Source organism: Ixodes scapularis, unplaced genomic scaffold, assembly GCF_016920785.2.
Source record: "Ixodes scapularis isolate PalLabHiFi unplaced genomic scaffold, ASM1692078v2 PGA_scaffold12__126_contigs__length_90152505, whole genome shotgun sequence".
Classification (NCBI taxonomy): domain Eukaryota; kingdom Metazoa; phylum Arthropoda; class Arachnida; order Ixodida; family Ixodidae; genus Ixodes; species Ixodes scapularis.
Genome location: NW_024609838.1, coordinates 25,735,569 through 25,957,746, shown reverse-complemented (window position 1 = coordinate 25,957,746; position 222,178 = coordinate 25,735,569). Strand labels below are relative to the sequence as shown.

Here is a 222,178-nt window from a genome sequence, read left to right as displayed (position 1 = left end):
TTACTTTGTTGACGTATTATTTTTTTTTTTATTTTGTTTATTTTCTTGCTTTTTTGCAACCGCGGGACCGCGTTTCTGCGCTTCAGATTGCGTTTTTCCGACTCCTTTGTTTGATATCGTGTCGTATCGTCGTATTTATGTAGTTATTAGGAACGGCAAGGCCTACGTTGTTGCGTCCTTTACCTGAATATCGTGACCGAATCGAGTGTCGTCGATTTGAATCGTGTCTTGCGAACCATCGTCGAACAAAAGGTGAGTGATTTGCGTTTTCCTGTGATGTGATTTCGATGTGTTCGTTCCACGCGTCCGAGCTGCTTCTTCGTTTCAAATACATTTGGCGCCGCTGCCTATTGTTTGAGCCTGTGCTCACGATTAAAACACGCATCGCAGAAACCTGAAAGCCCGCCAAAAGAGCTCTAAAAACCGCATGCCTCCGACCCCAGACCTGCCGGCAGACTTCCGAGCTAAGCCTGATTAAACAAAAACGTTTGATCCGGCGGAATAATGTGTTTGATATTACATCCCATGTCAACAAGGAACTGCGCTGTCTGTCTTCGCCCCCAACAGGTTTTATTCTTCCGGGTTTTTCAAATCTTTACCAACCCGCGTCCGATCGTAATACCCCGATCACAACAAATAGTTGGTCGTGCTCCGATGGCTCCAAACATCAGCCGGCAAGGAAGTTACGTTTTTCGCTTCTATATTTTGACCCAAGTAAACTCATGTTCTCAAACTATGTCAGTCTGTCACCACCTCCAGTTGCACATTCTGGCGCACTTGCAGCCTCGTGCACCCTTGCGAGGTTTCCTGCTATCGTACCCTGGATATCATGGATTTCTCGCCGTACGCGAGTGCTCACGGAGGCGTGCTATACACTCTGTATCATAAGTTGTGTGCAGCAGAGGCGCAGGCCCGAGCACATGAAAATAAAAAGCGCCTTTTTTGCACGAGTACCCGCGCAAAAAGAACATTCTGCAGAGCTGCCCCCTCGCACCCGTGCCTTTGCTGCACACAACTTACGAGGCAGTATAATAACCGAGCCGTTTTTGTTTCTTTTGCACATTACTGTGAAAGAAGTGTCATTGCTGTTTTCTTCTCAAAGAAAACTCAGAGACGTTAGACAAAAGCAAACAGATAGGAGACTGCACATTCATGTTTTTCCCCCTTGTGCTACAGGTGATGGCTGGTCGCGGTTCATCAGCGTTTGTTTTGAAACTGATGGGTACCACAAGGCATGAAGGAGGTGACTTGCAGCAGCAAGACACTGCAAGCCTTCGCAGCAACTGGCTAGCCAGTGCTGCTCTGTTCTGAACTGCACTACGTGTCATGCGGAGGTTTTGTGCAAGCTCTCTGAGCGGCGACGCTAGCCACGGTAAGTGCATTCTATGCAGCTTCCTTTTAGGGATATATGTGGCTCGCAGGCCATGTCGTGCCAGCGAAATATGTGCCACCCGAGTGACAGCAGTGCTAGTGGCAAGGCTGCGCTGACAGTAATCAACACTGCACTGTGTTTTCATTCAATAACTAGTGACAAGGAACCAAATACTCCCGAGAGAGTCTCGGTTGTGCTTTGATGAACTCCAGCTCGCTTATGAACAGGTGGATGGCACAGATGGCTTTTCCTGGTGGACTTGGTGTCCGTGTTAACATTGCAACCAGACTTTCTTTCAGTTTGTGGCGTTTTTTCGTTGCGGGTGACCAGCATTGCAGTAGAAAAAGATGCAAAATAGTATAATGTTTGCATTCGTTACCTAAGTTAATGGCAAGAACAACTGACATACATTTCCACCGACTGCATTTCTCGGAGGAATAACCTGGACTAAAAAGCTTGCTACGCTATGTCGTTCCCTCTTAGCCTGTACAACTCTGCGTCTTCCCTCGATTGTCTTATGTGGCTGCTGCTGTGTCTGCCTAGGCACTCTGTTGAAATGGGGAAAGCTGTCTGCGTTGCACATAACCGCCATTAGAGCCAGCGTGGGCGTAGCTGGGGTAGCCCCCACTATGGCTTCTCCAGCTCGACACAAGTAACATTCCTACCGCTGTTGTGTTAGCAGAAAACAGACCTGCTTAAAACGTACAGTGCACATAGCACACAATGGAGAGGTTGCTCGCCAATCATTTTCTTGGAAGTGTGAGTTGAGCCCTTTCGAGGCAGTTTGCTTCCGCACCGTGCACTATAATCCGCCCGAGAAGAGAAAACAAGATGAATAACCAGTAGGATTTCTTTGTTCCAAGGCTTCTTGACGCAGAAAAAGACTAGGGAACCAGTATTGTTGCTTTTTTACTACCCCGTGCGAGACTCAAACCCGACATGCAAGGAAGTGGAAAGGCCTCTTCTTTTCTGCTTTCTTGTGCCTTGGGTTTTAGCTGTGTTCACAATTCACAGCTCGCCTGCATGCCTACTCTTTTGTTCACTGTGTTACTGAAGTTTTCTGTCGTTGCTGTCCCAGATTGGCTTCGTGGATGCACAGAAATACTCAAGGCGCTTGACGTCTGTGGCTCATCTGTATTGTTTTTCCCGGTACCACGGCATGAAGGAGCTGGCCTCCCTCCCTTCCATCAGCTGCGAGATACTACAAGCACTGGGCTACAGCTGCAGCTAGCCCATGGGTACCGTTCTGCGTCCTGTACTGCATCTAGTTCGAAAGGCCATGTGAAAGGCAGGTGTGGTCTTTATGGGCTCTGTCACTATGTGCATTTTCTGCAGCTTTTTCGGGGCAACTTCATATTAAGATTCAATACGGACTCGAGCGAGAGGGGGGCATTCTGAGAAAGCCAGCCTCTTTGTTAAACCATTGGGACTGGTATTATATCTACAGAGTTTATTTACACCTTTTGTTATGTACTTTTTTATTTATTTTTATTTTACTAGTTACTTATACTTCAATCTGACACGACAGCCACCAAAAATGGGGAAAGGACAAAAATGTTGACATATTGGCCTTTTTGTTTTCTGGCAGTTTGTTTGAAGAGCCAATGTTGGGGGCCGTCATTCGTGTTATTTTTCCCACACGCACGTCCAGCCTATGTTTACGTAAAGCCCCAATTGCCCCTTAGCAACAAAAATAATTTATGCGACAGACTAGGCGGCAGCATTGTGGACGAAAACAGGCCAGATTATATCTGCCATGTTTAAAAACTACATTCGGTGACAGGTTATGAATTCAGTGGCAAGAATGCACACCGCCTGCCAATCGCTGCTGTCAGTTGTCGTGACGTCACGTCCTGCTAAGAAACTAGTATATATTTTTTTTAAATGGCAGGTTTTGGTTGCTGATGCCTCGTAGCACGTCAGCACTCTAAGCAATTCTTCTGCTCTTGGCCTCTCCGGTTTTACTTTGCAAAGTCATGACGGCGTCTGCTTTTGTTTGCGGTATTTCCCGTGTGTCGACGTGAGAAGGCAGCGATTGTATCGCCAAGGAAGTAGCGATCAATCTGCGCATTTATTCCAGCGGCACAGCGTTTACAAACCGGACTTTGCCCTTCACCGAGGGGAAAGTCTACCGACCGGCCCTACAGTTGGCGAGCATTGTGCAGCCGTGAGCGCGTAACTTGTCCGAATGCTTTTGTCTGTATACAGTGACAAAATGACTCGCTGAAATGCGAAGTACCATACAGTACCATGCCGTACAGCAAACCATCGATCACTTGCTGCAGCAACTTTGCGTTTTAAGTCGTAATAATAAAGTGATTTTTAGGCTAAAATCATTTTTTCATACTGCTCAATTATTCCGAATTCTGCACGATCCCCATCGGGTCTGCAATATCGGTCGGTGGCTGTATAACCTTTAAACACAATGGTTACACACCACAGGTACCGGGGACCATGACATCAGTGAGCTGGCTTTCACCTTGTCCAAGGCAGCAGCGGAACACTACGGGCGGGACCCTGGATCACTGCACCATGGATGCCGTCCTGTACCCTGCACGGCACTGCGTGTGGCTTAAGTGGCCAAGCAGAGGGTCATTGCATGACTTTTATGAGGCGCCGCTAGCCATTGTAAGTATATTTTGGACACTCATGTCTGGTGATGTACTTTTGTGCTCTACCGCAGAGCACATTTGGTGGCGGTTCAGTCTTGCCAATTACACCATTTTGAAACGGAACACATTTAGTGGTGGCTCGGTTTAGGTTTCCTGGCTCGGTGATCTTGCAACAGTGTCTAGACTTGGCGTAAACCTTTTTGTACTTCATTGTCAAGGCTAGTGTAATTTCTGCAATGCCGTTGAAGCCACTTCTGCACGCAAACAAGATAAAAGTCGAAGCCACATGCTCGTGCACAGTGTATGACTACATGTATGCATGGGCACTCGTGCCCATGCGTACCCACTCGCAACACGGAGCATGTTTGTTTCGGCCGACTTTCCACGCGTTCATTTCGGCGTCGCCACTCCACACGTCTATGCACTCGCTGCACCTTGAGAATCAAGTGTGCACCAGAATGCACTCCCGTCATGCATCACTCGGGAGAGGAACAAGAGCAGACGACTGGGGTTTTTCCGCCATAAGGAACGAGAACCGAAAAAAAGGGGATTTTCTGCTAAGAAACTGCGTCCCACGGGCAGCAAAATCGGACGCGAGCTGGGCTATTTATTCTGTGAAGCAAGCAATCGACAACCTGTGCTTCATTTTCAATTTTTCTTTCAGTTTGTTGCCACACACTTTTTTATTTTATTTATTTATTTCTCAATACTGCCGGCCCAATATAGGGCCAAGGCAGGAGTGGGGTGATACAGTGTCATACCTGCAAATTATAAACACAACAGTTCTAAACAAAAAGCAATCTTAGCACTGAAAAATATCTACGACTTAATCGAAAGAAGAAAATCAATCAATATCAACAGTAATACAGTAACCAAATGTAAGGCTAGTAATAACAGTAGCAGTAAATGTAACAGCAGTAATAACTAATAAAATAAAGACAGTAAAAATAATGTCATAACAGCAATAAATGCAATCTTAGCACTGAAAAATAATATCTATGGCTCTTCCGAAAGAAGAAAGTGAATCAATATCGATAACATCACTGGGAAGGCTGTTCCAAAAATCAATTGTATGCACAAAAAAAGATTGTTTAAGATTGTTTATAGCTATTTATTCGAGCTTTAATAGGGGCTACGGTCTGTGAGTGATGCAAGCGGTCCGAGTAAAAACTTTGTTTTTAAGTAAATCACGCTATCAATTTTTATACTACTCTTGAAAATCTGAAAGAACAGCTTCAAACGTTGGCTCTCTCTTCTGTTTGACAGCGGGCTTATATTGGCTCTCCTTTTAAGTTCGGTCACACACATAGTTTGTCTGAAATCTGAAAAAAAAACTATACGCACTGCTAGCAATTGAATATCTTCGAGTTCTCTGACCAGAGAGCTCTGCCATGGGCTCCACACTCCAGACACGTATTCTAACACAGGTCTAATAATTGTCTTATAAGCAAGAATTTCAACGGAAGGGGGAGATTTACCCAGCGTTCCCCTCAGGTACCACAATTTGTTAGTTGCCCGCTTCTTAACATACTGTACATGCCTTTTCCACCCAAGGTCACAAGACAAAATCACTCCCAAATATTTGTAACTGTCTACTTCAGTCAATCCTATGCCAGCAACCTCATAGCTAAAATTTAAGATAGTTCTTTTTGTTGTAATATGCATGTACTGAGTTTTGCTAATATTAATATCTTCATGTTATTTTCATGACACCAAGACGCAATGTTAGCCAATGCGTCACTCACTTTTATCTGGTCTGTAAAGTTTATATTCATCTCGTCTCGTGACATGAAGTCGCTAGTCTTCGGGTCTGTGCTGACGTCGTTGTCGCCGATTGCCAGTCAAGGGTTTTAGTGATGTCGGGATCATAGACTTAGGGTTGAATAACTTGGCTTAATATACAGGTGTTATACACAAAAATTACGGCATAGTTAGAGTTCGCTAGTTCTCAAAACTCAATGGCCTCTGCCGTTTAACTCTCTAAGTGACACCCCTGCACTTTATCCACTTGATTTTTTTCCGCATCGCTCTTGATGGGCCTTTTATCTCAACTCCTGCTGCATCGCTCTCGATGTGTCTCCTCTCAAGTCTCTCAGTCAACTCCCCCTTCTCAACTCTCCCGCTCCCAACATAGCTACCCTCGTCTCTCTCTTTCACTCTCTCCCTCTAACATGCATTCTCGTCCCTGTGGTAGGGCTACACATATCCCGACAAGCAAAATAATAAATGAGTTCAGTTGGCGCTATCCAAAACAAAACGGCCCTCCGCCGCCGACTCTGTAAACATTCCAATCATAGACCCCTACAAACGCATTTACAAGTCCTTAATATACCTCTCATGTTTACAATAGCCGATTCCCCGTACAACCTCGAAAGGTTGACAACACGGGATGGGACATGCCATCAACGGCATAATGCGGCACAATGTGCGTCAAGGGCAGCTAAAATAATACTAAGTACCTTTGTAGGCAAAGAAGTTATATGCGGAGTTCTATATAAACAGGTGTAAGGTTATAATGTTCACGTTGGCGCCTCCACTTGGGGCCCATCGACCCCGGGAGGGGGCACGCAAGGTGTAGTAAAGATGCTCGAACCCCCGATGAAGGCAAAAAGATACAAAATTACGCAACACGCCCCTTTAAAGGGGTTATGACATGAAAATTAAACGGATAGATTATTCTTAAAATAGAATGCTCATAGGCTACTTAGTGTATACACCAAGTTACGCGATTTTTAGAGCTCTGGTAATAGCATTATTCAATTTACGAATTTTTATCATTTTCGTCTGGCGACCAGGCAACACTGCCCAAGTTAGTCACACCATGGTGTCCATAAACCACGTGACCATAAACACTCTCTCATTCTAGGCGCCCCCATGATTGCTCAAGCTCTCCCCTCGTCGCGGTACGATCAAAACCGCTCACACAACTCGGTAACCCGAAAGCTATTCTCGCTCTCACCCCAGCCCGTTGACCTTCCACCCTGCATGCGCCTGCGAGATATTCCCGGACGACGGTGACCACGGCGAAATCGTCCGTTACTCGTCGTCGCTGGAGCTGGTCGCCAGCGGGTCGCAGTCAAAATGAACAGCTTCCAACATCTCTTGATAGCAATCACTCATCGCTGCTGCGATCAATGTCGAACACTTCGACAAGGCGAGCGGTGCCGTAGACGTAATCGTCACGGACCGCATGCTCGAAACGTGAAAGTCAAACGAGAAAGCTGAGGCTCGATACGCCAAGAGAGCCAAGACTGTGAGTGCGTGCAAGGAGACACCGCGCTGGAGGCTGGCTACGTCATCAGCCTCCAGGTCCGCCCGGATCTGCCCTTCCGAGGGGCCCGCATATAAATCGATTTATCCACAAAACTATCGCGCCATTTTCAAAACAAATTTAGCAGGATTATAGGAACATACAATGGGTCCTAGCAGTATAGTTATCTCATGTTTTATTTTTGACGTGTCATAACCCCTTTAACCGAAATGATAACATAAAAAAACAAGATTTGCGAGCCTCTGCTCACGAAACGCCCATTGTTTTCATTGCACAGTGCAACTCCTCCTGTAATACTGCTTTATAAAACTTAGCATCCGAAACAGACACGCACAAGTGAAATGCTCTGAATACAATAAACTTTTTTTTTTTTTTCACATTCTCAACGTTTAGGTTTGTAAAAATAAAATAAAAATCTTTGCGACTACATGTTCAGTGGAGAAGCAGATCGCAAGCCTTGGCAGGGCACTACATTCTGATCATAGTGCCCATAGATACGCGACAAGGCGTCCGCATTCGAATGCAAGCAACCCTGTTTGTAGTCTATCTTAATCTGGTAGGCCTGCAGCAACAGGCTCCAACTTTGTAGACGGTCATTGTTCTGCCTGCCGTTGTTTAGCCATCGGAGCGCGTTGTGGTCCGACTGGACTGTGGCATTTTGTCCATCAACATACACATGAAAATGTTTCATGGCCCATACAATTGCCAGACACTTCTCAATTGTTGCATACTTCTTCTCACAAAGAAGTAGCTTACGGCTGGCGTACGCAACGGGGTGCTTGACGCCCTCGCTAGTTCGAGCTAGAATGGCCCCGATCACCCTGTTGCTAGCGTCTACTTGGAGTATATAGGGTCGACTCGGGTCTGGGCTCCGCAGCACTGGACTGCTGCATATTCTCTCCTTCAGTGCGCTGAATGCGCTCTCGCATGACAGCGTCCACACTACTTGCTTAGGTTCAGCCTTATGTGGGAGGTCGGTCAGCGGTGCGGCCAGCTTTACGAAGTTTTCAATGAAATTCCGGTAGAAGTTAACTAGGTCCAAGAAGGAACGGACTTCTGTCTTCGTGTGGGGCCTCTCGATCGCCTGGATGGTCTCAATCTTTTCAGGGTCAGGTTGTGCTTGCCCATTCCTAATCACGTGCCCCAGGTAGTGCACTTCCCGCCTCCCAAACTGGCACTTGTTTATTTTTTAGAGCCAGGCCTTCCTGACGCAACTTCTTTAGGATGGTGCACAAATGAAGCAGGTGTTGCTGAACACCTGCCACGTGTTGCTGAACACCGCTATGTCATCTAAGTATGCCCGAGCGAAGTCTCGGTGCTCTTTCAGGAGGTCGTCCACCAACCTTTGGAATGTCGCCAGTGCTCCTTTCAGTCCGAACGGCATCACCGTAAATTCGTACAAGCCGGTGTCCGTACGGAATGCTGTCTTAAAAAAAGCTTCCTCTGATAAACCGATTTGCCAGTAGCCTTGGGACATGTCAAGGGTGCTGATTATTTTGGCTCTCCCCACAGTCTCAATCATCTCAGGGAGTGAAGGCATGGGGTAGGCATCATCCTGTGTTGTCGCGTTCAGCATCCTGAAGTCGACACAGATCCTTATGCTGTTGTCTTTCTTCTTCACGCATACTATCGGGGATGCCCATGGACTTGTCGATGTCCGTATGATGCACCATTTCCAGCATTTCCTTCAGTTCCTGTACCCCCACCTTGATACTGTACAGAACTCTGTACGCTTTCGACGCAATCGGGTCGGCGCTCTTTGGGATCTCGTGGTTCTACCTGGCCTATCGTCGAAGACATCACCGTAGGACCGAATCAACTCGTCTAGTTCTTGAACCTCGTGAGCCTGAACTTCAGCGTCCATGTTCAGCCCTCCGCTTGACCCGTTCTCTCGGGTCCGTACATCAAAACACGCCATTTCGTCACCGATTTCGTCGGGTGCTTCCATTACAAAGGACATCTCTCGGGTAACGTTTTCGGTCATGACCGCTTTTATTTGATACGGGTATTGAAGAAGTCTTGACAAGATCATTAGAGAAAAACCGAGTGACTTGCGGGAGCCACTGGTTTCCCTCCCCTGAGAAGGTGTAAGCTGCAGACATTCCGGCCGGAGTCACCTGGCTTCGAGCCTGCTCGTTCTGTATCATGTCGGGGAGAGTACGCCACCCTTCTGGCCTACTCTCACACTTCCCTGCATGTTTCCCGTTTTCAAGGGACCAGCCAGATCACACGGGACGGTCCCTCCTCCGAGTGGACGTTGCCCGGAGTCCTGAAGTGGACTCCGGGCGACGGGTAGGGTGCGAAGAGATCCTATGAATGCTATGCAATTTAGAACACCTTTAGGAAATGCCAAAGAAAGCTATTTTTTTGTGGATGTGGTGCTGTCTGTTGGATTTTTCGCTAGCCAGTGTTAAACTTCCAGAACTCTGTGCCGAAAAACTGAGGGAGAGGAGGAGACGAGAGTGCGGGGACGTCAGAACGCAGAGCTCTGATTGGAACGATTAGTGGGTAGACCTAAAGCTAGCTGCCTTTGTCTGTTCTGCACATGCGGAACGACGGTGTCTGGCTTTTGGTTTTTGCATTTGAATGCGTTCGACGAGTGCAGTGGAGACAAAGATAGCTTCTGTCTCTGCTGCAGTCGTCGAACACATTTGAAGATGGAACGCCGGCATCCAGCGTTTTGTTCTCTCATTCGAACACGTTAGAACGCGGAACACTGGTGTCCAGCGTATGGCTTTCACATTCAAACGCCTTTGACGAGTGCAGTGGATACAAAGGCAGCTAGGTCTACCCTCTAATCATTCCAACCAGAGCTCTGTATTCTGACGTCCCCACGTGCTCTCGTCTCCTCCTCTCCCTCAGTTTCTTGGTGTATACTCGAGTGCTCTGCATCATGTGAGGATTTTTTTTTGTGGGGGGGGGGGGGTCACATTCCCCCCCCCCCCCCCCCCCCTTGAGGTTAACTTCTTAATGAAAAATCAACATACTCCAGCTTTTCTTAGGAAGAAATTATTAGTTTTTGGTGACATAACAAATATTAGGTCAACAAAACACACCTGGGCAACATTTTGCCCGTGATATCATCTTGCAAACCGCCCCCCCTCCCACCGACCCCCACTCCAACCAGCCTGACAAATTCGCCCCTGCTGTTCATTGCCTTCCATGTTTGGGTCAGATATTGTTGCTGTTGACCTGATGGACTCCCTCGTTCTCTTCATTCATCATAGGTTTCAAACCGTCCTGAATCACGGACCAAGCCTTGCAAGACCTCACTCTTATGCCCTCTCCTTTTTGGTGGATCGGGTCTTGCCATCTTCCCCTCTCGTGGCTCCCTGTCATAAATAAATTGTATATTTTTCTGATGACGGTGTATACCTCTTGCTACACTTCACAAAAGGAGTGTGGTAAATCCATGCCACAGATTACTGTGAAACATGTGAGGAGGTAATTATTAAAAAGATGAAGCTCCGAAAAGTTTGATGGAAAGAAGATGGATATCCCTGTTTAATTTTTCTTGCCACCTTAACATGCTATGTCCGAAGTATTTCAGCCTTTCGTAGCATTGGCTTTTGACCATTCACACTTTTAAGGAAAGGCTTTTAGCAAGAAAAGTTCCCAAGTCTGTGTTCTGTTTGCAATTAATTACTGAGAAAAGGTTCATGTGGAGCGCAGGTTCGTCTGCTTGTGGTTACGTCGAAATGCGGAGCTCTGATTGAAAGATGGTGGGTAAACGATGCTAGCTGCTTAAAGGTCCATCCACTATCCTTAATCACAGGTTTAGCTGCTTTGAGGTCTATCCCCTATCCTTAAATCGGAGGTTGGCATTCTTGCATCGCCACAACCCATGCAACAGAAAAACTCGCTCCACGTAGACATTGCCAAGTGTATTTCAAAACGTCTATGTGTTTAAACCTTAGACTATTTTACCATTATTTTAACGAGGTCTTGCTAGGGGAAGTAAGTTTTCCAAAGTTTTTGCAATTGCCATACATAAATCTGAAGAAAAATCAGGAAAAAAAAAACATTGACTGCATTTGTCCTCAGAGTTTTTACAGAATACACATCGCTATCACCATCACTGTTTTTATTTTTTCAAGATGGCCGTTCCGTTTCGTCTTTCGTGAACGTTCTGTGATTTCGGCGATTTACGTGATTTACGAACAGCACTGCCCAATTGGTACGTTAATTTTGGTGGCTATTTATCGTGTAATATTGTGGGTATCTTGTATTTGTACTGAAAGTAGTATTTGAGGTTTAGATTCGTACAGAGCATTAGCTCGGTGGGTCGTCGTCTCCTAAATTGCTTGTTTGCCTTTTGTCCACGTTTCTTTCCCTTACCAACCCATCACACACTCGTTCATTTCCCTGTTTTCAGTACTTACAATTTTGCTAACAACAGTCTGGTTATGTATGAATCCGGATACGTAGGAAGTGACCAATGTCGCTGTTCGCTAAAATGTCATTCGCTCATGTGATACGGATCCGCTCTACCTGCACTGTTCTTTTTATGCTGCGAGATACGCTTTTACTGTTCTGAAAATATTAACTTACGGCATTCTATAATATCGTTCGGAAGCCGAGTTATGTTCGTAAAGAACACGTGGTTAAACAGGGTGGATAGCACCTGTGCTGAGATGTTTTATTTCCGAATGTCCGGAAAGCAACCTCGCCGGGGCAGCTGTCAACAATCTAGGGACTAGCCGAAGCGGGACGGTAATGTTAAGAGATATGAAACTGAATAGTACCCAGTGTAAAATATTTCTATGTTCGCTGATCTCCTAGGCATCACTGAGGTGCTTTGTTTGACTGTGTGCCTTTATTTTATGCTAATAGAATGTGCTGCACCTACAACTGCTGCTCAGTTGCACTCGTGCAGGGGTCTATGGCAGTTGACCAAACACCATATCATAGAAGCGTGTTTTCGAGGACTGGCACATCTTATCGAAGCTCAGTTTACAGCAGCATCATTTATTGAAAAAGGGTCGCAGTTTAGTGAATCCCTTCGATTGAATTAAGATAAGCAAATCTGGAAGCACCTAAAGGCTAGCATATGATTCACTGAGGCATGATTTAAGTTGTGAAACAAACAGAACTTAAAAGTACTATTGCGAAAACAGCAGGGTAGTGACATGCACGAAAACGTGTCCATCATACTCTGAATATGCTGGCCGCAAAAGCGAGCGACTCGCTGACTGGCTCAGCTTCACCGTCAGCCAAGACAGAACAAGCGAATACTAGAGCAAGCAGTCGAGTTCGGTTAATTGTTTTCCTAAAAACAAATTTGCTAAAAGGAGGTTCGTTGCCATTTTCTCTAAACTGGGCGTCTTTTTGAAAGGATTCAATAAAATGGGGGTTTCTAAACCGGTGCTTTGGAAAATAGATGCCTCCCCTTGGGCCATACATGCCAACGTTCTTGGATCTATCAGTTGACAAGCTCCACGGAAAAGCAGCATTCAAAAACAGTTTTCTGTTGCCGGCATGCAAGCAGGTAAGGGTGGATAATGTTCTTAGCGCCACAGCGTCAATGCCTCCACGGTCAGCAAAAAAACATTTTTTGAATGCTCTTTTTGCGTTAAGTATTGTGCAGACCTTATGTTTACTATAAGAACCACAATAAAACCACTTTCCACCGCAGGTAATGTGCATCCAACGTTCTACCGGATCTGTCCATAGGACGCTGATAGTGTAGCAGATGCCATTGAGCGGATGTGCCGCAAAAAGGCGTCGGGCATTTTCCAAGTGTGTGAACTGACCTAGATCTAAGAACATTTGTACACACATTGCTAACATTGCCAAGCAGGTCCAGATATTGTTGGAGATCTGCTGTTTGCTGAGTAATTTGTTCACAACATTCACACTTTCATCAATGCAAGCACATCTTTTTTTCAGTAATATTGAGGAACATTTCAGCAATCAAGGAAGTTGACACCGAAATGTTAAAAGCAATAAAGAAATTAAAGCGAGGCTGTTCTTGGGTGCAGATTTTATATCTTGTTTTATTGTTAAGGGCAGCACCGATTTGTTTGCCCCATTATTGAAGCATGCATATCACCTAAGGAATCATGCTCTTCCATCGTTGTGGAGAAAGTCTACTGTAGTACCGGTATACATGAACTCGGCTCTCCTACGTCACGCCACGGTGGTGGCGCGTCGGGCGCACTTCCGGTCTGGGGTGGTGGGCAGAAGTCGCGGTGCGAGACATGCATTCCTGCATTCTTTTGGGAGAAACCAGACAAAAAACCTGCCTTCTCGTCAAAATGCTGCGACAGAACTGTACCAAGAGACTCTGGAAAGGTTTGAAGATCAGTTTTCATGTGTTTCTGCCCCTCCATTCGTCCAAAAACGTGGATAGTATTCGTGACAAGGGCTAACCAGACGCTGTCGAACTACGATTGCTTATGCTGGCAACACTTTGTGCTCGACAGATGTAGTTGTGTTCCAACATGAACGAGAGAAAACCGCCAAGTTGTCCGGACCACCCGGGGGTTCAGCGAGTCTTCAAATTCACACGGCCGCCTGATCGTTCAAACTTGTCTGCTTTTAGAGCGCAGCTCTTAGGGGCCCGTTCCCGGCTTGAGCGGCGTCGGCGTAACCAAGGTCACGTGGCCCCCCAAGGTCATTCTAAGGTCACATGACCCCTCCCCCAGGGTCACGTGACCCCCCCAATGACGTCACCGGCATCCGCATCCGCATCGTCGTCATCGCTGATGACGATGCGATGACGTCACCGGCATCGTCATCATCACCCCCCCCCCCCCCCCCCCCGCCCCCAGTACCCTTCCCTCCTCCTCAAGAGCTGCGCTCTAATTCGGCGTTACAGGGAGTTAGTTGTAAACGGCTTTCACTTTTTTGTCGTCTGCTCGTTCAAACAAAAGCGGCCCGCAGACCAAACTTTGACCCGGTGATTGTAATAAGAAGTAATTGCAAGCCTCAAAAGATTTAAGTTGGCTCGGTGAAAACAGTAGATAAAAGATGTTGATCATTGGTACCAGTGGCCATCGCCGACTTGTTACGCTCGGTGTGTTTCAGCTTCCTATTTTCAGTATTGACGTCGATCATCGCCGCTACCTTTTACACGTTTGCAGCACGAACGTTGCGACCAAAAATAACTAGAAGAATCTCATCATGGTTTCGGCGTCCATTCTGCGGCGTTCATGCGAATGAATCTCTGCACGTCAAATTATTCACGCAAAGTTCAGCGTCGTAACAAACCTTGATAATTTCGCTCAGGCGATTAAAGTGGTAAGGCATTGTTACGAGGACGTAGAATTGACAATTCCAACACGAAAAAGAGTATGCAAACTCACACAGAAGCTGACGTGACATTCCAATGGTTTGTTGACGTGGGACGCGGTGCTTCTTGCCTGCACTCCATTGCGCATCCGTTCGAACTGTCGTCTGCTCTTTCAAACGACAGCTGCCCGTAAACCAAGTTTTGACCTGGTAATTGTGATAAGAAGTAAGTGCAGGCCTCAAAACACTTTTGAGGGTTGGTTGGGGTAAGTAGGCCAAGTGTAAGGAGATACAAGAAGATATTGATCATTGCTACCAGCGGCCGTCACCGACTTGTAATGCCCGATTCTACTTGCCGTTTTCAGTATTGACGTCCACCATCTCAGCTACGGTCCACGCTTTTACAGCCCGAGCGACGTTGCGACTGAAAATAGCGAGATGACTCATCGTGGGAGTCGGGCTTTTGCGCTCATTCTGCGGCGTCCACGTGAAATGAATCGCTGCACGTCGCATTATTTACGCAGTTTTGCGGTGCAACGAGCCTCATTAATTTTGCTGAAGCCGCTCAAGTAGTCGACATCGTTAGGAGGACATAGAATAAACAATTCCAATGGAAAAAGAGCACGGGGACTCACACCGACGCCGACAACAACGCAATTCAATGGTTTGTTTATGGGCGACGGCGAGCTTCTTGCCTACCAACCACCGCGCGGCGTCCGCTAGGGGCACTCTGGTTTGTTTTTAAACATGAGTTGGTGTGTAGGAGGTGGGTGACATGTGTAGGGTAGACAATCACTGCCCCATTTCCTTACTGTATGTTTGTTTGAAAGTGTTTGAGATAGTTATACACAGACGTGGGTCTTTTTACTCCAGTTTTGAACAGAGCACCATTGAACGCAATTTTTTTTTAGAAAGTTGCTCAGTAAAAATTGGATTTTGTAAGCTTGAATACACAGTGCCATTTGTTCTCTCTTGGAAGCAAGTTAATATTATTCATTTTGATTTATAACGAGCTTTTGATAAGATGAACCACAAATTACTTTTGTAAAAACCGTTATTGTATGGTGTAGCATTGCCACATTTAAAATGGATTAATAACTAGCAACTTGCAAGATGAGGACGGCAGGGTGAAGCTTCAGTTGCCCTCACTTTAGCACGAATTTCCTACCTTCGGCAATGCTTTGAGCCCGAGCATTTGCAAGACACGCCCATACGTTCTCATTCCGTTAGGGACTATATCTAGCATATTGCCCGAATCGTGTACAGGTGTTGAATAGACTATCGCATGTTTTTCTACCAACCTGGGGTGTGCCTTGAGGATCAAATGTAGGACAACAAGAATTGCAGGGAGGAGCCTCCTACATTTGGCAATGCTTTGGCGTCTTGCAAGCCTCAACAATGCATGCGCAGACAAAGCATGAGAAAAGGCAACAAGTGCTTGCTGGAGGCTGGGCATTAAGAGATGCCCTGCGTTTCCCACCTTGTTGGCGACTATTAGCACCGAGATGTTCTGGTGGCATTTTTTTTGTTTGCAACATCAGAGGCAGTTTGAAACTTCAGCACCATGTTCCAGATAAAAAGAAAAAAAAAAAAAAGAAAATTTTTAGTCTTTCCACTTTGGTGAAGAAGGAAGAGCAGCGGAGCTGTAGCTTCTGTTTTCGGTGGTGGCTTTTCAGGCGAGCGATCTGCTCTTCTTTCGTAAAGGAATCTGAAGCGCTTGACGCAGTGGAACTTTAGGTAATAGCAGAACCATTCGCGCTGCTGCGCACATCGCTGCTCGTTCCGTTCCCGCTCTTCTTCCTCCTAAGAAATGTTGCCGCCATCTATCAGCGATGGCAGCAACCAGTTCTCTGGTTGCCAAGGCTGGAAAGGCTGCCGCGATCTATGAGCGACGGAGGCAAACAGTGTTGTGTCGACCACAGGTGTTGACATTTGTTTGGTACCGGACATGATTCTGGGGAAACTAGCCCTTAACAGCTCTGCTGTAAGAAACTCCTTTCATGCAAGGCTTGTCAAAATATTAGGTGCTGGAAAATATTGGCCATACACATTCAGTCCTTTTCATGTCCTGCAGCCACATTGAAAAGCACTGCAAACAAGTACAATCGTGCTCCTGATCTCGTCACAACTGTCTCTCCTCCTGTACAATAAATTCTGCATGCTATGGTCACCAAATGTCAATAGATGCATATGCCAATGCAGCAACTGAAGCCAGCTACAGCCACATCATCTTCCTAATGCCAAATTCCTACCAATGCAACAGTAGCTTGGGCTCGAGCTAGGCAGTCCCCCCTGCAAATGGTTTTATGTTATCCCTTCAATTTATTTCTAAAATTCTATAGACCTTTTCGCCCTCCGTCGCATGGGTGCTGCGATCTTGAAATCACGTGACACGGCGGCCATTAGGTGGCTTCAAACTGTCACTCGTTTCTCCCCTTCGCGTTCTATTCGTTTTTTCGTCGCATTTTACTGCAATTTTACAGCGAAGCTGTATAGGACTCCGTTGGTCAGGTTTTTTTTCCGTCTGTTAACAGAACAGTAGTGGACAGAAAAGCATCGTGCGGCGCACCTTGTCTTCTATCGCATAGTTTTGACACTTGTAGTTTTCAACAAGAAAACCACAAGTGTTAAAACCACAAGATAGATGACAAGGCATGCTCAAACAATGTGAAGTACATAGCTCCCCGCATGCGTCTCGGTAAAAATTGCGGTTGCGTAAGCTGCCGTGGCAACGGCAACGTACAGCCGTTTATCTAGACCCTTTTGCTGTTACAAACATGAACTGCCGCTTGTGTCCCAAGTGACTTCCGGTCGCTCAGTCTTTGCAAGCCTGTTGAGCTTGTTCATGTCACCAGTGCTAGAAAGCATAAATGCTTTCTAATCAAAAGTGCTAGAAAGCATAATCTCCAACATACATCAAAGTTGGAGATTTAATGAGGGCATTTGCCTGTATTATTTAATGTCTTGGAGGAGCAAGTTGGTGTACAAAATATTTGAAACATTTTAACATATCTCCCGTTTCTTCATTCTTTTGGCGCTCACCTGGAGAACTGGTGGTTACACATTTTATCGACATTTTAGGCAGCAGTGTCAAAGTGGGTTTTGTTCATTCTTGTTAGGAATCAGAAGTTTGCTGAGACATCAAACAAACTGAAGCACCGCCTGGTGGCGCTTGCAAAGAAAGGGGTCTATATAAAAGAAGTTTCGGTACACTGTGTTTCGACTGTAAAACGTGGTCCGCAGGTAACGTGCACTGTCATAAAAGAAATACCAACAATTTACTTATATGAAAGACACGAGGGAATGGGGTACAAGACTTGATCCATCAAGAGGCGCTGGGCCTAAAGAGAACTTCCATCTTGCAAGGCTTGATCCACGATTCAGGGTGGTTTGAAACCTATGGTGTATATGCAGAGAACGAAAGTGCCTATTAGGTAAACAGAAACAGTACCTTACCCGAACATGTAGGGCAACGCACAGTAGTCGGGTGCAATAAACTCTCACTTGAGCAAATGTCGGTTTAACAAGTATTTCAGAATAACAAACTTTAAAAAATCTATGGTGGTTTTCCTTTGCATTCTATGCACAAATGTTTGCTCTACGAAAAACAAATTTCGGAATAGCGAATATTTCAGTTCAACGAACTTGATCGGTGGACCCAGGATTACTGTTGTGATCAGTTCAACGAAGTTTTGTGCTCTGCAGTGCTGGCGTAGCTGATGGCCGCCGCCGCCTTTGCAGCAGCGGTGCGGTAGACAAAAACGAACCATGCGGTGCATATTTTTTTTTTTCTTTATCATTGGTTCCTTTCGGCCATCTTAGTTTTGGGTAACAACGGCAGTTTGTGCGCCCACTTACGTAATAAGTATGACGAAATGGAAGCGGTTGTCTCTCAGACAAATTGAAATACTTTCAGCGTCTGGACAACGGTCAAAGGCAAGTGAACGTTGCGAAGGACTATCGGATGCTACCGTCGACGTTGTCAACGTTAGTGAAGCAAAAGTCGAAGCTTGAAAGAGAAACTGCGTTCAATCCCAACAGGGAACGGCTCTGCACTGAATATGTCAAGCCAGTGGACAGTGCCATTGCGGTATGACTTCCTCACAGCAACTAGCCGTGCCAGAGGATATGCAAAAAAAAAAAAAAGATACTCTCTGGGCAACTTTGTTACTTCATGCGCTTTCAGAGCGCCGGTGCAAATGAAAATTATTGACTATTTTCAAAATGAGAAAGGCAGCAGCGTAACTGCAATACACTTTGTATATATCAATGTACATGACTCCATAAATTGCATTTCACCCTTTTGACTCAATGTATGCTGTGCCCTATGCTGTTCCATAATCCAGTGAATATATTCAGTTTAGTGGACTCCTAGTTAAGGGAACTATTTCTTTGAGTCCCTAGAAGTTTGCTCAAGTGGGAGTTTACTGTATAGAGTTCTAGAACTTAAACGATACTGGCTATTGAAGAATATAACAGGCAGCAAAACATTCACCACAACAGAGATCTTGAAACATGCATTGGCAGTCCAGCAAGTTATGTTTCAAAACAAATTTGTGTGCACAAACAAGAAAATTGCCCTTTTACCACACTATTGAGGTAAAGGCACTGGTAAGGCCGCATTCATACAAAAATTGATCACTAACCCGTAAGAATGTCCAGCAATAGGTTTCGTGGCACTTTAGATTCCGATCGTTGTATACACTTCTGATTTTATCCCTTATGGGAGGGGTGAGGATGAGAGCTTTCTCAAACAAAATATAATGGTGCAAGGTAACTAGTGTAGGTAAATGTTAAAGGGGCCATGAATCGATTCTTCAACTTCCTTCTTAGCTTTCCTCAACTTACAAATTGTGCAGTGTTACCAAAGGTACAGGGGCATAAGTATACCTCTAGCAATTCAAGAGGAGGAAAAGGAGGAACTCCCCTCTTGCTCATGGCGCTTGGATCCTCATTTTTGTACTCGCACATCACCATTCTCCCCCTAGGAAATTGGCCCTTGATGCTCGTCGCTCAACATTCAGACAAAAGTTGCTAATCCCCCCCTCCCCAGCCTGTGGCTTCCACAGTACTATGCACAACTAGCATATAAACCGGAATATAGGTCGAATTTATTCTTGAAATTGGACCTGAAAAAGTCGACCCTCGTCTTATATGACGGTCATTAGCGGAAAAACAAAAATAATCTCGCAACACTCAGTGCCTGAAGACGCCATTTTGTTTTTCTTTGCAATGGCCTAGCACTCGTCCACTTGTCACGATGGTCACGATTCACTTTTACTTGTGCTCCTTGGTTTGTTACATCTACCGCAGCAATAATGAGCGGAAGTAGAAGACAGTTCACAGTAGCCTTTTAGAACAAGGCAATCGCCTATGCAGAGATCCACCGGAATCTTGCAGCGCAGCGAGAGTTCAATGTATCGGAGAAAAGCATATGCTACTGGCAAAACCAGAGACAAAAACCGGCGGCGTGCAGCAAGGCGAAGAAAACTTAATTTCGTGGAAGGACTGCAGTGTACCCCGGATTGGAAACAAAGGCGGCAAACTTTATTCGGGATCTGTGCGCCAGATCGATACCTGTGATGTCGGAGAGCATCCATATAAAAGGCATTGAGGTTGCTCGTGCCTCCGACCTCTCGAGGGCGCAATTCAAAGGGACGGCATCGTCCCTTTAAATTGTGTTAGTGAACTCGTCGTCGGACGAAGGCTCTGAGGAATCTGAGTAGTAACACTCGCATACTTCCTGTTTTATTGAGTGTGGAGAGAATATGCAGCAGTCCAGTGCTGCGGAGCCCAGACCCGAGTCGACCCTATATACTCCAAGTAGACGCTAGCAACAGGGTGATCGGGGCCATTCTAGCTCGAACTAGCGAGGGCGTCAAGCACCCCGTTGCGTACGCCAGCCGTAAGCTACTTCTTTGTGAGAAGAAGTATGCAACAATTGAGAAGTGTCTGGCAATTGTATGGGCCATGAAACATTTTCATGTGTATGTTGATGGACAAAATGCCACAGTCCAGTCGGACCACAACGCGCTCCGATGGCTAAACAACGGCAGGCAGAACAATGACCGTCTACAAAGTTGGAGCCTGTTGCTGCAGGCCTACCAGATTAAGATAGACTACAAACAGGGTTGCTTGCATTCGAATGCGGACGCCTTGTCGCGTATCTATGGGCACTATGATCAGAATGTAGTGCCCTGCCAAGGCTTGCGATCTGCTTCTCCACTGAACATGTAGTCGCAAAGATTTTTATTTTATTTTTACAAACCTAAACGTTGAGAATGTGAAAAAAAAAAAAAAAGTTTATTGTATTCAGAGCATTTCACTTGTGCGTGTCTGTTTCGGATGCTAAGTTTTATAAAGCAGTATTACAGGAGGAGTTGCACTGTGCAATGAAAACAATGGGCGTTTCGTGAGCAGAGGCTCGCAAATCTTGTTTTTTTATGTTATCATTTCGGTTAAAGGGGCGTGTTGCGTAATTTTGTATCTTTTTGCCTTCATCGGGGGTTCGAGCATCTTTACTACACCTTGCGTGCCCCCTCCCGGGGTCGATGGGCCCCAAGTGGAGGCGCCAACGTGAACATTATAACCTTACACCTGTTTATATAGAACTCCGCATATAACTTCTTTGCCTACAAAGGTACTTAGTATTATTTTAGCTGCCCTTGACGCACATTGTGCCGCATTATGCCGTTGATGGCATGTCCCATCCCGTGTTGTCAACCTTTCGAGGTTGTACGGGGAATCGGCTATTGTAAACATGAGAGGTATATTAAGGACTTGTAAATGCGTTTGTAGGGGTCTATGATTGGAATGTTTACAGAGTCGGCGGCGGAGGGCCGTTTTGTTTTGGATAGCGCCAACTGAACTCATTTATTATTTTGCTTGTCGGGATATGTGTAGCCCTACCACAGGGACGAGAATGCATGTTAGAGGGAGAGAGTGAAAGAGAGAGACGAGGGTAGCTATGTTGGGAGCGGGAGAGTTGAGAAGGGGGAGTTGACTGAGAGACTTGAGAGGAGACACATCGAGAGCGATGCAGCAGGAGTTGAGATAAAAGGCCCATCAAGAGCGATGCGGAAAAAAATCAAGTGGATAAAGTGCAGGGGTGTCACTTAGAGAGTTAAACGGCAGAGGCCATTGAGTTTTGAGAACTAGCGAACTCTAACTATGCCGTAATTTTTGTGTATAACACCTGTATATTAAGCCAAGTTATTCAACCCTAAGTCTATGATCCCGACATCACTAAAACCCTTGACTGGCAATCGGCGACAACGACGTCAGCACAGACCCGAAGACTAGCGACTTCATGTCACGAGACGAGATGAATATAAACTTTACAGACCAGATAAAAGTGAGTGACGCATTGGCTAACATTGCGTCTTGGTGTCATGAAAATAACATGAAGATATTAATATTAGCAAAACTCAGTACATGCATATTACAACAAAAAGAACTATCTTAAATTTTAGCTATGAGGTTGCTGGCATAGGATTGACTGAAGTAGACAGTTACAAATATTTGGGAGTGATTTTGTCTTGTGACCTTGGGTGGAAAAGGCATGTACAGTATGTTAAGAAGCGGGCAACTAACAAATTGTGGTACCTGAGGGGAACGCTGGGTAAATCTCCCCCTTCCGTTGAAATTCTTGCTTATAAGACAATTATTAGACCTGTGTTAGAATACGTGTCTGGAGTGTGGAGCCCATGGCAGAGCTCTCTGGTCAGAGAACTCGAAGATATTCAATTGCTAGCAGTGCGTATAGTTTTTTTTTCAGATTTCAGACAAACTATGTGTGTGACCGAACTTAAAAGGAGAGCCAATATAAGCCCGCTGTCAAACAGAAGAGAGAGCCAACGTTTGAAGCTGTTCTTTCAGATTTTCAAGAGTAGTATAAAAATTGATAGCGTGATTTACTTAAAAACAAAGTTTTTACTCGGACCGCTTGCATCACTCACAGACCGTAGCCCCTATTAAAGCTCGAATAAATAGCTATAAACAATCTTAAACAATCTTTTTTTGTGCATACAATTGATTTTTGGAACAGCCTTCCCAGTGATGTTATCGATATTGATTCACTTTCTTCTTTCGGAAGAGCCATAGATATTATTTTTCAGTGCTAAGATTGCATTTATTGCTGTTATGACATTATTTTTACTGTCTTTATTTTATTAGTTATTACTGCTGTTACATTTACTGCTACTGTTATTACTAGCCTTACATTTGGTTACTGTATTACTGTTGATATTGATTGATTTTCTTCTTTCGATTAAGTCGTAGATATTTTTCAGTGCTAAGATTGCTTTTTGTTTAGAACTGTTGTGTTTATAATTTGCAGGTATGACACTGTATCACCCCACTCCTGCCTTGGCCCTATATTGGGCCGGCAGTATTGAGAAATAAATAAATAAAATAAAAAAGTGTGTGGCAACAAACTGAAAGAAAAATTGAAAATGAAGCACAGGTTGTCGATTGCTTGCTTCACAGAATAAATAGCCCAGCTCGCGTCCGATTTTGCTGCCCGTGGGACGCAGTTTCTTAGCAGAAAATCCCCTTTTTTTCGGTTCTCGTTCCTTATGGCGGAAAAACCCCAGTCGTCTGCTCTTGTTCCTCTCCCGAGTGATGCATGACGGGAGTGCATTCTGGTGCACACTTGATTCTCAAGGTGCAGCGAGTGCATAGACGTGTGGAGTGGCGACGCCGAAATGAACGCGTGGAAAGTCGGCCGAAACAAACATGCTCCGTGTTGCGAGTGGGTACGCATGGGCACGAGTGCCCATGCATACATGTAGTCATACACTGTGCACGAGCATGTGGCTTCGACTTTTATCTTGTTTGCGTGCAGAAGTGGCTTCAACGGCATTGCAGAAATTACACTAGCCTTGACAATGAAGTACAAAAAGGTTTACGCCAAGTCTAGACACTGTTGCAAGATCACCGAGCCAGGAAACCTAAACCGAGCCACCACTAAATGTGTTCCGTTTCAAAATGGTGTAATTGGCAAGACTGAACTGCCACCAAATGTGCTCTGCGGTAGAGCACAAAAGTACATCACCAGACATGAGTGTCCAAAATATACTTACAATGGCTAGCGGCGCCTCATAAAAGTCATGCAATGACCCTCTGCTTGGCCACTTAAGCCACACGCAGTGCCGTGCAGGGTACAGGACGGCATCCATGGTGCAGTGATCCAGGGTCCCGCCCGTAGTGTTCCGCTGCTGCCTTGGACAAGGTGAAAGCCAGCTCACTGATGTCATGGTCCCCGGTACCTGTGGTGTGTAACCATTGTGTTTAAAGGTTATACAGCCACCGACCGATATTGCAGACCCGATGGGGATCGTGCAGAATTCGGAATAATTGAGCAGTATGAAAAAATGATTTTAGCCTAAAAATCACTTTATTATTACGACTTAAAACGCAAAGTTGCTGCAGCAAGTGATCGATGGTTTGCTGTACGGCATGGTACTGTATGGTACTTCGCATTTCAGCGAGTCATTTTGTCACTGTATACAGACAAAAGCATTCGGACAAGTTACGCGCTCACGGCTGCACAATGCTCGCCAACTGTAGGGCCGGTCGGTAGACTTTCCCCTCGGTGAAGGGCAAAGTCCGGTTTGTAAACGCTGTGCCGCTGGAATAAATGCGCAGATTGATCGCTACTTCCTTGGCGATACAATCGCTGCCTTCTCACGTCGACACACGGGAAATACCGCAAACAAAAGCAGACGCCGTCATGACTTTGCAAAGTAAAACCGGAGAGGCCAAGAGCAGAAGAATTGCTTAGAGTGCTGACGTGCTACGAGGCATCAGCAACCAAAACCTGCCATTTAAAAAAAATATATACTAGTTTCTTAGCAGGACGTGACGTCACGACAACTGACAGCAGCGATTGGCAGGCGGTGTGCATTCTTGCCACTGAATTCATAACCTGTCACCGAATGTAGTTTTTAAACATGGCAGATATAATCTGGCCTGTTTTCGTCCACAATGCTGCCGCCTAGTCTGTCGCATAAATTATTTTTGTTGCTAAGGGGCAATTGGGGCTTTACGTAAACATAGGCTGGACGTGCGTGTGGGAAAAATAACACGAATGACGGCCCCCAACATTGGCTCTTCAAACAAACTGCCAGAAAACAAAAAGGCCAATATGTCAACATTTTTGTCCTTTCCCCATTTTTGGTGGCTGTCGTGTCAGATTGAAGTATAAGTAACTAGTAAAATAAAAATAAATAAAAAAGTACATAACAAAAGGTGTAAATAAACTCTGTAGATATAATACCAGTCCCAATGGTTTAACAAAGAGGCTGGCTTTCTCAGAATGCCCCCCTCTCGCTCGAGTCCGTATTGAATCTTAATATGAAGTTGCCCCGAAAAAGCTGCAGAAAATGCACATAGTGACAGAGCCCATAAAGACCACACCTGCCTTTCACATGGCCTTTCGAACTAGATGCAGTACAGGACGCAGAACGGTACCCATGGGCTAGCTGCAGCTGTAGCCCAGTGCTTGTAGTATCTCGCAGCTGATGGAAGGGAGGGAGGCCAGCTCCTTCATGCCGTGGTACCGGGAAAAACAATACAGATGAGCCACAGACGTCAAGCGCCTTGAGTATTTCTGTGCATCCACGAAGCCAATCTGGGACAGCAACGACAGAAAACTTCAGTAACACAGTGAACAAAAGAGTAGGCATGCAGGCGAGCTGTGAATTGTGAACACAGCTAAAACCCAAGGCACAAGAAAGCAGAAAAGAAGAGGCCTTTCCACTTCCTTGCATGTCGGGTTTGAGTCTCGCACGGGGTAGTAAAAAAGCAACAATACTGGTTCCCTAGTCTTTTTCTGCGTCAAGAAGCCTTGGAACAAAGAAATCCTACTGGTTATTCATCTTGTTTTCTCTTCTCGGGCGGATTATAGTGCACGGTGCGGAAGCAAACTGCCTCGAAAGGGCTCAACTCACACTTCCAAGAAAATGATTGGCGAGCAACCTCTCCATTGTGTGCTATGTGCACTGTACGTTTTAAGCAGGTCTGTTTTCTGCTAACACAACAGCGGTAGGAATGTTACTTGTGTCGAGCTGGAGAAGCCATAGTGGGGGCTACCCCAGCTACGCCCACGCTGGCTCTAATGGCGGTTATGTGCAACGCAGACAGCTTTCCCCATTTCAACAGAGTGCCTAGGCAGACACAGCAGCAGCCACATAAGACAATCGAGGGAAGACGCAGAGTTGTACAGGCTAAGAGGGAACGACATAGCGTAGCAAGCTTTTTAGTCCAGGTTATTCCTCCGAGAAATGCAGTCGGTGGAAATGTATGTCAGTTGTTCTTGCCATTAACTTAGGTAACGAATGCAAACATTATACTATTTTGCATCTTTTTCTACTGCAATGCTGGTCACCCGCAACGAAAAAACGCCACAAACTGAAAGAAAGTCTGGTTGCAATGTTAACACGGACACCAAGTCCACCAGGAAAAGCCATCTGTGCCATCCACCTGTTCATAAGCGAGCTGGAGTTCATCAAAGCACAACCGAGACTCTCTCGGGAGTATTTGGTTCCTTGTCACTAGTTATTGAATGAAAACACAGTGCAGTGTTGATTACTGTCAGCGCAGCCTTGCCACTAGCACTGCTGTCACTCGGGTGGCACATATTTCGCTGGCACGACATGGCCTGCGAGCCACATATATCCCTAAAAGGAAGCTGCATAGAATGCACTTACCGTGGCTAGCGTCGCCGCTCAGAGAGCTTGCACAAAACCTCCGCATGACACGTAGTGCAGTTCAGAACAGAGCAGCACTGGCTAGCCAGTTGCTGCGAAGGCTTGCAGTGTCTTGCTGCTGCAAGTCACCTCCTTCATGCCTTGTGGTACCCATCAGTTTCAAAACAAACGCTGATGAACCGCGACCAGCCATCACCTGTAGCACAAGGGGGAAAAACATGAATGTGCAGTCTCCTATCTGTTTGCTTTTGTCTAACGTCTCTGAGTTTTCTTTGAGAAGAAAACAGCAATGACACTTCTTTCACAGTAATGTGCAAAAGAAACAAAAACGGCTCGGTTATTATACTGCCTCGTAAGTTGTGTGCAGCAAAGGCACGGGTGCGAGGGGGCAGCTCTGCAGAATGTTCTTTTTGCGCGGGTACTCGTGCAAAAAAGGCGCTTTTTATTTTCATGTGCTCGGGCCTGCGCCTCTGCTGCACACAACTTATGATACAGAGTGTATAGCACGCCTCCGTGAGCACTCGCGTACGGCGAGAAATCCATGATATCCAGGGTACGATAGCAGGAAACCTCGCAAGGGTGCACGAGGCTGCAAGTGCGCCAGAATGTGCAACTGGAGGTGGTGACAGACTGACATAGTTTGAGAACATGAGTTTACTTGGGTCAAAATATAGAAGCGAAAAACGTAACTTCCTTGCCGGCTGATGTTTGGAGCCATCGGAGCACGACCAACTATTTGTTGTGATCGGGGTATTACGATCGGACGCGGGTTGGTAAAGATTTGAAAAACCCGGAAGAATAAAACCTGTTGGGGGCGAAGACAGACAGCGCAGTTCCTTGTTGACATGGGATGTAATATCAAACACATTATTCCGCCGGATCAAACGTTTTTGTTTAATCAGGCTTAGCTCGGAAGTCTGCCGGCAGGTCTGGGGTCGGAGGCATGCGGTTTTTAGAGCTCTTTTGGCGGGCTTTCAGGTTTCTGCGATGCGTGTTTTAATCGTGAGCACAGGCTCAAACAATAGGCAGCGGCGCCAAATGTATTTGAAACGAAGAAGCAGCTCGGACGCGTGGAACGAACACATCGAAATCACATCACAGGAAAACGCAAATCACTCACCTTTTGTTCGACGATGGTTCGCAAGACACGATTCAAATCGACGACACTCGATTCGGTCACGATATTCAGGTAAAGGACGCAACAACGTAGGCCTTGCCGTTCCTAATAACTACATAAATACGACGATACGACACGATATCAAACAAAGGAGTCGGAAAAACGCAATCTGAAGCGCAGAAACGCGGTCCCGCGGTTGCAAAAAAGCAAGAAAATAAACAAAATAAAAAAAAAAATAATACGTCAACAAAGTAAAAATAACAAAGAGTTTCCTCGCTAAAAACTGTGACGTCACAGAAAACAAAAGAAACAAAAACAAGCAAAACAAAATTTCTTTGTCACGTGACGTTATATTTGTGACGTCACTTCCGGTGACGTCGGGTCACGTGACCTTCCATTATTCCTCCTCCGAATCGCTCGTCCGTCACGTGGCCCTGGCTGTGTTCCAAAATTTACTCGATCCGACTCCGGAGTAAAAGTTTCATACCGTGGCGTTCCAAAACTTACTCGAGCTTACTCGATGACGTCAGAACTCGCGTTCCAGAAGCGGGTTGTTTACTCCGGAGTAATTACTCGCGCTACCCTCCTCGATCGGGGGGTAAAGTCGGATCAAATCGAGTAAATACGTCACGTGATCTGTTCGTCGTCTGCTTTCTGCGCCGATAGCCGTCAAGGCTCGCTTGCTCCGCTGGTTTTGGTGACGGACGTTCGAAATGACAAAGAATTAGCTGCAGCATGTGTGGTTATTGCGATTTGCTGTTGTCAACGCAGGAATTGACTGCATTACATCCAGACCGTCCACCTTCCCCGGGAACGTGTACTTGTTATTATCTGAGTGCGAGCGTAAGCAGGAGCTTCTCCGCATCCTCGTCCTCGGCGTTGGGGGAATGCCGTAATCTCACGTTCAAGGCCGAAAATGTTTGAACTCGGTATATGATAATGTAATATTTTTGTTTCCTCTAGAGTGTGTGTAATGAGAGGATAACGTTTGTAAAGCAGTGAAGGCTTCGAAAATTTCACTGTAATCACATTCGCGCCAAAGCGAACGTGAGTTTCATATCATTCTGGAGAAAGCACCCCCGCGCTGTACCGCTACACCTTGTGGAATATATTTCTGCAAAACATAATCGGTGCAAATTACAATGCGTGGAATATATGCGTTTAGGGCACCGTGACTAGAATTGCAGCGATCGCGCTGATTAATAAAAACACATTTTTTAATGTCTAGCTGTAAGGAGTAAGTAATTTTGATCTGAATATACAGCTCAAAACGAAGGTGAGTAAAAGGAGCTGGTGGATCCACCTCAAAATACACCGCGTCGTCATTAACATTACCGTTCTTCGGGTGCTTTCTCCATGATCAAAAGGATCGTCTGCTATTTTCTGCCATCGCTGCTGTGTTTTCTTTTTGCCGTCGCCCAAGACGAAGCCAATCCGCGTAGTATCCAGGTGATTATCCTGGCCGTTCCAAAATCGAGTCGCGGATCGTTTACTCGCGATGTCACGTGGTATTACCCGCTGACGTAGGAGGCAGGTTACTCGGGTAAGATTTGGAACATAGCCCCTGTGTGACTGCTTCGTATTTTACGACGCCGGCGTCGACGTCGACCGCAACGCGCGTTTTTTGCTCAGTGTGAATGCGGCTTAAAGGCGCACTTTGGTACCGAGGCGCCATCTGACGCCTGCTTTTTTAACGTTTCCGGTTCCGGCTTTCCGGCGCGCTCTTGAACATCGTTCCCGTCCCGTCGAAAAATCGAAAAAGTGTTTGGTCGACGACGACGACTTCGATGAAATAAGTGCGCGGAGACGGCGGTAACAGCGAGAGCTTGTATTTATGATTTATGCTGCACGCTGTTGGTGCGGCGATTAAAGGTACGCCGAACGCCTTCTGAATTCCCAAAAGCCTTAAAGAATGACGGCTGAATGGCCGAATTTATTGGCTCGCTTGATTCTGAAATTGCGGTAAGGTACATGAAGAACTTCGACAAGCATTTGAAGGATGTATGCATACCTTTCTACACCAGCACCATGTTTTTTTTTATTTTCCACGATGACGGAACGACTACACGAGCTGCCAAGCGATCGCCGTCGAAGTATCCACGCATCCAAACAGGCGCGACTTGCGCGTCCGACGGAGTCCCTGAAGACTTCGGCGCAAGTACGAGCGACGCCGAGAGCTCCGAGCACTGCATCGTAGCGCAGAACGAGCAGCTCCTACCCACGATCGGCCTACCTCGGTGCCGTTCCTGGCTAGGCCGGAGCCTTTCGGCCGCGGGGTTCGGTTGGTGCTGTGGCGGTCGGCGAAGTTTGGCGAGGCGGGCGCGGTGGCATCGGTGGCATCCTCGGAGCGTTCGGAAGCGAACTCGCTCGCCAGGGATTGCGCACACCCGACGCCTCTGGTCACGAGTGGCCCGGCGGCCCGGTCCGAAGTATCAGGAGCCCAAAACGCTTGGGTTTTGATGATTCTTCCGTCTCGTGCGAGACCACCGCACCACCGTGTGAAACCGGTGAAGCCACGACCACCACGACCACCGTGCAAAACCACCGCGAGTAACCGCGAGACTGGCCGCGAGAGCGGAAACGCCGTCATCTCACCGGAAACCAATGGGCGCGTTAAGTTAACGCGCTCGAGCGCGCTCCAGCGGTCAGAGTGCACTCGAGCTAAACTAAACGACATTGTCTCACTTCCGGTGCACGGTGGCGGAGCGCGCTCCGCGAGCTCCGTCGTCGGAGATGGTGCGCGAGAGCTCGGACAGGTTGGTTTCCGGTGTAGTGACGACGTTTCCGCTCTCGCGGCCAGTCTCGCGGTTACTCGAGGTGGTTTTACCATTTTACACCGTTGTTTTACGCGGTGGTCTTGCACGAGACGAAGAAACATCAAAACCCAAGCGTTTTGGGCTCCGGGCCGGGCCGCCGGGCCACTCTGGACCAGAGGCGTCGGGTGTGCGCAATCCCTGGCTAGCGAGTTCGCTTCCGAACGCTCCGAGGATGCCACCGTGCTCGCCTCGCCAAACTTCGCCGACCGCGACCGCAACCGCACCCCGCGACCGAAAGGCTCCGGCCTAGCCAGGAACGGCACCGAGGTAGGCCCGGTCGTGGGTAGGAGCTGCTCGTACTGCGCTACCATGCAGTGCTCGGAGCTCTCGGCGTCGTTCGTGCTTGCGCCGAAGCCTTTAGGGACTCCCTCGGACGCTTGGCAGCTCGTGCAATCGTTCCGTCATCGTGGAAAATACAAAAATAAAAAAAGCATGGTGCTGGTGTTGAAAGGTATGCATACATCCTTCAAATGCTTGTCGAAGTTCTTCATGTACCTTACCGCAATTTCCCGATCAGGCGAGCCAATGAATTCGGCCATTCAGCCGTCATTCTTTAAGGCTTTTGGGAATTCAGGGGGCGTTCGGCGTACCTTTAATAGCCGCACCAACAGCGTGCAGCACAAATACAAGCTCTTGCTGTTGCCGCCGTCTCCGCGCACTTATTTCATAGACTCGTCGTCGAAGAAACACTTTTTCGACGTCTCGATATAGTGCAGTTTCGACGAGACGGGAGCCATGTTTACGCGCGCCAGAAAGCCGGAACCGGAAACGTGAAAAAAATAGGCGTCAGATGGCGCCTCGGTACTAAAGTGCGCCGTTAAGCTACGCTCCGGACCCGCGCGCTCGAGCGCAGATGTCCGGAGTCTGGAGCTCACTAACTTAACGCGCCCAATCTGTTCGAGCTCTCGCACACCATCTCCGACGACGGAGCTCGCGGAGCGCGCTCCGCCACCGTGCACCGGAAGTGAGACGATGTCGTTTAGTTTAGCTCGAGTGCACTCTGACCGCTGGAGCCACGCTGGAGCGCGCTCGAGCGCGTTAACTTAACGCGCCCATTTCTCCCTCGACGCGCGCGCTTGAGCCAGTCAGCGAGCGTCCGGACGTGACGTGTTCCCTTTTCCGGTTGGGACATGTTTTCGCTGTTTTTTTTTATTTTCGACTCACAATGAAGGCGAAAAGGCAGAGAGCTCGGGGGATTCGTGCGCTCGCCAAACGGGGCTGGAAGTATTTCAGTGTGTAAAGAAGCAAGCCGATTGGAACATCTGACTGTGAGCAGTGTTTTATGTGCGTGTACGATGCTGTGAAGCTACTCTTCATCGTTTGCGCGAAGCTGCCGCGAAAGCTGCCACCGAAGTTCGCGGTGTGTTCCGACCTCCGACTGTGCGGGAGCGATCACTCCCAATGTGTTGTGTAATTTTGTGTACACCCATCACTACGGAATACAACAGCCCTCCATCGAAAACACTCTCGCACAGGCTGCGTGCAGTGTTAAAGGTACGGACGCGAAGGCTCTGGGACGCGCCGGCGTAGCACCGTGCTTTGTTTGCACAAAAACGCGGCAAAAGAGCACCTGAAGCTGCCCGTTCGAGGCCGTGCCTTTCGCCAATGCTGCAAATAACCGGAGTGTAAACGTATATATAATCATCACCGTTGTCCATTTAGTGAAGATGGTTGTCTCCCACCGCATATGCAATCGCGAAGGCAAGGCAACAACAATCGTGCGAAGCAGACGAATAAAAAATTCCGTGTTCTCTCGACAAAAGTGAGATTCCCCGAGACGACGCCGCCGTTTGGGTGAACCTGTGTGACTGCTTCGTATTTTACGACGCCGGCGTGGCCGGCGTCGACGTCGACCGCAACGCGCGTTTTTTGCTCAGTGTGAATGTGCCTTAATACGAGTGTCGCGAACCGGCCGAGGTTCGAGTTCGACCAGGTTCGACTTTTTCGAACTTTTAGTGGAAAATCGACGAACCTTGTGTTGAGGTTCGACTCGTGTGCGCATGCGCGACAGGCTGGCCAGTTGGCTTCGGATTGGATGGTGATTAGCTAAGGGATGAATTAAAGGCAGCGCTGATTGGTTATTTCAGTTAATACAGTACAAACAATTAAGTTATTAACTTCTTCAGTGATTAGAATTAGTTTCTTTTAATCGCAACTGTTTATAAAATAAAATAACCCTTTTTATAAAAAAAATTTTCCAAACTTAGACATGCTTGTATCAAAGTCTGGCCACACTGTCCACAAAGTCGAACCGGTCGAATTTTGTTAAAAAGGTCGACGAACCTTCGACCAAGTCGAACCCCTAAAGTTCGACCTAAAATTCTGGTTCGACAAAAGTTCGCGACACCCCTAGTTATATTATAGCGAGTTCGTTTCACACGCACTGGCACCGTTCGAGTTCTCTCCCAGAATGCATCGCACTCTCAGAGTGTTGCACGGTTGCACGGAAAACTGGACTCAAACGAACTCGCCAAATGCACCGAGTGCAGAAGACTAATGCTGCCGCCATCTATGTTGTACAAAAGGTACCTTCTTCAAACCGAAACTAGCGGCTTTCTGATCGGAGTGATGCGTGGGAATGCGAGAATGCCAGTCGCTACCAACGTCTGTCTACAAACGTTGGTCGCTGCAACCTGTAGTTTATAGTTGCGATGACTTCAAGCAGCTCAGCTGCCGTAGAGATAATTACAGACGGCGTAAATTTCCGCAACCAGCTGTCTACAAAGCAGCTGGTTGCGATCTTTCAATTCTATAACCGTTTACACTGAAGAAAACTGATGATGCTGTCCGAGCACAAGCATGATCCGTTTGAGCGTGGTATTATGCGTGAACCACTGAAAGGGTGCGGCTTAAAACTAGCCTGTTGGAATATCCACCAAAACTGGGACTTTCGATTTGGATCGTCATTATAGGTGGATCAGATATTAGCCTTGGTGAGGGCGTCGAGAACGAGAGCATTCTCGAACAAAATACGACGGGGTAAGTTAGCTGACATAGCTAAATGTTAAACATGATGATGTTGCCCAATCCTCGGGGAAAGTTACCATCTTTAGCTTTCTTTGATGCTTATTGGGCAGTCAGAGGTTTCTGCTGGGGAGTTTTGTCGACAAATGTTAAATTTTTCACCCGCACACGGATCGTGATAGATATCTCGGGGGCCGCTGTTACGTTTGTTCTGAGCATTCCTTTACACACTGGTATATTTCAGCGTTTGTACGGCAACAGAGCGATTTAAAACCTGCAAATAAATCACGGGTTGTCAATTGCTTCATTCGGGAAATAGCAGACGCTCACAATTCAAGCTCGCGTTTGATTTCGTGGCCCGCGGGACGCGATTTCTATCAGAAAATCTACTTTTTGTTCCGTTCGGTTCCGCGACACATCGCAGCAGACGAACCCTCGTCGCCTGCTCCCGCTCCTCGGCGTGCACCTAATCGGAGAGCCCCATCATCTTTGTGATTGGCTGCAGAAATCTAGGTACCGCGTAGCCGCGTAGGGAGATTTACTATGGGGAATCGTGTGAGGAAAACGCTGGTTGCCAACTGCTAGTATCGGGGAAAAAAATGAGGCGAACACAGCGCGATGTTCAAGGGCTCACAGTAGTTTTCCGTTCGGCATTTAGATCGTCAGTGGTAGCCACGTAGCTTCAGCTGTCAATGCTAGCGAATAATCTTAGCTAGCACCGCCGTGCATCAATATTTCGTCTTCTAGCCTAGTGCGTTCTTGTGTTTTGTAGCCACGAGGTTTGGATTGCCGGGTGGTTACAAATTTTTAATTTAGAATTTAAGAAATTTTTTTTAAAGCGATACTCGTGTGACGTTTTATTGACCGCGTTAAGTGTAGTAAGACAGGTTTCGAAAGTGGCGTTTTTGTTAGCTTTACTATGGCTGAACAGCCGGTTCCTGGGGGAAGCGGTGCTGCCTCTTCTGCGTCCAACAACGATAAGTACACATGCACGTTTTGTGACAAGCGCTTCACGCAAGCATGGAATCTGAAGAGGCACTTAGTGTCGATCCACAACGACGCGGCCGCGAAGGGAAAGTGCACCGAGCTTCCCTCTGACCGTCGCCCATTCGTATGCGACAAGTGCACTGTTCGGATCTCGTTTCCTTTCCATGCGGACTTGCTATGCCACTTCGAAGAGCAGCACGGGTTTGTTGCAAAGCGTTCGACTTTGCAGTTCGACTCATCTAAGGGTGAGTAGTTTTGAGCGCTTGCTTCATTATATATGTCCTCCAATTAATTGAAACCTTGCACTTCGCGTGCAACTATTCATCGCCACATGATTTGATACAAATCAGAAACTGTATTGGCTCGAAAATTTCAATACCTTTTCTTTTTCTACACCTTTTATGTGTGTTGCATCACCTAATCCATCCCATCCATCTGCAGGTCTAAACAGTGTTTAGAATCCATAAGCTACAAAGCATTTCTTTTTTGTGTGTGCAGTCATTTCTTACAATGTTAATGCTGACACTTTGTGTGGTAGATATGTTGTAGTGACCATTAACTTCCCTCATTTCTAGCCTTAGTCGGCTTTTTTTTTCACACGATGGAGGAGCCCTTCTATGTGTTAAGTTTGTAGTGGCAGCCTATACTGCTTTGTGAAGCTTACGGCAACAGTCATGTTGAGCTCTTTGCTAAACAGGTTGCACCACTGCTTATGGCTTTGCCTGATAGCTCGTGAGAAGTCGATCTAACATCCCTGCACCTCCGTGCCCTCAGAACGTTGTTATCAATGCATTACGCTTTGCACTGCCAACAAGCTCATTCCTCTTCCACCTGCAGGTGTACACCCTACCATGCTACGTCTGTGATCAAATGCGGTTTTGCTCTGCTTAAAAGGCTCTATTGATGTCATTCAAAGGCAGTCACTTGTTTCTTAGACAGACAAAGTCCGTAAACTTAGTCAACAAAAAAAGTTATTAAAAAAAATTCATAAGATGACAACGTTTTAGCTCATATATTGGGCAGGAGATCAAACTATAGGGGGCGCTCTGACCCGTTTGTTTTCCCCACGCTCGGTGTTTACTCAACACAAGGCCTGTGCACATGCCGACAGGCCTTATGGGTATGGTCATGTCATCTTCTACAATAGAGCGCGGGCACAGTTTAATCTAACAATCGACGAAGCGACGTTAAGTGCCGGATCTGCCCCTCAGAGAATGCGAGCTTGACCCACTTCCGCTTTTGTGCTGAGCTGGGATCGTGCATGCTGCATTGTTCATGCAGGCCGTAAAGGAAACAAAAGAGCCCCTCCTCCCCCTCGCCGGAGAACACAAACTCCAGCCGAATGCTGACGCCGCGTTCGGTTATGTCAGCCGAGCGCTGCGTCATTGTATTTGTTGTTTCCATCCATGTAGTTGTAAAGTTAACCGCTTGGGGCGTTACCGTCTCCTCCTCCCCAATATATAGCCTCCTTCATATTAGGGTGAAACCCAAAATCTTCTAATATTTGCGTCCCAAAAGAGTTGCTGAAAATCGGGTTAAACCCTTTTTCCCCCTTATTCGAAAGAGCTAAGCTATACGCACAAGCTCATGCACTTTGACCGGAAATGACTATACGCACGACGCGAAGAACTTTTGCCATTTGGGTCACCCTTTTCGGACGGCGCGTGTACCACTGAGGAGCGTGTTGAGCTCAGTGAACCTTTGAAGGTACTCCAGGGAACCGAGTTGGAGATGGAGAGCACATGCTCTAGTGCATTGAGATTCAGCATGTGAAGTGGCATGAATGAACAATGACCATTTATTTTCAAATCTTCTTTCTTTGCTTGCCAGAATTCAGCATCTGGATGGCAGCCGAGGAAAGCAAGGAACACGTTCACTTCGTTCTTCGCACCGGAGCCAAGCGTTCCAAAAATGGTGAAATGAGACGGAAGTACTACTGCCACCGTTCTGGGTCATTTCAGAGTGAGAGCAAAGGTGAACGGCAACTAAAAACACAGGGCAGTTGTAAGTCTAATGTGAAGTGCTTAGCTATAATTAAAGCAACAGAGAAAGATGGCAAGGTGGCAGTAGAGTACCAGGCAGAGCACTACGGCCACCTGAAGGAGCTGAAGCACCAACCACTCTCAAAGACAGAGAAGGAGGCTTTAGCTACTAAACTAAAGCAAGGCATCCCTGCCCGAAAGGTCTTGGTAGATGCACGTGCTTCTGGTGGCAGTGAGATGGGCAGGCTTCATTTGCTCACAATGAAGGACATTGGCAACATTTCTGTTCAGCACGAAATTCAAACCAAAGAGCGACGACACAAAGATCAATTTGTAAGTGTCGAGATGTGGGTGGAGGAACTAACCAGGCAACTAGATTCCCCTGTGCTGTACTTTCAACAGCAGACGCAAAAGGACACCTGTGACTTTGAGCTTGCCCTGATGACTGCCCCTCAGAAAGACCTTCTTGCTAAGCTTGGTCCCAAGTTCCTGTGCATTGACTCCACTCATGGAACAAACGGTCACAATTTACAGCTGACGACTCTCATGACAGTTGCAGAAGACCAATCAGGAATGCCATGTGCATATCTGATTTCCAAAAAAGTTGATGCCGAGACTATGATCCGCTTTTTTGAGGCCATAAAGGAACAAATTGGCAAACTTGAATGCGAGGCATTCATGTCCGATGACGCTCCCGCATACGGTAATGCATGGGAGCACGTGATGGGCCCTGTCAAAAATCGGATGCTCTGCACCTGGCATGTGAACCGCAGCTGGAAAGGAAAATTGCAGAAAGTCACTAATGAGGAAATTCGAAAAACTCTTCAAGACCAGTTGTTCACTCTCAGAAATTGCAGTGATGAGGTTGAATTCCAAGAGGCTTTACCACGCTTTCGCGATCAGAAACTGGGTAAAGAAGGTGAGGATTTTCTTAAGTACTTCAGGAGTCATTATGCTGGAAGAGCGACTCAGTGGGCGCACTGTTTCAGAAAAGGCATTCCATTCACCACTAACAACCATCTGGAGGCAATGCACAGGGACCTCAAGTCAAACTACATGCATGGAACGCACAACCAGAGGCTTGACAAGCTGCTAATGATACTCTTGGAGCTAACTCGTGACCGGCTCTACAAGCGTCTCAAGTCGCTCATAAAAGGAAAAACAAATCGGCATGCCACAGCCCTTTTCCAAAGGCACCAAGATGGGATGAAGATCCCCGCATCAGATGTAGAAAAGCTACAAAATGGCAGTGGATGGCTTGTGAAGTCCCAGTCCCAGGCTGGAACTAACTACAATGTCGAAAGAAAGGGTGATCCCTGTCAGGGCTGCATCCTTCGCTGCAAGGACTGCGACATATGTATCGACAGTTACCAGTGCACTTGCAATGACAGCTTGATTTCAGTTTCAATATGCAAGCACATTCACGCCGTAGCTTACCTGGAGCGTCGTGCGACAACTGTAGAGGAAGTCGAAACTCAGCCAGACATGGTGCCATCAACCTCTTGCAATGCAGCAGGCTCTACATTGGTCGATGAGCCCCAGTCTCTCTTGGATAACATTCGGCACAGTGTTGAGATTAGCATGCAGAAATCTGAACCAGATTCGGAGGACGAAATACGTCTAGCCCTGAATGCACTGAACGAGTCCCTCTCGAGGAAAAAATTGATAAGCGCTTCGAGTCGGGCCATGGTAGTAGAGTACCTCGCAAAGGCCAAAGAACTAGTTGATTCTGCACCCGATGCATCATGTCTAAAACCCAAAGTGGTTCCTCACAACAAAAAAATGGAAAAGCAACCACGGTACATTTCAACCAAAAAGAGACGCCCTGGTTCTGGTTCCATGCATGTAAAGCGTCCAAACAGGTTGGAGCAACAGTCCATCATGAAGGACCTTGTAGACAACAGAGTTTCCTCACGGGTAGCAGCATCCACTTGGCTTCTTGCGGATGCTGCTGCCTTAGTCCTTAGGGACCATGACTACTGTGCAGAGCAGTAGACATGACAATTGGAATAAAAAAACAAGGGACAGGATTCCTTGCTTTTTAGTCCAATTTTTGTGTGCCAGAAGAACAGCGTTCCTCTTGCACAAAAAGGGCCAGTATATGTGGTAGCTTATTGCAGGGGTGGTCCAGTTTGCCATTTCTGGCAACTTGATACATTCCCGCTTGCCTGCGCTTTGCTGCACCCAAAGGGAAAAATTGGGCCAAAGTAAACGAATCTGCAAACGAAAAGGTTTTTGGAAGAGTTTTTGGTTTTGTCTGTAGGTTAGAAGATTGGTGGAAATTATTGAGGGAAAATTTAATAGAGTAAAATTAACTAGCACAGCTAGGGACAGGCAGGGCGGAGGAAAATTGGGACTCCCTCCCGCACGGCTCCGGCCCAAGGTCTCAACCCTCTCTCTCAGTAGGCCCGATGTTGGGGTGACAACTGGCTAAACCACCCCTGTTATTGGTCTATCTGCTTTGGAGAATGTCAAGGGATGCTCGCGCTGAAGGCAATATGGGCATCGCTTCATATTCTCCAGCAGCCCGCTTCTGCTAAATGTTGGCACGAATCAGTAACAACTGTTCACAGCCAAAGGCTGGCAGTTTAACATGTTATCACAGTGTCTCTAGTTGTATTCTTAATTTGTTTCAAAGGCTGTTTAGGTTGGAATGTGTACATCTTTCGTGTGTTATTTCATGTTTTGTTCTCGAGGGGAGTGTGTGCTTGTTAGGTCATCAATTTTATCTATGTACTACTGTGCATATTTTTTCAGATGTTGCAAAATTTGGGGTTGGGCTCTTAGTATAAAATGGGCTGATGCTTAATATTTTATGGTAGTGTGCAATAAAATTTATTTATTAGATATTCTTCCTGAAACTGTGGCTTTTCTGTTTTATTTTACATATCACTGTAAAAGAACTTGCAGCTTTCCTTTAGAAAATGTCAAGGGATGCTCGCGCTGAAGGCAAGATGGGCATCGCCTGACATTCTCTAACATCCAGCTTCCACTAAATACTGATAACACATTTTGCTCCATATATAGATGTTACATATAACATGACAGAGACAGGTCCTTGTATTAAGTGTTGCATGTGCATGTGACCTTGCAGTTATTTCTTTGTGCACTCTCTGCTTTGTGTCAGAATTGCAGTTGTGCTGAAATTTAACTTTTTTTCAAGTGCAAATCAAATGTTTTGCAATCTACAGCTTTCCTTGCTAATCACTGTTCTATTGTTTCCTGAGCCGAGATACAGACACCACTGACCTCTTGGATTGAAGACTGGTTCACGCAAGTGCACCCCATTGCGTTACAGTTGCTTACAACAGCTTACACTGAGATAATACATTTTGTTGCTATGATATTCAAGGCTGTGTAAGGAGTCTTTACAACTTTGCTTTGACTTGGGAGAGTTAAAAGCCAAAGCAGAAATGTAGATACTTTGAGGGGAATCGGTGGCCGAGTGGGCTAACGTGTCTCAGCTCGGAGCGTGGTGCAAAAGCTTGCGCTGCGAACTTCCTGGGTTCGATCCCCGCCGTCACCGCCTGCTTCGTACCGGTACGCGTTCGTGTAATCACTACTCCGTGACGTATGTTAAAAACCCCAGGTTAGCGGTTGTACTGCACTGGCTAAATTTCTCATCTACAGCTGAGCGAACGGTCATCCGTTGAGGGGTACCAACATCAAGGCTCTATAAACATACAAAGCAGGCCAATTTTTTTAGATACTGTTCCTGCAATGCATTGTGGGCCTCTCAGTTGCCATACCAACACAATGTATTGCCTCGTTTTAAGCAATTGTAATGCAGTCGGACGCAACTATCTGAACCAGCCTTAAAATCTGCCACGGCAAGCCATTGTGCCTGCGGCCTGCTCGAGATGACCTGCAGCAGGAGACCAGCCCAGACGTGGGGGCACACACAACTATGAAGACAGCCCTAACAGTGCAGTGATATCTAAAAGAACTTGCCTGGAACTTGGAAGATGTGGATACTAATGTAAGTAACCCTTTCATACTGCACCATTTGTTCCTCACCAAGTGAGATAATAGTCAAGACCATATGTTAGCCACATAACTTGACCTATGGGTGGTGTGCAGCAAACTGGTGGCTCCACATGGTGGCTCCACATGGTGGCTCAAGTATCTAGCAGGAAAGGCTGCGGACAGCGAGAGCATTGTATGTGCATCAAGGAAAACTTTGAAATGTTTCATGTCAAACGTCCCATTGTTAAATGTGCAAATAATCACAAACACTGTCTACTAGGAAAGAAAGTGTTTGGTTTATCATTGCAGTCATGGCTTTTAAGACTAGCAAGAGTGCAGAAAATATTTGTTTCCCATTCCAACAAAGGCTACAATATTCACATTAACTGAAGAACGTGTTGGTAAAATTGACTGAAAACAAAGAATAAAGCAAGCTCAGGACAAAGGACGACAAACATTTCTTGATATCATCATCATCATTTATTATTCCTTGAAGGCCCAGGTGGCATTATTATACAAAAGAGTGAACACTTAAAAAAAAAAACAAAAAAACTATTTATCGACAAAAACACACTGCAACCTAGTTATAGGTTAGAAGAAATAAGCTAATGGCTGCAGAAAATTTCTTAGTGGAAGATAAGGAAACAATGACATCAGGCAGTGAGTTCCAGTCGTCAATGGCAAAGTAGACATTTGGTGAGTGACTGTTGACAATGAAATCCGAAGGAGTTTACAAGAATCGTTGAGGGGAAGAAAAATGCGGTGAGGAGGCGATAGCACACTTTGTCTGAGATGACTGTTGTAATAAAAGATCCGATGAAAAAGTGAAAGACGACACAGCCTGTGGCGGTGAGAAAGAGTGTCAAGGTTAGCTGATTGGCGAAATACTGATATGCTTGCGTAAGGGGAATAGTCGGAATAAATAAAACGGAGGGCTCTGCTTTGAATGGATTCCAGGTTGTTAGTTAGGTATGCCTGCCACTGTGACCATATGGAAGAAGCGAATTTTAGTTTAGTTCTGACCAAGGTAGTATAAGCTAATTGTTTTACTGGGGATGTTGCTTGTCTGAGGTTACGGCAAAGAAATCTGAGAGTGCGGTTAGCATCGGCGATGACAGATGCTATGGGAGTGGTCCACAACAGGTCGGATGAATTCCTAGATATTTATATGATGAACAAGCAGTTACTGGGATGCTAGAAAGGCGGTAAGAGGAGGATAGAACATGTGAACTGTGGGAAAAAGATAGCGATTTACATTTTTTAGTTTAACCCCTTAAAGGGGCGATGCAACAATTTTTGTACTTGACGCAAATACCCCTTAAAACGGATCCCTGACGTTAACGACTTATGAAACACTCATTCGTTTTTCATACCACGCAATAGAAGTCATAAAAAAAAATTAAAGAAAAACGAGCAGCGTTTACCCCCTCAACTCGCAGCCAGAACAAGCGGCCACGCGATCTGGAGCCGATTATATGCCACCAATGTTGATCATAGCCACGCGCTGGGGTTGGCAAAGCACAGGACACGCGCTGAGTTCCAGACATTGTTATGGCTCGGCTCACTGTCGTCATTGCAGCGATTGGACACGGGCCACTACCTGAATGCTTCTCGAGCTAGTAATTATTACGAGCCCAAATCGAGTGCCCACGCAATGCTCGGGTCCAATCTATGAACCGCATTCAAATATCGTCACTTGGGTATACTTCAATCCCCACGTTACGTCATCAAATTCTGCAAGGGAGAGATTGAATGAAAATGATCGATTTTGTCCTTGAAATTACACCGCAACAAAGGAGTTTCTTGGCCACTGGCGTTGTGTGCGAGTATCCTTGAGTCCCACTAGTGCCAGTAAGCTTGTGTAAAGTGAAAAACATTCCAATTGAATGTCGTTGCACCGCTCCTTTAAGTGCCTTGAACGAACTGAGCTCGTCGGCTATTTTTGGGCTAAAAATGCCGTGGACGAGCTCAGCTCGTCCAGTGGTTTTTTCGGTAGCCCTCAATTCCACGGACGAAAAAGGCTCATCCGTGTAGTTTCGCGGTGCTGATCATAGATGGCAGCACTCGTATTAGTTGGCAAATATTTTTTTTCGCCTCTGCTTATTTTTTTGTAATAAACTTTTCAAATTATTTGTGTAATACTAGAGAAAGAAAAATTCAAAATAAAAAAAAAATATGGCACTTTTAGGGTAAAAATATTTGCCATTTATGACACCACTGAATTATAAGTTGGAGATTGTTCTGCAAGATTAGTTGATCATGGCGTGAATGAATCGGTCCATAGACGACACAGTCCTCGGCAAACAAACATGCTTCAGAAGTGATGCCATGGTGGAGACCATTAATGTATATTAAAAAAAAGAGGGGGGGAAGGAAGACGTTACTGTGCTTGATTTTACATTGTTAGTATAAGTGTACTGAATGTGATTAGTGACGAATTCTGGAATTTAGTGAGGAATTGATTTGAAAGATATATTTGTCATCCTTCGTCCCAAGTTTGTTTTATTCTTTCTGTTTTCAGTCGGCTAGAATATCCGTCGTAGTCTTTAAATAATGTCAGCTTAGCCCAGCACCACAGTACACAAAAATTTGGAGGTCCTTTTGGTGTTAACTAGAGATAGCGATTAAAAACAAAACATATCTATGAACTACAAAAGCGATAAAAAATAGCAGTGATCGCTTGTTTCCCGTAAGGCCTAGCCATTCTTTCAGATCATGAAGAGCAGCCCGATAAAATAGAAAGCAAACATACCTCCAATGTCTATTTTACAGCAATAATCTTACAGGGACTTCCCAGCTGAATTCTCTATGTAGTGCCTAGTATGCACCAATATTGCGTGCGTGTCACCAACTCGCATGCACATAATGTGACAATCGCGCGCACACCTTGTGCTGCGCTTCTATTGGTTAGTGTCGCAGAGCAAACAGCTGCATAAAGGAAGAATCACATCATATCACGTGAGTCCTCAGTTTCAGCATGAACGCATGATGAGTTCAGGCATAGTTCAGACACCATCTGAAGAGAAAGAATGCAAGGCTTGCCGTGTCAAGGGAGAACGACGATGACTGATGTCCATTGTAGTAGGTTGCATTGCGGATGAAGGCATGTTTGGCTTAGGTCAAGCGGTGCCACGGGCCGCCATTGCTTCAAGTTGATGGAACCGGGAAATACCAACTGTGATTTTTGTCTTTGATAAGTTGTTCTTAACAATGGGAAGTTTTGTGGCAATTTCTGCAAATGAGGGTAACCATAAGCTTGGGTAGAAGAGCGTGTTGGTTTAAGTCATGGATGAAGAAAGAAAACAATTAAAACAGGGACAACACAACCACATCTTTCAAAGATGTGGTTGTGTTGTCCCCGTTTTAATTGTTTTATTCTTTCTTCTTCCATGAGTAGGGTAACCATTTTGAACCTAAATAGAAAAAGTGATAGTTCATCAATCTTTTTTATTAACCAGTTTTAGTTTTGGTGAATTTCTCAACCTCAATAGATTTGTCGCCTTCAAATAAAGTTTGTAGTCAGAAACAAAATGAGAGCAAAATTTAAAAATATTCAGTGCTGCCATTTGTTGGCAGAGCCACAAATTAAGCAATGAGCGAGACTGGTTTGTCTAAAAGGGTTCAGTGTGTGAACTGGGGAAAGCAGAAGAGCTATACTTATCCTGAACGGTTTGGGGACGGCTCCATGTTGACGAGCTAGGCTAGTCCAAAGAAGTTAAGGGGTTAATATTTTGTGGTCAAGAGTCGAAGAGTAGCAGCTCTATTTTGAGCGCGGTCCAAACTGACAGATATTTCGCACATGAAAGCGGATATGAACATAAATTTTGCAACAAGACTCGTGACCCGGGTAGGTAAAGCACAGAAAAATTGCTGCTAGAGGGCAACAGCCGTGCATTCGGCCAACCCCCTGATTGGCCACTCCTTCAATACGGGTACCTACATCACAATACAAGCACCCGGAAAGGTTAGAATGTTTGAGCTCTCAATATGCATCCCGGAACATGTAAAATGGAGCAGGAATCTATACCTGTTCAGGTGCACATATGCAAAAATATGTCAGTTGGGACCGCGCTTTATTGTCTGCAAATAAAGAGAATCATATTTACACATAATACTTTCATTAGTTTTCCTGTGTTAACACCTTCAAGTAGTTAAAGGGGCAGTGCAACGATTTTCAGACTTTGGCCAATTAATCTGAGTCACCTATGAAACGAAGAACAGAAAACCACATTTTCTTGCGAGCGCTAGTTCAGATTTACAAAAAAAATGAAACAAATCGAAGGTCGAAGTGCCTCTCAACTCTCCACGCCGACTTTCGGGTGACGTACTCTGGGGGTTCACGCGGTTTCCCCTTGGGCCCTCTCTTCAGACCCCAGCCGCTTCCTCCGTGATTGTCTACTTTTATAGGATTAGCCTCGTCGAAGGTCGCGGCAAGCGATGGACAGAAAAGACCGTTCACCACGGGGCTGACGGCGAGTGTAGCAGCGGAGAGGGACAGGGTTTGTTGACTTGAGACGCCGTCGTTTAAGTTCCCGTAGCTGCCACAGGCGGCTGCAGATCGGCAAATAATTTGTTTATGGCCTTGCGATTATGCAGCAGAATAGCAGTTTTACGGGGAAAGGGGAGGCATTTTTTTGTCACTTGGGCTTGGATAAACAATATAAAAAATGCAAACTGGAAATTCTTTTAGCATTAAAACCGTTGCACCTTTAGGTGATATTTTTTTTATTCACTTTCATCAATGCAGTGCTGCAAAGGTTAAGCAGAAGAAAAAAAAAGAAAGACAAGGCCTTGTTTGCATTCTTTTAAACGTTTGCACCGAATATTTTCGGTGCAAATATTTTTTTCAAACTCCGGTTGTCTACCAAACTGGAAAACCTGGAATATCTTTTGGTCAACCCTGAACCAAATGTGTGCTGGTTTCAGTGTTGCTGTCACATATGGAGTGTTCTGTGTACTGTCAGAGGTGGTGCTTTGGAGTTTCCTACATAGTACTTTTTTTAAGAAGCCCATTTCCACAGAAGCTTTGTTGTGAGATGAGAAGATAATGATGACAAACAGTGATAGCCTTGTGTTATCACGTAAAACCAAAAGTACAGTGTTAATTGTCTCGTCGTTTCAGTATTGTCTGAGGTTGCAAAATGTCTACTTTATAATTTGATTGCAGTTTCTGGATTATTTTTATTTGTAATGGTCATGGAATTCTTTCAAGATCATCAGGGGAAACCTGGAGAAGTCAGAAAATTTGAAACAAGTAATAGACTATTTCAGAAAGTCACGAAATGTGAGGTCACCAGGTGAATTATTGGTAACGACCTGTAAGGACGTTATCGCAATGTCATCACTGGTTTTAATTGCAGATGGACACATGATATGTCGGTTTGATAAACTTAGAAATGCTATCACAGGTAAAATGGTTTAGTGAAATTTCCGCACTGCATTCTGCAATAGAGATGGTGGAAAAAAACTCACCGGCCACATTCCAGGCTTCAACTTGTTTTCAACTGCTTATTACTACTACTACGAAGAAAAGCTCGCCACAGGAAACCTCATCGCAAGTACATCGGACACAGAGTTTTTTGGTTCTTTAAAGGACAACTCTGGTGGAAGACAAAACCTAAATAAATTACTAGTATCGCTTCAGTGGCATGAAATATGATCACACCCGAAATACTACGTCAATGTGAGGTCACATACTCCGCTAAAACAGATTTTAAAGATGCGACCAGCTGGTCTTTAGCGAGCGGCAAGCGGGTTAGCTTTTAGTCAATGAAACTGGCGCAGCACTCTTGTGACGGCACGTCGCAGCCGTGCGGCTGATGATCTGTGTTGCTATCCCTCTAGCAGATAGTTCCGGTTTTGTCATAGAGGCCTGAAACCAAACAGCCATAATATTTATAAAACTACACCACGCAAAAATAGAAAAAAAAAAAAATTAAATTATATCTTGAAATTTAGACATTACTCTAACTGAAAGCAGTCGTAATCCCAAACTAAAAAAGTATCGACCGGAGTTTCCCTTTAAAGGGACACCAACACCCCCCAACTTCCTTTTATATTTTTTGCCAGACAATTTATTATGGTGTCTGAAGACTACCCAACGAATATCTTGCTACAGCATAAAAAAAAAAAGCAATTCTGTATTAAAAAAAAAAAAAAAGTATAGGGGAGTATCCCTGGCAAGCTTACAATTCCACGCGCTGACCACACGAGCGACACATGCTTGGCAGCCAAAAGACCTAGGTTTGACTTAACGACTGGTTGAAGATTTTTCACATTTTCTCGCGTTTAGTTACATCTTTGGGGAAAACAAGCATGATATTCAGATTCACGGGACAAAAATACTCTAGAATATCTTTGGGGAAAACAAATGTGGTATTAAGATTCACGGGATAAAAATACTCTAGAATTTATCTCCAACTCCTTTTTTCTGAAGAACCTTCACTTTCCCAAAAAATAATCCGTTTTTTGGTTTGGTTTAGAGTCCAACTGCAACCACCCCAATATACTAGAGCAGGGGTGGCGAGATAAACATATTGGAAAAGACATAAATAATACATCAAATGAAAAAAAAAAATACTGTTTTTAGTTCATGGCTATGGCGAATCCTACTGGTAAGGCGATTGCCCACTATGGCTCTTCATTGCGAGTTGCCATTTGCAACACAAGTATCTTACTGACAAAATTCAAGTGGCCTTTTATTTTGATCTTGGTGAAGGGGGGGAAGGGAGAAGGGAAGGGAAGGAAAGTCAGGTTTACCAGGTTGGAGGAAAGATCTGACGCCTGCTGTTCGGGGGTATTTTCGACCGCAATTGTTTAATTTTACAGCCTTGCGCCTAAGCTATGTACAGAAGAAACAATCCTCATCGTTGTAACCTTACTTCACAAGGCGGTTAGAGGTGAAGAAACAAAGTAGGTGGTTCGAGTGTGGCGATAAAATAAAACAATTACTGTGAAATTATGTCTCCTTTTGGTACAGAACTTGCTTGTTTTGTGCAGGTACTACGAGATTGGTGATATTGAAGATGTCAGCGAGGCAACAGGCGGCCCTGATGACTTCCGAGCTGTGTGGAGCATAGTTCAATGAAGCCAGAGCTACCCCTCATAGGAATTCAGGACAGAACAAGGTCAAGGCTGAATGAAGTGCAGTGGCAAGAATTGCAACATAAGAAACATTGGGAGGCTATGGTAAAGAAAACCTTTCACAGGCAGTGATACTCAATGTTGCTCAAGTGCCAAACCAGCTATGGACAACAAAGCAAGTCTACAAGTGCCACCCCAATACATCATGGATGCAGTGCAGTGGTCAGTGTGTGGCATAGGAAATCTCTGTAAATGAGGCGAGGGGACGAATGTGCATTGTGTGAACTGGGGCATGCTAAATGTGCTCATTGACAGATAATGCAAGGAAATGGTGCAGTGTAGATATAGTGAAGAATATCGCTGTTGACATTTAAGTGTGGGACATTGTGTGTGTGTGACAGTAGTTATGTCGGGTGTGTGGTGGGAAAAATAAATAAATTTAAAAAAAAAAACATTTTGTTGTATTTTTATGTTGAATCCGATTCATTTCTAAAAATAAACAATTATGCAAAGTATATGGTTCTTATCCCTCGCCACCTGCGAGTGCATTTGAATGGTCGAGGTGGAAACTGAGTTGGGCAACGTTAAGTAATTTGCAAGGATGCAGGAAGTTATGGCAAATGCTTAAGTTGCTTTAAAGGGGTGGTGCAACAATATTCAATTGGAATATTTTTCATATTACACAAGCTTACTGGCAGTAGTGGCACTCAAGGATACTCGCACTCAACGCCACTGACCAAGAAACTTCCTTGTTGAGTTTTAATTTCGAGGACAAAACCGAGCGTTTTCATTCAATCTCTCCTTCGCAAAACCTGATGGCGTAGCTCGGCGGTAGCAGTACCACCCAGTGACGATATTTGAATGCGGCTTATAGATTGGACCCGAGCATGGCGTGGACACTCAATTTGGGCTCGTGATAATCGATAGCTCGAGAAGCATTCGGGTAGTGTCCTGTGTCCAATCGCTGCAATGACGACAACAACCGAACCATAACAATGTCTAGAACTCAGCGCGTGTCCTGTGCCTTGCCAACCCCAGCGCAAGGCTAAGATCAACATTCGCGCCATATAACCGACACCTTTCCAAAAAAACGCTCCTAGGCCGCCGCCATGTTGCTGATGCTGATGCAGCTGGTACGACTCTCGCGCCCTCCATCAGCTAGAAATTTTCTGCCACTCTCTGGGACTGTGAAGACCCGCTCAGCGCGGTTCTCTACCTGCGGTTTTGCATTCAACGTTTTCTCGCCCCTCTTGAAAGTTTCCACTTAACTTTTTTTTTTATGCGTGCTGTGTACCCTTTTTGTGTTATCTTCCATTGTGAGAAATAAGGCTGGTAAGTGCCTGCCATTCAAGCTTTTCTGCTCGACATTCACGGGAAACGAAGGAGGTGAAGGACGTCGAACGACCCTCAATGCGATTTTGCGAACACTGTTCTCCCCCCTCCCAGAGATAATCCGCATAGAATCCTCAGTCATCTCCAAAAACAGTTGTCCGGATTGGGGTGAGAAAACAGGTCAGTTGCGCTTGTTTCTTTGCCTTGGTGCGGTTGTGAAAAAAGGAAGCTCTCCCCAAAAACGTGCCCCAAAATGAAGTCATCTTGGATTCCGTCCGATTGTCAAGATGTGACTGTCGTCGACTGTGACTCTGTTATTTGAGATCTTTCTCAAATAAATTCATTTTGGATAACGCTGCATCGTGTGGTACGTACGATATATTGTTCGAATGTTAACACTTCCTCAATCGTATGTCCGTGTCCTGTCCATCGGCAAACACGTTATTTGTGAGCGTGAAAAATGCACGTTTTTCGGCCCTCTTCTGTTGCAATTTATTTTTGCCAGGAAAGCGCTTTGTCGTTTCACATGCGGCGAATCCCACGGCGCCGTCAAAACTTATCGGAAGAAAAAAAAAAAAACTAGAACTATACATTCCAGTCGCATTCGTTCTGTTGAATGCGTACCCAACAAAAATAGATTTTCTTTTTCATTTTTTTTTTAATCTGGCACAATGCTTTCTCAATGTCCTTGTGAAAATACATGTACCATAAAACACAAAATATAGCGGGAAAAGACAAGAATTTAGCTGCCAGCAGCGTTTGAAACTGCGCCTACGCAGGCTGCGCCTATTGAAATCACAGTCCCCTCGGTTAGGAGGGACGCCGGTGAGAGTCTAGCCTCAAACTCAGTGACTGGACTCGAAAACGGTTTGTTGCCCCTGGGGTCGAGTGTTTTTTGGAAAGGTGTATAATCGGCTCCAGATCACGTGGCCGCTTGTTCTGGCTGCGAGTTGAGGGAACTAAACTCTGCTCGTTTTTCTTAATTTTTTCCTGCGACTTCGATTGCGTGTGGTGAAAAACGAACGGGTATTTCACAGGTCATTAACGTCAGGGATCCGTCCTAAGTGGTATTTGCGCAAAATACAAACATCGTTGCATCGCCCCTTTAAACACCAAAGGGTCTAGGACCCTTTGTTAGTGAAATTGGAGAAAGGCAAATGAGTCATCTTTATTTTCTATTTGAGGCGTCTCACCATAAATACTGGGCAAGTAAAATGGAATAAGTAAGAAGTTGGGTTTGAAGAACAGATGTAACTACTTGCTCAGCTGGTTATAGACATCACCACTCATTTGGATAGGTGCAAGTTCCCCGTTTCTTTCTTTCATGTCTCTGCCACTAAGAGGCATAGCTTTCACCCCAGTTGCGAATAGGAAAAGCTGTGTCTGGAGTGGCATCCAATTGGTTTCCTATTGAGCGATCAACAGTGGTCCGACAGTGCTCTAAGCACCGGTCAACCGTCCAATGGCTCTAAAGAGGATAGTGTGCGGAGAAGCATAGTCTTTGATGGAACTGACTAATGTCGCAAAGTTTGCTGGTCATTCAAGTGTTGCGAGTGACAATTTGGAAACCCAGCCCTTTAACACAAATATTGGTAGCTCGAGTTAAATTTACCAGGACCTTGTTTTTGTACAACTGTAATACACTTTGCCCGAGCTCGATATATGTGCTTCCTCGCTTAAGGTACACAGAGCTTATAGCCCCTTCCACTTAAAAATGTGAAGCACGCCCCGAGCATATTTCTGTGCTCCTAAATCGCGAGCGGTTTGTCTGCGTGCCGCTTGCGCGAGCCAAGCGGGCACTCGCCAAGTAGCTCGAACTTATTCACCTGGAGTGGAAGGGCGTACCAAGTGACCAAAAAATTTCGCTACGCAGCGCTTGAACACATACTCACATGGGCGATGCTTGATCAATCCGTAGTCACTGGCAATCTTTTAATTTTTTTCACGCTGCTGTTGCTGTCCCATCCATGACAGCAAGCACACCAATTTTGGTAGTGGTAATTGTTTAAAAAGTTTGGGGACCAAATGACCATGCTGTTACTAGGTGTTTGAACATCAATACAGCAGTGGCAATATTTCTATCAAGGAGTGGGAATTGGAACTGACATCTCGAAAGCACTGCAGTACATAAATGGCTTCGTTTTTCCATGCGAAGGATGTGTCAGTCAACATTAGAGTTAAAAGCAGTAAGGCTAAGCTGAATGTACTGCAATTGTAAAAAAAAAAAAAAAAAAAAAAAAAAAAAGGACCTTGTCTTGGCTTTTGCACTAATCACAAGGTATCAGCAGGAACTAGAACTACTGAACGTACCCAGAGTACCGCATTCTATAGCGTCTGCTTTAAGTATTGAGCTAATCAAGCTTCCTGATTGGCAGATATCGATGGCGACGATATAGGCCTATGTGAAACGTGTCGTGTACACAAAGCTCTACACCGTAGGGAAATTCTATTCGTCAGAAAGTAAGAAGCTTGCCGATTTTCGCAGGGGCTTTCCATATCGAGCAGCTAACAGAGAATGCTTGTTTATTTTAACGCTTGTGAATCAGCTCCGTCGGGCTCGGCTTGGTTAGGCCTAGTCGGTGTGTTCTGATCAACGTTACTAGAACACTCAGTTGGGATACTCGCCGTCGAAACCTGGGCCGCTGGCGTCCACCGAGACCGAGCTAAATACGACAACAGCGCCACTCTTTATCATTTGTCTGTACTGTGGTCACCTTGAGCTTTTAAGAAGCATATTTTTGCGTAAAAACAAATGGAAAAGAGTCTTTTTGTATAAAATTTTTTGGAGTTTAGTACAAAATGAAGGGCACGTGGTGTTTTTATAATCTTTAGTTTGCAAGCTTTTGCAGAACAATTAATATTGTTTTTATACAACCATGCCTCAGCGGTCCTTTCAGGTAGCGCGTCCCGACTCGGGTGCATTTTAACTTCGGTAGAAATTCGCGGCGCGTCCGTGGCACCCCTGTAACCTCTTCCGCTGTATCTGTTTCGGCACCAAAATGGCCGGTTAAAGCCAAAATAGAAGTGACGTGCAGTTCCTCGAGTGGCCGCTGCGGGATAAATGGCAGCATTGTTTTCACCATTAGCTCTGTTCTGGTGGACAGATTGGGGCCACTTTTTCAGAGTAGTCTCTATGGCAGTTTCCCAACTGACTGGTTCTAGTAACGTTGGTTCTGATCGTGGAGGCTGCCATATTAGCACCACAATATGGTTCTGAATCAAAGTGCTTTGTTCTGATTGTGGAGGCTGCCATATTGTGGCCATTGATCTCAGCCTTGCAACGCGCTTCTGAACCGAAGCTTGGCAGTTTTGCCATTTTGGGTACATTCAGTGGCTCTAGCAGGAACTAGAACCTTAGCTGTCGTAGTAACGCCACTTTGCAGAAAGCCAGACATAAGACAGCACAAACGGGGATGGTAATCTCCATTTTGGTTCTGGAAATCACCATGACAACGGAGTTTCATTGCTCCGTTCATTCAAGCATGTTGATTTTAAGCTTGAAACGGGGTGCATTGATGTGAAAAAGAAATCAAACTGTTGATGCTGGACCAAGAGGACGTTCAGAGGTAAGTTCAGGTCCTGCTTCAGAAAGCCGGAATAGCCGACGATGCCCAAATCCAGCTTGAGCCCACTCGGTAATCTTTGGCGACGTCGGTTGTTATGAAAAGCCAGCTTGCACAGTCTTCATGGCAATGCAACTGACCAATTGTGGCAAAAGGTGGCACAAGAGAAAGCGTGCCATAACTCTGGCAGCTAAAGCTGCAACACACCGTGGCTCCAGCGGGAACAAAGAATACTAGGGTCAACTGTCGCATTCTTATGGTTCCACTTCCGCTTTCAACAACCCAGATTAGAAGTGCCACAAGCCGCTCTGGTGGCAGAAGCTGCTTGGTCACAATGGAATATAGATATTCTTGAAGTTAGAAAGCCTACAGACGGGGACAATAAAATAGATTAAAACTGTCCGCATCTATTTTCTTCTGTCTGTCTTTAGACGTTTTAACTTCAAGAATGTGCAAACAACCAGCCCAACTTGCCACCTTAATATAGATAATTTAAGTTCCCAAAGCAAACTACCTCTGCAAGTCTTTGGATGCCCATTACAACAACAGCGGTGCATGGTGCTGCCAGTGGACTGAGCAGCTTTGCAGTATTATGTGCTGCTGGCTGAGACCGAATACTTGAGGTTATACTCCATATCACAACAACTTTGCAAACTGTGGAGGTTATGACCTCCACGACCCAATAAGAGCGTCAGAGCAAAGCACGTGAAAGCAGGTAACAGGAGCATTTGTGTTGACCATGGAATGGTCGCGTGCCTTGCTTCGACGCTCTTATTGGGTCATGGGTGCTTCAGCCTCCACAGTTCGCCAAGCTATTGTGAAATGGAGTATACATGCCTTGCACCTACGTCACATGATGACATCAAATGCCGGTAACCACCATGCTGGTGGTTGACTCAATGGCCCTTTGCAGCGAAAGCAATGGTAAACTGCGCCTTGCGCCTCGCTCGTCTGTAGCAATTACTACATATCCCGATGATTGTTTCGTCGGCATGTCCCGCGAGAAAGAGTAACCGTCGAGTTAGAGAAAGTATGATCTGTATTAAACGGGCGCGGCCGCGGATTACCGAGTTTGCGAGACGCATTTCATAGAGGCGAGCGGTAGCATTTTTCTACCATTCAGCATGTTTGCGCACACCTTTGCATCGGCTTTTGCCCGTTCGTGGTGTAGATGCCCTTTGTCTTTCGTTACATAATGCCGTTTGCACGCTTCGAGCGCACCTTCGGGGCTCCCGGCAGAGTACAGGCGAGCGTCGTGCCGCGAGCCCAGCCAGACGGTGATCGGTCGGCGGCGGCCCCCGTGTGCAAGCTCACCGAGACGCTGCCGCCGGGGAATCTGTTTGTGCCGTATACTGTACACATACTGTAGAAACATCATTGTAAGCTTGGCACGTTTTTCCAAGTTCACAGGTAACAAAACTAGGTACCTATGTTGAAAATGTGTTGCATGTCCAGGCAGTTAGCGGCAACTTACGCCTTGGTAGGCACATCTGCGAGGTGTGAAGTCCATCACCAGCATGGTGCAGGGCACCATCTTCCCTAATGTGACGTCACGTGCAAGGCATGTGTAGCAAGGGGAACAGGCTACTAATAATGCTGCACAAAAAATGTGAGGAAGAACTGTGAATACTTCTGCTCTAGTTCACTGAGTGTTGTACCATGCATCACCTATTACTAGGATATGGTAATTATTTTTATGCATTTTAAAGTATCGTTCTGAGCCCAAACACTGTTGTCGGTAGCCCTTGAGAGTTGATATTGGAGCGTCGTCATGTGGCGCTGTAGACGCTGCAAACACAGAAAAAAAAAAAAAAACATATCGGAAAGTAGGCACGGCATATTTTTTAAAGGTTTTATAGTAAGCTGGAGTATCATCCAACGGAAGGGCGATCCACTGGAGCTTCGCAATCACCTAGGCAATTTATTCAAAAACATTTCTACAGATATGGCACTTCAGATGGGAAAACAGAAAGCTCAGCACTAAAACTAACGTACCGGAGCGCCAAGACCTCGAGTTTCTACGGCACGAGCACTTACGCCAAGTCTTGCTGTAACCGTCTTGAACTCATCAGCGCCATTCCACGCGAGGCGTGTCTCGGTTGGAAGTTTACCGCGCCACACCTTTCAGATATAACAGCTACGTAAGGCGCGTACTTGGCGTGGCTCAAAAGAGGCTTTGCATCTGTTCCATAGTGTATTAACAGCTTTCACCTCCATCCTTGGGATGTTTAAACTTGCCATTAAAATCAGCAACGATAAGGGCGTCAAAGGCTGACAGCACTTTTACTGTCTTTAAATTGAAAGTAAAAACATCGAATAACGTTTTTCACTGCGCACGGCGTAGATGTGATGAATCCCGAAGCCTATAGACGTAAAATACGTTAGTCATTGAAAAAAGTGTGGAAACAAGTGCCGACCACGGTAACTCCCAAACCATCCGGCGTATATGCCTGCGGTCTCAGTCATTGTACTTGGATACCGGTCTATTTACTCACCTGAGGTGTCAAAGATGCGTTAACAAAGGTCAGTGTCCAAAATGACTGCTTAGAAGGTTAAGATACGCGAAGTAACTGAAGAATCGCGCAAAACTGGACGCCTACAAAATGGCGCCGAGGAATTTGTAGTAAAAATACTCTAGGCACCATGCGCGGGTTGCGACTCAAAAAAAAAGGGCGCACTTCCTCCGACGCCCGTCGAAGGAGTGACATCTGTGTGCAAATCACTCCTCCGACGCCGGAAGTGACGTAACGGAAGTGACGTCACCTTGTTAATTATTAATAACTAATATAAATCATTACTACATACAGAATATAATGCGCCTTTGAAAATAAGTACAAATAAAAATAAACCCGTTCGATTTCAATGTAGCTTTACAGTAAAAGGTCACGTGACTAAACATTTTTGTCACAACATTTGTTTATTTACAACTTTTTAAACGCAGCCTGACAAAAGTTGTGAGTTATAAAAATAGTATTAATGCATATAAATACATTTTTATTGTCTTTGTGTCACGTGACGTTATTATCGTGGGCGTGGCCGCCGTGGCCCTAGCGCGTGAGTCGCGTGCGGTAGTGTGCTCCGAATCGGCTGTCCCTTGCATTGTACATTGCACGCTCCTCCAGCCCGGGCGCTCGTCCTGTGAAAAAAACGTCTCGCAGCTGATCTCGTGCCCGTAGCCTTCGTTACACTGCCAGCGAGCGGAACATAGCACGACGCTCAATGCTTTCTTGCACCGGCGTGACCGGCGGTAGTGACGGCCGGCCGAGTGCGCCCGCGCGCTTAGATGGGTGTTCGCTGTTGCAAAGACCTTATCATTGATTATCGCACCTAATGAGTAGTTTTCAACGAGCCAACAGCTGAGTTACGTTAAGGTTCTCAGTTACAGGTGGTAAGTGTGCGTAACCCAGCTGCAAAAAGGTTGAACGGATAGGAGCGACCCCCGGGACCTCCCGCGGAACCCCGGGAGGGAACGGGGGTGGGAGGGGGGAGGGGAGTCGTTGCGGGTACGCTAGTTATATTTAAAACTGGGTCCACTTGGATTCACTACTACTGAGATATGCCGGTTCCAGTTGGGAACCAATGGAGACCTAACTGGGAATCAACTTGAAGCAAAGAATTGTAACTGCAGATTTAACTCAATTTGTAATCATGCATATTAATTTTACATATTATGCATTTGTTCTTTGTGTTTGTTTTTATATAGAACCAGATTTAGTTTTTTCTTCTGAGGCTGATTTTTGTGTAGGTGTTGACACTTGCGCCTTCGATCAAACCGAGCAGTACTGAAAAATTGTGCCCACCATATGACACACTCACGGTTAAAGCTGACCGGACCACTCGGTCACATATGTTGCCTGGCCCTGTCACTGCAGTAGAATGCGTAGAGTGTTATCAGAGTAGAATGTGATACATGGTAATAAAACCCGAGACCCAGGAACACAGAAGGGGACGAATGTATGAATGTGATACTCGACTCATTCAGTGAGCGCGTCGCCCTCACCGTCCTGCAACTCTATTAAATAGCAGCGTATACTCTCTGTTGTGTCTACAAGCTGATCCTGGCTGCTGGTAGACGAGGACGAAGAGGAAGGGGGATACGAACGGAGCACGAGATGGAGCAGCTGGTTTTCCTGTACTGTCTGACATAGGCGTTCGTATTAAAAACACAATCGGTGCAGTCGACAGGACTCTAGGACTCCTACATGAGTCTGAACTTTCCCTAAAATCTGCTCTTGCCATCGCCTCTCCAGTTGAGCAAGCGATGAAGGAGGCCAAGCTCTTGACGGAAGAGGGATCCAGTTCACAAGTGGCAAAAATAAAAGCCAAAAATTCGAGGGCAAGTCCCAGCAAGTCGTCCGGCACTTGTTACAGATGTGGATCACCGCACCACATGGCGGACCATCCTAAGTGTTGGCAAAGAATGAAGCTTGCAGAAAATGCAACAAGAAGGGACACTTCGCCTCCGTTTGCAAGCAGGGTGTTTCACAAGCAAAATCCCATGTACGAAGAGTGGAACAAGCGCACGACCAAGTCCAGGTGCTAACTACCAGCTTTACCAAACAATCGGTTACGTGCGAGATACATCTGGCACATGTTCCCACCAAACGTTTAGTCGACACAAGTTCATCCGTTTCAATCCTGCCAAAAGACGTCTACCGAAGACACTTCCACTCTTACAAGTTGGAATGTTTGAATACAACACTTCTGGACTACTCCGGAAAAGACATTCCCGTTCTGGGGAAATTCGACGCACCGGTACAGTTTGCTCAAAGACGCAGCACCTGCACATTTCACGTCGTACGAACAGGCGTGGCTGTCATGGGCCTAAACGCCTTTTGTGCATTGGACATCCAACTAAACTTTGCTCCTCCCACCGGAGGACAGGTGGCAACGGTCTCCGCGAGAAACCTTCCAGAGATCACACAAGACTTCCCCCATCTGTTCTCCGAGGGATTAGGTCATGCGAAAGGATTTGTACATAAGGTAAAGACAAAAGATTCCGTCGCTCCTTTCCAACAAAAGCTACCAAGACTACCTTTCGCAGTGCGGGAGAAAGTTTCTGAGGAACTGGTGAAGCTGGAACACTCCGGGGTTATCGAGCGCATTGATGCTTCGGAGTGGGTGTCTCCCATCGTAGTGGCCCGCAAAAAGAATGGGCAGATCCGGCTCTGTGTAGGCCTATGCAAGCCGAACACTGCAATAGTTTTGGATTCCCACCCTCTACCGTGCCCCGACAAACTTTTTCATCAGCTTTCCGGTGCCCACATCTTCAGCAAGCTAGACCTCTCATTGGCATATCACCAGGTGGACCTGGCAGAGGAAAGCAGAGACCTAACGGCATTTGTGGCACATGAATGTCTCTTCAGGTTCACCAGAATATGTTTCGGGCTGGCATCCGCTGCCCCTGCCTTTCAAAAATGATGGACTGCATACTCTGAGGTACTCCAGGTACCATCGTCTACCTGGATGATGTACTTATTTTTCGGGCGCACAAGAGAAGAGCATGATGCCCGCCTGAGGCAAGTTCTTTCACGCCTTCAAGATGCAGGCTTGAAACTAAACTAGCACAAATGTTTTTTTTTTGCAGTCCAGCAGCTTCAATTCCTAGGACACGAGCTGACACCGCAGGGAATCAAGCAATGCGAAGATAATATTGAGGCTATCATGCAGGCTTCACCCCCCACAAACATAACATCACTACGATCATTACTCGGCCTGCTCGCATATTACGTCAAGTTTGTACCAAACTTTGCGACCATCGTGGAGCCTCTGCACGTGCTCCTGCGGAAGGATGTTCCCTTTTAATAGAAAAAGGCACAAAAAGAGGCATTCACTGCTGTGAAGGATCTGATACGAAACAGCAATCCACTGACTTTGACGTGGTGCTGCCCACCGTCGTCACAACCGATGCATCTAATTACGGATTAAGCGTGGTTCTGCAGCAAGTACATCCGGGAGGAATTCGAACGGTGTCGTTCGCATCGTGAAAACTTTCAAGCGTCGAACGCAACTACTCTGCAGGGGAGAAAGAGGCATTGGCGTGCCTTTGGGCCTGCGAGAAATGGCGCTTTTTTCTCTTCGGGCGCCATTTCACGCTCAAGACAGATCATCAGGCTCTCGTTACTTTGCTTTCTACACGAGGATCCGGTCGACAACCAATGAGGATAACCAGGTGGACTATGAGACTCCTCAGGTATGACTACGAGGTACATTACCAGAAAGGAAACAAGAGTGTCGTAGCAGACGCACTGTCACGCCTGCCTACTCCGAATCCTTCGGATTGCAGCAAGTTTAGTGACGACAAGGAAGAATTCACTTGCCGGTACGCAATCTATGCACAATCGATCAAGAAGAGATCAAGAAGAGATCAAGAAAGAAACCAGGCAAGACCCTAATTTGCCTCGAGTAATCCAGTGTATCTGCACTGAATGGGGTCACAAGGAACAATGTGATAAAGTACTATCTACCTACTACAAGCTGCGAGAAGAGCTTTCCTTCGTGGATGACTTACTACTACGTGGTGAAGTGTTGGTTCCACCTATTTGGCTACGGCATAGACTCATTGATCTAGCTCATGAGTCACGCCCTGGAATTGTGCGGACGAAGCAGCGTCTACACGAGCACTTCTGTTGGCCCAGAGTCGACATCGAGGTCGACACCTACATTAGAGACTGCAACACCTGTCAGACGAACGACAAGACAGCTGTGACGGCAGCGGCACCCCTACAACCAGTTCCATTCCTATCGGGTGCATGGAAACAAATAGGAATAGACATTGTCGGACCTTTTTACAAACTTCCATCGCAATTCAGATTTGCAGTCGCCCTAGTCGGCTACTTCAGTAAGTGGCCAGAGGTAGCTCTTTGTAACCAAGTTACTGCTGAAGCTGTATGTGAATTCCTCATTAGAATCTTCAACCGAGAATGGTATCCAAAGGTGATTGTTTCTGATCATGGCCCATAGTTTGAATCCCGCATATTCCAGGAGTTCCTGAAGTCCAGAGGGATTTACCACCATCGGTCTCCGACATACCATCCACAAGCCAATGGTCAGGTTGAGCGCTTCAACCGAGTGCTTAAGCAGTACATCCAAACTATCCTGCAGGAACAAACCAACGTTCGTACAGGCCTTGAGTTTCCGGGTGTCTACCGAAGTACACCACATGCAGCGACGAAGCTCTCCCCCGCTGAGCTCATCCACGGACGTAAAATGCGTACCCGTATGGACATCTTAGGCTTCCCAAGTTTTGACGAGCCCGTTCACATCGAGATGCAGCAACTCCGCCAATGCATTGCTGATTACCAGAAGCACAGCAAGCAATACACAGATGATAGGCAAAGAGCCAAACCATTTACAGCGGGTGTAGGAGATTATGTCTGAGATTATGACCGAAGGGAACACCATCATTTGACCCCTCTGAAAGAATTCATGAAGCTGTGGGGCCAAGCACCTTCTCTGCTTATTCTTCCATCTCTTTTACCTCTATCCCCCCATAGATTGGTTGATCCTTTCTTTTTACCTTCCCTCCACAATCTTTCATTTATTAATCATATTTCACACAAAGACCACCATCTCCTTCTCATTAAAATTTGCTGATGAAACCTTAAATTTTGTATGATTATTCAGAAAAAATTATGTATGAAAGGGCAAAGCCTGAGTCAGTCGAGCTGGAGTCCTATGCGAGGCTAGGGTAGCTTATGTGTCTGTGCAAGGGAATGATTGATTGAACTGGTGAGTATGGGATAGCTGGAGATGACTTCCTGAATGTAATTATTGTTTCAGAGGTTAGATGGTACTGAATTGTGGCGATTATTAATTATTAAAGGAACTCTCCAAGTGTAGGAACTATTAAACAGGCAAGAAATAAAAAGAAAGCATTATTCTAGTACATCGTTACTTATGCAACTTTACATTTTAACATTTGAAGTGTTCCTCCACCACAAAGTTTTATTATTATTACTGTTTTATATTGATTTAATCATTCAAATCTATACCACCATGTGTTTTCTTTTACATACACATTGTATGCTGAGTACAGAGTTTTGGCTGAAGCTAAGACGTGTTTTGTACACCATTTATTTGTACTAACCTTATAATTGGGAGGAAACATGTGCTTCATCACAATAGCAACATTGCTGAAGTAGAGGTTTCAAGGAACAAATACAATTAACTTGGAAGTCTGCTTGCCAGTGGAAGGACATTTTTCTATGACATCTGTGCAGTAAAAAGCCCACAAGCGTGCTTCTAATTAAAAACGCACGCTATCCAGAATAGCGCGACCCGCAAAAGCAATTCTTCCTACGAGAATGTGCCTTGTGGAACAGTTCGAAACTCAGAAAAGAGCTTGTACCCTGGAAGGAGGGTTTCCCCCTTCTATTTGCTGTACGGCGGGAAAGCGGCGGACCAAGTAACTCGCAAGTGCGCTTCCCCTTGCACGTATTTTCCTTGTGGGAAAGCGCAGAACCAGCAAATGTACTTGTCAGTTGCAGTAAGATGGGAAAGCAGTAGACCTAACGTTCCATAAGCGTGCTTCTCCCTTAAACACCGAGTTTTGCAGGAAAGCAAAAAACCCGCAAGTGCGCTTCACCTTACGAAGTTGTGTACTGCGGAAAAGCGACCTAGAAATACTTCTTCATTATCTACATTTATTGCAAGAAATCCATGCGCGAATCTCATCTTCCGAAGAGCACTTATGGCAATAGGCCACATTGATTGACTGAACATGACTTTACAAATAACCAAATTACAGATTTCTCACTGGCGAAATTAAAAAAAGAAAAAATCATTGGTTAGATTTAAACTGTTTTCTCAAAATAATTTTTTGAGAGAAATATAATTTCTCTTAAAATAATAACTACACTAGAATATGCAAGATCAACCAGAGACATATACTTTAGTCTGTCTGCCTGATTCTATACCTCTCTCTGCTGGTATTTGAGTTTGTATGCTTGTTCACGCACGCAGTTCTTTTGTTGACTCTACCCTTTCCCTTGTTTTGCTATACCTGAAGAACGAGCTGAAAAGTAGAGAGAGCGTTCAATCCTACAATTTACTTGTGCCTCGAAGAAGTCTTATATTGCTCGTTATCCCCATATCAATATTACTTGATAATTATTTTACATGGAATGAAAATATAAATACACCTGAAAACAATAAAATAGTTGAGGTTCCAGTGGTAAAATTAATGTTTTTTTTTTTAATATATCAAAATGTTTGATTTGAAACATCGGTATTCAAATCATACTTGGGTAGTCATTTAATTACAGTAATTAAATTACTGTAATTTAATTACTTTTCTGGTAATTTGTAATTCATCACTTCCTGCTAAAGGGAGCTGCAATTGTACTTTATTTGCTTTTTAGCATCAGTAATTACAAACTTTGAGGCACAATTACAACTACTTTTGCAAGGATTTCCGGTGCCAACCGGAAATCCTTGCATCATCAACACTGATGATGACATCAGTGACGTCACTGATGACGTCACTGACATTAGCATTGTCATCATCACTGATGATGTCATCAGCAAAGTAATTTGTAATTGCAATGAGTTATTTCTCAGGTAGTAATAATTGTAACTGTAGTTACACTACTTTTGGAGCAAAGTAATTGTAATTAAATTACATTTTAAAAGTAATTTACCTGTATGATTAAAGTTGTGGTCTAAATCATGATTTCGATTTAAATCAACTTGATTTTTATCCTCCACCCTGTGTATATGTGTGTCAGTGCATGACCACTGCCAATCATTTCATTTGCAGCATGCGACATTGAGCCCTCAATTCTTTATACGAGGACAATGGGGGATGGCCAAGGGATGAAGATGGGCTGAACAATTTTTTTTCCAACATTTTGTTGATATACTATTAGATAACTTTGCATCCTGCAGGTGAAATTCGGTACGGTCTGCTTTTCTGGAATCGATCGGATGGACACTGAATCTATAAGTCGATTGAATCAGGATGTCCCATGCAGGAACCAAACTGTTTAATTTTTTTATAGCTAACTTACTAATATTGTAATATTGCTGCTTTTATGCTTCAAGTGTGTAGATAAGTGGGTAGCACAAATGCTCAGAAAGAGTGGCAATGTCATGTTCTTTATATAGTTGATTATAGTGGAGACAAGAGCTTCTGGAAAAGTATTTGCGACTCTGTGTAGGTGTCAATCAGGCAAAGGCAAACGCTGCCTTGTATTGCAGAGACACAAGGAATTATCTTACACCACTTTTCTTTGCAAATAATGATTTGGCAGCGCTACAGCGATAGTAGATAGTGCTGGCAAAAAAGGGCTGTCATTTGTGGTCCTCGAATTAGGAGGGTCAGCAACAGGTTTATAATAATAATCATCTTTATTTTGGTGTCATCAGTCTTTATCTTGGATGCCCCGTGGTGCACCAAAACAAACAATAAAACCAGCAAACAAAAAAAATCCTAAACACACTTATAAAGTTAACAAACAAATAAATGTAAGATTATCCAAATGGCGACGGTACATTGCAACAGATGCAGATATATAAAGGCGAGGTGGAGCGATGGCATCATATGACTGAATCCGAGAGACGTGAGGTATTCACAGTGAGCACACATAAAAGCATACGAAATGTCTGGTTACACATGAAGGAACATGAAACAGTTCTGCTCTAGTTTGCCTGTAGTTGTTTAGAAAGGCATCGGTGGACATCTTCACAGACTCCTTCTTTAAATAGGGTGGACATGCCTGCAAGAAGCAGTAACATCATTCCACATCGCATAGGCTGTAACTATTTGCTATTACCCATGTGCAATAGGTGTTTGTTGCCCGTAGTAATTACTCTGCATGTGATGTGCAGGAATTTGTGGCTCCCGTGTCGACCAAGGCAATGAATTTGTGAGCCAAATATTAATGTCTTATTATTGTCACTCCCAATAAAAGGAATTTCCTTGCATCCTGTGGAAGTGGTACCTGGGCTCCGGATCATTTGTTTCCTGCAGTATGGCACCCAGGCCCAATCCCATGCCATTCAAGAAAGAAAATCGAGACGGCACGTGCAGTTGCCTGGTAGAAAAACAGCTTTTCTACCAGGCAACTAGAACCCAGTTATCTGGTAGCTGTGATGCTTGGCCGAACAATGCAAACAAAGAAATTGTTAGCTATCTGGGCCAGCAGCCTCTGAAAAGCATTCATTTAAGGATTAGCAGGAAAATAAGAATAAAGTGTTGGTTTCAAACTTTTGGACATAAAAGGAATAGAATACTAACTCCAGACGACTACTACTTATTTCAACCAGCAACAAAATTCATCACTGTCATTGCTGGTTGAAGGAAGCAGTCCACTGTAGTTTCTTTCCATTCTTTGTGTTGGAAAGTTTTTGTATAATCTACTGATATGGCCATACATCCTTCGACAGTAAAACAAATTTTTTTGAAAATGCTGTAAACAAATGCCTCCACAGCACACTTCCAGCTTGTCGGAGTAATGAACCACGTCTCTGCAAACTGTGGTGTTCTCAATACAATGCTAGTATCAAGCTTAATACTTTGCGACAATGCTCTCGTGTTAAGCTTTTCCTTGTTGCACCAGTACACGCGGAGAAGCACTCGTGCTCACGCTGTAAGTTTTCCCACATCGCACCGGTGCATGTGAAAAGCACCAGCTCTTTTTTGGTAACCTTCTCCACGCTGCGGAGAAAAGCCAGTGCTCTCGCAGTTAGCTTTCGTACGTTGCTCTGGTGCACGCAGAGAAGCACCGGGCATTATTTGTGGAGTGATCAGAAAGGAAAAAAGGGGCCCATGTGCACTAGCTATTGTTGGGGCAGGATTGATATCAAATGCAGTGTGTTGATGTAACTACTAAGGTATAAGACAAATTGGCACCCCCCCAAATGTAAGTAAACAACATCAAACTCGATTTGCAATGCAGAACAGTTTATTCACATTATAACAAAAAATTCCGATTCCCTCGAAGCACTTCAGACTCGGAAAGAATCATCGGACTGTGCAGCGCCTAGTTGTTGGTTTCTTCAGAGCCAATTTACACAAGTAGCAACTTGCTCAGTTTTCAAGGGGCCTTGTTTTTGGAGCCTTCTTGTTACCAGATGTGAGGCCCACAAACTTTTTGCTATAATTTCCCCAGCCTCTTAGAAAGACTATGTCGTCAGATTAACAAAACTTTGCTGGAAAAGTCGGAGAATTCTGAAGAGACAACATGGCGCGGTCAATAGGGCACCCTTGATGGTCCAGCCGTCCCACGAGCGGGTCCCTGGCATTGCCTCCTTGTGGTCCTGCTGGATCTTGGCCCTGGCCATCTTCTCCAGGATGCTCCATACTTGCTGGCCCATGAACCCAGCGAGGACCTGCACACGGCACTTGACGTTAGCACCAAAGCTGATTGTCAGCTGCAGTCACCTCACTCGTTCAAATTGTTAAAGATGTTGCCTTGAAGATTTCACAGAAAAGGTGCTGCGCCTTTAGCTTTACATACAAGGCACCTATGCCAAAATGTCTAACTGGGACCGGTTGGCATCTCGACTGGTTACAACTGGAACTAACTGGTCCCAAGTTGGAATTGGCTGTTATCAATAGGAGTGCAACTGGGACTAGCTGAGGAGTCAACTGGCTTGACTATGCCCAGATGGGGAACGGGTAGGGGTAACTGGGACCAGTTAAGGAGTTAACTGGTTGGAGGGATTCCCAGGGGAAGTTTCAATTGTTTTCCCATTCCCTGTTAGGGTTCACATGCCGTGTCCATTTCGACAAGATGGGGGTGTATTGATCTTTGCTAGTGAAGGAAAAAAAACTTAAATATATAGATTTACAGAAATGGATAAACCTCTAATTACTAGGTATACATTTATGTATTTAAAAAAATATGTCAAATTTTAATGTACATATCTTTTTATAAATTTCAATATAATTAGTGGCATAAAAAATATTTACTTAAATCAACATTTATGTACATGTATAAAATGTATTAAACATTGAAGCAAAGACCTACTCCCTTTTTTTTTTAAATCGGACCCAGCAGGCCGTTGTGACACGCATGCGGATTAGTTTTGCGCGTTGTCGACAGATGGCACATGTGACGCAGTGAAAAATCACCAATCATGATTTTTAACGATGATGAAGTTGAGAGGCTGAAGGTACAGAATATTACAGTTGAGAAAGCTAGTAAATACAAGTACCTAGGAGTATGGATATGTGATGGTGCAGAATATCTCAGAGAGCATGAAAAGTATATAATAGGTAAGGGCAACAGAAATGCAGCTGTAATGAAAAATAGAGCACTTTGAAATTACAACAGGTATGAGGTGGTGAGAGAGATTTGGAAAGGGGTCATGGTGCCTGGCTTGACTTTTGGAAATGCAGTGCTATGCGTGAAATCCGAAGTGCATGCGAGACTAGAAATAAAACAGTGCAGAGTAGGTAGGCTGGCTTTGGGGACACATTGCAAAACACCAAACCAGGGAGCTAGTACAAGGAGACATGGGATGGGCGTCATTTGAGAGCAGGGAAGCGGTGAGCAAGATAGAATTTGAGGATTGGTTGAGGCAAATGGATGGGTGGCAATGGGCACAAAAGGTTTTCAGCTATTTATACACGAGGAGTATAGATACAAACTGGAGACAGTGCACTAGGGAGTTAGGAGGACAGTTTTTAAGGCTATAGTGGACTTAGGAAGAGCAGGTGTCAGTTAAGGCCACAGAAAGAGATTGGTGGCTAGAGAGAATGCAGACAAAGACGGCTCTGGAAAACTATAAATTAAACAAAACAGTTATTGCCAAAGAAAGCATTTATGACCATTCTAGGGGAAGCTCATTGTTGTTTGAGGCGAGGACGGGTGTACTGCAAACCAGAACACACAGAGCGAAGTACCAGGAAATGGATACAGTGTGCACTGCTTGTGGAGAGGAGGACGAGACGGCTGAGCACTTGATACTTGATACGAAGAGAACATAGATTTAATAAAGTCATTGGGTTTTAGAAACAGCGAAGGAACAGTGGATCAGTAGAGATTACCAAGCAAATATTAAGTGAATGGTGGCAGAAGGCGAGAGAAAACTAGGTATTTTCTTATTAACTGATGGCAAGGGTGTTTTATAGCCTCACTTTCTTTGCAGTGCGGAGTGAGTATAGCTTTCACCTTTAAATATTCTAAGCTTAAATGGTAAAACAGAATGGCTAGGTGGCGTAAGCTACCGCCCGATCCAAAGGGCTCAGCCGGATTCATCCATCCGTCCATCCAGTGGTCGGTAGAGAAGGGAAACCATCGCCAAACGTGTCGTTATGAAAATGTCTAAACCATATCTGCGCTTCTTGCGACCCAACGGTGAACTTCGAGGGCAGAAAGATGCAGTTCAACGACCGGAGGGCAGCCAGGGAGAAACCAGACGGAAGAGAAAACAGCCGCGGAGAGCACAATGGTAAAAATGGCGGAAAGTCTACCCGAACTGGCAGCTGTTGTGACACAATCAATTGGAATTGTTTGATTGTAAGGTAGGAGCGCAACCGCATCCTATCGGGACTTCACCTGCGCAACGCGGAAACACGGGTGAGCACCTTTCTTCACGCGATGGAGAGAAGCTAGGGACGTCGTCACGGATGCTGACAGACGCCAGCGGCTAATCTTTCACCTCGCACAAATACTCGCTCTGAAAGGGCGATTCAATCGTCGCAATTAGCTAACGAGGCAACTGAAGCGGTCCTTAGAGCTACGCTGTGCTTCCTTCAATCCGGAAACGCGAACGTCACCGAACCTATTTATTTTCATTCTCGGTTTTTGACAATAAAGACTGGTCAACCTTCCAAGTTGTGCCGTGTTTCGTTGCTGGAGTTGGCACCGTTCTGTCAACCAGTTGAATCCAACCAGTAATTTTGCTCGCCACGTGCGCAGGTCAATTTTCAGTTCCCCTTTTTACGGTGAGCCTTGCAATCGTAGCCGCCCTATATTCGCGCTCTTTAGTGCAGCGACTTAACGCACGTGTGCATACCTTGTTGCCGATCCGGTTTGGGTGGACGCCGTCGCGGTGGATCCACTGGTGCCACTCGTCAGCTAGCCCGTCAAGGAACGTGAACCCTTCCCTGCGACACAACTCTCGCAGCAGCGAGTTCACCTCTCGGTAACGGTCATTCGAAGCCTCGATCTCTGCAGCGTGACTACGCTGCCATTCCAATGAGCAGAACCTATTCTCCCGTCTCGGAAGAACGGCAGAAAAGGCGATCTGCGTCATTGGATAGCGTTCACAGATCTGGGCAGCTAGACGACGATATTTGTCGATGTACACGCTGGCACTAATATGGGAATTATTAGTGCCAACGTGTAGGATGACAACATCAAAATCGGGTAGCTTCTCAGACACCTGGGAAAACAAGTGCTCGATTCTAATACCACTAAACGGCGCAACCTCAACAGCCAACCGACTATTCAATGGCAAGTACTTCACCATCGAATCGCCGGCTACCAAAACTCGAGGCACGTTGGGGGTGCGATCAAAGTTAAAATACAAAGAGTAGCACTAGATACGGAAAAATGTATTGCTAAAAAGAACAAGACAATGCTAAACAAAACGCTTCAAAGAGTGCGAAAAATCAGTCAAAATAGCTTGCGTGACCGGAGCCGACAGCAGCGCGGCCAGGACCCGACCACAGAAGACTACAGCACAGCGGCAGACGCACATGGTCGGCCACATGTCATAACAAAGGCAACATCCGGGGCCGGGGATGATACGTTACTTCCGGCGTCGAAGGAACGATTTCCACACAGCCGTCTTTCCTCCGACGCGACTACGTCACTTCCGGCGTCGGAGGAACGATTTGCACACAGGTCCCACTCCTCCGACGCCCGTCGGAGGAAGCACTTCCAAAAAAAAAAGAAAAGAAAAGAAAAACTGTTTCGGATGAAATATTTAAAACAATACACGGAGTTAAACATTATTTTCGTTACAGATAAAGGCGTAGTGCTTAATCATCTGCCCATATTGTTCTTCTTCCTTGTTCAAATGGCGCTAGTGTCTATGGGACTTCCGGTTTCAAATTGAAGCAGACAGCAATCGGTCCACTCTTGAGGTGCTCCTTTGCATTTTGACTCTTCGTAGGAGAGTAACATTCCTTGTCTTTGTTATTTTGGTCCTAACTAATAATAGCTAACTTTATTAACATTATAAAACTGTAATTGCTTTAGTTGCAGTATTTTCCCGATCAGTGAGCGATGTTTAACCTCCCAGTATTCCTGGCCCAATCCTATGTTCCGCAGCAAGAGTGTAAGGACAAGCGACGAATCTAAGCTAAAATAACAGTTAAAAAGAACGCAGGGCTTGTTCAAGGTGCGCCAACATCTCGATGACGCCAATATGAATATTTTTCGAGGTGTCCATCATTGCTTTGGCAAGTAAGCCCCCTTGCAAAAAAGCGCCAATGCGGTGTTCGCGCAAACGTGGACATAAATGCATGTATGAAGCCATTTTTGGCAGATTTTTGAATGCCATGAATTTGAACGAAAAACGCCACAACTGACCAATAGTTTTGTCTACGTGACGGAGAAATGGGGTATAGTTCGGAATCCGGCCCGGAATCCGCCTTCAAAACGGGGACCCTCCCTAATGAGGGGGAGAGGGAGTGAGTCTCACGCTGATTGCAGCGATAACGTGGGGAGCTTTTGGTGGGTGGGGTGGTCCGCTCCGTATGCTAAGAAGGGTGCTGTCATTATGGTAGAGAGGAAGGGGGAACGGACGGGTCGCCTGAAGTCAATTTCAGACTGATTGCCGTCTGCTTCAATTTGAAACCGCACACTAGCGTCAGCTGGACCTCTAGTGTACATTACAACTCTATGGTTACAAACATTTCCATACTCTCACTGATCAACATATAGGTAGTTACACCAGTTCCGTTGCACGGAACAGCACTGCGGTATGGCAGGTTATATTCCTGTCTTGCCGAACGAGCAGGTGGTGGTAGCTATTGGCAACGTTACTAGATTACCTCAGTCGTGGAACTCCCACGGAACGGAGTACCCCCCTCACTCACTTCAGTCTGCCTCCCGTCATTCGAAGTGCCATCTAGATTTTCGTTTGCGAACTATGTCTTCCATAGAATACGGAGAAGCACCATCTAGACGCTGTGCTTCAAAATGTAGGTATCCCATAGAATACACTGCAGTTACCAAAGCAGCCGTCCGGCGCGTCGATCGACGGGAGGCGAGCCGTGGCGAGTAAGGGGGGGTACTGTTCGTGCAAGCAGCGTCTATGAGCAGTTCCGTAACTGAGCTGATCCAATAACGTTGGATCTTACTGAACGAGCAGGTGGTAGTAGCTATGGTTTATCTATGCGGAGCTCAAGTTTGTGTGCTTTTTGCGCAAGGGTTGCGGCGACGTCAAAAAACCCAGCTCGAATTGGCTCCGATTGGAAGGATAGTGGGTAGACCTCAATAGTAGCTGCCTTGAGGTGTACCCACTATCGTCCCAATTGGAGCCAATCAGAGCTTGGCATTCTGACGTCACCGCCACACCTGCGCAAGAAGCAAACAAACTTTCCCTCCGCATAATCATGCAAGCATAAAAAAAAAAAAATGAATACTCATGAGAATTATGGCGGACATTAGGGTTTAAGCTGAGTGTGAGAGCAGCAAGCCGAACAGGAAAGAACACTATACACACAGCAAAATTTATACCTTCACGCCGCTGAACTAATGAAGCAGCGAGTGTCCCCTTCACCAGAACCTTTCGTGTCGGCACGGCTAAAATCATTAGCCTTGAACCAAGCTGATGGTATAAAGCAGTGGTTGTCAAATAGGGGTCTGCAAAGGCATTCTAAGGGTTCACGAAGCCCTGCCTCATCAGTCGAGCCAGGCAATAAAAGATGTCTCTTTTCAAATTCAGAAGAAACGTTCAAATTTTCGGGAGAGTTTTCTCGTGTGTATGTCAATGAGAGAGTCTACTCGACACTAAGCCTTAGTTATATTAACTTATCAAATTATTATCATAATTCACCTCTACACCTTTTTTGTTTAGCCTCACACAGAGCCCCTTTGTTCCCATATCTGGTATGCATTCCAAATGAAAGAAAAAGCAAGCGATTAATACCCAGAATGAGTAAACAAAATATAGGATGGACATAACAAGAATGACTAACGGTTGCAATTACAATGCGAACACGTTCAACTGGTGAGGCAAGAGTAAAGCAATGTTTTCACGCACATCGGAAGTTTCAAAATTGATGATGGCGGCACCTACACAGAAAAGGTGTATACCTTTCCCTTCCCCTCACCACAAACGGGGTCCTCCATCATCTTTTTTCCACAAGGGGTCCACGAAACATCAATGTTTGAGAACCACTGGTATAGAGATAGGCTTCCTTTGAGTAAAGAAGAAGCAGAAAACAAGTTTTAAAACCTCAAGCATCATCAGAGCTCTCTTATTATAAGTTTTCATAAGTGTCAAAACCCGTGATGGACGATTTTGCACTATGGCAATTGGATAAACGGTAGGCTAGCGAAGTAACGTCACTAGAAACTTAAAGGGACACTGACAAGGTATTTATGCTAGCCAAGGTTTCTATTTGTACATGAGATATGAGAGCCCAAGTACTCAGAACACAATGCAGCCAGCTCAAAATTAGTCATTATTCTGCCCGAAAACCGCAGATTGAGAACTAAACGGTTTGTGTCGCGCTCAGTCTCTTCTCTGTGGTCATGTGCCATTTTCTATGGTTTAGACACAACCGCCAAATATAATCATAGTCATGAGTCATTGAAGGTATGCACTAAATATTAAAAATGGAAACGAAATATGGTACCAATTTTTTGTCTTCTAAAAAGCGGAAAATACGGTGATTGAAGAAAAAAAAAGTTGCACAGCCACGTGATATCTGCCAACTCTCTCCTCCTCTACATTTCTTTTTTCTCCCCAGTCAAGTTTCGGTTTCAAGGAGTTGCGTTTTTTTTACTTTATTAGAAATATATGCGACGCTGTAGCAAAATATTGATTGGGTAGTCTTTTGACAACATTATAAATCGCCCGGCAAAATATGAAACAAAAATTTTCGGCGGTGTTGGTGTCCCTTTAATTACATCATGCAGTTGCACCGCTAACGCAATAGCTTAACCATGCATGTATAAAAGGAAGCTGCCTATTATGCTAATCTCATTGTGTTCCACCACAATGAGTTGGCCACATATAATTAAAATAAATAGTTCATTTTCTTTATTCGAGAAGTGTCTGGACTTCCTACAAACTGGAGAATGGTTGGGCATGTCAAACCAATCCCAAGAAACTCGCAACCAGACACTTAACATGTGCACAGGGTGTCACAAGAGAAAATTTACAGGGTTTTTTTTTACCGCAAAAATAAACTAGGCATTGCCGAGCGCTCATTCTCCGCCCAAAGGTAGCACTAGAGGTCACAACCAGATGCCAAAGTTCCAGCCTGATCCGATAACGTATTAAAAAGTTATAAGTGATTTTCTGACAAAATTTCAATCTCTACAGGCAGTATCGAAGATACAGATATCTTTGATATTGCCCAGGCCTGCATACTATCTGAATTTTTCTCGCAAGGTCATGGTTCACACAGTATATCTTTACACAAATATTAAAACTATGATCCAAATTGTAACTGCATAAAATGACATGACATCACCCTAATGTTCCACAGGCAGCCCGTTTGACAATTCTTTTTAGTGTAACTTTTCATTCAGCACCCTACAAGTAGAACATGTCCGAAGAGGTTTCTACATATGCTTCAGGTAGCTTTCTGAATGAAGTATTGAACATTTTCTTTGATATTTCCATACTCTTTGTTTAATCATATGGGAAGGAAAAGTACAACGACAACAATGTGTCCCGACTCATAAGCTAACTAACTGCTTGTGGGGAAAACGGGACATTAGCTGCCGGAACACCCATAAGCGCTACTGTTATACAGTATGAATCCTTGTTATGATAAATTACCCGTGTCATATCCTTTTATATGAGTGACAGCTCTTGATACCACAACTTAGCAATTTTGGGAGTGTTAGATGCTCAAAGATAAAGTGTTTTGTACATTTCATTACTGTCAATGTTAACATTGGTTGGCTTTTTCTGCAATTATGTTTCTGTTGCTTGAAAGTGTCATCCACAAAATTGGTATGCTGAGGTATGCCATGCATAGCATAAAGTTCATTCACCACTTTTGAATGTGCACATAACATTTTGGGTTCTGACAGCCTCAGGAATGGTAAATAGTCACTTGCACCTTGATGAAAAATAGGCAGGGTTCACAGATTACCATAAGGTTACCCACGAGAGACGGATAGGGGCAGGTGCATAAAACAATGCAGAGAGTAGGTTGTCTGCTTCTTGTGCAGGGGTTGCAGTGACGTCACAATAACGCCAAGAACTGATTGGCTTTGATTGAAAGGATAGTGGGTAGACCTCAATGCTAATGCCTCAAGGTCTACCCACTATTCTTTTTAATCAGCCAATAAGAGCTCCTTATTCTGACATCATTGCAACCTCTGTGAAAGAAGCAGACAAACTTACATCTGCATAAACATGTTAATATACTTTAATTATCAGCAAAAGTCACAAAGTAAATTAAAATGCTGCACTTCTTTTGCATCAAAGCTCACAACCCTTCCTATTTGTAACATTTGTTTCAACAAAATCTCCACAGAGAATATGCCAGCACTCGATAGGGACTTGTATGGCAGGGGGCAAGCGCACGAGTGGAAGGAAAAAAAATTAGCATTGATTTGTAATGTTTGTTTATTCATGGTTCACAGGTTGTTGGTACAGACACAGAGTATGAACATATTTCATAAACATTTCTTAGATCCCAATTTAAGGTTTTAAGAAACTTTTGAGGACCTTCAAATATATGATATTTCGTGTTTATTAACCACACTAAATGAAGAGAAAAAATTGGCCAAATATTTCCTGACAATGCATGAACTGTAGTCATGTGCGAATAGTGGATTTGGAGTTGAAAGGGAATAGTGGTTTTGGCCGAATATTTTTTAATTGAATATTGAATAGTTTTTCCAACCATTTCACTTGTCCACTTTCGTGAAGGTTGTTCCCAGGCTTCCACTTGTCCACTTCTAAGCTCGATTGATTTTAATATAGCTTTATTTATTAACTGTGGCATATAAATTACCAAATTGCTGCTGCTATCCTAATTGAGGAGATTTATGCCTGCTTGCTCTATGAAAATAGTCTTTCTTCCTTTTTAAATCTGACAAAAAAACAAAACAAGCACAGATGATGAGCGCGGGTTGTCAAAATATCGCTACCTAATATACTCTTACATACATAATTCCAGCAGGTTAGCCCCAATGAGTGCGCTTCTCACCGAGCACCTGTGCACTGCGAGAAGGCAATACCCGCGGAGCTCGCTGGCTCTGCGAGTATAGCTTTCCCGCAGTGCACAGGTGCTCAGTGAGAAGTGCACACAACAGGGCTAACTCGCCACGATCGACACTTCGAAAAGTATAAATAGCGCAGTTAATCTCTAAGCAAATATCGAATAGCACATTATTCAAAACTAATATACGAAAATTTGAATATTCGCACAACACAAATGAAATGTATCTCTAAAATTGCAGCAAAGACACATACATCAAGTTAGGATGACATCACATGATTATGCAGCGTCACATATCAATCTGAAGTATACACAAATAGAACTACCCCACAATATTTGGTAGGATTAATTAGCCTAACCAACATGGATGGACAGGCAGATAGACAAGTGTCCCGGAAGAGATTCATTAAAATGCATTTCATGTGTTAAAAAGATGGCTGCTATGGATAAAAGGTTTCCCAAATATTTATATATCAGGCCCAGACAAACCAGCACGATCAGCCACGTTATGTGCATCTAAAAACTTGGGGAACCTTGGTATAGGTCAGCTCTACACGCTGACTGAGGCCACTTGTCAGTGAAAATTTGAAATAAATTTTAAGCAGCACTTGCTTACACTTCACTCAGCAGTTTCTCCCTGTAAAACCATACAAATAATAAAGGCGTAAAAAGACGCCTAATATTAACATAAAGCTAAATGCTTAGTTCCAGCACCGAAAAGAAAAAAATGCCATCAGCGAAGTCTGCTTCTGTTTAAAGAGAGTCGCATTCAAATTTAAATATTGTTCGAGCCACGGGTGCACTGCGTGACACAGTAAGCATGAGCACAACATCCTTGTGTTTTAACTACAGCACTGCCAAACATCAAATTTTACGACCTAGGTTGGTAAAAGTAATTGTGTTGTGCATATGTTTATCCAGCCAGAAGTTAGTCGGCCTCAACGGGCAACCTGTCTCCCAGCTGTAGATGAGCAATATAGCCAGTGCAGTACAACCGCTAGCCTTGGGGTCTTTAACGTGCATCACGGAGTAGTGGTACACGACCGCATGTTGCGGTACGATGCTCATACAGATTGAAACAGGCAGGGGTGGGGAGTAAACCCAGGATCTCTGGATTTGTTTGTTTACAACTTTCACTTGTGAAAAGAACACCGAAAACAAAAAATGGATGTTGTGCTTGCGCTAACTGTGTCGTCTTCTGTAGAGAAAAATATGGGGCGCTATCTACTGCTGCAGCCAGGCAATGGGGACACAGGCACCCACCTGGTGGCCCTTTGCTTTACACCGGCTGCAGCAGTGCACCTTAAAAACAATAAAAGGTGCACAAGCCCTACAACGGACGTTTCCAAAAATTTTTTCTAAAGCCTTGCATAAAACAAAGGACAGACACTGAATCCCGCGGACTCGACAAACATGGTAGAGGTCCACAGCAAGTTTGCAGAGGTTTACCTGGTTGCCCTTGCTGAGAAACAGGTGCTGAAAAATCAATAAGTGGAGTAAAGAAAAAAAAAAAAAAAAAGCTGACCAATAGTTTATTTCTGTGAAGGGCATGGCACACATTTGTTTAAGGTTCTAACTAAGGTTATGTGTTTTCGAAGTTGTCAGGTGCAAACATACGAATCTACCACAATTTTACCAGATGTTTTTCTGATTTTTTTCGAGTTTATCTGGAAACGCAAAAATCTTACTTATAAATAGGGTTCCATGTTTTCGGATAAATCTGAAAAGCTGAGAAAAACACCTGCCGGGAAATTTTTTGTCAATTCGGATTTATCCGTAAAGCTCAGAATTTCAGTGTGCCCTCCCCCCCAAGAAAAAAACAAGACGATATTATACAATTAAGCGTGATCAGCACACAGGGTCAATGGTCCTAGGGAATGCCTGTGCCTCCAAAGGTACCTTTCAAATCTCGAATCAGTCAAAAGGGGTCTACCGCCTATCTAGTCAAGGTTCATTCAGGACAACAGGTCACTGAACTTTCTGGTCACGAAAAAAGCCACTCTTTTAATTTTCAGTTTGGGCGATACTATTTGTGCTTTCGAGGAAGGAGAGGTCGTGTTTTTGCAACTGTGAAAGCTATGAACCATAGAGGTTGCATAAAGCGGGGAAGAGTGATAGTTGAAACTGCTCTATTACATCCTTTACCACTCCACCTTGAGCAGCCACAAGGTAGGATGGGATGAATATCGGCTTTCCAGCGGCTACCTCCAGGAGTTTATTGATTTTAAAATATTGATGTTTATCGCAGCAACATTTGTGTGCAACTTTTGTTGTGGGACAAATTAGCGTTGCCAATGGTGATGGTACCAATGCTGAATCCAGCTAAAAGAATACTAATAGATACATCTTTTTATCGAACATATGTTTACACCCGGGTAAACATATGCTCAAAGCAGTCTATGGCCGTTGGCAATTATTCTGAGGCCCACCATCACTGACAATATTATTTAAGTAAGTACACAAGGTGGATACAATAACTTAAAAATGTGTGACTCAATCATTCACTATACAGGGCGTTTAATTTTATTATGAACCGATTTAAAAAAAAGCAGTGTTACAAGTAAGACAAATGCCATTTTCATTTTATTTTTTAGCCTCGGCAGACATTAGGTGAGGGGATAATCGTCATGGTAAGTAGGCTAATGAATAAAAATCTGTTAACTTTTTAATTATTGGTTTTGGGGTCATGTTGCAATTGCAGTATTCATGGCAATGACTATTAAACAACAGACCAATTGAAAAGAGTAAAAAAAAAATGTAGTGATTGTTAGATATATATCAATAAGCAGGGCTTATTGGTGCGAATGGCGCAGCAATCGCATCACTGTAAAATGAAAGAACTCCAAGCCCACTGCAAGAAGCAAGCTTTGTGAGGAGAGTGTATTTCACTGGTCTTCTCTGCGTATCGCTTGTTGCCTCGCACCCCATCAGGCTGCTTCGACTGAGCTTGGAAGAATGGCTGCTTCTGATAAAAAATTTGATTGCAGTGCTTTCTATTCAAATTGCTTTGCTTCGTATGAAGTGTAAAAACAATCTAAAGAGTAGCTTTGCATGCGAAATTGGAAGCAGGAATGTCTGGGTGACTCATAATGCAATTAAGCAAACACTCTTGCACGAATGGGCACTCAGACGGTTGTCATCCGAGTTCTTTTTGTTCATTACATTGCTGTTTTCCTGCCGTGTGGCACAAAAAACATCAATGAGGCCTTTACAGCGAGGCCTTATATGTACTATACAGTGGCGTAGCCAGGACTTGTTTTCGAAGGGGGCTGAGGTGGCTGGGATGTCCATTACTTGGGGTGCGGAGAGGGCGAGGTGGGGGGGGGGGGGGTCAAAATGCATCTGGATATTATAGGGCCGGCTGGATATCGGGGGGGGGAGAGGCTAAAGCTTCATAAGCCCCCCCCCCCCCCCCCTCCCTGGCTACGCCCCTGGTACTGTAGATAATGTCACTTGATGACCTGAGTGGAAACGATGCATCTTGCTTCTCAGGTATAGTATGAATGATGACACCTTGGTGTTTCTAATTTATAGGGTCATTGATTTCATACCAAGCCATTCTCATATAACTCACCGTTGATTCCATTTGTCTGCATTAACCATTCGCAGAGATTGTGTCGACAGCCAACTGTTCGGAGAATCGTTGTGGGGAAACCATTGCTGTGCTTTGTTGAAAGCTTCATCTGCCCAGCAAAGCAATTGTCAAGCTAAAACAAGAGCTTGAGACTGTTGTATTCTATCCTGCTGCTGTCCAGTTTTAAACATCTTTTATATAGTTGTATATAAATCACTGAAATGTTGCTGCATTTATATGACAGTGTATTGAATGCTCAAAAGACATTTAAAAAATGCCAGCGGCTGATTGTGATGATAGAAATAGGCGGCTAAGCTCTAAGAGATAAAGTTTGCTACTGCAATTGGAATATGGCATAGACCATCCTCGTTGAATAAATTATATGTCAGTCTGGATATATAGAAAAAAAAAAAAGTATATAAAGAGGCTTAAAAAAATTTTTGAGCCCTTCCACTTCACGATTTCGAGGACAGCATCTAAAACGACCTCTCGGTTGACCTTGAGGACGATGCCCAGAGATGATAACAAGGGATCAGGACCTCACTATCTGATAATGCCAAGGAAGGGTGACTCACACTACTTGCCCCCTCGTTTTAGTTTTATTTAAGCATACTTGCGACGACCAATGGGGAGCTTTCTGCCAACATCTGGGGATGCATTTTTTCACCAAATCCTACCGCATAACAACTTCGCTGTAAAAATTAAGTGGAAAAAAAGAATATTTTTGCTCCACTGCCCGCACCCCAAAGGTCTAGTGAGAATGACTAATGTGTACAGTTATCGTACAGTGTAAGGCTCCAAAATGGCGGCATGGATATGGATGAATTTGACCGCCACGGTGTGGAGCTTGGGAGTTTTGGTACTCTGGAAACCCATTCAGTGACTCTAGTGGGTACGAAGACAGCAGAAGTGGCGATGTGACTAAAACGACTATAGTGCAATTAACTTATAACGATACCACACATAACGATGTACCGCTTATAACGGTCAGTTTCTAGAGGACAATTCATTTTTGCGTGGGGTATCCAGCCCATATACAACGACAATCGGTTATAACGATTGCATTTTCGAGTTTTCTCATTAGCACTCTAAGTGGATTGCACTGTATGTCACTCTTTAAAGCGTCATTGTGCTGCATTTTTTTTAAATTTTAAATTGGGCTAAAAAACATAAAATTGTATGACTTAATATCTCAAAAACCATTACATTTCTACAAATTATTTCAATTGTAATTGCCATCAATACTGCAACTGCAACACGACCCCTAAAGCCAATAATTAAAAAGTTTATTAACAGGTTTCAATTAATTAGTCAACTAACCATAACGATTATACCCACAACTAATGTCCACCGAGCCTGAGATCACGGTGAAGGCGGCACTCGTCTAACTTTCACCCCCCCCCCCCTTTTTTTTTTTTAAATCTGTTTGAATCAATCATTGTGTATATTGGACCAACAGAGTATTTAAAGGCTCTAGAAAATGTGTCGCATGCAACTCAAAAGCTAAATGTGTCAGGGATGTGAGTGTTATGTACTTACATCAACAGTCAAGATGGTGACGTTGAGGGCAGCCAGCTTTTGTACCAGAAGGCGGTTTAGCACAAGCCTTTCTCTCTCTCTGGCTGCCCCGACAAGCCCACCTCTCGGTATAATCTTGTACACCAGCACGTGCCGTGTTGACTTCATGAGCCCGACAATGAAATCCTTGGAAAAGAAAGAACATCCATGTATGCACGTGACAAAGCAAAGTTATTTACTGCTGCTATTCAGGTTAATGGACTACATAAACTAGAGCACTTTGCTACTTCAAAAAGTAGTAACCCAAAGCTAGATAACAAGACAACAAAGGCATTCCCGACAAAATGGTGAGCTAGGTTACCGGTGCACGATTATAAAATTTAGCGCAATAAAAAAGACCTATCTAATCATCTTGAATAAATAAAACTAAGCTGTCAACCAGGAAAACCTCTTATTTGTTGTTTGAGATGTGATGATGACCAGAGAAATCTAGAATTTCCCCAGAGCAATAGTACTTGTGGTGAAATCGCTTTGCAATGTAAATGGAAGGATTAACTTTTGTGAGATTAAAGAGCAAGATTAATGCCACTCCAAAATATTATGCTTTTCTCTACCTCATTTCTCCTACTCCACTGGAAATGTCTGGAGATTAGAAGAAGCCACTCAAATGATAGCCTCTTACAAATGTGCACTTTAGTCTTGTGAATGCAGCTACACCAATTCGAATGTTCAATTAACCTAGTTCTGTGAAATGAACGCACCATCAGTGAAGTGTGAAAGAAAAGCCACACGACATTTCTTTTTACTGATTGCTGTGCAAAAGAAATCATTGGTTATTTTGCACAGCACAATATGACACATGCACTCTGCATTAGACACACCCGATATATATACCATTAGTAAACACATCTATCACCATACCTGCAACTTGCACAAGTTTAACAAGGTGATGTTATATGATCCCCTCAAACGGTCTTAAAGCAACAAACAAAAGTTTCAGAGCACATGTGTATATACCGTAAACGACTTAATTTTTGCGGGCTTAAATTTGCGCAAATCAGGCCAAAGCTGAAAATTTGAAATAATTTGCGGGTTCTAATTTTCGCGAATTGAGTGTAGCTTCTATGGCGTTCATATATTTCCCGAATCGTTTGCAAGACATATTTTTCGCGAACTGTAGGCGATTCGCGAAAATTAGGTCCTCGCGAAAATTTAGTCGTTTACAGTATACTGTTCTTTTATTTGTTGTATTAGAAAACACTAAACTTAACAGCAGAATTTGTTGAAATTTTTGCATTGCCTTGTGCAACAGAATGTGCCTGCTCTGCCTTTCCAACCATTGCACCCACTCAAGTATAGCACCATTGGAATATGGCACAGTTAGATTCATTGAAAACGAAAATATAAATTTTGTTGTTTAGCTGCATGTTTTGATCTGGATGAGCATTGTACAGTCATGGTACAATCTGCAGCCAGTACAACAGCAGTCCAACTCCCAGGATATTTTGGCAATTTCTCGTTGCCAAAATATCCAATATTTAGTTGCACCGGTGTACATGTGAAGTGCCAACACACTCTCAATAGTAAAGACCATCTTGATATTCTGAAGCACCGCATGAAATTGAATAAATTTACAGCGCATAAACAAATGGTACGGTGATGCTTTGAGGGGAGTGCATAAGTTAGTTCCACATGTTACAAAAATATGGGATTCTCCATGAAGGTGTGGCAGGCTGGTGGATGTTTGGTGCAAATTTCAGCTGTAAACATTATGAAAGAAAAAAGTTGCCTCCATTAAAAGGTGGGAAGGACTCTGACTTCAAGTTAAGTAAGCTGATGCCTTTCCAGACAGCGCAGAATGAATGTCAGAAAAAGCATCACAAAAATGCAGTTATTTGTAAAAGTAGCAGAGTACAAGATATCGTTGGCTTGTGGTTTCAGCTAAATGTAGGTCAAACTTTGAGATGCATCAACGACTGACTGACTGAACACAAACACAATGTAAAGAACAATGTTTCCAACTCAGAAACTAGCTAGGGATAATCAAGAATATTTTAAATGTAAGGCAAACTGGTCTGATAGAGAAGTAGTTCACAAAGAGTTAAATGATAGGAAACTGCTCAAATAGTAATCCGGGAAACTGTAACATTAAAGGGATGGTGAACCGAAATTTGGATTTCAGAAAGCTCTACAATCCCTACAACACTACTCGTAAAATGACATCTCGGATGGATAGCCGTATTTTCGGAAAAAGAGGTCGAGATTGAACGAGGCCGACGAGGCGCGTGACGTCAAGATATCTCATTTCCCCCTCTCTTCGCTTCGCACCCTCAAAGCGGCAAGGCGGAGAAGACGCCGAGGCCACTCCCTCTCCTTCTCGAAGAAACAAGATGTAAACATATCTGTCAAATGCGCCTCTTTTTTTTTTTAAATACAGTCATTTGTCCGAGATATTTCTGTATGAGTGATGTTTTGGCGTTCGTAGCATCCCGTTGCACGCTTTTGCCGCCGTGTTTTCTGGAATCCAGATTTCGGTTCAGCATGCCTTTAACACCACCATGCTGCTTCGGAAGAAATGAGTTTCCTAAGAATATATATATTTTTTTTTAATGTTTACGAGATTATTTTTGTTAGCACGATATGGGAAAGCACTAATATCCGAGCTACTTCTGTTTTGCGTGCGTTTGAACTCAAGTATACTCTTTTGTTTGTGCAAAAGTTCCTACCCTTATTGAATTTGTTGGAGTGCCTGACTTTGAAATGTGAACGATAAGGCCCTTGGTGATGGGACAATATTTTGACGGATGCCGTGTGGGTGCGAGTCAAGATTAAAGGAAGAATAAACATGTGGGACACACTACACAACAGCTCTGAAAGATGTTGTGTTATCTTTTCTAAATGTTTATTCTTTCTTTAATCTGGGACAATATAGTCGACCTTTCTTCTTTTTATGGTGCTGCAGAGGTGATTTACTTGTCTGTGGATTTGACGTATTTTTAATTTTCTTTTTTTTTGTCCTCTGGCTGCTTACTATTTTCCCTAGACTCGGGGTTTATCATCATGTTATAGTTAAAATTATTTCCCAACCAGAACACATTTTCCATTTTACTTGAAAAGGGCACATTCACAAAGACAATTTAAATTTTTAACATTTCATCGAGGAACTATTTTTCTTCTAAATCTTTGCAAAATAACTGCAACGCCTAGCCACAACTTGGGCGTCAGTAACTTCCGTTTTTTCTTTCGAAGGAAGGCACGATGAAATCCCAGGGATGTCCTATGGTGTACTGCCTGGAAAACCGCTTCAGAAAAAAGCTACGTGACGCACCTTGGCGAAACCCCAGGAGCAGCAATCCTCTCCATATTTCAAATTTGTTGCTTGTGGCACAGTTCAGACTTTGTTTATTTTGTTTCAAGATTTTTAAATATTAGTGTGCACCAGCTCGTCTGCGTTTGGATTTCAGTGGCATTGGCACAATATTGGCATTAATATCGCGATGCACTTATGTGAGGGGAATCTAAATATATACATACAACCATTGAACGCATATTCGTCGGAGACCGTCATCGAAAACGAAAAAATACGCGCTTAAAAATTATTACATATGGTAAGCTGCATGGGAAAAAACGGGACGGACAAAACAAAGCTCCATGCTTTTTGGAGCTTTGTGTTGCGTGTCCCGCTTTTCCACTGCTCCTGCATTACAGCCCGCCTGCACATTTGCTTTAGTTTCAATAACTTAATGATGATATTCACCTTTATTCGCGTGGCTATATCGTCGGCGGAGTCCCCGTTGAAAAGGTCGTTTCCACCGATATACACGGCAATGAAGTCCTCGGCGTGCAGGTGCAATTGTTCAACGTACCCGGGCAGCGTACGTGTCGATGCACCCGGGAAGCTGAAAGTGCACACTTGCACACTTGGGACAAGCCGCAGTCGATGGCGTTCCAAAAACTTCAACTGGCTATCCCCGACGATAGCACCTCGGAGTTTCATGGCGGCGGCGTCAGCGTGCGATCAAAAGGTAGCGAAAAACCGTCGAAACGAGTTTGAAAAACGGCACGTAACTAGTGATGGGACGAATCTTTATCCGAATCGAGATTCGGGGCCGAATCTGAAGATTCGGAAAGATTCGGAAAAGTAGCCGAATCTCAAGCGATTCGGAAAAGTTCGGAAAGATTCGGAGCGTTGTCATGGTTGCCAAATCACGTTGATGTGTGTTTCAACTTTTCGTGATATTAAATTCAATAAATTCTACAAAGTGCGCGAAGTAATATTGTAATATAATATCAGAGTAATAAATAAAATGTTCCGCTTTGTAAATATTATTTTGGATGTTTATCGAGAACGGTAGCCTAGCCAGACATCGCGGAAAAATTGGTTTCGGTTCCGGATCACGACCCAAATAGGCATGTTGTTGCACGCACGTGGAAATACAAGCGCATGTCTTCATCGCCGCAGGAGATCGATGCCGTACATGCTGTTCGGTACAGACACATTTCGTGCCCATAATTACTGTTGCAGTGGCACACACCACATAAGTGAGTATGCTCGATTCGATTATCTCCAGCGAGTGCCCACTGAAGTATTTCAATTGGAACACGGGAAAGAACCTGAAACTTCTGGTTAATGCAGGCTTTCCGATTTAGTGTTTGTTTCCGAACAATGAAGTTGTATTGGACGCCCCTGTGTTGTGTTTCTTTATGATCAAATAAAGTTCATGTATACAAATTTTGCTGCCGAGAACGGAGAATCGACAGTTGTTCTTTGCCACCGGCAGGGACGCCGGAAGTATATCGTGAGTGGGGGGGCTAAAGCCGCTAAAGCCATGTTCCTTTTTGTCGTTTTTTGTATGATGTACTATTTATTTTTTTTTACTAACAAGATTTTAAATAATACGATCTGAGTTTCGTTTGAGAGAAAACACTATCCTAGCGGGTTCGTTTTTGTTCCTTTCACTAGGTCCTGTGCGGTTTCTATTTTCTGCATGAGAAAACAATTTTCTTACGCAGTGCTCCTAATTTCTAAATACTGTATACCATCAAGAAGGAACTGTACATAATACGTTTTCAGAGATCACTTCTTTATTGATGGTCTACAAATTAGGAAAGCGAGGAAACAAGCACTGTGATTGAATTGACGCATTTACACAAACGGAACTCATGATGAGCTAAGAAGAACTGCGGAATATCTTACCTTGAGAATCTCCGCTTCCTAGGCATGTACGCTTTGGGGCTGGTAGGAAGAAGCTGGTGATCTTCTTTGGATGGCCAGACATTGCATGTAATGCTGGAGTCGAAGAGACACTGACTGACGCTGACTGCATACGCCTCTGACGGGTTGGGCCCTCCCGATGTCGTTGGGAGGGTAGGATCAGCCCCGATGATCTTGGAGCTTGGTGGCGGGCACGTTGTTGAATGATGCTCTGACTCGCTGCTTCTCGTAAATTCAACGTTTATCTAAACGCATTGAACTTGGACGACCACCTCTCGGGTTCCGAGTCTAAGACGAACTCCGCTAATTTCATTTCTCGCTTTTCGCATCACAACTCTAACTTTCCCTCGCTCTCGAAGGAAGAGCCAATAATTTCAAACCTGAAGATCATCACGTGCTCTCGACCGGACCAGTCGCCGGCAAGGACATCTTGAGACCTTCCTAAACGAAAACAACCGTCAAAGCTCGTCAAATATGACAGAAAGCGTCCGGTCCGAGGCGACAATCTGGCGCCACACATGTCTCGTCGCAGTATCCCCCACGCAACGACAACAGCAACACCAACAAAACTATAATCCCCGGGCTCTAGAGGCCCCCATACTAAGCCCCAGTTGGCCCCCGCGCGCCACTCCCCGGCCTTGCCACGGGCAGATCGGGTCCAGCTTGCTCTAAACCCTCGTAGCCGCCATGCTGATAAACGACGGACATTGGATTAAAAAAAAAAAAAAAAAAGCGCGCTCCCGAAATTAATTGTTCTTGTCTAAAATCTCTACGTGCGACAAGACTGTGCCTTGCTGCTCCGTGGCTTGCACCTAACATGGACGCACGTGATGCCTTCGTGACGAGCGCCTGGCTGGCTTTATATCCCCGAACTATTCTTATGAGGGCAAGGGGGCTGAGCCCCCCCATAAGAATACTTGGGGGGGCTCTGGCCCCCCCTGCCCCCCCTCTTCCGGCGTCCCTGGCCACCGGTGCCAGTACGCGGCCTAAGTTGTGACGAGCAACATTCATCTCGCTCTCGCGCCTTACAGGTACAGACATACGCAGCTCTATACTTCGTTTCAGCTTCCGTCCGAGCGCAGCCAAAGCTACGTGTGGCCGGAGCCAATCACACGCCGGCAATAGGTCACGCGATCTCGCCTGCACTTTTGTATCACTCCGCTGCGCCGCCCGCTCCGCTCTCGCCGATCTGCTACGGGTGTACCAACTGTATCGTCTGCGACGGTTTAAAAAGTGCCCTTTCACGTTCTGAAACTTAGTCACAGGGGATGTCAGTACGTAGGCTGGCCGCTGGCCGCTGGCATTTGTGTCCGAGCTTTCCACCTGTTCGGCATAGTTTCGAGTTGTGAGTACACGTTGCAAGGTCCCCGATGACCCGGCCGTTGATGTTTCCTTGTATTGTCTGGATATACCAGGGCTCGAGGCGCAGTCCTTTCCGCCAGCTTCTCGGCGTTCAATGTGATCGGCAGGTAAAGGGGTGCCCTGATTTCGCCGCGTATCTGAATTGTTGTGGCCCGGGCACTTTGCTTGTTTGCAACGCATTCGCGGTACAACGCGGCCGGAGCCTCCTGCCGAATTTGAAAGTAGACATTCAGCACGACTTCTCGCGCCTGACGCCCAAACGTGCCTTTGCGAAGGGCGTTTTGAAGCGATTCGACCATCGATGAGGAAAGCAGCGAAGCACATGATTCGGCGATTACGGGAATGAAATCACAGAAGAACCGAGAGCTGCAGCCGTGTTGCCAGCGGATATACATGTTTTCCCCAAACCACATGCATTTACATATATTAATAGAAACATAAACTTCAGAGATTTGATTCCTTTAGTTGCAAATCATTTTCAGCAGTACACATCTGGAACATTGTGCAGTTTTTACGCCCAAAACAGTCATTTTAAAAGAAATTATTTTTGTGAACTACTTTGTGGTGCGTAGGAATTCTCGAAGTTGCGAACCGTCCCTCAGCCTTTGGCTGCGCTCGGACGGAAGCTGGAACGAAGTATAGAGAAGGAGACAAATCATTTCCTTGCCTGAATATATATTTATTGTGCGTTGCGCCAGATTACATATAATACACAGCGTTTCGCTACATTTTACCGATCACCGCGAAACCGCACAGAAAGCGAGACCGTGCATTGGTTAGGCCTACCTCAACCACACCGATCAGCTCAGCTGAACCTGGGCGCGTGCCAGGGTTTACAATGACAGTACAGTACATACCATACGTTGAAATAAACAAGACGAAATCTGGTTATATGCAGGAACAGTATTTAACAAGAGCACAACTGACCGCATTCGCGAGGTTTACAAGCTTCATGCTGCCGCCTGCATCCAGCGACGAATCTGACGAATCTCCGAATCTGCCGAATATTCGTCGCGAAAAGTTCGGAAATTTCCGAATCTGTCCGAATCCGAATCTCCGGTGATTCGTCCCATCACTACACGTAACCACGTAACTATGGTAACCCCGGCGACGCCACGGAGCGACACGCTGGCAACCAGAATCATCCCTAGTCGAGTTATCCCTACGCGGCCTACGCGGTACCTACAATCCTGCAGCCAATCAGCAGAGGAGATGGGGCTCTCCGATTAGGTGCACGCCGCTCCTCGCCGGCCCCGCCGGAGCGAGGCATGACGGGATTGCATTTTGGCGCACTCCCGATTTTCTCGGTGCAGCGAGTGCATGCACGCGTGGGGTGTCAGCGCTGAAACCAACGTTACTAAAACACTCAGTTGGGAAACGCCCATAGAGACAGCCCCAAAAATATGGCCCCAATCTGTCTCCGAGCACAGAGCTAATGACGAACACAACGCCACCATTTCTCCCGCAGCGGCCACTCGAGAAACTGCACGTGACATCTATTTTTGGCTTTGACAGGGGTAAACCCCCGTCTCCCCGGCGGACACGCCGCGTTGATCTGCTGAAGTCAAAATGCACCTAGTTCGGGACGCGCTACCTGAAAGGCCCGCTGAGGCATGGTTTTATAAAAACAATATTAATTGTTCCGCAAAACCTTGCGAACTAAAGATGATAAAAACATCACGCGCCCATCATTTGGTACTAAACTCCAATAAATTTCATACAAAAAGAGTCTTTTCCGTTTGTTTTTACGCAAAAAACAGGCTTTCAAAAAGCTCGAGGTGACCATAGTACAGACAAACGAAAAAGAGTGGCGCTGTTGTCGCATTTAGCTCGGTCTCGGTGGACGCCAGCGGCCCAGGTTTCGACGGCGAGTTTCCCAACTGAGTGTTTTATGGCGAATTCCACTGGTCGTTTTGGAGCGCGCCGGGATCGACTTTTCTGGAGCGAGCCTATTTCACTGGGCGATCGGGATTGAGACCGACATGTTTCACTGGTCGTTTTGGATTAGCTCCCGCTCCAGATCTCGATCTGGATCCGATGGCGAATTCCACTGGGTGTTTTGGAGCGCGCCGGGATCAGTTCACCAGATCCGGAATGGAGCTCACAATCCGAACGGGGTCGCGCCGGCGATGGATCCCCCGTGGAACATGACCACTGCTCCGGGATCGGAATTTGCCTTCATGTCATTCAACTGCCGGGGAATCCCCTTTCCGCGGCCGCCGCGGTCGTTTCGAACACGTTTTCGCAATCACGGCACTAACACGTGTTCGACGCACGAGCGGCAGGAATGGCTCAGGAGCTTCTAGCAAAGATTGCCGGAATGCCCGTAGCGCGGCCCCCAAAACCTTCTCTTCTCCTTCCTAAAAAACGAACCGGCTGTCGAGCCAAAAGGTAAAGACCCTGTCACACTGAGGGGACAGATGGACAACTCTATCCGGCAACACGGGGAAGTCGTGTTGCCGGCGACCCTGTCACATCGCGGCAACAACAGTCGGGCAACATATTGCTGCCGCCCCGCAACAGTGTTGCCCGATTTGTTATCCGACAACGCTATCACACCGCACTGACGGCGAGGACAATACGGGGAACACTCCGCCATCTTGATTGTTTACCTTCGTTCGTGTGCGGCGCGGAATCGCTGAAAATGTGACTCTACAAAGTGCTAGTGCGTTCGAAGGGCCGGGAATTACCACGGCACGACATCAACCAGTGGCTGTAATTAGAAAACTTGACACGGGGAGTATTTTCCGCTCTTTATTTTACCGAGATGTTCATCATTCGTTGACAAAGCAGATAGCCCCAACCGAGGAAAGTGACATCGCTGATATATGTTCGGCATTTATGCCACCGTATGAAGTGTTTCTGTCCGGTTCTTTCATGCAATTCCTATTTCTACTGTGAAATTGCGTTAGCACCGGCAGTACCCCAAACCGTCTTTTGTAACGTGGTGTTGAGCTGGGGTGCTATGTTGCGCTTTTTGCACTCCCAGGAGACTTGGAAGAGGGAAGTGACGTCAACGACACAGCAAATGCAGATTGGATGTTGACAGAAGAAAACGAAATCAACACCCAATCTGCGTTTGCTGTGTCGTTGACGTCACTTCCCTCTCCCTAGTCTCCTGGGAGTCCAAAAAGCGCAACATAGCCCCCCTGAACTGACAGTGCTTTAAAACTGCGACACCGACGCCATCGGCCTTCATAACAATCGGTGGAATAAATATTTTTCAACGCTGTCTACTTGTCTACCGCCTGCTATGTGATCGATTCATTGCCCCAAAACGTCCTGGGTATTTTTGAAACAAATCAGGTGTCTGGGGTGCTATGTTGCGCTTTTTGGACTCCCAGGAGACTAGGAAGAGGGAAGTGACGTCAACGACACAGCAAACGCAGATTGGATGTTGACAGAAGAAAACGAAATCAACACCCGATCTGCGTTCGCTGTGTCGTTGACGTCACTTCCCTCTCCCTAGTCTCCTGGGAGTGCAAAAAGCGCAACATAGCCCCCCTGGTAGCGGCTGGTTCCAAGTATCAACGTTTTCGCAATTGCGGCGCTAATACGTGTTCGACGCACGAGCGGCAGGAATGGCTCAGGAGCGTCTAGCAAAGATTGCCGGAATGCCCGTAGCGCGGCAAAACCCTTCTCTTCTCCTTCTTGGAAAACGAACCGGCTGTCGAGCCAAGGAATAAGCAAGCGGCCATTACCATTTCTTCTGAGGCGAGATCAGGCGAGATGCCCGCGAGAAAGGAAGTCACGTGTGTGCGCCAAGGGCTGACCCGGCTGGCTTCCGGTTGAATCCGCCAAAATCGGGGGAGCGACTTTCTCGGATCCAGATCGAGATCTGGAGCGGGAGGTAATCCAAAACGACCAGTGAACACGTTCGTCTCGATCCCGATCGCCCAGTGAAATAGGCTCGCTCCGGAAAAGTCGATCCCGGCGCGCTCCAAAACGACCCGTGGAATTCGCCACGAGAAAAGTCGCTCCCACGATTTCGACGGATTCAACCGGAAGCCAGCCGGGCCAGCCCTCGGCGCACACACGTGACTTCTTTTCTCGTGGGGCATCTCGCCTCAGAAGAAGAAGAAGCACGTGGCGGGCTAAGCTCCTAGATTGTCTCGACATCAGAAGAATTCGTAATGGCCGCTTGCTTACCCATTGGCTCGACAGCCGGTTCGTTTTCCAGGAAGGAGAAGAGAAGGTATTTGCCGCGCTACGGGCATTCCGGCAATCTTTGCTAGAAGCGCCTGAGCCATTCCTGCCACTCGTGCGTCGAACACGTGTTAGCGCCGCGTAGCGAAAATGTCTTCGAAACGACCGCGGCGGCCGCGAAAAGGGGATTCCCGGGCAGTTGAATGACGGGAAGGCATCCGCCGATCCCGGAGCAGTGGTCATGTTCCACTGGGGATCCGTAGGCGGCGCGACCCCGTTCGGATCTTGTGCTCCAATCCGGATCTGGTCGACTGATCCCGGCGCGCTCCAAAACGCCCAGTGGAATTCGCCATTAGTAACGTTGGCTGAAACGAACTCGGAGAGTGCAACCACTCGTGGAGTGCCGGCCGAAACGAACCCGGAGAACGTGCCCACTCGCAGCGTGGAACACGCTGCGAGTGGGCACGGGTGGGCACGAGTGCCGTGAAACGAACTCGCTATTAGAATCACTAAATAAGCTACGCTTTCAGAGTACCGCATTCCTTTTCTTTGGCATTTTGCCGACAATAACAGTATTCTGGTTTACTGCGGCATCATTGGACAGCGGCAGTCACGTGAGTCGCTATCATCATCATCGCGTTTTTTCAACGCCACCATCTTGGGTCCAGCGATCCTCTGCCTGCTGCTGTTTGCTGTTTACTGCGCGCGCACGCTCAAGTCCGTCGCTCAGCACGCGCGTTTTCCGTGTCACGTCAAGATACGAACAACACGACTTTGATTCGCTGCCACAGTCGCGACCGCGGCAGCTGTAGCAGTCGACGGCTACAGCTCGGCTTGGCTCAGCCACAGTCACTCCTCCATCTGCGCGCGGACCCAAGATGGCGGCCCCCGACGTGCTTCAGACGCGTAGTTTGGGAGTTTCGGTACTCTGAAAGCGTAGCTTTATTTAGTGACTCTAAGTTATATCAGCCATCATAGTAATATGGCGGACAGCGCAATGGCGGCAGGCTGCCATAAAAATAGCCGTGGATCTAGTACACTGTACCGTGGGTGACATTTCGTGCTTGATTGAAGTTGTTCGACGAAGCAGATTCTTGAAACCCGGCGTGAACGGTAGCCTCATCTTTGAGGACCCGGCAAAAGTTCTACGAAAGCGCAGCACCGGGGGAAAGCAGCGCAGCTCGCATCAAAAGCAGACTCCGTACCGTCGTCTGCTTTCGATGCTTCTTTCGATGCGACTTTCGATACGTGCTGTGCTGCTTTTCTCCCGGTGCTGCGATTTCGTGAAACTTTTACCTGGTCCTCAAAAACCGGACTACTGTTCACGCCGGGTTTCAAAAACATGTTTCGTCAAATAATTTTAATCAAGCACGCAATATCACCCACGCTATTTTGACCGCGGCCTGCCAACCCACCTGCCAAAACGCTATCTGCCATGGATGGATGATAGCGGCTGCAGCAGCTTACATTGGCTAGAGGTGATATAACTCTACCTAAAGATGGCCGCCAGTGACCGCATTCGCGGCCCAGACCGACAACCAACTTTACTAAAACACTCAGTTGGGAAACTCCCATAGAGACAGCTTTGAAAAAGTGGCCCCAAACTGTCTCCGAGCAGCGAGCTAATGACGAACACTACGCCACCATTTCTCCCGCAGCGGCCACTCCACAAACTGCACGTGACTTCTAATTTGGCTTTCAGAACAGATACAGCGGTAGAGGTTACAAGGTGCCACCCCGTCTCCCCGGCGGACGCGCCGCGTTGAGCTACCGAAGTTAAAATGCACCTAGGGCGGGACGTGCTACCTGAAAGGCCCGCTGAGGCATGGTTGTCTAAAAACAATATTAATTGTGCCGCAAAACCCTGCAAACTAAAGATTTTAAAAACATAACGCGCCCCTCTTTTGGTACTAAACTCCAATAAATTTCATACAAAAAGAGTCTTTTTCGTTTGTTTTTTCGCAAAAACAGGCTTTCAAAAAGCTCAAGGTGACCACAGTACAGACAAACGATAAAGAGTGGCGCTGTTGTCGCATTTAGCTCGGTCTCGGTGGACGCCAGCGGCCCAGGTTTCGACGGCGAGTTTCCCAACTGAGTGTTTTAGTAACGTTGCCGACAACCAACGTTACTAAAACACTCAGTTGGGAAACTCGCCATCGAAACCTGGACCTGGGCCGCTGGCGTCCGCCGAGACCGAACTAAATGCGACAACAGCGCCACTCTTTTTCGTTTGTCTTTACTAAGGTCACATCGAGCTTTTTGAAAGCCTGTTTTTGCGTAAAAACAAACGGAAAAGACTCTTTTTGTATGAAATTTATTGGAGTTTAGTACCAAATGATGGGTGCGTGATGTTTTTATCATCTTTAGTTCGCAAGGTTTTGCGGAACAATTAATATTGTTTTCATACAACCATGCCTCAGCGGGCCTTTCAGGTAGCACGTCCTGGCCTAGGTGCATTTTAACGTCGGTAGTTGAACGCGGCGCGTCCGCTGGGGAGACAGGGGTGGCATCCCTGTAACCTCTACCGCTGTATCTCTTCTCAAAGCCAAATCAGATGTGACGTGTAGTTCTTCGAGAGGCCGCTGCGGGAGAAATGGTGGCGTCGTGTTCGTCATTAGTTCGGTGCTCGGGGACAGATTGGGGCCACTTTTTCAAAGCTGTCTCTATGGGAGTTTCCCAACTCAGTGTTTTAGTAACGTTGCCGACAACTGTCCCTTTATCCTTCTCTACTACTTTCTTCTTCTTTTTTTTTTTTTTTTTTTTTTCGTGCTTTGCGATTTTTTTATTTGTTTTTCTCCACACAACGAAGAAGGCAGCCGAACCTTCTTGGCTTCCTTTCGAGATCATCATACAAACGACAGAAATGGAATCCCGAAGCAGTTACGAACCCCTTGTTCCGTGCCGTCTGATAGTCAGCTTCTCGGAGCTGCCACCAGGCGTCGCCACAGTGATCACAGCCGGCGTAGAGAGCCTAGGTTTAAGAGAGGGAGCAACGCAACCCATGCTGAGCATTTGCAATTCAATGGCGGACGCCTCGTGTGCTTATTGGTTGCAAGTGCTAATGCTCTGCGTTTTCGAGTGACGAGAAAATAAGAGGGTTTAAAGGCAAAGACGCTTGACGACGAACAAGGGCAAGAGTCTTTACAGCAAACGCGGCCCATAAACACTCGATCGAGCAGTTGGAAGCACTCTAAAGTCAAGGCACGCTACACGAACACGCAACTTTACGGAGCCGCCACCAGGAGTCGGCACAGTCATCATAGCCGGCGGAGCCGGCGCGCCTGACCCGTCCACGCCCAAACAGCCACAACAGCCACAAAACACACTCAGACACACACACACACACACACACACACACACGCACCCGAACTTCCAAGCACACCCAAGTGCGCGTGCGCCGGGTTTTCACACCCCTCGACTTCGAGCTCTGCCCACCCCTGACGGGTTCTAACCCAGAGGTGGAGCGAGAACCGCGGGGCGCAGACAACGTCGCGCGCTTGCGACGCTCGCTAGCCGAGCCCCTCGAAGTTGTCCATGCTTTCGCTCCAGGGTTACGGGTCGTTGTCGGGTGCGGCGGCGGCGGGGTCAGAACCGCAAAGGTTCCGAGGTCGTCGCGCCTCGGCGCCGGTCGTGACCGCGACGCCGATGGTGATCGACTTCGGGAGATTGCTGCTGTCGGAGTCGGCGACCAAGACCACGCACAGGCGTCGGAGGACGCAGCAGGGGGAACCTCAGGTGAGGTCTCCTCTAAACTCTCGTAAAATATTCGTTATGAAGCCAAAAAGGCTCGGGTTAGGATCGTGCGTATAACTTTACTGTAACCAACCGAACCTAACTTAATAAAACCAACCCTAACCTACACTAACCGAGCCTATCTTAACCTAACCTGGTCGAACCTAACCCAACCTAACCTGATCTACCCTGACCGGCTCTAAACTAAGTTCATTTAACCCAACTTGGCGTAACCAAACCCAAGATGACCGTTACTACTGCACTAAAGCAAATGTAACCCGTTTACGAAGCGAGGGTTGGGAGTTCAAACCAAAGACACGAGCAGCGCGCTTTCACGCGCGAATAAATTGCCGCAGCATAGGACCCGACAAATGTTAGTAGACACACGGTTCTTGTGACGCGATCGGTTTCAGTCATTTGGGAGCACTTTAACGAGCAGCCCAAAAGTCCAGTTTGGAGAAGCAACGCGAACCTATGGTGCGCAAATATGCTCTTTATTCTCCTCCATCACATTGCGAAGACTGTGTTGTTCCGAAGCCCGCGACTCATACCTCATCATACAGAAAGACGCGATGTTTTTTTGCTGTGTTACCCGAAGTCGAAATAACTTTAGTTGAACCTCAAATTAAAAAAAAAAAATAATAAATAAATGAACACTGTTGATGATGGACGCATCTTATCAGGATGTCGAAGTCGATTATACAGCTGACCATATTTCTATTTTGCGAATTATACTGTCATATATATATCAGGGATGGGCAAAATACGTGCAAATATGTGTCGAAATACAAATACAAAATATTGTGTCAAAAATGTATTTAATTACAATACTAATTACATTTCCAAAAAAGCATTTAAGTACAAGATTAAAAATTAAAACGAGATACCCAGAAACCCGTTGCAGGTGCCCTGAAGTCCCTGACGCAAATTTTGAGGAATGTATTTGGAAAAGTATTTGGAGGAGACCAAATACATTTGGTTGTATACAACCAAATGTATTTGGTCTCCTCCAAATACTTTTCCAAATACATTCCTCAAAATTTGCGTCAGCGACTTCAGGGCACCTGCAACGGGTTTCTGGGTATCTCGTTTTAATTTGGCATCGCACACTCGGGAGTTAGTGTGCGAGGCTCTAGTAACGTAATAAAAATATAATCACAAAAAAATGTAATCAGCTTTGATGTAATAGGTGAAAAAAGTACAGAGCTTCAACCAGCTTTTTTTGTCGATTACATTTTGGTATTGGGGAGCAGACCGAACAGTCACGCCTCTGGCGGCACGCTTCAGCTGTAGAGACAACAAACCGAGTTTTCTTGTTTATTTTTGATCAGCGATATTAATGGTGACGATTCGAAAGCCGCTCCTCGTGCAACCAAAGCACTGGTAAGAGTGAAGCGCTCGTGTCCAGACCGTGCATGGCGAGGTTAAATTTCTTTGTTATTCTGTGTTAGTAAACACCGGGCTGTGGGCACAACGAGCTCGATAAAGCTCCCCCTATAGTTCGATCTCCTGCCCAATAGGCCAACAAAGAACCGAGACGACCAAGACGCGCAGTGCTAGCTAGATAATTTTTTTATTGTTGCAACTCGCACCAGTTACGAAAATCTGGACGACCCGCGCATTTGGAATGTTCCAGGCAAAAACTTGGAAATCAGGCTGGAAAGCGTCACAAGTTGTCACAGGCACTTATTTAGCCAGTTTGCCTGTAAACGTTCATTTCGTCACTATTCTTGCCGTGGACTAGCGCCGTAATCACAAAGTCACTAAATGTTTGTGCTTAATTGAGAGAAACTGCATTCGGTGCAGAACATAGTTTTCTTCCTGCTCTGGAGAGTGCCTTTAAAATGAAGCCGGAGGAGAAAAAGAAAAACAGCCCCATGGCCGAATAAAGGATGGAGACTATATCTTACACCCAGATGCATAAAAACAAGAGTACTCGGAAGTTTTGCGATGCTTCTCCCTGTCCGGGCGGTTTTATCGGCTCCGCTGAGTGCGCTTCTCGCCGTGCAAGAAGATTAACCCTTCACTCAAAATTCAACACGTTTTGGCATTTAAATACACACGTCAACTACATTATCCAATTTGTAATTAAATAAAAATGCAAAATACACAAAGTATTTGAAGTACGTATTTCAAATACCTGTATTTGAAATACTGCCCATGTGTATATATATATATATATATATATATATATATATATATATAAATAAAGGGTGTTTCATTTTAATTCGAGCAGATATGGAAAAAAGCGATGAGAGTGTTAGACGAGTGCCGTCTTTACCGTCAATTTATCAATATCGGCGGAGATTAGATGAGGGGATAATCGTCACAGTAAGTTAACTAATTAGCTAAAAGTTCTTAATTAACGTTTTAATGATCAGATTGTAGGGTTATTTTGGAATCGCACTATTGACGACTTGAACTTGAAGACTTCAAAAAGGTTTGTAAGATATTGATTGATAAATTTTCGCGTTTTTTTTTTTTCGCCCGATCTAAAAATTGCGCGGAAAAAGACCGCAAAAAGCCTAGCCCACAAATTGAGAAAGTGACGTAGTCGTCCAGATCAGGTCTTCGGTTGCTTTGTCGGCGCCCCCACCAAGGAGAGGCTGTCAGATGGTGAAGACGTGATCAAAGCGACAATATCACTCTTCCAAGCGTCATAGCGGACTTACAAACATCATTGAGAGGCTCTTTCTGAACGCAATTTTTCAATCGGGTGAAAACACGCGAACATTGATTGAATAATATATATCTAAAACGACTACGTTTTCGAAAATTCTTTATATAATTCTGGCCTCTAATAAATAGTAATTTCCGTCAATACTGCCATCGGAACGTGACCCCTGAAACCAATATTAAAACGTGTTATTTGAGATGTTTTAGTTACTTAGTCAACTTACCGTGAAAACTAACTCTTCATCGAATGTCCGCCGAGTCCTATCCGTAGGCGGTGAAGATAGAACTCGTCTAGTTCTCACCCCATATTTTTAAATAAATCTGTTCGAATCAAAGTCAAAACAGCCCGTATATGTTTTCATGTCAGCATCCACTAAGTTTTATTCTTTATGCACCGAGGAACTGAGGGAGAAGAGGATACGAGAGGGGGCGTCAGAACACCGAGTTCTGGTTGGAATGATCAGTGGGCAGACGTAAACCTAGGTGCCTTTATCCCCGCCGCCATCTTGGAACGCCTTAGAACGCGGAACGCCGACATCCAGCGTTTGGCTTTCGCATTCGAAAGCGTTCGACGAGTGCAGCGGCATATCCTCCTCTATACTGACAAAGCCTGGCAGATCGCCACGAGAAGCGGCCGCCGAAATGAGGTGGAGCGGCAGACAACGGATGAGAGGGGAGCCACGTGACTGGCGCCCCGCTGCGGCGAGACGCCGAAACACACTTCTCCCATGCGAACAAGTGCGTTTCGGGTCGTCGCCGCTGCAAGAGCTGTGCGCTGACATCCATGTTCCCCGAGAAATGGCTCTTCGATGCTCTGTGCTACCAGATCCTCGCGCTCCACATCTGCGACCGGGCACTCTGTATGGCACCGTCGTCGAGCTGCCAGGCTTTGTGAGTATAGAAGGAGGCTATGGTCGTACACAACAGATGTCCGCAGACGTGTTCGTAGTGTACACGTGTACGAAGCAGACTTGCTTCGAACATGCTTTAGGCGCGTCTGCAGACAATGCGGAGAGCAGGTCGTCTGCTTCTTTAGCAGACGACTTGCGACGAGGTCAGAACGACGCCGGGTTCTGATTGGCTTCGATTGGAAGGGCAGTGGGTAGACTTCAATGCAAGATGCCTTGAGATAATAGCAGTGTTTCGCAGCGTAAACATCAGTAATAGCTGCGATGCTGACGACATACAAATACGTCCAGTTTTATATGTTTTGGACGTTATTAGTCGATGCCTAGCACATATTTTTAACCTTAGCCTTGAGACGGCCATATTTCCTAAAAATATGCCAATGGCGAAAGTCGTAGTACTTCGTAAAAAAGGTGATAAAAATGACATAAACAATTACAGACCTGTCTCACTTCTTCCAGTTTTTTCAAAAGGTCCAGAAAAAATAATCTACAATCGCCTCACCGTATTTATTGAAAAGCGTGACATTTTTACAGAGTCGCAGTTTGGGTTCAGAAAGAAACGTTCTACAGAACTAGCTTTGTTAGATCAAAAAGAATTTATCTTACGCAATTTTGAAGAAAAGAATGTAGTACTCGGCATATTTATAGATTTTACGAAAGCATTTGATTTTATTAATCACGAGTTGCTTATTCAGAAACTTCATATCTACGGTTTTTAGAGGACACACTGTGCTCCTCATTAAATCATATCTTGATAATCGGTGTCAGTATGTCAATATCGGTGGTAACGTCTTCAACATAAAACCTATACAATCCGGGGTGCCACAAGGTAGCATACTTGGACCATTCTTTTAATATATGCATAAACGACATCATCAATATTGCGCCGCAGGCTAAATTTATCATTTACGCTGATGACACCAGTATTTTCTTATCAGCTCGGAACTGTAATGATATCATCCCAATAGCAAACGACGTAATGAGAGGGCTAGAGGCATGGTCCTCATCAAATAATCTTTTAGTGAATAAAAATAAAACTAAAGCTATGCTTTTTAGTCCTAAAAATCGGAATATTTCACTATCGAGTGACATCGTTTTATACCCGTCCCCCATAGAAATTGTAAGCACTTTCAAGACTCTAGGTGTATCGTTTTCAAATCACATGTCTTGGTCTCAGCACATTGATTATATTATTTCAAAACTAGCTGGTGTCATCGGCATGCTATATCGACATTGTTTCATCTTCCCACAAAGTGTTAAGTTGCTCTTGTATAACACTTAATTTGTATCACATTTAAACTACTGTCATCTAATATGGGGCACCACGACAAAAACAAATCTTTATAGAATATTTTTATTGCAAAAAAAAAAGGCGATAAGACTTGTGTGCCGTGTACCCCATGACTTCCACACGGACCTAATTTTTGCTAATCTGAAAGTAATGAAAATACATGAATATTACAAATATTCGCAACTCCAGCGCGCCGCTCGCCCTCCCGCGGACGAACGGAGAACCAGAGGAGCGGGGATGGCAGCGGCGGCACGGAAACGGTGGCAGAGATTGTCGGCCTTGATGCTTGAAGCCGTTTTAACAAACAAAAGTGAGCGCGTTAAAAAAGGAATTATTGTGCTCCGCCTTGCAACAGCCTTGCACGAAGGACCGGGATGTCTAATTTCATTAGGGACTTTTCGTGTATCGCATACGCTGCGGATTTCTGGTCGTGTGCATGACCGCCAGCTCAATCTGTGCTCAACGTGACGGAAAACGCTCCCGCTAATAATGAAGAACTCTATACTACGGTCTACGGAAAGTCTATTCTTTGCCATAAGTAGGAGAAAGCTCGTCGCGCAACGGTGTGTCGAGCAATACAAATCGGGAATGGGTTCGCGTTTTAAGGCCGTTACAAGGAACATGACTATTTATTCCTAGCACTTTAAAAAGACAGAGTACCCGTTCTTGCTTTCAGGTAATTACAAAGCAAACAAAGAAATGATCGAAGCATTTTAAGCGCGTCTGTGTTAGCCAGCCGTTCGTGACGAGAGCTTGAAACGCGCAGTCTTGGCCAGAGGGACCGCAATGTTGCAAATAACACGGTACAAAAATGTACGGTATATTAAAATATTTCATTTTGATAGAACAATAAATGAAACCCCTAAACACGCCGATTATGTTAATATGCAGTTTTTGCATAGCGTACGACACCCCTATACTTCAGTTGGACGTACAGCGCACTGACGTTCAACCGACGCTACCAACTTTCACGAGCGGCTTGATAGCCGAGTTGTGCAACTTATTAAAATAGCTTAAGTAAGTGTAAATGAATGTAAAAACAAAAAGTAATCAAGGTTTTCTGGGTTTTACAACAAAACCTAGGCGTTTTTTTTGTTTTTTTTTCGGTACTATTTTATGCATACTTTAGCTGTTTTATATCTTATATTGCGCCGTCATCAAGCCTCTGGTAAAAGCTGGGGCCGTCAGTTTGACGTCAGTGGGCTGCACGGCCAACTGAAGTTTTGGAGTGTCGTATATGTGACAAAGAAGTGTAAGGACTACAACATTTTCTTTTTTCTTTTTTCTTTTAGAGTGATGAGGACGGCAACGCTCCTGGAGCGCAGTGAAAATTGCTTCTAAGGCGCAGTGCGAGCTTGCGGCTGTAATGCTACACCGCAGGGTAGCCTGCGGTAACAAACTTTTTATCATTAACCATAGTTAATGATTACGTGTTGTATTACGCGTTGTAATACAACACGCAATACACTAATAGCTGGCCATTAGCGTATTACGTGTTGCAATATACTAAAACCGAGACGGTGAACAGCGAGTTGCGAGTCTGTGACGCGAAGACACCAATACTGTGAACGCTGCTCTTCCGAAGCTTGACGGTCACCGTGCGGGGCTCTCTTTTTTTAGAGCACTAATGGCCAGGCAAATAGCAAACATATCTTCATCACCCTCAAAAATATTCTGCCACAACCAGTAACGCGGCCGGTGCCTAAAACGCGCTCGCTCACCACAACGCTTCGCAATTTGAGGTTTCTGCGACTTTTAAATAATAACATGCTCATTTTCCTAACGTGCATCAGCATCTCCGTCACCTGTAATATGATCTCTCCCTAACCGCTTCGCATTTGTAGACAAATAAACGATTTTTAGCGAGCTGAACAGCGTCAGCGCGAGCAGGCGCACGGGATATCCTGGAGAATCTATCCCCGTCTCTTCCGCCATCTTGGAACTACCGTCCCGCCACCTATGGGGTGTTGGAGTTGCGAATAGATGGACCCTTTTTAAAAGTCCCATCAGGGAACACTGGCGGTCGCCATTTTTAGGCGACCGCCAGTTAGGTTAGGTGGCGCAAGCTGCCGCCCGTTACAAAGCGAATAGCCACTACCATCCATCCATCCATCCATCCATCCATCCATTGGGGCAAGAAGCGTGCGATTAGGTCCAAGTCCTCGTCGAATGATGGCGCAGCATTCGTGGCCAATACACGCACAACGTACGTAACAAAGAAAAGAAAAAAAAAATGGCGAACTCGGATATTTGGCGCTGCAGCTACTATAGTTCGTTTCATCTTGGGTCCGAGCGCGGCCGATGTTATGAGCCGAAGGGCCAATCAAACAGCGTAAAAAGCGCAACGTCATGGCGTGCTCTCTGAGCTTGATAGGACTAGACGGCGGTGGAGCACGCACAGAGAGACGGCGAATGCCGGCTGGTCCTATCAACTGCAGAGAGCACGCCATGACGTTGGGCCTCTTTCGCTGTTTGACTGGCCCTTCGGCTCATAACATCGGCCGCGCTGGGACCGAAGCTGAAACGAAGTATAGATGGCGTGCACTTTATTGAAAAAGGGTCTACATTTTCGAACAATTCGGAAAAAAAAGCTTTCTTCGGAATTCAATCTCGTCGCAAAATACCCATTTTTGTTTTGTCGCTTCTTTATTACAGAAAGATCCCGGGTTGAGTAGAGATTTCGTTCCTATCTATTATTTCTAAAATTGTTTCCGCGCTCCGTTAAGAAGAAAGAAAAACAAGAAGACGTCACGTTCGGTTGGCAGGCTTCATTTTCAATTGACACTTCACGGGTACAGACTTTTTTTTTTTCTTGTTTAAAATACAAACAAATTTTTGTGTTATTTTAATTTTTTTTATACGTTAATCTTTTATATAAACGTCAAAAACACATTCTGCCCCCGCGCTCAGCTCAGTTTCGCTGCTGGTCTTGAGCCTCGAGCAAAAACTTGTCTTTTATTAAATCTAATATTAAGAGCAACTTAAAACAGACGCACACACACACAGAATGTCACCACCGTGTGATCTGAAGGCACAAAGAATACACATCCTGTTTTGTAGTTTTAAAGGTTGCAGAAGAATTTAGACAGTTCTAAATCGCCAGGCAGTCCGCGTGCCTGGTTGTCACTTGCAGTGTTCTATCAACACCTCCCAGATAACAAGGCCGTAGTGCTGATAAAGATGTCGTAATCAGCGAGGGCCTACGCTGGTCACAGATTAGACACGACGACTGCGTCAACGTTCTGCTCCAACTTGACTCGAAGCCGACCGCTGGCTCCACTCGTTTCCAATCTGTGTCCGGCGTTGGCCTTCGCTCGTGACGTAAAAATGTTAGCACTACGGCCTTGCCTTCTAGGCGGTGTTGGTTCTATGCGCGCAGGGACGTCAAAACGCCCAGTCCTGACTGGAAAGATTGGTGGGTTCAGACCACGGTGGAAGAAACATATGATGACTCTCTGTCCGACGCAGCGGCCAGTTCGGCGCACGTACCGAGTGCGCTTCACTCGCACGGGGATAGGTGGCGCCCAAGTATCGGGTCCCTCCCAAACCGACCGCTCCGGTTGTTTCTTCCCCAGCGGTGGTCCCACATTCAATTGCTCACCGCCTCTTGTTATACCTCACCGCCGCCACCAAGTCGCCAGAGTCCGTAAATCTGGGTTCTCTTCCTTCTTCTTCGGGTTAAGGCTCACCTTCGTGGACGATGGTGGCACCTGCGATCGACACAGCTCCAAAGCAAAACACGAGGCCAGCTAAGCCACTGGCCGCACACTACCACCACACCGCGAAAAATTCGAGCACGCTACGCCGCCGACACCGTGGCCGCCGAGGGGGGACCTCATACCACAGCGCCCTCCGCGGCGGCGCGGAACTATACTACTCCCGGTTCGAGGGTGGCTCCGAACACGATCTGGTCGCTCGCTCCCCGCGGGAAGCGCTGCCAGAGTCATCACCCAAATGGGCTTCTTCCACCGCGGTACAGACGCAAAGGCCGTCTGCCTTTGTCATCCTACTCACTGTCTCCCTCCAATCAGAGCAAACAAGCGCGTCGTTTGCTTCTCGCGCAGCGTCTCGCGTTCGAACGCCGAAGACCGGCGTTCGGCTTTGGACGAGCCTTTCCGTCTGCCAACTAGCCTTCCAATCAGGGGCTCGTCGTTCCCACGACCCGGAGCGCGCTCGTCTCGTCTTCTCTGTCCGTTTATCTCCGCAACGTCAAAAAGTATCGCTGCATCTGATGTCGGTGCCGCCTACTTTGCAGCATTATTTGTCACCTAATAGGCCCTTTTCCAAAGCGCTGGCCATCTAGAAGCTGCTGCATCAATTATCTGAAGGCGGCGTTGTCTCGGCACGTATACTCCGAGCATCTATTGGATCCGAGGATTTCGTCAGCGGTCGGCATGGACTCGGTTCGGTTCGGATTGAGAACGAGTGCTACGTCGGCGTTCGGTGAGGACTCGTATCCAATACTACACGCTTCGTGTTTATTAAATGGTACCGCCACTGTTGCTTGACGGTGTTTTGAAAAGAGTCTATTCTCATACCTTATTTTCTTTCCTTTTTTTTTTCCACGCGAGCAGTTACCCAGTAAAGTGTCAGCTGAAGCAGGGTATCCTCAGAGCGGTACAAAATACTTACTCCCAAAGCAAACACCCAATACGACACGTCCTTACAAAGGCGAGCAGGTGTCGCAATATCCCGATATCGTCCAGTTCGACGCACAAAAGAGAACAAAGGACCGACGTACCAAGAACAGCAAAAGACAGAAGACAGAACGCGGGCACTCCAGAACAAAAGGGAATCCACACAAAAAGAAACAAGCGCCTATAGCGTACCAGTATGACAGACAAAAACAATAACAACACATTAATACATTTCTTTCCCCGAGTTAATTTTTTCTTTCTTTTGTGATCGAGGAAAAGGGAAGTGTATCATAGAATAGATCAGATAACTACTCCAGTACCCAAGTGGGAGGGGAAAGCAGACGGCAGACAAAAGTAGGCTTAGCAAAAAAGACCGGCAGGGGGAGAAGCCTCGCGGGCACGCCAGCTCTTTTGTTCCCGTCAACGATGAGACGCCGAAGCGGAAACATTTCCTATGGCAGTGTATCGTTGCATCGCCGCTTGTTTTCCGCCGCCTGGGGCAATTTCTTTTTCCCTCCTTTTTTTTTCGACCAGGAGGACGCGAAAACAGAGGCAGTCTTGCAATGGCGTCATAACCACGGTTCTGATTGATCGGGCAGCGTGGATATGTGGCGCGTGATCGAGCCACGGGAAACGAGGTGCCCAATTTTGCCCGAGCTCGGTTGCTCTCCTTGTACACGGTGGCGTGAGTGCGAGAGCTGCGTGAAACCCGCGGCTGCCGTGGCGTGACCGACAACCCTCGTTTCTGCTCGAGACACGTCGAACGCGTCTGGTATACCGAGTTGAACGCTGGGGGACCAAGAACGAGAGGGGGAGACGCGGGCAAGGTCTAAAAACGCTGATCACGGTCAGACTGCGAATACATCAGACCAAAGACAGTTTGGAGACGCTGCCTGATGCGTGATTGGTGATACAAAAGGTGTTTGCAGACATGTTACGTACATACATGCGTACAAACCGAGCACACTTGGAACACGCCCTAGGCGTGCCTGCAGGTAATTCCGCAGGCACGCCTAGGGCCTGCAGAATGTCTTCAGCGAACGTCTTCAGTGTGCTGAGAGGCGTCACGTTGGCGCAGACGACATGTACAAGTATCCATTGTCCACTATAAAAAGAAAAAAAAAAGAAAAATTACAATGTTTTTAAGATAGAATGCTTTTATCCGCTGGTTTCCAAGTGTAGAGCGACATGAAGAGTTGTAAGCGAAATACGATAACACGGGCGTGCGACGAGCACGTAAACGATGCCACTATCGATTACGTGACCACGTAGCTTGACGTAGTGCCACGTGACACTATACGGCGTAAGCGACGTCACGACACGCGATCGCGGAGTCGGTGCCACGCGACAACCTTCCGCTAAATCTCGGGGGAAAATTTTGCCGCGTGCATGGCACGAACGCTACTCCGTATACTTCTGGAACATTCCCGTTGACTCTTGCCCCAAATGATTCGACGTCCGATTCGAATGCTGGAGATACCGAGTGTAATAAATAGGGAGGCCAACATGACCACTGCAGAGTCCGTCTCCCGGGTGTTCGACGCTCGAACACTCTACAAGCGGAATGTTCGAGGTACCGAGCTTCCTAGAAAAGGAGCCCAGCGTGTCCTTGCCGACTCACTCGAACACTCACCCACTCTCGCCCTGGTCAGCTGTAACGCCGACACCTCCAGGCTCGCTGCTGCTTTATCGACGCTGGTTCTTTCTTACGTTACTGACTCAAAGTCGCCGACTGAACCTTTATTTTTAGTTTTACGCACGCCAATCTTTTCCTATCCACGACAATATCTATCGCGCTACATCTCGAGCCAGCACTCTGCGTGATTCGGAATTTATTGGTGATTCGTATTCAGACCACCAGGTGCTATGAATATTTGATTCGCTCGAGGAGGATACTGGCGAGCGGACCTCCCGCCACAGCTTTCTGTTTCAGCCGCCGAGTGCGATGCTTTCGTAGGTGTCTCCGATACGTATGCATCTAGGCAAAATTTTTTTTTCTGCCGAAAAAAACAACAAAAAAAAAAACTACAAATTGGCAAACGCTCAGCACCCCCAACCGAAAAGTATAGCGTCAGTGGCCTGTACCATATGACGAAGTTTCAGAACTTACAATTATCTCGTTCAAAATGAATAGGCGATTTCCAGAAAATTTGTTTGTACGAAGCATGCATATGACGGCCGACAAAGTCCGCGAATTTATAAAGATAAATGGCAACGGCGACCGGAAACAGGTTCCGTTTTCTTACCAAACATTTGCGAACATCTTTCGTAACTTTTACATGGGATAAGTGCAAGTTATGAAACTTTTGGCATCTGCTGACCCTGTCTGTTAGCGCTGTATACGCGTTTGGAAGGAAACTAAAAATTCGAAAAGGCGTCGTTTTTTTTTTTTTTTTCGATTCAAAAATACACAGTACACTTTTTTTCTATAAAAAGTTGACTAAACAGCCGTCTCATATACGACGAAAAAAAAAAATCAGTTGTAACATAATTTATTTAGGTGAGCGTTTGGTGCCATAAACAGCTCTCAAATAAGAGAAATGGAACGCCGTGTGCTAACCGAGTAACATTTTCTTCATGAATTGTTTTCAAATTTCCTTTTTAAAAATTCCTCGAAAGAAAGTAAATTCAAAGTCACCCTCCGAGACAAATTTTCTCGAGAGCACAGGCATCAACGAATCAGCGGGGAGAATGAATCGACACATTCCAAAGACCAATTAATAATTATTTCCAGACGCATTTTCCTTTAAAACATTTGTGGAACGTATACGGAGAGCAAGTCTGCTTCTTAGCGCAGAAGTTGTGGTGACGTCAGAACGACTCCGAGCTCCGTTTGGCCGTGATTGAAAAGATTGTGGGGTACACCTCAATGCTAGATGACTCAAGACATCTTCCCCTCTATTTTTTTTTTTTCTCAATCAGCCAATAAGAGCTCGGCTGACTTCACCGCAACCCTTGTTCAAGAAGTAGACGAACTTGCGCGTTGAGCATAATCCGCGCCTTATGAAAGCCCGACCAGAGCCAACCAATCCGATATATAGAGCCAATCAATCACCATCAAAAGTGAATCGTCACGGCAGTCTTGGTTTATCAAAGGCTAAACAAATCACGCGCAGTGATTATGGCATGATCGTGCGTCCTTTTTTTTTTTCAGTCGGTGATTTGGCGAACGCACAAAGACGACAGGCGCCGCGCGTCGTCACTGCGCATGCGCGGTGACAACACGCAGCGCCACCGCGCGTGGTGGTGTGACATCAGACAGTCTAGTCGACCGGGGCGTGTGGCGCAAGTCCCCATAAGCATCTCGTTATCGCTCGGCGACCAATCAGATTCCGCCGCTTGACGATACGGATGTCGAGCGACTAATCACGAAGCGAGAAAAGAACGTGAGCCTAACTAGTCACGTCGAGCGTTTCTTCGAGCCGTCACTAACCATAGTAGTTCAGTGCAGATTTATGCGGTACTTTTTATTATATTTTTATTTATACGAGTGATCGAAATACTTGTAATCGATTAGCTTTCGGGGTAACTTTGTGATCATTTGATTACAGTTATGTTTGATAACTTTCGGAAGTACGAAAATTACTCAATAATCGTTATTATTTTTCCCTTTCGTTTTTACAAGTTTCCTTACGAGGAATCCTCGAACCGAGTACCGGAAGATGTGTAGTGTACCAAAATTGGTGGATTAAAAAGTATAGTTTAATTAGTTCGGTAATCCTAATCTAATAACCGAGAGCACGAAAGACCCTATTCTCGAACCGACAGAAAAATTTGTCGTTTTCAAAAATCTGGAGCAATTAGAGAAGGCTAAACCGGTTTATTACTTTTATTTTTAAGTAATCACGTCATCTAATGGAATAGTTTCTAGCCAAGAGTAATCGTAACTGTAATACCGATCACTTTTTTTCGAGAAGTGTACAAGACTGGAGTAACTATTTCAGCACTCAACCGAAGCAACGAATTCCCGAAACAATCTATCCGTGAGCCCAGAAATACGGAACCATTGTACAAGTCTAAAAAAATAACAAGCACTGCGAGCCTTGGTGGACCCAATTCCAGAGATTGGAAAGATAATCCCGTATTATGGAAGGATATTACCCGTGGATGAAGTATAATCTCGTCCCCGTCGGCCAGTGTCTGGGGCTGGGAAGAACGCGATAATGATTGGCGGTTCTTCTTTCAGTGTCATCTCATTACTTTCAATTTGAAAAGGCTTTTCTTTTCTTTTCCTTTTTTTTCTTCTTTTTTTCGTATTTAGAAATAGCCCGCTGAAAGCGAATGAAGTATAGTGAAGTAGTTAATATTCTCACCGTGTGGCTTAGGATAATAATAATAATAATAATAATAATAATAATAAAACATTCTCAACCATAGTCTGCTCTCCTGCTCGAGCAAGGCTGCAGTCGTAGATACGACGTCGCGCGCGGGCATTCGGTTGACTGTTTTGTCGGCAATAAGCCCAACTCGATGACTTTTTTTCTTCACAACGCGAAGCCCGTTGCGTGAATCGGCGCATTTGATTTGGTTCTTAGCGGCTCTCGCCAGCGTGTGGACAGATATGGCTGTCGTGCATTTTTCGTACCTTCGATTCTCAGGTCAGACCTTGCAGCTCAATTAAGGGGTGTCCGAAACATGCAACGACAGATGGCGTGTTTCTTCGCAGCAGGTGAAGTGTTTTCTAAGCTCGCGGCCACTTTCGCACTTTTTTTTTCATTTTTTTCTTACCGGGGTCAACGTTTTCCTTCGCTCGCGTCCTTTGACAGAGGTTCGTGCTCATCACGTGGGTGGGGCCAGCCACCCAGGCGTTCCGCTGGCTGCCGTCAAGGCCTCCGCCGTTGTCGTCAGAACTTCCCCAAAACGTATAAAGGGAACGAGACGAGCCGAGTGGTAAAGCCGCGCTATTTGCGTGGTTGATGTCCGAACTGAAAACGAACGCGCGCACAGCAGCTTTCACGGCATCTGCCGTGTCCTCTTTGGACAGCCCCTTTGCCCTAAGCTACATCCGCTCCACCGGCATACACGAGTCCGCGCCGCCTCGTTCGATTCACAAAACAGGAAGTGCACCAGCCTATCGGTGACTTCCGAGAATTCAGCGGCACCTAGCGGCTGGAACAGGAAGCTGCAGCGGCAGATTCGCACGCCACGCCTTCTCCAGTGAATCAGACATTCGTAGCACCTGGCGGTCTAAACGCGGAATCGTGAAAGGAGGTTCAGAAATATCGGAAGGAGACCGCCCGTACATGCGTGATCATAGTAGCACGACCAACGCTTCCAAACAGCAAGCGGTGTTTCAAACGTTTTTTTTTTTATTCTGACTGGGGAGAACTTGCGCGACGCGTGGACACTCGCGAACAGCTAAAGTTCGTATCCCCGTATGTGTCCAGCCGCAGCCGTTGCTATACGACTCAATGGAATCAATCAAGCGGCCCCAAAAGTGCTTTGTCACGGCGCTTGTCATTTTCGTAACTTAAATTGAAACTGAGTATAGGTAAGGAGACACGCAAGAAAAAAAATACATGTACAGGCCAGCTAGTTAGGAAATGTCATAATCTAAACTCCGAGACAAAAAACTAAAAGAAGAAAACTAAAATCGCGATGATAATACAGGAACGAGAAATTGCCGTGCTCTGTCGTAAAACGGGGACCGTAAAGTCACGACCTTCTCCGGGGCCCTTTTTCACTTGGCCAGCAGAGGGCGCGCGTATCGTCGGAAACCGCAAGACCACCACCCGGCCATAAGTAGCGATTTCTCTGGCTATAGGGCTGTAAAAAGCGCCGCGTGTGGGGAGAGCGACTAGAGATATGGGACGAAAAAAAGCGATTCATCCGCCGCCAATATCAGAGGAGAGCATTAAGCCCTAAATCTAAAGCGTTTCCCTTTATCTATCGTTTTCATCTTATTGGAAATACAAACCATAAAACAAGACTAATAAACATTTTAAATCTTCTAAACGACATACCTCGTCCTTGCGCAATTTTGTCAGACAATGTATGTACAAAGCTACCCCTCATTTTACCCAGATTTTTTTTTTTGTATCAAATTTTCTGTGCCACATTCAGTATTGTCGGCCGATAAAAACTTTCCCGCACTCGGGTAATAATTGCACCAAGTATCATGAACTCTTACACACGAATATAATGTATTACCGAAAGTTTTTTTTTTGTCCAATTTAGAAACAGCCTATTTTGTATGCAATATACTATGTATATTAATATTTTTTTTTGTCTTGGATGCCGGATTTTGCTTACACTGAGTGTATTTTCCATACCGGCGTCTCAAACTCGGCTACAAATGAAGTACAATTAGTCTATGTTAAGGACATTATAAGAAGTGATAATTACAATCAGACTTTGAAAAGCAAGAAAAATAGAAACAACAAACGAGGCGTGCGTTTCCTTTGTTGTTTCTATTTTTCTTGCTTTTTTAAAGTCTGATTGTAATTATCACTCTTATGATGTCCTTAACATAAACTAATTGTATGTCAAATAATTAAATAAATACTTTTTTTTGCAAGTAGTTGAACGCTTTAGTCTAATTATGTGCTCATTTGGTATTACTTCCAAGAGTACAATATCATGAAAATGAAATCTAGACATTTAGGGTAATCGGGCGTTGTTACTTGCTTCTACAGAGCACAACATGGATGTTTTACTTCCTTGTATGAAAAAAAAAAAAGTTCACCACGGGAGAAACGTTTGCGCTAAAACTGGTAAAGTGTACTCGCGACACGGTACCAACCCCCCCCCCCCCCCCCCCCCAACCCCCGGTCTGCTCTTAGAAGCAGGCTTGCTTCGAGATCCATTACAAATGTGGCTTCAGTAATTAAACCGAACTCATATAAAACCTACATTGTTGAACGGGTGAACGCCAGAGACCTCGATGTTAAGTTCAAAGTTACACAAAATGTACAGTGATTTGTCTTCCCCCAAATGCACCCCCAAATGCATCACCCAAATGCATCCCCCAAATGAAAAAAAAAAAAAATCATTCATAATGTGAAGTATTCATAGCACCGAGTTAAAAAAAAAAAAAGACAGATTTACGCAATTTGTTTTTGAAACATTCGCCCGTTTAGCGAAATATCCCTATTAGGGAGTTTTAGGGAACCGTTTTTTTTTTTGCACATCGAACTGCGCATGCGCTACCGAAAACCCGAGCATGCGCAGTTCGTATACCGGAGGGCTCATCGTAGCGTGTCGGGCGAGCAGAAACGGTTCCCTAAAACTCTATTAACGTGATACGTATTAACCAAGCGTGACTGCAATAGCTTCCGTACGGCAAAAACAAGGCACATAGCAAACATCCGACTGATGTTTCTCAATGGGAGAAAGAAAAAAAAAAAAAAAAAGCGAATCCAACGGTCAGCATTTACAAGTCAAGAACTCAAAGCCCGTGGCCCAAGCTAACGTGCAACTACCACGAACTCGAGCCCCTAAAAGGCTTTATAGAAAGAAAAAAAAAAAGGATAAGATAAAGGAATGATGAAGAGAGACTTGTTGTGACGGCCGTGAAGAAAAAAAGTGTGAGAAAAGAAAAAAAAAGAAAGCGTACGCCATAAAACCCAGAGCGAGAATAGAGAGCGTTAAAGAAAAGGAGAAAGGAATGTTTTATAGGGAAGGAAAGAGGGGAAACACGAAGGGATATTCTCGGGCGAAGTGGGGAAGACTAGGGAAGACGTCGAGGGAAAAGTTCAGACGGACCAGGCACTCGAGTTCGGAGATAAAATAGTGGCAGGGAAAAGAAAACACTAAAGGAGAAAGGAAAAAAAAAAAAAAAAAAAAAAACGGTGAGCTTGCAAATAGTACGCTTCAGCTGGAATGCGTTGGTGGGGAACGAATGAGGGGAGAAAAAGGGAGCGAAGGGAAAGAAAAACGTTCAAAAAGAGATTTTCTGTCGGGCGAGTTTGGGCGTGCGGGGAAAGGAAGTGGGCTAGAGAAGAGTAGGCCGTTGTTGTGGGAGGAAAGAGTTCAACGAAACGCGTTGGTTAACGAACCAGTGTTCGTTCTTAACAAACATCGGAACGAGCTCGATCTAAGGCGCCTTCATGTGCGCTCTGGTTAGAACGCGAGAAAAGACAAGTAAAAATAGCGCTTAGGGAATGGGAAACAAGAAGAGGATAAAGTTTTTGCGAAAGAGAAAAAGGGAGAGGTATAGTGCGGAAGGACATCAGACAGAAAAAAAAGAATAATAAGGAAATGAGAGCAGGGAGACGAATTCATAAAAACAGGATCTCGGAAATGTTGTAAGAGACAAAAAAAAATTGTAACAAGAAAAAAACACAAACAAACACGAAGACGGACCGATCAAATGAGGATTTGCAAGAAGGAAGGATTGTCGCAGCGAGCGGAATGGGGAAGAGCGACACGCCCGTGGAAAGAGAGAGAGAGAGAAAAAAAAACGATCAAAGGAAGATTTGGAGGAAAGCTAGGGGAGCTCGAGAATGGCACGTAGGCGCAAAAAACTCATACTTGAACAATAATAAAGGGAACCGTAGGGGAAAAAGGGAAAGAAAGGCGGCGAGGGCCGCCGCTGCCCGCAACGGGCACAAAATAGGGAAAAGTGGGATGACGGCAGGGGTGGCTAAGAATGTGTTGCTTCCTTCCCTTCCCCGCGGGAGCACAGTCGGCGTCTTCCCCTCTCGCCTGGGAATCCGCAGTCCGCCCTTAGCCGTGGTCCCCGGATCGATCCCCGTGCCGACCGCTGGCTCGTCCAGGCCGGCCGTTTCGTTCTTATTAATTGGACTCGGGAGCCGACAACAGCTGTGCAGCGTTCGGCCTTACGATCGACTTCAGCGGAGGCTACGAACGACCGGAACCAATCCGGCGCCTGGAACTTACCACGTGACTGCACGCCCCGCCCCTTCCTGAAGTCGCAGTCACTCCGCTAATAGATCATATACGAGAGACAGTCTGTATACACTGTCCGAAGCGTGTTTCTTTTTCGCACGACGGTCCCGTCCGGCGTTTTCCGTCACGAGCCGTCCCAGAGTTGCGACCATTCCCCGTAAGGTGGCGCTATCTGCCGAACCAAACTTTTAAACCGAACCTGCTGCGCGCGTGCGGAAACACACATTCGCGTCACGCGAAGTCTTTGCGCATGCGCAGTACCAACAGCAGTGCCACCGCATGGGGTGTGACTTCCGGAGAGTTTCACCCGGCAGATAACGTGACGTTCACGCGGCGCTGCATTGACTGGTGTGTACGGCACGTAGACTCTGGCGCTCTCGGAGTGAAACGGTTCTCTCCCTTGCGGCGACACCGGCGGCGCGGATGCCTCGACAGACGCGCCGCCCCCGCAGGGAGCCGACGGGCTCCCCCGGAAACGTCGGGTCTGAGTTCCCTCCGCGCCTTGGGGAGAAGAAGGGCGTGACATTAATTGCTCACCGGATGACTCGTTAATCATGTAGTCAAGCCAGCCGGGTTCGTCAAGAGAGACTGTCGTATCCAGGCTTCCAAAGTGCTTTATTTTCCTAATGCGTGTACGAAGCGCGGCCCCAACCTAGGCTGCTTTCTTTTTCTTTTTTTTTTGTCATCCCCTTTTTCCTAATCCGCTCCCGCGGGAAGTTGATCACGTGAGACAGCGTGGCGGTATTCCCCATCCTCCTTCGATTCCTTTTTCAATATGTTTTTATATTTTTTTTATCGTCATCTCAATTCGACCTAGTTACCCTTTCGTGTTTGTCCTCTACTTTGCCAAGATGGATTGTTTATATCCTCTCCTTTTACCTCGTATTCCTAGACTCGCCGCATCTATCTCGCACTGTGGTGGCTTGATTGATTGAATGTTTTTAATTAGAGAATATACGGTCGCTACTCGCTCACGAGCCTCGACAGTTGGGGATAAGGAAAGAGGAACGAAAAGGAATGCAATTTATGTAGGGTTCCGCGTTTTCGGTATTTATTTTTCTTTAAATTATGGGCTAATGAATCGGTGTTTATTTTTCCCCTTTTGAATTTGCGTTTTTCGGTGACTAATTTCAATGCCGGAGAAAAATCAGTGTTTATCGGGCTTGTGTTGTAAAGCGACTGCTTAGTTACTCGAGAAAATATTATAATTTATAAATTATACTATTTCCTCCAGTAATGCTGGTAAAGATAAGAGAGGGGAATGGGGCAAGAAATGTGGTGTGATAGAAAGGAACAACTGCAAGAACAGTTCAATGCAACTGCGTCCCAAATCAAAAAAAAAAAAAAAATTAGTGTAGAAATTTTTGTTACTTAAAGCTGGCGTCTCTTTTTTTTTTTTTTTTTTTTTCTTCAAAGATTCTTTAAATTTTGAGATTTTCAGTTTTCACCGATCCAGAGAAAATTGCATCGGGCCCCTAACTATTCTCAACTTCAGCCCGCCGTTCGCCCTCTCGCGGATCAACGAAGAACCAGAGGAGCGGGGACAGCGGCGGCGGCGGCGGCTCGGAGACAGTGGCAGGGACTGTCGACCTTGGTGTCTTCGTGCTGCTATTATCGCATGGTTCTAGTCGGCGTGCTCGTGCGTGAAGCAGTCTTAACTAAAAAAGTAAAAACGTTTACAATTTCTACCGCCGAATTAGAGAGCAGCTCCTCAGGAGGAGGAGGGGAGGGTACGGAGGTGAGGGTATGCCCCTCGCCCTTCCCCGCTAAATATAGCGGGGAAAATTGACCCTCGTGACGTCACGTGCGACATCAAACGTGTCGTCACATGGGACGCCACGAGGGTAAATTTAGCGGGAATATTTTTCCACCGAATTTATCGGAAAAATTTCCCCCCTAAATTTAGCGGGAATATTAGAAATGTTAGATGCATGTGACGTCATACGTCACGTGTTTCCTATATTGACGTCACACGTGACGTCTCACGAGGGTTACCCTCACGAGGGTAACCCTCGTGAGGATAACCTTCATGACCCTCGTGAGGGTAGCCCTCGTCACCCTCGTGAGGGTAACACTCTTACCCCTCGTGACCCTTGTGTCTTTAAAGTTAGGGGAAGAGAAAGGGAGAGCTGAAAACAAATTGGGCTAGGAGCGGTCCCCCGCTTCTGGCCCATTTTTTCGTGAATCGTGTATCGAAAATGAACCGTACATTGAAAGTATGCAGATGAATAAACCGTACATCGAATGAGTAGAAGTTTTACGAAACCGCCGAAATAAAAAATATATAGCGGAGGCGGGATTTGAACTTCGAGCCTCCCATTGTTCAGGCGGCTGTGCTAACCATTACATCACTCCACTTTTTTATTTTTTACTTTCGGTTTTACATGGAACAATCAATACACACACTGCAGTTTTGAGGACGAGATAATATAAATGAGCTACACACATTGACACACTAACCAACGAGCAGCAATAAGGATAAAAGACTACCAGGCAATCTTTTGGCTGGGAGATTGATGCCGCTGTTTATTTTTATGCAGCATTCTGTAATGTATTTCACTCTCTCAGTGAAGTGTTTCCGGACACTTCGGACACTGACATCTGCATGTCGGACAGCCATTCCGCTTTTCCAATTGCTGTGGAGCCCCAACAGCATGTTTATGTCGTATGGCGCCGGTTTGCTGTCTACCGATTAATACCGTATGCCATAAGGCATTCGGTATTAATGAAAAAACGCAGTCGGAGTTGCGACATTAAGCAATGCAAAACGTCACGCTTGCATTGCTTAATGTCACAACTCAGACTGCGTTGTTTTTTTTTGTTCTAAACATATGTCTCGGTATCGTCATTCGCTGAGCTTCCTCTGTAAGTTGCGGTGATTGGCTCTCCGAGTGTTGTGCGGGAAAGTAAACGGACGGGCTTTTCTTAGAGTGCGCTTCGTGGGCGTTTCCCCAACCAGCAGGTTCGCGGCTCTGGCCCGCGTAATCGCCCCTTTATAGAGCTCTTCATCTATCTTTTTTTTTCAAATTTTGTGTTGATATTGTTAATGTCTTGTTTAAAAACGCCCGGCGTCTTTCCTTCCACTGTATGAAGTCTCTGCGGATCCAGTCGAAGACCGTTGTCTACTAGACGCTCTTATCTCATTTTATGCGGCTTCCTCGTTCAATTGCTTTAATTGTAACTTGTTTGAGTAATTCCAACTCCGCACAAATTCAATACCCGACACGTTTTTCATATTGTCTAATTTACATTGCACTCTTGTAGTGAACTCACTATCTTCAATAAGCTTCGCGTTCAACTTCCACAAATCCCACGAGAAACCAGCGTGTGTTGCTTACGTTGTCCGGCGTTAAATATTACCAAACTGGGATCACTGAAAGACACACAGCTGACCGCATAGTTGCTACACATCGGTACTATGTCGACTGAAATATATTCTCTGTCAAGCCCCGCAAGACTGTTCCCTCGGTAATGCCTGTATATTACTCGGTTTCCAACCGACACGCACTGCGCCACGTCCTCAAGGTCGGAGTCTTTGATTAGTTGAGCTAGCAGTTCACTGGACCTATTGGGCAGGAGATCGAATTATAGGGGGCGCTTTATCAAGGTTGTTGTCCCCACATCCTGGTGTTTACTAGCACAGCATAACAAAGAAATTGAACCTCGTCAGGCACGGCCTGGGCACGAGCGCTTCGCTCTGACCAATGCTGGCCTTCGAATCGTCATCTTCGATATCGCTGATCAAAAGCAAACAAGAAAATTCGGTTTGTTGCCCCCACAGCTGAAGCGTGCCACTAGAGGCGTGCTGTTCGATGTCCTCCCCAATAGTATATCTTTTCTGCGTGATTTCTTTGAACGGTCTTCAGCAAGTTCAGGTGCACATACACAATTGAAATCTCCTAGTATAGCATCTATCGCTCGTTACAGAGTGGGAACAGTTTTCGAAAAAAGAAATTCGTTCACTCTCCACGGTCGGCGCGTAAATGCTAATTACCATCACTTTAAATTGAATTCGCTCGTTATAACTTGCTCCTCTAGGATTTCTAACGCCTGCTTTAAAAAAAAAAAGACAGCATCCCCCCGATTTGCCGACGGAATGGGTCACACAGACGTTATACCGCGACGCAAACGGTTTCACCATGAGGTCGGTATGACTTTCACTCTTGACTTTTGTTTCTTGTGCTGCTAGCACACCCATGTCATTCTCATTAAGTAGGTGATTAAACTGGCACTGTCTGTGACGTGCAGAAATGCCCCTGACGTTTAGAGTTCCTATAGACCCTTTTTATGGCAAATATCACCAGGTGGTGGTCCCGGTTCATAAAAAGAATGAACAAAACCCACCTTAACACCGCTGCTTGAAATGTCGATGAGATGTTTAACCACCAATTCTCCAGGTGAACGCCAAGAGAATGAAGAAGCGCGAGATTCGTTAAAGTGTTTCGAATATTCTTGTAAACCAACTTGCCTCCTCCAGGTCGTTAAATTGGGGTGGTGCACGAAAGCACCCGGTGTCAAAAAACCCGTGTCAAATATCCCGCGACAAACGCTCTCTCCTCTTTGACCCGCTTTCAGAAGCCCCAGCTTCAGAAGCTTATGACGCGAATCCCCCGTGTCAGATGGTCGGGACCTCAATATGGCGGCACGCGACCTTGTGTAACGTAATCCTGCAGTGCCCGGTACTAAAGTAAGGAATAGCTGGATAAAACTTACCGTTCTTCGGGTGTATGCTAAACATTTTCACGCTTTGCGACGTTAGAAGTGAAAACGAGCAGGAAATATCAGTCACATGGCAAAACATTTGAAGTGACGGCTTTTATCAAAAAGCATTGAACCAAAGCTTTTGTCGACTCTGAAACTTATCGACCCACCAAACACCAATTCAATTCTTCTTACTTCGTTCTAAAAACATGCATAAAAGTATTTGTATTTATCTAGGCCGATAAAGTCTAAAGCTGCAAGTGAGCGACTGCGGACTGCATTGCTGGTGATGCGGAATTATGTAATTGGCCACTTGTACGTCATTCTAAGGTTTTCGGTGGTTCAAGTTAACCTTATACATAGCTTGCAAGTGTCGCCATTGTTTACTAGGAACGGGTATTTCTACTTAATGGTTTCTTCGAACAACAACTGCTGCGGTGTGCATCTAACACGTCGAACCCAGAGCCTTGGCAAACCGGACGCTCGCGATCCAATCGCTGCGAATGACGTCACATGCAAGCTATGTCTTCCGTTGTTCCTTTCACTTAAGGCCACGGTCCCACTGAATGTGGCAGTTTAGGTACTTTTCGGCAGGCCATTACTCATCTCCTTTTAAATACTGTTTTGTGGGATTGATGTCATCTGAAAGGCATTGCAATCCTCTTTCATTTGATATTATGTATGTGTTGGTTTTTACTGTTCATGCGCATTTGTAGCGTTGCAAATATGATGGCGCGGACCCTCACTTGCTCCTCTAGTTCATGTTTTATGAACGATCCATTAAAGATAGCACGGTTTCAATATAGCAGTTTTGTTAAGATGATGTCGGAGCAGAATCTAACGATCCACTTTTTTCATATTTGCACTACTTTGTTTTTTTCATCCCTCTAAATATTGCCCTAAAATTGACATTTTTCCGCACAAATATGTTTTTAATGACAAGAGCTAGGGCAATGAAATTAGCTACACATGTAGTGCTTATAATTGGTAATATGCAGAAAAAAATTTAATGTTGTGTAAATTTTTTTTGTTTAGATATTTTATATCAAACGTAGCACTTTTTTGTGCTTCGTGTCATGGTAGTTCAAATGCCGCTGAAAAAATAATTAAACTATGATAAAATCTTTTATAACATTTAGAGCTACAATGGTTGCCCAAGAGGTGGACGATGGCTTTTTTTCATTTTCAAAGTCATAACGCTCCAGGAGCCCTTCAAACTTACTTGTTTTTGACGCATATCTGTTTTGGACATCTAACAGATTTATTGGCATCTAATAACATTTATAGTTTGGAATAGATATACATTGCGATGTATTAAATTTTCACAATGATATTGCTTTGGTTTATTAATAGGTGTAGAGCTTAGCTAATTTTAAAAACAATTAAAAACTGTTTGGGTGTTTTGTTGCGCTACCTGGCGGATGGCAGACAAACTGCTGATTTCTAATGTTCAAAAAATTTCCGAGGGCGGCGTTGGCGTCTGTATCATCATCAATCTCCGTGTCTTTTTAACCTCACATTTAAAAAATATATTGGAAGATTTACTATCGATAACTGAATGGTTTAAGTACTGGGTCAGGCTAATAAATCTAAGACCAATATTTACACAAGCGTAGCGTGATATAATGTGTTCATTATTCGATATGATTGAAATCAATAAACAATGAAGACGAAGAGGAAAAGAATACACCCGAGTTCACTTTATGCCGGAAAAAGAAGAGGACGTTGGAACTGATTGGACGTTCACCTCTTTGCTCTCTGACTTGATCGTCCTGAACCCCGTCCACACACTACTGACTGGCATCTAAGACATCAGACGTGACCGCGAACCGTCCGCAGCTCATCGCGGCACGGGTTACTTCAGGTAACCGACACGGAAAAGCCCCTCAACCCGGCATGTCTCTGCCGGCATCAGCGTTGGATCCATCGTGCTCCCAGCAGACTTCCGCTGACAAGGACCACGCTTACCATGTCGTTCAAGACAATCATTCGGGCCCTTCTGGACTGAGAAAGCGACACAACGACACCGACAGTGATTCTGCTGATCATTCATTGACACCTGCCAAAGTACCGGCAGCAGCAGTAAACGAGGAGATGGACCAAGATCTAACAGAGGGTGACCTAGAAGGCTTCGTTCTTGTGGAACACCGCCGACAAAGGACAACGGGAGTCCCAGTACTTCTGACGCCCACTAACGAAGCACATCGTCTCCAGCAACAAAACCCATTGAAGCTGAGTGCCGAGGTCAACACGGCAGCGGGTTGCCCCATTCTGCGCCATCACTTTACAGCTAGGGGTGGCCTCCTAGTGGAAGTCGCAGAAGTAAATTCGGTAAACAAGCTCTTGCGAGTCCGCAACCTTGGAGACATGCCAGTACAAGCCACCATACCGAATACGTACCTACAGAACTTCGGACTAATCAAGGGGGTACCCGCGTGGTACACGGATGCTGAACTGGCTAACTTCCTCCAACCGACAGGTGTCGTCGCAGCTCGCCGCCTCTATCGCCGCCGTGGAAAGCCTGGTGACGCCGCAACAGCATCTGATCGTGTCGTGCTCACGTTTCGACCGAACACAGAACGCCCGTTGAAAGTAAACCTCGGGTTTACTCAGCACGAGGTCACTGAGTACATTGAGGCACCACCCAGATGCTTCAATTGCCAGGCACTTGGCCACATAGCCAAATACTGCAAAAGAAGCACAAAGTGCAAGAAATGTGGAGAACCCCATCTAACCAAAGACTGCAAGGGCGACTCACCTGTAAAATGTGCTAACTGCGACGGAGAACACCCAGCAGACTATGTAAACTGCAAGGTACGTCTAGCAGCTCTTAACAAGGCGAAGACATTCGTACGAGGACCACGGCAGAACCCTCCGAGTAAAGAAGCTCCTCCCCCTCGGGAATCTTATCCACCTCTGCCTCCTCAAGATTCACCAGACTTGACATCCTCTCAACAACAGCTACAGAAGAACAACAAGAAAAACAAGACAAAGCGGGCTTCTTCGAATGAGCAAGCGGCGACAAAGAACGTGCCGGGTAGTGAGCCACCGCCTCCTCGACAGACGACAAGCACTCCTGTGCTGCCTCCACCGGCTGGCAAGCGCACATACATCGACGCAGCCACTCGTGCTACTCCAGTACATAAGCCGTCGTTTACTGCTTTCGGCTCGATGACAGTCAGCGACATAATAAGTATTGTATTTTCTATCATTCGAAACTCGATTTCCCAACTGCCATCCGGCACCTTTAAGAACATAATTGAGGGACTTTTGGTCCTTGAACCTGCGATCACAGCATTGTTGAGCAGCTCGTGCCAATCTACTGGCTAATGCCCTCTCCTTTGAAGATAATGTGAAACGTGCGACAGTATTCCAGTGGAATGCAAGAGGGTTAAGTTCACGTCTTTCTGACTTCAGACAGTTCATTTTCAAATATAAGTTCCCGATTTTGGCGGTTAGTGAGTCACGTGTACCAACAGATTTTCGTCTCTCTGGATACCAGGTTTTTCAATCGAATCGAGAGCCTGGTGCTAGTCGCGTATTTGTCGCAGTTCGAAAAGACTTAACATACATTACACATAACATTTCATCACACCCAAGCAATGAATATGTCAGCGTAACCGTTAGTAAGGGGAGGCTTTCATTCACTGTGATCGCTGCATATATTGCTCCATCATGTCCCTTCGATGTCGACAGATTGAATACCATCATAAGGCAGTGTCCTCACCCTATATTAGTGACCGGTGACTTTAATGCGCATAATCCAGCTTGGGGTAGCGCAAGAACAACACGCCGTGGAAGGGAACTTCTAGATTTATTGGACGAACACGATCTCTGCGTCCTAAATGACGGGACACCTACCTATGTTCGTGGCACCCGATGCAGCAGCTGTCTCGACGTCTCATTTTTGTCATCTGAACTAGTATCTCGAGCGTCTTGGTTCACAGATGTCGAGACCCATGGTAGTGACCATACACCAACGTATATCACATTACATGGCCTACAACCCAAAGTTCACCGAAACCTGATTTCGTACATTGATTGGACGTCCTTTAAGGATAACGTTGAATTAAAGCTGCGAGACACGAATACATACAATGAGTTCATTTCCACCATTCAGCAGTCAGTAACTGAGTGCAAGCGATCCGTCCACCTCCCTTCCTCGCGCACCGAGGTGGATGGGGAATATGAGCGTCTACGTGCCATCCGGCGGCGTGCAGAACGACGAGCACGGCGCACTAAACTACCTGACGATGTTCGGATTGATAGGCGAACTCAAAAACATATCCGCCGTTACTTAGACAAGCTCGCTAGAAAGAAGTGGAGAGGGCTATGTGCTTCTTTTGATCCACGTGCTCCCATGACACAAATATGGCATATTGCGCGGGGCTTGCGGTCCACACCGCAGCAAAGATCGCCATTCAATGCCCTCTCAATATTCTTGCGAAGGTCACTCTTGGATATTGCAGAGGATTATTGCGCTTCATTAGTGGATCTGCCAGCTGTGGCCAGCGTCAGTCCACCAATCGTGGACACTGAAAATTCCCCTGACCGATTCTCCACCGAGATTGATGTTATATTTACTTCCCAAGAACTTGATCAAGCTCTGGCGTCACTTAATTACTCTTCTTCACCTGGATCAGATGGAATTACCAATGGCACGCTGGCACACCTTGGACATGAAGGCAGCCAGCGTCTCTTAGACATATTCAATGATTCGTGGGTCACTGGTAACGTTCCGCAAGAGTGGAAAATAGCTAGAATTGTGCCTGTACTCAAAATTGGCAAATCTCCATTGGATATGAAATCTTATAGGCCCATTGCACTGACAAGTTGCATCGGAAAATGCATGGAACGCGTGATTCTCTCACGTCTAGAATGGTTTTTAGAGTCAAGGTCAATGTATCCCGAAACAATGACCGGCTTCAGACAGGGTCGAAGTTCCATCGATAACGTTATAGATCTAGTTACTCACGTTGAAGATCAAAAACTTCGTGGAAAAATAACAACAGCCGTGTTTCTGGATGTACGAGGTGCTTTCGACAATGTAAGTCATACCTCTGTTTTACAAGGCCTTCTAACGATCGGTATTGGTGGTCGTCTTTATCACTGGATAGCTGATTACCTACGTAACAGAGCGATCTTCATGCGCACGAAAGAAGGAGATACAGCACAACACGTTGTAAAGAAAGGAGTACCTCAAGGGGGGGTTTTGAGTCCTGTGCTCTTCAACATAGCTCTTATTGGTCTTTCTAAGATGGGCTGGAAATCCACTCGCATCACAACTTACGCCGACGATATATGTATTTGGACATCTGCAATTTCCCTTAAGACCATACAGACTCGACTGCTTGGTACAATTGCTAACGTATCTCAGTTTCTGGCAATGCGCGGGCTTGAAATATCCCCTGAAAAGTCTGCCGCTATTGCCTTCACACGAATGAAAATGGATCGATACCCGTTAAAAGTGAATGGTGCTAAAATACCCTATGTTTCATCTCACAAATTTCTTGGAATTTTTATCGATCGCGGCCTAACATGGAATCCCCAGTTGTCTTATCTGAAAGTGAAGTTGTCTTCATTTCCTAACCTTGGCCGGTTCATAAGCGGAACAACCTGGGGAACTTCGACGGGTGCCCTTCTTCGCCTCTATAATAGCTTATTTGTGGGAATTCTCCGTTACTGCCTTCCTGTAATGCATGGCCTCTCTCCTACTAACATGAAGAAGCTACACTCACTACAAGCACAGGCACTCAGAGTTTGTCTAGGTGTTCCTAAATGTACATCCACCATAGACACAATAGCAGAGTCCCACTGCTTTTCCATAACAGCTCTTCGTACGCAGGAAACTCTTCGAAATCATATGCGCCATCTTACGAGGCACCAAGCCCATCACTTAGCGGACATCCCGGAAAGGTGCTTCTACAGCCGCATTGCACAAGAAATCCTCGATCACACGCACATTCTTCCAACATCGTTTCAGCGATACAATTTAATCTCTACTCCTCCGTGGTCATTACCTCGAATTAAGATCTACAGCACTATTCCGGGTATTACAAAGAAATCAATGCTCCCCGCTGTCGCTCTTCGACAGCTCTCTTTATCTTACATTCATTTTGAACACTTATCTTCTTGTCACATTTACACTGACGCGTCCACAACGCTCAATCAGTCCTCTATTAGTATGGTAGTTCCCGCACATTCCTTAAAAAAGGGTTATAAGCTCTCCCATAGGATGTCGTCCACAGCCGCCGAGCTGGTAGCTATTCGTGAAGCGATGAGATATATTCTAACAATTCCTCCTCGACCTTGGACAATAATAACAGACTCTAAATCATCCCTTCAGTCACTCCAGCACCCATGTAAGAAAAGCCCATACGGACAGATATTATTGGAAATCCTCAAACTACATTGGGACGCAGTTTGTCACGGTAATGAAATATGTCTTCAGTGGATACCAAGTCACTGCGGCATTCAAGGCAACGAATTGGCTGACGCTGTGGCAGCAGATGCCCAAAGCTCTATACACGAAGTTCAAGCCCCATTTACTAGAACGGACATAAATAGTACCATAAGAGTCCTGGGGAAGACTATAACTGCACGCCTCTGGGCTAACGCAACCGATCAAGATACACACTTAAGAGCTATTGATCCTCACCTAACGTTTCGCGTACCTCGCGGTCTCACTTGTCGGCGCCAAGCTGTACTACACCGAATACGTTTAAAAGTAGCTTACACCAATCAATACTTATACCGCATAAGTAGAATTGCCTCTCCACACTGCGATCACTGCAGAATCATAGAAGACTTAGGACACGTCATGCTGGAATGTCCTCAGTATGAAGAACAACGCACTCAACTGCAGAAAGAAATGCAACTACGTTCTGGAGAAGACCACCGTCCGCAAGATACTGGGACCGTGGGAAAACGAAGCCTCTGCCACAACAGCAACAAATGCCCTCTTGCGATACCTATCGGCGACCGGTCTCAACAAGAAACTCTAACGCTGTGACAAGATATACACTGATTTTAATTTTCTTCGTTTTATTTTTATTTATTTTCGTGCGTTTTTAACTCTTACTATATCTTTGTACCCACATCCCTTCCCCCTAACCAGAGTAGCAAGTCAGGAGATACTTCCCGGCTAATTTCTCTGGCTTCCTTTTTTTCACATCAATAAAAAAAAAAAAAAACTTTATGCCTAGAGTCACTAAATGAGCTTTAAAGTATCGGCACTCCGTTCCCCAAAATTGTTTTGGGCGCCGCCATTTTGGGTCTTGCTCAGAGCAAACACAACTGCCGATCATCGTGATCTAAATGTACGACTTCCTCAGCACTAGATGCGGTGCAAGGAAGCTGATGCAATATTGCAATGCTCTGTCGCGGGTTGTTTAAACATTTGTGAGGGAGGGAAAAGTGTTTCCTGTGATTTTAGATAAAGCTTCATATAACTGGCAACCAGGATTTTAAGCCACAATATGGCCAAGTGTCGTTACTCTGAACCGTAGCTAGTTTACTGGCACAAGCGGGAACAATGAAGAAGAGGCAGGTGTCAAAAGGTAGTGGCTTGTGGAATCCACGGGGCTTACGATATGGCCCCTCCAGGTATTACTGGGTGGAGCACTTCATGTGCCCTTTGCTTAGGGTGGAGCACGACATCTGGCCATTTTGTCCCCCTCTTTTATTTTTATTTTTTGTTCAGAAGCGCGTGAAAGAGCGTGTCCCTGCACGCGCTCGTGGCGCTGATTGTGCTATGGCGACATTTTGTTTTCGTCGATTTCTTTGTATTTTCCCCGTGAGCGCGTGCTGTCGGCATCGGGTACTACAGAGGGTGGCATCACCCTAAACAGAAGGACATTGAGGCACCCTAGGTATTACGAGCCTCTTGAACAAGAGCATGAATAGTGTTATTAAATAAGCTACGCTTCAGAGTAGCCACGCTTGGCCTTAGTATGGCTTAAAATTATGGTTGCCAGTTATTTGAAGCTTTATCTGAAATCACAAGAAACGCTTTTCCGTCCCCCACTTTAAACAGTTTGCGACAAAGCAAAGCAACATTGCATGAGCTTCCTAACACCGAATCTAATGCTGACAATGTCGCACTTTTAAATCATGACGATCGGCAGTTGCGCCTGCTCTGCACAAGCACCAAAATGGCGGCGTTCACAACACTGTCGGGGAAGAGAGTGCCGATACTCCAAGCGCAGCTCATTTATTGTCTCTAGTTGCCGCGAAACTCCTTCTCCCTGACTGAAACTGAAAGTAAATATGAATAATACACCATTATTATAGCTTATTTAGTTATAACAAAATACACATAATGAGAGGAGGAAGCGGGCGGGTAGGAGAAACGCGGGTTTTAGACGCGACCGTTCTAACCATCTCAAAAGAGAGAACGCACGAGCTTGCGCTGGTTTAGAAAAAAAGGCATCCAAAGAAAAGAGGCGGCACACTGTGTTCTTTGTTATTATGCGTCTAATTGCAAATTGTTGTGTGTATGTTTATTCAGCCGGAAGTTAGTCTGCCTTAGTGGGCGTCTGGTGTCTCAGCTGTAGATGAGCAATTTAGCCAGTGCGGTACAACCGAAAACCTGGGGTCTTCAACGTGCGCCACGCAGTAGTGATTCACGACCGCACGCCGGTACGATGCTCTTCCAGATCGAAACGGGCAGGGGCGGAGTGGGTTCTGCAGCGCGAGCTTTCGCTCCCAGTGCTCCGAGCTGGTGTGCGCTAGACCATGCACTTGGCAACCAACCCCCCCTTGTGCGTCTAATTTATATACATGTATAAGTATTTGAGGATCGACAATGGACGTCGATCGTCTCGAGGTAATGTAACGTAATAACATTATATAAATTATAAACTGGTTGAAGGACTGAACGACTTAATTTTTCAATTCTTGGATTCTAATCTGGCGGTAGCCTATTGTACTTACTGTTGATGAAGAGCAATATGAGGTGACGAGGTAATGATTAAATGATGAGGCTCTATAAGGACGACGACATTAATGGGTGTTGAACCACAACGTACAGTTGTGGTTTTTTCGGTCGCTCACCAGTCACCTAGCTGTGTTTGGAGATTTATGTTTGTCCCTTGTCCCTCTTGTTCCCCTTCTCCAGGGTTTATTTTCATCATTATTGTCCAGCTCGCTTGCCCCTTTGCATTTAATTGCATTATAATTAAAACGTACAGTGCCAGACTTGTTTCAAGTATCGTGTACCCAAAGACTTTCTTCACCCGCAACAGTATATGGTAGAATCAATGAGGATGTTGCTTTACAACTATACGTGGAACAGGAAAACTGCACTGTGCAGAAGCGCGGCTTATTCGTTAATATGAGGGACGGATTTCTAGCAGCATTCCCTGATTGACTACTTAGAACAAATGGCCTCGTTGACGTAAAGTGTCCCCGTTCCAAAAGATTCTTGAAGCACACTTAAACCGCAAAGGAGTATGAGGCGAAAAATAAGTAAAAGGAGCCTGGTGTGAAAGGCCCAAATCACCACCATAGCTTCTACTATCAAATACAAGGGCAGTTACACAATACACAAAGAGAGTTTTGTGATTTAGTTATATTTACACTTAAGGGCATTGATATTCAACGTATTCAGAGAGATGACACCTCCTGGTCAATGAACATAGAGCCTCTTCCACTCACGTTTTACATGGAAGGCCCGACTTCCGCTGAAATTCCTCTCGCAGACGAGTTGCCCGACCAAATAAGCTGCCATTACTCCCAATCTGGGAATCTCTCGATCTTTGTTCGTAGGCCATAGTATCATGAGATCGAGGGGTGTGGCTCTTCGTCCGCCGAATATTGCTTCGGCGGGTTTTTTTCCGCGTAAGATGAGACCGACGCGTGCTGCCGGAACAAGAACCTGGCGATTCTTCTCTGAACTGCTTCTTCCGTAAGCTTCTAAAGGGATTTTTTTTTCGTTTCGCACACCATCTGTTCTGCTTGCCCATTAGTTGCAGGATGGTATGGTGCACTAATGTGATGCCTGATGCCGTTTTTTTTTTTCTTCAAAAACTTGTTTATTTTATTTGAAGCAAGATTTGGCGCGTTATCAGAGAAAAGTATTTTCGGTAGGGCAAAAGTAGGTAAAAGAGACCGTAGAACGTCAATGACGTGTTTGGACGTCGTGGCAGACATCGTGTAAACTTCCAGCCACTTAGAGTACGCATCGCCCATGACTCCGCAGATATGGATACGTTTCGCCACCCACCGACTGAATAGTGGATCGTTTTCAGTTACTGTTCGAGTCTTTCCACAAAGTTAGCCCAGGTGCCAGGACTTTTGTCGAAAGCGGTAAGTGTTCGAAACGTCGACAAGATCGGTAGCCACGTGTTGTGCTTGAAACTGGACACTTACCAATCGCTGAGAAGAAACTTGCTTGTTCGTCTGCCATGAGTCGTCCGATATCCGGTCATCACCAGAACACCATCTCCCGACAAAACTGGTCTTCATTGTCCGCATGTCCATGGTTAGCAATCACGTCAACTTATAAATTCCCGAACGCTCATAACTTGCCGTCGCTAAACGCCGTTCATTCATAGCGTCTTCATTGCAAATAAACGTCCTCCTATTTCTTCTGATGGTTTCCCTAAGCTGTACTTACAACATAATGTGTGTCGGTACTTCCGAAAATATTGCAACGGCGTTTGTTTTCCGGGAACTATAATATAACAACCTTTACAACATCTTCCGGACCCCGGGAAACACAATATTTCGTGACGTTATTTTAGTCGTCATTAAAATGGTGAGGTAAGTACCGTAAATCGCGAAGCAGTTTACTGGACGTCCGCTTCCACTGGTTGAGTCTACTGAGCGTGCATTCCTGCAGAGGAAATTTTTATTGATAGAATATTGACACGTCAATCAACATTTGATTCCTTCTGGGTAAGATTTATTGCGAAAGCACGTTACAACCGCCGACCGCATCTCCCTATATCAGACAACAATTTATACCCAGCCTGAGATTCTCGCATACATCCGTTTGCTGGGCTGGGCTAGCCGAGCACAGCTGGCAGCGGCGCGAGCAAGGCCACGAGGGGAACGTGATGGTGCTCGAGCCATCCGACTGTGAACCAATGTTTCGGCCACCCCACGGGTGCGTGTCGCCATCTATTGGTTGAACTAACGCCTTGTTCAAGATGGCTGCCGTGGGACCGCAGCCTTAAGGGCACAGGGTAAGTCCTATACTCCCCATGCATTTGAGGCCATGTTGAGGAACATTTTTCTCGGTGACTATTAGGAGTATTCTTGTCATGTAAATATCATTTTGTTCGAAATATTGTGTTTTATCCACTGAACTAGAACTATTTGAACCAATCTAAAATAAGCTTTTTTTATATTTTTTTATTCCAGTACTGAAATTTTAGCTGTTTTCATCTATTAAAAACTTCGTAACTCAAAAACTGCTAGGTGCACATTTTTAATTTTAGTTCAGTATTTTTGAACACCCATGTATGTGGTAGGAATAAAAAATCAACCCTCTATAATGTCAGGTTAAGGAAAAAATGGTACCTATGTACTAAAAAACACTGTTTTGAGATAATTGAGTTTAAAGTAAAAAAACTGGTGAATAACGAATTTCTATTGGCACCAACAGCCTCAGAGTCATTTTTTCAATAGCCGCCAGCTTGAAAGGCATTGCTAAAGTCATGTCTTCGCCTTTAGGCTTATCGCCTTGCTTGCCGGGCCTCTTTTGTGACCTGCTATGTCGCTTGGTCCGTAAAGTATATTAGAGTGACGTCAACTTCCCTCAGCCACTTGATGGCTTTCCAAACAGGGTTCCATCCACAAAACTTCAAAACATTGGCTTGTGCAATGCTGCCACCATTGAATAAAGGAACAGCATTCAATGGCGCCATTTTGTCGGTACGAAAACACAAACGCTTGAATGTACACACGGTACACACCTGGGAGAAACGTGCACAGCGTCTCGTGATTGTCGTGGTTGAAAAAAGCTATGCAATAGTTGCGAAATAATTTTTTGAGATTATCTGTTACTGGACAAGCTTTTAGGTCTTGTGTTGATTATGTTTTGTTGGAGAATTCATCGATAAACAGGGAGTGTATCCCAAAAGGAGGCGTGGTCACCTGCTACCTGCTTTCGGAAGAAGTGATTTTCAGCCCGAAATATAGCTTTCTAAAAACACTGGGACAATGGAAAATGTGCAGAAAGAACTAAACTTTTCAAATTGCAAAAAAAAACTAAAATCGAATTTTTTTTCAATTTTACCTTACCCTGTGCTCTTAAAATAGCTTTCGTACACCTTCAACAGACACGGAACAATGATGGTTGAAGCGTGAAAAGGGTGGGACGGGGTAGTGAGGACGGGGCTTTTGGAACGGGGGGAATACGAGACGGGGTAATTGAACGCGGGGTTTTTGAAACGTGAAGCTAATGAAGCAGGGCTTTTGCGACAGGAATTCTGCACGCGGGGCAATCGTGCTACGCCCGTTAAATTGTAAAGCCGAAGGCCCTCGTTAATTCTCCAACTTTGTTGTCCGTGTGGCATCTATGCTTTCTAGCTCTGGTGACATAAACAAGCTCGACCGGCCTGCAAAGACGGAGCGACTGGAAGTCGCTTGCGACACAAGCTGTAGTTCATGCTTGGAAACAGCAAAAGAATCTTATACACGGAGGCCGGACGCGAGCTGTACCATTGCTCTGGTGTTCTCTGTTCCACCTCTTGGTGCTTCGTTTCGCGACACCAAACCATTAATCTCCGGCATTGTCGAGATCCTGTTCATCGTTGTTCCCTGTCCCCACGTCCAGTTGCCTCTTCGCGTTCATGGGATCTAGGTTCATGGCGAGCTCGCCATTGCCGGTCGTTACCATGGTATTGGTGATTCCCGCCATTTCCGTCGATGCCTCCGGCCTATAGGCGTGCCCGTCGCCGGAACCTGCACTGCCTTTTCGCTGTTCTTAATTGCACCAGTATAGTCGGCGAAGAGCCACCTCCGCCGCCTTGGCACCGTCTCCGTCGCCTGCTGTTTCGTCCAGCTCCGGCACCTCTAGCGGATTCGGCGACAGCGTCGCGGCCTCCTCCACATTTTCTGTCGCGTCCATTACGAGGTCTTGGCTCGCATCTTCAACGCGGCTGACTACGGCACTAGCGTACGGCACTAGCTTTGAAACTGTACGCACCGTGGCGCACGACAGTCTCGCCGCATGTGACCTGCCCCATGGCACCGCAGGCATAGCGATGACCAGCCAGGCAGGACAACCAGGACCGTACCTCCGTGTAGCCTCATCTGGTGAGGCGTCCAGTGTCACCCCTTCTTTGAGTGTTAGTCTGGCGATCCTTTTAGTTGACTCAACGTCTTCAAACACGCCAACTCGCCACTTTTCTCTGGTAACCTCCTGAACAGTGCCAAGCTCCTCCAATGCCTTTTCGGAGTGCGTCATTTGGGATGTCAAAGGGGACTCAATGCACTTTGACCCGGTCTTCTTCCCTGTTGAGGTTTAAAAAAACGCACGGTTTTCCTTTCACCGTGAGCTTGCCCAGTCTGAGCAGTCGTTTCCTTTGCCTCGGCAGTTTTTAAACTGCAGAGCCACACGTGGCCCATCTGGCACGCGTCGAGCCCTGCAGCGTCCTTGCGTAAGTCATCCTTGTCCAGTGGTTCCTTGAATTCAGCAAATGGTAATGGCCTAGTAGTGACATCGCAGTGAAGGCAAGCCTGGTTTTTCGTTTTGAATCCCACCGGTAAGATCTTCAGCACAATTCGGCAGTTACTGGATGCAAAAATCACCATCACCACGTGGCCGCCGCCGACCATTATCGCATCGCGTTTGGAGCGAGCGATTTCGAAAGTCATCACTGCTCAGCAGCCCTCCACCCCTCGACCCCTCCACCTTGACTTTCTGACGTTGCTTATCTGCCTTATTAACTCGCAAGACACGAAGTGTATCCAATCAGAGATGTTTCGGAAGCACACGCCGCTGCGTGGAAGGCGGTTTACGACGCTTGCTGGCAGGTGGTACGCTTGCTTGTTGTGCTCCAGGAATAATCTCCCTGTTTGTTCGTCAGGTGTACACGTATTATTTTTGTTTTATGAGCTTTAGAGACACGATATCATCATCATCATCTGCGAGGATCGAGAGCCACGTTTGAATATATCACGGGAACTTTTCATCATAGTGCGTGGTTTCCAAAGAGGAAATAATCGAAAATATACAGATGAATGAAGCGTACTTGATCGAATGAACCAAAGTTTTACGAAACCGTCTCGAATACATGGAGCTCTATGGCGCCAGAAACTGTAAACGAGCGAAAATGGGCCCCATTTTTTCATTGAAATTTTAAGAAAATAATTTATAACTTTCGAATAAAATAGCGGTTCATGCTGAAACTTTGACATCTGGTACCTTTCGCCAGAGAATGAACGTTCAAGTTTATTTTTGCTAATAAAAAAAAAAAAAAAAAAAGAACTTTGGCAATTTTTTTTAGAGGGGGGGGGGGGGGGCATCTTGTATATATATGAAGAAGTCGTGCTTTTGGCATATATGTCGGGTTATGTAACGTAACTGAGCTGGCGCAAGAGGCAAGCAAAGGGGCGAACGCCCCGCATGAATTCTCAAACCGTGCACCGGCTACGTGAATGGAGGCAGCCCAAAATGGCGATCCACGTTTTCCCAGCCCACAAATTGCTTTGTATCTACCCCGCGCAAACAAGGACATCATCGTCGGCTCTCTTTATTTCGCCGTTTGCACCCGGCGGCTCTGAGCGTACCGCGTTCCTTCGCTAAACTACCAAAGTGGCTGGCGTTCTCCCTTGGGCCAAATAGCGACGGACCAAAGTAAAGACACTTGGAAACAAACGGCCAGTCGACAAACTGCCGACTCCGACGTGGGCGTCGCGCGAACAATGATCCTAGGAAGAAAAAAAGAAAAAGAAGGTTACAAGTAAAGAGAAAACAATAGAAAGTACGGAAGGAAGGAAAGAGAAAGACAGAAGCTAACTGCTTACTCACCTCCGAACGTGCCGAGCAAGACCAACAGCCTTATTCGGAGAAAAGCGCGCCAAAACTAGCGCGCTACAAGAAAAAAAAAAAAAAAAAAAACGCGGGAAATGCGCGTGTTAGCTAGAACATACACGCGAAAACGCAAAGAATAGAGAATAGTGTTCTGTATTTGCAATATAGCTTTTCTTTTTCTTTTTTTCGAGGGTGTTTACGTGCACGGTTTTTTCAGGCCCCGGATGTACGGCCGCCAAGTCGAGTCTGACCCGTTGCGAAGACTCGACATTCCCGCGAAATCCAAGGCGGGTTCCCGCAATAAGAAAGAAAGAGCGCCAAAAAACGAACCAAAGAAAGCGCTGATATAGGCGTCTGGAGTCGTTTGCACCTCTAGAACCACAGTGAAGGAAGTTCGGCCCTCCGCGGACTCTTACTAATTCCCTCCTTTATGTGGAGAGTTAAGATATATGCGGGTGTATTGGAGATTAGATATGTGTTATCTTATCAAGATGTACACGTTTCAAGCACCAAAAGCATAGCTTCTTCCTCCAACAACCAAATCTTGTAAGCACTACTTCGCGCGGCGTAAGGAAAATGCGCAAAACGTCCTTTTTTTTTTTTTTTTCTTGAGCTAAAAAGAGGTACAGCAGCAATGTCTTTTTTTTTTTTTTTAGGCGATCGTTTTAAGTTGTTTTTGTCGTAGAAAAGCTGGCGTCGGTGTCGGCGTCGGTGGGACCGGAAAGTCTTGATTGGACGGTCAGTAATTTTGAAACGTAAAAGCGCCGAAAAAACACAAGGACTAAGACGAAGAAATTTATTTATTTATTTATTTAAAAGTTTCTTCAAGGCCCAAAGGCATATTACAGAGGGGAGTGGGTTACATGACTGGAATTCGACGACATTGAAATAATAGCAACCTATGAATGCAATACAGTATGTACTTACATATTAGAGAATCGCTAAAACGAGAACATTGTTAAGTTAACTTTTAAAAGCGGTGCTCTCAGATGTTGATACCACGGAATTGGTGGTTCAAAGGAAGGTGGTTCCATAACACTGTGGTGCGGGGTATGAATGAATAATTATGGAAAGTATTAGTCTTACACGAAGGTATGATCTTGTGTTGGTGATCGAGACGTGGTGATGTATAAGGAAGAGATGTTAATAGCTTGGTACGCAAAATATGATTGTGGCAGTAAATTTTGTGAAACAGGTAGAAACGAGAAAACTCTCTACGCGATGCAAGGTTAGGCAGGTTCAAACTTGATTACATGGATGTTACACTGGCAGTGTGGTGATAATTAGTAGGCACGAATCGGACGGATTGATTTTGAATTGCTTAAACCGCAGATGCAAGTACGTCAGTACCGGGGTCCCAAATCGAAGAGGCATATTCCAGTTTAGTGCCAACAAGCGTTTTTGCAACGTAAAATTTCGTTTTAAGAAACCGATCGTGCGATTGGCGTGACTTGTTACGTATTGAATATGAGTTTCCCAGGACAGGTTGGATGACATATGAACCCTTCAAATATATGTAAGGTGTTGCTTGTTGTAGAGAAATATGATTGAGGTAATACAGCACCACTGTGAAGCCGGGACACCCTCTTCACTTTATATCTGTTAGTGTTAAGCTGCACTCGCCATAAGTCAAACCATTCACGTACACGGTAGAAGAAACGTAGTTAGTCACTTCCCGATATATAACAGAGTCGTCAGCAAACAAGCTTACTCAAGATGAGACACAGGAGGGTAAGTCGTTGATATATATATACAAGAAAAAGAAGAGGACCCAATACAGAACCCTGCGGGACCCCAGACGTCACAGAAGACGAAGGCGAGGACGATTGATTCGCGAATACAAACTGAGGTCGATTAGTTAGGAAGGTGTGAATCCAAGATAATGTGCCAGAATCAGTATGAAGTGTGCTTGGTTTATGAACTAGTATAGTCTATGTGATACCTTATCAAATGCTTAAGAGAAATCAAGGAATATGGGGTCAGCTTGAGAACTGTGATCAAGAATAAAGTGAAGGTCGTTAGTGAAAGTTAGCAGCTGGGTTTCACACGAAAACGACTCACGAAAACCGTGCTGGGCGGGGTTGAAGAAGCTTTTAGACACCAAGAAGTTTGCAAATGCGAAGAAATTACTCGCTCAGATACAACAGAAAGCACACTCGCAGCAGTTGTTAACTCGGAAAGTACACGCCTAATATAGGGCCCCAACAACCTGTCAGTCATCAGCGTGTCGGTACAACGCTCGTCTAATGTATTCAAATTCTTTCTTTGATAGGGCGATTAACGCCTCACGAATGCAATCTAAAGTCACTGGATCCAGATCCAAATCCAGTGACTTTAATGCAATCTACACCCTTATCACAAATTTCGCATGCCTCGCGCTCCTCTCTGCTCGTTCTATCTTGCTATTGAGTCAAATTCTCAATGTCATGCAACACAGGCGTGCAAGCGCATCTGCTACAATGAATGGCGAGATGACCAGTCGGACTTGCTCGCGTAGCTGCCTTAAGGCCTGTTCACACATGCAGCGGAGCGCTACAAGCATAGCGCTGACCTCGCGCTAAGCACGTGCCGACAGGAGCTTTCAGTAGCTTTGTATCGCACCGTCAAAACTGTTGGTCATGGCAGACGATAAGTAGCTGACGGCACGTGAGCAGCGCTACATCTGCGCTTCGCTGCATGTGAGAACCGGCCTTTACACTCTAAAAAAAAAGGGTGTAGTGGGTACACCCACAGGGGGTGTAAGTGCTGCCACATATACTACACCCATAAAGGTGTACAAGTACACCTAAAAACGAGGTGCATATATACACCCTCTTTAGGGGTGCATTCGTGCACCCTTTTATACACCTTCAACATTCGGGAGTGCACAGATACACCCCATACTGGGGTGTGTCACTACTCCTTTCTTACACCCTTACTGTCGTTTCGGTGTGCAGGTACACCCCAATTTAAGGTGTATAAGTATTCCCTTCTCTACACCCACCGATCGGGTTTGCTATTACACCGTTGTTTACACCCACCCCGCTCACAGGGAACGGAGATACACCCGCCAACAGGGTTTACTATTACACCGTTTTTTACACCCACCCCGCTCATATGGAACATATATACACCTCATTCAATGATGTACCATTACACCTCTTTGTGTACCCACCTCAAGGAAACCTGTAAAAAATGTACGCGCCCAGGTGGTTGCAAAAAGGCAGGTAAACAGACACAACGGATTGTTTTCAAATCTCCTATAAGTTTATTAGACAGCCTATTCCGTATACAAGTACAAACGTGCAAGCGATCTGTGATATGTGAAGATGTACAACGAAGCTGTTACACAACTGAGGAGATTACTGAGCGAACAAGAACCGGGGTGATTTTTAGGTAGTGTCTATTCTCTCAGCAGCCGGCAGAATTATTTACCCGAAATCGTGCCGGCAGTCGTCACTCATTGGCGATATAATCACTTCATCGAACGACGTGTCATCGACAGCTCAGGTTAGCTTTCCTCTATAAAAATATTATTTTCTCTTTTTTTTTTTAATGAGCCGCCCCAGGCTATGTGCGCGAGGTGATATATACGGGTATCACAGGTAGGGTGAACATTTTTTTTTAATGAGCCGCCACATACTCTCGCCACGAAGCGACGTGAACGGATAGGCTGGGTCGGTGAGCACGCGCCTCAGAGACACACGCACGACGAAATGTCCCTACAACGTGTATTTCGCGTAACGAGTAACGGTGAAACGTTAGTGTCGACGAAACGTGTCTAGAAAACGTGTATCAATTATCAATGAAAAAGTGTCCACGAAACGCGTGTTCACAAAACGCTGAGAGAATAAGAAAGTCACCTGCAGCTATCACATGATTGTAGACAGCTAATGGCAGGCGACTGCCGATAGAATTTCGGGGAAATTATTCTCCCGGCTGCTAGGAGATAGACACTGCCTAATTTTAGACGTAATCAGGAACGGAACTGTCAATTGCTGCAAGGGAGTAGGTTGCAGCGCACTTACGATGAAAATATCGGACTTGAAAGATGTAATCCGAGATAGATGTTGACACGGGCACTGCAGAACCACACAAACACAAACACGGAAAGAAAGGGGTCTGTGAAGATTCAACACGATGTGGCAGAAGAAGTAATTTGCCAAACCGAACACTAAACGCATCACATGAATTCCTTGGGATTTTTTGAAGAAATTGCTTGTTGCCGATGTACGTTGGACTTTTTAAACACTGGAAGCCTTGGTACACTCGAATACGTTGTCACGGACGAAATCTCTGGCAGCCCCGCTGGTCGCAGCACAGCACACAAGAAACTAGGCCGGGAATTAGACATTTCCGGATCGGAAAGAGCTACTACGTCACTCGTGAAACCTTTGCCACATGATCACGCTCTTGCCATTACCCGCGCCCAGACAGCGGACTCAAGGCATAAAAAAAGCCTCCGGTTCATCGGTCCGACGACTGCGTAGCCTCTTCCACGCTTTCAGCTTAGGGAGAGAAAGAAAAGAGAGGAGTATACGAAAATAGCAGCTCCTTCAAGGACAAAATTGGTCGCCCTCGCGAAGGCTTATCTTCAGGGTTATCCCAACAATGAACGCAGCTAGAGGATTTGTCCCCTATATCCTCTTGAAAGTTCGACCCAAAGTTAATAGTGCAGTGGATGCTACCCGTGGCCTTGGCCTTGAGGCAGGTGCCGTGCTCTGCCTTATCTCTAGCTTGGAGACTGTAGTCACGTGATCCTACCCGGAGACCCGATTGGCCTAAAACAAGCATAGCGTCTACTCTACTGTCAATACCGAGTGAACAAAACAGTTCCATACTTCCTAAGAAACTGACCAACCCAAAAGTGACCTCCAAGAGGGCATCCAAGCACACGCTGGTCGGGGCGCGTGGCTGGCGTGGCGGTGCACTGATACACCTAGAGGTTTTTAAGGGAGAGGAGGATGCTCATTGCCGGTGCACTAATACACTGGCTGGGCAACTGAAGGTGCATCTTTCAGGAAGGGGGTGCATGTGCTGCTGATACACCCGACTACACCCGTTTTTTCTTAGAGTGTACGCTCCCACGGGCACGGCCATCGACGCATCTGTCCGTCCGGCCAATGTACACGGCGCCGCAAGAAAGAAATAGTATGTCGTAAACAACTCCCAAAGCACACTTATCAAATTTAGTCTCGTGTTTTTTTTTTGTGTGTGTTTTTTTCTTGCCGCAAAGATCAGACTGTTGAGGGGCTGTTGATTTCTTTTTGTTTTTTTATAAAGTCGAGCCATTTGATTGGGAGCCGAGCAAACCACAGGAACGTTGAAACGCTGGGCCACTTCCCTTTAAATTATGAGAAACCGAGTATACGTGAAGAATAACCGCCGGCCTCACATTGTGCCTTTCGAGAGCGGGTTTGCCTTTTCCTCTGAGCCTTCTTAACGAACAAACTTTGGCGCATGCACCGAAGATATGCAACATCTCAGACACAGCATCTTTCCAGGGATACCTCGGTTGCCTCACTAAAATTGAGAAAATCATCTACGCATCTGAAAATTCTTGCCATCGTCTCCCAGCTTGTTCGAAATAGCGTTGTCACAGCTACTAAAAAAAAAAATGCATAAAACTGGCGCCATGCAAGATCTAATACAAACGCCCTTCTTCCGAACAAACAAGTCCCCTTCAAACGCAACAGACCTAAGATAAAAAGCTAAAAAGTTTCAGAAAATTATTTACACTACCGCCACCTGGAGGACCGAAACGCCACCTCTCCGTTTCTATTGTTTCATTCCCTAACCACAGACACACACACTCACACACACAAAAAAGGATCTTGCGGCACAGAATTACCGTTTGTTATTTTTTTATTTATTAGGCTAATATTACGTTTTGGTGTCGCAATTCAACTAGCCTAGTTCAATTTACACGTGTTATTCATAGCTTTGTCAGGTACTGCCATACGAGGAAAAGAAGGCTGCGTACCAGCCAAAGACTTTCGTTTTCCACGCGCCGAAGTTTTGACAACACGACATCGAATTCGGGCCTGGACCGGGCCTGGGTCTCTTCTAAAAGCTGGCGGGCCGGGTCGGGTAACATAGAAATTTCTCGGGCTCCGCTGAACCTGTGCTCGGTTTCAAGCACCTGGGCCGGGCTCGGGCGGGTTAATTACCATGACGCTGTGCTCGGGCCGGGCCTGGGCTCAAAAATGCAGCCCGTGCTGTGTTCTAACTCAAATCACGAAACTCAAGAAAGTCGAGGATTCGCCAAACCAGTCGAATCTCGAAGTTCGTAGAACGTTCGCAACTTTCTAACCCAGAACCCAGATGCTACAAAAACAAAAGCTATATACGAGGGGTGTCAAACTCATTTCAGTGTAAGAGCCAGGTAGGCCACTCACAAAATGTCGAGGGCTAAAATATGGTGGGAAAGGGGGGGGGGGGGGGGGGCGGTACCAATATATATTAGGACAATGTAAGTAACAGAGATGGTGTTTTACGTTGTAAAGCAGTCGAGTCTCTCAGTGACACCACATCTTTCCTAAAGAAGAGATTTTGTGCTATTTGCTTTTTGTAAAAGAGTCGTTTTGCAAGTGCCGTCTTTAGCCTATGTTTTATTCATACAACTAATTCGGGTTTGCACCTAGTTTGATTACAAAATTTAAGATACCACCATCCAGCCGACGCGCTGAAAATTTTCGATAAAACTAGAAACTAAGCACAAAATCGCTACTTTATGTCGCTCAATTCAATCTGGAAGTATCCGCATTCCATATGTCTGGAAATACATTTTTTCTTAAGTCACTTTCTGCTTCCTTGATGATATTTATAGCAGGATTACAAGAAAATCCCTTTGTCTTAACGGCATGTAGGAAGGAAGAATCCACGATCTTAAAGGAAAGGGTAGCGCTAAACATATTCAAACGTCGTAAGAGCACAGCTACATTTCCAGTGAAAATGAATGGACGACAAGGGGTCATTATTTATGGCGCACTCAGCGCTCGAGGCATATATAGGAGCGAGTGCTCGCAGCCACGACAGACTTGCGGGCCGTGTCCCAGAAAGATTCGGGCCGGACACGGCCCGCGGGCCGCGTGTTTGAGACCCCTGTATAATACATATAAAAAAAGAAGCGGGGAAATGGTCGCGCTCCAACCCCGTAGTACCGCATGGAGCCTGCGCCTGCCTGCAGAGTCACAGGAGCGGAGGATTCTACACGCGTTGCTGGTTGTGTGCACAAAGTTAACCGTGCTCTGCAAACGGTGCTACGAGACTCCCCGGTCGGAACTCTCCATTCCACTCTATTCACGGTCGATCTGTTTCGCTCGCCGCCGGGGTTCCTAACGCACTCCAAGCACGCATGTCTGCGTTCTCTGGTGCTTGATATTTAGTGTAGTTGCTTGCTTCCGTGTGAGAGTGGATCGTCTCCGCACTCCCCCTGGCGGTCAGCGGCGCGTGTGCGCGAGTTCGGGACGAGTTTTCTTTTTCTTTTTTTTTTCCCCCCGCAGCACCTTGTGCTGCGGGCACGGATACGAGTGGCTGCGCTTTTACTGCATGCCGCACGATTTCTCTATCTTCGTTCGTTTCGTTCGCCGAAAGAACCGGTGAACCGGATCGGAAACCGGAGTTTGCGCTGCGCGTGATCGAGTTTTTACAAAAAAGTCTTGTCTTGTCAGTGTGGGTCCAAACACCGCTTGGGTGGGGATTTCGTTTGACAACCGTGGGCAGTCTGGCACATGAAACTCGAGGCAGAATGGTATTATGATATCTACGAAGTGGTCGGGGGCGTTTGGAAAGGAGTAATGGCGCCAGGACTCTCTTTTGACAATAGAGTATACTGTGCATGAGATCAGAGGTTCAATCAGGATTGAACGTTCGACGAAGGAGCGTGGGCAGGTTAGCACTAGCAGCGCATGAGAACATGCCAAATGAGGGAGGGCAAGGGGACACGTGCTGGTCGTCTTTCGAGAGCAGAGAGGTAATCGGTAAATTGAAACATGAAGAAGGGTTCACTGAAGTATTCAAGTATGTATCTAAACACAAAATGGACAAGCCTAACCCCAAAGCTCGCATTTAAATACGTACACACTAATGATGGGGCTCACTAAACAAGTCCAGTGAAAAAGAAAGCGAAAGAGGCAGAAAAGAAAATGTGGAAGGAAAACATGCAAGAAAAATCAACTTTAACGATGCATAGGTTACAAAGAACGGGACGTAAGAAAGAAAAATGTGTTTAATAATTCACAAGGAAGTTTCTTGCTGTTCGAGGCGAGAATGGAAGTGCTAAGAACGAAGACGTAGGCCCGTTCACAGATTTGCAACCGAGTGAGACCGGCTGAGACAACACCTTTAAATGTCGCGAGATAGACACGTTATGCGCCGTGCGCCACGGTGAGAGCGAGACGCCAAAAAATTTGGTTTTGAAGTGCTTATGGTTATGCCCTGCTCTCACTGCAGGGGTGACGGATCTGGCGGGGGAGCTGGGTTTTGCTGCTGAGGATGGAAAAATGGAGGATGACGGCTTACAGTCACAAAGAGGAGGTTAGAAGATTGCTGGAAATTACCTAAGGAAAATTGAACGAAGTGAAACTAACTAGCACAACTAATTAAAGATAGGACAGAAAAAAAAAATTGGGACTCCATTCCGCGTGGCTTTGGACCAAATTCACAACCCTGTCTCCCAGTGGGACCAGTGTTTGGGTAATGCCGGCAAGGCCTGGCCAGATAAAAATTCATAACCCCCTCAAATAGTAGAAAAAAAAAGCGACAGGTGTGCGTGTTTTTTTTTTTTTTTGTTTTTTTTCATTCGATTTTTATAAAGTTTTCTTGGCGATATCCCACACCGCCTGACGATAGTTACAAAAATGCAGAGGGGAAAGAAATTGGCTTCGGAGGGCAGAAGGAAGAATCGTGTGTTTCTTTTAGGCTAGCTGGCGCACGTTACCACCCTTTATAAAAGGTACAGCCGTTAGCATTCAGCCATCGATCCATCCATCTGTGCATCCATCCATTCATACAAGTTTGACTATCAGACGTAGGAACGCTGCAAACTTTTATTTTGTTGCCTTACTTCTACACAAATATTTTAAATTTCGCAAAAAAGAAAGAAAACAAAGACAATTATTGATAGAATAGTCAAGTTACAATACAATACTCAAATTAATAAAGAGGCGATGCAACATTTCTCGTGCTTTTAATAAATATAGTTCAGAATTATTCCTGGACATGTACAACATATATGAAATGCTCGCTGTTCTTTTTCATGCAATAGCAACCACAGCAACAAAAAAAAAAAAAAAAAGAGAGAGAGAGAGAGAGTTAAAATTGAATGGATACGCAGTGCTCGTGTTCACTGTAAAACTTGACGCACTCTTGGGGATTGCATTGTTGGCGTTGTCCCCGCAGCTACGTCATCGAATTTCGCGAAGGAGAAACCGAAAGAAAAGGATAGCGTTTATCCTTGGAATTCCACCGAAACAAAGACGCTTCTTTGTCTGTGGCGTTCCGTTCGAGCATTCTTGGGTGCCTGTAAGCTGGTGTAAAGTAAAAAAAAAAAAAAAAAAAAAAAATCCTACCCAATATGAAGAAAGGGTAAAAGCACAGGCGAGCTGGTGAAGAACTTCCATCGTAAACCGGAGACACGGAAAAATAAAAAAAAAACGGACAAAACAACAAGTACCCAATATTGTTGCACGGCTTCTTTAACGATTTTTGCGCGATATAAAATAAAATCTTTTCATGACGTTACTTGTTTCTTATCCTCTTTCGCCAGGTGGCGTCAAATCGAACTTGAGTCGAACTTTTTTTGTGTGTGTCTAACTTCGCATTAAAAGTTCGGAGATTGTCGAACCTCGTCGAAGTCGAACCTGGGCAGGGTTCCCGACGTCTCGAACGGTAACCGTATCCACCGAGTGAGTTGTCGGATCGATGGTCCGTCATGGGAAACTATGCGCGTGCGCGAAGATTGCGAAGCGGCGGATTTTCGGGGCATTCCGAACACGATCGTCCCGGGATCGCTTCGCGCCTCCCTGACTGCGCAGCTGGGTTCGCCGCACTCAATAATCTATAGTCTATCCCCGACGAATCGATCGGCCCGTCTCCACAGCCGCAACCCGGAAACGTATAGATCCGACTCAAAATGACGTCTCTAAAAAAAAAAATGTATATATATATATATCATAATGGAAAATGATAAGAAAATATTAAACCAGAAGCTGCTTTATACAGTTGTGCCGGTTATTTTCAGAACAACCGAAACGACACCAACGGCAAAGTTACCGGAGAAGTGATCTCCCTGCGTCAAACAATCCTGACTCATAGTCGTCCCGCTGTGCCGGTCGGTGCTGGCGCTTTGGATGCTAGAAACGCAATGGACACAGATGTGTAAACCAGCTTCTACTTGCATACTCCATCGCTTTCGCAATTTCACTTGATGCACATATATGAATGCGATAGCTTTCTGTAGCAAACCCCCCCCCCCCCCCTCCTCCCCTCCCACCCCGGATTTCTTGGACTTCCTGGCCTCCTAATGCGCAGTAGGTATATGCGCAGTAGACCCTTTCAGCTCACATTCGCACTCTCTTCGAAGGACTTAGTGAGCTTGACGTCAGTCCTCGACGTCGATCAAGAGGTCGTGCCTGAGGTCACCCTGGAGGTCGTCCTTGAGAAATCGTCCTAAAGGTCGTCCTAGAAATCGTTCTTAAAGTCGCGTTAGAGGTCGTTCTAGACGTCGCCCTCGACGTCGTCGTTGAAGACGTCTTAGAAGTCGCCCTAAACGTCGTCTCTGATGTCTTCCAGGGCGTCGTCCTTGAGGTTGTCCTAGACGAATGCTATCGGAATTCATAGACAAGCAACAATAAAGGTTTTTGCAGCAATTTTTGTACCCCCTTTTATGAAGACGGTGATCATTTTCAATCTTAACAAACTAAAAAAAAACAAAAAAAAAAACGTGAAAGGTGAACTTTTGAGGTTTGTGCAGGTGAGTTATACGGCCAGGAGAACATAGTGTAGTGGGCTAATCGATCAGTCGGCTAATAAACTATTTTAATTACTGTTCTAATGATGAAAATAAAGCTATGCGTTTAATTAAAAACTTGCCAAGCGTCATCGAAAACCACTAAATCGGTCAATATGAGAAAGACTTGGGACATCCGGGAAGCAGGCTGGAGCGCAGAAGTTACCACTTGAGAAGCACGCTGAACAAGTTTCTATTTGGAACGAAGTGTTTATTTCCGCAAATGAAAAAAAAACTAATTAGCATATTTAGCTTGTTAGCCAACTTATCATGGCGATTAGCCACCTATATTATAGGCCCCTGTCCGTGAAACTCGCATAGAGGAACTGCTCTAGTGTAGATTTGACGGTTCTTTTCAAACAAATCTGTAAAGCAAAAAAAAAAAAAAAAAAAAAAAAACATCTTGTATATATTTTATTATGTGTGTACCTATAACTATAGTAACTTCACTCGGTGTAGCGCATTCTAACACCTTAAATTATCGGTGCGCAATCAAAATATGGCAACGTTAAGCTATACAAATTAACCAAAAAAAAAAATCATGCAGCAACAAACGCGGACAAGCTGTATGACACTACGTTGTTTTTTTTAGGTCTTTTATTCAAAACTATATGCGTATCCTATTCTGTCATAAAAGAAAGATCACAATAAAAAAGAGGTTCGAAAAGTGCAGTTTTGGGTCTCTCTTCATAAAGTGAAAGGCGAAAAGTATGCGTCAAGCGAGTACACGATGGCATACACTCAAGAAGGGCACATTAGAGAGTTTTAGTAGATCGTTCCGATACCTCCGATAGCCCCGATAACGATACTATCCATGCACAAGGGAGGCGGTGGCGGAGTATCGGGTATCGTTATCGGAGTCATGGGAACGATCTACTAAAACTCTCTATTAAAGGTAGCGTGTACTAGAAGGCCCGATTGGGGCGACCGGAGTGCTGTTTAGGTACCTCCGCATGTGGAAAAAACCGGCTGATCCAAGCCACTTAGGGTGCCTACATGTCTGTCTGTCTCAGGGTGAAGACATCCATTGTTGCCCTGAATGTGCCAGCACGTGACGCTCTCGCGCACTCAATGCGTGGCTTGGGCGGTAAAATGGCGTCTATGCATTAGCCAAAGCTACGCGCTCGAGCTGTGTGACACCGGATTGCGCGCACTTCAAAATGCATTAAGAACCATTGGGCGGAAAAATGGCTGAGATGTCACCACTCAAGCAAAAGCGCGCGTGTGTATGAAGGCACTCTAAAGCCACTTCGCTCGCAGCGCCCTCTCGGGCACTACGAGCGAAGCGGTTCAGATTAGCCGGTTTTTATGAAAAACGCATTGCGTTTTAACGCCAAGACCGTTCCATAAGCGGCGGCGCCGAAAAAACGCTTCGGTCGTCTCACTCAGTCCTTTCTAGTACACTCTACAGAGGTGGCGCTGCGATCGAAGTGGCTTGGGTCCACCTGATCGCTTTCCACATTTTGAGGTGCAAATGAAAACATGAGCGGAGCCTGTAGCTCGTCCCACTCGTTCCTTCTAGTACACTCTATTAAAAGGGCGATGCAACAATTTTTGTACTTTGCGCAAATACCGCTTAAAACGGATCCCTGACGTTAATAACCTGTGAAACAGGTGTTCGTTTTTCACTCCACGCAATATAAGTTCCAGAAAAAAAATTAAAGAAAAACGGGCACCGTTCACCCCCTCAACTCGCAGCCAGAACAAGCGGCCACGTGATCTGGAGCCGATTATATGCCGCCAATGTTGATCATAGCCTCGCGCTGGGGTTGGCAAAGCACAGAACACGCGCTTAGTTCCAGACATTGTTATGGCTCGGCTATTGTCGTCGTTGCAGCGATTGGACACGGGCCCCCTACCCGAATGCATGTCGAGGCGTCGATTGTCACGAGCCCAGGTCGAATGCGTACGCAGTCTTCGCGTCCACTGTGTGAGCAGCATTTGAACATCGTCCCCGCAAAGCTCGATGACGCATTCGCGGGGATCGTACTGTTGCCATTGTCCCCACAGCTCCGTCATCGAATTTCGCGAAGGAGCAAAAGGCGGCTTTGGAAGGAGAAACTGAAAGAAAAGCTCCGCTTTCATCCTATGAATTCCGCCGCGACGAAGACGCTTCTTGGTCAGTGGTGTTGCGTTCGAGTATTCTTGGGTCCCACTAGTGCCAGGAAGCTGGTGTAAAGTAGGAAATATTCCTACCCAATGTCGTTGCACAGCCCCTTCAGTTACACGCAGCAAATGCGCATTTTAACGTTTATAGTCACATTATTACAAAAAAAAAAAGAACAAATGAATGGGGTGGGGGAGGCAGAGACTGGCCGCAGACGGTAAAACTACCCTCAAAAATATCTCCACGTGGTGAATGATGTTGATTGGGGCGAAGCTCTGGTGGTGCTTGTCTGCGTAGACGCTGAGCCGCAGGCTCGGCATGCTGCGGCTCAGCGTCTACGCAGACAAGCACCACCAGAGCTTCGCCCCAATCAACATCATTCACCGCGTGGAGATGCGTTTTTTTTTTTTTTTTCGCCCTACACGAGCACGGGAGCACGTGCTCACGTGCTCGTGAGCACGAGCACTCGACGCCGGACATCGGACGAACATACGGACATGGCTAGCCCCTAAGGAGCTTCGCCCCTAAAAATAGAAGTCCGACCCGCGTGTCGCAACCCCGCTACGCTGCAGCAAAATTTCCGCGAAGATAGAAAAAAAGAAAAAAAAGTCGGTTGTGCAACGGACGGCGAAGCGGGCTGCGCGAGGCCCTCGGCCGTTCTTGCGTCACGCGTTTTCATCCGGCGCGAGCGCGGCGGGGGAGAGGAACTGCGGCGAAAAAGAAACCCCGAGCCAATTTACCGAGATAAAACCCCATTTCAATTTCCCAAAGTGTTCCGCCAGCTGCTCGAGATGAGGGGAGGTTCGCTATATCAGCGTCAAGAGCGGAGACTGCGCGCGGTCAACCCCAACCGTTTTCGGTTTTTGCCATTCATTCACCGTTCCGCAGCATTAGTTTCCGAGGAGCCGCGGCTCTCAGTACCGGTCTATTCGATGCACGGTTCTTCTTTTTTTTTTTTTTTTTGACGTCACTACCTTTTGTCACTCTACTCTATTTCGCGTTAAGTCCAGCGGCACAGAATGTGCGTCGTCACGGCCACCGTCGTCTTCGTGCGTTTTTAAATGTAGCGTCTTGCTTCACAATTCTAGATAAACCAGCCACTCTTAAAAAAAAAAAGAATAAAGCAACGTAGGGGGTTGTCATTTATTGGCCACGCTAGGTGGCGCAAGCTACTGTCCGTTATGAAGCGTACAGCCGTTGACATCCATCCATTCATTTTTGGGCACGAAACGTGCGATTGGATCCGAGTTCACGCCGAACGCTGACTCATCCCTCGTGTCCAATACATGCCCAGAGTATGTAAGTAGCTAAAAAATGGCGGACCCGACCCACGATTGCCTCTATCTCCCCTTTCCAACCACATCGCTAACAACAACAACAACAACGCGGCTAATTGGCCCAGTAGCTAGTAGATGTTGCGCACTTTCAAAAAAGGCTCTATTAGGCGAGTGAAACCCGTCTGCTAATCTAGGGTGTACTTAAAGTGCCTCGCGCAGTAATTACTACACCAACGAAACCGAGGAGGAATACGCTTATCCGAATAGAGAGGCATGCCTGAGCGCCTATTTAAGTAAAGCTATAGGCATGGAGCCCTCGACTAGCGCTGCCCATTCAAAGTAATTAAGTGCGGCTGGCTGCATTTTGTTTTCTTTTTGCCTCGGTTAACCCAGGGCGGCTTTGGTTGTTCTGCTTTTCCCGACCAATCTAACGGCACTCCCTACTTGAGCCACCCCCTGGGGTATCGCGCGATGTTGCAGGGACAATAAAAAAAGAAGAGAAAGACCCGCTAGCCTCCAGCAATTTACAAGCAGATCTTTGCTGAAGATCGGTGATTCGAGACAGGCCATTTGCGCAAATTGCTCTAGACGGTCTAAAAATAAATATATATGGGCGAAAATAAGTACACGCACTATATGTCTTGTGGGCAGTAGGTCTGCGCTAAGACACGCGCGGGAAATCACATGCTGGTAGGCAGTTCAGACCTCAACCTACGAGAGATTTGAGCATAAAGCAAACGCACATAGTCCCACATACACAACAACAATTCGTGCGCATAAACAGCACGGACTGCTTCATTTATGAGTACACACAATGTTTCAAAACCGGCGCGTTTTAAATTTTTTTTTCCGTAAGCCATTATTTTTTTTTTTTGCTTTGTTTGGGAACTCACTTACTAGAAAAAGAAAGACATTAGAAAACGTAACGAATAGAAAAAAGTAAGCCCCACTTATTCCGCGAACGTTAAGCTGTTCTGCATACAAAGTAAGTATATGCTGACGCTTCGTGAAGATTTTTATTTGCGTGCGCCAAGCGTAAAATCTGGAATTTATTTTTGATGAAAATTGAATTCAGAGTGGGGCGCGATTCTCAGCATAATCCCTCGAAACGAAGGACGGATCAAAAACATAAATAAAATACCGCAACCGCCAACGCCGATGCAAAAAAAAAAAAAAAAAAAAAAGAAATTGGAGAAAACGCGTTGCCGCACAAACGTTCCAAAAACCACAAAGAGAAACTCACGCGCTTACGGCTTATAGTTGTTTGTTTAGCGTTCGTGAGTGAAGACTGCACCGCAGTTGCATGCATAACGAGCTGTATCTTAGAGTAGGTTCACTCCCAACGCAAACCTGGGAAAATGAAGCAACAACGAGCAACAGCATAGCAAAAAAGCGACACCAGCCATCACGCACACACACAGATGTACACCTACAAAAGCATACACCCACACAAATAAAAACAGATACACACACGCACGCGCACACTCAGACACACGTGCACAGACGCAGGCAACGCAACAGACACAAAATGAAGCGCATTCAACAGCACCGAATCCGCGATAAAAAGCCAGCGCATCACTTCGCGGGAATGTTCGCGCACTGGATATCGAAAGCGCGGCAAATCGTCTCAGCTGTGACGGCTTCTCAAGACGAGTTCGTGGGCGCGTCGTCGAGGATGCTGAGTAAACGAACACAAAGGAACGCCTTAAGCCTTCGCGAATAAGTCCGCCGGGACGACGAAGAAGCCCGTGCACTTCGAAAAAGTCAAACAAAAAACTAATATATAAACAAAAAACGGAGGAATTTATACGCAACAGCAGCAACAACGACAATGACAACATTCCCAAAACATGAAATGTTATTTCCGAGAACCGAACGTTGGGAAACCTTTCCATTCAGAAACGCGGAAGTCGCCAGCGAGAGTCCTCAAAGGCAGACGGCAAAGAGCGTGGCTGCGAACTTTTTTTTCTCTTTTGATTATTATTTTTTTCTTATTTCCACTGCATCTCCATCTAGCGTAACAGCTGCTACTACCAGTTTTTCCCCCCTTTCTATCTTTTGTATCGAGGATGGGATGGGAGGTGTACAGAAGGAGCAAGGTGTAGGGGTGTACGCAGAAAGCCCGAGTGGGCGGATCTGGAGAGGAGGAAAAGGAAGGATATTGGGGACGGGCTTGAGGGGGGTAGGGAAATAAAGCGGAACTACGTCGGGAAGAAAGGGGAAAGGAATTGATTATCTAGGGAAAAAATAAAGATTACCCGAAGAACACTCCGAGACAGCTATCTATAATGAGTGGGGAAATACAGGGAATGACAAAGCAACGTCGTAGGAGGAAAGGGAGGTTACGGGAAAGGCAATGAAAAAGTGTCAAGAAGGCTAATGGGAGAACGAGGAAAAGGTATTGATATATTTGGGGAATAAAGGGCGTAGGGAACGGAAAATGAAATGAAAGAGAAACGGAGCGTGCATTTGAAAGAAGCAACCGGTCAATAAACAATTAGAAAAAGGAAGACGACAAAAACAAATTGTAAATTTGTAAACACAACCCAAGATTTAGAAGAAGAAAAAAAAAATAGAAGACGCAAAAAAAGGTCCCGGTTCCTTGCATTGTCCTGCAAACAAATCACGCTCACCACCGAGACGCTGCACACCGATGCGCGCAGACTGCAAGCAGCACACACTGCACATGAAACATACTCCCGCAAAATTGATCGTAGAAAATTTCCCGCCACATTTAGCGGAGACATTTTGCCGCTCTCCTTAGCGTCATGACGGACCGGTGAAGAACACACGAGGTATTTTCCCGCCAAACCCCAGAATGTCATGTGACGTCACGCGAAGCCACGACGTCACGATGCTCTATGAAGAAGAAACAAGGGAACAAGATAGGGAACAGGGAATAAGGGAACGCGGAAGAACATGAAAGTAAACGAGAACAAAGTTATGTCAACGGGGAAGAGCTGCAGACTTGAACAGAACTCATTACAAGTAACCAAATTACTTCTAATCGATTACTACTTTTTAGAGTAATTTTGTAATGATTTCATTACAGTTATTAGAGTAATCATAAGTGTAATATGATTAATTTTGGAAGTACTAAAATTACTTGCATCCACTACTCTTTTCTTTCCCCTTTCTAATGGCGCCCTTTGTGAAAGTCTCATACCCAAGGAATCCTCCAACCAAGGCTTCAACAGCAGGATGCTTTACCCGAAATTCGTGTATTAAGAAGATAAGTAGTTGTTAATTTGGTGATCAGAATTTAATATTGAACAGTATAAAAGACCCACCCCTTTAAAACCGACAGAAAAATGTCGTTTTAAAAACTAATGTAATGGAAAAAGTAGCGGTTACTTTATCATATAACGTCCCATTATTTTACTTCTCAAGGAATCAAGTAACATAATTGAATACCTTGTAACAAAGAGTAAACGTAATTGTCATCAATTACTTCTTTTCCGAGTCATGTGAACAAGACTGGGAGCAGGCTAAGGACATGGCAAGTGCGAGAAGGACAGCTTTGTCAAATCGATGGAAGCAGCGCGCTTTTTGTTTTTTTCCGTGCGAGCGTATTTTTTTTTTCTTCTTTTGCGTTTTCTGTTGAGAGTTCCGCTAACCGAACGTCGTGGGGTTGCAAGCCAGACAAACATTGCTATCTCTTGAGAGGAAGCATAGACTGGTAAACATGGCAGGAAATCAAATTTGGAGAGACAAACTTGTGGGGCATTCTATTTATGAACTTATCGACTCGCCTATTGTCTTTCGTGTATACAGGCTTTGTTGTTTGTTCAGTTTTCTAAACTTGCGGAATTGTTCGCTCGCGCACGTCTTTGCGGTTCAGCGAAAACAAACGTCCTCCCGGGTGATTTGTAAGGACGCTGAGCCAGGGAGAAAATTGCGTTTGTTCCATTCAAGCACGCAAAAAAAAAAAAAAGACGCTAGCGGCGGTTTGCGATGCCCGTTAACACCACTAGTCAAAACAAAACAATACAACAAAAAACAAAGAAAAGAAAGAAACGAAACGGTGCACTGAGCAAAACAAATGAGGCTAGTTTTTTTGCGAAACGGTATGCGATACAGCATCGCCAGCGCCCCCGCAAGCTGGTTTCTCCGCCACATTACTCTTGTTGCGCGGAAACAACCTTTACAGGGAGCCCAAAATAAGGAGGAAATAGGAGTACACGGGGGGAAATTGCGGCAAGAAAAAGGAGTTCAAAGGCTCAACTTACGTAATGACGTTGCTTCACTTTTGTTTCCCCCACTTTTTTTTTTTTTTTTTTGTCGCCTTACCGTTTTGAGAGAAAATAAAACATTAAAAAATATTGGCAGCGAACTTTTATTTCTTAAGCCACATGATTAATGCACGAAATGCAGCATGTAGGAAACGATCATTTAAATATGTTAGAAGGCATTAAGGGAAGTTACTTGCTCTATTATTCTTGATTATCATACTTTTATAAGTAAAAAAAAAAAACATTCGGACCCGAAGTTAATTAGGAAAAAACAACGTGTCTTACTAACTTGCGGTGATCGAAAAATTGCAAGTTTACGCGAATATCCGCCATCTTCGAGAGGCTATCGCTCGGGACAGCCGCACTTTCTACTTGTCTTCAATTCTGTGTGCGAGGGAAACACACTTAAAATCACGACTTTCGCGTTTCGAACTACCGGAGCAAGTGCAAATTGCCAGAAAGGCGGCGCAAATGCAAGCGGAGAACGTCAGTGCAGGAACGTTTACTGCGGCGTGCTAAGCCTAACCACGGCAATGGTGTCTGTTTCCAGGCAATAGATCCTCCCTTCATACTTGTTCCCTCTGCGGAGAAAAAGATGGCGTTCATTCGAAAACAAATACAGAACACGTGACAATGGCTCTGCGAGTTCAGTGATGTGCGACATCGGCGCGCTGACGATACTTGAGAACGGTGCGATTCACCCCGCTTATTACGAGTGCAGATTGTTTCACGCTTTCGGGAGTCTGCTGGGAAACTCAAGAGATTTTTATCGCCCCTCAAACTATTACTGAGAGGAGCAAGTTCCCCGAAAGGGTTCTTTCTTTCGACGTTTTCGCCGAAACGTGCCGCATCAGATGGAGACGCATAAGCACAAAGCAAAGCTATGACGGCAGGAGCTGACACGAGTTTTGCCGTCAACTTGAAAGCAGTAAATTTCTGCGCTTCTGCTCGATTCTCAACCTGCTTGCAACAATGAAACACAAAATCTCCTTCACTAAAAAAAAAAGAAAAAAAAGTTAATGCCGTTTCCGCGAAAATCGCTAAGAACATACAACCTGGTGAAGAAGAAAAATACCGACGTGGGAGAAACAGCTGATGTAGCTGATGTCTGACCGCACATGGTCCATGAGGGGCAAGAAAAGTCACAGCATACAGTGCCAGACGCGTTTATCGACTCTGAATGTTTCCTGAACACACTACCTATATATAATGGCCATAGTTTAGGTAATAGCGGACGATAATGGCAGAGTACTGATCTTTTGAACTTTGAAATGCATTTTTGTTTTCGTTTTGAAACAGCTTGTGCAATCAGCTTTTGGCACTTCGAATCTCAATCATATTGGATCGCAATGAAATTTTCATCTATTACCTTGACGATACGTAGAGCGCCGATGTCTATTTGGAGTTGCAATAGCTTAGTTATGTTTTTCTCCAAATTTTAACCAACTTTTAAAGGGCTTTGAAAAAGAAGGCTTTACGACGTTTAAATGCAAAGGTGCAAGCGAGCTGGACAAGAATGACGAAAGTAATTTATGTTTGTGTTTTTCCCCCTTGTTCCCCTTTTCCAGGGATTACTTTCGGCTTTACGACGTTTTAATTTTTCTTTATTAAATTAAAGATTTGTACACAACTTTTGGCTAGATAGTGACACTCTGCACTTCATAGGGAGCATAATCAGCTATTGCACCGTGCTTGTTATAAAACATTGGTGTACTTAGATGTTCCCATACACACACACACACACAAACACACACACACACACACACAAGCACATACAAACAAACAAACAAACACACACGCGCGCGCGCACACACACACAAACCTTTCTGTGTAGTTGTTTCTGCCTCTACACACATAACAATAGAAGCTACGTTAAAACTAATAACTATTTTAAAGAGAGACGATGAAACTTTATACGCAGCTACAGTTTCATTGTTTTAGAGCAAATATTAAAATAAGCAAGCTGCGGGTCGGGGTGACCCGCATCTTTCCTTAAACTGTCGTTTTGGGGAGTTATGAACCAACGTTTACTTATCAATTTTCCCGCTAAATGCAGCTGGGAAACTAAGTTACTGAATAGATCACGTGAAAGCCGTGTTACGTAAGCTCGATTTCGCCCTACAAATGTAAAGGGAAATCCGCAAACGAACAAAATTTCGGGATGGCGGGTTCCGTTGAAAAGCACTTTACGCTTTAATAAATAAATAAATAAAAACGAGGACACATCTGTTTGTGCGCACAAAGTGTCCACGTCTGCTTTAAGTTTCCGAAGGCGGAAGCATGCATCGCTGTAACTCACAACGACGACGACGACGCGCTGCAAGCGGCCCACTCGAGAGGAGCTCACTGGTGCTCCGATGAATTATGAAGCGCAACGCGAGAGGAATTCCCACGTTGCGTCTCCTCTTATGACGCAGCGGAGCGGACGCTACGAGCTATCGGAACCAATCCAGCGCAAGCTGAGTGTCACGTGGTGTCGTTCGGGAAAGGCGCGTGGGATGCGAAGTCGCGTTCCACGTTTGCCGCGAGGGATTGGATGTGGGATAGTCGGTAGCGTCTCGCCGCGATCTATCCCGGGGTGAAGCGGAGTATAGTCGAAGTGCTCTCCTTCGTCGAACAAGAAGCCTGAAAGCGGCGAAAAAAAGAAAACGAATTTTTAAGAAAAAATAAATAAATAAAGCGACGCTTGTTGTAGAGTGTGCGTCCGCGACTTTCTCCATTGTTGCCGCGGTCGGTGGTCTGTTGGAAGATGCTGGGACTGCGTCATGCGGAACCCGCGCTATTCTTCGGAAAAAGCGAGATTGGATGAACACGAATGGGTAGCCAACAAAGGATTATGATTTTATTCTCTTCTATTTTTTATGTTTTCTTTTTGTTGAATTTTAAAGTGAGGCAAAATCAAATTCGTACTGATTCGGACAAAGGCGGCAACAATCGTTTGCGGGCCAAGATTGAAATGCGGTAAAGCGCAGACGAAAAAAAAAAAACATACGGTGGAAAAACAAAAAAAGGATATAACGTCTTGACTACGTCAAACATTTGACGACAAATGAAACTTACACGAATGAGAGCATTACATCCTTGAGCATGTATAACTCGTATATATATATATATATATATATATGGTGTTTCTTTTTTAAGGAGAAGTTCAAACACTTCTTGAAAAAGAAAAACGAGTTAGAGGCGAATTCTGGCGTATTTTTATCCCATGATTCTGAATATCGCGCTCGTTTTTTTCCAGAACGTAACTAAACTCGAGAAAACACGAAAAACCTCCTCCGACCAGTCGTGACATCATACTAGAACCTTTGGGCCGCCAAGCGCGTGTCGCTGGTGTGGGCAGCACGTGCAATTCCAATCTTGCCAGGTATACACCTTTTCCACAGGGGCGCAGCCATCTTGAATGTCGTCACTTCTGGTATGAGATGAAACAACATTTTAATCTATCTCTCCACGCCGCTGGAAGGCTTTTACGAAAACTGCGCGATTGTCACACAGTCTTTTTTTTTTTTTTGTCTCACCTTTATTTTGTCGCATATTCAAAGTGAAAGATATTATTTTTCGCCCCGCATACCAGGTATGGAACCCATGTGACTAAGAATGACAGGAAACAGAAAACTTCTATGTTTACACGCACTGACAGCAGTCATGACGCCTCTTACTAACCCATTTTGAAAATAGCAAGTGTGCGCGTGCATAGCTTTGGCAGGCAGTGAAGATGCGCGAGAGCAGAGATTCTGAAAACTCCTAATATGACGCCACGCCCAGGGAAGGAGCGGCTTGAGCGGTACTTTACAAATGAATATCTGCAGCCCCAATGGCCGAGACGCGCATTACACGTGCGCTATACTGCCCTTCATCCTACGAGGGGCCGAGGCGGTGGCTTCGTGCCGCAACCCCCGGGGAGCAGGACCGCGGACGCAAAGATGCGCTCCGAAAAGAAACCGAAACCTATAAAGGCAGTCCAACTGCGCGTTTTTTTTTTTTTAGGACGCCATAAAATGCGGCCCCTGCCTTATATCTTTCTAAAAAGAGTTGATTTAGTGGTTTTCGATGACGCTTAGCAAGTTTCTAATTTGAACTATATGTCTATTTTTACTAACTAAAAAGTTAGTTAACAAATTTTAACTAAGTAGCAGACTGATCGTTACGATTAACCCCCTGTATTATGTCCCCTTGGCCGTATACCTCACCTGTGCAAACCGCATTAGTGTATCTTTCACGGCTGTCTTTAAAAAAAAAATCTGTTACATTTAAAAAGAAACGCCCGGTATATGCTTCCGCTCGACAGAAGTTCATGAGGGTAAGAGTTTATTCGACGTGATGTGCTTCCTCTATAGATAATTTAATTTTAGTATCGTGTCCGCGGACAAACGAATGTCGACACAAAACTCCAGACAGGTACCGCCATTTATGAGCGGCGACGCCAACCAGACGACCGGATTGCCGGTTGTCTGGTTGCCGCCGCCGCCTATAGATGGCGGCAACCTTTCCAGCCTTTCCACTATGGCTTTCACCAGAGTGGAAAGGCTGCATTTCTCTAGGCGTCGTCCTAGATGTCGTAAACGTCGTCCTCGATGTCGTCCTAGAAGTCGTCCTTGAGGTTGTCCTAGACCTCATCTTCAGGGCATCGTCCTAGACGTCGTAAAGATAATATCTTCCCTCATCTTCCATCTTCACGTGAAGTAGAAAAACTCTACGTTCTTTTTTTTTTTTTTTTTTTTTTTTTTTTTTTATAGGAGCGCGTTTAAACAAGGTAAAAGGGCCCCAACATATTTTTGGATAATTGCGGTTATAAAAAATTTCGAGAGGCTATTCGTTTTAGCTGTGAAACTACTGCGGTTTAAAGAGATCAAAGAAGAGTGCTAGAGTAGAGGTGTGAGAGGCGACAAAACCGCGAGCGGTCAAAGATGCGATTTCCGCGACAGGTACAAAATTTTGGCCTCAGCTGCATCGATAATCAATAACCTGAAAAAAAAAAAAAAATCCGTCAAGCTTACCAGTTTACGTTGTCATCCCTTTCAAGAATGCTCCCTAAACGTATATGTTCGTGAAAATTAAGCCTTCAAACCCAAACCAGTGCCTGAGTTGAGATGAAAACACCGACATGGTAACCCGGGAGCGAGGAAAAAAACGGTGCAGATAACACAAAGCCTCAAACACAGCTCTGTCCCGTTTTTCCACCGGTCTCGGGTTACCATGTCGGTATATTGAACCAACCAGATTGCCCGCACACTTTCTTTAGTTCCAACAAAAACACCCTTATGCAAAAAAAAAAAAAAAAAAAAAAAACTGTACATAGCTTTTAGATGGAGACACGTTTGTGCATTCTAATGCGCCTGAAACCTATATGCCTCTGAGTGGAAATCAAATAAAGCCCCTATGAAACGCGAGTGTTCAGACGTACCGGATCTTATTATTCACGCACTGAAAACACGAGCTTAAATTAGCGTTCATATTTCTACACAACCCGGGATTGACTAAAAACATTATCCCACATATACACTCCATGTGGATCTACGCACACGACCTACGTCCACATATGGAAATACCAACGCCTGTTATTTGCAATTTCCTTATCATCCTGGCTTGTTTGAACAAAAACCATATTTAAGTTTCCTCAGCACGCAATTACAGGCCTTTTTTATATATAAAAGTTAAGTGTTTTTCTTGTGTTTTTTTTAAGGAGGGGGGAGGAAGGGTGTATTTTCAGTGCTACAGAGGGAATAAAAATTACCATCAGTATCAAGTTTATTAAAAACGTTACTGCGGTAGAAGGCAAGTAGGTATTAAAGGGATACTACAACGAAATTTGAAATATTCCCGTCGTGTTCAAAAATAGGTTGAATATGATCCACAAAATCCGTAAAAGACAATCGCACGTTTGTATTTTGAGCCTGGTGGCTGTATTTTTCGTTATTAACGGCCCAGTCTGGCAAGCGCTCGGAGAAGGCCCAGCGGAGACCACGTGACATCCAACGCAATCGTGACGTAGGTCGTCTCAAGACGAGCAAAGCTACGGCGAGGCTGACGTCGAGAGGATGGCCTAGTCGTTCCAGCCACCGAAGCGGCTGCTTTTGTACGAATTTTGAGTGACAAGTTAATCTTCTATAATCTTGTAGGGGGTCAATAGCGACTTCTGCGACACACAAAAGGCATTCTCGGGAAGAGGGGAATTCCTCCTTCCCATCTTCTTTCGTCGTGGCCGGAGGCGAGACAACGTCCGTCACTAGCTGTCAAGGTTCCTAGACGAGCATTACAAACGAGGCGTTAGCGACATCCACCAGGTGCTCTTTGCTAATCGTTTAATTTGTTTTAAAATTCCTTTTCGAGACTTTCCTAACAAGATATTGGTATGTTCGATATGATACTGCTCCTTTGAACACATATAAACCAAAAAATGAGCTCCGAAATTTCGTTGTAGTATCCCTTTAACACCGAGACTGAACGAAAGATTTCATTGAAGTTAGATGTAAAATAAGCCAAATGTCATTATCTATATTGATGAAATGTTGTTAGGGTTGAGGCCGCCAAAAAAGATGAAATGCGATACCATATGGAATAATTTTCCTGACGCTGTAACGTCACAGTCACGTGACGTCACTCTGACGCAGGGTCACATGACGTCACAGTCACGTTGTGGTGTTTATGACGTCACCTGACTGCGACACTGACGTCACACGATACTGTGACGTCACACTGTCAGGCGAGTTCACGTGATGTCTCGCCGTCACGTGACCCTGCGTCACGTGACGTGACGCTGCGTTCATTACGCGAAAATGAAAGGTTTCTTTCGCTAGCGGCGAAACGCTTCCAGCTCAATTCAGCTACCGAGCTGTGACGGTTTGACGCACGTGATCTCATGGTTTGGTGGCCCTAGAAATTCAAATCGCATTTAAAATTATTTAGAACACAGATTTCGTTAGGTTCGCGGGGAAGACGAGAAAAAGCGAGGCGAGTTTGAAAGCACCCAGAACCGATTTCCAGGGTCATAAAACCAACAGACCGAATCGGCTTCCCAAACCACGAGCGCCGTCAACATATAGTGTACAGGCGCCGCACCAGTCGTTTTGGACGAGGAAACAAAAACGAAAGCACAAAAACAGCGATTAAACAAACGGAACAAAAATAAGTCCCAACGCCCTTCACCCCATAACCGCAACATACGCATGCACTTACTCCTACGCGCAGCCTCGTCACGGGCACAAATAACCCGCAAAACAAAATATGTTTTCGCAGACACACCAACAACATAAAAAAGGACAACGCCGAACCGACGCAACACCGCAGATCGACAGCCGCCAGCGGAATGACCCAAAACAGTCTCATACACTTCTCTCTCTCTTTATCACACAGACACACACACACACATACACACACACGTACATACACACACATACACTCGCGCGCGCGCGCAAACAAACAAATAAGATTTTCCCAAGTAAACTACAACAGTAGCTGCCACCAGGGAGGTTTGAAAACACAAAATATTATCATAACGGTACGTAGCCCCTGCGGGATCGGCCCCGCCACAGGAGCACCAATGCTGCGGTGAAGTCAGCGTCGTAGGGGTGTGCCGCCGCCGCTAATGTTTTTCGGAGTGCAATTTTTTTTCAGTGGTGACGGGTTGCCACTGATGATCGTGCACGTAATCGTGGAGGGGTAGTTCTTTCGACGGGTCTGTGAGGGGAGAGAGGTAAGAAAGAGAGGTGGAGAGAGAACCAGACGGGGTTTACGAAGCGTTGCAAAGGCGTGCTACGACGCACGGTTACGAAAAAAAAAAACAAATTAGGTAGTGCGCGTTTTGTGCTGACGCTAACAGCGCTAGACAACGTTTAACGCGGTTAACGCTTCGGGCGAGCGACGCCAGGCTGTGATCACCGCGTACCGAGGTCGCAATTAGAGTGGCATTAGCAACACGGAAAATGTGTCGCTCCTACGTAAATGTGTGTGTGTGTGGGGGGGGGGGGGGGGGGGGGGGGGAGGGGGAGGGGGGAGGGGGGTACATATGCATGTGTGCGTGCGAATGTACGGCGCACTGGGCGAAACAAAACTTCTTTCATTCAAGTTTGGAAATCGCAAGGTTAGTCTCGCCGTGTAGAGGCGGGTAGTTTAGATAGTGAACTGAAAACTGCTAGCTTGTAGTTTTCAGTGTTTTTTTGGCTACCCAAACGTCGAACATTTTCCGAATACCCAGCCTTTTCTCTTTCCGGCAAGCTGTTCATTATCTCTAAATTTAAAACAAGCATTAAGAAAGTGACACAATAAACATGATTCCAAAATCAACACTCAAACATTTCCACGCTCTGCAGTGAGCTAACGTCACATGTTGTACAACTTGCAAGTCAAGCGGGCAATTTAACTACCATAGTTTTTCGAGCAAGATTTCTTTTTCTTTCAGTTTTGCTCGCGTGAGCTTGTTCATTATTCATTCCAGACTCGTTGGGAACACGCTAAATCGGTGATGTCCCCTGCCACGCCCAAGAATTCTCTTTCTTGGGTAGGTGGGAAAATTTCCTATTTTAGGTAATTTTTCCTTGCAGAATTTTGATATATCTCCGCATATTTCCCTACATTTTCTTTTACCTTTATTTTTGCAGCGGCTAGTTTCTGCGGTTATGTAGGCAACATTCCGCGCATTTTTTCCGAAAGAGCCGCGTGAAATCGCACGTTTAAAAAGAAGAAAATGTTACTGGTCAGTTTATTTTTTTTATTTACTAAAGTATATAACGTTTAGACGCTTCCACTTTGCGTCACCTAGCAGTCGTTCACAAACCGCTTCTTCCTACAACTTAACTTTCTCACTTTCTTTTCTCGAAACTTTCGAACCACAACACTTTCTTTTAATATTATTTTTTTAGTTCTCTTTAAAGCTTTTTTTTTTTTTTTCGAACCTTTGAAATTACGCAATCGCATTAAAATTTCGAATTCTTTTTTTCACCGAATTTGACCCCAAAATTTTCCTGAGAAAGGGAAAATTCCCCGCAAGGAACCTTTCTGGCTATAGTTCCCCCATATTGCCCCATATTACAACATCTGAGGTCACATTTTTCGAGTTGGCACTAGAACCTCTCGGCCTCTCAGACCGATTAATTCACTTCAATAACTTCGCAAAAAATTACTCTGACTTGTCAGTTGAGTTAATTGTTCAGATACGCTTATTAATCTGTTCAACCAATTTTCTAAGCAAATCGGTGACTATAAAATTTTCGCCGGAGCTCTCTTTTAATGTGCAGGAGGATTGATCCACTCTACTGCGCATGTACGAGAATGGTAGAGAAGAAAGAGCATTTGTAGAAAACAATTAAGAAAAGCGATTTGTTTTTAAGAAAAAAAAAACGTTTCGTTTTTAAAAGAAACGTTTTCTAGATAAAATTGTGAACAGCAGGAGAGACTTTAATATTCGACGTTTCTAGCACAGCTTGCTCTTTTCCGGGAAAAACTAAAAGGAACGAGATATTATCATCGTACAATTCCTCTTCATACCTTAATGCAGTCTCCCTTTCAAAGTCCTTTAGTGCCACCCAACCGCCAAACCGCTCGAGTGCAATAACGTTTTCGCTTTTCAGAACCCGCACCTTTTCCTTCGAATACATCTTAATTATTCTCGACATCGCGGCGCATCTTCGCATTTCTATTCGTCGTCGAGTGGTCGTATCGCGGCCAGATTTAGATAGATCGCATTTCAGACGCGCAGAAGCGAGCACTTCGTTGATATTTTTTTATGCGCATATATTTTGGAGTTTGCATTTTCTTTTTTTTTTTTTTCGCTTCTATGGAACACCGCGTAAGTAGGGTGGTACGTGTCGTGTTAAGTTTTTTTTTAAAAATATATTTGTGTATATGTCGGGCATAATCGCTTTCTTCTTTATGTCGAGGCGAGGTCGCCTCGGGGCTTCGCTGCCTGCGTTTAATTTCGAACGAAACCGCTCGCGGCACTTCGCCTTTTTTTAAAGTTTTTTTTTCTTTTTTAAGTTTTTTTTTTAATTTATGAGAGTGCCTCGGAATACGTCGCTCTCACGCGTGCGACACACACAAAAAAAGAAGCGAAACGCATACAATTACCTAAATTACATTAAAAAAAAAAAAGTTTCAATTCAAAGACACAAAATAGGTGGAGGCTCTAGAAACTGAAATTTGTGCGCAGAGACCCGCAGGAAGGGAAAATCTGTCATTTGTAGGACAAGCATAATACTTTTTGTTTTCGTTTACTATTAATCTTAAGGAGCTTAGGACGTTGGGAACCTTCATTTAGATTCCTGGCTTTAAGAAATGTATATGTGTACTTTTAAAAATCACTTTACAGTTTTTTTTGTTTTTTTTTTATGGCACTTACTTTGATTCGGTTAAAACTGAGCTTCTGTAGTTCCGCTTGAACTCTCGTGACGTAAAGTTTATAATCTGCGAGGTCGCGGGACATATAAAACAAAAAAAAACAAAAAAAAACAACATCGTTAACAATGACCATACCATAGAGAGATGCGAGAAGGAAAACGCAGACGAGAGTTTCAGCTGCGCTCCAGGTGCACGCGAGTTTCCCGCGCGCAGCGTGAATTCACCTGCAGCCTAGCTTGGCGTTCATCTAAGAGTTGGGAGTTTTCACCAGCGTTGTAAACGTTACTAACCAAAAAAAAACAAAACATTTTACCCGTTACTCGCAAATAAGAGAAACTGGTCATCGGCCTACGCTACCTCAAAATAAAATAAAAAAAAAACACCCGTTACCGATATTGTTTCCGTTAAAAAAAAAAAAAAACTTACTGTACGTTAATTGTGTCGGTAACCCTTTTTACCGAAGCGCACTCGGAAAATACGTGCAACGAAGGTGTACGAACGCAGCGCGAGTGCCAACGCAAACGAACGTCAAAAAAAAATATTTCAGCCTTTCCACTCTGGTGAAGAAGGAAGACCAGCGCCATCTATGAGCGACAGCGGTAACGAGACTGGTCGTCTGGTTGCTGCCGTCCCTCATAGATGGCGGTAGTTGTCCAGTGTTTTGCGTAGTTTTGTGTCGACATTTGTTCGGTACCGGACGCGAAACTGGGGAAATTAGCCCTTAACAGCTCCGCTGTAAAAACAAAAAACGCTCGGACTTTACGGCGCTCTCCACCTAATCCGTAAACGTCTCTCTCTTTTGGACGTGGCTTTCGCCCGGCATAAACGGTCGGACTGGGCAGCTCGTCGACCGCAACACGTTGAAATTAGAAACGACAGGGCGGACGCAGAAGGGAGGAAGGAACGCGGAATGAAGAATAACGACTGTCATTAGCGGACAAACAAGAAACATAAGCGCGCCCGCGCGCAGGTCCACACGCGGGCAAGAAGATAGAAACGACGAAAGACAGGCGGTCGTCTGCCCCAATGGGTAACGAGCGAAGACGCACACATCGTACGCGCTCGTTTTCCGCATTAACGAGCTCGAGGGGGAAAAAAATAGGGGGGGGGGGGGGGGGGGTACGCAGGGCAATATATCCTAGAATACAAGGCCTTGTCTTCTATAGGTGGTGTTGTGCAGGGACGCTGTTGCGTGGGCTTCGAGTTTGCCGGAGCGCGGGGGACGTCTTTCCTAATCCCGGAGTAATTATTCGGCAGGCGGCATCGGAGCCGCGTTAGCGATGTCGTCGGAAATACTGCGAGAGTATGTTCTGGACGGAGAGGCCCGATAAGACAAAACCCCTAATGGTTTGCACGTACGGTTAGAGCCTGGGAGTTCGGGCTCGGGGTCGTACAGATACGACGGTGGCGCCGCCCTGCTGAGAGAAACTAGCGTTTTTGGGTAGTAAAGGGAGAATGGTGGAGAAAGGCGCGGTACAGTTAACTTGTTCCGTTCTTTATTTTTATTGGGTTATTTAATTAAAAATTTCATTAAACGGGCGCGTGCATGGTGAAAGGGGTGTTTAATGGGATTCATGCAAACCTTGTATTGTTTCGTTTTTCTACTTAAGACTTCCGCCTCGAGAGGATGAACCGGCGTTGCCGGGCGGTTTTCTTTTTCCTTTTTCGGGAGATATATCGTTGCTGCAAAGTTATTCCCCACTTTGTTTTGAGAGCGCGTGTTGCTGCGATTCGCTGTAAATTATGTCAGGAAGTGACATTTACAAAAATGTTGTTTCGTTTTGATTCCGTGGCCAGGACTTGTGGTTCTCTGGGGGAGTATTTTTGTTCGCAAATACGTCGGCACGAAGCGGCGCTCTTTTACAATACACCTTGATTGGGTCATACGCAAAAAATCATAAAAAAAAGACCAATAAAACTCCGGTACCAGTGTCAGAGCTAAAGCGAACAAGGGATCAACTTTTTGCTACGAGATGCTCCGATGGCGGCCTGCTGTACTTTCCGTTCGTGACTTAAAGACCAAAAGCTTTCTGGCCATAACGTCATGATTACTTGACTTTGACAACTTGTCATCAGTTGCGACGTACAAGTTCGATAGCACGCGTCAAAATAGCACCGGAAGCCTGGAGTCATCGCTCTCTTAAACCAACATCGTCACCGCTTGACGGCCAGACAGTGCGCAAATTTCCGTCGATCAAAGAAAAAAAAAAAAAAAAGGAATCCCGATAAATACGTTAAAGGGACCATGAAATGACCTTTTTACTTTTTCCAGATAACTTTTACATTAAACCGTCAATGTTCACTGAATGCCGATTGGTTCTCGAGCATTCTTGTCGGCCGATGCGACAACCTCATTGGTAGCAGAGCAATAACGAGAGGCGGCCAGCCCCTACGTTTCTTAAGTTGTCACGTGACTAGAGTAAGATAAAATACGCTCATTCGAGACACTAACAGAAAAAAAAAAGTTTGTGTTAGTCAATATCTCTGTCAGAGCAACAGGTGTTTTTTTTTTGGTCCTTATTCCATTTCAAAATATGAAGAAAAAAAAGGATGACGATAGTGACGACCATGACAACTATTATTATTATTATTATTATTAGAAAAGCGCGTATGTCGTGTTCGCGCAGACTGCGCCTGGCCAAGGTATTTTATGACGGTGTCCGACACTGAACGTTGTTTAAAAGGCAGTACCTGGAAATCTAGTATCTAGAGGGTTCACGTTCTCAAACCCTATTCGAGCTTGAAAAAAAAAAAAAATCATATAAATACTTTGAGGAACGGAGTGCATTTGCAACTTTTTTCGCAAAGGCGCTTTTCTAAACTTCTGCTACAGTGAACATGTCAAAACGACATTCCAATGTTATAAGTAAAGTCCCGTGTTTTCGGTATTTTTGTTTTTAATTCGGGTTTTTTTTTTTCTTTGTTTTTTGTGTGTGTGTGTGGGGGGGGGGGGGGGGAGGAGGGGCTGGGTTAATTTTCTCTCCAGAGATTCGGTGTTTTTGTGTAAACTGGTTAGAACTCGACTAATTTACACAAGAACACCGAATCCGTGGGCGCCATTCCAACGTCACAACGTTTCACCGCTACCCGGCGGCAAGGAGGAAACAAACCTGTCAAATAAACGCTCCAACTGGGCAACACAAATTCTTCTTGTTGGTGTTGCAGATTGTGATGATAGAGATAACGATGCGGTTGATGATGATGATGACAGTATCTGTGAGCAGGGTTGATACGATTGTTTGCCTATAGTACACTGTACCGATAGTGCCTACCGGCATATAGTACTATCGAAACACCCATATTAGTTCAAAATTCTCATTATCTTTTTTTTTTTTTGTCGCAAAGATGCAGTTTGATTGCACCAATTCTACGTTTTCTACGTTAGAAAACATGGAACAGTGTCGCTAATGAAGACGAATTATTCGCTCATTCTTTACTTCTTTTATTTTATTTTTCGCTGTATCCTAATAGTATCCGTCAGGGATGGGCAGTATTTCAAATACAAGTATTTGAAATACGTATTTTAAATACGTGTATTTTGCATTTGTATTTAATTACAAATTGGGCAATGTATTTGACGTGTGTATTTAAATACTAAAACGAGGGTATTTCAAATACGATTGTAATTAAATACAATTTTGTGGGCGAAAATACATCCCTAAAATTGATTGTCACGACTCATTTTGCTCATCCCAAGACGTGTCCAAATCTGCTCTTTCTTCATCTCAACGCCGACGGCAACAACAAACAAAAAAAACTCTTCATCTCTTCGTACACCAGGCCTGAGGCAGTTCGCGTCTCGCTCACCGCGGGCGCCCGGCGTGCCCGGGCGCCCGAGGCACTTACCTCTAGTGCGCTAAATAAATGTTATTGCCAAAGTTACAATTCTTGTTTTTATGCATGTATTTGTAAGATATAGTCTCCATTCTTTATTCGGCCATGGGGCTTTTTTTTTTTTTTTCTTTTTCTCCTCTCACTTTATTTTAAAGGCACTGCCCAGAGCAGGAAAAAAACTACGTTCTGCACCGAATTCAGTGTCTCTCAATCACTCACAAGCGTTTAGTGACTTTGCGATTACGGTGCTAGTCCAGGGCAAGCATAGTGACGAAATCGACGTTCACAGGAAGACTTGCTAAATAAGTGGCTGTGACAACTTGTGATGCTTTCCAGCCTGATTTTACTCCATATTTTTGCTTGGAACATTCGAAATGCGCGCGTCGTCCAGATTTTCGTAACTGGTGCGAATGGCAACAAGAAACAATGATCTAGCTAGTGCTGCCCGTCTTGGTCGTCTCGGTTCCTTGTTGGTCTGTACCAAAATGTAATCGACGAAAAAAGCTGCTCGAAGCTCTGTACTTGTTTCACCTATTACGTCCAAGCTGATTACATTTGTTTTGTGTGATTATATTTCTATTACGTTACTATAGCCCCGCACACTAACTCCCGAGTGTGCGATGCAAAATTAAAAGGAGATACCCAGAAACCCGTTGCAGGTGCCCTGAAGTCGCTGACGCAAATTTCGAGGAATGTATTTGGAAAAGTATTTGAAGGAGACCAAATACATTTGGTTGTATTTGTATCTTGTAATTAAATGCTTTTTTTTTAAATGTTACAATTCTTGTGTAATTAAATATATTTTACAGATGTGTAATTAAATATATTTTTGACGAGGTATTTTGTATTTGTATTTCGATACATATTTGCATGTATTTTGCCCATCCCTGGTATCCATACGTCATGCTTTAGTTGGGCCATCGAGACATTAAGGGCTCGAATCTCCATGTGTCGTGACCCGTAAGATATACGTTGGGTGACGGTGCCGATCTTCTGTTTGCACTTTGAAAACGAAAAGAGAAAACTATCCTTGAAACATTCTATTTTTGTCTTACCCAGGGGCGATATCCGACGCGCGCAAATATTTCCCTACTGTCAATAGAGCCTCGAACGAAAACAGGCACGCACACACACAAAGTCAACCGAGCGGCACGAGGAGCCTACGATGAGAACGAAAAATACAGAACTACACGGCAATCCCTATTCCGTTCCATTCAAACAAAAAAAACACAAGTGTCAAAAACATTACGACGTGAAACAGAATATATAAGGCATACACACACAAAAAAAGCTGAAGGGGTGAAAAAAAAGGAGGGGGGGGGGGTAAGGGTGCTCCTGCTACGGTTGTACTTTGTCGACGCGAATTTGTTCCGGCTAATTGATGGCTGAAGAATGAGATGACCCGAGGCTAATGGATTTGGCTCCCGATTCCATGTGGATAAAGGACTCCCCCCCCCCTCCCCCCCCCCCCCACACACACACACACGCACACACATATACGCGCGCACACTTCTTGATGGAGGGGACAAGTGTGCTTAGCTACAACAAAGAATAAAGATAAGAGGAGAAGGAACGGTGTTCTGATACTGCAACAGAAAAAGGAGAAAAAAAAAAAAGAAAGAGAAATGACGAACAGGTTTAATCACGGAGCGACCGGTATTGCTGGCGCGAGGAACAATCTCAAGTAACTAAAATATTTTTTTATTAGTAACATTTTTGCACTAAAAGATGTTCTTTACCCTCCCTCCTCTACCTACTTCTCACCCCCCCCCCCCCTCGAACTTAATCCCTAGGGCAGGGGTCTCAAACACGCTTATGGCCTGAATGTCCAACGAGACTGAATGTCCAACGAGCCTGAATGTCCAATCGGTCACGTGACAGGAGAGACGGAATGTACAACGAGACGAAAGATCCAATCGAGACGGAATGTCCATCGAGTATGAATGTCCAACGAGACGAAAGGTCCAACCGAGACGGAATGTCCAACGTGCCTGAATGTCCAAAGAGACGAAAGATCCAACCGAGACGGAATGTCCAACGAGCCTGAATGTCCAACGAGTCTGAATATCCAACGGATATAGAATGAACCTTGCAGAGAATTTAGAAGAAATTTATTTTTTGAATTGTAGGATTATTGATAGTTACGGCGGTGAAAAATGCGTTCGATGAAATGGGGAACCAGACATTTCGGTGCGGAGATATCGGTACGCGATCATTTCGGTATGTGTTCGCTTCGGCACCGGGCTTTTCAGTACCGGGATTTTTGATGCACGGCTATTTTGGTGTGCCGCTGAGCTTGTCCCTCTCACGTTGCCTCTGTGAAGTCCCCAAAATGAAATTAAAATTATGCTCGTGTATTTTGCACACTTCATAAAACTCCCCAAACAATGTATTTATTGTTCGTTTTATATAACTAAATATAAAAATGATTTTATATAATTAAAAAAATGACGTTTAAAAGGTCACACATGCTACAAGATAAAAGACCGAACTTGTTGATCATTGACAATCTGTCACGCGTTTGACTTTAGAAGGGTCGATCCTCTGTAGCGGAAACAAATGTGGGACCCACGAGAGTTCTTAGAATCGTTAATCGTGCTTATCCTCGGCGACAGTTTTTCCGTATTCTACGAGTTGCTGTATTTTTCTTATTCGTGTCCCTAGTCCCGCAAAGATGATGTCCCTCGCATGGGAGAAAAACACCTGATTGAATTTTTATTATTATCTATATTGTTCTGTGAAGTCGGTGTAGTATATGTAATTACACTAAATTGTAGTTTTTGTTTTCTACTTTTTGCAAAGCGAATGTGAAAGTTTTAGACATTTCTGATTGGACTTCTTGGTCCCCAGAAACAAAAATTCGATCCTCATATTAAAATCAGTGATCAAATACAACGTTCTTTTCATTAAGCCTTTATGCAGGTAATGTCCTCAAGTGGTGAGCTTTTGTCCGGTGATTGTCCGGACGATTCGGCACATTGACGCTTATCGCGACGATTAGTTTCGCATGCTTCAGCCACCAGAGCGATTGCTGTCGTTGTGAACTATGTATTAAGCAACAAGTAGGCAACATTAATAATCAATACTTTTTAGGATTGTCTTACATCGTTTCTGCCTTTTTGGTCACGTGGCATGCAGCAATCGCACCGATACGCGCCCAGGTAGCATACCAAGGCTGCGATCGGATTTCAAATGGTTCTAACTCTGTCACAGAGCCGCTGCGACAGTGCGACCGTGATTTATTCATATGCGCACATTACAAGTGCACATATGACCACGGCATCAGGAGGTCAGCCCCTCGCTCGGTCTTCCCAAATTCGATAATGCTAGATTTGCGAGTGAACATATTCACGAAGAACCCGACTTTTATCATTTTGAACAACCCGGGTACGATTCACTATCGGACCCTTGCCAATTCTGAGAGCTGCATTTGTCATCCTCTCTTTTTTTGGAAAGAAGGTCTCATTGTTGGCCCCCACTGTCACCGGCAATCTACACACCCAAACCTAATCAATTCTTTTTGACAGTTCGACAAACGGGCACTTTCGCCCCATTCTTCATTCTGCGAATCGGCCTAGGGCGAATTGCCCTATTCGACGAATTGTCCTTCTTCCAGTTGTCCAGAGACCAATGGAATTTCGACGAAGTGACTGGATTCGTGGTGCAATACGCTTCTTCTACAAGAATAGAAAGCCACGTGGAACGATCTATTGTTAGTACATCCGGGTGTGAACATTCTGCTGCACGCCGAGACAGATGTGTTCGCGTCCTTTATCAGCAGTCAAGCTCCCACCTACCAAGACGTCATGAACTACCTCGACAGAATGGCGAGCTTTGGAGAGCTTCCAGAAGCCAGTTAAATTACATGGGCTTCGGAAAACCACTATGCATGTCACATGCAAAAAAAAAAAAAAAAAAAGTTGCGTACTGCGTGATACTAGTATTATCGCTCTACTCACTGACATACAAACCTATTTGCAGGGAATGCATGCGTGTGTAAACTACTGACGACTGCAGTGTACAGTGAGTAGTTGTCTGTTCCAGAGATAAACGAACAAAAATAAAAATTTGTCAAATCCATACAATTGTTCTGCATTGACACCCCCCCCCCCCCCCCCCCCATGCATTTATAGACGCGTTAGATGTAGATTTTATATTAAAAAACGATATCTATATTTTTTTATTGGTGGGAAATTACGCTTCTGCAAACTCTTGATGCCTCGCACCCACAGCTCCCAAAGCTCCTTTTAAAGAAATTAAATATTGACTCTGCGCATAGTCAGTGGCGCTGGCGGGCGGTCATGTGTTTACAACGCGGGTCTCCGTATGTAGCTCATCTATAGAAATCGAAATGAGCAGGGATGAGGACGTAACTATAGAAATCCCTGGGATTTGAAGCGCGGCTCTCTTAGTCGTCACCCAATTGCGATGCACTAGAATTCCCGGACATTGCATCCCTATTATATATTTCAAACTGGCTGACCTATGTCATCGGAACATTCCAACTCTTAATATCAAAGGAGCGTTTGGTGTCGTACAACCGACACCTTAAACCGATTGGTACATAGCTGCGCATCGGCAGTCAGCCAAATAACCATCAAGCCGTCCTATAGATGAAATTTTAATATTTGTGTCTGCTCTGTTTCTTTGTCGGTCCGTCAACGTCGGCTTTTGTGGCACGACATTTTAGTATGATGAAAATACGGCAATGCCTGCAGGAACGCGGACTAAATATGCACACAAGTTTGTACATTTAAGAAAGAAAATTATTGTAGCGCGTGACAGGCGAGACGGAATGTCCAACGTGCCTGAATGTCTAACGAGACGAAAGATCCAACCGAGACGGAATATACAACGAGCCTGAATGTCCATCGAGACGAAAGATCCAACCGAGACGGAATGTCCAACGTGCCTGAATGTCCATCGAGACGAAAGATCCAACCGAGACGGAATGTCCAACGAGCCTGAATGTCCAACGTGCCTGAATATCCATTATTGGATCTTCCGTCTCGTTGGACATTCAGGCTCGTTGGACATTCCGTCTCGTAATCTCTCAAACACGCGGCCCGCGACTCGCTGGGACGTGGCCCGCAGGCAACCGGCTACGAGTCCCGGTCCCAGTGTCTCAAGCGCTAGAAATGGCATGCGCCATCGTCATCTCATCTCGCCGATTCATTTTCGCTCGAAAAGTAATTTATACCTATTTGTGTTAATTTGCCCTTTGTTTCGCTTTATATTTTTCTTCCCAGCTTTTTGTAACGTACTACAATTCCTCTACTAGGCTGAAAGCGCAAGCTATTCGCTGAAAAATGCATTTCGGCTGCGCGAAGTCTTGAGCAGCAGGAGTAACTGGCAAAGATAAAGCTACGTGCTCAGAATTCTCGTCTTCAAAAATAAATCACCATTAAAAGACAAGTATATTTTCGACTATTGTAGTAAAAATCGTCAGGATAACAACAACTGCCATATACACACATTGTCTTTAGAGACATGTTGAGCTGGGTCAATTCCTGGAACGACAGTGTACTTGTTCTATTAGAAATGCCAGCTAGTTGGCGGAGCGGTGTCATTTTTATTCTTATCACATTACGTCAATACCCAAAGTAGTCTTATAAGCAAATTAAATCTAAATTATAATGCAATTAAATGCGAAGGTGCAAGCGAGCTGGACAAGAGTGACGAAAATAATCCCTGGAGAAGGGGAACAAGAGGGACAAAGGACAAACACAAATCTCCAAACACAGCTGGGTGACTGGCGCGCTACCGAAAAAATCCGCCTGGTCCGGGTATCGAACCCGGGACCTCTCCATTACAGGTGGAGCGCTCTACCAACTGAGCTAACCAGGGGTTAGACGTCAGTAGAGCAAACGGGTTTTATCAGCCGCCATCAGTCTAACACCAACAAGGGTGAAGCTCTCGTCATTTCAGGTGTTTGATATCTGGCCTCCACACTCAAATGAGTTTGAGACAACTGCCCTAGGGTATCAACGCAGCGCCGCCTAGCAATTGCGTCGACAGCGCGTCTAGCAGCGCCACACGACGAGCGCTACGTTAACACGCGTCGACGCCAAGACGGACGTTTGCGGCACTCTCGTCGAGGCACCAGCATGAGGTTTTAGGGCGGGTTCGGGGGTCCACCAACGATGACGTCATGAGCAGGCCTTGTCTTCTGGTTCCATTGGTTGAGGTCGGGGGAGGAGTAAACTCACGCGGGGAGATAGCGTGGGCGAAGAAACGCACGAGGTATACGCAAGGAGTGGACAAAATTTCAGGCCGTGCACGAGTACCTACATAGCGATACCATGATTCTTAAAACTCTGTGATTAAGACGATAAATAATAATATTCTTGCATAAATGGGTCATGGCAGTTGTTAAATCTAAGAAAAAAAAATGTACTACGCTATTTGGTAGCGAAGGTACAATGATAAAGCTCCGCTCCAAAGCGACGCCAGAGTTGGCGCGAGAGAAGAGATGGGCGACGTATGGAAAGAGGGAAGGAACGGGGACAATTTTCGCGCTATAATTCTTTGTGTAGTTCAATGCACACATACAACCAAGTTTAATCTTCTTATATGTATGGTGAAAGACCCTTCACATGAACTGAACGGCGCTTTGTCCTAACTCTTAGAGAAACGTAGGAAAAAAAAAAAAATTTCTAAGAACAAAAATGTGTCCCATTCCACCCTCCCCCCAGAAAGGAAGGGAACACAACCAATATTGAGCTAAAAAATTGTTCTAGCGAATATTTAAGGCAGACAGGTCCTTATCAGACAAGAAGCCCTGTTCCCGTCGCCTTTTTCCCTCCGGTTGTCTGTGGTTTTGGGCCAGGGATTAAGAGCGCGGTAACATTTTGCACGAAACAAATAATTAGACGCCTAAAAGGGATACGAGCTAAAATGAAATTATTCACCATTATTACAGGTTAAGCTAAGTGTTCATCTACCAGTCAGAACAGCAATCCTTATAGAAGGAAAATTAATGAACTGTCCCATTCCTCCCAAACAGCCTCGCACACGGTAAGTTGCCAACCGTGGCAACAGGTGAAATATTAAGCTCAATCTATAGCGGTGGATGAAAAGCAACCTATTAACACATCTCTTTGAGGTTACTTTACTACAGCCGTTGGTCAAACTGTTTTGGTTCAAGACCCGAGAAAAAACGAATACGAGAAAAAACTAACCTTCGCGTGCCGAAGTGGCAACCACTCACTCAGAACGTGCGCACCACGCCAAGCAAATACACCATTACAGTTGAAAGTACCGCTACCACGGCGTTAGCACTATAGCGGTCCATTAGCTTTTTGAAACTACTGACCGAAGAAATGTATTGGCCGTCCCGCAGCAACAGCACCGCATTGGCGTCTTTTTCAGCGCTGATTCTGCGATGCGCTGTTTGTGTGAGCGGGCCTCCTAAAATGAAAGGAACAACGCACTGTCTAGGCCGTAATTAAAGTACCGTAATATGAACTCCTGTAACGAAAATGTCGCTAATGAAGACCTCTCTCGCTATGGGGGCGGAGTGCAGGGTTTCATGTGGAGGTTGTATCTCGTTCGGTCTGTCTCAGTCGTCAGCGTACCTGAGTTTCGGATGACACAGTACCTTCTGTCTTGTGTATTCAAAACTGGTTTAGGTTACGTTCGTGCCTACGGGCAGCTCAGATCTCATTCGTTCCATCATCTGAGACATCCGTCGAAACAAAACGAAAACAAAACAGCTCGCTCCATTACCCTAATCATATTTTAGCGAGAATAGTCCACCTCCACTGGAACACGGTTCTGCTAATGTCGAGTACGGCGGCAGTATACGGCAGTGAATCTGAGGGCGGGGAAAAGGAACGGGGGGGGGGGGGGGGGAGATTTGGATTGAGCATCACGCTCTCTTTACGTCTACCGAAATTGCAGAATGTTCCCAACTACTCCGCGCAGGAGAAAATCGGCAACAATGTTTGATTTAAACAGGCGAAGAAGTTAATTGTGTGTTAAGAAGGGAAGGGAAGGGGGAGAGGTGGCCAAGGCTGTTAACGCACCCCAGCTCGGGGCACGTTGAAGCGAAACCTCGCGCAGCAGAATACAGGAACCTGGGCTCAGTCACCACCCCAGCCCGTTTTGAACTGGATGAGCGTCGTACCGGCGTGCGATCGCGTTATCACTACCACGTGACGAACGCTAAAAACCTTAAGGCTCGAAGTCGTACCGCACTGGGTAAGTTTTGTAATCTACAGCAGAGACACCAGACACCAATCGGAGCTGACCAACTACCGTATGTGCAAACACGCCACACGTCTTTAAGTGTGCTGTGAGGTACTGATTTGCTTCTTCGTGTATGAAGGAACGACGCATTGAGCTGCCGTAATGCCCAACACTTTACAAAGTAAATAAGCCCAGATCAAGAACACCACACCTGGAGAGTCGGGTAGGAGAGGAAGGGCCTGTACGACTGTGCAGAAATTATTTTTGCGAAACAAAATTGCGAACTTTAAGCGCCCATATGCTAAAGGTCCTGCAAAACGAGAAAACAACATTACGAGTAATTCAGATCAGTCTTGTTCGTCGGTTCTGAGCTGCTCTAGACACATCGAGCAAACAAAGCACGCAGACACCGCTCCCTGACACGACAAGAACACCTTTTTATACAGCTTGTATACGTACTGTGACGGACAACGTGAGCTGAAACCGTTATTTATGCTTGTTACGCGTACTTGCCAGTGTTTGAGAGACGCGTGGCCCAAACTAAGAATGTAATGCAAACATGCGGTCCCGTTCTTTAGACTATTTGACAAGTTGAGCGAGAATAGAGCTTCTGGAGACAGCAGACGCAGAAAAAGGACGGATATGATCTTTCAGCCCGTTTTGCCCGTTCGCCATCAGCTCGGCGTTCGCTGCTCTATGGTGAGGGCGAACCATTATTCAAATACGGCGACCACCGACTCGGCCTTATGCGGTGATCATGTAAGCAAATGCCTCCGGTAATTCGTACTACGCAGCAGCCACGACCGCGGGTCTCGAGTTTTATCACATATTTTTTTATCTTTTTTTATTTCCTTGCCTGTGTTTTTGTCTTTATTTAGGAAGGCCTTGATTGAGCTTCATTCCCGGCAACACCCCGAGAACGTGACCCGGATGATAAAAAAAGAAAAGAAAAGAAAAGCATACGCCTGTCATTTACTGATTCTGCCGAGGCGACGCCCCCAGGTCCTCGCTTGGAATGCGCTCCGCATCGCCTTGGCTTTTTCGGAACGAGTTCCTGTCATTTGTGGGCCCCCCGATTTGACCCAGCGAACACGCAACATCCGCCGGGGTCCCATTTGGAACCACGGGGAGCGCTATATACGGCGATGGCCGACAAGCACCGCGACATACGGCGTGCCAAAAAAAAAAAAAAAAAAAAGTTTGTCTTGCGACTGCGAAAGTTGCCGCGATGACAAAATGACTTTCTCGCGGTGGTCGAGCGATTGGCCCCGACCGTTTTGCGCAACTCGAGCTGCGCGTCGCAGAGTCCTCAAACAAACTACGTGGCAAGCCGCCGTCGCACTGATAATGTATTGTACAAAATACAGTCTGCAAACATTGAGACGCGTATCTTCCTCGTGGTCGGTCGTTGGTTGGTCGAACAAAAAAAAAACTTTCCAGGTTTAGGCTAGGTGGCGCAAGCTACCGACCATTACAAAGGGTATAGTCATTAACATCCCTCTGTGCATGCTTCTTTGTACGATGTATGAGCAGTGCGAGTTTGGCTTTTGTCTGTGTGTTTGCGTGTCTTTTAGCCTACGACTACGTTCTAACCCACAATTAAGTTTGCAATGTTTCCATTTTTTTTTGTAGCGTGAGCTACACCAACACCACCTAGACAGAAGGCCTCCGCATGGTTTCCTCCTCCTCTATGAAACGTCATCACAGTCGGACCGCGCTCGGTCGGCTATTGGACCCGAGCCCGACCTTCGACGCGCTGATTGGCCACGAGCCGCAGCCGAACACTGACGCAGCACTCGTGCCCAATCTCTCGCCTCGATCGATCTGACTATGATGACGCGTGTGGAGGCCTTCTGTCCAGGTGGTGTTGGCTACACTGGCCGAGGTTGAGCAGTTTCGCGTGGCTCGCATAATGAGCCGTGCTCCGTGCTGCGCAACCGAGAGGAGCAGTGACGTCACACGGCACACAGCTGGCGGGGCGGAGCCACCGTCGCGCGGGCTCCGCCGCCACCGCGCGCGCCTCGCCGGTCTGCGCAAGCGCGAAGAGCAGTGACGTCACACGGCGCACAGCTGGCGTGCCGCAGCCGCCGCCGCCACCGCGCACGCCTCGCCGGTCTTCGTATTCCAGAGGAGTGACTTCATAGCCGCGGCAGACGCGCTGGCGCCGCCGCGTGCCCAGCTGTGTGCCTCCGTTGGGCAGTAGCCAAGTCTGACGCTCCACCGGAGCTGCTTGTTAGCGCCTATCATTTTGTGCGCATAAGCTCACATTACGTATATCCTGGCATAGCCGAGCTAAGCCACCGCAATTTTTTTTTCATATTTGAAGTTCTTTTTAGGGGGTATTTTCTTCCATAGGTTCGGTGTTTTTCGGTGTGTATGACTAGTGCGAGACAAATAATCAGTATTTATAGGAGATTGTGTCAAAGAAGAAAGCATACCGGATTTTCCTAACCTGCAGGGAAGGTAGGCGTTTCGCTACCGATGACTGAGAAGGAAACGAGGCGCCAAGTGGTTCCTGAAGACACAAGTATCCCCGCGGGCAGTTAGGAGCGAGCTGCGTTTCGGGTCAACACAATAGCCACTTTCAAAAACCCCTCCATGCAACACTGCGCGCGTTGCACGCTGGGAACCAGTTGGCCACGGAACAAAGTGGCTTGGTTTCGGTTTCGATCAGACAGGCGCCGTCTGTACTCCTGCAGCCAAGCACGAGAACTTCCCAGCCTGCATAACTTTTCTTCACGCGCATGCGAACGTGCTTGCACGACAGGGGCACCAGCAGGGACATGGCAATCCGTCGTTCTACATTTGCCTACCTTTGCCCGAGATCCGGAACATCGGGAACCACAAAAACAGTGCCAAGTGTTTCTGTCGGTATCTCTCGGCAACGCCTATTGTACGCTTGTAGGACGTCGCAGCAATGAAAACGCAAGCAGAGCGTTCCGTCACGACATGATGATCATGACAAAATTTGAAACTTAAGCCTGGTTCAGACAGTTGCATTTGACTGCGTTTGACTGCGTTGCGGCTGCGAGAAACCATGACATCCCTGCTGCTTATATCGCGTGCCAAGATGATTCTTTGAATTGGATTCCACGCTTCATACGAAGCACAGATGTGCCGGTGACCCCCGTTTTCGGTTCTCGACGCAACGCAGTCGAACGCAAGTGTCTGAACCGGCCTCAAGTGGCCAACTGGTACCCAGAATTTATTTCATGCCACCGTGCCTCCAGGGGTGCTTCGATTCGAGAAAAGGTCTATTGTTAAGGCTGCGAGTAAATATTTCTTTCCGCGAAGCTTGGGTCTTGTTCAAAAACAACGCCGATTCGGCTTTTTTTTTTATTACTTTTAACGCGATCGCGTCGAAAAATGTCCAGCGTCGGTGGCGTGACGAGGAAATCGTGGACGCGAAAATCCTGATTAGTCGATAGGGTCATGACGTCACAGCCTCATGACTTCGCGCAGGAAGTGATTGAAAACATGACATATCATGCGAATCAAAGGTCGCCGTATGTCTCAGATGATATCACTCGATGAGGCGATTCATTTGCCTTATAGAAACATTTGCAGAATTTTAGGCGGGATTCGAACCCACGGCCCTCCGGTTGCGAGCCAGACATGCTACTGACTAAGCCAAACAAAGTACTTTTTTTTATGCAAGGCAAGGTACGTTTGCACGGCTTATGAATGAGTGGCACTCTCTATGTTGATATGTTTCGCTGTCGCGTTCCACTCTTAAAGGGACACTGACTCCCGCCCCTCTCCCCCCCCCCCCCCCCCCCTCAAAAAAAAAATGTATATATATTTTTTTTTTGTTAGGCGATGCATTATGGATTAAGAAGGCTACCCAATCAATATTTTGATACAGCGTCACATATATATAATTTTAACAAAGAAAAAAACGCAACTCACCCAATCCGAAACTGAAACTAGACTGGGGAGGAGGAAGAGATATAGAGGAGGAGAGGAGTGACGGAAGTCACGTGACTGTGATACTTTCTCCACAAACAACGCATTTGCAGCTTTTTAGAAGCCCCCTAAAAACGGGTATCATAGTTTTTATATTTTAATATTGTGTGCGTGCCTTCGATGACCTACGACTTTGATTATATTTGGTGGTTGTGTCTAGACCTTAAAATACGGCCCGTGAAACTAGCTTGGGAGTTCATTCAAGAGGTGTTTCGGTATTTACGAGATAAAAGAAAAACACTCGTGATTGATCGAAGCTAAAAATTATCGCCTTCGATCATGTGGCAATCATAAAGGCGGGCAAGTGCGAGAAATTAAAACAACATTAAGAAAGAAAAATGCGTGCGCCGGGGAGGAAGGCAGATGTCCTTACCTTTCTCCCTTCGAGTGCACAGCTGTCTCGTGATTGACTTCGATGCTGTGACTGATTAAAAGGAGCCGTAGATTATCGTCCTTTGCCAAGGTGTGGAACGTCTTTACGACATCTACGAAAGGAAACACAAGCAGCTACGGAACAAAGACCGGCTCAGCATTGCAGAACACCTAGACAATGCGTGGCGTCTTTTATGGGTAGCGACAACCCCGAAGCATGACAAAGCACTTTGGAAGAAGAGCATGGCGTCCATCAATATGTCATCTCTTATCTAAGTATTAAAGCAAAAAAACCTATCGAAGGAAAGTGAGCTGTAAATCAATGTCACCACCGTTCCTGACTCACTGCAACGGTGCGTCCCTTTCGCCCTTTTTTTTTTTTAGCTTTTCACCGACTGGTTAAGCCTACTTGTTTTATGCTTTCAAAAGAAAAACCAAAAAACTATAGGTTTTTACGTTTGGTTTCACCTGACGGTGGACCGCTACAGACGCTACGTGACATGGGAGCCAATCCCACGCCATGGGGGTGTCACATGACCTTAGGGAAGAGCGCAGAGCGCGCACTCAAGTGATGTGTTCGCAGCACAAGATTGGTTGGGATTGCTGGTAGTGTCTGCGCTACGGTTCATCACAAGGTGAAACCAAATATAGACACACACGAAGGCGCCGATGCAACCCTGGATAGTAGCCAGGAGTCGAGACAGGAGGCGGCAGCGGTTTCGAGGAAAAGCACTGGACTGGGCCGAACTTTTTTTTTTTTATCCGATCTTTTTTTTTATGTTTGGACAAAGAAAAGGGGAAGGTGTTGAAGGATAAAATAAACTGTGAAAAGGGGGAACCGGTGAGGCGGAAAAGTTTGCGAGAGAAAGGCGGAGAGGTAAAATGAAAAAAAGGAAAGGGGGAAGAAAAGGAAGGGTAAAAGAAAACACAGGAAAAAAAAACAAGGGAACTTTAAGTAAAAAATGGGGTTGTAAAAAAAAAAAGCGCGGGTAAAATATGAAAACTGGGGAATAGAGAGGAATGGTAAAATAAAATATCGGGAAAATAAGGAACTAGAAAGAAAAAGGGGTGGTAAAAGAATACATGGAAAAACGAAAATTTCGCAGAGAGAAAAAGGAACGGCGAATGAAAACACGAGTAAAATATGAAAACTGGAGGAAATATGAAAACTTGGAAGAAAAGTGAATGGTAAAAAAGCATGGCAATATAAACTCAAAAAAGAAAAAAAAAGAAATAAAACAATAAAAAAAAGGGGAAGGGGTGAGAGAACCGCATTGTGGGGAAGGAGAAGTTGGGAAGTACAAAATAAAAACTGGAGAAGAAAAAGTTTAACGAATGGTCAGCTGAAAACGGGGAATCTAAGAACTAATAAGAAAAGCCGTGGCAAGGTGAAGAAAACCAAGCAGTGGGAGGGGAACAAAAAACAGTGAAATTGGGGAAAATAGGGAACTAGGGAACGCGAATGACAAGTACAGCGGGAAGAGCGACAAAGCTGGAATCCCGGGGAAACGAAAGAGAAAGCGAAATTGTAAAAGCTAGGGATCTAGGGAGGGAACGGGCTGGGCAAAATAGAAAAAGAAAACTAGGGAATAAAAAAAGATAACTGGGATAGAAAAAAAAAAGGAATTGGGGAAGTACGAGACTTGCGGCTCCTTTAAATTGGGCCGTCGGGACAGATCGTTTTCGATGACGACAAAAAAAAAATAGTAAACGTGGATGAGAGTAACGAACAACTGGTGACAGTCGTACATCTTTGAGAAAAGTAAATAAAGAGGCGAAAAAAAACTACAAGGGATAAAAAAAAAAAACAGATTGGCGAATTGGGGAAGAAGTGTGAGACACGGACGGACGCGCCTTCTTCATTTGAGGCGACCGTGTTCTTCTACCCCGATCCCGCCTTTCTGAAATGTATTTATTTGTTGTTTTTTCACTTGTTTTTTTAACGGCTGTGGGAATAAAGAAATTGTTCGAGATCGTGGCAATTGCAGGAAAGAAATGGAAAAAACAAGAGTCGAATGAAAAAAAGTAGTAAAAGTCGAAGCGTGCATAAAAGACGCGCGCGACTAATGGGGGCATAAAAGGGAAATGGTACAAAATGGCTATTACAAATACCGCGTGCTTCTGCCAAAGCTTCCAATAATCCATAAAAAAATGTTGCTCGAAATTAAAAAAAAAATCATGAGCCATTCCACTCTGTGAAAGTGAATGATCAGCGAAGCCACGACAGAGACGTGACACAGAATTTCGAACAAAGGTACGAACACATTTATGCACGGTCTTGATCGTTGCTGTTTGCCGCCAGCAGCAGCCGCCGCTGACATTCTCGTTGCCGTTCCCACCGTTGCTCTTCGTAGGCGCGTTGCTCTTCGGGAGTCTGGACTATACGCGTCCTCCGCCATTATGACGAGAGAAGTGAAGCTGAAAATGGAGAACGGCAACTTGTCTTTCTGGTTGTTTATATATATTCGCGTGGACGACTATCGCCGCCTCGAAGAGCCGGGGGAAACTAGACACGCGTACGGGAACCGTCACCCGGCAGAAAGTAGACACGCGCGACGGGACCGCCACCTTGGGAGAGCGGAAGAAAAGTAGGCACGCAAGCGCTTGGAACGACGACAAAGAGAGGGCGCTGCGAGTTTTTGTTGACGAACATGAAAAACCCACGGAACCCTAGCCATATACAGCTCCGCTGTAAAATAAACTCTTTGATGAAACAAAACGACCAGCCTGGCGGAACGCGAGGATTGCAAAAAACATACTAATTAGCAAAATAATTAACTTAAAAATTACTTATAAGTTTTTTATTAGTGAAAATAGACTTATAGTTCCACTGAGAAACTTGCTAAGCATCATCGAAAACCACTAAATCAACTCTTTTTAGAAAGATGTAAGACAGGGGCAGTGTTTTATGGCGCTCTACGAAAACGTTCAATTTGGACGCGTTTCTAGGTTTCGGTTCCTTATCGGAGCGCATCTCAGCGGCTGCGGTCCTGCTCCCCAGTGGCCGAGACGCGCAACACACAATACAATACAATACAATACAATACAAATTTGTAATATATTTGGCTTTGTACCCGTATAAGCCAATAAGGCTTCTGTGTGGGACGCGGCAGGTGACTAGCAACCAGAATTTGTACAGTTTCAACTCATTTTATGAGTTTAATCGAAGAAACAAATTATAAGAAAAGAAGCGGTTCATACACAGGTACACAATAGCAGGTGGAACGGGCCTCTATTAGGTACATACTGCTATTTCCTAATACTTCTCAAAGCCTTGTTTTAATAATCAATTAATAATCCTTATGTGCGCAAAGTTCCCTCCAACCTACGAAAGAGACAAGACGGTGATTTCGCGCCGCGACCACCGGGGAGCAGGACCGTGGGCGCAAAGATGCGCTCCCATAAAAAAACCGAAACCTAGAAACGCCTTTAAACTAAGCTTTTTTCTTTTTTTTTCTCACAGCGCCGTAAAAGGTCGTTTCTGCCTTATATATTTGTAAAAAAAAGTTGATTTAAAGGTTTTCAACAATGCTTAGGAAATTTCTCAAAGGAACCATATGTTCATTTGCACTAATTAAAAATGAATTAGTAAGGTTTAGTTAATCATCTTTGCTAATAATGTGTTTTTGCACTCCTTGACCTCCGCTAAGGCTTGTAGTTTGTTCGGCAAAGAGTTTCTATCTATCTCGACTAGCATATTTTTTTTTTCGGGATTTTAGAAAGCTTTCGCAAAAACACCCTGTATAAAGAGATTCACGTGTCGCCAAGAATACTGACTCCTGGAAGTACCATTATGAAATTAATAAAATAAAGAAGACGTTCGAAAGCGAAGCAAGGCCAAGTGACGCAAAACCAACGTCTCAGAACGAGCTACGTTTTCCGTTTCCGAGTTTTGATAGTTGACAGGCTAGAGTGGTTTCAACGCGGAAGCTCGCATTATTTCGATTTCGTGGTAAAACCATACACTATAATATGTAAGTTCTAATTTTATAGCTTTTTTTAACATTCCAAAAATCATCCTACTTGTATTAACTTGAAAAACCGTAGTACAAAGAAAAAATTTCAATTCATTTTTTTTGGTCGGAGATTTAGTAATTTAATTTATTATGTTGAATTAGGATATAACTGGGCGAATTCTAGACTGCTGTTATGGTATCAAGACGTTCACTTTTCAAACACAAGAAGCATTTTTTTTTTCTTTCTACAACCAAACCTTGGAAGAACAACTTTGTGCTGCGCATAAATCAAGCGTCAAACTTCCTTTTCTCGATGCGACAACGATCGATTATATGTGACCAGGTCTAACCTTACATGATAGTCACCATGACTCCCTCGCGAACCCATGCCAGTTATAAAACTCATTTGTTATTAGGAATAAAACACAAAAAAACTTGTTTACTTCGTCTCTGTCTCGATATTTTAAAGTATCCACTCCTAAGAATAGCCACCAAGCGCGCTTTGCTTCAAAAACTCGGCTGATGTTATCGGTCACTCTGGTTATGCCCAACGCCCTACAACGAAAACATTATACTCGATCAATCAACAAACTTCTGGATGTTCACGTTGTTTAGTGTCATGCTACAACTCAGAATGGTCATCTGTTAGCGTGAAGACGTGGCTCTGATGCCTCGCACAGGGTATGGAAAGCAACCTCGTACAGGGTGCCCTGCCCTATTCGGTGGTTACACTCTGGCTTATTTATTTTTTTTCGTGCGCAGTGATGTCATGGCTTATCGCGATAGCGCCTAGGTCCATCCAGCGTCCTCTTTGTACGACACTTGCGAGCAAATCATACGCTAAATCAAAACGCCAGGTCCGCGCCAGCGCATACAGTTACGGGTAAGCCCTCTAGGAACCTGCAAGTGGGCTTTCCCTTTCCAGGACTTTAATTAAGGAAAAGCATCCTTTACAGGGGCCCAATATTTCCTTACGGAGCGAACTAGCGCGTGAATGCCGACCCACATAGGGAATTAACGCGCGATTCAGTGGGCGCAATCACGGCATTTAGCCGTGATTGGTTTTTTTTTTTTTTTTCTTTTTTTTTTCACAGGACGGAACAGGGGAAGGTAACCAAACCAAAGGCGGCGCTTTTCGTCGGCGTTTGATGCAGTGTGGCCCAACCGCGCTTTTATGTAACAGGCAAAATGTAAACGACTGCTACATTATCGCCTTCCGCAGGGAGACAGAAATCACTGAACGTTAATCAGCAACGAAAGCTTAATTTGCTATCGCTTGTCTCAAAAATGTACCTTGCAATCGCGAGGTTGTTAACAAGTGCCGGCAAGAGGACGTCCGGGATCTCTGCTAAAAATCCTTCCTTTTATATATATATATATATATATATATATCAGTGTGTCGAACCGAAAAAAATACGGGTTCGGTTACGGTTCAGGTTCAGGTAAATTTATTTTGTTCCGGTTCAGTTCCGGTTCGATTAATTCGATCCGCGAACCGGTTCGCGAACCGGTTCGGGACGCTGAACCGGTTCGCGAACCGGTTTGGAAATTATAATTGACAAATTGCAACAACAAAATAAATTACAAATAAAACATCTGAAATCAGCACATACGAAACGGGATACATCGTAGTGTAAGGCTCAGGGATTTCTACCAGGAATGGTTTCTTTATGTGCACTCAAAGGTTACCTCACCGATGTTTACGCATTCGGACTTCATCCAATGGGGTCCGACGCAGTAGCTGTAAAATCCGCGACCTCCTTACAAACCCAATTACAAGTAGAACTCGCTAACTATCCCGCCACCTCGGCGTGTAAGCAATTGAAGGAACAGTGGGAAGAAAATACAGCTTTCTTTAATTGAAATAGCCTTTTTTCATTAAACAAGATACGGAATATGAAAAACACTTCACCGAACGCAACGCCAGAATGACGTAATAGGATAAATATTAAAATAGAAGAGTTCGCTGTCTCACAAATATGTTAGCTTCTAAGGGCCTATACGAAACCGGATGCATTATTATCAAACTCCACAGCCTTTTCTTTTCTCATTCCGATGGAAGCAAGCTTCAAGAACTCGCGCGTTCTAGAAACGTGTTATGAAATGAGCACGCAGCAGCATTTAGGATTTACGAGATTGTAGGAAAATGAAATCTTGTGACGCGATTTTTTTTTTTTTTTTTTTGCACAGCCTTCTAATTTTTTTTTTTCCATGCAAGCCGCGACCAGCGCAATACTGGTTCCTATGTCAAGATTCATGGATGCAGCGTTTGTCAAGATTCATGGATGCAGCATTTATATTCCTAAGACTGAGTGGAGAAGAAAAATATGTAAGCGAGGTGTGTGTCAGTTGACGGCACTTAAAAAACAAATGGCATTGATAGCACATTCATTGTCAACAGCGCGTGGCCGAACCGTTTTGACATGAGCCGGTAACCGTTATTTTTTTTCCGGTTCAGTTCCGGTTCGGGTTCATCGCGATAACAATATAACGGTTCGGGTTCAGTTCCGGAAAAAATACCGGTTCGGTTCCGGTTTTCGGTTCGGTTCGGTTCCGGTTCGACACCCTGATATATATATATTTTTTTTTCATATCGCCCGCTACCCCCATAGATGGTCTTTTCTTCTGTTTCAATCGTTCATCGCTCGTTGATTTCGTACAGTTCGCCCATAAACCGGCGAACGCGAAAAGCGAGCGCCCATTTCGGCGGTTGAATCAAGCCAGCCAGCCGGCCGCAAAGCTAAGCATAAGCCATTCCTCGAGCCAGTTCCGCTTGTCAACTCGGGTGCTGATTGGGCAGCACCGCGCCGCACGCTTTTGGATACGCCACGCCGAAATACGCCGGAGCGCCGAGATCTATCTCGGTCGGATCGCCGAATACGCGCGTATTTACGCCGACCTCGAAGAGTCGAGGAATTGCGCTCGTCTCGACGCCCTCTGTACGTCTGGATTACGTCCCCCGAAACGCCCGTAAATACGTCCAGAATACGCCCTCTGTGGTTGGGCCTTAAGGCGTATGACGCGAAGCGCAAACGATGGCGTGATGCGAAGTCCCTGTCCTCTAGGCGGTCGACTGACCCGCGTAATTCAAAACTTGTATTGTCGTACATAAAAAAAGCCCCTAGATTAGAGTTCTTTTTTTAGTAGGGACCCATTGAAGGAAGGAGGGGAAAAGGAAAAACTAACATTGCAGACGAAAAATCGAAATGAGAAAAAGCCGACCCAAAGAACGCAAGGACGACAGCGTCCGGTAATTAGAACGCTCAAAGGGAAGAAGAAAAAAAAAAGTGGACGATTTGTGGGGACCGCTGACAGGGAAACTATAAAAAAAGAAGTACACAGCACCGCGAAGACGTTAAAAAGGCCACTCAGAAAAGTCGCGAAGAACGGACAAACGAAGACGGATGATGGTACAGATCCGAGCACATTCTCAGAGCACATACAAGAAACAAACAAAAAAAAAACGGAACAAAAACAAGATATCTTGCAAGAGGGGAACAGATCGGAAAAATAAAGGAAAAAAAAAAAAAAAACGGAAGGGAAAGCGACTCTCGTGAACTCTCGCACATTCATTCTCGTCGTCGGACGTTGCGTGTCGTCTGCTCTTGCTGCCCTCGTCTGCTTTACTGCAAGAATACTGTGCGTCTTACTTTTATATACATATATATATATATATATATGCCTCGTTTTCTAGCTTGAGGAATACGAAGCCGTTTGGCTTTCTTCTAGCTGCCAGGTCTGCTAACTCTAAGAATGCTCCATCGCCGGCATGCTCATTGTTTTGTTCCAGCGCGTTCTTCTACTTGATCTGGGAACACTGTGTTGTCTGCTTGTTTCTTTTTCGTCTACCGACCCGTGGAGAAACCCGTCGTCTGCTTTTTTTTCTCCCGGTGAAGAAAAACAAAGTGGAAGGGAACAGAACCAAGTTCGGTGCACCCGAGCAACGTTTCCGATTTTGGTGCCGATCTCGGGAAGACCATCCCATTTATCAGCGAGGTTCGGACCCCAAATTGAAGGGAACCGAAACCTCCGAGCTCAATGGTGCAAGTAACTGCACCAAGTCACGAAGACCATCGCTAGCTTACATCGTCCGTTAGGCTTAGCAAGACTCCTGGTATCTTTGTCTGTTTTCCAGACTTGAGAAGAGAAGTTATGTTCCTCGGAAACTCCCCCTATCCTTTTTCCGTTCCTCTCTCTCTCTTGGGGGTACGATGGATGGGTGGCTAGGGATCGAGTTCAGAGAAGGTATTTATCCACGTTCCAAACTTTCTACAACAAAAAGTAAAATAAAATAAAACAACAAATGGCGCGCATTTGCGATAACCAGTAACTGCGTAGCTCCTATCCTATCGGGAACGTGATGAATGGTCTTGGCGTCGAAACGGCGCGTACAACTTTTCCCTAAACAGCCAAGCTCTTTCCCCATGATCGGGAATCCCAAAACAACAAAACTATTCGGGGCCAAACAAAGAAAAACAATAATATCCGAACTTACCGGTTGTATAAAAACAGAAGCGTACATTCATTCTGCATCAACGGCCTCTCGAATCAAAGTAAACAAAGCCGCGCAAGAAAAGAAAGAGCAGTTAGTGCGTAGGTAACAGCTTTAAGGATGACGTACGTCCTGCGGCACATCGTTATTCTCTAGCAGAATGAAAAAACGTTCTATGTGTGAGCTTATGCGGGGGTTGTGCAGATATATGTTTCTCGGCACGTACGCACAATGAAGAACTTTTGAACGACCCCGTCGTTTCCCAAGCGGCTCAAATTGCTTTCCACATTGACGCATTGTTATCTAAAAAAGAAAAAAAAAAAGGAGGGAAAAGGTGGCGACGCGACCGCCAGCCCGGGATCTTTCCCTATAAAGTATGTGGTGCCACGTGTATCTATGCCGGAACAGTTTGCGCACGTATGACTACTTGAACGGAAACTCGAGCCGGTCGATAAGCGTAGAGAACGGCGAGGCTTTGACGTCCATGCGCTCGCTCGGGACAGATGCGTCTCGAGACGCGCCTTTTGTGTGTTTCTCCCGCCCTGTAATCCAATAAGACGATGCTCCAAACACGGTTTGTTAAACTTGCTGTTTGTTTCCTTAAAAAAGAGGGGAAAAAAACGAGAACGGAAAATGTTTGGAATTTAAGGAGGTATGTTGCGGCGTTCCGAACGTGAGCTAGGTTCAAAGTGTCGGGTTACAGTTTAACAAAAAAAAAAAAAAAAAAAATGTTTTTTTTTTTTTTTGTGTGTGTTTTTTACGATGTCGGTTCGATAGTTTGGGCCATCTATGAAAGGACTAGGAAATGGATTGTAGGAACTCCACCGTCTTCTGAAGCAAACAAACAAACAAACAAGTAAAAAAAAAGCTTCAAGACTATGGCAAAAAAATCTTTGAGAGTAGCCTTCACCGACGCATGAAAACTAAAAAAACTGGTCACTAAAAACACGTTAACAAAACATTCCGTACCGAAAAAAAAAAAAAAAAGCTGTGTCGGTGTTACGCGGATGACGAAAGTTGGTTTTCCTGTGGCGTCGTGTGACCTGGTCTTTAGCAACAGCGATACACGTAAACAAACATGGCTAGAATAAAGCGTTTTATACCTGAACCTCTTTGTGAGCGCAGCTCCTAACTCTGTTTCTCGACGTCTCCTCCCACGCAGACGCAGTTGGAGCTCCTCCACGCAGCAGTAGCGCTCTACTCCACCTGTCTGCCGGGGCACAACCAGAGTCCTCAGGCCCTGTACAGGACCCTCTGTGCCGAGGGCGCCAGGACAGTGCTCCTCCTCAGGGACGCCTCGGGTACGAACGAGCCTACAATCTCCAACTCGAAGCTTTTGTTTCGGGGAGGATGGATAGGTAGATACGCACGAATCCTCTGAATCGGGCGGCAGTTCGCGCCACCTAGCGAAAGGTTCTACTCTCGACAATTCGCTAAATCTCCGATATTTCGGATTTAAAGGAGAATCGTAAAGAAAAGAAAATTCCATATCGCTGCTAAGCTTACGTCTCATTCATTTAGCGTTCTTCACAAAACGAAAGTTACGATTCGTGCGACGGCGGTGCTTCTTCGCCCTACGGACAGCGACAAAGAAAAAGAATAATGGCGCTTTATTCTTCCTTCGGTGTATGATACCACCAGCCCCGATAACTTTTGCCTGGAGACCTCCGATTTTTCTCCGTTTATTTTTTTTCCCGTCATTGCCTTTCGAGCCCGAAGCCTCCGCTCAATCGTTGTCGCCTTGGGGCAACTGCACGAATCTCTGACGTCACGTTCCTCCACTCTGGTCTTCTAATATTAATTTGAGTTCTTTTTTCTGCATTTGTACGCGATTTGGAAAAGAATAATGTTTTGGACGGCAAAATATTGGAAGAATATTCCAACGCTTAGCTCTAAAATCACTCTTTCTTTTTTCAAACGTGACAAAAACACTTTACGTGTTCACGATAGATGGTGACGTTTATTGGTAAGAAAAGGAAGACCATAAAATCGATGCTTACGGAAATCTAATAAAAATAAATCAAAATTACGTGTATATTTTGGCTTTCCCACAGTGTCACACCGGGTACAGCCGCCTCCGGTACATAAACCGTACCTGCCACGATAACCGAACATAATCTACTCAACCCCGTCGCTTGCCAAGGGGGGGGGGGGGGGGGGGGGGGGGGCGAGTTCTCCGGCACATTTACGATCAACCTTTATCATCCTCGTCTTCGTGTCCTGAGCAGCGTGTCCTTATTTTATTCGGGAAGGGCCGTGGTAAGACCGAGAAATTTCAAAACTCGCTCCAACGCGAACCGTTTTTTTTTTTTTTTTTTTTTCATATAAACCGTATCTTTTTGCTGGATATTAGGGAAGCTATAGGAGGAAGAGGTTCGACGTTCACTGGTTCGCTAGGACGTGACTGCGCTTCCCGATCGGCGTGAAATTGAACGCGGATGAAACGAAGTCTTACCGTGAGTCAAAACTTCCGAAACGTGATATATACGGGTGAGCGCAAAAGTTTAGTAAACGATGGCAATAATAAAAATAAAAAAGAATGCCTGAAGGTGAAATATGAGTAGACCAGCCTCGTTTTTTTAGAGAAAGGAAAGGAATGCAGTTTTTGTTGCAGCTTCGTAAAAGCAAACGTTAAAAAAAAAGGTTTAAAAAAAAAGCTAAGCATTAAAACGTGACTGTCCCAAACCGTTCTTTATACGCTTTGTTTTATGGAGATTTCAGTTTTATTATTCCGGCATCTAAGGTCAACTGGGAAACAAAGTCATTTACTTACGTCGTGATGTCCAATATACATAGCAAAGAAGTTGGCTTTTCCAGCTCATAGCGGCTCCCAGCAGCGACTGTTTCAAGCTGCTTCGTAGGCAAGTAGCCCAGAAAGCGGAAGTACGATAAATGTATATATACAAATATCTCTTTTTGTTTGGTGTGTGTGTGTGTGTGTGTGGGGGGGGGGGGGGGGCATTAAGGTAGAATGGCCATAAAATATTACATACGCCACGCCATCAGGCTAGTAGTGAGAGGCCAACGTTTATGCCACGTTTTCATATTGATCGAAACCGTCGTCGCGTTTGCTAACAAGTAGCGGGTGACAACAATAATAAACCCTGGAGAAGGGGAACAAGGGAGACAGGAGACAAACACAAATCTCCAAGCACAGCCATTTATCATTAGGCGCGTTCAATTTACCCACACCCCCTGCACCGGTGCAGAAGTGCAGCTTCGAGCGCATTCGATTTGAGGGAGGAGCCCTGAGGGTCTGTACCGCTCTGTTCGATTTGCAAAAGTGTAGCACCATTTCTACACCTGGCGTACACTTTTTGCACTCGCTCGTATTGGCGGTGTAGGCGAGTGCCTCATAGCAGACGACGATAGCAGACGACAGCGCGAGGAGGAAGTGCATTTTTATTCGATTGGGCAAAGCAGCGGAACTGCACCAGCGACACGCCGGCAGGACCAGTCCTATACCGGAAATACACGGACCCTGCCCTACCCCTACACTTTTTCTGCACATTCTTCTAAATCGAACGCGCCCAATGTCCTTGTCCTTATCCTTATCGTCATTCTTGTCCAGTTCGCTTTCACTTTCGCATTAATTGCGTTATCGTCATAGCAGATGATGTTGGTTTGCTGTCTTTTTAATGTAATCCGTGATCAATGACATTATTCACTCGAAATGTTTGGGAAGACGTACTTGATAAAGAAGAAAAGAAAAATGTAAACCTCATTCGAAAGCTAACACGCTTTAAAAAAAAAAAATGTTTTGCTCTGATTACAAGTTAGCAAAAGGCAAGATATCCTTCCATTGTTCCTTTTTTATTTTACCCGTCGATTTTTCTGGCCATTAAATGAGCAACTACCGATTTCGGAGAACGCTAGAATTTTGCGCAATCACGCGTAATGATCCGACTAGTATTTTTTTCCAAACAACGATAAGCATATCTCTATTCCGCTTACAGAATGAAGAGCAAAAAACGTTCAGTGGGCTTTCTTATCGACTCCAATATCCAATTTCCGGACGCTTCGGTAGTTGCGGTTTCAGTGCAAGGCCGGAAAGCCGCCCCTCGCGAAGTCGACTTCACGCAAGACCCGATAAAACGCACGCGACTTATGAACAGTGTTGCTCGACCACTATCCCGAAACTTTCAAACTTTGGGAAACAAATTATTAAAAAAAAAAGTTGTGTATTTTATATTTTATAAAATGACCATTTAGGTTTACACAATATAAAACCAGGCGATATATTCTTATTAGACTCGTTTTCATAACACCGCCCTTGTGCCTGCTTCACAAGACGTAACTTTAGCGAACCTCCGAGCTTCCCAGTTGATTCAGGTCATGCTAAAATTAACTGATTTAGGAGCTTTCGATGACGCTCAACAAGTCTTTTATTAAAACCATTTGTTCATTTTCTTTAATACAACATTAGTTAGTAAGCTCAAGATAATTATTTTGCTCATTAGTATATTTGTTTTTTGCCAACCCTGGCGCGCGCCATGGCCGGTTGTTTGTTCCCAAAAATAGTTTCTTATTCTTTTTTTTTTCTCAAGAACCCTATTGTTACGGATGTTTGGAAGCATTCGCAGAAGAACCTTGTGTAGTTTTAATGATTTTAGGTAGTTCCTTAATCCGAGACAATAAAACAACAAACCAAACAAATGTTGCTCTTTCCCTCCGCGAAATGGCGTCAGCTCGCTTTCCAATTTTCGCGCATGCGCACGAAAGTCGAACTTCTCGTAAGGAGTTCGAAAAAGTCGAAGTAAGGAGTTCGAAAAAGTCGAACCTGTTCGAACTCGAACCCGCCAGGTTCGCGACATATTCCTCAGCCAGGCAGCGCTGCGATCTCGCATAGACTTTCAAATTTGAGGGATGGGGCGATAGCGCGGCGTCCGCGGCCGCCATCAGCAAGTCAATTGGGCATTCTCCCGCAGATGAGCCTTCAGTCCACCCGCGCGATACCTCAAGACATGGCACATCACTCAGTTTATCTCTTAAAACTACCAGCGGCGTTGTTTTTTTTTTAATTTTTTTTTTATTTATTTTGTGAAATCGGAAGAATCACGATGTCAGTTTATATTTCAAGTTTTGAAATAACTTAAAGTGCGATGGCGTTAGGATGAGTCTAGGAAGCCACATTGTCTCAAGTTTGGCAAGGAACGCATAAAAATACAAGAAGCGGAGATAGACGTTTCTTTTCTGAAACTATGAGATCAAGCATCTTTACGTAAAAGTATGTTTGACTCGCTTCTTTTAAACGGGCACCTTCTTTCCCCATTAGGCGAGTAAAACAACAGATGTGTAAATAAACAAAGATTCCGGCTCTATGCTTTAAGAACGGGAAGTGTTTATGCTCTAAAAAACAAATAATCGAATTTAAAAATTAAAGAAAAAAAAAGTGTTTCGTGGGTCTTTTGGAGTCAAAGTTCCCTTTCTAACTTGGCGAGCACGGTTCGCTCTATTCCTATTCATCCATGTTACTCCTTGCAGCGGGAGGGAGAACTACTACTTACAAATTTCGACGATTTATGACGCGTCAGATATAAGGATGAGGGGAGAAATAGGACGACTGACTCCGCAGCGTCGCGGACACATAAAGGGCTGAACCGTCGGAGCCGACCCGTCGCCGAGACGGCGATGGAGTTCGCTTTTCTTTAAATCAACCAACTTCCGAGAGGAGACAAGGAAACGTCTCAAGTCGATGAAGAAAAGGGAGGGGGGGGGGGGGGGGCGATGCCTATTTCCATTTCGGAGACGTTTAAAGCCTGGCTTCACTGCCCTCAAAATACATCTAGTCGATACGTCGCAAGGACGTTTACAAAATGTGTGTGGATTGCACTGCAGCTTTTTTATCTTAGCCCCCCCCCCCCCCCTTTTTTTTTCGTCAAACTGAATTTTTATTAGTGCGTGCGTGCGTGCGCGTGTGTGCGTGTGTGTGTTGAAGGTTTTATTGTCGAAGCAGTATCAAACGACGATGTCCTGTGTTTGTACCTTGACATCCACGCAATGTCTCCTAAAAGGTTTCCCCAAATCTATCCAAAGCTTACGTTACATCCGCTGCAAAATATTTCTTTTTGAACGGCGTAAGCTTTTTGTACTTGTAACTCGGGACAGTTTTAATATACGCCCTTAGCGACGCATGTTAACATTTAAAAGTGACAACAACAAAAACGTGACGCGGTCAGCTTTTGTTAGTGAGATCGTTCAAAACCCTTATGCCGGAAACGAGCCTACGCAATACCGTATGACACAAGAGACGACGCTAGGCAACGCGACAGCGCAGAAAACCATCGAAGTGCTGAGTCTTGTCATGCTGTGCTGCCCGTCTGACGTCATTCTCTTCAAACACGTCCCTGAGGCTGTCAATCCACAGTCAACTAAACACCACCAAAGTCTGCTGTCAACACGTACAGCTTGTATGATGAGTAGTAATAGAATCGTAAAAAATCAAAGCTTCTACACAACAAGGGGCGTCGGCTCCAGTTTTGGACTACAATGTATGCGCACGTTCTAGGCTGGACTACATGTTGTAAGCGGCAAAGAGTCTGGCTACAAACAGACGGAAAGTCAAATGCAAGTCAATTAATTAAAACTGATAGCAGACAGTGACAACAAAAAACGTGAATAAATGACAAGCCTGACAATTAGCACCTGCACGAGTGTGATCCGGCAAATAAAGAAACAAGTTGACTTTCTCAATCGAGTCTTTTTGAACCGTAGTAAAAAAGGTCCGGCTCCTCGTGGAGCATTACAATTTCCCCCTTTTACTGGGAAATTAAGATATACCTAGGCACATTTTAGATTAGATACATGTTATCTTATAAAGACGTACACGTTCCAAACGCCAAAAGCATCGCCCTTTGCTTCGTCAACCAAATCTTGTAAGGAGTACCTCGTGCGGCGCATAAACAATTCCCAAATTTGCTTCTTTTTTTTTTTTTTTTGAGGTCGCATTTTTGGTTTAACTTTCGCGGTGTTCAGAGTGTCACTGTGGTCGGCTCTTTGTCTCCTCGTCTACCGACAGAGATCATCCAGGAGTGGGAGAACACCAGTCGCGCTCACCAGCAAACCAGAACCAGCCCGGACTCCTCGGACGAACACGACACGGAGGCGAAACCGGTTCAAGGTCAGTAAGTACGGAGCATCTGGCACGATGTGCCGGCGTTTGGAGGGCCTTTAGCCCCCCAAACGTCATCACCGGAGGATCACCAACCTAGCACCACCCATAGCTCGCGTCAGCATCGCAGCCAACACGTCGGGCAGCGTGCTACTGACACGCTTAAAGCAAAAAAAGAAAATTGCTTAAATCCTGTCCATCGCTCATCACGAGGCTCGCACGAGCCTCACCTCGTCCTGGATTATTATCGCGCTCGTACCAGGAGTGTCCGCCGCACTCCTCAAACTAACAAGCAACAGCCAAAGCATACCGATGCAAGAAAAGCAGTTTACGACGAACGATCGCCATCAATTCACATGAGGGCGCTCTCTCTCTATCCATCACGCGGATCGGCTTGTATGTTTCAAAACTCGGGATTACACGAACGAGAGACACGCGCGCTTAGCATCCGCAAAAAGCGGAACCAACCGATCGATGGAGGCAATTTCGTACCACCCCGCCATGACCTCTTCTTTATTTTATTTTTTCGTAAATTTTGTTTCGCTGTATATGTTGTTTTGCATCTCGCTCTCAGTTTGACCTTCGGCGTGAGAAATTGAATTGCCGGCCTTCGCGAAAGAGGCGCGCGTTGCTTGTTTTAAACGACGGTTTTCTCGCTCTATAGGTTTTACGTTGTACCCCGCCCATCGCACACGAGTTTACGCGTGAAGTCTATGAGTATCGCTGTAGCAGTAGAAAGAAAGTTGCGCGAATAGTTAAGGAGCAGCACACATCTAGCTTCAGAAGACTTTTGGGTAGCGGGGAGCAAGCGACGTTGCATCTGTTGCAGTAGGAATATCAAAACAAAAACTGAGATGAAACTTATTTTGTGCTTTCCCATTCCTGTGCGTCTTCATAGGTGTATAGCATTCGTTGACCAGGAGGCATAGGTTTGTTTCGAACACCCAACTAGCACATCTGTCTTTTTTGCCCAACTCAACTAGTCTAGCTGTTTTGCTTGCTAGCACAAGACATGGCAACAACGATGTTTTGACGGGAGTCACGCTTTTAAGACGTGTTGGATGATGAAGGACATTGCGTGAGCGTGTAAATTATGCTAATTTCGGGCACCAATATAAGCGAAAGATATTGAACTTTAAACGTAACACTAAACTACGCAGCCCTACGTTACTTTGAAGTAATCAACGTAGAAGTAACTTCGAAATAACTTAGACGTACTTCAAAAGTAGAAGCACGGTGATGTGAAATCTTCTCGCGGGAATAAGGCAGCTTTCATTCGTTCACTCAAAGAGCTAATTTAATATTTATAAATGTATTTGTTTATTGACAGTGCGCTCAGATAACAGAAGGCTTGCATAGGGCGGCCAGTAAAGACGGGCATCCGTCATGAAAAGTAAACTCATAGCGCAAACCAGTTATTGGCGACGTCAACGAAATCAACGCACCTAGCGGCAAGGATAGAAAGCTGTCACGGAAGGCTCGCTTGCCAGCTTTCTCGAGCGAATCCGATTTTCACGGCGCCTGGCGGTCTAAACATGAAGCCGTGAAAGTAGGCTAAAAAACAAACACGTCATAGAGCAGTCAACTCGTTACACCCGAATACCCTTTCTTAAATATCGAATGGAACAAACACAAAAAACCACCAACACTAGGCAGCTCGTCAGGACATAATAGTAACACGCTCGGCAAGAGTAAAATATTTCCGAAATTTTGGTCGCCGTACTGCATAAGGTTTATTGAACTTTATACAAACCTGAGGGGGTTTGCTCCGCGGGTGTTACTTCTCCGCAGTGCTTCAGTGCGTGGTGAAATGCGCACTCAACGAAGCTAACTGACACGCACAGCCATCGAACAATAATAAAAAAAATAAATAAAAAATACTACGCGCGCTGACAATATTTAATGCGCGATGCACGGCCGTACTGCGCTGACAAATTGCTTATATAGAAATCAAGATACAAGTTTTCTCATTTCGAATGCCAAGTTAACGCTGCCTAAATATCCATCATTCGATTTTTTTCCACGAGAGAGTTACCGCGCGTACTCAGACAGTATTCCGCAGACGAGTTGATCGAAATGGCAGCGCGCAGGAGACGATTAATCGAATGGCCGATCAGAAGGGTAGGCGCTTCGATTTAATCGGGTGCAGCAATCCCATCACTGCGTACGCAGAGTAAAGACAACATTCGCCGTGATGCCGCACGTTCGGCGCAGCTCGAAGAGGTTCCTATCGACTCGCATAGACCCATTCCAATAATCGCCTTTTCGCGCGCAGCCATCTTCTGGCATCGGGCTGTGGAACGGATTCTATGCTACTTTTCACGTCAAGTTGGAAAGAACCTCTAGACCCGTTTTCGTGTGACGGTTTCCACGGTGAAATACGAGGTAGCTGGGTTGGGCGACAAAACAAACTAATAAAGTAACTAGTTTAAGCACAACTAAAATGAAAAAAAAGTATAGCAAAGAAAAAATGTAGAACCATTGGCACGAACCCCCTGAATTCCAGCGCCTTCCAATCGGCAGATGAAGTGACTCGCTATTTTTGGCCCAACTCAGGTCAAAATTCAACGTAACAACCGTAAAAAAATGGTATATAGGAGAATGCGGTGGCTCTCTTCTGTGGAACAACACAAACCCCGAACGCGTTCAAGCTCAGTGACTCGGCACTTTTCTTCGAATCGGTGAGATGCGCTGGAAAGCTTGCATATCGTCAAGCTGGACTCAATTCCCTCGCTGCCTTTTTCACAGTCCGCGTGATATAGTTTCCAGAGGCGACCCTAAAAGGTTATGGGATGGCGCGTTGCATAATTTGCTGTAATATCTCTCCCCTCCACGAACCGGCGTCGTTCCAGAAGGCTCGAAATTGCCTCATCCAGGGGGAGCTCGTAAAAGGAATGGCCGCGAGGGTAAGTCGGGCGTCCTTTAACTACACGATCTATAGAACGACACTGCTACTCGAGCGCGTGTTAGACGACGTTGGCATTCCGTACGCAGAAACTGCGCTGCGAGGGACATTAGGAGGTTTTGGGGAAAACCGTTATCGCAGGCCCGATAGCGCTCCTTCCGCACGATTCGGGGTCTGCCTCGAAGCGGAAACGCAGGCTCCCCCCGACAAACACGTTGAGGGAACCGCGCACCCAGATATTAACTTCGTAATTTGCTGCGTGCAGTTACCATATTCTGGTTCTATTTGATCCAATTCAATTTTACCAAGACGTGGAAGGTCACTCTGAATCAACATTTAATTAGTATTTGGCGCCACGGCATAACAAATCCAAGATCAGTCACAGTTACCACGATATGATGGCACTAGTCCACAAACTTGCCGTAGTCGGCTTACCACGATTAGAAAGAGCTTGCTACAACCGTGAAACCCCGTTGCTGTATAAACGGAGTTTTCGGGAACGAACAAATCGAATACGTGCATTTTTGTCTCGTTTTCACGAACAATTCTCATTATGGACGCCTTTTTGGGGGGAACCCATATTAACGAGACATCACTGGAATGCGTATTTGGTTGTACTTGTCGTTGTTTTATTAATGAAAATGGGCGTAACGCCAGGACGACGTAAGCGACGCGTTGCAATTGGTGACGCGACGTCTGCGAGATTCTACCGTGATATTTACACACACCGTGGAACAACTGTTGTACTCAGTATGTGATGCAAGGATCACACCATGCGTCGAAAGAAATCCGGATCGTGACGACGTAGGAACCACGAGAGGGCGCCACCGAAATATCTTGCCGCCAATGTATGGCTTGCACACGACGACATCGTATCGTGCTGGTAGTCATTCCAACTTGTTCACTCTCCGAAAAATGGGTGTAGTCTTACACCCTTTTGTCCCATAAAATACATCCCAAAACTTCAGTTCGATGTACGGCGTACTGACATCGAACTGACGGCCCCAACTTTTACGGGGAGCTTGCTAGCGGTGCGACATAAGTTAATAAACAGGTAAAGTATGTATCAAAGATTACAGATAAAAAAAACAAAAAAAAAAACACCGAGGTTTTGCTGTAGGGCCACAAAAAAAAAACGTTTTTTTTTAGTTAGAAACACGTACATTAGCTATTTTAATTAGTTGTACCACTCGGCTATCAAGCCGCTCGTCAAAGTTGGTACCGCCGGTTTGACGTCGGTGCGCTATATACATCGAACTGAAGTTTTGGGGGTGTATTATATGGGACAACGAGACGTAAGGCTATACCCATTTTTTTTTTTCTGAGAGTGTTTTCGCCGAGAAAAACGAAATTCGGTGGTGCGAATAGTCTGCCGCTGAAGGCACGCGGTCAGCAGGAAGGCCGCACCCGTACGTGACGTCAATACGAGCCGTCAATACACCGACACAACCCCCTGACGTCACGCTATTGCGGTGGCGCTGCTGTTGGCACTGGGCATGCGCAGACCTTTCGTCTCACGCGAACCATGGTGCAGCACGCAGTGCTAATACGCTGCTCATGCATCGCACAAAAGACAGTCTGTAGACACTGTCTGAGGCGTTCCTTTTTGACTGTCAACGTGATCATTCAAAAAACCGCCTGCTGACGTGATTGAAGCATGTGCGAAGCGAACCGGCTTAATTTGAATGAAGCAAACCTGCTTAACTCGAATAAAGCAAATCCGCTTAATTCGAACGAAGCAAATCCGCTTATTTCGAAGATGCTCGATAAGTGTCCGCAGACAGTTCTGTCATCATCTCTGCAGAGAACAGCGTGTCTTTTGTACGACGTACGAGCAGTTTGACTAGATGCAGATTGGCACTGGGAATGTGGACGGCTTATTGGCTTCAACTTAACACCGGCTAAAGGCGTTCGAAACGGTAGCCGGGCGATACGAAATAAGCGCGAGCGTCTCTGCGTTCTGTGTTGACGATCGTGGGTGCAGGCATTGACGCCTGGATACCCGGTGCAGAAATCAACAACAACCCGGTGGAGGAGCCTCGACGCAAACCCTGGCAAAAGATCCTGCCCTTGAAACGCGACTACGGCTCCAGTCAGGAAGACGACCTCGCGTTGCAGGGCGAGGCCGACGCGGACGACAACGCCGAGGGCGATCCAGCCGGGGAACAACGGGCTACAGAGGACGTCCAACCGGACGACCGCGTCTGGATCTCCTGGAGCTCCAGGTATACGCGCGGTTCAAACCAAACCGAATTTCGAGATACGGGTCCCGGATGGCATTCGGAAAAGCTTGCCGCGTAGAGCCTCGGGCCGATTTCGGCACTCTGGTTGGCGCGTTTTCATGGGCGTCACGTTTACGGGGGAAAGAAAGAAAAGGGGATCTTGGCTGGGGACCCCTGGACGTCCTAGACATACGCTTAATTCGTATTTCTCGAGACGAGCACAATATATCGTACGTTATCCGTGCGACCGTGCGAGCGATACTAGCCTGCAAACCGAAGCATGAACGCACTCCTGAAACACATTTCCAACATGCCTTCCTTCGATCATAGAGACTTTTTTACGTGATGTGTCATGCCTCGCTCTGTAGGAAGCAGCTTTCGACCAGCAAAGGGGACAGCCCGGATGACGACGACGGCGGAACGGTGACGGGTGAAGAGACCAGCGGTCACGGCAGTGCGTGTTCGGCCACTACGACGCCCGTCGGGGAGGAACCGGGCGACGGACGTGGACCCAAGTCGGGAGGAGACCCCTTTTCGGACGTGTTCAGCGACGCCTCGGAGTCGGACTCCAACAGGTGAAGAGCATCATACTGTTCCGTTCAGTCTAAAGCTATGTGCAACGAAATTATTTTTTTCTTTCGAAAAGAGCTTTGCGCATACGTGGGCTCTCCACTGACCTTGTGTTGGCGGCTCAAGTATGTTTTAGAGGAAATGGGGCACAAGCGTTCAGACGGGTCACTTCGGGGATACCAATTCCGCTGCAATGTTACACAGTGTATAAAGCGCGAGCGTAATAGGGTCAACCAACCTCCGGAGCCGCGTAAGGACGAAATGTGTCGGTCGGTCAGTCCGGTAGCCACTAAACGAGCATGGAAAAAGATGAAAGACGTTTACAGTTCCATGTAATGCCGGATTAGAACGCAGCTCTTGAGGAGGAAGAGGAGAGGGTATAAAGAGGGAGGTATATGTTCCTCCTCCTCCTCTGTGCCTTATCCTTTTTCCCCTACCCTGCTCCTCCCTCTCCCCCTCCTCCTCCCACTCTTCTCTCCTCTTCCTCCTCCCCTCCCTCCTCCCTCGTGACGTCACTCGTGAAGGCCTCGTGAAGGTCGTGACCTTCGTCGGGACCTTCACGAGTCACCTTCGTGGCGTCATTATGGGAAACGTCCCATAATGCAACGTGCGGTTACGCCGACGGCGACGCCGCTCAAACCGGAAACAAAAGCCTAAAAGCTGTGATCTAAAAAAAAAAAAAAAAAAAAAAAGAGGCAACCGGTGTTAGGGATAGAGCCCCAGTCATCGGCGTGGAAGCGGATTGCGCTGCTAACCAGGCGACGGACCCTACACGTAGGAAAGGGAGGACCAGAAGCAGGTGGCGTGAAAAAGCGTGCGTAGGGGGGATGGCAAGAGAGGAGCATAAACAGTTGGTGTAGAAAGAGCGCGCGGAACGAGTGGAAAGGAAAGCGCGCTTCCTGCTTAAGGGTGCGACGCAAACCATACAAATTTCCGCCCTAGGCGCCACCTGAAATAAGAGCACCTTCCACACCCAGGCACCGAAAGACTACACTCCAGCTAAGAACATCCCCCTCCCTATAAAGCTAGTACCGCATTTAAAAGCTTTTAACAAATAAACCAAACATGCAGCCAGTTTTTAGAGCGCAGCTCTTAGGCGCCCGTTTCCGGCTTGAGCGGCGCCGGCGTCGCCGTCGCCGTGAACGTCTGCATAACCGCGCGGTGCATTATGGGTAAATTTCTCCGCTAAAACTAGCGAAAAAAAATTCCCGCCATTTTTTTTTTTTTTTTTTTTAGATATAAAGTTGAGAGGCAAGTTGTTCTTCCTTCCGAAATTCTCGTGTTCAAAATGATTCTGGACGTTTCCAATTTTGCGACGTATTCTTGGGAGATCGGTGTCCGAGTGGGTTAGCGCACACCAGCTCGGAGCACGAGGAGCGAAAGTTCGCGCGGCTGAACCCAGGGATCCTGGGCTCAATCCCCACTCCTGCCCGTTCCGATATGAATGAGCATCGTAACGGCGTGTGGTCGTGTATCACTACTGCGTGGAGACCCCAGCCTAGCGGTTGTACTGCACTGGCTAAATTTCTCATCTAGTGCTGAGACACCAGACGCCCTAGACTAATTTCCAGTCGTATAAACACACACACACAGACACACGCATACACACAACACAATTATTACGTATTCTTCTGCGGGACAAGGCTCGTGGAGTGGTCAAAAACTTGAGTTTGTTTCCGTGATCTAACAAAGATCGCCATCGGCGCCACTGGTGCGACTCGGGAGGAGCAATCCAGCTTTAAGTCAGAGCGCAGCCGAACCGGTAGCACCAATCAAAGAGCACCAAAGCGCAACGTCATGACCTTCATCTTTCATTATGCAGTTGTGTGATTGATTTGAGTCATTCTGTGGCAACTCTTGGAGAAGCCGAAAGTCCGTTTTAGGGCAGCAAAGAGAACTTTTTGGATAATTAGCGCACACTTCACTGTCGTTCACAGCACTGCAAATATTATGATGCATTGGCCTGTCCAACTAAAAGGCAACGCCTACTTCGCCTTCCCATTTATGTGCAACCTTTCATTAGCATTAATTTCACAGCAGAAGCGATTCCCTAAAACACAGAAGTAGCGAGTAGAAGCACCAGACACGGCAAGAAAAAGATGACTGGTTCAAAGGACAGCATGAACAGGTGCGAATGGTTATTTCAGGTACTAAATCACACTGAAATAATGCTAGAATACAAGCACCTACATTAACGTTTCCTTTAATTTCTAGAGGTTGTAAACAAAGTGTAATTTATAATTCAGCTAAGAAAAAAAGCACTTTCCACTTTATTGTGAACATCGAACTCGTTCCATTCACTGCTCCTGTTAATTTAGTTCGCATTTACTCCCACCTATATAAAAGTGATAATTAAACGAAAGAGTTGGCATAAATAAGAAACCCACAGAAGAGTCTGTAATATTAATCGTATTGAAATACCGAACTATCCCCGCAAACTCTAGAATTGGAAAAAGATACCGCCAGGATATTGCAGTCCGTCATATTACACACACGCCGAAGTTTTATTCGTAAATTTTGTCACGTCTCGCCTTGGAGGATTGCATTCCTCCTAGCACGCGGGTGAGCTGCAGCAAAGCGAGTTGCGCAAAATCGCGAAGCCTAATCCGTGGTTGTCGCTTCCCTCCAGTACACCAGCGCGAGGCGCAGAAGCGCACTCAACGAAACTTAAACGAAATTAGCTGAACCGCCAGACCGGACCACGAACACGAGAATCAGTGCGAAACTTCCGAGTACTGTCAGTGTTTGATACGAAATCAAATCGAATAGTACGTTATATGTAAGGCGATAATCGACCCATCGTAAAGATTCGCCCGGGTACTGAGCCCTGAGCTATTATACACTTTCAGTATTATTATTAACGTGAAATTAAGTTTTGGTGCAATGTTGGCGCAAATTCCTCGCACGTTGGTCAAATGTAGCATGATGTAGCAGATGCCAAAGTTTCAGAACTAATAGCTCTCTTATGCGAAAGTCGTAGACGGTTTTCGGAAACTTTCAATGAGAAAACTGGGACCGTTCCCCATAATGGACGCCATTCTTCCTCGTGTATCCTCGGACCTTCGTTAGCCGCCATTTTCCCAATAAAACTTTCCGAAAATACTTTCCACCTTTTGAATTAGACGGTACGTCTCAAGCTCTAAAACATTGGCATCTGGGCCGGGCCGTTAGCTCTACACTTAAGGCGGAGACCGAGCATTCGGCGATGCGTATACTTTTTGTGCACTGTAAACGGTTTCGGGGGGTTATATTTTCAATTTATCTCCCTTAGCGAGATGGAGGAAGAGGAGGACGCGGACGAGGCCTTCTTCTCCCGGGGCCTGGGCAACTTCCTTCGGGCCGTGGGCGAGAGGCGCCGGGATCGTGGCCGGGCCCTGGCTGCCTGGAGTCTGGCGCCCAGGCACGCCGGGCCCGAACACCGCCTGCTCGCCTGCGCCACCTTCGCGAAGAACTACAGGTGGGGACCACCATTCGATTTCCTACACTTGCAACCGAGTATGACCGAGAGAGACAAGACCGGTGCCTCTTGCGACGGCGGAGGACCAGATGCGCTGCTGCGGAGCAGGGCGTACGCCATCGCAAGAGGCTTAAATACCGGTCTTGTTTCTTTCGGTCGTACTCGGTTGCAAGTGTGTGAACGGATCTTTATCACATCGTGTTTAGTACTGCTTTTTCCGATGCGCATAGCTTCGCAGCCCCCTTTCCACTGATGTTTTATCGCTTTCACATAGTGCAGCGTTCGGTGTTCGCCTTTCATTCAGTGTTTATAGTACATGAAGAAAACAGCCGGTGCAACTGGATCAAGGTGCTCCGACAATGTCATCCAACTGACGCACGTAAGAAGTACAATTCAATTAAAGTAAATGCTGTCGAATAACATATTTTTTATATAGGTTCTTTTTCTTCTACTTTATTACCCACTTCTTGCTTAGCTCAGTTCTAGGCGTCTCTTTTCAGTTCGCCAGATATGACACACGTGGTAGCGTATTAGAACCATCACATATAATTGTTTTCTTTTTTTTTTTTTTTTTTTTTTGTCACGAAAGAAACTTATTGTTTTCTCAGGATTCCGGGCACCAAAGCAGTGTTCCTGTCTCTGCTGGCCGTCCGGCGGAAGTTCCGCAAACACGGCATCGGGACCTTTCTCCTCAAGGTAACGACGGGGGCTCTGGTGCCTCATCGCTTAATATTTCGTTCTTCTGTTTTCGGGCCTGTAACTGCAATCGCATCGGTGTCACTTTAGCGAGTCAATCTCTACTAACGCATTTGAGCAGATTCCAGTCACAAGCTGCTGTTGTTCATAAATGTGGACCGACGCCCCAAAACGGCCCATACACCATCCTGGTGGCAGTCCTTTTGGTACAAAAACTGGGATAATGCGCTTTCAAAGCGTCGCGCTCCAAGGTACAATCTAGAATGTTCTTCCGACAGCAACTCAAGAGTCCCGCTGTGGTGGGACCCTACGACGCTCTGGTGGTCAAGTCATCTCCGGGGACGGCCAGTTTCTTCCTCAAGAACGGCTTCACCGACGACATCGTGCTTAACAGTAGGTTCCGGTAAGCATAGGCCACCAAAGAAACAAATCCAGCAATGCGGAGCGCGAGTTTGTCTGTTTCTCTTGCAGGCGCTGTGGTGGGGTCAGAACGCAGAGCACTCGAGACAGCTTGCTTTGAGGCCTACGCGCACTATCCTTCGATCAGCTAGAGCTCGGCGTTCTGACGTCACCCTGCAAAAGAAGCAGACGAACTTTCGCTCCGCATGCGGCGGGCAAGTCTTCCTAAATGCGTTTTTGGGGCGTCGGATCGCAAGGAGGGGCATGCCAATCGAGGCGTACACAGAGAGAATGCCCAGGGAAAGCGCGATGACGATGCAGTCAAGGGCACGCCATCACTGGTTGAGGTTGGGGAAAACAAGAGCACGTGGGCGAGCACGCGAAGTATGCAATGAGCAGATGGACTTGCACGCTGTAGTGTCAATGACAGTCGCCAGTCATTAGCACTCTTGGGACAACAAAGTGCACCATTTCCTTGAAGCGGAATAGGAGGCACTGTCTTGCATGAAACTCCTGTGAGCGGAACTGAACCAATTGGCGACGTCCTGCTAGTCTACGATTGCTAGACTACTCGCCTAAAAAGAGCCTTCTCCCGGGTGCAGGGAACTGGACGAGTCCAACCAGGCGGGAAACATGTTCTGCTACCTCCCTCCTTTTGACGGTGAGTATGTTGACATCAACATTGTTCATGAAGAAGAAAGCAGAGTCGTGGATAGTTCGAGGCTCGAGCCTTACTTATTTGAAAAGGATCTGCGATTGGAAGATCCGAAAGTTCCCAATTATGGACATCCGTAATCTATGTACTGTCAACGGAGACCATGGACGTCGAGCATCCATAGACAGTCTAAACATGTGCGACACCTCGTGGTAGGTTCCGAATTTATTGCCACAAGGATAAGAGAGTGCATACAAGACCTCACGGATGCTGCGTCCTTAGAGTTTGCAATCCGTGGCTGCCATGAGCCAGAGACCACCCTAGCGCAGGTTCATCATCATAAAGACCTCGGTTTCATCATTCGTTTGCCGTACGCCACTATTGTATGTGCAGGTCACTACCCGTCTTTCCCCGGAACACCAGAGTGGAACCGTCCTGAAGCGTTGGCAGCAATGGAAGAGGAAGTAGAACGTTGGTGAGTGTTAGCAACATTACATTGCAACTGGTTGAGAGATTGGGGGAAAGCTCCTCTCAACCCTTTCTATCTTAGCAGAGCTCCTCTGTGTTCGGTCTGCTTAAGAGGTGGTAGGAGCCTCCCCTGAACTCCTTATTCCGTCACTGACAAAACGTTTACTATTATCTTGGATTTGATTGTGGTATGACCCATTACTTTCTAGGAAACAGAAAAGCCTGGAATCGTACCAGTGCCAAGTGACCTGCCTCACGAGACTGCAGCATGAGATATTCCGGCTCCATGCCCTGGTTAGTGAACGAAAATCCTATCCAAGTGCTATCTGCGAGCACACAGTGAAACCGTGTACGAGCTTGTAGGATGCTTGCAGCCGTTACTCTTCTTCATTCTGAAATCGTGTTTCAATGTTTCAGTTGAAGAAGCAAGAAAACACTGTACAGAACCTCAGGAAAGAAAACTGCAGACTACAATCCAAACTGTCAAGAGGTACGAAAACCCGAGAATCAATGCTCAGCACGCATTGTATTTAAGAACACTTAAAAAATCTGCCTCTGTACCCATGTAATAAGAGCATAAGCGCTTGCATGGCACAAGTAAGCAGCATGTAAAAAAGACGGATATTGCACCCTGCGACGTCACAGAGGCAGTTAATATTTTCTTTTTTAAACACATAGCTTTTTCAGGAAATTGACTTCCAAGATCTTTGGTCAGCCCCTCTTGGAGGTCAGGGTCACTTAAACAAATATTACTACAACTCTCGCTGAGATCACGCATCAAGGTTAGCAGTTGTCCGCACTGGTAATGTCCAAACAGCATAAAACTAAAAAGAAGCATTAGTAATTAGTCCAGGATAACCTTCTGGAACAATCCCCAAGCCCTCCTCTGTGGTCATGATCTGCCTCTGCTAAACAAAACCAAACAAACCAATCTGGAACACTGGAGGTAAATAAATCCCGATGCTGGGATTTCCCCACATTCACGTGGAAGTCCACGGATGGGAGAGTCCACGACGTTTTTTTCGTCAGTGTGCTGATCAGACTTCCGCAGAAAGATTCCCGTGGCAGAAATCACGGATCTCTTCTGTAACCATGCCGTCCAGTCTTGTTGCCAAGGGCAGAAGTCTCTAATTGCATCGCCTGTCAACCTTTCCCTCTCTCGCAGCCGAGAAGAAATCCACAAGATCACTCATCGAAAGCCTCGAAAAGGAGGCAGCAGACTTCGAAAGACTCTGCAGCCTCAAGCTTCCCGGCCTAGAAGACAGGCGTCAGAGAGCCTTTCCATGATTCGACCGCTGCGTGCCCGCCGAGAACGACCGCCCATCGACAAGCAACACCATCACAGCACTTCAAACCTGGTTCATCAGTGCTAGTTGAGTAAGCATAATACCAATCAGGATGCGATCATGTTAAAAAAGACAAGGATGTGAGAGAGGAGACAGGGTCTTATGTACGAGTCATGGCGAACAGAAGAATTTCAAACATACGTACCATAACTCCTTGCAAGCTTGTTACAACTGTTTCTCTTTTGAGTGCAGAGGGCAAAGAACATGAATAATATATGCAGTTAAGATCGCTCCATGCAAAATGCTGTACGCGCAAAAGAGCAATCAGCTACGTCGCTCGGGAAGTTTATCATGATGCGGAGTGCGGCACCAATAACACGAGCAAGCGATCGGCGATTCCTTTTTTTCGCTTGGAATCAAGCTATCGAAACTACTAGTCTGGCACTTGGTACTAAGTGCCCGCTTTGGGAACCAACCATAAGTAAAAGGAAAAAGTGCCGATGCCATGTTCATGCCGATTGTACGGCAGAGCATACCTTAACAAACATATAGGTAGTGTTAAAGTTTCCCAAACAGAAGGTAACTTGCACTGCCGTGATTTCCAACACCATCAACCGATATGGATCTTTTCCTTGTCTTGAGTTGGATATGGCGACCCCAATCGCAATAATGAACAAAGTAATGTTCAGTGGAGTCATATCATCTGTTTTTTGCTCATAGCCTGTTTCGATTGGTTCGATTATGCGGGTTGCCATAGGGAGGACATCATATAGATTGTGTCGTGAAACTAGCAATTCCATATTCAAGCAATCATCTCATTGCAACCCCAGTTCGAGCCAAGGTGCGCACCCGAACGAGATGAGCGAATGTACTGGCAAGCTTTCCATGTGCAAGAGAGCTTCCTTTTAGCATAAATATGCTAGGGCTTCCCGAGCGGAGCGAGATTTGTTTGTTTCCCCAAAAGGGTTCCGATCAGCTCTTGCCGACTACATTACGTAGGTTGTTACTTCTGGCGTGTTGATGCATTCCAAACACAGCTTCCCAGAATAAGCACTGTTGTTGATCAACCCCCGTTGCATCCGTTTACTGTTGCTGTTAGTGCATTACGCTAGTTGCCATTCGAAGGCGAAAACAGGTTGTGTCCAAGAGTACTAATTGTTCCGAGTGCTAGGTGACATGCACAAACCCTAGAAAGGATCTGGGCTTTCAGCACGGCAAGCCATGCTGAAGAAAAAAGCACGAGCGTATACTTGTTTCAGCATCATATCAAAACAGACGTTACAAGGCGAACCACGCCATTTCAACGTTTCGATTTCAGAACACGAAGGGATCGTCCTTTTCCATGCCACGCTACATATCTTTCACGGTTCAGCATCTCACTGCGGCTTTTTGTTTAATTCAGGCAAACGAATCGAGAGTACAGAATCAAAACTTGGATAAGAATGCGACAGACTAAAGTAGACCGACACTTACAGAGAGGGGTTGTCAATGCATGAAGGCGAATGGAGACACGTGATGAACGTTGAAGACGGTTTTCTCGCAGCTTGATGTGTACTTGTCGAATTCTAGTTTAATAAAATTTCTGGTGAATATGCCGTCCCCTGATTAATGGCACAAACCAGCTTTTTAAGGTGAAGCACTCTACACGTCTCCTTAACCGCGTGATCATGCTCCCGCTCATACCCATGCTGAGAGAGCCGGGTCGGGCGACGAAAGGGAGGCAGCCTATTGGCCTGGTGGGCACGTAGTGTACGCATATGATTAGATGCACGCCGGTACAATGTGCATCCGAAACTGGAGTGAGCGCGAGTGGGAACCGAATGCAGTAATTATCCCTGGGTTATGCAGTGCAAGCTCTTGCATCAGGTGCTTCGAGCTGCTCCTGGGGCCGAGCTGACAAGGACATGCCTCAGTTAGCACACGACCTTGTTCCCCAATTGCGCACATGACTCGCAGACAACCACATTAAGTATAAGCAGGAGCGCCTACACATTGTGAACGTGGGTGAAGTGACAATGTTGGCAAGCTGTTAAAAACTGACATTTCTTTAGAAGGTTAGCACTGTGTTGACTTTTTTCTTCCCCCATTCCAAATGAAAATGCTTGGTGCTGCCTGCGTATGAACACGCTCGAGTTGCAATCGGACGTGGGCATTCGAAAACAAGCTGACTATACTCCATTTCACTTTGTGATATACTGCAACGGATGCAACGAGCTATCCCAGCCAATCTAGCTCTGGGAACATATAGTACGTCTACACGTTCCGCATGTTGCTGTGCCCTCCTGAAGGTCACATGATACTCGCGCAGTGGTGGATAGGCTTTAACGGCTCAAACGGCATCACATGCAGTCCGTCACAAGGTGAAACAGTATGGTGTGAAGGTAGTAGAAATGGTAACATCGCATAAACTGTAGAGTGGATTGTGTTTTTTTTCTTTTTTCTATACACCTCAGTCTTTGTTTGCCACATCCACAGCTGCATCCATGGCCACATCCATTGGCCCCTGACGACGATCCACCTCGGCTCCCCTTCCGTCCTCGTCCAGGCCATCGGACGCCTCGATCTTCCGCCGCTTTGCGAAATGCCTGACCCTCTCTTCCAGACTGTCTGCAGACAGAAAGAAAGACAACTTTGCTACGCCAAGTTTATAAATGCTACGGTCGTTGACGGCAGTGCCACTCCCGAATGTTCTCGGGCACGCTCCCATGCAGGTTTCAGTTTCGAATCGCCCCCTCCCTCTCACGACTGGGCTGTCAATTCTATTCTTACACGTAGAGGAACGTTTTGTCTCGTAAAAAACACCCGTTGACGGCATGTGAAAACTTTAGGAGACTTCTCTCGGTTGGCCCCTTTCGTTGTTCCAGAAGGGCGAATCCGTGCCGCTCAACCTCACGCTTACGGCAAACACAGAGGTCTATAGAAGCTAGTAATAAACTAAGTAAGGAAGCCCCAGTTCCCAACGAAAAATTTCACTTAAAGCCACTCGAAAAGAATTACTTCAGGGTGCGAGGTCGGGGGGGCCACTTTGCATGGTGCCATGTAGCGGAAAGTATAATTCGAGGAAAATGTCTTGGGTCGGAGGCATGCCAGACATCCGTTAACTTTGAGCCCATAGACTGGTGCATCTTCGATGAATAAATACACTTCGTAAAGCGCACCACTCTGTTTCTGCATGGCACCAAAATATGCGTTCGACGTTTGGGGAAAAGACCCGGCTTTTAAAGGGTTAAGAAACGGAAGGAGCTGCTTGTCCCAAGCATCTCCTTATCGCACTGCAGTCCATCGGGTCACGGCGTGAGCCAATAAGAACTTAAAAAAATGAATCGTGAAGTGTGATCGTGGCAGGCAACCCCCTGCATTACTTAAAGGGATACTGAAGCGAAACTTGAAATACACCTATTATGGTCAGAAATAGGTTCAATATGATCAATGATATCCGTAAATCGTAATCGTGCGTTTGTATTTCGAACGGATGGCTATATTTTTCACCCTAATGGGCCCGATTGGGCGCGCGCTCAAAAATCGGCAGTCGGAGAGCGCGATGCGTCTTGGGATATTGGGCGCATTCGTGACGTCACTTGTGCCAGACGGGAAAGGCTACGGCGTGAATGTTGTGGTTACGAGCGTTGCCACTTGGTGGCGCGTCGACGATTTACAACCTGTGACAATGTGGCCGTTTGAGATGTGCAAGGGCTGCACGTACGCTGCACCACGGTAAGTCGGCAACCACGGCAGAACTGACAAAACCAGCTCTGAGGCCAGATTCTCAAAGCGAACTCACGACGAAAAAAGTGCGTACGACAAATTTGAGAGGAAACCCGTACTCTCGAAACGAAATTGTCGTAACCTTTGCGCAGGTTACGACAGAATCCTACGACAGCTCCGAAGCTGTCTTACGCACTTTTTGCGATCAAATCAACAAGGCCGACAGCGTCGCTCAGTTACTTGGTATCGGCCACCAACGGACATTTATTTTTCTACGTGCTCTTCTCGTGCGTCCCGACTTCAACCAGCAAGAAAAAAGGAAGGGGTACTTAAAACAAACCACGACGATCAAGAATGCAGGATCCACAAACACACGAGAAGAGCTACAACGGCCACGATTCTGCCGACCGAGCGAGCTCGGCAGAATATAGTAGGCCTAGCAGCAACATCGACTCGGCGCACCGTTGCTCCGGCGGTCCTTGGCCAAGACCGTCTGTCTATGACCGGCTGGCCTGCTGAATGGAATATGCCCGCGCGACCCTTGTGGACCCTTACCGGATGAGTAGTTTGATCCCTGAACTAAATTTCAGAGGTCAATATTTTCCCCTTGTCATCTCGATCTCCTTGTTTTCCGAGACAGCGGTGACGAACGCTGTCGTCGAAAAGGGACTCTCATTGATTCTATCTCCTTGTTTTGTGTGATATAGAGCTCAAATAAACGCCATACGGATTACCTTCGCGACTCGGTATGTACACTCTGTTATTAGTATGCCATTTTTATTCTGACTCGACGCTACGTCACTGTCGAGCTATAGCAGTTCGTGGGAGCTACGCGATGTCGGTCTAACCTTTCTTTGCCGAGTGTCATGTCAGTATCGAGTTGCAATCGTAAAAAATCGGTCCAGAAGCGCTTACCGAAACGCGGTCTAACAGAGCGAATCCAGCACTTCGATCAAACGCGCGTGTCCGCTCCGAGTGTGAACAGGTATTTGCGTGGCTCTTGCTGACACCCTTGTAGTTCAAACATATCCTTTTTAACGTCGGCTCGCAGCTCGCGACTCGCAGCAACTAATACCGGCCGTGCCAGAAGCATGCTCGGGTCGTGTCGTGCAAAGAGCTGCAACGAGAAAGAGCTCACTGTGGCCAACTACGCTTTGGCTTTCTCCGCCAAGGCTTTGCAAACGCGTTCAGGCCTACGCGAATTCTGCCGGCACGCCGTATTGCTGCAGAACGGCGCTGCTATTATGCCACAAGTGATGTCACGAGAACTTCCCCCCATCTACCAGATGAGAATTTGAAATCGTTTAATTATGTTTAAAATTAGTTCTCCTGTGTTTTACAGCGCAATATTTATATTTCCGAGATGGTGCCTGTCCCTAGCCCATATTTATGCAACAAGATAGGCGCTAAAATTTCGTTTCACTACCCCTTTAAAAGCCGTCAACGATTATGAAAGTACAACTAAAGAATGGTCAACTTTATATATACAAGGAAAGAGCCGTACCACACACTGGTCTCTGCAGGAGTGGTCTGTAGACTCTCGCCGTCGGACCCGACAGCAACGGGTCGCACTGCGACAGGACTTCCGTGCCGGCCATGCACGGCAGGCCGGCAATGTCCTTCAACATGCTCCGGATCATCTCACTTCTGCAAGGTTGACGAATACGGACAAATGAACAAACTGAAATGAACCTCGGCAATTTACGACAGAACTTTGTTCGTACATTTTTTCGTAGGATTGTTGAAACAAAATGTGCAATCAGAGAAAATGTATTGAACGAGAATGCCATTCGGAGAGGTGCTAGAGACGAGACAGATAGCAAATGTCGCGAAACAATTCATTTCACGCAAACCTTCGTAGGTGTTAACTCAAACTGGCTCGGAAAAAGTTCGAAAAGATTTGTACGTATGAACTGAAATAAACATTGTGAAAGTTTGTAGGGGTGATCTCAACTATATCTGGAAAAAAATTGTAAATGTTTGTCGGTGTGAACTCGAATATGTTCCGAAAGAGCTCGTAATTTCCACCTGACGCTTTGGGCGACTGAAACGCGAGCAAGCAACGAAGGTTTTTGGCCTGCGGAGGGGCGTTTGCTGACGTTTTCGTCGGTTTGTACCCGCACACTCGTGTACAACACTTCAGTACACCAAAACCGCAGAAAAGGTCTTGCTGGTGGTAGGTTGTAGTGCACATGCAGGCGAGACTGCAGCGTAATAGACCAGTTTTGACAAAAGCTTCTTTACACAGACTGGGGGAAGGCCAGAACCTGCAGCGCATCAGCTGGGTGAAGTCCTTGCAGCATCTCTCACGTGTGGAACTAAGAACCACGTAAAAATGCGAGCCAGCACACAACAAAGTGTTGCTCATTAAAAAAAAAAAAATCTGTTGCCAGAATAAACTCGTTTGAAGTAAAGAGTCCACGAGTAAAAACGTGCTCGGCTTTTTCGGTCAGCACTTTTCACAGACCTTTGGCGAGGGTTGACTCGAAAAGCATTTTGTCTGGCAACACGACACCTTTTTTTGACAAGCAAAAGAAAAATGGCACATTGTTTTCTTCTGTCCGTTTTAACCATTCACTGGTTCATTTTGTCGTGCAATGCTTGGTTCCACGCATGAAGAAAGCTGCAGAAACTGTTCCCAGCTGATGCGCTGCAGGTGCGAAGCTCCTCCAGATCCACATCAAGAGGGTACTGTCAAAACTCATCTGGCACACTGAGCTCTGTCCTGTGCATCCATGCAGCCTCGCATCCGGCAAGACCAAGACCCAAAGAGGTTGGGCAAGGCCTTTTTGCGGCTGTGGTGTAATGGAGTGTCGCACACGAGTGCGTGGAGACAAGGACGTGGGCGAATGTCCCCTCGCAAGCCCGGAACTCCGTCGCTTCTACTTTCACCTTTTTTAGCAGGATCGCACTTGTGTTATGCCAGGGGTTAGTAAAGGTAGCGAGTGGCACTGTGTGCCAAGCCTCTCACGGTTTTCTGTCTCGCGTGGCACGTAAGAGCAGCACACAACAATCATTTTTCGTATTAATGCGATAGCACCGCGACTGTTGCGACAAGCGTCGCAGTGGCTCTTGGACGCAGGTGCCACTGTCCAGTCGTTGAGAGGTTTGGTAGATCCTCGCTGTCCCTTGTCTCCCCCTCCGTGCGAATGCGCTTGGGAGGTGAACGATATGCGGCCATGTCGTCATATGATCAACCAAACCGCAAATTGGTCCCTCATGCGAATTGGCCGGCAGTTTTTTGGACAAAAGAATCGGGAAAGCAAACTCACTAAGCAGGAAATTAACACGCGCATTCCTATGGGAGCTCAACGGGTCCGGCACTTTGAACACAGAAAAGCCGGGAAAACCCAAGAACAGGGAGTGTATCAATGAGGTTCCACTGTATGTTCCACCGAGCGAAAGACCGAGGAATCATTTTAGTCCGATCTGGAAATCTCTGACGGGCGACCGAGGTCTCGTTTAGTTGGCCCCTGAATGGGAGACTACGAGCCCGCGAAAGACCGTGGACACCCCGGCCAGGTTTTGGGCCTTACGCTGAGAATCCGTAGGGTGGGCAGCACTTTGGCTCAAAACTATAAAAAAAAAAAAAAAAAAAAAAAAAAGTTAAAACAGCAAATAAGAGAAGTTAGACTTAGAAAAAAAAATGAATGATAGACCCTTTTCGAGATTCAGTATGGCAACTTTAATCACTATCGTCATCACTGTGTACGATGTCTGTGTCATACTAATGGAGGCCTTCTCGATGCCAATGAAGGAAAAAGTTGAAGGTATCACCAAGCGGAGAATATACAGTCAAACTTCGATGTAACGAAGTCGGTACAATACGGAATTTACTTCGTTACACTGAAATTTCGCTACATAGAAGATCGAGGCTAACGTTAAAGAAAGCTTCCACAAACGTTTCTCGGGGGCACAAACCTCACCGAGGACGCGTCTATTTCGGTTGAAAGTAGTCCGTCACCTTTTTCTGGGCCACTCTTGGCATTATTATTGGCATCACACGATGTTCGCATAGCCAGACAGCCTGCATTGCGTATTCATCTTGCTGTGTTATCGCGAACCGCCTCAAGACATCGATCGCGTCCACCACCTCACGGTTACTGGGCAGATAGCAGGCGACTTGCTCATCAGGCTCAATGTCGTCCCCGCCTTGCGAGTTCCCACGAACATCGCTAGCTATCCCCTCGCCAGTCACCTCCGCCGTCGCATTGACAGCAGAGTCGGCATATAGAAGGTCATCAAGGTCGACGTTGTCAGGCACGGCTCCATCGCCTTCAAGGCTCCATTGCCCAGGACAATGAGAAACGCATGCTTTTAGTTAGGCCTCGAAACAAACTATGCAGCGCGAACAAAGCCGACGGACAAAACGGCGGCGGCTCTAGTGTCCTCTAGTAGCCTTTCTGTACACCACACTCGCCAGATTTGGCCCATTTCACCCTTTGCGCTATATTGGGGGCCCATCTCAGCGCATCTGCTTCCCAAAATCTCCTTTGGGAACCAAAATTTTGTGACAAATTGTCCATGAAATTTCGTTACATCAAAATTTCGCCAAACGGGACTTCGATACATGGAGGTCAAAAATACATGACGTGCACACACTTGCGGTTAGAAAAACTTATGTACTTCGTTACATCGGGGGTTTCGTTACACAGAAGTTTGTTACATCGAGGTATGACTGTATGAGGCCCCTTTGTTCGAGACGTTGGTACGGCGCGACGCTCGAATTAGACACGAAGGCTGCATAGGCTTTTTTTCGGAGCATGGTCCGATGAATCCCTTGGCACCAGTTTGTCTCTAAAGTCTTTTGACGGGGAAAACTTAATCGGGGGGCTTATGGGTCACCGCTTTGTACTGGTCAGTTCTCGCATTCACACAATGAAAGTGAAACAAATCAAGAAAGAATAATGATGTGATTGAAGAGCCAATTTTCATCAGCCACTGATGCGCGCAAGTGATGATGTCCAAAGAAATCGTCCTTAATCGAAAGTGAAACTTTTTTTTTTTTGAGCCGCTGGATGGCATTGATTTTTAAAAACGGTCTATTATAGGGGAAAGTTTAGGGTCTATTGTAGGGGCAAAAGGGTCTATCATAGGGGAAAAAGGGCCTATTATAGGGGCAATTTTCGAATGAAGCTAAAATTGTGTAATAAAGGTGAGCGCCTCGTAAAATTCCCGGATGTTGTAAACCGAAAACGAGGCTCACTTGACTCGCTCGTGCATCCAGAGTTTCTGCAAGTGCTTGGACACGGCGGTAAGTTCCGCAACGTCGTACCGCCAGTCGAGGCCCTCGAACTGACAGTCGTAGAGGACGAGGGGAATTTCTGTAAGACAGAAACGGCGCGGGGATGTTACAATGCACTCAATCTATCTCATACTTGAGGAGCTCTATCACAAATCAATATCGTCGTCTTTTCCTGGTCTCCAAAGAGGAAACAGTTTGAAGTACCTACGCAGATGAATGAACCGCACCGATTGAATGGGAATAAAGAATTGCAAGAAGGGAAAGTTTGCAGGCGAGCTGCTCAGGAAACATCATCGAAAGAAAACCCGATTCCTGTGTCGAAAGGACACAGGAATCGGGCTCGACATCCCTAGCCGGTAATGAGGAGACCCAAAATTGGGAAACCCAGCTCTGCCTAGTTTTTTTTTTTTTAACAGCTTTCCAACTTTTATTTCCACTCAATCAGTATGGTTAATTCATCTGCATACTTCAGATATTTGACGTCTATATGAAAGCCGACCGTTTGTTTATAGGAGGACCTATTGGAAGTAAGGAACAATACATGTTCGAAAATGATGTAACAAAAGGCAAAACAATATTCTGGCACAAGGTGCGAAAAACCAATCAGGACTCGGAAAATGTCAGAATCTTACAAACGTAACAACAGGCAACAAAATATATAAGGAACTTACAAATTAAAAAAGGTTCTCGGATAAATTATTGAGTAATATTATTGTTCAATTTTTACAGAGGAATTAAGGTCTCTGCATGGGCAACAGGCTTACATTTGAGTTTTCGGGAAGAGAAGAGACTAGCGTTGCCTGGAAGTTGTAAAACTGCATTTTTTACTTTGACACGCTTCATCTAGTGCCATTAAGTCCAAGGAGGAAACGTGAACCCTTCCTCAAGCAGGTGCCAACGCAACGACTTTCACAGGGCATTGCAGGTTAATTGATCGACTTCCTCGATTACGGTAATTATGGTCGGATGTGGCCACTGGATCCACTTGGAGGACATTACAGTTCTGACCTACCGTAACAACCCTGAAATACAAGCACTCTAGATGTGACGAAGGGTTCCGCAAGCACCAAGTCCATACCTGAGGCCATGCCATACTGGGGCTTGCACGGGTGAGCCTCAACATCCAGTAACTTGGACACCACCTGGTGGCAATTTCGAGCCGGGACAAGGCGACAAAAAGAAAGGGTAAGTCACCAGTTGTGTAACAGGAGGCAAAAACTCCTCAAAGGCAGTTCAAACATTAGCATCGGACCGTTCGCGTTGTAACCACTTGTGTCGAAGCAACGCACATCTCAATCCACATATATTCTCTTTTTTTGCACCTTACTCTCTCGCCGTGGGCCCAAAGTAACTTTGACAATGGTGCGAGTGACCACCGTTGCGAGCGACCAGATTTGACCTCGTAAATAGCACAAAACCATCAGTCTAGTCATACGCAGATCAAAATTCGAGGGTTACCCGACAGATGGCTTCAGTGTTTTCTCTCATCGTATGCGTTCACAAGGAGCTGCGGTTGGTTGCGCTCAAAAGCACGTGTGTGAGCCAGCCTCGCGTCGTGTGCAAGCTTACCTCTGGTTCTTCCAAGCCCTGGCCGACGAGCAGGAGTATGGCGACGATGCATCGAACTTGGTGCCACAGGAAGGCTTGTCCCACTATCTCCAGGCGGAGCATCTGGTATCCGCTGCTGCCACCGTCACCTTCTGGCTCGCCGCTGAAACAGCGGACGACATCGTTCTCATCTGCTGCCAACCGTGATGCCGCTAAGCTTGGGTAGTATTTCAACTATAGTAATTGAATTACTCTAATTCTACTACTTTTCTCAGTAATTTGTATTCATAATTTATTGGTTTGAACCAAAAGTAATTGTATTTGTAATTTAATTTCTTTTTATCAAAAGTAATTGAAATTTGATTACTTGTTTTAGCAGCACTAATTGCAAAACTTAAATTAGAATTAAAATTACACCTTGCCATGCCGAAGCTCATTCTCTTGCAGGTCGACCTCGTACGTACAGCTGAACCAATTTCAAAGCTGCAGTGCACGCAAAGAGGCCCGCATGAGTGGCGTAGCCAGGAATTTTTTTGAGGGAGGGGGAGGCGCAAAATGCATACGTGCTGTTAATGCCCGTGAGGGCACTCTCCCCCGACAGATCGCCCATCCTGTTTTTCTGGCTAAATATCCCTAATATAAAAACTCCAAAACATCGCCCACACCCCTCGATTCCCATCGGACATCACGTGATGTTCGCATGAAGTGATGCGGACATTACGGTGGATCCGTTTATCACGGTTTCCACATGTTTATCATACCGTGAAACATGAATCTAGTGCATCTGCAGTCTGCGGTATCCCTTCCCGGGACACAGGAGTTTATGACGAATTCCCGTGTGTTTATCGCATTGTGAAACGCAAATTCGCCGTGTCTGCAATCTGCAGTATCAGTTCTCAGTGCCCCATTCCCAAACATACCTCACCTCATGTTTTTCACCATTAATCTCCTCATTCTGGGTGGGCACCCTTACAGGATTTTACGTTATACTATAGGGTCGGCAAGGGGGGAAGGGCGGGGGGGGCTGAATTTTTATAATCCTCTTCTCTGGCTAGGCCACTGGCCTGCATCGTACCTCAAGTTTGGGTGGGAAAGCATCCGTAGATGCTATAAGAAATATTTAAGGAAAGGCAACCCACCGGCCGCACTTCTATTTACTAAACTAAAAGGATGACACCTTAAAAGCGAGGTCAGAGATTTTTGCTGTATGTTATGTTTTTTGTTTCAACCATGGCGGGGCTCTTTAAAAACTCGTCACTATGCTCTGCGTCACTGTAAAATGGACTGCACTGGATCCAACAAGCAACCCCAGACAACAGGGTGTTCATCAGACTTCAGTTCTGCCTGTCCAGTCCTGAATGGCTTACTACCTCATAAGGTTCACAGCTGCCCATATAAGATCAAACCGACGACCTCATTGCTTTTTTTGCATGTTTTCATTCTTTTTCATTTTCTCCATCCTTCTAATATTTTAGGGACCCGATTGGACGAGACTCCGAAACTTTACAAGCCACAGCCCCAGACTGTCGGGGTGGAAGTCGTTGAGCTTGTTTTTTGTAACAAGCGTTTTCTTTTAGTTGGAGGATGGGGCTCCCTGAGAGAGGTTGTCTGGGTACTTGTGTGGTGCTATCATGGAAAAAGGAAAGCTGCCCTGGAGGCTGGCCTTCGTATGAAAATATTTTTTAACAGGTGGGCAACACCGAAAAAAAAATGTGACGATAAAGTGCAAGCTTTGCGTGCTGTTGCTGAAGGCTGATGCAACCAACAGACTGGCCACCTCCAACATGCTGAAGCATATTCAGGTAGGGAAATTCCTTGTTGCGCGAAGAAACAATTACAACTTTTAAAAAAATATAATAAAAGCATGTTAGGGTTTTATTTAGTCACATATAACAGCTCTTTTCTATCTTTCAAGTGAAACACATTGAAGTCCAAATGGTCATGCTCTATCATAGAACTAAAAAAATATGATACAAATGTATGAAACGCCATCATTGAACCCAACTTATTCAACCTTAATGAATTTAGGTTTAGAAAACAACCGCAAAATTACGTCTTTGGCATCAGGAGGCACACAAAGCGAAGTAATTGAGGAGTGGTTGCGCTACTTTTAAAGAGTAGTTCCTAGTTGTAATTAATTACTTTTAATATAGTAGTCATTCTAATTGCAATTAGCTACTTCTTTGGCAAAGTAATTCTAAGTTAATTACAATTGAAAAGTAATTCACCCATTTATGGATGCTGCAATGGGCAAATAGGAAGAGTGACCTACCTGTCAGTACACTCGTACAACTCCGTCGAGAGGATGCGTCTCACGTATCTAGTGACCCCGTTCCCGACGTCCATCTTGCAGAGGTTACGGAAGTCGTGCTCCCCTACCAAGAGTTTGGCCGCTTCCCGCATGCGCTGCAAAACGTGAGGCCAGAGCGTAAAGGGATAGCCAAAAATACCAGTGTGCAAGGCTACATGCAAACAAAAGACGACACGCACACAAAAAAAGAAAAGAAAAAGCTTTGCATCAGAGAAGATGCAAAGTAAGTCTGCTATGAAGCTACATCATAACTGGGCTTCCGTGGGTTATTCTTTCTTCGGATTCAAGGGTGTTTTTATGGGGGGTCTATTTTAGCGCAGGGATTCTGTGTTTTTCGGCGTAAATTTTTTGGTGTCAGACAGGAAATCGGCACTCATCGGAGCTTATGTCGAAGAAATCAATACACGGGCGTAGGATGCCCCTACCTCTGGGGAACATGCCCCTACCTTTAGGGAACATGGCCCTACCTCTAGGGAACATGCCTCTACCTCTAGGGAACATGCACATGACCCAACACTTGCAAGTCGTCTCAATAATGATAAGAGAAGGAAATCAGATAAAGAGCATGGCTCCCAGGAAAAAAATTCTCACAGACTGTATAGTGTGGGCCGTGTTCTGGGACAACGCAAAATAAAGCTGTGGCTAAGGATCTCTTTCAATAAAGTGTTTTTTTCTCATTCCCAAACATCTCCAACTCAAGTGCTTTCGGGGATTTTCCCAGATTTTGACAAAACCGGCTTGGGGGTTAATTTTCAGGGGTTATCGGCACATTTTGAAAGCATGGAACCTTCCAGAAAGTCTGTCACTTACCTGCACAACTAAGTTCCCCTTTGGGAGGAAGTAGCGATAAGTCCTTGCCTGACAGTCAAACCTGAAAGCGGTTACATCCCCAGTGTTGTAAACATCGATTTTTTAGTTGAAACCGCATGCGGGAGAGCCTCACCTTGCACTAAACGAAGGTTCCGCGGGAGCCCACGCCAGAACTCGGATGTCCGGTGGAAGAACGCCGTTGAGAATCTTGACATAATCGAGTTCCGTCGAACGCGCAACTGAAATAACAGAGTGAATAGAACGAGCTGATGGGGCCGTTCCTTCTTCAAGCCACCCAAGAGGTCAAGCTCAAGCAAGTGCAAGTTACGTGTCGAACAAGCATACTTCTTACCCGACTTTTCATTGGGCCGATACCCGTCCGGTGAGAACACACCAGGTCCCTCAGTCAGGTTCGAGCGCAGGTCGATAGAAATGACCTGCAGTGGAGTATTATTTGAAATTAGAACATTTTTTCACAGAGTGACAAACACTAACATTCAATAACATGTCTAAAAAACCATAAAACCAGAAAGCAGGAGCAAAAACTACTTAATAAAGGAGAACCGTCGCTTACGAATACCCAATCAGTGGCGGGGCCGGTTATTGAGAGCTTTTAGATGTGGCATGAGCAGGTAAGAAACGTTAAAAAAAAACATGATCAAGGCTTTGATTGTGTTCAGCGGGAGGCAGCATGTTTCCGCTGAACACTGAACAACTCTAACACTCTGGGCCACTCTACATCTGTGGGTTACTATGGCAGACGACACTGTCTCAAGGTGGATGGAAGGTGGTGTTTTCCAGAGTAACTAAATGATGGAGAGAGTGTTTTGCATTGCTTTTCCTTTTGCCACCAACTCCTCATTGGCAGAAGAGGGGTCACATGCTAAAAAAATATCTAAGGACAAGCTGATGAATGCACGCTGTGTAGCGCACATATGTTCACTTTCACCTTATCGCCATTGCACTGCTGAGGTAGTGCTGACTTTTGATCGCAAAAAGCAGACCATTGCACCGCTCTGCTCCACAAACAGAGCATGTGTGGTTACTCTAGAGCAGAGGTGGCCAAGCTGCGGCTCGCGAGCCGCATGCGGCTTTTCGCGGGTTGAAGTGCGGCTCGCGGCTCCCTCTCCTACCACCCCCCCTTCCCCCCGCCACCCTCCCGGTCACACGAGCACTTCCCCAAAAAGAGGTGGTAGTCTTGAGCTACTGCTACCTTAAGTACAGTTGGACTGCTTTTGACTCGGATAGATTGAAAGTAGTTCGAGATTCGTTTATTGCTTTGGACAAAATCCCCCCCCCCCCCCTCCCCTCTGCGGCTCTTGGAAGTTTCGTGGTTTTGTTTGCAGCTCTTAGGCCGAGTCAGCCTGGCCACCCCTGCTCTAGGGTCTAGTGAAAGGTTTCTCAATCTTTTCGATCTGAAGGAACCTTCACCTCTCTCGACTGATAGCCGAGGAACCCTTCCCGACCTCAACAATGGTGCAAAAACGTGGTGCATAAGCCAATACTAGACCCTCTGAACAATGATGCACATACTAGAGAGTGTTTGGCACACAGTTGCGCATCAGTGGGCGACTCAAATTAACAAAAATTTCACTTAATGACCGACAAGCAACCCGAAAGGAGGGAACCGCCCCTCAATTCCTCCTTTCCATTTGAGAAAGGGGAAAGCCCCCTATTTCGAATGTATCTACTCCCACGGGAAGAGGAGGAGAGAAGAGTGCGAGAGGGAATGGAGAAAAGGAAACTGTGTACCGATTTTCAGCCCGTAACAAGACAATTCTGTAGCTCGGCCTTTAAACTAAAGAAACACTTTGCTTAGGAATAGGAACGGTCGAGGAAATGCTCGAGGAACCCATTACCGTACTTTCGGAAACTGTTCTCAAGAGCTCAGTTTGTGAACCCATGCCTCCCACAGACCTGGCTGAAGGCAGAGACGCCCTTGTCCGTGCGTCCACAGCGGTGATAGTTGGACGTCTCACGCTGGTCCAGCAGCCGGGTTCTCTGCAGCGCCTGGAAGAGGGCCGCCTCGACCGTGTTGGCCGTGTCCTCTTGCACTACGTAGCCGTCGTAGTTCCAACCGAGGTAGAGGAAGCGTAGAGCCACGTGCCGCTTCTTGAACCTGGGAAACCACGAAGAAAAGGAATGCACGGAAGTGCGACGCTGTGTGGGCTGCAAATGTGAGGCCCCCAAACGTATAACTGACAAGAACCTATGAAACTGACATGCATCCAAACAGAAATATTGTCGTAACTCGAAGCCTAAGTATGGGTAACGGGTAATGTCACAGAGCGTGTAATTTGCCTCTGGTCTATGCCGGGCTTTATCTTGTCTACTTCAGAACCAAGTTTAGACAGCGCGAGATATTATGGTTCTGTCAGATATACTTCATCGAGATTATGCAACCACGCAGATATTACGCAATGACTGCCGGGGCTATGTCCATTGTTGTTAAATACGTGTTGGCAGCGAGCTCACCCTGTACCACCGCGACACGAATACTTTGAGCATGGGCAAAGCTGAGGGTCAAGCAAGCCAGAAATTACAGCTAAGCTCCGAAATCAAAAGATCTAGAATACGATGTTGTAAAACCTGAGAAACGAAGGAGAGAACAAGCGGAAACGCAACGACATCTTTGTCAAAAGGCTTACCGAGAAAAATCGAACGGCTTTTCTTTCCTGATGGGTGCAGGGGTGGTGGCGGTGTTCTTTGCTACGACGTTTTGAAGTTGTTTCACGTGTGCGTCCAACTGTTGCACCCAGTTGACGAGTTCCTATAAGAATAAACGTGCACCGATCGATCGCAGGTTGTATTTATTCAGAACCGCTTGTAACTGGCGGCGAGATCTCACCTCTCTGTCAAGTTGAAGCAGGGACTCCCTCGAAGCACCCGGCTTGAATGGTTTCGTTTTCCCCATGCCGTACGTGTAACGGGAGAACTTTCTGTATGGGACCTCTCTATCTACGTAAATTTTCTACTGCACCCGATTAACTCGTGTATTAGACGTGTCTCGAATACGTCGCGCAGCCTCTCGCAAACGGAAACGCTCGTGACAGCATTCGTACAGACGCGGACAGAAGGCGAAGCGTGGGCACCGCCATATTGGCTAAATAGATGGATAGATAATAAATAATAATGACTATACCCTCTGAAACGGGCGGTAGCTTGCGCCATCTAGCCTAAGTTTGTTTGGTGATCACTGTGGCGGTGCAATGTTAAACAAAATAAGTTATTATTACTAGTCTAGTTGAAATCTAGAAATACGTTTTTATAAATTTAAAAAGAAGCGCATGTAAAACAAAGTCTGACGTTTTCTATTTTCGCTTTGCAACGTTTTCACGGAAGTTTTCACGGAAGCGAAGCCGCGGTCCGCGGGGCGGCAAAAATCATCAGTATCGCTGGTTGCCAAAGGGTGGCGCTACTTTGCACGCGAGTGCCTGCGAGCGCGAGTGCGTGGAGCTTGTGAGCCTGGGCGCGCGGAATTTGAAGTTTGGATAAATCGTATTTTAAATGCTTTTGGTTTTTACTTATTTTGCTAAACGTGAAACCCCTGAAGAACTCCGCCGAAAATATACCGACGTCCTAAGCAGCGACAAATAAATATTTTATTACTAAAACTAATACTAGGTCTTTCATTAACGTGCTGATCATTAAAAGCATTACTCACGCACTGACTATGGGAAATGATCTTTTTGTATTATTATCGGAATTATTTCAAGTACGCGATGAAAACATTATGCGTAGCGTACTATACCGATAGATGGCGGTCGATTACCCTCTCATTCGAGACAGACTTTTGACCATCATGTAAGAAAAGGAGATGGAAGCTCCTTTGTAAGAATTTTGAGTGACAGGTGAATCTTTTATAATGTTCGGGGAGAAGAAAAGCGACGCCTGAGTAAATCCAGGAGGCACAAAGGAGGATCCTGGTAAGAAGGGAGCTCCTTCTGCCCGTGTCGTTGTTGACGCCATCAAAGTGACGGAGACGCTCTGCAGTGCATGTGGCGATGCGGAGGAGACCGCATGTGCTACCTCGGTGTCCGGCACCGGCATTGAGCAAGCCCCGAGGACCTGGGGTTCAAAAAAGAACAAAGTTGCCTGACGTGCTCCAAACGGAGGCT

The 222,178-nt window shown here is 45.6% G+C and overlaps 4 protein-coding genes and 3 long non-coding RNA genes across 7 annotated transcripts; 3 read left to right on the top strand and 4 right to left on the bottom strand.

Moving 5' to 3' along the window:
* Nucleotides 1-1,124: 1,124 nt before the first annotated feature.
* On the top strand, nucleotides 1,125-10,617 carry LOC120845212. The gene is made up of 4 exons (XR_006077556.1): nucleotides 1,125-1,372; nucleotides 2,451-2,664; nucleotides 3,815-4,000; nucleotides 10,483-10,617. It is a non-coding gene; the product is annotated as an uncharacterized LOC120845212 (long non-coding RNA).
* A 7,135-nt stretch (nucleotides 10,618-17,752) lies between these two features.
* Nucleotides 17,753-26,229, bottom strand: LOC115316616. Its single transcript, XR_006077555.1, has 4 exons — nucleotides 26,200-26,229; nucleotides 24,908-25,121; nucleotides 23,572-23,757; nucleotides 17,753-17,885 (listed from the first exon to the last, which is right to left on the bottom strand). It is a non-coding gene; the product is annotated as an uncharacterized LOC115316616 (long non-coding RNA).
* Nucleotides 26,230-33,562: 7,333 nt separating this feature from the next.
* LOC120845208 lies at nucleotides 33,563-47,566 on the top strand. Its single transcript, XM_040217016.3, has 3 exons — nucleotides 33,563-34,328; nucleotides 35,914-40,044; nucleotides 47,031-47,566. The coding sequence occupies exons 1-2, from the start codon at nucleotides 34,016-34,018 to the stop codon at nucleotides 38,058-38,060; spliced, it is 2,460 nt and encodes an 819-aa protein (XP_040072950.1). The 5' UTR covers nucleotides 33,563-34,015; the 3' UTR covers nucleotides 38,061-40,044; nucleotides 47,031-47,566.
* Nucleotides 47,567-63,897: 16,331 nt separating this feature from the next.
* LOC115326876 (GDSL esterase/lipase CPRD49-like) lies at nucleotides 63,898-67,849 on the bottom strand. Its single transcript, XM_029987807.3, has 2 exons — nucleotides 66,977-67,849; nucleotides 63,898-64,342 (listed from the first exon to the last, which is right to left on the bottom strand). The coding sequence occupies exons 1-2, from the start codon at nucleotides 67,430-67,432 to the stop codon at nucleotides 64,136-64,138; spliced, it is 663 nt and encodes a 220-aa protein (XP_029843667.1). The 5' UTR covers nucleotides 67,433-67,849; the 3' UTR covers nucleotides 63,898-64,135.
* A 6,513-nt stretch (nucleotides 67,850-74,362) lies between these two features.
* On the bottom strand, nucleotides 74,363-82,231 carry LOC115326147. The gene is made up of 3 exons (XR_003919580.2): nucleotides 82,175-82,231; nucleotides 78,439-78,603; nucleotides 74,363-74,801 (listed from the first exon to the last, which is right to left on the bottom strand). It is a non-coding gene; the product is annotated as an uncharacterized LOC115326147 (long non-coding RNA).
* A 10,207-nt stretch (nucleotides 82,232-92,438) lies between these two features.
* LOC8036892 lies at nucleotides 92,439-206,031 on the top strand. Its single transcript, XM_029994430.4, has 13 exons — nucleotides 92,439-92,875; nucleotides 185,835-185,973; nucleotides 191,691-191,792; nucleotides 196,700-196,913; nucleotides 197,279-197,485; nucleotides 200,752-200,937; nucleotides 201,546-201,633; nucleotides 201,912-202,036; nucleotides 202,635-202,693; nucleotides 203,081-203,162; nucleotides 203,365-203,449; nucleotides 203,573-203,645; nucleotides 204,321-206,031. Exons 1-13 carry the CDS (start codon nucleotides 92,675-92,677, stop codon nucleotides 204,440-204,442), a joined length of 1,683 nt encoding a protein of 560 aa, XP_029850290.2. The 5' UTR covers nucleotides 92,439-92,674; the 3' UTR covers nucleotides 204,443-206,031.
* An 819-nt stretch (nucleotides 206,032-206,850) lies between these two features.
* LOC8036879 (tRNA pseudouridine(38/39) synthase) lies at nucleotides 206,851-221,179 on the bottom strand. Its single transcript, XM_029994431.4, has 12 exons — nucleotides 220,909-221,179; nucleotides 220,709-220,830; nucleotides 219,978-220,179; nucleotides 218,413-218,497; nucleotides 218,194-218,299; nucleotides 218,061-218,121; nucleotides 217,212-217,345; nucleotides 214,961-215,102; nucleotides 214,470-214,533; nucleotides 213,353-213,470; nucleotides 209,651-209,793; nucleotides 206,851-207,048 (listed from the first exon to the last, which is right to left on the bottom strand). Exons 1-12 carry the CDS (start codon nucleotides 220,972-220,974, stop codon nucleotides 206,891-206,893), a joined length of 1,401 nt encoding a protein of 466 aa, XP_029850291.2. The 5' UTR covers nucleotides 220,975-221,179; the 3' UTR covers nucleotides 206,851-206,890.
* Between the last annotated feature and the right edge of the window lie 999 nt (nucleotides 221,180-222,178).

Excerpts from the sequence above, each read along its gene's own strand:
- LOC120845208 (XM_040217016.3), top strand. The coding sequence starts at position 34,016 with ATGGCTGAACAGCCGGTTCCTGGGGGAAGCGGTGCTGCCTCTTCTGCG. Across the intron at positions 34,329-35,913 it reads GCAGTTCGACTCATCTAAGG|AATTCAGCATCTGGATGGCA; the intron begins GTGAGTAGTTTT and ends TTTGCTTGCCAG.
- LOC115326876 (XM_029987807.3), bottom strand. The coding sequence starts at position 67,432 with ATGGTGAAGTACTTGCCATTGAATAGTCGGTTGGCTGTTGAGGTTGCG. Across the intron at positions 64,343-66,976 it reads CAAACCGGATCGGCAACAAG|GTCCTCGCTGGGTTCATGGG; the intron begins GTATGCACACGT and ends TGCCGTGTGCAG.
- LOC8036892 (XM_029994430.4), top strand. The coding sequence starts at position 92,675 with ATGCTTTCGCTCCAGGGTTACGGGTCGTTGTCGGGTGCGGCGGCGGCG. Across the intron at positions 92,876-185,834 it reads CGCAGCAGGGGGAACCTCAG|ACGCAGTTGGAGCTCCTCCA; the intron begins GTGAGGTCTCCT and ends CCTCCCACGCAG. Across the intron at positions 191,793-196,699 it reads GGAGGCGAAACCGGTTCAAG|AAATCAACAACAACCCGGTG; the intron begins GTCAGTAAGTAC and ends TACCCGGTGCAG.
- LOC8036879 (XM_029994431.4), bottom strand. The coding sequence starts at position 220,974 with ATGGGGAAAACGAAACCATTCAAGCCGGGTGCTTCGAGGGAGTCCCTG. Across the intron at positions 217,346-218,060 it reads AGGGGAACTTAGTTGTGCAG|CGCATGCGGGAAGCGGCCAA; the intron begins GTAAGTGACAGA and ends CACGTTTTGCAG. Across the intron at positions 213,471-214,469 it reads CCAGTATGGCATGGCCTCAG|AAATTCCCCTCGTCCTCTAC; the intron begins GTATGGACTTGG and ends TCTGTCTTACAG.